At 45.4% G+C, this 246,423-nt stretch overlaps 8 protein-coding genes across 19 annotated transcripts; 2 read left to right on the top strand and 6 right to left on the bottom strand.

The window, feature by feature from the left end:
* The first annotated feature begins 12,888 nt into the window (after positions 1–12,888).
* On the top strand, positions 12,889–83,082 carry CMTM4 (CKLF like MARVEL transmembrane domain containing 4). The gene is made up of 4 exons (XM_074370639.1): positions 12,889–13,276; positions 66,046–66,222; positions 74,188–74,286; positions 75,326–83,082. The coding sequence occupies exons 1-4, from the start codon at positions 13,091–13,093 to the stop codon at positions 75,488–75,490; spliced, it is 627 nt and encodes a 208-aa protein (XP_074226740.1). The 5' UTR covers positions 12,889–13,090; the 3' UTR covers positions 75,491–83,082.
* Positions 83,083–83,659: 577 nt separating this feature from the next.
* On the bottom strand, positions 83,660–91,968 carry CMTM3 (CKLF like MARVEL transmembrane domain containing 3). Of its 2 annotated transcripts, XM_074370640.1 has the most exons (5): positions 91,701–91,959; positions 88,337–88,492; positions 87,239–87,334; positions 86,726–86,846; positions 83,660–84,833 (listed from the first exon to the last, which is right to left on the bottom strand). In XM_074370640.1, exons 1-5 carry the CDS (start codon positions 91,845–91,847, stop codon positions 84,805–84,807), a joined length of 549 nt encoding a protein of 182 aa, XP_074226741.1. In that variant the 5' UTR covers positions 91,848–91,959; the 3' UTR covers positions 83,660–84,804. The 2 variants fall into 2 exon arrangements, with proteins under 2 accessions (XP_074226741.1, XP_074226742.1); XM_074370641.1 differs by lacking the exon at positions 87,239–87,334 and having other exon boundaries at positions 91,701–91,968.
* A 9,314-nt stretch (positions 91,969–101,282) lies between these two features.
* On the bottom strand, positions 101,283–118,838 carry CMTM2 (CKLF like MARVEL transmembrane domain containing 2). The gene is made up of 4 exons (XM_010962555.3): positions 117,852–118,838; positions 117,560–117,718; positions 104,449–104,550; positions 101,283–104,088 (listed from the first exon to the last, which is right to left on the bottom strand). Exons 1-4 carry the CDS (start codon positions 118,095–118,097, stop codon positions 103,870–103,872), a joined length of 726 nt encoding a protein of 241 aa, XP_010960857.1. The 5' UTR covers positions 118,098–118,838; the 3' UTR covers positions 101,283–103,869.
* Positions 118,839–129,740, bottom strand: CMTM1 (CKLF like MARVEL transmembrane domain containing 1). The gene is made up of 5 exons (XM_074370631.1): positions 129,044–129,740; positions 126,867–127,025; positions 125,636–125,788; positions 120,513–120,611; positions 118,839–118,973 (listed from the first exon to the last, which is right to left on the bottom strand). The coding sequence occupies exons 1-5, from the start codon at positions 129,320–129,322 to the stop codon at positions 118,926–118,928; spliced, it is 738 nt and encodes a 245-aa protein (XP_074226732.1). The 5' UTR covers positions 129,323–129,740; the 3' UTR covers positions 118,839–118,925.
* A 26-nt stretch (positions 129,741–129,766) lies between these two features.
* On the bottom strand, positions 129,767–145,111 carry CKLF (chemokine like factor). 2 transcript variants are annotated; one of them, XM_074370642.1, is made up of 4 exons: positions 142,129–145,111; positions 136,939–137,097; positions 132,442–132,537; positions 129,767–129,965 (listed from the first exon to the last, which is right to left on the bottom strand). In XM_074370642.1, the coding sequence occupies exons 1-4, from the start codon at positions 142,204–142,206 to the stop codon at positions 129,849–129,851; spliced, it is 450 nt and encodes a 149-aa protein (XP_074226743.1). In that variant the 5' UTR covers positions 142,207–145,111; the 3' UTR covers positions 129,767–129,848. The 2 variants fall into 2 exon arrangements, with proteins under 2 accessions (XP_074226743.1, XP_045378158.1); XM_045522202.2 differs by lacking the exon at positions 136,939–137,097.
* Positions 140,789–172,297, top strand: TK2 (thymidine kinase 2). 9 transcript variants are annotated; one of them, XM_074370633.1, is made up of 11 exons: positions 140,789–141,200; positions 141,615–141,778; positions 146,326–146,363; positions 152,215–152,289; positions 153,958–154,011; positions 156,284–156,470; positions 158,435–158,508; positions 166,393–166,481; positions 167,051–167,130; positions 169,323–169,403; positions 170,513–172,297. In XM_074370633.1, the coding sequence occupies exons 5-11, from the start codon at positions 153,989–153,991 to the stop codon at positions 170,609–170,611; spliced, it is 633 nt and encodes a 210-aa protein (XP_074226734.1). In that variant the 5' UTR covers positions 140,789–141,200; positions 141,615–141,778; positions 146,326–146,363; positions 152,215–152,289; positions 153,958–153,988; the 3' UTR covers positions 170,612–172,297. The 9 variants fall into 9 exon arrangements, 8 of the variants coding, with proteins under 8 accessions (XP_074226734.1, XP_074226736.1, XP_074226733.1 ...); XR_006727430.2 differs by lacking the exons at positions 140,789–141,200; positions 141,615–141,778 and adding exons at positions 145,283–145,416; positions 169,771–169,837 and having other exon boundaries at positions 156,381–156,470; XM_074370635.1 differs by having other exon boundaries at positions 140,789–141,778; positions 152,215–152,347.
* A 664-nt stretch (positions 172,298–172,961) lies between these two features.
* Positions 172,962–183,486, bottom strand: LOC123618938 (spermatogenesis-associated protein 2-like). 2 transcript variants are annotated; one of them, XM_074370629.1, is made up of 3 exons: positions 182,381–183,486; positions 181,605–181,809; positions 172,962–173,293 (listed from the first exon to the last, which is right to left on the bottom strand). In XM_074370629.1, exons 1-3 carry the CDS (start codon positions 182,720–182,722, stop codon positions 173,271–173,273), a joined length of 570 nt encoding a protein of 189 aa, XP_074226730.1. In that variant the 5' UTR covers positions 182,723–183,486; the 3' UTR covers positions 172,962–173,270. The 2 variants fall into 2 exon arrangements, with proteins under 2 accessions (XP_074226730.1, XP_045378172.1); XM_045522216.2 differs by lacking the exon at positions 172,962–173,293 and having other exon boundaries at positions 174,497–181,809.
* Positions 183,487–183,740: 254 nt separating this feature from the next.
* BEAN1 (brain expressed associated with NEDD4 1) lies at positions 183,741–220,961 on the bottom strand. The gene is made up of 5 exons (XM_074370630.1): positions 220,824–220,961; positions 212,384–212,490; positions 192,488–192,751; positions 190,064–190,214; positions 183,741–189,044 (listed from the first exon to the last, which is right to left on the bottom strand). The coding sequence occupies exons 2-5, from the start codon at positions 212,406–212,408 to the stop codon at positions 188,705–188,707; spliced, it is 780 nt and encodes a 259-aa protein (XP_074226731.1). The 5' UTR covers positions 212,409–212,490; positions 220,824–220,961; the 3' UTR covers positions 183,741–188,704.
* Positions 220,962–246,423: the final 25,462 nt, after the last annotated feature.

Consider the following 246,423-nt stretch of genomic DNA (forward strand, 5'->3'; position numbering starts at 1 on the left):
GCAGCCACAGTTACTTTGCTGAGAAAGGCAGGTTGGGGTGCCTGCCACTCCTTAGGATGATCTCCGCCTCTTAAGGCATGAATGGCTTTGGGGATCACCTGTCGTAAGGGCTCTTGGCAGGCCCTGAGGTGCAGACCTTCACCAGGACAGATGTTCCTGAATGCATGTGGGAGGCCAGCCTGCCTGTTCACCTGCCCAGTGGCTTTCACACACATTGCTAGCCCACTATGGATTCCCAATCCTGCTACCTCTGGATTGGGAACAGCACATTGAGAGAGGCAGCTGGAAGGTTGGGGAGGGCATGGGCTCCAATGGGTTCCAATCCTGGTGCTTCCTCTGGCCTCACAGAAGCCTTATTACTTTTGAATCAGGCAAGTTTAGACAGATGAGGAATTGATCAAGAAGTAGAACAAGAAACCAAAATTGAGGAACATCACCCTTCCCAGGTCTCCTTTCTTTGTAAAGTGGGGATAAAATTTCTTTCCAGTCGTTGTGACTATTGGAGGAGGTACACTTGTGCCTGGCATACAACAGGTCTTCAGTGTGATTGTTGACCCTGAAAATACCTCTCAGAAATGCTAACGTGGTTCCAGCAGCCCCATTTGTACCCCTACAGAATCTGCCCTTTTTGTTTGTGGCATTTCACAGTTAGTAGTTAAAATATCATCTCATTTCTAAAGAAAATAGAGGTATGAGGGATGGATATCCTGTAACCGCTAGCTCGGTGCAGTTCCTGTGGGATCCCACGCCTGAGCCCTGGGTTCTGGAGTCGAGGACAGTGCTTGTCACTTAATACTATATTCCTTACCCTGTAGAAGTCTGCAGATGGCACAGGGATGCAAGGTGCTGTCTGGATGCTCTCTGACTTGCTTGATGAGGCTCAGATGGTGAGTTCTGACTAGGAGGAGACAGAGAAGACGCGCCTTTGGGAGCAGGAGGAAGAAGCCAAGACCCCCACTGTGGGTGGACAGTGCATCCTGCTAGAGCAAAGAGCCAGGCCAAGGTTAAGACAGCCCAGAAGTCTCTCCCTGGGCTCTGACTCTGAGGGAATCTCACAGCTTGAACAGAGAAGAGACAGTGCTGAGATAGCAGGAGTTTGGGAAGCCAGATCACTGTGGACCAGGGTTCTGTGAGGGAGGGTTGAGAGATCATGAAGTCATTTCCCCAACCTTGGGCAGCGTTTCAAACAGGAGGGAGCCTAACCGTTCAAGTGTTTCTAATCTCATTAAGAAATTCCTATGTGGGTAAGGTTAAATTTTTTTCCATTCCTGTTAACATTTGTCTTCTATCTTGATTGTTTTCATCAAGCAGCTCAAGATAATCACAAGGACGTTGAGATATTTTCATATACAGTGTTTTCCTAGAACATTTCATTGAAATTATTTTTTTGTGTAGAATGGAATTAACATTCCTAAATGATCATCTGGCTCTGCCATCTTCCTTATCCTCCCTCCCATTAAACCCACCTCACCTGATCAACTTCTTTAAAGAACCATCTATTTAAAGTTCTAGAAAAGGCAGACAAGATGTGAACTTCAGATTATAAGCATCTTAATTTTTGTTTGGGAAAGAATTCAGTGATTTTAAAATGTCCCTTTTTAAGGCAGTAATTTAAGGCTGTCAGCAGCCTGTGGCATGTTACATCTGTCCTCAATATTTAAAATATTTGGCACTGTTTTACTGTGAATCCATTTTTGACCTACTCAGAATCATCTAACAAATGCTAGCCTGGAATTAAAAACTTCAGAGCAGATAGGAAACTAAACACTGTAATTGTTTCAGCTTGGCATACAGATGATATGTGGGTGTTGAGAAGGTATTTCAGAGGTTCCAGTTAATGTAAGGTGGTTGGCACCCTGAAGAGCCGTCTGAAAGGGTATGTTACAGCAGGTGCCAGGAAGCAGCAAGCAGCATGGCTTGGCTTTGCAGTGAAGCGCCCGCCTGCCCAGCTGGCCTCTGGTCCCCATGCCGGATCTGCCTGCCGCGGGCAGCCTCACTCTTGACATTCCTCTTCCCATCTGTAAAAGCCTAAGTCTAGGTTTCCCAAAGTGTGTTCTGGGCGTATCATATTATGGGTGGCCAAGAAGGATTGGAAGACTCGAGGTTAAACTCAATGAAACAGATTTTTGTTTTAATCTGTTTTATGGGTGACTGAGTAGATGTGACTCTTCAGAAAGGCTCAAGTGTAGGCTTTCCCAGCCGGTTGTGACAGTGGACATCCTCTATGTTCCACAGAATGCCCTTTGAGAACATCCACACGCAGGGCTTCTGAGGCTTGGTCAAGGTTCATGTTTTCATGATTCTTGGAATTTGGACTCTGGTGATCTTTGCATGTGGCCTCTCAGATTTTCTTTCTCCTGCCCCACCTTCTCTTCCCTCTTGCTTCCCCCCACCCACCAGGGAAATCAGTTTCTGGAAATTCTTGGGTTGGCCATAACTAGGACAACCCCCTAGGAGGTTTTGCCGCTGGGAGATTGCTGCAGGAACTCCCCTGGACAGCACGGTCCTCCGCACAAGAGTCCAGCTGACGCTGCCCTGCTTGCCAGCTCCAGTCCTGAAGGCAGGTGTCACCAAACACAGCCTCAGACCAGCCACTGCCCACACTGGAAGCTGTGTTTCTAGCATTGAGCTGAACTGGAACTGCTCTGACATAAAAGGAAAACTGTAGCCCACGGTTCCAGCCCTAGCGCCTGGGCTGTCTCAGCTGGGAATCCTGAGTCAGGTAGACTCGAGTGTGAGTCCTGGCTCCAGAACTTCACAGGCTATAACGGTGTAGAGGTAAATCATTAAACTCTCTGAACCTTAGCATCCTCATCACCTACCTCATCGGCGCTGGATGCATTGAGCTGAGTGCTCAGCGCAGTGCCTGGTGTGCAGACGGTCTGAAACAGAACCAGCCCTAAACTAATTGTGTGAGGGACAGACCTTAGTTTTTGAAAGGGCCTTAGAAGTCACCACTTTCCAGATGGGAAAATAAGGCCAGGGAGGGAAATTACTTGTCAAGGTCACACAGAAGGGAGCAGAGTTGGGACTAAGAATCCAAGTGTCATTGCTGCTGCCCCGCTGCCTTCCTCTCCTCAGTCTACATACTCTTCCCCAGCTGGGGCAGTGCTAAACACCAGGTCTGAAATCCAAAGAAATAAATTGCTAGTTTAGACTGTGAGCAAGAGAGCTATTTTAGGGCAGACAAGCTTGCAGCACACCATAAATTCCATCACCTGGGCAACTGCCTGATTTCTTGGGTAAGGCAGCTTTCCACTGTCTGCATGCATGGGCATCCGAATATGTGGCTGAGGTATGTGGCCTCCAGGGCCCTCCTGCCTGCTGCTCCTCAGCAGTCACTGCCACCTTCCAGGGGACCATGGGCACGCATGGGTGACCCTCAAGATGCTGAAGACAGGGAAGTGAACTAGCTGGGCCTTGCCCCACAGGGCTAGTAGTCTTCTGGGGACAGCAGACAAGCCAGCTGTCTCAACACCACAGTTAGCTTCTCTGCTCAAAATAAAAACCAAAATCTTTGCGGTGCTCCTCCTCTTTCCTACTGATTTGGCCCTCAAGCCTTTAGGTGGGCAGGACATGATAGGCGTCTGTGCCCGGGGCTGGTGTGAGGAGCTGTGGTGACCCACAGCTGGTTTTGGGAATTTGAGCAGGGTGAAGAGAGTGTCTCTGCAGGTGGGGATGAGGGAATGGCCTGGTTTGGAGTGTTAGCCTGAGCAAGGTGAAGAGGGCAGCTTCCTGCACAGTGGTTAGGAGGACACAGTTTCAGAGCCCAAGTTGGGTGTGAAGAGCAAACCCATTTTGGAGGGTGGGGGGCTGGCCTGACTCAGGCTATTAGCCTGGGTGGGGTGAGGAGGGCATCCACATGGGGTGTCAGAACCTGAGCTGGGTGAAGTGAGCCCACACAGGAGGGGAGTGGCCCAAGGTGGGGTCGTATGGTAGAGGGCATCTGCGCAGGGATGGGGGTGGTGGTGGAGACGGGAAAGTGGTTACAAACTGGGGCACTGATGAAGTAAGTTAACACACGAAAGACAATAGTCCGGTTTCTCACTGCCAGAGAAGGGATTTATAAATAACAGAAAGAGAAAAAACTAGAATGTTGGATTGGAGTTGGAGGTATCAGTGTGAACCCACAGATTTCAATACACACACAGAGAAAAAACACAGGTGTAAATGTGTGCATGTGTATGTGTGTTTATATACATACACACATCCCCTAGCTGTTTGCACTGAGAGCTCAGTCCTGGGAGCAGCAACAGCCCATTGAATATATCTCATGCCTAGATCTCAGTTTCTAAGTACCATTCTCCAATAAAATAAATCAGGGCTTCTTGGAGAAATGGCTGATTCCAGGGCTGGGGCAGGGAAGTATAAGTGAGCTTGGAACATTTATGCCAGAAAGTAAGAACAACAGAGACACATCAAAAAAACTAAAAATAAAAACAAAACTAAAAAATAAAAACAAAAGCAAAAAACCCAGGAGCTCATTAGCCAGATCAGGGACAATTTGAGCATTAAAAAAAAAAAAAAAAAAAAAAAAAGATTTCAATGGATTGTAATTCATTGGGGAAAAATACGAAGTAGTGAATCTATATTAATATGCTAATAAGTTGAAAGTTTAATGAGAAACAGCATTCCATGCCTCATCAAAATGTCAATATGTATGATTTCTTTGATGGGTTAGAATTCATTATAATCAATATTGATTTGGGATTGCTCACATTGTTCCAGGTTTATTTATTACAAGGGGAAAAAAAGTAACAGTGGAGAAGCCTGGTAGACACAAGCCTAATCCCAAAAAATGCACATCATTAGTAATAGGACAAATAGAAGCCTCGTGCCTCCTCATAGGCTGTACTGAGAATACATCACTTCTAGGTTATTGCTGCCAAAAATGTATAAACTGAATCTAATCTTGAGGAAACATCAGACAGATCAAACTGAGGATAGTCTGCAAGATCATTGGCTATAGTCTTCCAAAGTGTGAAGGTCGTGAAGGTCAAGGCGAGTCTGAGGAACTCTTCCCTCCGAAGGATACTAAAGAGGCCTGACAGCTGAAGGCAACACATGATTCTCAATGAGATCATTTTGTTACATTTGGCAAAACTTGAATGGGATCAGAATTAGGTGGTAGTAATGTATCAATAATAACTTCCTGCTTCTGATGGTCGTGTTCTGGTAAAGGAGAACATCCCCGTTTGTAGGACATAAGCATAAATACTAAGGTATTTGGGGTGATGGGGTATTAGTTTGGCAACTTAGTCTCAAATAGTTTAGGGGGGAAAAGTTCTTTGTACTGTACTTACAACTTTTTTTTTTGAGATTGTTTCCAAACAAATGCATTTAATTAAAACAGATAACCTTTGAGTCTGCCCATGTATGCAGGCTGAAAATGAAGTGGTGTGACATTCAGACCTTTCACAATAGTTCCTAAAACCTCTCTGCTACCATGACTGTTTCGCAGCCCACATTTCATTCTTCCTCCCCTCATCTCCTGGCTTCCCAGACTTTGCCCTTGCATGTCCTACATCATGCTTTCCTGCCTTCTCTGATCACTTACCTAAGTCCTGTCTGTCAAGGTGCCTATGGATCCAGGGGCCTCCACGCCACCTCCAAGAACCAGGCTGCCTGAACTCCTGGAACATTTCTGGTTGCCCCAGGCTTTCCCTGAATAGATCTGGGGACCCCTAGGCATCCACAGATGTATTCTTGGGGACTCAGACATTTTTTCTTTTAAAGGACTCTGTACATTTTTCTAAAACTCTGCTACCCATTTGATACAGCCAAGACTTTGAATTATTCATCTATACTTTTTATTTTCACCCAGATCTGATCATCTTAGTCTGCTGCTCAGAGAGCGAAGTGCAACTCCTGTGGCCCCCCTGACTGTAGGGTCCTTCAGAATCTGTTCCCAGTGTACCCTGCCCATCTGTCTCTACCTCTACCCTTCACATACCTTTTAACCCCCTTCTGTCTGAAGGAGAACCCATCTCTTTCTGAACCTCTCAGACCTTTCCATCAGGGCCTTTTCTTAGGCTGCCTCCTCTTTCCAGAATGCCTCGCCCTGCCTTGCCTGCTTGTTCACAATAATGACAACAATAATGAGTAAACATTTGCTGAGTGTCTACAATTCTAAACCATTTACAATTTACAGGTGAGGAAACTGAGGACCACAGATGTTAACGACTTGTTGGAGGTCATAGAGCCAGTGAATGCAATCCTATGTTCCACAAACTCTTCCTTGCATGTGTACCCCTCATCTGGCCCTGAGCCAGGCCCAGAGGATACAATAGAGATAAATGAGACCTTTGCCCTCTCGGGGCTCATGGTCTGGAAGGACTGCAGACCGATGGGTAAACAGTGAGTCACACCATAGTGTAATAAATACTTTGGTGTGAAGGGCCATGGAAGCCAGGGCAGGAGCTCCTGACCCAGCCTGGGAACTCAGGAGGGTGTTCCTGGAGGAGCTGACATCTAGCCAAGCACTGCAGGATGTGCAGGGGTTAGCCCTCCACCTAGGGCTGTTTTGAGGATTAAGCGAGTTAATATATGAAAACTAAGTAGATCGGTGTCTGGCACACAGAATGCCTGATTAAAGTGCTGCCTCCTCCTCTTATAAAAGAATGGGTGTCTTTATTGTGGGTGCGGGAGCAGCAGATGAGATTATGAGTTATGTTCTGGTCTCACGGAATTCAGGACCTCCAAAGGTGATGTCTAGTAGGAGAAAGTTCTGGAGTCATAGGAAAGGAGATGAAGCTAGCATCCAGAGGAACCCCAAACTCTCAGGGCTAAGCCCATAAAGATGACGGAAAAGAGCAACCAGAGAGGTGGAAGGGAACTCAGGAGAGCCTGGGGCCATATATGCCAAGCAACGAGACTGTCACAAGAAGACAGCGGTTGGCAGGATCACATGCTGTTGGGTGAACTCCTACTTAGACTTCAAGACCCGGTTTAGCCCCGTGAAGCTTCCCCTGCCCTTTCACCCTGGGTGATTGTACTGGCCATGTAGCCCTGTAGATACTTGTAGCAGCAGATTCTTGTCCCCCACCTTAGGCCCAAGCATCAGACTCTTGGGGGAGGTCCTGAAAATCTACCCTTTGAGCAATTCCTATGCACATTAAAATTTGCAAATACCTGCATTCTAGAGCCAAAAATCCCAGGGTAGGATTCTCACTGGCTCATCTCAGGTCCCATAGCCAGCCTGAGCCAATCTAGGGCGGAAGAAAAAAATGATTGGTCATTGTTGGGTCAGATGCTGACTCTTCCTAGCTGAGCATCACCTGGGAGGTGGGAGGTGGGTATTGGAGTAGAAGAGGAACAGCCCCAGAATAGGGTGGGGTGCTGTCATTAGAAGCAGGGGGTGGTGCTAGGCAGACAGAAGCAAGCATGTCTCTGATGGCTCCACAGTTCTTTTCAGAGAGCCTTGCGGCCCCAGCACATGGCCCAGCACCTGGCACATGGGGGTGAGCCATCAGCAAATGTTTGGTTTACATATGTCACCTCCTGGCTACCTCGGCAGCTCCCTGAGGATCACAGGCTAGTTTAGCCAGCGCAGGCTCCGTGTGGCCATGTGTACTGGAGGTAAGTGTAGGCAGTGCTCAGTTTCCCCTATAGCCACACTTTGTGTCTTCTTCCCCAGAAAATGGTTCCCCTTCCCCTGCCATGTGAAGTGAAGGGGGAGGGCAACCAGGGAGGAGCCAGGCAGCTGCTGAGCAGACAAATCTTACCCTGAACTGACAAGTGCCAGCAGGGTTTGGAGGCAGCGAGAACCACAATCTGGGGTCCCACAGAGGGTGGGATTCCACTGGAGGCCCCGGTAAGGGGCGCAGATGGTTTGGCTCTGGTTGTCCTTGGTCATAGGAACCGAAGGAATGTCAAGCTGGAAAATCCCAGCGAGCACTATTTTTAGAGAAGACTTGGAGAGCATTTTTCCGGCTGAAGGGACAAGTTCTTTCAGAAGCCGCAGTTAACTCTAACCCCTGAACCGCTCCCTCCTGGAATCGGCCCAGGCAGGCCCTCCCTCCAGGCACGTGGGAACGCACGGGAGGAGAGGGGCATCTGCTCCTCTCAAACACAAAAATAGGTTGTTTATTTTTACATCTTTGAGTCTAATCCTTCAGACATCAGGAATTTATACTAGTACCTTTCTTTAAAAGGCCTCTTGAAAGTAGAAAATCATTTCAGACCAAGTTGTTGGCCTTGAAACATTAAATATGATTTTCTTGGGTATTTGGTTCATGCTTAATTTTAATAATTGTTCATGATAAATTTAGTCTTCCCACTATATACTTTATGCTTGAAATGTTCTACTTTACCACTGTCTGTATTTTTCCACTTGAGGGAGAAGTCTCTAGGGCTCCTACTAATTACTGAGCTTATTAAAAGTAGCAGATTAGATCTATTGCTTAATTGAAGTTACAGGAAAAGCTACCCCACCCCCAACACTCACAGGGATGCACCGGGGAGAGGCCTCAGAAGCACCAAAGTGAAACTCGAACCCCTTCTCTCCTCATCATGATCAGGCACTGCCTCCAGGGATGGAACACACAGGGACCACAGTATGGGGAGGTGTTTTGCTCCCAGCCTTTCATGGAATTTAGAATCTGAAGTCCTTGTAGGACCAGTGCTTTTGAGGTTGGTCCTCTCCATGGATTCGGCACGCTTGGGAAGGAGGGCTAGAGTGAGGAGTCCCCCAGACTTGGAGGTGGTTGCCCTTGGCTAAATGAAAGGCTGAGGGACTTGGGAAGAGGCCAGGCCTGATGCAGGTGAACTGGGGTTCACTGGGGAGTAGCCTATCTCTAAGGATGCTCTACCCTGAGCTGCTCTTTCAGAATGAGTTCAGGGACTGAGATAAGAATCAGCATTATGGTTGCTGGCAGTCTATCCACTGGCAGCAGTTAATAAAGTAGCATCTGGTTTCTTCATCAGTCTCTTCTGAGCCTGGTTTCCTTGAGTCAGCCCTGGCTATGTGGACCAGACCCGGGAACCCAGGGACCTGAGGGCTGCCCACTTCTCTGTCATTCACGATCCTCCTTTTGTCTTCATCACCCATAGATATCTGGAAGCTACAGGCACAAATTCATGATGTAATACAATTGAACACTGAGGAAGGCACAGTACCAAGTTTCGTCTACTCTTACTGTGTGGGATTCCCAACAACACCCTTTGGAAGCCTGTGAACTTCTGCTAAAAACCAGAAGTAAAAATTCTGAGTCTGTCCCTGGAACTAAAAATAAATGTAGGCTAGTGTCCAGGAAGAGGGAACAGTTAACAAGTACTGGAGAAGAGCTTCCAGTCTTGCTTCTGCTCAGTCTATCTCCCTCGATGAAGCCAGAGAGAGCATTCTAAAAGGAGGCCTCACTGGGCCACTTTCCTGCTTAACACTCTTCTCTCTAGAATCCACCCTCCCACATGGCCCATGAGCCCTGGCAGGGACTCCCAAGGCCACCTTTCAGCTTCAGGTGCTCCTCCCCTTGAATTCTGCACTTGAGCCTCTTCACTATGCTTTGCTTTCTGGCTTGTCTCTGGGCCTTTGCACGTGCTGTTCCTGCTCCCCAGAACACTATTCCACCAACCCTTACCATCCTTTTACCTTGCTAACTGCTGTTCATATTTCAGACCTCAGCTAAAATTCTGACCCCCAGACTCAATTAAATCCTTCCTGGAAATTGCTGTAGCACCACAAACACTACTTAGTTCACTCTCTGTTTTATTTACTGGTTTCAACACTTGTTCTCCATGTCTGTGCTGTCAGGGACTCTGAAACCAAGTTCTTTTTTTAAAAAAAAATTACTGTAAATTTTGCTTTTATTAAAGTTATACGAGCACACAGTTGAGAGAATCAAATAGTTCTACTAGGCCTGTAACCCCCATTACATTTCCTGTTCCCCAGAATCGACATTTTTAAACTTTTAACCAATTAGTTTTGTATTTACCTTTATATTTTTAATTAGCATGCATATACTGCTACCTCTTGAGTTTTCAGTTTTAAGCATCTACTGATCTCCCATGATGGATGAGTGAGGTCTCTTGCCCACCCTCCCCTCCCCTAATCCTATCACACATGCACACATCCTGTCCCCCATCCTTTCCTCCAAATATGGTCACCGTACTCTTGGTTAGATCAGCACTCACTGTTTACATTGTTATCATTATGCAAATGTCATTCACATGTGATTTACCAGACTTACTGCTGAACCATGTGGTTTACCATATTTACTTCTCCTTTTCTATATATCATTTTATTTCCCTGCCATTAATCTATGAATATTTGCTTAAATTTTCCTGTGTATCTGTCAGTAATTTATCTCAAAACTTCCCTGAAATTATGACTCTTTCTTTTCTGTATCTTCAAATACATTCTTAATTTCATCGTGAAGATGTCTCTCGAAGCCTTCTCCAGTCCAGGCTGGTTGACTCCCAGCCCAGCTGCACAGGAGACCTCTGTGCCCTTCACTCTAGGGGCCTTTATCACCTCTCTCTAGGCTGCATCCACCTTTTCCTAGATCCTCTGCTTCCTTGGTTTAAATCCTTGTTCTGGTGGTGTCTCTTCCAGCAGACTCCTGAGAAGAGACAGAGGGAGTCTGCATGTTTGAAAGAGTCTTTCATAAACCCTCATACCTCAATGATACTCCAGCTGGAACCAGACTTCTAGGTGGGGGTAATTTTTCCTCAGGATGTGGAATGGTTTACTTCATTCTCCTGTAGCTCCCCAAATTGCTGTGGAAAAGTGTGATGTCTTTCTAATTCCTGGCCCTTCATAATGAAACCTGCTCTGTTCTTCTCTGGAACATCAAGGAGCTTCTCTTTGTCCCAGTCATCTGATGTACCTGGTGCTGGTCCCTGTTCATTCATTGTGCTGGGCACTTCTGGGTGGGTCCTTTACATCTAAAACTCATGTACCTTGGTTCTGGAAAATGTTATTGAATTACTGTTTTTTGTTTTCTTCCCTCCATTTTCTCTATTCTAACTTTATGGAATTCTTGTTATTTCTATTATTCTCTTGAAATATTCCTCTAATTTTCTTTCCTTTTCTCTCATTTTCCATCTCTTTGTCTTTTTGTTCTATTTCCTGTGAGATTTTCTTTAAATCTTATATTGAATTTTTTTGCTTTCATATTATTTAATATCAAAGGAGACACCCCCCCATATACAAATATATATAATTTTTAGTATGGTACCCCTGCCCTCAACTGTTCCTAGTGAACCCTAGCTAAAGGACCCTCTGTTTTACCTTCTCCAGAGAAAAAAATTCCAGTCTTGGGGGGATGGATGTGGGAGGGGATCCAGGGATCCAACTGCTTCTTAAAAAGACTTTCATTCAGTCTTTTTTAAAATTTTTTTTTATTAATTCCTGCTTTTACCCTCCACTTCTAGATGCCCTTGGTTGCTGCCCTGAGTCCTTTTTTCTGTGATTTGACCTACACTGCATTTTAGCCTTAGCTTTTTTGGATTTACTAAGTCAGTTACCACTTGCCCATTTGCTTTTCTGTTTCCAACATTTTGTTGCCACTGCCTCCTTTCCCATTCTTTGTCCCTGTAGTTTTATGCCCTTAAAAAATGAATCCTGGTAACTGTCATTTCACTAGGATTTGGGGAGAAAGCAGAGGCCAGAGCCTGCATCCAACCATTCAACTTGTTATCTCTAACTGGCAGTTGGTCTCCAGGTCCTAGCACATACCTTAGCACATAAGTGCCCAATAAGTATTTGTTGGTTGAACAGACTGTTGGAGCCACCGTCTTACCAACATCATTGGTCACCAAAAGGTGACAGCCCTTTAAATTGAAATCTCCTGAGTTAAATAGCATTTACTGCTTCTCACAAATTCACAAGCCCATCTGAAATATATATTAAGCAACATTGTGCAGTGAAAAAATTTGGAAGCCAGCAGGCTCTGCCCACCAATTGTGTGCCCCGTGACTACCAGTCAGAAACCTTGGTGAAACCTTAGTGTGGTCTTCTGTAAAATGGGAACATTAACATTTTCAAATACCTTCCTCAGTGCCTAGAGCATGGGAAGCTCCAGATATCTGTGGTGTGGAAGGGTTCTATACCAAAGCGACAATTCTTAGAAAGTCAGTGTTTTACTTAAAATTAGCCTTCACACTTGAATTGCAAATGGGTTCCTAATTAATGCCCTTCAGCACAAAAATCTGTGTTTAACCTGACTTGATGTTGAGACAGAGATTGCAAAACCTGTTCAATTAGGAGAGGAAACTAATGTTAGTCACTGAGGGTCTCCTGTGGCCTAGCGCCCCATCTTGGTCAGGCGGGTGGGTCTAGAACGTACATGAGGAGTTACAAATAATACCGTGTGTCTGTCTTTCAGACCGGGTACTAAGAGACCCCACTCACTCCGACTCTTCCTCACCGCTGTCCCCCTCAGGTCTGGCTATAGAACTGGTTTGTTGCAAGGCGCCCAGTGTGGGAGCCCGACATGTAGCCCCTTCTCGTTAGTCAGTCCCAGCATGGGGGGCGCACAGCACATATTGGTCTTCCCCGGGCAGTCTCCGGCCTACTTGCAGAGGATCCCACTTCCACCAGAGGAGAAACTGAGGCAGCGCCCTGGGAAAGCAACTCCGTGTCTCCTAGGTCCATCTCAACCCTCCTCTCACCCCCCACTCCTCCAGGCCCCCCGCCCTCCCACCGCCCTGATCGCCAGGCGCGCAGCCGCGGCCCCAGCCCCCGCGCTCAGGCAGGTGAGGGCGGAGCCAGAGGCCCCGGCGCCCCGCCCCGCCCCGCCCTCCTGAGGCCCCGCGGCGCGGGCGGCCACCTCCACTTGCCCGAACCGCGGAGCGCCGCCGAGCGGCCGGCAGGCGGGCGCTCGCTCCGCCCCCTCCCGGCCCTCCGCGCCGGCTCCCGCCTCCTTCTCTATCCGCCCGCTCCCGCCTCCCTCCCTTTCCGCTGCCGAGGCGGCGGGAGCCGAGCCCGAGCGGACCGAGCCGCGGCCGCAGCCGGGCAGCGGGCGCAGAGGGGGCGGCGGCGGAGGGGCGGGCAGTCAGTCAGGCGGCGGCGATGCGGCGGCCCCGCTGAGCCCGCCAGCTCCGGGCGCCGGGGACCGGCCGCGCTCGGCGGCCCGGGCCGGGCGGCAGCATGCGGAGCGGCGAGGAGCTGGACGGCTTCGAGGGCGAGGCCTCGAGCACCTCCATGATCTCGGGCGCCAGTAGCCCGTACCAGCCCACTACCGAGCCGGTGAGCCAGCGCCGGGGGCTGGCCGGCCTGCGCTGTGACCCCGACTACCTGCGCGGCACGCTCGGCTGCCTCAAGGTCGCCCAAGTGGTAGGTACCGGGCGGGGCCCCAGGTGTCGGCGGGCGGCCTAGCTGCGCGCCTTCCCTCCCTGCTCCCGCTTCGGGGGGCGCAGGCCTGGCCGGCCTCCGCCACGCACCCGCTTCCCATGGCCAGACCTCCGCTCCTTGCAGCTTCTCTCCTTTCCGGGGTCCCCGGGTCGCCCTCCCTCCTCCCCTCGGGACCCTGCCTTACCCAGCCCTGCCGCCTCAGGTGTGCGCCTTCTACCTGAACACCTGCCCTTGGGCCTACCTGTCCACTCCCGCATTCGCTGTCTCGAGCCTCTTTCATAATTGGGCTTGGTGGTGCGCGGATCCCGGCGGTCATGGTGTCCCCTGGGTACTTCTGCTCATAGCAACTTGTGGCAGGTTTTCGGGCCCTCACATCCTCTACTCCTCAGAATGGTCCTCGTTTGTCTCGGGTTCCACCGCAGTGTTCTGTGGCTTGGTTTCCAACTCGGCGCCCAGAAGAGTGCCGAGCATATGGTAGTCGCTCAAATAAATATTTGTTGAATGGAAGCATGTAGTCTAGGTGCGTTGGGGGAACCCAGATCTGCCCACAGTCTCCAGTTTATACTGCAGAGGTTTGATTCCTCCTAATTAACCTAGAAGACAGAACCAGCATCCCTGAATCCTCTGCCCCAGCACCGTGGCTGGCATTACCCAATTGGTACCCAGAGTTAAATCACCCTGGGAGGGCAGCCAGTTTTGGAGGTAACAGAAACAGAGAATTGTCTATGATAGGGCTCGTTTCTCAGAATTCTTATTTTTAGCTTACAGGGTGTTCACAAGGCAGGGGCCTGTCCCCTATGCCCCTCTTTTGTGGTTTTCTTACAGGCCTTTCTGGTTAGTTACTTAGCTCTGTTGTGGATATAGCAAGCTCCAGTTCAGAAAAAGCTGTCCCGATATTCCCTGACACAGGTAGGCCTTCCTCTGAGGCGGGGCAACAAAACTATAGACTTTCAGCCAGAGAAGCCTTTTGCACTGAGCTGCAATGTATGTAGTTTGTTTCTTTCTTCCAAGCATTGGTCTTCTTGTGCTTACTTGAGTACATTGATAAATGTTCCTGGGGAATAACGTAATATGTAGATATCCTTTAAATAAAGGTCTCAGTGTTTGTAAATTGCAGAATCATAGACGGTTTTATCTCTCTTGGGTGAAAGGCTTGTTCTGCTGATTGTGGGAAGGTATTTTTGAAGGGCTCTCATAAAAGACAAATGGAGCAGTTTATTCCTCTTTAGAATGTTAAACTGACCTTATCTGGTGAACTGGAATGCTTTCAGAGATCTGTTGGTTCTGAAGTTAGACATTGCTGTTAGCAAAGAGAATGGAGGAGGTTGGGGGGGGGTCGTGTATAACTAACTACCTTTTGAAAGAGGCAGCCAGCCAATGTTTGAGTACAGCACAGAAGTGAATAAAAGGGCAGGGTGGGAACTTGGACCCAGGTGGAATATAGGACCTTGTTGAGTACCTTGCTTTGCTTACTATGGACTTTTGAAAGTAAAGAGAGCTTGCCACTTAAAAGATCTGCTAAAAGAATGAAACCCAGTAGTTTGTATAAAATGTTACCACCTCTTTGTTGGAATTTTGTCACCTAAGGCCAGAAACGGAAGCCAGTGGTATTTATGATTGCCTTTTTGTAAGGTGCTATTTTTTTTAGTAAAACTTTACTTTTCGTCTGAAAGAACTTTGGGGCTCAGCCCCTAAAATCTCACTTTACTCTTGCCCTTTGACTAATCTCCAGAATTTAAACAGTGGGAAGTTGTGTTGTGTGCGGGTGAATGAAGGATGGGGACATGCTTGAAGGGTACGGCATCTTGAAACAGCCTTCCATGCATTTAGCTTCTCAGCCTTGATAAAAATTAGGGGTTTTAGGGAGAAAAAACCCCACAAAACTCCAAGAAGTTGGACTCTCAAACTGGAAGAGAGTCGTTTCAAGGGTATTTCTAAGATGTTACAAAGCTCAGAATCCCATCAAGAAATATGTTAATATAAGTTCTAATTCTGTGGGTTTTGAGAAAATTTTGACTTTTTCTCATTTTAGTATTGAGACTTTTTTTGTGGTCTGTGGCCTGTTGCCACCTGTAGGTCCCTGCTCCAAGTGTGGTCAGCAGCACCTGAGTGCTTGTTAGAAAGGCTGAATCCGAGGCCTCACCCAGACCTTCTGAATCATAATCTGCAGTTTAACAAGATCTGTGAGGCGATTCTCACACACAGTAAAGTTTGAGACTTACTTTTCTGTATCATTTCAGTTTAAAACCTTTCACAGGTGCTAGCAATCAGTTCTCTATCGGAACCATTAATCATCAACCTCAAGGCAGAGGTTTTTCTGAAAAAAATGAGCATCTATCTCCCTCAAAGGATTAAGAGAATGAGGTAATATGTAGAAATTAACACCTAGCTTATTAGGCATTTAGTTAGTGTGTAATAAAACGTTAGCTGTCACTGTTGCTAATTAATAAATACTTCCTGTCTTTAAGGAAACTTGGTGAAAATGCCACCCCAAAATTATAATTACATATTTGAATTAAAGGTAGTTTACTTCTTAGTGATTTAAAAGTTAAATTGATATTTGAAATGGAATGTTATTTGAAAGTAAAACTAATCTAAAATATTATGGAAATTAATTAGTGCATTTTCATAGATTCTGTCTTTTAAAAATGAAACTCATACCTCTCTTAGTTGGGGGTATGTCTCTTGTGGTTATCTCGAACAATATAAATGTACTTTTTGTGGGAAAAGTCAGTTTAAACTATTGATTTAAATACCTTCTTATGAATGTGGATTCTATGAGTGCTTATTGGTTTTTTAGCTCTCACACCATTAGACTTCATCATTTAATGAAATAGTTGATATAGGCCTTTTGTTTATTGTTTTGTTTTGATTTTTTTTCACCACTCTTGGTTGAAAGCAGAGTTTTGCTCTTGGGATGGGGGCGCATACTGTCACATATACCATGATGTAAGGACAGTGTCAGAAGAGGACAGGCCTTGGATCTGACAACATTCTGAATGATAATAAGAATGGCAGGCATCATTTAGTGAGTGCTGACTCTACTGTTGTTGCCTTAAATTTATGGATGAGAAAATTAGAGGCACAGAGGTTGTGACTCATTCAAGGTCACATGACTAGTGGTTGGTGGAGCTGAGATTTGAACCTAGGCAGTGTACTCTTTAGTGCCTCCTAAGCACAACACTTTGAGTTGTTCCACATAGCAGAGCAGACCTTGAGTCCAAGGACACTTATTTAGTCTTTGGGCAGCTTGGTGACCTTCTGGGTGACTCTTACATGCTGAAGTGATACACTTAACAGGGGTTTCGATTTCTTAGTGCCACGGTGCTGTTCCTGGGTGTGCAGTTGCTGTGTGGTGTCCTGCTTCTCAACCAGCAGACTGCCCACTTGCCACAGTGAGGGGGTGGGCCTTCCAGAAGAGCCAAGAGCAGAATCCACATTTCCCTTCGGAAACACACCTCAAGGAGCCCTTTTGCTTCAGATCCCTTTCTTGAGCCTCTCCTGTGCCTGACTGATCTTCTGACACTGCATTGCATTTGTTAAGGACTTTTTTTTTTTTTAAAACAAAGTTGGGTGGTAGGTGATGTTTAAATCAAATTTCTGCTGATCTCCTTGAAATCTCTTAACCCCACTGTGTCTTGGCTTCCTCAGTAGTAGAATGTGAGTGGTAGTGACTGAGCATTTTAGGAATTGTAAGAATTAAGGGGTTAATGCTTGACAGGTGTTTCTTAGGTAACTCAAAGACAAATGTAAGTATTTGCATTTCAGGGTTGGGTGATAACTTATCTTTTATTTGATGGAAACTGTCAGTTTTTCATCCCCAAACAGTAAGCACAGTTCCTGATTGTTACTGCTTCCCTGGGGATATACTAGGGATAGGGTCGGGGCATTCAGATTATGGCAAGTGAAGTAGTGGGTTTCACTGCTTTGGATTCTCACATCTACCCTTAAAGTGGCTTCTTATAAAACAGTCTCATTTTCCCTTGGGAAGACTGTTGTTACCTCTGGGAGTTGTTTTCCTGATCAGAAACTTGAAGTCAAGTAGATTCTAACAGAAAAGCAAAGATAAGATCACTCTTAAGTTTTTATGATGATTAAAAATAGCAAAACTATCATCCAAGACCTTAGAAAAGTGTCTCACACACATCTGTTTTATAAAACCAGACAAAAACAGTTCAAGAAAAGAACACTATAGACCAGTCATCCTCATGAACACAGGCACAAAAATCCTCAACAAAATACTAGGAAATCAAATCCAGCAATGTTATGTAAAAAGAATAATGCACCACAACTAGTTGTAATTTATCCCTGGAACAAAAGGCTGGTTCCGTTTTCCAAAATCAGTAGATGTAATCCACCATATTAACAGCTTAAAGAACAAAAAAACACTTGATTATGTCAATGGGTGCAGAAAGAACTTTTAACAGATTTGAGCATTCATTTATAATAAATGTTGCCAGCAAGCTGGTAAGGGAAGGGAACTTCCTCAACCTGGAAAAGGGCATCTACCAAAAATCTACAGTTAACATACTTAATGGTGAAAGAAAGCTTTCCCCTTAAGACTGGGGGCAAGGCAGTGATGTCTGTTCTCACCACTGATATTTAACATCCTACTGGAAGTGCTTGCCAGTGCAAGAAAAATAAATAGAAGGCATTCAGATTGGAAAGAAAGAACAACTGTCCCTATTTGCAGATGGCATGATTGTCTATGTAGACAATCCCATGGGAATCTGTTTAAAAAAAGCTCCTAGGACTAATAAGTGAGTTAGCAAGGTTGCAGACTAAAGGTCAACACACAAAAATCAATCATATTTTTATATCTTAGCAATAAATCATTGGAAACTGAAATTGGGGGGGAAAAAAGCAACCCATATTTGTTACAATAGCCCTGAAAAGAATGAAATACTTAGATCTAAATCTAACAAAACATGTATGGGATCTTAATGCTGAAAACTACAAAACACTGAAGGAAAGCAAAGACCACCAAGATATGTGGACAGACATATTGTGCTCATGGATTGGAAGACTCAATATGGTTATTACAATATCAGTTCTCCACAAATGGATCTGTACGTTTAACATAACCACAAAATCCTAGCAAGATTTTTTTTTTCAGCAAGAGACAAGCTGATCCCAAAATTTATATGGAAAATCAAGTTAGCCAGGCAAAGGGATGGTGAAGGATTGGTTTTCAGGGCAGAAGGAATGACACAACATGAAGGCATAACATGGGGTCACCTTTGTTTAGGGTTGTGTGTGTGTGTGTTGGGGGTGGGATGGGGACGGGTTCTTAGAGTATGGACTCTATGTCTTATCACCACGAGACTTTTGGCCAGTTGCTTGTTCACATCAGGCCACAAGCAGGGCTCCTCAGTTGTAAATCAGGGCTGATGATAGTACTACCAGCACCCATGAGCCTTCCATACAAAGTCTTCGGCAAAGTGTCTCTCACATAGAAGTCACACAAACCCGTTGGCACTGTCGAATCTCTCTTGAACGGTACAAGTTGGGAAACTGGGTGGCCGAGGGTCAGGGTGGAAGAGAGACTTATTTTTCACTGTATGACTTTCATATTTTTTGAATTGTATATCATATGCAAATAACTTCTATTCAAAAATTCCCGAAACATCAGCTATTACTAGCTCTACCTTAGTACAGATTAGTCTTAAAGCTATTATAACTGATCATAATCTTTAGTTACTTTTGGGGAGAATGATTTAGATAATATAAACCTTTTGAAGAAACTTGAAGCTTAAAATTTTTTTCAATCTATTTTCCTGTTTTAAAAAAAATTCTTGCACACAGTTGATAAATTTATTGATGCTAATGGAAAAGTTTCTCCATTTGAAAGGAATTTACCCTGTAGCATGGTGACTATAGTTCATAATAATGTATTGCATATTTGAAAGTTGCTTAAAGAATAGTTCTTACGAGTGCTTACTTATCACAAGAAAAATATTTTATAACTAGGTATGGTGATGGATGTTAAATAAGACTTATTGTGGTGATTACTGTGGTGATCTTGTGGTAATAAATATAGATCACTCAGTATATAAATATTGAGTCATTATATTGTACACCTGAAACTAATATGTTATGTGCCAGTTGTATTTTGTTTAAAAAAATCATTGTAACATTAAAGGAAATTAGGAACAAAGTCCTAGTCAAATGAAAAGAACTTTGGAATTTTTCCCTTCCAAAGGCTGCGTAAGATCTTCTTATCATAGTTTCCAATTTTTTGCTGTTAGGAAGAATGCTTCAGTAAATGTCCTGCATTCTTCTTTTGAATTGTTATTTTTTGTTAAATTTCATGGAGTGTATTTACTAGATCAAAGGGCAATATCATTACATTTCTGAATGTTTTAAACAACTATGAATTTGGTCCTACACCAGACCTAAAGTTCTCAGTATATTCCAAGTCTCCAGTGTGCCTACCCACAAGTGCTTACCAGTGGGAAATAGTCAGTTCAGTAAGACCTTCTGATTCCTCCTGGATCACAGGCCACATCATTTTTTTTTGACGGCTCTGGAGGACCTTTGTTCTTTCTTTATTTTTAAAAAATTTTTTCTTTCAGTTTTATCGATATGTAACTGACATATAGCACTGTATAAATTTAAGGTGTGCAGCATGATGATTTGACTTACGTACAATATGAAATGACAATAGTTAGTGAACATCCATTATCTCATTTGGATACAAAATAAACAGAAAAAAATATTTTCCTTGTAATGAGAACTCTTAGGATTTACTCTCTTAACAACTTTCATATATAGCAGTGTTAATTATACTTATCATGGTGTACATTGCATCGCTAGTACTTATTTATCTTGTAACTGGAAGTTTGTACCTTTTGACTGCCTTCATCCAGTCCTCCCTCCCCTACATCCGGCCTCTGGCAACCACAAATTGACCTCGTTTTCTATCAGTTTGTTTTTGAAATATAATTACCCTACAATACTACGTTAGTTCCTGTTACACAATACAGTGATTTGAGATGTTTCTATACATTTTGAAGTCCTCACCATGAGGACCTTTGTTCTTAATTAAGAAGTGCCAAGAGCCTTTCCTGGATCATGGCACTTGAGAGGATGCCCAGAGGGGACAGGACAGGAGTGTACTGCCCTGCTGAATGCATGATGCTTCTCCCTCCTGGTAGAATGAGTGGATGCTTACCTGGGTGTTGGAGAGAGGCATATTTCCAGCCTACAGGTAGTGCTGGATTTACCTGAGCAGCATATAATATAATCCATCCGTTAAGGGCTAAGTTCTGGATGGCTGTCGAGGCTGATTATTTTCCATCATGGCCTTGTTGACTCCCTCAGCTGTTGAAATGACCTGGAAATACCAATATTCTGGCCTTCAACCCACAGCTATCACTCACTGCCTCTTTATCCTTATTCCTGGAAGTAGCTCCAAATCCTTTTGTAGGAAGATGTCATTTCTTTGGAAAATGAAGTTGTTTGTTAGGGAATAGAGCAATAGTCAAAGGCCTGTAACTGTGATCACAGACCTTAAATTTTCCTAGACAGTCCCAGTTCCCTGTGCTGTCTCAGACGTATACTTATAAGTACATCCTAAGTTTTGAAAAATTATTGTGTTTTAAAATTACAAAATATTACAAGCATTGAAATTAGAGCGACAAGTACCCATATATTGACAGTGTATCCTGAGGTTTTTGTTTGGAAAATAAGATTATTCCTGGGGAACAGGCTATGTGTGCAAGAGAAGTTAACAGCGGGGTAAGATCAGCTGGGATTTGGAGTCATTAGCAAGACAAGACCAGAGTGTCTAGAAGGAGGAGGCTAGACTGAAAAGGGCAGAGAATAGGAGAGCAAGGCCCCCCGGCCAAGGGGATGGCCTCAGCATCTTGTGGTGGTGAAGAGCCAACTTAAACTTTCAAAGGCTCAGTTCAGAGTAGTCCAGGGCTGTTAGCAGGCCTGCAGCTGGCCGAAGAGGGGACAGATGAGTAGAAGGGTACAGAATTCAGAAAGTGACACCTCCTTTGGGAGACAGTCTTCCCTTTTTAGCATTTGGAAACTACCTGTTTTTAAGCTGTTTAACCTCTTGATGGGGAAGGTTTTTGTGTGGAAGATTATCACTTAAAGGGGGACCCCAGCCCTCATCTCAGAACCTCTCGTGTAGGGCCTTGTCACCTCACATCTGTTGCTGGTTTTCAGAGTGCGGGGGTCCCCTGGGAGCCCTAAGTTTATTAATATAGAAATGGAGGATTGAAAGTCAAACTGAGAGGCGGGGTACCAATTGTATTTCAAAAGCCTAATACAAACTGCATCTAACAGAATAAGGCTAATTTCTTTTTCGACTTGAGTTTTAAGATACTGCTTATTTCTCTTGACCAGAAGCTTTAATTAACATTTTAATTAATATACTCCTGCCTCAGAGTCTTTGCATTTGAGGTTTATTCTTCCACCCCCTGTTCCGCTCTTCCCAAAAGCGCCCCCTTGGCTCTGTTCTTCAGTACTGCTTTTCTTCTGTTCTCAAAAGACCTTCCCCGACCACCCTGTCAAAAGTAGGACATTCCCCCAGCCCCACTCTGTCCCCCTCACTCTGCTTTACTTTTCTTCACAGCATTTACCACCCGACAAGAATATCAGCTTCACGAGAGCAGGGGCTTTGTGTTTTGAGTTCCCTGCTGTATCCCTGGTGTCTGAAACAGTGCCCGACACACAGCAAAGCAGTGAATAAACGTTGAATATACAGGTCTGTTTAATGAAAGAAAGAAAAAAATAATGGTTTATGTATTACTTAACATAGTTCATAAGGTCAAATTATTTGAAAACATGCCATCCATTAGGGAACAATAACATGTTTATATATTTATAAGCAAATAAACCTCTGGGCTCTGTTCTAAGTAGAAAACATTGGGGAGAAAGAGTAGAAATAAAATGCTGTTGTAATTATTTTTTTTCTTTTTCTAACCGTGAGTTTTAAAAGTGTATCTAGTGCTACTAGGAAACAGAAGCTTTTGCTTAGGAGACAGATTTTTGCAAAAGTGGGGGAAACCATAAGAGGCTTTGCCAAGCATTTTGCTTAGGCAAGTGTAAAATGAAAACCAGGGGTTCTGTAGTTATTATTAAAGTTGTCTGCTTTCTGATGAACATGCTGGGAGAGAGGGTCATTCAGGACCTGCCAAGCCAGTGTTTTGAGAACCCTTGGAGTAGACATTTAACATGTGTAAAGAAGTCACGACTAGGATTGAGACTGAGGGTCCTGGTGGTTGTTTTATGAAGCTCCCTGTTGAAAATAAAAGAACAACAGTTCTGTGGGACCTGGGAAGGGAGGCCTTGGTCTTCAGTGAAGAGTGGAGAGGGCTGGAGGAAATAGTGGGATCCAGAATTTTGTCTCTGAACATTTCAAATGATTGGTTTAATTTAGGGATTAAATGGGCTAATAAACACTTAAAATGTTCAGAGTTTAATCAAATGTAGATAGTTTTGGATGGTTTATTTCCTGCCACTACCATTTGATGACTGGTGCAATGAAGCCTTCATTTTTGTGGTTTCCCATTTATTCCAGCACAGCTATGAAAAACAGTTTAAAGCTAAAAGATTTTTGTGCCAGCGGAAAAAAAACAACCCCCAGGAACAATGGCTCTTCCAGCGGTAGTTGCTTCTTGAGCTCGTCTACTTTCTCTCAGCCGTTTTTGGTCCAAACCCTACACATGTATATAATTTCAGATTAAGAGTTGGCTAAGTAACTTTACAGTTAGATCAAGGTCAGTAGCTAGATGTTGGTAAAAATTCTAACATATTCTTCCCCTTTAAAAAAAATCTGTATATGTGTGAACACCTAGGCTGGGCCAAGTACTGTTAGACATACTTAAATGGGACAAAAATCCCTGCCTCCACGGGGCTCACAGTCTACCTGGGGAAGGGTTTGGTATTGGGCAGAGAAAGTAACACAGCTGGTGCTGATCACTGGAGCTAAGTATTCTGATAGAAGCTGGGGACAGTGGGCTTGGGTAGGAAGCCCTCACGTCCTTGTGGGAAATGAACATGTTCACGTGTTAAATGTTGAATGACCAGTACCTGGAATAACGTGTTGTGTGTCCTGTTGAGAAGGAAAATACCAGGTCCTGGGAGTCAAGGCCAAGTTTAGAAAAGAAGTGGTAAGAAGGTGACCAGGTATGGTTCACCAGGCAAAGATAAGGAAGGAAGGGCCGTGGGGAGGGATGAGGGGGACTCAGGTTGGGCCTGATTTGTTAGGCTAATGGATTTGAGTTTTCTGGAAGAGATGAAGAGCAATCAGAGCTGTGGCTTTTCAGCACTGGCAGTGTGGCCAGTGTGAACTTGAGATGTGCATAGGTATAAAACACGCTGGAGTTCAAAGACATAATAGGAAAAAAGCAGGATGTAAACTGTCTCAGTGATTTTTTTATCTTGATTACATGTTGGAATGATGTTTTGGCTCCATTGGGATAAATAAAATACACTATTAAAATTAATTCCACCTGTTACTTTTAAAAATCTGGCTATTAGAAAATTTAAAATTATTAATGGGCTCACATATTTCTATTGGATCTCGCTGGGTTAGGGGAATGGTTTTGAGAAGGATGAGATGATAGCAGGGCCTACGAAGTGACTGAGTAATTGAGGTGCGGAACAAAGAGCCCACTGGCCTTCTGGTAACGAGGGTGGAATAGATATGACAAATGGGAGTTAAGAGGTGGCAATTATGTTTTGTTACATTCCTTGTTTTTATTTCATATTACACTTATTTCTCAATGAAAGAAACATGGAAGCTGACATTCAGTGCACATTTACTGTGTACCACACTGCCGAGTGTTTTCCACGTGTTCTCTCTTTTAATGCTGATAGCAATCCTATGAGGCAGATACTTTACTGATGACGAAACAGAGGCTTATTGAGATCAGTAACTTGCCTAAGGTCCCCAAGACTAGTAAGTGGGGAGCTATGAACCAACCTTCAGAGACCACGCCTGGAAGCCCTATGTGTGTGTGATTCTACAGCCATTAGGCAGATGATGAGAATTGTTGCAGCATCCCTCGTCTTTCCCATCCTATGGGGACTTAGTCCAGTTCTGTTTTCCCTCTTCTGCCAGCACTGCTCCTGGTGGGTCAGCCAGCCTTAAGAGACCTTCTGGCTCCTAGTTCTTGCACAATACATGGATCACGTCTGTCAGAGTTGAGAGGGGTGATGATATTACAAAGGGAGGCCCCTCAGTCCTTCTCTTTTAGCTGTTGGAATTATCAGTACAATTGAAGAATTGCTGAGATCAGAACCAGTGAAATGGGGAAGATGGAGACTGTGTTTGCTGGTGGAGGAGGTTAGAGAGATAAAAATTGAGACTTGATTGTTGTCCTATTTGCTTGAGCCAGCTGACTTCAGAGTATTTTGAGTTGGAAGAATTACTGACCTTTGGAATCTTTTTTCCACTTCTTACAGCAGATAATACAGAATATTGGCACCCGTTTGGACTTCAGCTTGTTTGAGTATCAAAGGATAATTATTAAAAGATAAAATCATGACTCCTATATACAAATATAAAAGATTTTATTAATTAGTGAGGGAACCAGTAAGATAATCTGTTCAAAGGAAATTCACAAAGTAGACACATACACACATACACTATGAAATGAATTTCAAATAGATGAAACTTTAGCTTTGAAGGGGGACTCTGTTGTCTCTCCACCAGACAGTTTATTTGCCTGTCCACAGACAAGAATTACTTGCACTGCTATCAGTTATGTACAACTTAACAGAGTTGCAGAATATATCAAATGCACATGAAAGGCACAAACTGCATACAATCAGATAGTCTGGAAAGTTATGTTCTAACAAAGCCTATTCTTCCATTGAAGATACTCAGTAATCTTTTTGGTCTATTTCAAAATCTTCCATAATTTATCCTGAGAAGGGAGTAAATGGGGAGAGGCCTGGGTGGGCTGGATTTTTATCCAACCCATGCATGTTAAAACCTCCCAATTTCACTGGTCCCTTTCTCTGTTTCCTCTGCTCCTCCAGCCTGACCCCTGCTCTGCTGAGTTGCTGAGGAGCATCCTTTATGGCCTCCTGCACCTCACTCTAGATTTCTGTGTTGTTTTTCATGTTTCTTTCTGGTCAGTTTTCTTCACAAAAGTAGATCTTGTCACCTACCCTTAGGACCATACCTCCACCTGGCCTTTAGGGTTCTGAGTCAGGCCAGAACAGCAAGGAGTACAGGTACGAGGATTACTTGCCGCTGTAGAGTTGGCGTGAGGTTGAACGGAAGGTGCCTAGCACAGATGTTAACAATAACATCGGCTGTTATTGTTAACGCCGATGGGTCCTGCCTCATCTAGCCATGTTCTGGTCCAGCCATTGTCCCATTCAGGTTCTCTCCACATAAATCTGCCAGCCCAGCCTGGCTGGAAGCTCCTGTTCCCCATGGTTATGTGTTGCTGCTGCAGGGCTGCTCCAGCCCTCCCTTTGCACAGCCAGATGCCCCAGGAATGGTTGACCAGGGTGAGGCAGGGTCTTTTATCTTTTCCCTACTCTCTCCCTGCTGGACCTGCCATGCCTGTATCGTGGATTCTTCTTTGTTCTGACTGATGTCCTGTAATGTCCCATGATATGGAGCTCTGGCTTCATTATAAACCAGCTTACATTATAGAGTCCCTCACTCTCTAGATTCTCTAGGTTACTGAACAGATTTAAATATACTTACAGTCTATTGTAATACGTTTATAAGCAAGGCACAGACTCCCCAGTTTTCTCCTGTGTAGTATTCATAGCAGTGAACACGTGACTACTTGGTAAGCACTTAACAAGTTACCCAGTTCAGTTTGGTGAGTTTGGAACAAGTTCCAAATCCAGGAAGAAAAAAACACCTAATTCATGTTGAAGGTGTGTCTTAGCCTGCCGTAACAGAATACCATGGATTGGGTGACTTAAACAACAGAAATTTATTTCTCATAGCTCTGGAGGCTGGTCCAAGACCAAGGTACCTACAAGGTCGGTTTCATTCTGAGGCTTCTCTTCTTGACTTGTTGGTGACTGCCATCTTGCTGTGTGCTCACATGACCTCACATGCATGCAAGGAAAGATTTCTCTCTTCCTCTTCCAGCACTAATTCCACCATGAGGGTCTTATCTTCATGACTTCGACCCTAATTGCCTCCTGAAGGCCCCATCTGCCGACACCATCACGGTGGAAGTTAAGGCCTCAACAAATGAATCTGGATGTGGGGGTGTCCAGTTCAGTCCACAGCAAGTGGAGAGCATGGTATAAATCAATGATGGAGGTTCAAGGTGGCCCAGAACATCTTGAAACTGAAACTCAGAATTTTAGACTAGAAGGAATCTTGAAGCTATCCATGTGTGCCCCTCCTTTGTTTTGTGGGTGAGGAATCTGAATTACCTATGACTGCCTAGTTTGTTGGTGAGCTGAGAACCTGAGCCTGAGGCTGCTATTCCTTCCCCTGTGACTAGCTGCTGTTCTAGGGGTGGTAGTTTAATTCTTTTCTGTGAAGCCAGGTATGGACAGCTTTGTGAATTCTAACATCTTTCTTATCCTTTATGTGACTATGAGGAGAGACAGATGAATGGTTAGTATATGACAAATCAAGTCTTTGCCTGTGATATTCTGTTTAAAGTGCAGGTATTTAACCAGCCCAGGCAAATGGCCCGAGTGAATGTACTGAGGCGGGCAGCTGGACTTGGGAGCCCCCAAAGTTTGGAGTGTAACAAAACTCTGATATTTGTAGTTGTAATTTGCCTTTTAGTTTCTTAATTTCTCTGATAATAAATTGAGATCAGGATAATTTGCCAGCAAATTGATCTATATTCTTTTAGATTATGGTTTTAGAGCTGAAACTGGGGAGGCCAACGCTCACTTGTCACAGGTGAGTACATCCACATGGCTCTTTGCATGGTCCCAAGATGTGTGATGGCGGTGGAGGTGGTGATGAGGGTGTTACTGGCCTTGTGGTACTCAAAGGCGGTTTTAGTGAGGTAGTTGGAGAGATGTTGCACCTGCCTCACCTTCGCTAGACACTTCAGAAAAGTTTCAGCTGTTGGTCTGGGACTTTGGGAGCCTAGGGTCTGCCAAGCTAGTTAGATGAGTGAAGCCTACAGAGAATGATGGATTGCCAGGTTGAAGGAAGCCTGGTTTGTGAAGCCTCTCCTCTGTGTTTAACTCCATGGAGTTCTATAGGAGACCTGCAGGTTTGTTGTTGTTTTTTAACGTACTGTGAAATCTACCATTGTGTCTCAGTCCAGAATAATATAAATGAAAACGAAGTAGAACAGTTTTTAAAAATTCTACCTGTTTATAGAAGCAAACTTCTTAATATTAAACAAAAAGATCATCAAGACCTGCCAAATATAGGATTTAGCAAGACTGGTTCAGCAATGTTACTGTCATCCAGGAACAAAGAAAGTCCCCAAGATACTGCTCTAAACCTCTGTTGTCCAAGGCTCCTTTGTTCAGTTGGGCAGGTTGTGCACTGCACAGTGGGTCTCGCTGAGAGGGTGAGGAAGGCTGAGGTCCATCCTACATGCTCTGCTTGCCAAGGCACATGCCCTGGCCCTTGGCAGCATCCATTAGAAGGAAGGATTGCCTGTTCCTAATTCACCAGCCCAGAACAGGTGCCATTTTTAATTTGCAATCCTCTTGCCAAGCCAATTTCCCATCCGGACTGGAATATGTTTCTAACTGGCACAAAGGGCTATATGAAGCTTAACGTCTTGATTATTTAATTGAGAAACTTATTTTAGAGACTGGCTTAGCTGTGATGTTAAGCTAGATAGGAGAGTATATTTTTAAGTAAGACCAAGTAAAGCAAAAAAATTTTTTTTGCAGTGGAGGTACTGAGGATTGAACCCAGGACCTCGTGCATGCTAAGCACTTGCTCTACCACTGAGCTATGCCCACCCCCCAAAAAAGTGAACTTTAATTTTCCAGATACAGTATTTTAAACAGATTTACTTTAAATTAGCATATGCAGAGCCTTCTAGTCTTTTTGTGGTCCTTTGTGAGGTATGTAGATGATATACTGCATGACTGAATGAATACAGATAAAAGGTAAATTTCTGACTCATTTCAATAAGAGCTCCCATGTTGTTGAAGTTAAAAACTTTCAGTTCTGCTAAGAACCTCAGTTATCATTAGAACCTCTGTCAAACCATTGATGATGAGTGATGGGTAGTAGAGGCTGGTGCAGATACCCTAGTACAGCTTCCACTCTAGGAGTTCTGTGGGAGTGTGTGCCCTGAGGGGCTTCTGCTGCTGACTGGCTGGGCTGCTCCCAAGGCTGAGCCCATCCCTGCGGTGTTGGTCAGCTCTGCCTGCAGGGCCAGGTAAACCCGGCCTTGGAGGGGACCTAGGGAGCGCCAAGCATCTGGGCCTTACAAATCTCAAGGGTTTTACTTAAGTTGGTGCTTCACTCAGTGGGGCGCAGTTTTTCTTTCTAGCTGCTGGGTTAAAGGCAGCGCATGACTCCTGGGCCAGAAAGGGCCCATGTCCTCTCTTCACAGCTTGGGCTGTGTGACCTAATCACATCTGAAAGGGGATTGGGCTCTGCCCAGCTCCTTGCTGGCCCCATCCTAGCCCAAGGCCAGCCAAGTGCCTCATCCTTTGCCAGCTAGGCCCGCTTCAGGTCAGGGATCTGTCCATTGGGCTTATCTGGCTTGGGCTTATGAGCACCGACTGCCTTGGTCTGAGAACTTGGGGGCGAGGACTGGCTGGTGAGGCCAGGGGCTGTGCCCCGCTGGAGGGCAGCATACGACACGGTGTCTGTCTCAGGTAGTCAAGGACTGGCTGCTGTTTACCTGTAAGAATTGCAGCAGCAAATCTGGACCTGAGTGGAGGTGAAAACTACGCAAAGGCAGGCAGTTCTCTTAATAAAATGTGAACCCTCTGCTTGGTTGCTTCCAAGAAGAGAAAACTGAGGAAAAGACTATTTTAAAGTAGACTGCAAGGAAGGGTATGTTAAAAACATTGTCGCCTAACTTGTTTGCAGTGGGAAACAAAATCTGCTGTAAGGAATGCCGTGGTAAGAGGCCCTATGGAACAAACCACACTTCACTGTTAAGTAGCTGCACAAAAGTGCAGGCCAGCAGTGTGTCTCTGTAGTGTGTACACTAAGGCTCTGCAGTGTGTACACTTAGGTATTTTCTGTAAATGACAGCATAACCCCAAAAGCACCTCTTAAAAGTTCAGAGGAATCATAAAAGAATGGTTAGGCAAAGTGGTAGGTGTTGCATTTTCTGATATATATATTATAAATATATTCTGATATATTATTTAAAATGTTCCTAGATCTGTCTGCCCTCCCTGTCACTCAATTGCTGACTGGTGTTGAATTCCAGAGAGCATCTAATTGGCCTGATTACCACTGTCTCTCTTTGGGCTCTCTCACTGGCTTTCCCAGCCAGGCCGAACTAGAGGTGCCTGGCCAACCTGTGGGTCAGGTGCCCACCCTGCTTATGCATTCAGGATCCTGAGCATGACACCCCTGTGCAAGGAACAGCCAGGAGTCACTTCACTTAGGACTGGGAAGGCAGGAGAGGGGAGAGGGATGGACTAGTGAGCTCTCTGATCTGTAGTGAGCACACTGCTCTTTTCCTACGAGACAACTGTTACTTCCTCCATCGCGAGCCTTTGCCTCAACTCTACCCTTTCCTTCACACTTCTTCCAGATTTCCTGGTCTCCCCCTCGGTCTACTCCCCTGTCTTTGTTCCATGTCAGGATCTGTTCTGCCTCTTCACCATCACTCACAGGGCTCCCACCATCCGAACACCTTTGCCACTTGCCTGATTTCTTCTCTCTTCACTGAGAGATGCCAGAGAAGTTAACCACTTCTGGTGAGAAGCCTTCCATATTTCTATTCTTCGTTCTCCAGTCACACATCTGGTAAAGTATCTTTTAGGAATCTGGTACCGTAAGAGGCTTACAAAGCTCCTTTATGTCCTTTATGTTAAGGGGCGCACAGTCTAAGTTATACATAAATTGATCTGTAATATAAATATCATGTTTTTAACTTGAATGCAATTTTCCAAAATGCAAAAAACATATTTTCTGATTATAAATGTATTTGGGTCTGTGGTATTAGGGAAAAAAACCCCAGACTACTATAGAAAAATGAAGAAAAAAATATTCTCATCAGCTAGGGAGAACTTCCATTAACAGCTATATATTGTTTCAGACTTTGTTCCTGTGTGTGCGTATTTGTAAAAATGGGATATTGTACATGCTGTTCTATAACTTACTTTTGGGTATGGCGCACAGTGTTTTTCTTTTTGGAGTTTTAACTACAGATTTACATTATTGCTTTTGAGGACTTTTTATGGAAGTATAGTATACATTCAGAAAAGTGCACAAATCTTAAATATACAACTAATATCTGAACGTTATGCTTCATTATGCTCTAGGCTCTAGCTGGTTGGCCCCATCCAGTAGACTCTCTTGCTTTTGTTTTGGTTGCCATTTTGGAAATTGATCTGTTTCTTCAGATTATTTTTGGTTTGTTTCATGACTGAGTGGCAAAATTGAAGGCTTTTATTCTATATTTTGAATGCTGGAAAAACAGCATTTAAAAACTAATTTAGAATTTGTCACATCATGGTTTTAAATTAAACCAAAAAGAAATTTAGTAAGACAGTACATGCTATTTTCTTTCTGAGAACATAAGAAAACTGACAATTTTGAGCTCTAGAGGTTTGGGCACATGTTGGTGGTCTCCATGTGTTCTGTTTTTCTAATTGAAATACGTAAAATTGACTTTTCTTGGTGTATAGTTCTATGAGTTTTAACACATATACATTCATGTAACCACTGCTGCAATCAGGACACAGAACAGTTTCATCAACCCACAAAACTTACTAATTCTTCTTTTTGGTCACACTTGCCCCTTGACAACCACTCATCTGTTCCCCATCAGTATCGTTATGTCTTTTCCAGAACATCATAAAAGTGGTATCATACCATAAGACCCTTTTGAGACTGTCTTTCAGTGTGATGCATCTGAGATTCATTGTTGTTGTGTTGTATCTGTTGTTCATTCCTTCTTATTGCTGAGTAGTTTCCCATTGTAGGTATGTACTACAGTTTCTTTATAATCATTTACTATTGAAGGACATTTGAGTTGTTTCCAATTTTTGGTGATTATGAATGGAGCTGCTATAAACATTCATGTACAGTTTTTTTTGTGTGAACATAGGTTTTATATCACTGGGGTTAATACCTAGGAGTCAAATTGCTGAATCATATGATAAGTGTATGTTTAACTGTATGAGAAACTACTAAGCAGTTTTCCAGAGTGTCTGTACCATTTTGCATTCTACCATCAATATCTGAGAGTTTCAGTTGCTCTGCATCCTGGCCAGCACTTGGTATTATCTTTTTTTTTTTTTTAAAGCCAGTGTGATAGGTATATAGTGGCATCTCATAGTGGTTTTAATTTGCATTTCCCTAAATGGCTAATGATGTCAAGCATTTTGTATTTATTTGCTATATATATATTCTCTTTGGTGAAATATTTGAGTTTTTTGCTTATTTTGTTTATTGAATAGTTTGTTTTTTTATTGTTGAATTTTAAGAATTCTTTGTATACTATGGATAGAAGAGCTTTGTCAGATACATGGCTTGAAAATATTTTTAACTCATTCTACTTTGTCTTTTTATTCTCTTAACAGTATCTTGCAGAAAAAGTTTTTAGTTTTGATGAAAATCAGTTTATCAATTTTTTTTCTCATGGATTTCACTGTTGGCATATCTAAAAACTAAGATCATAAAGATTTTTCTCATGTTTCCTTTGAAGAATTATAGATTCATGTCTTACATTTATTTAGGTAGATTTAGTTGGTTTTTACACAAGGTAAAAAATTTAGCTTGAGGTTCATATACTTGCCTTTTAACATCTAGTTGATCCAACACTGTTGAAAAGGCTATCCTTCCTTCACTGAATTGCCTTTCTACCTTTGTCAAAAATCAGTTGGCCATATTTGTGTATGTCCGTTTCTCGGCCCTCTGTTCTGTTCCATTGATATATGTGTCCATCCCTTTATTACTATTACACTGTCTTAATTACTATAATTCCTTTTTAAAAAATAATTTTATTTTTTGTTTTAATGCAGTCTTTTATTATTTTAATTAATTATTTATTTTTAGAGGGGGTATTGGGGATTGAACCCAGAACCTTGTGTATGCTAAGCATGTACTTGAGCTATACCCTCCCCCCTTGATTACTGTAATTCTTAAATCAAGTAGTGTGAATCCTTCAGCTTAGTTCTTAAAAATTATTTTGACCATTCTTTTGACTTCCCATATAAATTTTATGGTGACTTGTTTCTATCTACAAAAAATCTTGCTGGGATTTTGGGATTGTGTTAAACCTACCGATGAACTTGCGGGAGAATTGAGATTGCAACTGTATTGAGCCTTTCAATCCATGAACATAGTGTGTCTGTCCACCTATTTAGGTTGTTCTTGATTTCTTTCTTCAATGTTTTGTACTTTTCATTGTGCAGTTTCTGTACTTGTTTTGTTAGATTTATATGTAAGTATTTTATTCTTTTCAGGGCTATTATAACTGAGATTTTTTTAAATTTCAGTTTTTGGTGACTCATTGCTAGGATATAGAAATACAATAGAGTTTTGTGTGTTGACCTTGTATCCTACAACCTTGCTAATTTACACATTAGTCCTAGGAGCGTTTTATAGATTCCCATGGAATTGTCTACATAGCCAATCATGCCATCTGTGAATAGGGACAATTGTTCTTTCTTTCCAGTCTTATACCTTCTGTTTTTCTTGCATTGGCTAGCACTTCCAGTGGAATGTGAAATACCAGTGGTGAGAGTAGAGGTCATTTGTTCCTCATCTTAGAGGGAAACATTCATTTATCATAAAGTATGATGTTAGCTGTAGATTTTGGTAGATGCCCCTTTTTGGGGTTGAGGAGGTTCCCTCCTCTTCATAGTTTGCTAGCAGCATTTATCATAAATGAATGCTGAATTTTGTCAAATTTTTTCCTGTATCCATTGACACAATCAAGTGGATTTTTTTTGTGTGTGTGTGTTATTTAAGCTGTTAATATAGTGGATTATATCTATTAATTTTGGAAAACTGAACCATTTTTTTTTGCTCCTGGGATAAACCACAGTGATTGCAGTGTCCTATTCTTTGCATATTATATTGCTGGATCTGATTTCCTAGTATTTTGTTGAGGATTTTTGTGTCTGTCTTCATAAGGACTATCGGTTTATTTATCTTTTAATTCTTGACTGAGTTTTGGTAGTTTGTGACTTTCAAGAAGTTGGTTGTTATTGTCAAATTTATGTGTGTGGAGTTGCTTGCAGTATTTCTATCTTATCCTTTTAATGTTTGTGGGGATCTGTTGGTATATCTTCTCTTATTCCTAATACCTAATTTTTTTTTCCTGTAACCATCTGGCAACTGAGTAAACCAATTTTTTGTTTCATTGACATTTCTCTATTTTTTCCATTTTATTGATTATTTAAAAATTTTTATACTGTGTTTTGCTTGTTTTATTTGTTTGGGCAGAGATAATTAGGTTTATTTATTTGTTTAACAAGAAGTACTGGGGATTGAACCCAGGACCTCATGCATTCTATCTAAGCAGGCACTCTACCACTGAGATATATCCTCCCCATCTCCATTTTATTGATTTTGTCTATTATTTTCTTTCTCCTACTTTAGGAGTACTTTGTTCTTTTTCTTATTTCTTTTTTCTTTGTTGGTCTTCCATTTTTATTTTTTAATTTAAAAAATGTTTTATACAGTTTTTAAAGGCTATTTTCCATTCACAGTTATTACAAAATATTGGCTATATTCTCACTGTTGTACAATACATCCTTGAGCCCATCTTACACCCAGTAGTTTGTACACTCTCCCACCATTATATGACCTCTCCCCCCTCCCCACTGGTAACTACTAGTTTGTCGTCTATGTATCTGTGAGTCTATTTCTTTTTTGTTATATTCACTAGTTTGTTTTTTGTTTTTTTTAGATTCCACATATAAGTGATATCATACAATATTTGTCTTTCTCTTTCTGACTTATTTCACTCAGCACAGTGCCCTCCAAGTCCATCTATGTTGCTGCAAATGGCAAAATTTCATTCTTTTGAATGGCCAAAATATATCCATTGTATATATACTTTTGAATTGTTTGAATATTTGCCAGTATTCTGTTAGACTTGATCCCCTGAATTTTGACTATATCTCTTTATATAGGATTTTTAAGTGTTTACTCTCTAGGAATTACTTAAAACATAATTAACATAACACTGACATTAACATTAACACTCTAATTATAATTAATATAATCCCTTGCTTTAGTTTTCATATGCATTGAAGACTCCATAAGAGAGTGTTAAAAATTTTTCTCTCAACCATCAAATGTTTTTTAAAAACTTAAGAGAAAAATTGTCTGTTATTTTACCCAGATTTTTACCATTCCTGTGGTTCCTCTTTCCTTCCTGATGTTCCAGATTTCCCTCTGATATTATTTTTATCCTGTCTGAAGATCTGAAATTTTAGCATTTCATTGAGAGCCCCTCTGCTGGCTACAAATTCTCTTAATTTTCTTTTGTCTGAAAATGGCTTTATTTCATATTTATTCTTGAAGAATAGTTTTGCTTGTTATAAAATTCTGGGTTGTCAGTTTTTGTTTCTCAGCACTTTAAAAATGTTATTTCACTTCTTTCTGGCTTCCTTGGTTTCTGATGATAGTTCTACATCATTTGAATCATTATTATGCTATGTATAATGCACCATTTTTCTCTGGCTGCTTTTAGGACTTTTTCTTTTTTAATTTTTTCATCAGTTTGATTATGATGCATCTAGGCATAAATTTGAGTTTTTCCTCTTTAGGGTGTGCTGAGCTTCTTGAATCTTTAAGTTTATGTTTTTTTTACCAAGTATGGAAAGTTGTCTGCCATTATTTCTTCAAATACTTTTTTCTTTATTGAACTATAGTCAGCTTACAATGTTGTGTCAATTTCTGGTATACAGCATAATGTTTCAGTCATACATGAACATACATATGTTCCTTTTCATATTTTTTCATTATAGGTTACTACAAGATATTGGTATTATTCCATAGGTCCCTGAGGCTCTGTTCATTTTTTTTCTCTCTTTGTTGTTTAGGTTTGGTAATTTCTACTGATTTATCTTTAGATTCACTGCTTAGTTTCCTCTGTCAGCTCCATTCTGCTATTAAGCCCATATATTGAGTATTTTATTTTATTTTTTTAAACTGATTTATTTTTTTAAACTTTTTTTATTGAGTTATAGTCATTTTACAATGTTGTGTCAAATTCCAGTGTAGAACACAATTTTTCAGTTATACATAAACATACATATATTCATTGTCACTTTTTTTTTGCTGTGAGCTACCACAAGATCTTGTATATATTTCCCTGTGCTATACAGTATAGTCTTGTTTATCTATTCTACATATGCCTGTCAGTATCTACAAATTTTGAACTCTCAGTCTATCCCTTCCCACCCCCCTCCCCCTTGGCAACCACAAGTTTATATTCTATGTCTGTGAGTCTGTTTCTGTTTTGTATTTATGTTCTTTTTTTTTTTTTAGATTCCACATGTGAGCGATCTCATATGGTATTTTTCTTTCTTTCTGGCTTACTTCACTTAGAATGATATTCTCCAGGAACATCCATGTTGCTACAAATGGCATTATGTTGTCATTTTTATGGCTGAATAGTATTCCATTGTATAAATATACCACAAATGCTTTATCCAGTCATCTGTTGATGGACATTTAGGTTGTTTACATGTCTTGGCTATTGTAAATAGTGCTGCTATGAACATTGGGGTGCAGGTGTCATTTTGTAGTGGGGTTCCTTCTGGATATATGCCCAGGAGCAGGATTCCTGGGTCATATGGTAAGTCTATTCCTAGTCTTTTGAGGAATCTTCATACTGTTTTCCACAGTGGCTGCACCAAACTGCATTCCCACCAGCAGTGTAGGAGGGTTCCCTTTTCTCCACAGCCTCTCCAGCATTTGTCATTTGTGGACTTTTGAATGATGGCCTTTCTGACTGGTGTGAGGTGATACCTCATTGTAGTTTTGAGTTGCATTTCTCTGATAATAAGTGATATTGAGCATTTTTTCATTCTTTAATTTCCTTAATCAGTGTTTTATAGTTTTCCGTATATAAGTCTTTCACCTCCTTGGTTAGATTTATTCCTAGGTATTTTATTACTTTGTGTGCTATTTTAAAGGGGATTGATTCTTTACTTTCTTTTTCTATTGATTCATCGTTAGTGTAAATAAATGCAACTGATTTTTGAACATTAATCTTGTAACCTGCTACCTTGCTGAATTCTTTGATTATTTCTATTAGTTTTTGTGTGGACCTTTTAGGGTTTTTTATATATAGCATCATGTCATCTGCATATAGTGATACTTTTACCTCTTCTTTTCCAATTTGGATCCCTTTTATTTCTCTTTCTTGCCTGATTGCTGTGTCTAGGACTTCCAAGACTATGTTGAATAGGAGTGGTGATAGTAGGCAGCCTTGTCTCGTCCCAGATTTTAGTGGGAAGCTTTTGAGTTTTTCACCGTTGAACACCATGCTGGCTGTAGGTTTGTCATATATAGCTTTTATTATGTTGAGATATGATCCCTCTATACCCACTTTGGTGAGAGTTTTTATCATAAATGGGTGTTCAATTTTATCAAATGCTTTTTCTGCATCTATTGAGATGATTGTGTGGTTTTGGTCCTTTCTCTTGTTGATGTGATGTGTTACATTGATTGATTTGCATATGTTGAACCACCCTTGTGTCCCTGGGATGAACCCCACTTGATCATGATGTATAATCTTTTTTAATGTGCTCTTGGATTCTATTTGCTAATATTTTGGTAAGGATTTTTGCATCTATGTTCATCAGTGATATTGGTCTGTAATTCTCTTTTTTGGTGGTGTCTTTGCCTGGTTTTGGTATCAGGGTGATGGTGGCTTCATAGAATGAGTTTGGGAGTATTCCCTTCTTTTCAGTCTTCTGGAAGAGTTTGAGAAGGACAGGTATGGTTCTTCTTTGTATGTTTGGTAAAATTCCCTGGTGAAGCTGTCCAGTCCTGGACTTTTATTTGTTGGGAGGTTTTTTATTGCTAATTCAATTTCATTTCTAGTGATTGGTGTTCAAGTGGTCAGTTTCTTCTTGATTTAGTCTTGGTGGACTCCATGTTTCCAGAAACTTGTCTGTCTCCTCTAGGTTATCCATTTCAGTTCCATATAGTTTTTCATAATATTCTCATATGATATTCTGTATTTCTGTTATTTGTTGTAATTTCTCCATTTTCCTTTCTTATTTTGCTAATTTGTGCTCTCTCTTTTTTCTTCTTTGTGAGTTTGGCCAGAGGTTTGTCTATTTTATTTACTCTGTCAAAAAACCAGCTTTTGGTTTGATTGATTTTTTCTATTGTTTTTTTTAATCTCTATTTTATTTATTTCCTCCCTGATCTTTGTTATTTCCTTCCTTCTGCTGACTTTAGGGTTTTTTTTTTTACTCTTCTTTTTCTAATTCTTTTAGCTGGTGGGTTAGATTGTTTATTTGAGATTGTTCTTTTTTGAGGAAGGCCTATATCGCTATAAACTTCCCTCTTAGCACTGCCTTTGCTGCATCCCATAAATTTTGTGTGGTTGTGTTTTCATTTTCATTTGTCTCAAGGTATTTTTTGATTTCAACTTTGATTTCATCATTGACCCATTGGTTTTTAAATAGCATATTGTTTAATCTCCATGCTTTACTTTTTTTCTCCTTTGTTTCTCTGTAGTTGATTTCTAGTTTCATGGTGTTGTGGTCAGCAAAGATCCTTGAGATAATTTCTATCTTCTTAAAATTGTTGAGGCTTCTTTTGTGCCCAAGTACATGATCAATCCTAGAAAATGTTCCATGTGCACGTGAAAAGAATGTATATCCTATTTTTTGGGGGGTGTAATGCTCTAAAAATATCTACCAAATCTAATTTTTCTGTTTTATCATTTAATTTCTCTGTTGCCTTATTTATTTTCTGTCTGGAAGATCTGTCTAGTGATGTTAATGTGGTGTTAAAATCTCTGACAATGATTGTATTCCCATCAATTTCCCTCTTTATCTCTGTTAGTAATTGTTTTATGTACATAGGTACTCCTATATTGGGTGCATATATATTAATGAATTTAATATCCTCATCTTGTATTACTCCTTTAATCATTATAAAATGTCCTTTATTTGTCTTTATGGACTTTTCTTTAAAGTCTATTTTGTCTGAAATCAGTACTGCTAAACCTGCTTTTTCGGCTTTTCCATTTGCATGGAATATCCTTTTCTATCCTTTCACTCTCAATCTGTGTGTCCTTCTCCCTAAAATGAGTGTCTTGTATGCAGCGTATTGAAGGTTCTTGCTTTATTATCCAGTCTGCCACTCTATGTCTTTTGATTGGAGCATTTAGTCCATTAACATTTACAGTAATTAATGATAGATGTGTGTTTATTGCCATTTTGAAGTTATTTTTGCATTTGATTTGGTATTTCCTCTTTGTTCCTTTCTTCTTCCTTTTGTGGTTTGGTAATTTTCCTTTGTATTATCTTGGATTTTATTTAGTTTTTGTGACTCCCTTGTAAGTTTTTGGCTTGTGGTTACCCTTTTTTGTAAGTCTATTAACCCATTACTGTAACTGTATTAAACAGGTAGTAATATAAGCTCAAGCCCATCCTACTGAGAACAAAAATATAAAAAAAAAAAATATTTTCTTGCTTCCCTCTCTCACTCTTAATTATTTAGATGTCTTCTTTTATAATTTTGTGTTTATTCTGTTTGTAATTCATGATAGTTAATCACCTTTCCAGTTATGAGTTTCTCATTTTTGAAGCACCCTGCTTCTTTTCTATGTAGAGTAGACCTGTCAATATTTCTTTTAGCATGGGTTTAGTGTTGCTAAGCTCTTCTAGTTTTTGCTTGTCTGTGAAATTCTTTATCTCTCCTTATGATAGCCTTGCCGGATAAAGTATCCTAGGATGCATCTTTTTTTACATTCAGGACTTTGAATATATCTTGCCACTCCCTTCTGTCCTGTAGTGTTTGTGTAGAGAAATCAGCTGAGAGCCTTATGGGGGTTCTCTTGTAACTCACTCTTTGTTTTTCTCTTGCTGCCTTTAGGATCATTTCTTTATCCTTGACTCTGGCTATCTTGATTATGATATGTCTTGGTGTGGGTCTGTTTGGGTTCTTCCTGTTTGGGACCCTCTGAGCCTCCTGTACTTGGATATCTGATTCCTTCTATTTAGATTTGGGAAGTTTTCAGTCATGATTTCTTCAAATACCTTTGGTTAAATCCCCTTTGTTCTTTCTTCCCCTTCTGGGACCCCTGTTATGCGTAGGTTGGCACGCTTTATATTATTTCATAGGTCTCTTATATCGTTTTTATTGTTTTTTATTTATTTTTCTCTCAGCTGTTCTGATTGGGTGCTTTCTGTTGTCCTATCTTCTAGGTCACTTATTTGTTCCTCTGCATTATCTAGCCTGCTTTGTACAGCCTTTAGGTCAGCTCTCATCTCAGCAAATGAGTTTACAATTCTACTGGGCTCTTCTTTATAGCTTCAATTTCATTTTTGACATATTTTATATCTCTAAACACTATCTCTTTTAGTTCCTTCAGTACTTTGATCACTCCTTTTTTGAAATCTTGATCTAGTAGGCCATCAATGCCTATTTCATTGATCATTCTTTCAGGGGATTTCTCCTGCTTTTTTAATTGGGAGTGCTTCCTCTGCTTCTTCATATTGCTCTTATCTCTCTGGCACTGTGGCTGTGGAGTATCAGTTATCTATTGTGGTCCTTAAGGAGTTTATTTATTTATTTATCTAAAGCCTATGCAGGAATAAAACTTAAAAAAAAAAAGAATTTTAAAAGAAGGGAGAAAAAAAAAGTTTTGAAAACAGTGTACAATCAATAATCGAAGAGCAAGTTGAAGCAGAATAGCAGTTGAGTTGAGATGTCTTTTAAAAAACCTTAAAAAAAGGAGAAAAGATCAAAAAACAATATTTGAAACCTGTGTGTAATCTGTAACAGGAGATCAAAACCAACAGAAATAAAAATGAAATGAGGTGAATTTTTAAAAATAATAATAATAAAAAGATTTTAAAAGAAAAATTTTAAAGTGATTAAAGCTATAGGCATATACAGTTGTTTAAAAAGTAAAGATTAAAAAGGTAATAGAAAATAGAACAGATTAAAAAAAAAGATAAAAAAGGGATATGTGCTCGTGGAGACTGTGCACTCTTAATGATTTTATCGAGAAGTCTTTCTGTCTTCGCCCTGTTTCGCGAACTCAGCTTGCTGTTTCCGGAGGCCCTCTGTTGGTGCCCTCGTCTGTGCTGCTCCTAGTGCCTGTGGCAAGCATATTGCGCCCCCTCCCAACACTGGGTCAGGTGCTGCCCTCCTTCACCATGGGTGGGCGGGTCACTCCCTCTCCCCGTTGCTGCAGTCAGATGCTGTGCTCCTTGAGGTAGGCGGGTGTATAGCACACCCTCCCAGCACCGCGGTCAGGTGCTTTGCTCCTGCCAGGAAAGTGGGTGGCCGCCCTCTCCCAGTGCTGGTCACTCCCCCTCCTCTGTGCAGCTGCCCGGTCGGCCTCGTAGAAGGGCTCAGGGAAGACCGCGGAACAGCCCCACCCCTGCTCCGTGCCAAAACTCAGCTCCTTATTTGTCTTTGCTGTGCAAGTTCTCTGAAGTACCAGGGCAGAAAGATCCTATCTGCCTCGAGCTGTAAACAAGTCTCAGTCCTGCCTAGGAGGTTGTGGAGCCCCCATGTGCAGATCCAGGTCTTGGCCCCACCCTAACCTGGGCGCTTTGCAGAGGAGGGTGTGGTGGCTGTGGCTGCGGCTGCACCCTGTCTCTCTTCTCCCGAGAAGTGCCAGTAATGGTGCTGCAGGTCTGAGGAGACAAAGATTACAGCGCCCCTCCCTCAAGGCCACACACACTAGCAGTGTTGCTTTGCTTTTTTTTTTTTTTCTGTAATTTATGGGGGACCCAGGTTGTTCTGATCTGCATTCCCTCCCAGCCACGGCACGCAGCACCCTGCAGTCCTCCAGGGCTGCCTCAGTGCAGCCGCCCCAGTCCTCCTCCCGGCTAAGGCAGCCTGGCCCTGCCCCCAGCTGCTGGGTCATGTCTCGGGCTGGGTGTCGCAGGGACCCTTTGTGTCAGTTTAACTTATTTCTGTCAGTCAAGGGGTGCTCCGTACAGATCCGAGCCTCAGAGGTTCCCCCTCCGTCCCGCTGGCCTCTCTGTTGGAGAGGGGAGACCCAGCGAACGAGCGCCAGACCTCCTTTGCTGCTCCCTCCCTGTGGGACTGGTCCCGCACTGTTTTGTTTTTTCATCTTTCTGTTTTCCTTTTCTCCTCCCAGATTCGTGGCATCTTTGTCTTTTGTAGAGGTTGATGTTCTGTTGGAGTTCAGCAGTTTCTCTGGTTGGCCTAGTGGGTCCATGGATGTGAGTTTTGGTGTATTTGGGGGAGAGGGTGAGCTATGAGCATCCTTCTTCTCTGCTGTCTTGGCCCCCTATATCAAGTTTTTTGTTTTAGATACTGCATTTTATAGTTCTAAAATTTCCAGTGTCTTTGCTGAGACTTTCTGTCTTTCCATTTCTTTCAGGAGTGTTTATCTCTTTTTCTTAGATTATTTTTGTTATAGCTGCTTTATAGTCTGATAATTCCAACAATTGTGTCTTCTCACGATTGGCATCTGTTATCTTTTTCCATGAGAACTAGGATTTTCCTAGTTTCTGTATGCCAAGTAATTTTGGATTATATAGTGGACACTTGATTATTAGTTTGAAACTCTAGTCTTGTTTAAATCTTGTGAAGAGTGCTGATTTTTGTTTTGGACGGCAGTTAACCTGATTGGGTTCAGGTAGCAAGTTGTGGCCAGTCTTCTGTGGGTTTAGGATTCAATGTCAATTCTGTTTCAAAGCCTTTGCAATACTATTTGGATCTTTCCTTTGTGTGTACCACCTAATGGCCACTCTGGGACCTGTGTGGTGATCTGCCCCTTAGTTCAGTTCGCAGTCTTTACTGTGCTGTTAAGAGTTCAGTCTATACCTGTATAGCTTGGAGTGGGCCCTGTGTTTATAAGCAACTTTATGGATTTGCTTTCCCTTTCAGCTCTCTCCTTGGTACTTTCTTGTTCTCCCCTTTTGCTTCTGTGGCTAGAAAACTGGCACTTGAGTTACTGTTGTAACTACTGTCACAAGTGCTTGGGGCCAAACAATGGGAGGGCAGGGGAAGGAAAAAGCAGTGAGGCTTCACCCACTCTCTTGGAATTCTCCTTCCTCTGATCATACAGGAAGAGTCGCCTCCCTCAGAGTTTTGGGCATTTGCAGGCTCCTGCTGCTGCAGCTGCTTCTGCCACTTCAGAATTGCCTGGAGTCCAGAATATGAGCTAATGAAGGGGAAAAAAATTAAAGAACAGAAAAAGCAAGATTTCCTCCAATGTTTATAGTGTTAAGAATCCCCTTGCCCATTTCTCTAGCCAGAACTGGAGGGATTGTCCTGGAGCTCTGTCTGTCCACACCTGTCTTCCTTTTCTGGGTTTGAGGCTTCCTTGAGGGTAAGCTAGGGAATATTGGAGGAAAAATTCCACTGACTGCCGGCTCAGTGGAACTTTGAATTCTGGTCTTCTTCCCCATCTGCCTACTACTATTTATTTTTCAGAGTCTTGAGATAGCTGCTCCATGCATTGTTTCCAGATTTTATAGCAACATTCAGTAGGAGAGACAGGGTACAGTGTACTTACTTTGTTAACTGGAACTGGAATTCTAAAACTGTGATATTTGGAAACTTTGTAATTTGTTTTTATTTTCTACAGCAGATCGGTTGTTGGCTTGCAGGCTGCTGGGACCTTAGTCTGCTTAGGCTAGAGAGAAGTTAGAATGCTGTGGTGTTTTGGGGTTTTGTTTTTTTTTTTCCCTGAAGTAAGGAAATGTTTAAAATATCACTCTGGATATGGCTGGCATGTGAAAGGAATCATGAAAATAGCCATTTTAATAAGGTTTTGACTTAATATCTTTTCAAACTAATGAACAGACTTCAGCGTGTAGTTGTGAAAATGGAGGGTCCTAGATGAGAAAAGATTTGTGATCACTCTGCTCAGCCATTTGTCACCAGAATTTTTTTACTTCATCCTTTACTGACAAACATTTAGCTTCAGCATGATTAATGTCGCCTAAAGTTACCAAGTCTGTTTTCACTTGACTGCTTTTCACCGAGTCTGTGCTCTGCTACTCTGTACTCCTGAAGCTGAATCTTTGAACCTTAAACACATGCCAGTTGGAATCCACCTTATGGTGTCAGTCTGGCCTTCTGTCCTGTTGATGATAGTCTTGAAGCTTATCATCTTTTAAGTGTTAATAATCCCAAGTCTCTTATCCACAAATATGGCAAGCTATGATCCAACCTTGTTATGTTTTCTCCCAAGTAATTTCTAGAAATTTAACTGGCAGGGGCCATCCCAAAGCGCCTTCCCTGAACCCATGTTTTAGGCTGACCTGAAACATTAATTATCACTACCTGTGGATCATGTCCAGTTACCTGTGGATATGGTTTACTGGTTGTTTGTTAGATGCCTATTCATTCCCAGTTGCCTGGTCAGTCATTGAGCAGCTCCTTACTGAGTGCCTGTTTGCGGGGCAGGAGAGAAGAGTAGGGTGGAGGAGCCTGGGTGGGGTGAGTGGAGCAAGGAACCAGACAGACATGATTCCTGAGACAGGCAGCCCCTAGAGTAAACTGGAGTGAACCCAGGACAAGGCAGGCAAGGAGGCACTTCCTCATTTAGCTTATCAGCAGGAGAGGCTTAGGCACCAGAGAGAATGAGACTGTAGGGCAGCCTGTGGTAAGTGCTTGGAGAAGATGGAAGGGAAAAGGTTAGTTGTGGAGGGATCAGCAAAAGCTTCCCGGAGGAGCTTGAATTTTTCTTTTTATCTGCTTGTTTTAAAGAAACCATGCAAGCATATTAATTTATTTTAGGGAAAAAAATCAGAAAATACCTGTAAGTTAAAGGAAGAAAACAAATTTCCTGGAATCTTACTAATCAGAGATGAGTGATATTTACACAACACTTTTGTCTGTGCCTGTATTTATACTAACGTGCATATATGGGTATGTACATACACCCCGCACACTAACTCCAGGTGGCTTTATAACATGACTGATTTATACATGCCTCTTTTTGTCAATAGGCTTAACAGCATTTTCTTTTTTTCTGTTTTATTTTTAATTTGCATATAATAAATTTCACTTTTTAGAGTGTATAGTTCAGTGAGTTTGACAAATATGTCCACCACCACATAGTTGAGAATATTTTCATCACCTGTCAAAATTGTCCCATGCTGCCATTTTGTTGTCAACCCCTCTCTCTGTGCCCATTCAACCCCTGGCAACCAGTGATCTTTTTTCCACCCCAATAGTTTGCCTTTTCCAGAATGTCACATAAATAGAATCGTACAGTATGTAGCCTTTTAGATCTGGCTTTTTTCACTTAGCATCATGTGTTTGAGGTATTCTTCTGTGTTGCTATGTGTATCAATAGTTTGATCCTTTTTATTGCTGAGTAGTATTCCATTTTATGGACATACTACTGTTTGCTTGTCCGTTGAAGGACATTTGCATTGTTTCCAATTTTGGGGTGATTAAATAATGCTGCTATAAATGTTTACATATAGGTATAGGATCATAATTTCCATTTCTCTAGGGCAAATACCTAGGAGTGACCAAGTGTATGCTTAACTTGATAAGAAATTTCCAAACTGTTTTCAGAGTATCTACCATGTTACATTCTCACCAGTAGTGTATGAGAGTTTTACTTGCTTTGCATCCTTGCCATCACTGGGTATTATCTGTTACTTTTAAAAATTATAGCCATTCTAATAAGTGTGATGTGGCATATCATTGTAATTTTAATTTGCATTTCCCTAGTGGTTAATGATGTTAAGGATCTTTTCTTCTGCTTATTTGCCATCTCTGAGTCTTCTTTCATAAAATGTCTGTTCATATCTTCTATACATTTTTAATTGGGTTGTTTTCTTGTAAAGACTTGAGAGTCCTTTGTATATTCTGGACTCCTTCAGCATTCTTTTAAAATTTAGCTTTTTATTATGAAAAAATGTTATTATTACTTACTAGTTGTATTAATTGGGGTTCTCCAGAGAAACAGAACCAGTAGGATATAAAAGGAGATTTATTATGAGGAATTAGTTCACTTGATTATGGAGGCTGAGAAGTCCCTTGATTTGTTGTCTACCAGCTAGAGATTCCAGAAAGCCAGTGGTGTAATTTAGTCTGAGACCAAAGGCCTGAAAACCAGGGGGGCTGATGATGTAAATCCCATCCAAGGGCAGGAAAAGATATGGTGAGATGTCCCAGCTCAACAGTGAGGCAGGAAAAAGTGGCAGATTCTCCTTCCTCTGCCTTTTATTCTGTACAGGCCCTTAGCAGATTGGATGATGCTCACCCACTTTGGGGAAGGCTGCTACCTTACCCAGTTTACCAGTTCAAATGCTAATGTCACCTGGAAATATGCTCAGAGACATACCCAGAGACAGTGTTTAATCTGGGTACTCTGTGACTCACTTAAGTTGACACACAAATGGTACCCACCATTACGCTAGTATACCTTTCACTCAGCCTCAACAGTTATCAACATTTTGCATTTTTGTTTCTTCAATTCCTCCCATTTTTTGGCTGTAGTATCTTAAAAACAAGTCTCAGATATCATAGCATTTCAACTGTAAACTCTTAATATGCCTCTGTAAGAGTTACAGATTTTTTTTCCAAAATGACACATCTACAGTTATCTCTTCTAAGTAATTCCTTAATATCATCTAATATCCAGTATGTGTTCCTTTTTCTCCATTGATCTCAAAAATACCTTTTTGGTTTGTCTGAATTGGATCTAAACAAGATCCACATGTTGCTTCTGTTTCCTATGTATTTTAAGTTTCTCTTAATCTGTAACAACCCCTCTCTCCTTTTATGCTATTTATTTGTTGATGAAATGAGGTAATTTGTTGTGTAGAATTTCTTATGTTTTGAATTTGGCCCAAGGCCTCCTCATAGTGTAATTTTAACATGTTCCTCTAACTCTTCCATTTCCTCTAAGCTAGTTAACTCCAGACGCTTGATTTTGGGGGAGGGAGCCTGCAAGAAAGCTTTATAGGTGATGCAGGAAAAATGGATGTGGGACATGAGGAGGGTCTCGGTTGAATTCCTGGGACGTGCCCCACCAAGTGTGGGTCCTTGGCTTCGGACAGGAAGGAATTCAGGAGTGAGCCACAGTTGAGTAAAGGTAGATTTATTTAGAGAGATGCATGCTGCATGGAGTGTAAGCTGTTTCAAAATGCAAGAGAAAGGCCACGAGGTGTAGGGGTTGGGTGCTCAGGTTAAAGTAATAGTAGATACACACTCCACAGACAGAGTGTGGGCCTTCTCAAAGAGGAGGGAGTGAGAGAGACTGCCATGAGGCATGATGTTCAGTTTTTATGGGCTCAGTAGCATCACACGCCTACAAGTGGGAGGACTATTACAACTACCCTGGGGAAGGGGCTGAGATTCCCAGGAATTGGGCCACCGCCCACTCTTTGACTTTTTGTGGTTAGCCTTGGGACTGCCATGGCACCTGTGAGCATGTTATTTATCATGCTAATATGTTACAGTTAGCATGTAATTAAGCTCAAGATTTACTAGAAATCAAACCTCCCGCCATCTTAATCTTCAAGGCCTCCTGGGAGTTAAATCTTCCACCATTGTAGTGTTAATTGCTGTCATTCCTTGAATGGCTGTGCTCTGCCCCCTTCCCTCCTGTCTCATTGATACTGCTGTGTATGTACTACTGCATCTACATTAGGAGGCAGCAGGGTCTGATTGCCTCAGTTTTTAGAGACAAGAGATTAATTGGTGAGTGTGTTACCAAACCAACACCAAGCAAAGCCAATCTACTGACACCAGGTTGTGATGAAGGGAGGTATAACATTTATTGCAGATTGCCAAACAAGGAGAACAGACAGCTTATGCTCAAAAGACCTAAATGTCCTGATGGCTTTTAGGGAAGGATTTGTTTTTGTAAAGACAACATTAATGTTACCTGAAAAACTGAGTTCACCTCTTGGGTGTCAAACCAAAAGACACAGACAAGCCAAAGATTGTGAGAAGGAAGGGTTTATTACTTGTAGCAAGTAAGGAGAACACTGGGGATCTTTTCCAAAGCAGTGTCTCCCAGAATAACAAAACTGGGGAAGTTTTAAGCTAAGAGTCCATGCATAGTCATGAAGAGACTTGGGGAGTCAACAGAGTCCAAGCCCCTTAGTTGATTGAAGTCACAAGGGTCAGAAAAGGTCAGCATCATCATCCCTTAGGTTCCAGTTGATCTGGTGGTTGAACACTTCAGGCTAATCTTTACCATTAAAACAAAACTGGGAGTTTTTGCAACTGATATGTTATCTTTGCTGTTGTTCCTTCTCTTGCTTGATAACAGGCAATGTTTCTGCATTCTTTTCTTCCCTTTAAGATCATTGATTACTGAGAGCTGTTCAAGGACAAGCACTGCAACCAGGCTTAGATCACAAAATGTCTTAGGCCAACAAACAAACGTCTGGAACCAGATGGCTTCACAGGTGAATTCTACCAAACATTTAGAGAAGAGTTAACACCTATCCTTCTGAAACTATTCCAAAAAATTGCAGAGGAAGGAAAACTTCCAAACTTGTTCTATGAGGCCATCATTACCCTGATACTAAAACTAGACAAAGATACCACAAAAAATGAAAATTACAGGCCAGTATCACTGATGAACATAGATGCAAATATCCTCAACAAAATACTTGCAAATCAACTCCAATAATGCATTAAAAGGATCAAATAAATCAAGTGGGATTTATTTGAAGGATGAAAAAATTTTCAATGTCTAGAAATCAATCATTGTGATACACCATATTAACAAACTGAAGAATAAAAACCTTATGATCATCTCAATAGATGCAGAAAATAAAGGTTTTGATAAAATTCGACATCCATTTATGATAACTCTCCAGCAACTAGGCATAGAGGGAGCATACCTGAACATAGATGACAAACCCACAGGGACTATCATGCACAACAGTGTAAAACTGAAAGCCTTTCTTCTGAGATCAGGAACAAGACAAGGATGCCCTCTCTCACCACTTTTATTTAGCATAGTTTTTGAAGTCCTAGCCAAAGCAATCAGAGAAGAAAAAGAAGAGGAATCCAAACTGGAAAAGAAGTAGTAAAACTGTCACTGTTTACAGGTGAAATGATACTATACATAGAAAATCCTAAAGACACTGCCAGAAAACTACTAGAGCTCATCAATAAATTTGGCAAAGTGGCAGGATACAAAATTAATGCCCAGAAATCTGTGCGCTAACAATGAATATCAGAAAGAGAAATTAAGGAAGAATCCCATTTACCATCGCATCAAAAAGAATAAAATGCCTAGAATAAGCCTACCTAAGGAGTCAAAAGACCTGTACTCCCCAAAACAATAAGACACTGATGAGAGGAATTGAAGATGACACAATCAGATGGAAAGATATACCATGTTCTTGGGTTGCGAGGAATCAGTATTGTTAAAATGACCATACTACCCAAGACATTGTACAGATTCAGTGCAATCCCTCTCAGACTACCAATGGCATTTTTCACAGAACTAGAACAAGAAAATTGTTAAGACCCTAAATAGCCAAAACAATCTTGAGAAAGAAGAATGGAGCTGGAGGAATCCAGCTCCCTGACTTCAGACTATACTACAAAGCTACAGTAATCAAACAGGATGGTACTAGCACAAAAAAAGACAAGTAGATCAGTGGAACAGGATAGAAAGTCCAGAAATAAACCCACATACTTATGTCAATCTATGACAAAACAGGCAAGAATATACGATGGAGGAAAGACAATCTCTTCAGTAAGTGGTGCTGGGAAAACTGGACAGCTACCTGTAAAAGAATGAAATTAGAACATTCTCTAACACCACATACAAAAATAAACTCAAAATGGATTAAAGACCTAAATGTAATATGGATACTATAAAGCACCTAGAGGAAAATATAGGCAGAAAACTCTTTGACATAAATCACAGCAATATTTTTTTTGTACCCATCTCCTAGAGTAATGGAAATAAAAGTCAACAAATTGGACCTAATTAAACTTAAAAGCTTTTGCACAGCAAAGGAAACCATAAACAAAACGCAGAGACAACTTATGAAATGGGAGAAAATATTTGCAAACGATGTGACTGACAAAAGGATTAATTTCCAAAATATACAAACAGCTCACGTAGCTCAATATCAAAAACACAAACAAGCCACCCAAAAAATGGGCAAAAGATCTAAATAGACATTTCTCCAAAGAGGATATCCAGATGGCCAAGATGCCATCATCACTAATAAATTGAGAAATGCAAATCAAAACTACAATGAAGTATCACCTCACACCCGTCAGAATGGCCATCATTAAAAAGTCCACAAACAAATGCTGGAGAGGGTTTGGAGAAAAGGGAACCCTCCTACACTGTTGGTGAGAATGTAATTTGTTGCAGCCACTATGGAGAACAACATGGAGGTTTCTTAAAAAACTAAAAATAGGGTTACCATATGATCCAGCAATCCCAGTCTTGGGCATATATCTGGAGAAAACTTTAATTAGAAAAGTTACACACACCCTAGTGTTTGTAGCAGCACTATTTACAATAGCTAAGACATGGAAGCACCTAAATGCCCATCTAACAAGTGACTGGATAAAGAAGTTGTATATATAAAGACACACACACAATAGAATAGTACTTAGCCGTAAAATGGAATGAAATAATGCCATTTGCAGCAACATGGATGGACCTAGAGATTTTCATACTAAGTGAAGTAGGTCAGCCAGAGAAAGACAAATATCATGTGATATCATTATATGTGGAATCTAAAAAAAATGACACAAATGAACTTATTTACAAAACAGAAAGAGACTCACAGACTTAGGAAACAAACTTACAGATATCAGGGGGAAAGTGGGGAGGGAGGGATAAATTGGGAGTTTGGCATTGGCAGCTACAAACTATTGTGTACAGAATAGATAAATGACAGTGTCCTATTGTATAGCACTGGGAACTATAGTCAGTGGCTTGTAACCTGTAATGAAAAAGAATACACACACACACACACACACACACAGTCAGTGGTCAGTGGCTTGTAACCTGTAATGAAAAAGAATACACACACACACACACGCGCACATGTGTGTGTGTGTGTATACATATATTTGAATCACTGTGCTGTATATCAGAAACTAATACAACATTGTAAATCAACTATACTTTGATAAAACAAAACAAAAAACCAAAACGGCTTAGGCCAAAAATGGCTTCTCTTATGTCAAGAAAGCCATGTCTGATTCAGTTTCTCCGGAGACTGTCCACACTGTCTGCTTACATTGGGGGTGAAGGTTGCAGTGTGTGTGATCAGCTCGTGACTTTCTTCTGATTGGATGGCGGTGAGGTAACAGGATGATGTTTTGGTAATCTAAATCATCAATCTTCTGGTTCCAGCCAGTCTGGGGTCTGTATACTTGTGGTCAATGTGTAGTCACCATCCTCTACCTGGATGTTGGCCTCAGTTTCTACAGACCAACTCAGTGACGTGTGTCAGATGGTTATGTATATCCCTTGAGCAGGACGGAGGACTCTTTTTATCACTGAACTATTGTTCAAACCACCATCATTTTCCTTGGTTCACTGCTTTTCCTTTGTTTCTGCATTCCCTCATTTCTCTAATTAGTAACTGTTGAGCCTGCACTTTGGAACTCGAAGGCATAGGAGATTAAAGCCTTTTTCTACAAACTAGAACGGGGGACACAGAGAGGCTTTTGTACCCCGGAAGGCCCTACAGGGTCGTGCTTGGTTTTAGTCCCCCCTTTTCTTTGATACTTCTCAATCCTGAGGGGCACAGAGGCAAGGCAAGAAAGAGAGTAAAGTTTTAGATGGAGAAGTTAATCATAAACTCTGCAGGGGAACTCAGTTTTAGGGGGACATGGTTTCAGATGCAAGTGTTGTGAGTCTGGTCTATTTAAAGTTTATCATCTTTTTATCTCGTAGCTTAACAACTGTTACTGATCATGGCCTAGATCAGTGGTTCCCACTGGAGGTAGAAGGAGGTTTTGTCAATATCCAACAATTTTTGGTTGCTGCCATTGGAGTTGGGTAAGTATTGGCATCTAGCGGGAAGAGGCCAGGGATGCTGTTGAATGTCTATAGTACACAGGACAATCTCCGCAGCAAATGATCTGGCCCATCATGTCTGTAGTGCCGAGTTCGCAAAACCTCCTGCCAGGGTACAGTGTGGGTATCAGAATTTTGAAACAATCCCCATATGACCCAAGAATCTGAACAACTGAAACAGACCAAGAGCTACAGAAAAATAAGAGAGAGAGATAAGATTGGTTTGGGCTGAAGAAAGAGCCAGAAAAAAACTTTAGTGGAGGATGACTGGAATGGGATTTAGAAGAATGACTTTAATAAGTGAACAGACAGAAAAAGATTATTTTTTGATGAATCCAGCAAAGTTAACATCTTCTAATTTTTAGGTGGAGTTAGAATCTCTGGCCTAGTTCTGTTACAAAATAGTGATTTTCTGAATCTATCATTCCTTCTGCATTTATTAGCTGGAGTTCTGTAAGGAGCTTTCTCTCATCATCCATTTGATTACCTTAAAGTACAGTTTGTACAGGAAAGACAAAGTACGTGCTTGATTCTTTTCCTTATCAGTTTTCCTAATAATAAGCTGATGCTTTAGAAACCTCCAAATGTGAAAAACCTTTTTTTCCCTCTTTGTAATATTCATATAAACTCGTGAATTTTTATGTATTTAATATATTTCAATATTTTGTGGTCATTTAAAAAGACTTTATTTTGAAAGAATTTTATAGTTAGATAGTTTGTAAGAGTAGTACAAAATATATTCTCTCATCTGTATTCTCCAGATGTTAACTTTTAATTTCATTTGTCTTATCCTTTCTCTCTGCTTGTGTGTTTGTGTATGTACACATGTATATATGTATATTTTAATAACATTTTAAGTCTTTTGAGAGTATATTGTAGACTTGATGCTTCTTTTTCCCTAAGTAAAGACAAGGCCACTCTTAAATAACCACAGTACAATGATGGAAGTGAGGAAATTAACACTGATACAGTGCTGTTGCTAAACTGTGGACCTTAGTCATGTTTTCCTGGTTGTCTCAAAACTGTATCTTACAGTATAAGAAAGTCCTGCATCATGTGTTGCATTCACTTGTCACATCTCTTTAATCCTGAGTCTGGAGTAGTTCCGCAGCCTTTGTGTTTCATGACATTGACATTTTGGAAGAATACAGGCTAGTTATTTTGTAGAATGTCCCTCAATTTGGGTTTGTCTGATGTTTTCTTCTGTTTAGATTCTGGTTATTTTGTGGTATCATCAGGAACACCACAGAAATGATGATGCGTTCTTTTCAGTGCACCATATCAGAGACAAATGATACAGATTTGTTCCATTACTAGTGATCATAACTCGGTTAAAGTGATGTCTGCCGGGTTTCTCTACTGTCAAGTTACTGTTTTTCCCTATGAAATTAATAATTATTTTTGTGGGGAGATACTTTTAGACCATGTAAGTATCCTGTAACTTCTCAAACTTTCACTTAGTAATTTAATGTCCATTGGTGATTCTTGCTTGAATCAGATATTGTTAGGAGGTTGCCAAATGGCAGTTTAAGAAGTCCATCATTCCTTCTGTATGTATTAGCTGGGCTTTCAACTGTAGGAAGAGTTTTCCCTTCTTCCCTGTTTGTTTATATCAGTGTGGACTCATGAATTCATATTTTATTCATAGGTTTTAATACTTAACTATCATGGTTCATTTTGATGCTCAAATTGTCCCAGATTTGGCCAGTGGGAGCCCCTTTGAACTGGCTCCAGTGTCCTTTTAGATGTGTTCCCTTCATTCTCTGGCACAAGGTTTCCAAGCTCATCTTAGACTCTTCTTCCTCAGCCCTGGAATTCTCCAAGGAGCCCTGGTTCCTTTCAGTGAAAAATAATAGTATTTAGAAACCAAGACTTGATGTTATGTTATATATATATTGTTGTTGGCCATTGGAAGCTCCTTCAAGTTGACTTCTGTCCTTTTGACACAGCCTTGGTGGTCTTTAATAGTGTCCTTGTTTTCTGGTCTGCTTATCTTGTGGATGTCCTGACCCAGACCTGGAGTCAGTCATTTCTTCTAGAAGTTACTGTTCCTATTTATTAGTGGGAAGTAATATTTAGGACCTCAGTCTGGGCACTAGGGCTACTCATTGTTATTGAGTTATTGTTTCTAGGCCTTTTCAGTGGATACAACCTTTTTTTAAGAGAAAAAATAAATCCATATTAATATTTTCTGTTCAAATTTAAGATTTAAGGGTTTTTTTGTTTTTTTGGGGGGGAGGTATTAGGATTTTTAATTTTTATTTATCTATTTTATTGAAATATGGTATTTTTATTTGTTTATTTTTAAACAGAGGGACTGGGGATTGAACCCAGGACCTTGTGCATGCTAAGCACACAGTCTACCACTCAGCTGTACCCTCCCCCCAGGATTTAAGGGTTTTGACTTAATTACTTTGATTTTTGTACTTTCATCTCCTTTTCTTTTATGCTTAAACTTTTGATTACTAAAAATTACAAGTAGAATTACCATATGATCCAGCAATTCCACTTCTGGGTATATACTCAAAAGAATTGAGAGCAGACTCAAACAGATTATTTGTATAGCCATGTTCGTAGCAGCATTATTCACAATCACCAAAAGGTAAAAGCAATCCAGATGTCCATCAACAGATGAATGGATAAGCAAAATGTGGTAAATACCTACAATGGAATATTATTCAGCCTTCAAAAGGAAATTGACATAGGTTATAACATGGGCACATTCCCCCACCAGAGTCAGCTTGGTGAAGACAAGGTTCTGTGTCTGAGTTCTGCTGGACCTTTCACATGGTAATGACCACAGCTACCATTTACTTAATGCTCACTATGTGCCCGGTGTAGTGCTAAGTGTCCTACATTTACTCCTCACAGCAACTGCAGAGGCCCAGAGAAGGGAAGCAGTGTGCCCAGGGCACAAAGCTAATAAGGGGCAGAACTGAAATCAAAACTCAGGATTGTGAGACTCCAGAGTCCTGACTTTACTATACTAAGTGGCTGTTGCTAATGGCTGGTGATGCCATTAACTGCATCAGGCAGAGAGATTTTTGTGCTTACATTTGTGGGTGTCTGAGGACATTTAGGTGGAGATGCGCACCATGGGGCAGTGTTGCAGCCTGGATCTGGGGCTTAGATGGAAGCTCAGACTCAAGAAGTAGATGTGGAATTGGGAGTCAGGATCTGGGAAACCTGTTGCGTGTGTGTCTCTGGTGAGAAAACAGCTGAGGCAAAGCCCTGGGGAGCACCCGCCAATTGTGGGGAGGCAGGATGGGCAGGGAATGGTGGAAGCCAAGGATGGATGGCGGGGTGATCAGCAGTGGCTGGTGCTGTGAGGGGTTCAGGGACTGGGTTTCACCCCAGCTCTGCTGGAGTCTGTGATCTTGTATGGGTTGCTTAACATCTTTCCCTTATTTTCCTCATTAATAGGATGGGGATTAAAAATGATGTTCCTCGGGGTGATAAAAATGTCCTGGAATTACATGATGGTGATGATTGAATAACTTTGAATATGCTAAAAACCACTGAATTGTACACTTTAATTGGGTGAATTTTATGGTGTGTGAATTATATCTCAATTAAAAATAAGAAAACCACCCATGTTCTTCCCAAGATTGGGTGGAGATTAAATAAAATAAAAGGATCACATGGCATTGCCCAGCACAGCATTTGACCCATAGTAGAAGGACTCAGCAAATGTAGAATTTTTAGGAGGGTCACCCTTTCTAGGAACCACTGTCCTTATTGTCCCTGGTGCTAGGGACACCAATTTACAAAGACTGCTAAACAGTAGTGTCTGGATTTGTGTGCTGAGGTGTAGAGGAAGGTGCTTAAATCTGCAAGTCCCCAAATCTGTACACAAGGCCCTGGAATTTGACCACTTTTGGAGGCTTCTCTCCTGCCTCATTTGAATGGTGCTGGGGGCTGTTAGGGCTCTGGGTCTCAAGACTGAGCTGGGTTTTCTAGGTAGACCCCCTCCTGGCCTCTTAGGATATGTGGTTTGCTATTTTGGCCTAAATTTATCTTCAGCAAAAAGCTGCCCTTGGTCTGCTGGTTTCTCATTCAATGAGAAAAGCTGTTCCCTTCTTCCCATCTATTAAGTTGGTTTGTCAGAGATGTTGGGGTGGGGAGATACCCAAGAATTAAAGCAGGAAGAAGAAGGAAAGGGGGGCGGTTTTGCTTTTGAATCACATTGGGGATGTGACCCTGCTTCCTGGAATTTTCAGCTTCATCCATGAAGCTAGGATATGAGAAAAGAAGGGGAAAAGGAAATCCGAATGCCAGCAGTGTAGTTAAACATCTTCAGATGTGTATGGTCTTAAGGCGCTTGTTTCCTGTGTCCTCTCCATGTGCGTTGTTTTTGCTCCATTACTAATTTAAACAGTCTGAAAATGTTTTTGGGCAGGGTGGCATTTGCAGTAAAATGCTGTGGTCATTCTTTTGGCAAGAAAGATGCTGACCATCCTGTGGTTTTCTGAAATCATGTGCAATTATATCATCAACCACATAATAAGGTTTTCTGGACTCAAAAAAAATGTTTTGCACTTCATTGGATGATGCTGTTTGTGTGCTCTGAGTAGTTGGATGTCCCCAAATAAGCCTATTTTAATGTGTCTGAGACTGTGATAGGCTGTGGCCAGCTGTTGTCAACAAGTAACCTATGGGTTTAATACATGTGCCTTAGAGCTCCCTTACGCTATAAGTATAATAATTTATGTTACAGGTGAGAGTCTTGCCAGAAAAAGAAATTGAAATGCAATCTGTGGAATTTGGCTCTTAACTTATATATGGCTTTAGGATTCCAAAAGAGCAAAATTATTTATACAGTACAACCCAGCTTGAAAAATGTATCAGAACACTGGCCTTGTGACATGGGCCAAGCTCAGACCAATCCAAGCAGACAGCTTTCTGGAGCGGTAACAGCCTGAGCCCTTCTGTCCTCAGTCGTAAACAAAGCCGTCAGGAGTTTAAAGCCACCACAGCCTGGAGTGTGGCTGGCAGAGCTGGCAGAGGCGGCCTCCCTGGTCCTCCCTTTCCTTCTGACAGCCCGAGCCTTTGGCAGCCTCCCCACTTTGTTTTCCTCTCTCACTTTCTTCTCAACAATCAGGAACTTATTTGCTTCTACCCCTTGGCTCCTTTGCTTAACTAATCTTACTGCCTAATTAGTATAGCCTGGGTGGCTGTAGCTCCTGGGGGTGTCCCTGGCCTTCCAGAGCAGGTAGCTTTCTTTTAATTCTCTGTGTCTCTCAGGTCCATAGTGTGGACACTATTTAGCTGGAGAAAGACAGTGGAACCAAAGCTCACATGCAAAAAACATCAATTGCCAGTTAAATGATTTACGCCTGCACGCCTGCAATTAGCTCTTTTGTTTCAGAACCAAAAAAATATTTGCTCATTGCTCTATTGTCTCAGTAGAGAGGAGGGTAATATTTTAAATCTGCCTTTCTCATGGGATGGCCTCCCTTGAGCAGAGCAACTCACAGATTATTTTTCTTAGAAAAACTGAGATGTTACTGTAGTTAGATCCCTTTGAGTAATCAAGTTGTGTGCTCATGGCACTGGCTCCCTGGGTCTCCTACTGGTGTTCTTTGAAGAGAAATTATACACTGATGCTTTTTCTCATGGTTAAGAGTATGGCGAGGGTCTAGACCCTGGATTAGTCAAATGTTAGGCATCTGGTATGTGGAGAATGAGGAGAACAAGGTATGTGGAGGAACTAGCGTTGGGGCCTGGGACAGACCTTCCAGGCCACACAGTGGAGATGCCACCTGCTTCCTGGGTGGGCTTGAGTATCAGGGATAATAAACGGACTGTGCCCAGCACTGAGAGCGTCCTTATTACATTATTGATGCTGCCTAAATGCGAGCCACTGTCAGTCTGAGGTGCTCGGCACTGCACTACTAGCTATTTGGGACCCTTTACAGACCACACCACGTGTCTTCTGGTGGTCTGCTGTGCAACAAACATGGTCATGTACAGAGCAGCTTCAGTTCCCTGGCCTCAGGACTCCGAAAGATGGAGGGGAAAGGCCTCTTGTGCTCCTTCTGCAGTTCTGGCTCTGGGATCCCATCCTAGCATCCACTGTGAGTGATGAGAATGGCTCTGCTTTTCTGAAGTGTAGACATGGCCTTGCCCCTCTACTGCCCTCTCAGGGTTCTCTCTTCTGCACATCGTGGGGTCTTCCAGCAGAAGCTTTTTAACAACTTGCCTGTTGGACCTTTGTGACTAAATACAAGCCATGTCTCATCCTTCAGATATTTTTTCAGTATTGATGGGAAGAGAGACATTTTAATTTTGAACGTGCCAGTGTTGATTAGAGCTTGGTCTAATTTGGATGGTACTTTGGACCCTGCTCTGTGTGTGTGTGTGTGTGTGTGTGCGCGCACGCATGTACACATATGCACACACATCACCCGGTTAACAGGGTCCTTAGTAGTTGCTACTCTGCTGAGTAAATGAGCTTCTGTGTTTTACTCTGTGCACTTAAATTGTGCATGACCTGACAAAATTGAATACTGACCAGACGTGCTTTTTGTGTTTCCCAAACTTGTTTTCCTATAAACACTGCTGTGTAGTGTTAATAGGTGTGCTGAGGAAAAAATTAAATTTCTGTGTTTAGGTAACATGATCCATGTATCAAATAAAGGTAAACAGGTTTTTTACTGTGAAGCGTTTCAGAACTGTTAATAGACTGATGTGTCCCAGATCTGGAGGGATGTAGTTACGATGGAACTGGCATGGGGCTTAGCATGAGAAAACCCAGAGCCTGGTGGCTGTGGGGCCACAGCCAAGCACACTGTGTGAATTCAGGGCTGCTTCTCTGTTACTGGAAGGGTCAGACTGCCAGTAGTAGTTTTCAAACTTAAAAAAAATTTTTTTTTTTAAAGAATGCAACAGAAATATTTTCTCAATGTATAAACCAGACTAATGATTTGCAAACTGTGCTTCCTGGTGCATTGGTTCAGGAGACTATTAACAGGTATTCTGTTCTTTGGTCAGAAAAGTTGAGGAACCACCAAAACAGAGGTACTTGGGTGAGGGACCAGGTTCTGTCTGTACCCTCCACCTCAGTTTAAACACTAGGCACTACCGCACACAGACTTCCCTCTCCTGCTGCTTCTCTAATATCACTGAGTCCAGTGCTCTCTAGGAAGCCTTCTAAAGCCTCTGTTGCTGCCCACACCCTCAGTGACCCTCTGCCTTCCAAACCTCAACACCTCCCTGGGCACTGAGCCCCTGGGACCTGGTTAGTTACCTGTCTTTGTGTGTATGATGGGGTGTGTTGGCTGGCTTGGAAGGGAAACCTAAGCACAGCAAGCCCCCAGGTGCCACCGAACAGTCAGGGTCACTGAAGAGGTTGTCTGGCTACACAGGAGCCACCACAGATTCACACTGTCATAGACATGGAGAGTCATTTTTGCACCTGGTGGTTTTTAAGGCTTCTGGAAATTGTTTTTAAATGCTATGATTTTTGCTTGTAGAGGTCTTTTTGAATGAACTTCATTACATCCTTGGTGATCTTGGAAGATTAGGATTTTGTCTAGTCTTCTAAGATGCCTTCCTAGATATTCAGGACACTCTTCCTTCTGGGTTGGGGAGTGGGGTCCTGGCCATCCCATTGGTGAGAATAGGGCTGGCCTTTTTCTTATGTGCCATCTATGAGGCTGTTCTGTGCCCACTCCCTGCTCTGACAGTGCAGTGGTGGCCCAGAAACAGGCTGGTATGTGATCAAAGAGGCTTTAGAGATGATGACCTCTTCAGAAAAAGAAATGGGACTGACATGGACTTGCAGAATGACTCTCATTTTCTATTAACGTTTTTAATATCATTTAAAAGTATTTGTGAATGGTTTCAAAACAAATAAGGGTTGATTCTTAGAGGTCACTAACATTTAACTCATAATAAAACTCGATATCTCCCCAAAGTGTTTATACATAAAATACTTCATTTTAAAAATAAAAACATACACAGTCATTGTTGAAGTTTTGGAAAATAATAGAAGCCTGAGTTAAAAAAAAGATCTATCCACAGTTCTACCACATAGATGGTCCCTGAAATCCCAAATATTATATGCTTTTCTTTGCTTTAAAAGAGCTTAAATAACATACTCAACATCTTTCCCTTGACAGTCTGTTAAGAATTGGTCTGTAAAACCATTTGGATCTGGTGTCTTTAAGAGTGAATAGGGTGGTAAGGCATTCATCCTGTAAAATTTTGCAGTTTTGTTCTAAATACCCAGGATGTGTTTGCAAATGTAACATGATGCCCAGGTGCCCCTTCTAGTCAGCGTGAGTTGGGTTATGCTGTAGTAACAAACCTAAAATCTCAGTGGCCTAACACAAGGGAAGTTTCCTTCTCCCCCAGGTTACACACTCATCTCAGGTCAATGGGAAACCCATCAGCCTTACTCAGAGGCCACTCCTGCCAGGAACATTGGTGGCTGCTGTGGCGGGGGAGGGAGCCTAGTGAAGTTGCCCACGGTTCCTCAAAGCTGCTGCCAGAAGTCACGGATACCTTGTCCACTCACTTTTCACTGCAGATTCAGCTTTTGAGAAGCTTGAGATTCATACAATTTTAGAGGCCCATTTTAAAGAAAAAGATATAAAATAAAAAATATAAAACTAGGTACAATAGTGAGTATTTAGAAATTATGACTTTTAAAAGTGTTTTCTTTGTTTTTGCTTTGGCCTCCACTAAGATAGTATTTGAATTTTAGTATGATCAGTTAATTCTGAAAAAGTATACAAAATCGATCTGAAATTTAGGGATACATCAGAACAGTTTGAGTGTTAGCTTGCCACTCCATTGTCATGAGCGATGTCATTATACAATCAGTATGCTACATACATCCACTTACTGATGAGTATGTGTTAGGAGGTTGTCACTGGAACGTTCGTTTCTTCAGCCTGTTTCAATGCATTGGAGGCAACTTTGTGTGCCATTTTATTTGGGACTGTCAGACTTTCAGTTCAAGATTTGTTAGATACACTATGATGTGATCTGATACACTGGGATGCATAAATTATAACACCACCCACACATATGTACTTGCTCTTATAGGTTTCTGCTCTATAAACCCCAGAATTCTGATAAATTCTGTTTTATTTGATTCCCACCCAAAAGGGAAGAAATGTATAGTGTGTTTATAGTTGCATACTCTGCATTATTGGATATGTTCCTGATAGGGCACAACTTCCATTTAAGCACTTGATGAAAACAGAATTGTCTGCTTATAGTTTTAGGCATTTGATGATCTGAAGAATTCTCCTAAAGAATTCTAGCTTCTGGCTCCATATGCTTCAAACCCCGTTTCTCCTTCACCGCCCACACACTTTGACACTGTGGGACACATTTATCCTGTGAATTTTAGGGCCTGTTTCTTCATCTTGATGTCAGATCAGAGTGTATCCGGAAGCCGTTCCTACGGTGGGAAGGCTACAATAGCTGGACATGGATGTGACAGCTAAACTCAAATTCAGCGTCTCTCTCACTCAACTTCCAATTAGCCAAATCCCCAAAATGTCCATTGTTATTGCACCACCACCTGGCAAAAGGAATTGTGATAGATGGGCAGTTGGAACAAAAGTTTCATCATTTTGAGAAGAAATCTGCTTTGGGAAACTCTCTAAGCACAAATCTTTAATCCTACAGCGTGCCTGGAGGGAGGAGAACAGGGTGTATTGTGAGCTGTGCTGTTACTCCCACAGCCTTCCAGAAGGGTCCTGATGGTTTACACTCCCACCAGCACTAACGTGGAGTTTTGTGAAGTCTTAAAAAGTTTTATGGTAACTTAATCAGCCAGCCGTTCCCCTCCACCGCTCCCTCCCCTGCTTCCTTTTTTCATGTTGCCAGTCATAATTAGCTGCAGTTATAGAAATCTGACAACCTTTTAATGTCAATTTATCAACTATAAAAATATTTACTCCTGGTCAGTTGGTAGGTGCTGCATGGAAAGGGCTTCCTCCAAGGACGCACTTGTGATGTCCTGATTAGCAACTACAGCAGCTGTTCCATATTTGCATCTTCTTGAACATCTCTGTACAGTTTCACGTGTGATATTGTCTACTGCAAAATTGTTTTAAGTTGAATTACTTGTGACTCTTCAGTTGCTTTGAAGTTGTTGTCTCCCAGTATAACTTTCAGTCCCTATTTTCGTCCTGTTGGCCAATTGGTAAGTTTTACTGTAGCGATGATGGTTAGATTTCACTGTGCTGGAGGAAATTTGACATTTGCTGTGCCAAAGGGCAGGCAAAAAACATATACTGCTTACTAGAACTTGGTGGTCAATTAATCTACCACAAAGGGAGCAAGAATATACAATGGAGAAAAGATGGTCTCTTCAGCAAGTGATGCTGGGAAAATTGGACAGCTGCATGTAGAAGAATGAAAGTAAAACAGTCTGACACCGTATACAGAAATAAACTCAAAATGGATTAAAGACCTAAATGTAAGATGAGAAACCATGAAATCAGGAGAAAGAAAACGTAGATGGAACATTCTTTGACATAAATTGTAGCAATATTTTTTAGGATCTGTCTCCAAAAGCAAAAGAAATAAAAGCAAAAATAAGCAAATGGGACCTAATTAAACTTATTTAAAAGCTTTTTGCACAGCAAAGGAAGCCATCAGCAAAACAAAAAGACAATGTACTGAATGGGAGAAGATATTTGCAAATGATGTGACTGATAAGGGCTTAATATCCAACAATACAAACAGCTCATACACCTTAACATCAAGAAAACCCAAAAAGAAATATGTGTAGTTTATTGTACAGGAATCATACCATAATAAAGGTGTTAAAAAAAACCCAAACAAAAAGAAAACCCAAACAACCCAATTAAGAAATGAGTAGAAGACCTGAATAGATATTTTTCCAAAGAACACAAACAGGTGGCCAACAGGCACATGAAAAAAATGCACAACATCATCGTCAGAGAAATGCAAATTGAAACCACCATGAGCTATCACCTCACACCTGTCAGACTGGCTATCATCAAAAAGACCACAAATAACAAATGTTGGTGAGGATGTGGAGAAAAGGGAACCCTAGTACACTGTTGGTGGAGATGTAAGTTGATGCAGCCACTATGGAAAACAGTATGGAGGTTTCTCAGAAAACTAAAAATAGAACTACCATATGATCCAGCAATTCCCCTTCTGGATATATATCTGACTAAAGCTAAAACACTAATTTGGAAAGATACATGCACCTCAATGTTCATAGTAGCATTATTCATAGTTGCCAAGATATGGAAGCGACCTAAATGTCCATCAGCGGATGACTGGATAAAGAAGATGTGGTGTATATATACAATGGAACATTACTCAGCCATAAAAAGGATGAAATTTTGCCATTTGTAACAACATGCATGGGCTTGGAGGATATTATGCTAACTGAAATAAGTCAGAGACAGATATTGTATATCACTTACATGTGGAATCTAAAAAAATAAACTAGTAAATTCAACAAAAAACAGACTCACAGATGTAGAGAACAAACTAGTGGTTACCAGTAGGGAGAAAGAAGCAGGGAGGAGCAATATAAGGTTAAGGGGTTAAGAGGTGCAAACTATTAGGTATAATATAAGCTACAAGGATGTATTGTACAATGTGGTGAATTTTTCCCAATATATTATAAGTGGGGTATAACCTTTAAAAATTGTGAATCACTGAGGTACAGTTGAAACATAATATTTTACACAAACCGTACCTCAATTTTAAAAAAGTGTACTGCTTATTAGACTATTAGAAACCACCTAAATACCTATCAGTAGGGGTTGATTAAATTATTCTATGTGTATAGTTGTGTGTATGTGTTTATGTATCTGTATCTCTCTACATGGGAATACTTGTGATACTGTGACTTATAATAAGGAGGAAATATATTTGGTCTTCATTCCATTTCTGGCACAGAGCTCCTAAAACCCTTAGAATTTCCTAAGTGATAAGAGGTGTTTGATGTTTTTTCTTTTGATACTCATAACAAACCATTGCAGCCACACCTGAGTGTGGTAATGAGATGACTTTTGGAAAGCACCAAAGATGAGGGCTGGTTGTCAGGGGAACAAACAAACACCTGATTAGAGGGTGGAACTTTCAGCTCCACTTACTGACCTCTGGAAAGGGGAGGAGGCTACAGATTAAGCTCTATAAAAACTCTTGAACCCGAGAGTTGATCTTCTAGGTTGGTGAACCAAAGCGCATCCAGGTGCTGGGAGGAGGGGGTGCTCCAGACTCCAGGGGGACAGAAATTCTTGTGTTTGATACCCTTCTGGACCTTGCCCTGTGTATCTCTTCATCTGGCTCTTAGTTGTATCCTTTAACATCCATCATAATAAACTGTAACAAACTTTGTAATAAATCTAGAACCTTCTCAGAGAGGCCTCCCGTGGACACTCTGCCTGAGATTTCAGACACCCTTGCCCTAGTTACATTTCTTTCTTCTTCACTGCTTTGATTTTTCTCCTTTGTGCTTATCACTGTCAAACATGCTATATTATTTAATTTTTAAAAACTTCTCCGTCACTAGCATATGAGCTAGAGAGCAGGGACTTCTGTTTTGTTCATGGCTGTATTGAATGGTCTGTTACATTTACATGTTCTTGAGACCATTTTTATTTTAATATTTAAGACTGTAGGTGTTACCTTCCCACACAAATATGGTTGAAGTTAGCATACCAGAAACATTTGTAACTCATCAGTACAGTGTGTTATTTCTTGCCCAAGATTACTAGATCCAATTACAGGGGTAAAAAAAAAGTTTAGGAGTTTCCCTTATATGAACTATTTCTTTGTGAATTGATTGCAAGTCAGGCATGTAATTCAGATGGAGAATTAAAGTCTCTGGTTCTATAGAGAATTATAAGGAGAGCCATTAGGAGAAACACAAAGTGTGTGCTTAAAACCCACATTTTTAACGTGTTGACTTTGAGTAGAAGTATAAAAGGACCACATACTGTTAGGAAAGGCGTCTTTTATGGTCACCACATGGAAGTATCGACTGTGGAAAAAGCAGAGCCTCCCTTCTTTTCATGTGGAGACTGACTAGTCTGTCAGGAATTGTTGGGGGTGGGTTTATAGATGCTCCCTGAACACCGATTTGCTGGCTTTGTGCAGCTTAGTGTGCCTGGTGCTTTGGGAGTGGAGAAGCCCCTGTCCTCAAAAAGCTCAGGCAGCAGAGGTTCAGTGGCAAGTACAAAAGGTGGAATGAAACCACGGATGAGCAGGCTTCCCTGGGAGAGGGTGGAGTCTAATGGCATCTGGCAGGAGAGGCACAGTCAGGGAGGGTATGGGGAGGAGGTGAGCTGAGCACTGGACTGAAAAGCACAGGTGGGGCTCCGGTAGGCCGAGAAGGGCCCCGGAACAGGCCGTGCCTCCTGTGCTTCCCACACTTCAGTCATCTGCGGATCCTGTCCGAAAAGTAGATTCTGACTTTGTAGATCAAGGAGGAGGGGCAGAGATTCTACATTTCTAACAAGCTCCCTGATGCTGATGTGGCTGGCCCTGGAGACAAATCTGGGACCTCAGAGCTGCCTGCCTGCCTTTGCTTCCTTGACCTTGGAGGTGGGGGCCGACCTGGAAGCCCTGGCACAGGCTTGACATGTGGGCGGCGGCGAGGTGCTCAGTTACAGAAGTGAGGTACAGGAGCCCAAGACTGGGGTGGTCTTAGGTGTGAGACCACTGGCCTTTCCTTGATCACAGGGCCATTAACTCAGCCCTTGGGCCTTCTCCTGCTTTAAAAGCTCACCTGGTGATTTCCACTGATACCTGTTTGCCTTCATGATCTCTGATCTCTTGGTGCATATTGCCAGACTGTTACTTTGGTACTTTAGAAAGAAATTGATTCTGTTGTTGGTGGATTTAAAATGTCTTTATGAACTACCAGCCCATCTCTTTGTGATCAAGTCCAATGATAAACTTTTAAAAAGCATAGCTCATAAATTAAGTAGATGGGCCTCATTTTTAGGTGGGACTTCTAAATGGGGGAAGGGGGATTAAATGAATCCTTCTAAAGCCATCAGGGGTCTCAGCCTGTGTGATCTCAGCTGAAAACACTGAGTTAGTTGCAGATGGTGTAAAATGGACACCATTAGGCCCCCTCTCCCTTAATGTTCAACATCATTGTGGTGGAGACTATAAATGAAATGTGTGGAAGCAGTGCCCACTTACTAGCGGCGGGGGTAGAACTACATCTCGGGCATGTTCCTTTCTGCTTCCTCACAAGGAGCTGCGTGGCCCCAGACTGGTGTCAGCGGCCAATGGTGGGGCTTGGTTGTTCACATTAGGAATTTGATCCTTCCAGTAAGGCCTCTATACCTGTTCTTACATAAGAATCAACTCTGGTCACGTTCCTGACCGTGGTACTGCCATCCCCTGGGGAAAACTCTGTGGCTGTATGTGGTGGTGGTGGTGGAGTTTTATTTAAACGTGGCAGACACATGTGTCCACGGATGTGTACTCATCATACACGTACATGTGTGTTTGCAATTTTCTTCCTAGATTTTGGCCCTGATTGCGTTTATCTGCATAGAGACCATCATGGAGTGCTCCCCGTGTGAAGGCCTCTACTTTTTTGAGTTTGTGAGCTGCAGTGCGTTTGTGGTGACCGGAGTCTTGCTGATTCTGTTCAGTCTCAACCTTCACATGAGGATCCCTCAGATCAACTGGAACCTGACAGTGAGTAGACGTCACCGCTCTCTGACTGGGAAGAGATCGGATGCTATGGCTCCCAGGGAAAGTTGGAATCGCTCCATGTTGTGTTTGGTTCCAGTGCATTTTGATACTTAAATATTCCATTGTAATGCAACTGTGAAATTTTAAATTTCCTTACTAGGTTGAATAAAACTACTACAAAATAAATTGAATCTTCACTAATGTCAGGAATGTCATAACAATTATTTTGACCTCTTTAAAGTTATTCAGTTTTGGGATTCTCTGAGAAGATTGGTGATGTCGATATTTACAGAATATGGGAAAGAGAAAATGGAATTAATACACTTGCATATTTTTCACACTAGACCCAAAAGCCATTTACAAAAGTATTGACACAGGAAGAATTGAAAATATGAATGAAACTGCCATTAACTTGTGAAACCTAGAAATATTATTAAATTCAGAGCAGCTGGGAAGACCTGGAGGGTCTGGTGATTTGATCAGAGAACCTTGAGGAAACGAGTACTCTTCTTTCCGTTGTCTTGGGTCTTTGACAACCTCACCCTCTGACTGGCATGGGAAGCTCAGGGCTGGACACTCCCAGGCCCCTTTTACTTGTCCTTACGGTGCTAAATGAGAAAGGAAACTAAGTAGCACTTGGTTTTCTTGATATTTCTTTGGGAACAAGCAGGAGCAGTAGTTCAAAGGGAATCAGTCTTGCAGACAAAGGCAAGCACTATCACCGCCTCTTCTGTGCCTGTAGGGGGCAGAGGGTGGGGACAGGGCTGAGACCACCTGCCCTTGCACAAGCTCCTCTCTTGTTGACCGGGGCTGGGTGTGTGCAGCACTAGAAGTGAGCTCGAGTGCAGGAGGCCTGGGCAGGCACCTTGTCTGGCAGAGCCACTCCCCTGTGTTCCCGTGAGGGAGTCAAGAGGAGAGGGTCTTCCTGACAGAATGCTGTCTGTGTTGTTGAGACTCTTCTAGGAGGAAAAATCAAAGGAGACCTGGACTAGAAAAGTTGTCAGCTGCAAATTCAGCTGGTTTTATCCCAGCATTAGAAACTGAGAAGAAAGCTCTAAAACCTCAAGCTACTGGAGGCATTTGTCACAGTTTTTGTGACAGGTTTTAATGTCTCAACTCTTTAAGATGAAGCCTGTGTTCTCCATAAGAAAATGCTTATAGAATTGTGATCTGAATTGATACTGTAGTGAACAGGTAATGCAAGAGAGACTCACAAACCTCCCCCAACCAAAATTCAGGCTCCATGGGGGCAAGGTCACTGCCATGGGGCAAGGTTCATTGGTAACCCAGATCCCTGGTGTTTCTAAGGCCTAAGTAAATAGTTGTTGAGGGAGGGCCTGGGCTGCTGTGAATGAAACCATACCGGAGGACCTATTTGACATAGAAGCAGCTGTTGGGAAGGTTAAGATCCAGGGGCTTTGAGTCATCAGGTGGACCTGTCTGCGTTTATGTCCAAGGTGGCTCTTAAGAGCTGTGTGTGACCCTAGGCAAGTCATTTAGAGCCTCACGTTGGTAAAGTGGAGACAGTAATATTTTTCTTACAGGGTTGTTTTAAGAATAAAATGAGACAATGTGTATAAAGGCACCAAACCTGCCAGTATGAGAAATATTAACTTTACCATGTTGTCTGTCAACCACATCATTCTCCTGTAGACTTCCACCAGATTTGGCTTCACTCCCTTGATTCTGTCTTATCTACTTATTTGACAGCCATAAATCTGTTAAAAGACTTCCTACTTTGCTATATTTTATAGCACAGGGAATTATATCTATTATCTTGTAATGACTTGTAATGGAGTATAATCTGCAAAAATACTGAACCACTGTGCCTTACGTCTGAAACTAATGTTTTAAATCAGCTATACTTCACTGATCACAGATCACCACTACCACCACCACAACAAAAAAGACTTCATAATTCAGATTTCTAACTAATTCATACTGGCCTTTACCTCCAGAAATACTTATTTAGTGAGCTTTCTGAAATTCTGATTTTTCTACTTTAATCATGAAAGCCTTTCTGCTGGCTGACAACCACATTATTTGGGTCACAATGAAGTGCATCTTTTTCACTGGGAAGTTAATATCCCTCCTGTACTCCAGGATGTTATTGGTTGGGGCAGATGGCCGGGTGCTGATGTGGTCACTTGAGAACACTTTCTGTCCTTTGCGGAATTTCCATTCTTTTAGAGCAGATGAAGCTGTCTGCTTATCCAGCAAAAGAGTATGTGAGTTATGTGAACTTGAGGAGATGGTACTTACTGATGGGAGCGCAGGTCATCTCTTCTCTGGGAGGGGAGCAAAAGTGAGTTCTTAGGGCTGGACACAGCTCATCAAGTCTCTCCAGAGGGTTGGTGTCAGGGGTTGCTTTTCTAACAAGGTGGTGGGAGTACGCTTGACTTCAACAGAGCCCGCTGATGAGTGAAATAGGGTGTGGTTGGTATAGTTTTAGAAAAATGGTCATTTTAGGAGCTAGGTTGACTCACATATGCATGAAAAATGTTAAATAAGGAGGACAATGAAAAGTATATATTTTTATACCAGCATAATTTGATGCAATCAGAAAGATTGTGTCAATGTCAGCTTTTTTTAAAAAAAATAAATCTATGGGACTTACTCTGTGATACTTGTCTTTCTTTGTATATTGGGAGCTCACACAGCTGTGTGTTCCACCTGTATTTACCTCCGGCGGTACCACTGGCCTTGTCCCCAACTTCATCCCTCTCTTCCCACCACTGACCACCGGGGGCTCCCACTCAGAGCGCATCAAGCCCTGTAAGCTCAGCCAAACTTTGTGAAGAGGGGAGAGGTCTGTGCATGCCTTCTTTCCATCCCTGCTTCCTGATCTCTCTTTTCTCAGCTTTTATTGTCAAGTACAGCATAATCAGAAAAATTCCTAAAAGTAAATGTATTTAGTGAAGAACAATAAAAGGTTGTGTAAGCCAACAACTGGGTCAAGAGATAGGATAGTGTCAGCATCCCGAAAGCCTCCCACATGTCTTTCTCCAATACAGCAACTGCCTCTTCCCCCTCCCCCACCTACTCTGCTCACTTTATGTCCTTGAAAGTCCTCTGGTCACGATCACTGAGGGCCTCTGTGCTGTTGGATCCTCTGGTTATTTCCCAGCACCCCTGCCCCGCTTTGGCAGTATCTGCCCTGGAATGTGTTCAGTCCTTCCTGCTGTACTGTCTCCTCTTGCCTCTGATGATTCCATAATCTCCTAGTTTTTCTTCTTCCTCTTTGGTGTTTCTTCTTAGTGGCTTTTGTGGCCCCTGCTCCTCCTACATGTGTCTCCCTATCAGAGAACCCAGGCTGGCTTCTGTGGTGAGTTGAGAACAGTCTGGAGTCACCCAGAAAGGCCACTTGCAGAGTCCTGAGGCCTTGGCCATGACTCATTGTGTGGGGTTTTCTGATACCACTTATGACACAAAATATGTGTGTGTGTGTGTTTTTTTTTTTATTGACATCAAATTCATGTAGTTTTTCCGCACTGAGCAGTTCTCCAAGACCAACTGGATATCCAACAATTAACTTCAGTTCTGACACTGACTCAGAGTCAGGGTGGACCCCACAGGTTAAGGTCTCAGTTCCATGAGACTGCCCCCACTCAGGCACCAGCCACAGATGGGGTCCCAGGTGTCTTGCACTTCTGCCTGCAACTGCAAATTTGGGAGCTCAATAATTCTCTAGAACAACTTACAGAACTCAGAAAAGTGCTTTACTTATGATTTCCGGCTTGTTATTAAGGATACAATTCAGGAACAGTCAAATGGGAGAGATGGAGAAGGAGGGTCCAGAGGAGTCTGTCTCCATAAAGTTAGGGGGCAACATCCTTCTGGCACATGGAAGCTCCCTGAACCCTGTCATTCAGGATTTTATGGAGATTTCATTCAGTAGGCATGATGGATTAAAATCATCAACCATTTGGAGGTTGAACTCAATCTCCTGCCCTTCTCCCCTCCCTGGAGGTTGGGACACTGGGACTGAAAGTTCCAACCTTCTAATCACCTGGTTGGTTTTTCTGATAACCAGTCCCCATCCTGAAACTATCTAGAGGTTCCAGAGAGTCACCTCATTAGCATAAACTCAGGGACAGTTGAAAGGGGTTCGTTATGAATGATAAAAGATACTCCTGTCACTCAGGAAATTCCAAGGAATCTGGACAAAAAGATATTTTTCATTACGTCACACTCATCCTTTCTGGGACTCAGTTTCCTCGTCTGTAAAGACAAACGGAATAACATGTTCCACACTACAGGTATTTTGGATCATAATTAGGTTAGGATTCAGTGAGACATGGGAAGTTTCATAAATATGGTTGGCACAGTGGGCCATCTGTAAATGGTAGCTGCGCCTACAGTCAGTACTGTATCACCCCTTTGATACTGGGGCCATTTTAGCGCAAGTGAGTGCACAGTATGGACCGAGTGGTTGTAAACTTCCTCTCTCATCTGCGTGTGGAGCTGAGACTTGAGCCAGCCATGGAACCCAGTGGTTTCAGAGAGATCGCAGTGGCAACCCAGCCCGGAACCTGTTCAAAGATGCCTCAACTGTGGTCAGTTCCGCAAACATGTATTGAACACCTGCTTTGGGCCAGGTTTTGGGAACTGAAAGCCCTGGGTGGGTAGATGCCAGCTGCGCTCCCGTGGCGTGTGTGCTCAGCATGATCCAGTTTTGTGTGAGGGAGGCCTGGGAGAACGTGGGCAAGGAGGTGGTGGATTCCTTGGGGCTGTGGGCCTAGAGCAGATCAGTCAGGGAAGTTCAGAGAAAACACCAGGTTCCATTTGGACCTTGAAGGATGAGTAGAAAGGTGCTAGCAGGTCGCAGAGTCTGAAGGGTGGGGCACGTTGTTGGACGGCCCATCCTCTGGGCCTGGAGCAGGGTCATGGGGTCATAGACTCCGGGCATGTGATGGAACTGGGCACGTGAGAAGGTGGGCTGGGGCTCAGGTGGTTCTCCTGCTCAGTCCTAGCCTATTGCGTTATTACTTCGTGGGACTTCAGAACATTTTTTCAAGAGTAACTAAAAGATGTTTATTTTTTCTTTTTAAGAGATATTTTAATGTGCAGTCTTCTGGTGTTTAAACATTGGCTTATTCAAATTTGTTTTGAAGACTGTACGAGTCAGACCTATCTGTGAGCCAGACGTGGCCAGTAGGCCTCGAGTTAGCGCCCCCAGGCCAGATCCTGCTGATCTGCTACTGGAGTTACTTGGCTCACACCTGTGCTTATTGGCATGTTACTGGAGAGACCCAAAAGCATGTGTGTGTGAGGGTGCCCTTCCTCCTCATCTCCTGGCGTCAGGAGGGGCTGCAGCCTTGGCTATTCTGGGGGCCAGACAGGGAACATAAAGTGGCTGGGTGTGGGACTGCAGGGGTGGGGGCAACTATGACAAACTAAGAAGCGTGTGGCTGGTAAGTACATGTCCCATGAAAAGCATTTAAAAAATTAAGCCAGTATCGACTAAACACCCTCAAAATTCACATCTGAGGGCATGCCTATGTGTGCTCCTGAATGTGAAGGGGAATCTGCAAGATGTGGTTTCATGGCCAAGGAACTCAAGCAGTTGATGCTGACTAACTTTTGCAGTGTTTCAATTTTAAGCCTTTTAAACTGTGCAAGTAATAATTGTTATAGGAAAACTCAGGAAGATAGGAAGATTCAGATAATAAAGGAGAAAAAGAAGTAAAATCATGTGATGACCCAAGAGAAGTGAAAACATATGTTTACATGAAAGCTTGTAAGTTCATAGTAGCATTATTCACAATACCCAAAAAGTGGAAACAACCAAAATGTCCAGAAACTGATTAAAAGATAAAATGTGGTTTACCTATACAACGGAATATTATTCAGTAACTAAAAGGAGTGAGGTACTGATATATGCTACAACATGAAGGAACTTTAGAACTGTTACACTAAGTGGAAGAAGCCAGTCACGAAAGATCACATAATGATTATATTTGTATGAAGTGTCCAGAATAGACAAATCCATAGAGACAGAAAGCAGATTGGTCATTGCCTAGGATTAGAGGGAAAGATGAAGAATTAACTGTTAATGAGTGTGAGGTTTCTTTTCAGAGTGCTAAAAATGTTCTAAAATTACACTGTGGTGATTGAGTTGTATACTTTAATTGGGTGTATTACATGGGATGTGAATTGTGTCTCAGTAAAGCTGTTAAGAAATCATATGTGATACAATCCATCCAGAGATACCACATGTAATATGGGAGTGTAATCTTCTAGACTGTTTTCTCTAGACTGTCTTTCACATCTGCATGTATGTTGTGATATGTGAGTGGAGAAAAAATGGAACCATTAAAGTCATGCTTTTCCATTTAAACTATCTTGAATATCTTCCATGTTAAATATGCGACTGTATCATTATTTTTAATGGCTGCATAGTGTTCCATTATGGAAATACCATTTTATTTAACAAGTCCCCTATTCTTAAGCATTTTGTTTGCTTTCAGTTTTTTGCTTTTTAAATAATCTGGTGAACATCCTTATGCTTAGAGCTTTTTTTGCTAGTTTGCCATTTAAGATGAATTTCTAAATGTGGAATTCATATCGACAAATAACATAAACTCTTCAAAACCTTTTATCCTTATTTGCCTTTTACCACACTTATATTTTTACATAGTCACCATTAATTTACATACTATTTTGTTTGATGTTTGTCCTTAGCACTGTAACATAAAACATTTCCCCTGTTTCTGAATAGTCTTTGATTTGGAAACTACATTTTATATTTTTCTTTATCCCTATAGCACCTTACACCTTAATGGGGGGGTAACTAAACACTTGTTTGAATCTGTGAAGACTTTGCCCTGGCTTCACGCTGGTCACTGCTGGAAACTGTCCTGCTGGCAGATATTTCTGAACAGAGTTTGTAATCAGAAGCATTGGCCAGGAGTGTGGGGGTCCTGTGGCACAGGCTCAGTACTTTCATGATGTGAATGTTGCCTTTTTGCATCTTTAAAGAGGAGATGGACCTTGAAGCCAGGCCAGCCAGGAGGACCCACTGGTGTCAGTGGTACAGTCAGCCTGGCACTTAGGCAGTTTACGATTTTGCCTGGATTTTCTTCCCCTGTAGAGATTATAGAGGCAGTCTGGTATAGCCTGGGCTGTCGGAGCGTAATGCCAGAGTAGTAATATCAGAAGTAACAGTAAGTGTGCAGGGATCCCTAAACGTGGGCCAGGCACCATGCTCGGCTCTTCATGTGCGTAGTTTCACCTAATCCTTAAAATAGCTCCCGTAGGAGAGGGTACTATGTCCACATAAGACACAGGGAAGCAAAGTGGCTTGTCCAAGGTCATGGTTGATTAAGACCCTCATCTGACTGTGACTCTTAATCATTATGCTATTTTCCTCTCGACAAGTAAGACAGGAGTTAAATCTCTGAAGCATTGAATTTGTAACCTGATTTGCTTTGTAAGAAGCTTAGGGGAAATTCCCAAGGCTTTAGCAACATGGAGACTTGAAAGACCCTGCACAAAAAAGAGGATGAGGCCTGGCTAAGTGTGTTCTCTAGGTCTGAAAATAGTGCGCTTGACGTGCCACGAATGAATGAGGGGATTTTGCCAGTTCCAGTCCATTTTTATTCATGCCAAGATGATCTGAATGTGTTTTGAAAAGATGACAATAGAACTCTAAGTGGTAATTAGTGTGCATGTCTTTGTGGGTTAGCAGTTTGGTTTCTGTAATAGGTCATTAAGAAATGGTGGCATGACATGGTTGGTTAAAATGTGGATTTTGCTGTGTTGGTTTATCAAATAGGATCCTTAACTGTTATAATCTTTGCCTTCCTCTCTGTGACCAATACCTGTCCCTGGGCCATCAAGACTAAAGTATGGAGCCATCAGAGAGGCTGGGTATTGTGCTTTTTATTTAGAAAGTTCTTCAGTTACCTTTAGGGCAAAGCATGAAATAATTCTTTTCAAGTGATTTTGTTTTATCTTTTTCTTTAGGATTTGGTCAACACTGGACTCAGCACTTTCTTTTTCTTTATTGCTTCAATTGTACTGGCTGCTTTAAACCACAAAACCGGAGCAGAAATTGCTGCCGTGGTGAGTGAACTCAAAAGGTTAAAGCAGGGCTGATTTGTCCACTTTTTGTGACTTGCTTGACTGTCCTCTGGCATGTGCCCAACGATGTTGTCATTGGGCCAACGGAGGTCCCAGTTCCCAGTGCTGTGATTTTCAAAGTGTGATCCCCGAAACGTCAGCCTGAGCATTATCTGGAAACTTGTTTGAATGCCTTTCTCAGGCTCCCTCAGAGCTGCTGAATCAGAAATGTGTTTTCACAAGTCTTCAGATGCACACTCAGGTTTGAGAACCTCTGCGTTAGTCTCTTTCCAGCAGAGCCCTGGATGTCTGTTAGTGGTGCTGCTTTTAAGGGCCTTCCCTGCCAGTGTGGCTGTTAATGAGGAAGACGCAGTCTTGACACCAGGCAGCAGTCAGTGGAATGCCGTGGTGGGTGGGAACCAGATAATGTAAGACTTTCGCTCTCTGCTCTTCATTTCATGTTGTTCTGTATTTACAAAGAATATATAGCACTTTTGTAATGGAAGGGAGGTGGTTAACAGGTTTATAAAAATACTAAACTAGCTGCTCTCCCAGGTGTCACTCAGGAGACTCATGGATCATTATTAAATTATTAAAACTCCACTGCTGCCACCCAGAGCTGCCCAGGTGAGAGGCAGCTGGATAGCAGACGGTGGCTCCGGGGCTGGGATTTGGAATGTTAGGCCTTATGGCTTGATGTGGGGCTCACACGTGAAAGAAACCCTGAGTTTTCATCTACATGGTATTTTGTCTACATTGTGTTTTCTCCCTGGGGCAGTGTTAAGAAGGTTCTGTAAAAGAAGCCCTTTTGTGATTTTTTTTTTCCCTTATGGATCCAGAATGCTTCGAAAGGGACCTTAGGCTACTTTTATGTGGGTCAGGTGACCACAGACTTGGCCACGGTCTGACAGCTGAACACTGAGCGGGGCTGGGCGTGGGGGTTACAGCTGGAAGAGGCGGCCACAGCTGGGGTCTCTGTAAGCTGTTGTGACCCAGCTGAGGGCTGACGTGCCTGAGGACTAACTGGGCCTGTTTCTTGTAGATATTTGGCTTCTTGGCAACCGCGGTGTACGCGGTGAACACGTTCCTGGCGGTGCAGAAGTGGAGAGTCAGCCTCCGCCAGCAGAGCGCCAATGACTACATCCGCGCCCGCACAGAGTCCAGAGATGTGGACACTCGCCCGGAGATCCAGCGCCTGGACACGTGAGGACGCGCCAAAGTCCTCCTCCCTCTATCCTCATGCCCGTCCTTTCAATCAAGTTTTTTTTCCCTCATCACGTCAGATTTTCATGTGATTAAGTTGAATTTTGTCCTCTTTGGTAAAAGTTCATTTTGGGAAAGGGTTTTCCAAATGGCCCTGCTGGGAGGTGTGGGCAGGAGAGGCCCACATACCCAGCTGTTCAGCCAGAGGTGGGCAGGAGGGGGCCACAGGATCCTCCAGTTTGGTGGCTGTGGGAGCTGCTGGCATCACTGGCTGCTGTGTCCACTTTAGGTCTTCACTGTCCCTGAGCACAGGCTTCACATCTGACTCTGAGCCACCATGTCATATATATATTTGTGACAAGTCAGGACTTTGGATTAAAGGGGGGCTGCTAGGAGGGAAAAAAATCAAGGAATGAAGGTACAGGGTTGGAACAGTGGGTCAGGAGCAATTCCTGGGCAGCCCCCATAGTGGGCCCCAGGCCAGCTTTAGTGTTGCTGCCGAGGTCCCCCTTCCCCCTTGTCTTCCAAGCCTGGGGCTTCGAGACGCCAGCACAAGCCTGGAAAGCCATGTGTGACACTAAGGGTCTTGGCAATGGGTGTGCTGGTTGAGCTTTGCTGGGTCTGGGCTTTATGGGGATGGGAAAAGCTGATGTCCCCTTAGGATGGCTCCATGGCACTGCTGACCTGCGAGGGTGGGTTACTATTTCCTACCCTGCTGGGAATCCCTTGATTCTTCCTCAAATGAATCACCTCCCTGAATCCCAGATTCTCCTCCAGGAATGTGGAGACCACCTTGTTTTCCAGTTCCCTACCTACCCTGAATACGTTGAGGCTGGGCTGCAGATTTTCTGTCATTTTACCTTCTTGGGTAAAAGCCACAGTCCATTCCACCAGCCTGAACTCCTGCCTATTTGCTGGCATCATGGACCACAGGTGGGGACACACCTCTATTTTAGGGGTATGTGCTGATTTTCAAATTCCTGAGAAGAGTTCTGGAGTGGTCCTGAATAGATCTGTCTAGGATTTGAAAATACTTGAATCTGCACCACGATGTACCCTCTCACTGAAGTTTCAGAGGCACAAAGAGTTGTAGCATCTGTGCCTCAGGGTCATACACACGAACGGCCATTTCGGAAACTGTTGGGGAAAATTCTAATTATGTAAGGTTTTCAACTGATTCTTGATATAGTGAGGATTATTGTGGTGATTGAGTTAAATGAGCCCCTGTGATGCTGTAGTTTTTATCCCCCTGTTAGAGACTAATTGTATCTTTTATGGAAAAGTCATTTTAACTTACCAGGTTTTCACTCTTTGAACTGTTTTTAATGTTTACAAAGCTCACTCTAGTGCTAAAACTTTGTGTTTTACCCTCACCAAGGAAAAAAGATTTACTGCTTGTGGGAAGGTTTTGCATTAACGGGGAGAGTCCCCAGGATCTCGTCCTAGTGAACGGTCGCAGCATCAGCAGTGTGCTGTGTAACGAGAGAGCGAGCATCTGTGTCCGGGTGTGGGGTGCAGAGCACAGGTGAGAACATGTCCACCTGTGCACACGCGGCATTGCATCCTCCCTAGCAGAGCAGCGTCTGATTTCTGGGCCTGGGTGAATTGATTGGGTAGCACTGCAAGGCTGGGGACTACACAGGAAATAGTACTGTGCTGTCTCTGAAGGGTTGGGGTTAGGGGTTGTCTCCTGGAACCGAATATCTGATACAGTCTGAGTTCTGCTGCCATTCCTTTCTGGGGCAGTGACCCGGGTCGCCTGTTCAAACCCCTTGTCTCCTTAGGGGCTGGGGGCTGCCAGTGCAGACCCAGCTAGTCTGGTGGCAACTCCCCTCCCCTCTGTTCCCCCAGAGGACAGCCAGGCCTGGTCACTGCAGGTCTGATGGAGCCCTCTCCCCATGTCGGTTGTGAGGCAGTACAAGCCATGCATCACAAACTCTGAACCTATTATATATAGTGATTTTTGAGGAGATCATGACATCTGGATTTTATCTGTTCATTTTATATATTTATTTTGCATTTGTTGAGTGCTTATGCTTAGTCGAAATGGGGCTTATCTCCCTCTGGGAGTTCCATTGAAAAACAGGGTCACAAAGACTCAGCCTTGCATTAAATGGGGCCCACTTTGGAAGGACCACCCTGAACTTTATCAGAAATCTCCTGCTGGGAATCATGTTACTTGGCTTCAATAAAAAGCCGCCTTTGAAGTGAGATGGAAAAAAGGAATACCATTCAGGCAGGATTGATGCCCAGGCTTTCCCAAGTCACTTCAATAAAACCAGTTTCTCATCAGGTGGAAAGGAGCCTATTGGCCTCCTGAGGGTGTGTTGTCAGCTGCAAGGAATGGTTCTGAAGTCCACCGAAGTTGTAAATGCTGACAGATGATTAAAAAGTGGTGACACCTGTGCCACAAGCCACTTAGGAATTAATTTGCATCTTAGTGTTAGAATCTTTAGAATTATTTATGTCCCTGTAACTATTTAATATCCTTTGTGCCATGAGGCTTTCCCATGGTTTTTGTAAATATATTTTTATATTTAATTAGCTCCCACGACAACCGGAAGTGGCCAGTTAAACGCTAACTGGTGTGATGTAGAGTCTGTCCTGTTACGAGTGGCAGTGTAGCGAGACATTAGGAAGGAAATATAGTTGTCTAGTGTGATGGAAAGACACCTGCATTTTTCTTACGTGGTCTCTGTGTACAAACAAGACAATCTAGATTTGGGGGGCTTAAAAGGACTTTTTTTTTTGTATTGAAGGAAGCTTATTTTTGCATTTAATAGTTCCAATACGGACCAATGTCAGTTTGGTTTGGGGCATTTTTAAGGCTGAGGCAATCTTAGTGTTTCTCAGTTTTCTGGTGGGATGATACTGGCTTTCATAGTTTATGTCAGACTTGTCTACGCTTGAATTTGCTCTTGGAGACTGAATGGTTGAAACCCTCAAGCATTTGGTAGAACCTCTGGTGGTTTTAGATGGATGCAAACACTGACATCTTCAGAGAATGTTTATCTTGGCACTGATTTGGTTGATGCGGTATTTTTCTTTCCCTCTGACTCTCCATTATCCTTTCTTCACACTGCCAAAGGCATGGAGTGACATACCTTTTCCCTTTTATACAGCCCCGGGAGCCTAAAGACGCTTGTTGGCTCTGCATAAAGCCAGGGATGGACAAAGGCAGTTACAGATTAAAATCTCATAATAGAAGTTTGATTTAAAGTAAAGAAAATAGATTTTCACTCTGTGCTACAACAGTCATCCAAGAGAGATTACCTTTGTCCACAGAAAGGTAAGACTGCAGTAACCAGCCCAGTCCCAATGTCCGTGTCTTCCTCGGCAACTTGACCCAAAGTGCCAACATGGACAGAGCCCCGCCTGCCCGCAGGGAAGCCAAGGAGGACCTGGCCTGGCTCTGAGGGCTTGGCTTTGGGAGGTGGATGCCATTGGCAGCCCTTTGGGCACAATGACCACCCCTTGGCTAAAGGCTTGTGCCTGTAGGCAGGCATGCAGTATATCAGACCTCCACCCTGTGTCAGATGCTTCTGGAGAGAGCTTTGTGACTCAGTTGAAAACATTCCTACTTTTTTAAAGTTTGCAGTTTCATCTGTCTGTCTTTAAACTTTCTTATGATTCAGCCTTGGGTTAAGCCACAGGCGGTCTCTGAGGAGATGAAGCACTAACTCTTCTGTCTGCACATGAATGTGAATTCTTGCTTGCAGTGATTGACCCTTGTGTAGCCCCTCCCCCCGTATGTCATGTATATGTGTCCCAAGCTCACCCCTTCTTACAGACTCGCATGTGCTATTTGGGTGGAAACCCCTCGCCTCTCTGTGTGTTTAGGTGGACCAAGCTCCTAATCTCTGGCTCTGCGGGATTTTCTGTGAGTTGTTCTTAGAACCTGTCCTAGCAGATGGGCATTGTGGAGACAACATGTGGCCAATTCAGTGATTCTGGAAGGCACTGGTGATTTAGGTTCCCATTGTGCCATCCGTATTCCAAACAAAGCAACCACGAAGTCTGCATGCCGTTGCCTGATTGTCATTTTCTCCGTATCTTCTTTACAGGGAAATAATGATATTAATCAGCTGGCAAAAGGTGAAAACACTTTCTAGGCCGAGGGCTGCTGCCAATTGATTCTCTCAAGCAAAATTAAAAGTTGCTCCTGCTCCAGGGACTGCCATTAGCTTGTGAGGCCTCCAAATACTTTCTTAGTGAAGTTTGTAGAACCCAGGGGCTCTCTCTTTCCCAGGTCTTTATTATTTCATCAGCACCCACTCCCAGGTCCAGCTAAGCAACAGCCGGTGCGGTGGGAGCAGGGGCAGGTCTGGGAGGTGAGAGGAGGCCCAGACTCTGTCTGTGGGCTCATTGAGAGCACTGGACATGGTGACCCACCTGGGCTGTCTTGAAAAAAAAATGTACTTGGTTAACTACCTTCCTATCCTCTTTGGAAAAGTGAGGTCTTGTGTTCTGGAATACGCTTGAGAGCAGGAGGTGAATGTGGGGACCAGTGTGCCTTGGCGCTCCGGGCAGGCTCCTGGCGTGAGTTTGAGAACCCACGGGTCTGGACAGGTGACTCAGATGCTGGTCTGGGTGCCACCCTAGAGAGGACGTAGACCTAACACCACCCACCTGGAGCTTTGTAAACGTTTCTGGCTCTTTATAAAGTCTTGTATTCTCTTCTCAGCAGATAGCACTGAAATTGTAAGAACTGTCTGCTTGAGAAAGTAATTTGAAATATTTGACCCTTTACATTTCTTTTATTTAGAAACTGTCTCTGAAAGAAAATACCCTCAACATCTGTTAGATCTAGAAGAATTTTCTTTTCAAAACTGAATGTTTTGTTTGACTTTTCTTCACACCAGTAAATGGCATGAAGGACCTTTAGGCTTGAAACAAGAGTGGGTCCTGCTATATTTTCCCTTCTTTTGGTCCTGATTATCTTCTTATTCTATTTGGATATAATTTCTCAACCTTGGGAACTTTTTTTTTCCTTTCTAATTTTTAATTATTCTGCAAACATTAAAGAAAAAAATTACCCATAAGCCAGTTGAGTCTGAATCAGTGGCAGCTTGCCTAGAATAAAGTTTAGTTTATGGTTCTTTGAATCATCTGTCTTTTTTACAGGCTTAGTTTGTTGTCTACAGTTTTTACACCAAGACTTAAATTCTGGTGAATTGTGATCTAGACGCCGTAGAGTGGCATGTTTTCTTTGGGATGCGTTCTACACCAAGGCAGAGAGCCTTCATTCAGGGGTTAATAGCCTGGACTGTAGTGAGCTATATCAGAACTGTTGTGGTTCTAATTTTGAATAGGAACTTGTCTCAAATGACCTTAACCAGCTTTGTTGGTAGGATTAGGGAGCGGTCCAGTTTCTTTTTGTACTTGCACTTCAGAGGAGAGAAGGCATGACACAGTTGATTTGACAGTAGTTTGTATGGGATTCAGTGATAGCCTGAGACTGTCAGAGCTGAGTCCTCTTTGGAGGCACTGCTGAAACCCAATAAGAAGCACCCCCTTTTATTAGGAAAGCCACCTGCAGGGACAATCAGGAAATGAGGACAGACAGGGTCGTGGTACCCACACAGGCAGGGCTGGGTCTGGCTGCTTCCCTTTGTGGGCCACTTTGCTTTCCTGCCTTTTCCAGAATCAATTTTTGCAAGTTTCAAGACTGTTCTCCTCTTTGTGAAAGTGAGGAAGGCAGATAGATATTCACGGCTTGGAGGAAGACCTGACTGGTCCCAGGATGCCTGGCTGGCTCCCTCGGAATGGCCCAGGCCCCTGAGGCACCACCTCCTTCCAACTCCGTAACCCATTTAAAAATGAGTTTTCACATCCTGCCTCCTGATGCAACTGACATATGTGGGTAAAACCAGTGCTTTTCATAACTTGATTCTGATGTGATTCCCTCTAAGAGAACGCTAGGGGTCAAAACTGTTTGTATATGTTGAAATTTTTAGGGGTTCAGGAACATATGGTGGAAACACTTAACTATTTATTACAGGTATGAATTTTTTTTCCCCAAAGTAGGTAATTACATCTTTGTATATTTTAAGACAGATAATAATCACTTCACCTTTGGTGCCTTCCATGTGTCAGTCACATAAACACTCTTGTCAATCATGGAATTGAAAAAAAGATGTACATTTAGTTAAACCAGATAACACTATTTTTGTAGCATGATTTTAGATTCTGTCCTTTTAATATTGCTTTCAGCAATGCTGGTTGTGAGGTTTGGTCACTTTCCCTTTAAACTTCGTTATATATTTTAAAAAAGAAAAAGAAAGAAAAAAGCCTATACCCCTGGCTTTTCCTGTCTCTTCTCTGTTGCTTCTCCCCAGCATCTTATTTCTGCTTATTTAAATGGTCTGAGAGTAAGACTATATTTCTGTGAAATAGTTATTAATCAGTATAACTGCATTTGGTATTTTTTTAACCACTTGTTCAGTTTGAACAGCCACTGGTCACCTCAAACAGTAAGAGGAAAGTGGTTCCATTAAAAAAAAAAAACCCAGAACATTCTCGGTGCTCTAACTTCCCCTTCTTTGAGTCTAAAATGGTGAAAAGCCCGTTGGGGCTGGGGAACCAGAGGGTGTTCTCTGGCTGGTGTCTCTCCAGCTGTCCCTCCGGCTTGGCTGCAGGTCTCCCTCTCCCTGCACAAGATGGGCTTCCAGGTTAGGGGGGGCCTCCACTGGTCTCCAGCTCACCTTCCACTCCGATCTCACAATTGGTTTGTGGATGCCCTGGGTAGGCTCAGTGGCCCTTTCTGGTTTTCAGCCTGAACAAAATAGGCCCCTTGCTGTGAGGAGCTTGCCAAAATGAAGACACATAACAGGCCAGCTGTTCCTTTTGCTTTCCCACCCCTGCAGAACTAAGTTACATACGGTCTGGTCAAGAAAAATCTTGAATAAACCAGCTGAGCCCATTGTAAAATGAAGGAATGGATTTACTGAAACATAAAACTGTAGCTTTTTTTTTTTTTTTTTTTGGTTGCTTTGAAGGGTCAGAATATGCCATTTTATAACAAAGGAAGTCATGTCAGATGGCTGTGATAACTCCCATGCCATTACTCGGTACTTGGCCCAGTGGTACTTGCGGGAGGGGGGCAATGTTAATTTAATAACTACTACACTTTGCTTCTTAAAAGTCTGTTTCCTTTAACAGTGTAGACACAGCTGTGGGGTGTTCTGAGGCAATGCCCTTTTGGCAAACTGGTTTATGCTGTTGGTGGGTCAGAGCTCCCACCCTGGCTTCTGAGGCCATCACACATGTCTGGGGTGGGGTACCACCTGGCTCTGACCAGTTCTTTGGTTTATCCATTTGGAGTGGTTTGGGGCCCCAAAGCCTTTGCTTCTGTTGGTTTGTCCCTGACAACAGACAGAACTTCACATTGCCCTCAGTTTCCCCCCATTATTTCTTTTGAAGGACCAATTTTTCACGGTACTTGTCCTGATTGTTTTCATAGTGTTTGAACCTGTATTTTTGTATGTAGAGGGAAATAATTTTCTCAACACTAATCGCTAATAAATATTGTATTAAATTGTCATGAAGGAGTTCTTGTTTAATAAATGGACACATAAAAATGGCATTTTCATTTTCTTTGCTCTGCCTTGCCTCCCTCCCCTTCAAAGGCTGCTGCCTGGTTCCTGAAACAGGCCAATGGGGTGAGTGGTGAACACAGACATGGTCGGGGGATGAGGCCTCCGAGGTGTTGCTGTCGACAGGCAGCTTGGCTGGACAGCAAGGTGGAGCAGAAACACCCCCACGTGCCCGTCAGCTTCTGCATGTTCTGCTTTCATACGTGTCTCCAGAATGCATTGTATGTGGAAGTCGGGGCAGAATGCCTCAATCCTTCCCATCGGCTGGGGCCCAAACGCTGACTTACTGTGGATGTTATGTGTGTGAGACCCTGTGCCTCATGGGGGGGACCTAGGCAAGTCCCCAAACCTTCTGGCAGTCTCCTGGACTGGTAAACAGGATCGTGTGAGGAGTAGAGAGCACGAAAATGCCTAGTGGGGGCCTGGCCTGGGAGCAAATGCGCGTGTCTTGTTGCCAGAACTTGGAGTTGCCAGGATTCACATGGCGCGTGGGACCTGGTCTGGGCCAAAGCACGATACCTGACAGCGTCGCTCTGGGTGTGTAAGGTTTTTTTTTTCCTAAACACACACACTCCAAGCAGGAAGTCAGTTTGGTTTAATCCATCATGGCTTTTTTCAAGGTAGGAGATTCACATGCAAGAGAACAAAGGTTACAAATGCCCAAAAGATAGGTCCAGAACTTGGCTCATTCATGAGGCCTCTAGGGTCACAGGAAATGCCATCTAAGAAGCTGCTTTTGTGTAAAAAGAGAATTATATATAAATTTGCAAAATGACATTGAAGATACATGCACAGCATAAGGTCATTAGGTGAACACAGAAGGCACATTTCACCTCTCGTGAGAGTCAGACACCTGCTCTGGTGTCTACAAGCACAGTGTCCTGAAGGCCCGAGGGCCCCTCGCCTGCTGACAGCCCTCAGGGACCCAGGGAAAGAGCGGGTTTTGCTGGGCCTGCCCAGCTGCCCCTGGGGCTGTCACTGCTACTTTGTTGTTTGAAGCCCTGGATCTTTTGGACATGGTAAGTTAGTCTACAAGCTTTACTTTGAAATAGTCTTAGACCCAGAACAGTCACATCACCTAAAGAAGATTTGGTCTCCAAGGATGTGAGGTGTCAGTTATGGGCATTGGGACCCACCCTCTCCTAGGTCATAGGGCAAAGGTCAGTTGTCTCCCTGCTTCAAGAATGAAGAGGGAACTGGTGCTCCTTGAACAACAGAATCTTGGTGGTATCATTCTCGACAGAGTGGCATGAGCAGGGGCACCAAATGCAGACAGAAACCACTGGGGCCTGGCAGGCTGACCCTGAGCTGGTTTCTGCCTTCTTTGTGCACCACCACCCGTGCCCCCCAGCATGAAACGCTTCCAATGACGTGGTAACAAGGCTCCATCTGCTTTGTCCCTTTGTGCTTGTTTTTGGTGGAGAGGTTAAAGGACTTTAGGTTTGTGGGACAGAAATGAGAAGTGGCAAAATATTCACAATGCTGTCATGAGCAGGGAGATTGAACAGTGCTAAGCCAAGGGGTGCCATCTTGTATACTGGGCTCAGGAATGCCACGTTCGGGCTGTGAGGAGGCCGCTCTGTCAGCAACTCCTGCTGCTGCTTGAGAAGTCACAGGCTCCCTGCCAACACACACGGTCCCCTGGCCATGCTCCGGCCAGCCCGGTCAGAAGGTGCAGGAGCGGAGGCCCGCGTGGCTCAAGCTGCCAGGGCAGGTCAGCCCTTTAGTCAGAGTCAGAATCAGAATTCTCTTCTGAAAGGAAAGCAAAGGGGATGTTTGGCAGGAGTTTTGGGGCCAGTGGTGCCTGGGAGCCGTCTCTGGGGAGGTGCTTTGAGAACTGCCTTGGGCCTGGGTCCTTCACAGGCAGCCATTCTCACCTCCAGGGTGTAGCCCAGTGGAGGTGGGGAGCCCAGATGCCCCTTCTTTTGAGACTCCCGGCCCTCCCGTCTCCCTGGGCCTTTCTCACCTGGGGTATTAGGGTTGACATCTGCCCCCAACCCTACCCCACAATTCAGATCCAGGTGGGACTAGCTATTGTCCAAGAAACTAAAATATACTGCAAAATCAGGAAGCTATTTTTTAGCCCTTTTAAAAAAAGTTTCAGTCTCCTTTGCCCCAGGTGTTTCAGTGTCACCTGCCTGGGGACAGCACGTGCTCAATGGGGCGATGTCAGTTCTCCGAAAGCCACTCCCCCCTTGTCTTCCTGTCCAGCCACGTGTCACTGCTGGTCCTGTTCCAGAGAAGCATTTCACCTGGACGGGAGCACCTGCTCTTTATACTTTTTTGTTTCCCTTCCACCGGCCTCATTTCTTCTGCCTGAACACTCCTAAACATCCATCAAAACCCAGCCTCCTGGCTGGCACGTGGGGTGGGTGTTCCCTCAGCTGCTTCATCCCTACCTCTGTTAGCTCCCATTTTGCTGTTACAGTTGACATCTACCCCAGGCTCCTCCTGCCCTAGTACGTGCCCCATGTGTACATCACTACTCTGTCTCTGGGTCTAACTCCTGTCTGGGCTGAACTCCTTGAGGGTAGGTAGTTGGCCTGGCCATCTGTACATCCCTAGGGCCCAGCACGTGGCAGCCTTAGCAGGTGTTTCGGTCAGCAGATGTTGACACAAGGGCCAGGTGGAATCAGGGGACACCAAGCTGGGGTGAGTTTGGTGCTGAGCCAAACATCGGATTTACTCAGCTGCAGGGAGCTGACATCTGCCTCTCCATTTAAAGTCTACCTGTGGGTATGGAGGGGGTGAGGCAGGTAAATGGACTCTAGGCTACAGAGCCATGGAGCTGGGCCCTCCATTCCCAGGGCAGCTCCGGGGCTTCCTGGCATTTCTGTGTTGGAGCCTCCACTGGAGGCTGTGCCTGCCCTTCTGGGCAGGAGAGCCCAGGGCTGTGGCTGAGGATGGCCTGAGGGGAATCACAAGCTCCAAACCAGCTGTGGTCCCTCCTGACACACACCTGCAGGGCCGCCCCCACCTTGTGCCTCGCCCTGTGCTGGGGACATGCACCCTGAGGACATGACACATTGGTATGGCTATGTTGTCACTAATGGAAAAACCAGCCATCCAACTTGCAGTGTTATTTTTTAATCAGGTTACATGGCCAGCAGCCACTCTGAGCTGAAGGATGGCTTGAGGGGCCAGAATGTCTATGGCACTTTACTTAGTTATAAAAAAACAGAACAAGCCTGAGCTTGCCTGGCTTTGCCTGGGTGCTGTGGATAAGATTGAGAGCTTGGTTCACTGGCCCTTAGGCCAGGGGCAGGTGAGACTGGGGCGAGGGGGCTGCTTTAGGGCAGGTGGCCACTCTGCAGCCCAGTGGATGGCACTCAGGGAGTTGAAGGGTAGTGACTGGCCGCCCTAGGGGCTCGCAAGGGGTTTCATGAGGAGGAGGTCCTGGGGGTGCCCTCAGCTTGCCCTTCCTGGAAAGGCTGAGGCCCCGGGGAACCCTGTGCTCCCTGGAGGGGGCTGGTTTCATGCTCAGTGCCGCATGAAGGGATATGAGAACCAGGCTGTGAAAACACTTCCTGCCTGTGGGGTGAGAGGATAGGCTGTTGCTCCAGCCTCAAACTAGCCAAGTGTCCCCAGGGGAGAGCAGGGCCCCTGCAGCAGTAGTCCCAGGTGATCACAGGGTGGCCACCTACCTTCTGCCTTGTCAGCTGTGGTCTCGTCTGCGGAGTCTCCTTGTTTGAGGAATTTGGCCATGTCATTAAAGATCAGGTAGAAGTCAATTGCAAACACAATGGTGGCAAAGAAGCCAAACACCTGTGGGATACAAGGGACGGGTGGATGGGATGTGTCGTCCGGAGCTGGGTGCCTGGGAATGGGGAGGGCCAGCCCGAGAAGCCGCCGCCCCAGCCTTGCAGCCTGTTTTCCTCTGCTTGGAGAGACAGCTTAGATGGACGTGCACAGATCACTTCCATTAATAACAGGTAGGAAAGTGAGCTGTTAACTTGGTTTGGCAAACAGCCTTTCCAAACTCTGGGCAGAGTAAATCAGAGGACTTTAGAGTAACTGAGACCCATGTGAAAGCCCAAGGGACCCAGCAGAGGCAGAATGTGCCCCAGGCGCTAAGAGGGGCACCCACTGAGGAGTGGGGTGAGCTTGAGGGGGCAGCACTGGGCACCCCCCTCCCAGTGGGTAAGGTGGCTACTCACCCCAGCTGCTTTGGAAGCCCCATCCGAGTATTTGGCGACAGCTGTGATGGAGATGGCGAAGTAGATGAGGGCCGCTGTGACACAGCGTAGGAAGTCCTGGGGAAAAGGGCATGGCCACAGGGACCTGAGCTCCCTGGACTGGGGCACAGCATGGGGAGGGGGCCGCTGGGAGCTAAGGCAGGAAAGGGGCTCAGAAGGGCACTGTGTGGCAAGAACAGGGCTGGGATTTCACCTTCAGAGGGACACACACCCGGCCTTCCGGTCCAGCATCCATAGGGCTCCCACCCTGTCCTGGCCCCACCTGCACTCCCTGGTCCTCCTGAACCTCTGCTCCTGCCTCTGCCCAGGTGCCTCGTGCAGGCTGCCGTCCTCTGCCAACTAGACAGCAGGGTATGAACCAGGCCACAGCTCCCTGTGGCTTCGCTGGGATGCAGACTTCCCCATTTGACGGGCAGGAAGTTGGAAACCTTGTCACCTGCTTCCTCTGGTTCTCCAATGGGGGGATCAGGCCCTGGGCCTTGCTTTGCCACATACCTGTGGCAGATCTACTTATGTATCATGGTTTCTGCCTACCCGTCCCTAAAATGGGGATGGGGGTGCAGCCCATCAGGAATAATACTGGATGTGAAGTCAAGAGACCAGGGTTCAAGTGCAGCCTTTGCTGTCCCTTCTCTCTGACTCGTTTCATTCAGCAAAATCTGGAGCGGGTATCTGGGCGATAAACAAGTTGCCAGATGGCTGAGGTCTGGAAGACCTGCAAGTCCTCAGTTAACCTGCCCTGCCCATGTGGAAATGGCTTGAATTCCTGCGGCTGAGGCTCATTCTGACAGCTCCAGTTGGGAGCACCAGTGCCACCTGATGGCCAGGGCTGAGGATGCCGTCTGGGGTTCACAGCCTTACAGAGGGGCACTGGAGCAACCACATGCTCTGGGTCAGAGCTGCTGCGTGGTGGGGTCTGGATTATCTGAGACCCTGTCTACCCACAAGGCTCCAACCAACTTCAAGTGGACCCTCTAGAGCACTGAAGAAAGAGAGAGGACCAAAATGTATGACTCTGATGGCCAGCCAACCCTCTCCTCCTGGGGCCCCAGCCCTCACCATCATGGGCCAGAACAAGCCCTGCCACTTGTCATTCAGCTGCATGGCATCAGCAAAGAGGAAGTAGAGGGCCAGCAGGAACTCCAGCAGGGGCGCCATGAGGAAGGCAGATGCTGAGGATGCCACATAGCAGATGAAGGTGATGAACGAGAGACCCTGGAAGGTGGGGGAGAGAGAAGTCAGAGCCTGTGTACAGCCCCTCGCCCAGTGCTCCTCCAAGCCAGGCCCTGCAGTCAGGAATAGAGGTGGCTCCAGCCAGCGTAGTTACCTGCCCACCGTCCTGCAGCTGCAGGATTAGAACCCCATCAGCCCACACCCATGCTGCCCCCAGTACTTCTGGGCATGGCTCCGCATCCTGACCTCAGGCTAGCTCCCTGCCAGGATCCAATCAGGAAGCCCCAGAGCCTCCCATGTGTGTCCACCCTACCCCAGGAGGCCACCTCTTGGGGCTGCCCCACCTCCATCCCAGCAGGCTCTAAGGCGGAATCGACCCCACTCAGATGGTGCCCAACAGGGGAAAATCAAACCTAAGCAGTCTCAAAGGCAATCCACTAAGCAGGAGACAGTTTCAGAAAGTTAAACCCAACACCCAAGATTTGTGCTTTTCACTGAATGAAAAATTTACTTGGAAAATAATACACAAATCTTGCACTTTAGTTAATAATATGCATGATGAAGTGTTCAGAGTTGAAACGTATCAATGTCTGCAATTTACTTTAACACATCAAAGAATAAAGTGGATTGATAAGATACATTAAAAGCAAATATAGCAACGTGTTAACAATTGTACAATCTAGATGGTGGGTATATGGGTGTTTATAGTCTAACTCTTGGCTTTTTAAATATATTTGCAAATTTTTATAATAAGAAAAAACCATCCAGGAGAGGGGGTGTTGACACTGACACTTCATGCCCTGCTGCATCATTCGTCCTGCCTTTGTGAAAAGTGGGGTGAGGTGTAATGAGGAACTGATTAAGAATCAAAGTGTTTTCTGCAGCCCTGTCCACACACTATGGGTGGCAACTGATGCTGGAGGATGCTGAGGCCCCCAGTTAGTTCTGCAGACCATGTGATGGGGCTGTTCACTGGGCCAGTGCCCACTGAGGCTTGTGGGACCTCCTCTGATCTTCACTACCACCCATGCACCAGGTGCTGTTCACAGCTCACTTTGCAGATGAGAAGAATGAGGTTCAGAGGGATGAAGTGACTTGCTCAGTGTCATGCAGCTAAAAAGGGGCATCAGAATTTGGACTCAGGTCTGGCTGACCCCAAAACTGGAGTTCTGAAGCAACCCTGCCATGGGTATGCTGGTCTTTATCTGTTCTGGTTTTGGTTACTGTGGCTGGGTTTGAGCACATCCATGGCTGAGTAGCTCTTAGTGGGGTCCTGGGGCCCCGTAGGGATGATGCCCAAATGCCCCACAGGAAGCAGTGCAATGGTTTCAGACATGAGCTGTAGAGATCCCACCGTGTATCCACGGCACCCACATCTGTCCTGATCATGGCTGTGGAGGTAGCTGAGCCCAACCTGAACAGGTGGGAAACTAAGGCACAGAGATGGGCTGAGAGGCTGCCAGAACCTCTGATGAAGGCAAGGCCACCGGACCCTGGTAGGGCTCTATCCTGTACTTCCTCTGTCAAAGGTTGTTCTGTGTCCCTCCTCTTCCTGTCCCCTACCCTAAAGCCTGATTTGGAGGATCCCCCTCTAGATTCTGCTTCCCTGATTTTTGGTGGTGACTTCCTCCCCCTTCCTGCCTATGTCAGCCTCAACATTTGCTTGGTCCTGGGGGCAGCCAGAGGTGACCAGAGAGAGGCAGGAGTAACCTAGGGTGAATCCCCTTGCGTCTTCAGTGCCCACCCCTCACCCTTCTTTCCTCCCCTCTTCATCCTCCTAGACTAGATTCCTGATAACCAACTACACCAAAGGCCTCCTCAGTGCTCTGGCCAGCACCCCCTCCACCCATGAGGTGGGCCTGAGCATGGTATGGCTGGGGTCCCCTCAGTGGAGGGTGAATTCAAGGCTTCTCCGCAGAAGTGGCTCCCATCAATCTCCAGGGTGCGACCCAGTGGCCAACAGGAGGCGACTCCCTGGACTGTGAGCTGTGAGTCCTGGGCCCTGATGTCTCATCTGGGAGTTGGGCAGGTGCTGGGCAGGTGCTGGGCAGGTGCTGGGCTGACCTCACGGGCAGAGGAGGTGGTAGGACCACCTCCTGCCATCTGCCCTGGGTGATACAAAGGAGAGGTCAGGAGCAGAATTCTCTTTCCTCTGATTCCACGTCCGTGCTGTCACTTGGCCCTAAACTGACCCATGTCAAATCCCCTAGAGGCTGGGCCTCAGCTTTCTTGTCTGCAAAGTGGGAAGGACAGGGATTGTCAATTTGCTGGGGATCTAAGCAACAAATGCTCCTCCCTCTTTCCGCCTTTCCTCCGCCTGGTCTCTTCCTCTCCTTCCCTCCATGAAGGCCCAGCACCAACCCACCACCCTACACGCGGACAGGGACAGTGCGGGAGTTCTGAGTGTCCAGAGGACAAAGACCTGACGGGCCACGGTGGGGCTTGCGGGAAGGAGGAAGGAGCTCAGCGGGGGCGGGAAGGCTGGATCCTAGAGAGGGAGGGGAGGAGGGGGATGAAGTCACCCTGCTGGGCTCCTGCCCCCGCCCCTCTGCAGCCCTGGGTAGGGGTGGGCTCCCAACGCGCCCCACTAGAGCCGCCCCGGCCTCACCCAATCCCGGGGGTCCCCCCTCCCAACTGGCAGCACTCCCCTCCGGCTTCCGCCCGGCAGCTCGAGGCCCGGTCGGTCGTCCCTGCGTCCAAGAAAGCGGGCAAGGGCGCCAAGAGCCGACCCTGGCCTGCGACCCGAGGGTCGCGAAGGACCGATTCCTCCCGGGTCCGGCTGGGGCGTTGGTGGGAGGGTTTGAGAGCCGGGCGCCCGCAATGGAGGCTCGCAGATGTAGGGAAGCAGCCCATCCCAGCGGCCCAGAGAGGGCGGAGATGCCCGAGGTCACACAGCGCGGGGCGGAGCTCCCGGGGCTTCCAGCTCCGCGTCGGCCGGCCCCCTCCCCAGCCTTGCCTGAGGCCCCCCAAATTCGGGTTAAAGCACGAAGGCCTGGGTTCGGGCCCCGCCCCGCCGCAAACCAGCGGCTGAGCTTCCGCGAGCCCGTCCCAAATGGGTGAAGTTCGCCTAACTCTGCTCAACTTCGCGGGGCCCCGAGGGGGACCGGCCGGCCGGGGCGCCGGGACCTGGCCGTGCAGACGGCGGCGTCCGCCGCCAGCCCCACGCCAGGCGGCTGCTAGCCGGGGCGGCCGTGGGGGGCTCGATGCCGCAGGGGGCGGGCCGGGAGGGGGCTGGGGGCGCCGCACTCACCGTCTCCGCCAGCAGGAGGCGGCCTTTGAGCGAGCAGAGGAAGGCGCGCGCCGGCAGGAGGGCGAGGAGCCCGGGGAGGGCCGCGCGGGGCTCTGAGTGGCGGGCGGGCTCGGGGTCCGGGGCCGGCTCCGGGTTTGGGGGCCACATGGCGGTGGCGACCCGGGCCGAGGCTCAGCCTCGCTCCTCTCACCCCAGAGCCCGGGAGGGAAGCGGAAGCCCCGACTGTGCGGAAGGAGAGAGGGGCCAGATTAGCTCGGCGCGGGGGCGCATCCCCCCGCCGCTCCGCCCCCGCCGCCCCGCCCCTCCTCCTTTCCTGCCCCGTCCTCCTTCCTCCCCTGTTTTCCCCTCCTGCCCTTTTCTCTTTTTCCTCCCTTCCTCCGTCTGCCTTCCTCCTCCTCTTCTTCCCTTCTCCCCTCGGACCCCGGCTGCCCGGCTTGCGTAGGCCCGCCTGGTAGCAGTGCTGGGCTGGGGCTTCACCAGACCCCTGCACTCTCCCCTCACCCCTGTCCTGGCGGGTAGAGACCTAATTATTGAGGCCACTGAACACCCCGTCGGAGCTCCTATCCATCTCTCCTTGCCCAGAAGGTTGTCTACACTCGCTGTCTCCGGCCTAGCTTCCAGCCCATGAGCGCGTCGGGGATCCAAGAACCTAGGCGTCCAAACAGCGAGACCTCTTTCTTGTCCTGAGGCTTTGACCCAGCCGTCAGCTCCCCGCCCCACTCCCATTCTCTTTCTCCCTTTGCCAACCATCCCATCCTTGGCCAACCCAGCCTCCCAGGCCTCTTTGTTGACTGCCCAGCCCTGGATTCGGCACCGCTGGCCCATTTCATCCCAAGAGGACTCCCAGAAGTACACCTTGGAGCCCCAGCCCCTACACAACACACACGTGTCTCCAGGTCGTCGGGAGTTGAGTGTGACCAAGACCCAGCCCATGACATTCTCACTACGCCTTCGCCTTCGCAGTCTCAGGCCGCTGCTATCCGTCCTTCCACCCCAGAGCCAGAGATCTGGGGATTGGCATCCTTCTCCCTCCCCCTCAGAGTCACCCATCCACTGCACATCTTCGCATCCTAAAGCTTTCCTGAATCTCTGTCCACGTCTCACTACCACAGCCTCCATTAGATCTCAGACCACTCCTGTCTCCTCCCTGGACTGTTGTGAGGGTGTCTTTAGGAGGTCTCTCTGTTTTCTCTCTTGGCAGCCAGAGGGATGCTTGAATCACCAATCACGGTCACCTCTATTCCTCTCACCTGTAAGGGTGAGAGGGTCTTGGTATAGAGACTAAAAACAGCCCCTTGTTACCTTCTCCTCTCCGTCTCTTCCACCCATATACCTTCTTACCTCCTCCATGCTCCCTTCTGCCACAGGGCCACTGTAGGTGCTGACCCCTCTACCTGGAATGCTCTTTCTCCACCTTGTTATCTGATAAACTCCTCTCTATTTTTCTGTGATCATGCTGCAGTGTCACTTCGTCAGGAGACCTCCCTGACCTTTCTACCTAGGTAAGAGGCATTCATTCACTCATTTTTAAAATTCATTCCACAGCAGTGCTAGAAGCCTACAATGCAGGGAAACCCCAGCTCTTTTTTTAGGGGGGGGGGTGGATGAACCCTGAATGTGTGCAGAGAATCCTGAATAAGATGGATCCTGGTAATAGATGCCTGGTTGTTTCAGAGCACAGCCAGGCAGCCTGTGTGGAAGAAAGGACTGAACTAAGGGTCAGGGGAGAAGACAGATCAGAGAAGGCGTGAGGCCAGATTGTAGAGGACCAGACCCTGGTTTTTGGATTTTGCTCCAGATTTCCTGGGAGGAGGCACGGTAACGGTTAGAAGAGAGGATGACCTAGTTCTGATCTGTGTTAATTAAAATATAGCTCAAAACTGTAACTCAATAATACAAAGAAAATAAGCCAATTTAAAGACTGGGCCAAAGATTTGAACAGACGATTCAGCAGATGTATGAGTGTCCAGGAAGCATGTGAAAAGATGCCTAATATCATTCGATATTTAGGAATGTAAAGTCAAGTCACAATGAGGTAATACTGTACACCTGTCAAAATGGCTTTGTGAAAGAGGAGGCTACTATTTAAGTGCTGGTGACGATATGGAGCAACTGGAACTCTCATGCACTGCTGACAGGGGTGGAAATTGTTTCCACCACTTTGGAAGACAGTTTGGCAGTTTCTTAAAAAGTTAAACAGACACTTACCATATGACCCAGCCATTTTACTCCCTAGGTATTTACCCAAGACAAATGAAAGCACATATCTCCATAAAGGCTTGTTGGTGGATGTTTATAGCAGCTCTATTTTTAATAGCTTCCCCTGGAAACCACTTGTGTTCCATCAGCAGGTGAAGGGATAAACTGACTGTGGGACATCTATGCAATGGAATACTTCTCATCAATAAAAGGAATAAATCATCAACCAGCGCAAAAACATAGAAACATTTTGCAGATATGTTGAATGAAAAAAGTCAGACTCAAAGGGGTGCATACTGTGTGGTTCCATTTTTATGAAATTCTAGTACAAGGGAAACAGGTATGGTAACAGAAGTCAGATCAGTGGTTACCTGGGGCAGGAGAAACTTCTTGGGATGCTGGGAATGTTCCTTATTTTCACTGGGGTGGTGGTTACAATAGGGACATACATATGTCAAAATACATTAAACTGGACACTTAAAATGGGCACATGGTATTTCATGTAATTTATATCTCTTTTAGTGAAAGGGTTCTGAGAAAAAAGAAAGTACAGTGATTGATTAGAGTAGCTGAGAGGGCAGGCAGAGCTGGGGGGGGGGTGCCCCTGCATGAGGTGACTGGATACCCATGACCACTGCCCATCCTACGGCCAGCTCGGAGCTCCCCAGGGGTCTGTCATCCCACCCCGCCCCAGCCCAGAACCCACCACTCAAGATGGTACCAAGCATTGTCTGCTGTGGGATGAAGGAAGGTGGCCCTTTTTTTCCCTTGTGTAACGAATATTTTCTCTTCTCCTCCACTTTTTATCTTATTCTTTGTGTTATAATTAATATTATCATGCTTAATTTTGTTGGTTAATTAGTTGGCCACTAGGATCTCATTCAGGTGGGCTCCTGTGTACCTCACACACCCCATCCTTTTAAAATTCCCTTATTTTCTGACACTGTAAGATGCTTCAGGTTCATTTCATATTCTCCCCATCCCAGCCCTAGGATCAGCTGTTCTTCCAAGAAGCTCCGGTGCTTTTTACTGGAGAATGGTATTTAGCAACTAAGATCTCTTGGGGCAGTTTTAATTTGCATTTCTCTAGTTATGAGTGGATCAAGCTTGTTTTTTTCCCCTGTGTAAGAGGCATTTGCATCTCCTTTTCGAGAACTGACTTTTCACATCCTTTGCATATTTTCTTTACTAATGGTTGGTTTTTAAAAACTGATATACAAGAATGTAAATATTCAGGAAATTAATCCTGCAATGTGAGTTATATTTTTTCTTGTCATTTGTCTTTTACTTTGCATTTTTGCCATACAGATTTTCTCTTTTAGAACCTGCTGTTCTTCTCTTTGGATCTGTAAATGTAGGGAATGACAGTAGCAGGGTCCCTGATGCTCTCCATCCTTATATCTGTGGATGTGCCTTTCATGGTCTTGGTGTTTTGCTCTTTTGATAAACCTCTGGATTCATTTTCTTAGTGTTTTATTTGGAATTTTGGCTGTGATTTTCATAAATATAATTGACCTCTAGTTTTTGTTTTACTTCATTTTTTGTGTGTGTTATCCTTTATTTAAGTCTTTCTTGTTTCCTAAGGAAGGCATTTAAAGCTATAAAGTTTTCTGTGAGGACCATTTCAGCACACCCCTCAAATATTGCTCTAGTTTGTTTCCATTTCTAATTAGCTTGTTGTTTCAGTTTTATGTTCCTCCTTAATCCAAGAATAATTTAGAAGAGTATTTTGGACTATACTTTTGTGGTTAGTTTCTAATTTTATGTATTTTATTCAGAGAGTTCTGGATGTTCTGCTTTTTGGAATTTGTTGAGATTTGTGTCCTAATAAATAGTCAATTTCTGTGTATGTTCTATGTGTTTAAAAAGACTGAATATTTTCTTATTTGTTGGATACAAAATTTATCTATGTATGTATTATATATCTTGTTAATTATGTAATTTAAACCTTCTGTATACTGATCTTCACTTGATATATTGACTTATTAAAACAGGTATTAAAGCTGTTCAGTAAGGTTTTGGATTTATTACTCAGTCCTCGCATTTCTCATAGTTTTTGAGCTTTTTGTTTGAAGATATGATGTTAGATGGATAAATGTTATATATTTTGTTCATTAGAGTGTAGTAAAGAGCATAAGTCTTGGGTTTAAACCCTGATTCTACCACTTTCTTAACTTCTCTGTCCTCAGTTTCTCCATCCACAAAATGAGGCTATGATATTACTTAAGTCATATGGTTATTGTAAGGATTAAATGTGTTAATGTATAAAAATATCCTAGAACAGTGTCTGGCATATAGTAATTTTTTATTAGCTATTATCTAATAAAACATTTTTCTTTTTCCTAGTGAATGCTTTTAGCTTTGAATTCTGTTTCATTTAATGTTAAGTTCACCACCCCTACTTTCTTTTTGTTATCATTTATCTGGCATGTCTTGTTTATACTTTTCTCATATAAGTATTTAATGCTATAAATCTCTAAGTACTACCTTAGTTTCATCTCACAAGTTTTAATATATTGTGTTTTCATTTTTGTTCACTTCAACATATTTTCTAATTTCTCTTGAGACTTTACCTCACAGATTATTTGGCAGTGTGTTATTTAACTTCTAAACATTTGGAGATTTTCCAATTATCTTTATGTTACTAATTTCCAGTTTAATTCTATTATAGTCAAAGAACATACTTTATGTGATTTCAGTTCTTTTAAATTTATTGAGGTTTGTTTTATGATTCAGGATATGGTCCATCTTGGTGAATTCTTTGTGTGCACTTGAAAAGGAAGTTATTTCTTGAGTGAAGTGTTCTATAAATGTCAGTTAGATCCAGTTGATTGGTGGTGGTGTTTAGTTCTTCTGTGTCCTTGATGATCTTCTGTGTACCTGTTCCATCAATTTCTGAGAGAGAAGAGCTGACATCTACAACTGCAGTTGTGGATTTGTCCATTTTTCTTTTCAGTTCAGTCAGTTTTTGTTTTATACATTTTGAAGCTCTGTTGTTAGAAATATTCAGTATTATTATATCTTCATTGGGTGAATTGACTCTTTTGTCATTATATATAGTGCCCCTTTTATCTCTCGTGATTTTCTTTGCTTTATACTTTGTCTGATATTAATATTGCCACTCCAGTTTTCTTTTGATTGGCATTTGCATGGAATATCTTTTCCCACTGTTTTACTTTTCATCTATCTGTAGCATTATATTTAAGGTGGGCTCCCTGCAGATGGCATATAGTTGAGGTTTTTTTAATTCATCTGGCAATTTATGTATTTTGACTGGTGTATTTAGACCACTTACACTTAATGTAATTATTTATATATTTGTATTTAGATTTTTTTTTTTGGTTTGTTTGTTCCTTCTGTTTTTTATTCTCATTTCTCATCTTCTGCCTCATTTGGGATTATTTAAATTTGTTTTAGTATTCCATTATAACTTAACCTGTTGAGGTTTCTTTTAAACTCTCTTTGTACAGTTTTTTTTTTTTTTAGTGTTTTCTATAGGGATTACAATATATTTGCTAAACTTTTCACAGTCTAATAGAATAAATATTTTACCACTTCAAATACAATGTAGAAACTTGACCACCATATTCGTTCTTTTATCCTCCCCTAGGGCTTTATGTAATAGCTCATACATATTACATCAACATAGTTTGGAAGTCCCATCAGATAATGTTATGATTTTTACTTTCAAGAATCAAGCACATTTTAAAGAACTCAAAGACAAGAATATTCTGTTTGCCCAGGTATTTACTATTTCTGGTATCATTTCCCTTCTGTCTGAAGAACTTCCTGTGGCAGTTCTTTCAGAGCAGGTCTGCTGGCAATGCTTTCTCTCAGTTTCCCTCCTTTTGAGAATGTCTTTATTTTGCCTTCATTGATGAAAGGTATCTTCACTGGATATAGAATTCTGGGTTGACAGTTCATTTCTTTCAGCACTTGAAAAATGTGCCACTTCCTTCTGGGTTCCATGGCTTCTAATAAGAAATCCTCAATCATTGTTTCCCTGTAAGTAATGCATCGTTTTCCTCTGGCTGCTTTCAAGATTTTTTTTTATCTTAGGTTTCAGAAATTTAATTATGCATCTGAGCATGAATTCTTAAAAAATTTATTCTGTTTGGAATTTACTGAATTTCTTGAATCTGTAAATATTTGTCTTTTGCCAATTTGGGGAAGTTGTCAACCATCATTTTTTCATTTTTTTTGTACCACACTCTTTCTCCTCTCCATCTAGAAATCCATTGCTACAAATGGTAGACCTTTTGGAATTGTCTCTGAAGTCCCTGAAACTCTGTTCATTTTTTTTATTTTTTTTAACCCCTTTTATTGAGATTGGATAATTTCTATTCCTCTTTCTTCAAGTTCACTAACTCTTCTTTCTTCTCCATTCTGCTATTAAGCCTATCCAGTGAGTTTTGTATTATCAGTTATCAGTTCTAACATTCCCACTTGATTTTTAATATCTTCTACTTCTCCTCTAAGACTTTCTATCTTTTCATTTATTCTTAGAGTGTGGCTATATTATTCTCTTTCAAGTCTTTGTCTAATCATCCTAACATTTATCTTATTTTGGGGATTATCATCTTTTCCCTCATGAGATACTGAGATTTGTCTGGCTCTTCATATGCCAAGTATGTAAATGTATCAAATGTCACTGAATTATTTACTTTAGAATGGTTAATTTATATTATGTTAATTTTGCCTCAATAAAAATTTTAAATATCCTTTTTAAAGACGTGACAAAGTACTGATACATACCAAACATGGGCAAAACGTGAAAACATGCTAAGTGAAAGAGGCCAGACACAAAAGGCCACATATTGTATGCCTCCATTTATAGGAAATACCCAAAGTAGTCAAATCCATAGACACAGAAAGGAGGTTACTGGTTGCAGGGGCTGGGGGAAGGAAGGAATGGTACAGAGCTTCCTTTTGGAGTGATGAAAATGTTCTGAAACTAGACATTGGTGACGGTTGCTCAAAACTGTGAATGTACTAAATGTCACTAAGGTAAATTATATGTGTATTTTATCTTAAAAATTTCAGGTTGATATGTCTAAGGCTAAGGTGCAATTCTTTTTTCATTTTTTCCTCTTTTTTATAGCCAAATACATGATTTGACAAAAAGAATTCCTCTTAGAATTAAAATTTTTTTGCTGCATTATGTTTTTTCTTACTTTTATTCTTTTTTAGCAAGTGTTTCTCAGTGGTAATTTTGGTGTCATTACCTGCAAAAAAAAAGTCTTTTATTTGCCTTCCCACTTAATTGCTAGTTCCCTCCAAACTTTCTAATATCCAGGGTGACTTTTGATCTTTGGTTTTGTCTTCTTTTCAGGAACATCTTTGTGCTGTTTCTCTCCCTCTGAAAACTTTCAGATTTTTCTCTTCTTATCCCCAAGATAAGGTGGTGAGGATCCTTTTCCAGTAAACCTGCTCACCACTAGGTGGCCCCTTTCCATCAGAAGGCTAGCTTTTCAATAACCGAATGCTTTCCTATTGTATCTGGTTGTTTTCTTCCCTCTCTGTTCTTGCCTTCTGGGGTCCTTTTGAGATGGTTGTTGAACCTCTTGGATTTAGCCTGTCTTTCTTATTTCTTCTAAAATAGTCTTCTTGCCTTTTTGCTGTACTTCGTGGGAGATTTCTTCGACTTTATTTTCCTGATCACTATTTTTCCATTTTATTGAACCCTTCTGTTAAATTTTAAAATCTGTCATAGTTCCCCCACCCACCAAAGAACTATTGTTAGCTTATTGCCCTTTCTACAGTCTCTCTCATGCTTTAAGGACCCAGCATCCATCTTTATTCTGAGCGTACTAGTTAGGGTTTTTCAGGATCTGTAGGTGATTTGCCCATTCCCAGGCTGTTCCTGGCAGATGCATACCTGGTGTAGTTTTGCTCTGAAGGGGCATCTTCCTGCAGTCTGTGGTGACCACATGCCTGACCTGGGGTCCCCTTCTCAGCATGACAACTGGCTGCCTGCAGTCATGGTCAGCTTCACTTCATGACTTTTCTTCTCATGTGTGGAGAAACTGCCTGCTTCAGAGAGCTGCCCCCAGGGGTTGAGCGGAGTGGCCAAAGTAGTTTAGCAAGGCCCACCCTTTTCCACTGGGTTCTGAGCACAGTCATATTTATATTACGCTTTTAGATAAAATTTACCTGTGATGAGACACACAGTATACAGTTGGATGTTTTGATCAGTGTATACACCTGTATAACCAGTTCCCCCAGTGAAGATGTAAAATTTCCTCATAATCCCCCAAGTTCCTTCCTTCCCCTTTGTAATAATTCCTATCCTCCACCTCCTGAGGCCACCACTGTTTCCATTTCTTTCACTATGTTTTCTGTTTTTTTTTTTTGCCTTGAGGTATAGTTGATTTACAATATTATAATAGTTTCAGGTGTACAAGTGATGGTATTTTTATAGTTTATACCCCATTTAAAGTTATTAGAAAATATTGTCTATATTCCTTGTGCTGTACAATATGTTCTTGTAGCTTAATTATTTTACTCATGGTAGTTCATACCTCTTAATCCTCTACCCCTATCTTGCCCCTTACCACTTCCCACCAATTGTTTTCTATATCTGTGAGTCTGTTTCTGTTTTGTGATATTTATTCATTTTATTTTTTAGACTCCACAGATAAGTGATAACATCTAGTACTTGTCTGTCTGCATCTGACTTATTTCATTAAGCACAATACCCTCCAGGACCAACTATGTTGTTGCAAATGGCACCATTTCATTCTTTTTTATGGCTGAGTAATACTCCATTGTATATATTCCACATCTTCTTTATCCATTTATCTGTTGATGGACACTTAGGTTGCTTCCATTATCTTGGCTATTGTAAATAATGGTGCTGTGAACACTGAGGTGCATGTATCTTTTTAAATTAGCGTTCTTGTTGTCTTCAGATGTGTACCCAGGAGTGGAATTGCTGGATCATATGATAGTTCTATTTATTGATTTTTCATGAATCTCCATACTGTTTTCCATAGTGACTACACCAATTTACGTTTCCACCAACAGTGTATAAGGGTTCCCTTTTCTCCACATCCTTGCCAACATTTGTTATTTGTGTTTTTTTTTTGATGGTCTTGTTAAAATTCTCTGTTCATCTGTTCTTTCCCCTAGTTCAGTTAGCATTTTTATTACAAATACTTTGAACTCTTTATCTGGTATATTATGTTACATTTTTTTCAGTTTTTTTTAATTTATGCTTTCATTTGAAACAAATTTATCTGTCTCTCATTTTGCTTCATTTTCTGTCTCTATGAAATTAGGTGAAACGTTTACCTATCCTGGTCTTGGGGGGGGGTCTGTCCTGTTGTGGGAGTGTCCCTGTGCAGTCTGTGTGTGCCCAGTGGCTTTGGTAGGAGAGCTGGATTTGAAATGAGCACGGGTCATGTCTTCCCCCAGGGTATGCTGTCAGCTGTCTCCCTGGTGGGAGATGGGGCTGGAGAGCCTGGTGTGAGCTAGGTTTCCTCTTTTGCCCAGTGGCTGATACCACCTTATCGGGGGCGAGGGAGGGGCCCAGGATTCTAGAGCAGAAAACCTGAAGTTCATGTTCCCTCTAAGTGTGTAATCTCCCTCCTCCCAGCATTGGCACCTTCTCCCCAGAGGGGAAGAGTATTGAAGAATGAGGGGCCAGAGTGGGCACTTGACATGGGCCAAGGCACACGCAGGAGCAGTGGTGGGAAACTGGCTAGAGCCCTGGGAAGTTCCAGTCTGCTTCCTCGGCCTTGGCCTTGGTCCCAGGAGGAGTAAGCATGCATGTGTGCACTCTTCACAAGTGGAGCCTAGGTTTCTTACAGTCCTCTTGTTAGTCCCAGTAGTTTTTTAACCAGGTAAGGGAACTCGTCCTCCTGGTGTCAGAGCCCAGGGCTGGGTGCCCAGTATGTGGTTTGAACTGCTCACTCTGCAGGGAGGATATCTGAACCTGTGTAATCCCCCTCCTCTTCTGTGTCCCCTCCCAGGGGTGCAGGTCTTGACCTGATTGCTTCTCTTCCCTTTCTACCCGACTCTGTGTGGAACTTTCTTTACAGCCTTGGTTGTATAAGAGTCTTTCTGCCAGTCTCCAGCTTGTTTTCCACGAGAGCTGCTGCACACGTAGATATGTTCATGGAGGAGCTCAGCATTCTCTGCCATCTTCATTTCCTTCCAGGCACTTCAGTCATGTTTTAGTTATGTTTTCAAATACTGAAAATTCAGGTTCTTTTCACATTGACTTTGAACGTCTTATACTTTTTTGCTCAGTCTGGATTTTCTGGTAATGTTATGACACCAAGAGAGCAAGAACCACCTCCGGAGGTTTTAGCTGTTCTGTTCCAGTGCTTTTGCTTCAATTTCATCTTTGTGCAGAGACCCTGAAGAGTGATATGCCTGTCTTTCCCTGTTCTTGAATTGCATAGAAATGGAATCATATGGTATGTCCTTTTGTGTCTGGCATCTTTCACTCAATATGATGTGAGATTCATCATACGAATCTTCTATTCGTCATATGAATCTTTTATTTTTGTCATTATCCATCATTGTGTTGTATCAGTAGCTTATTTTTTATTGCTGAGTAGTATTCCATTTTATGAATGTAGCAGTTTATCACCTTTTAAGTATTTGGCCTTTTCTAGCTTTTTGGCTGTTAAGAACATTCTAGTACATAATTCCTCTTGGTCTGAATACCTAGGAGAGGAATTCTAGACCACAGAGCAGAAGAATGTGCATTTTTGAGTCTTTCCCTATGATGTAACTCCCTCTAGTTGCTCCCACTTTCAGTAGGGTTGCCTCACTCTGACTGGCCTGAAGGGGGCAGTGTGGGTGCTGCAAAGGGAGTAGTGGGCCTTAAGGGTAGAGGTGCTGTGGCTGAGACCAGCAGCAGGGCATGGCCATCCCAAGTTTCACCAGATGCTGCCCCAGCTGCCCACCTTCCCACCTGAATGACAGGCAGCAGCCTCCTTCCAGCAGCACTCCCTTCTCAGCAGCAGTCAAGTGTGTGATCTTCTCCCTTTCTAAGCAGCCCCTGCACCTTCAAGGAATCCCAATGGCACTTAGGACAAAGGCCCAAGTTGTTATCATGGCTCCCAAGGCCCAGCAGACCCTGCCAGCCTGTCTCTCACATTGTCCCTGGCTGGGATGGGGTCTCCCCATTTGACCCACCGGCCCCCATCCCGCCACACACACACAGACCTCATCCCAGCTCCTTATGCATTTGTTTGGAACCTCGCTTTCCTCTCATGAGGATGACCCTTCTCCTGCCGGGATGGCAGGACTGTCCAGTGAGAGTGGGGCCCTGACTGAGACCTGCATGTGAGAACTGTGGCTCTAGGGCCCACCTGAGATTAGCTCAGGGTCAGGGTCTCCCTGGAGACCCTGCAGGTCGAAGGCTGGCTGGCTATCTGTGAGGGAGCTGTCCCATCAGTTCCTCCTGTGCCCAGCCTGACTCCGGCTCTTGGAGACCTCAAGCCCTGACAACATGATCCCGCCCAAGTGCCCTTCAAATGAGGACCAACACTAAACTGCAGGGTAAGAGTAAGGAAGGCCAATGGCCTTATTTCTCTCACGGTGGCTACCTGGATGCTTTTTTAAAAAGTGAAACAAAAACATCGATGAGAACAAAATGCATCCTTTTGTTTTCCAGTCTCTCCTTTTCCTCCAGCCCCTTTGGCTGGTCAGCGTTGACAACTGGTGTCACCCACGCTTCTGGTTCCCCAAACCGTCCATGCCTGTGGGCACCTTCAGAGGCCCAGCTCCAGCCTCACCCTCTGCACCAAAACTTGTGGTTACTTTTGTTGAATGAACAAAATAACGTTTACATCAACTTTAAGCTTTACAATCCATTTAAGGAGAAATTTCTCTTCCAGGCAAAGGTGGTTGTTAAAATGGAAAAGAAGATCATTCTAGAGAGAAGACAAGTTATACAGTGGAAATCTGTTTTGTTGTAAAATACACTGCCGTTTCCGATTGCGGGGACCCGGCCTCACTTCTTGCCTCCCTTGGCTGCTGGGGCTGCTGGGGCTGCTCCTTTATCCTTCCCCTTGTCTCCTTCCCCTGGTTTTCCCCCTTCCTTTGCCTGTTCACCCTCTTTTTCCTTTCCTGGAGGAATCAGCACATTCCTTCTGACCTTCTTGCCTTTGAAGTGTTTTCTTTGAAGACATACATCGATTAAAGCAAAAAGTCCAGCCACACCAATAAGGACCTGGAAAACAAAAGAACCCTCGAAACTGTTGCTTTTCATTCCAAAGCTGTCTTAGTTCCTTCCCGGCTCTGACTCGTCCATGGGTGCTGTTTAACCTCTTCCGCTGTCCCCTCAAGCTCCCAGACCCAGAGCGGCTCTGTGTTTGCTCCTCCCCTCCCCTTCGATGAGGAAGCCATTGGCTGGGCTGGCTCCCTAGACATCGTATCCATTCGAATGGCCTCTCCACTGGAAACACTGACCAACTTTACTTTTAAACTTTGCTTGGATCTTGGGATCCTTTTCCTTAAAACAGAGGAGGCTAACCATTCTCCAAAAGTGGTGATTTCTGAACAAATTAACAGCCCAATGTGAAAGACTCACCACAGCAATAACGTAGTGCAGTGGCATGGTTTGCCGACTTGTCACAGCAAAGTACACGGCCCACCCAAGGAAGCCGCAGGCAAACAGGTCGTTGAGAAGGTCCTGAAAGCGTGGGAGAGATAAGCCAGCATGAAAAGGAGCCGAGGCCCCGCCAACACCGGACCTGGCCTAGCTTCCTCCAAAGGGAGTGGTTTTCAAAATTCTGCCTGATTTTAGAAACATGTACAGGAAGATGAATATTTACTGGGCTAAGCGGACATGCCTCTGACCGCCCCCAGCTGGACTGAGTTGAGAAACAAAGCCCAAGATGCTTAACTGCCTTTAGGGGCCACCCTGGCTACCATCTTATCTGTGAAACCACACATTTAGTGGCTATGTTGTTTCCCCCTCCCAGTGCTCACTTAAGTAACTATCCAACTTACTGACGTCCCTCTTGGGTACCACTTCACAGCCTCTTTATACTCTCAGGGCCAGCACTTCTTTCTGAATCCGGGGTGGGCTGTGTTGCTGGCAGGAGCTCTGTTGGACTCTGGTCCAACATTGGGAGCCTAGCAGCTGCTTCTTTACCCCTAGCCCTCCCTGTTCCCCCACCTTACTTGTTAGACAACACCCCCCCCCGACCCCTGGCTTTGCAAGGCCTCACTACTTCTTTCATCATCAACCCTCCTTCCCATCCCTTGAGACCTCAGTCTTGCCCTTGCTCCAGATCTGTTTCCCTTGGTAAGGTCCAGATGTTCTCAGACTGGGCAAAAGGGCTGTCTCTCACGCTGCCTTCCCTCGAGTACCACCCACCGTTGCTCCCTGGCACAGCCAAACTTAACTCAGAGTTGGCCAAACCATGGCCACAGTAAGCCGGCTTCCTCCCCATCATTCCAGGGGTGATGCTGGCCCAGAGCTTGTACATCCTCTCAATCCTGTGGGCAGCAGCCGACCCTGCAGCGTTGGACAATGCCCACCTTTCCCCTTGGTTTCTCTGATGCCACTTTCTGCAGGTTGTCCTTCTCTGGTCACTTTGTCTCAGGCCTTCTCTTTTCCTTTTTAATGTTTTGAATTTTAATACATTTCAAACATATAGAAAATAATAGGCCGTCCCATCCTCACCCCTACCTCCATCAGCCATGAATCACTGAGATTAAACAGATGTTAACATCTTGCAATATTTGCCTGAGGACTCTCAATAAAAAAGTCAAAAAAAAAAAAAAAACCCAAAAACAAAAAAACACTTTTTTCCATCCCCTTTCCCGCCTCCTACATGTGTTCCAAGTCAATGGGTAGCTTTCCTAAGTGTGTATTAGTATTTTCCTCCATATTGTATATTCACTCACAATATACAATATTTTATGTTTCAAAAATGTAAATAAAAGATGTATCTTATAGCATGTGTTTTTTAAATTTTTAAAACTTAACCAAGTTTTTGAGATTTACCCATTTTCAGAAATAGAGATTGAAATCATTAACTTTAGCTGATGTATTCTACTGCATGAAGAAACGAAACTAGAGGCACTGGAGTGTTTTTACTGTTTAGAAAATTATTATTGCCAACTGTGCCCACAGTTAACACTCTTGTCTGAGCCTACCGTGCGCATCTTTCCTCATCGAAGTATTGCCCAGGTCTCTCTAAAGTGCTTGGGCCAGCGTCCACTCCCACCAGCCACGTACGTATAGGGGCTCTGGTTTCCCATGTACCTGCCAAGGTCCAGGATGACCAGGCTGATTTATTTTTGCCCATCTGGTGAGTCGAAATAGGACCTTGTTGTTTTAACTTTCAGGTTGCTGGTTTTAAAAATGAAGTGTTTTAAAAAACACGTTTTAGGCATTTGGATTTCCTGCCTGTACCTACCTCTTACCCCATTTTTCTACTGGCTTGTATAAAAATTTTTGTTTATGATGTTTTCTGTTATAAAGTTTAGTTTTAATGGTATACACAGTTTCTCCTTCTCTTTCTCATAGTCCCAAGAACATTTATTAAATATTCCCTTCAGCTGTGTTATGCCACCTCTATCATATGTCAAGTTGTCATAAGTATGTATCTATTTCTGAGTTTTCTTTTTTATTCCTGTATTGGTTTGCTCAGGCTGCCATAACAAAATGCCACAGACTGGGTGGCTTAAACAACAGACATTTATTTTCCCATAGTTCTGGAGACCTGAAGTCTATGATCAGAGTGCCATCAAATTCAGTTTCTGGTGAGGACTCTTCCTGGTTTGCAGATGGCTGCCTTCTCACCATTGCCTCACATGGCCTTTCCATGATGGGCAAGGTGGGGGTGGGGAGGAGGTAGAGGGAGAGACAGACCTCTCTTGTCCTTTCTTATAGGGACACTAATCCTATTAAAGCAGGGCCCCACCTTTACGGCCTCATTTAATTTTTTTTTAATTGAAGCATAGTCAGTTTACAATGTTGTGTCAGTTTCTGGCGGACAGCATGATAGTGCATACATATACATAGACATTCATTTTCATATTCCTTTTCACTATAGGTTACTGCAAGATTGAATATGGTTCCCTGTGCTCTACCGTATAAACTTGCTGTTTATTTTATATATAGAAGTTAGCATATGCAAGTCTCAAACTCCCAATTTATCCCTTCCCTCCCCTTTTCCCCCCGGTAACCATAAATTTGTCTTCTATGTCTGTGAGTGTGTTTCTATTTTGTAAATAAGTACTTTTGTCTTTTTAAGATTCCAAATATAAGTGATATCATATGGTATTTTTCTTTCTCTTTCTGGCTCACTTCACTTAGAATGACAATCTCCAGGTCCATCCATGTTGCTGCATATGGGATTTTTTATGGCTGAGTAGTATTCCATTGTATAAATATACCATAACTTCTTTATCCAGTCATCTGTTGATTGGCCTCATTTAATCTTTTTTTTATACATTTTTTATTGATTTATAATCACTTTACAATGTTGTGTCAAATGGCCTCATTTAATCTTAATTACTACTTTGGAGGGCCCATCTGCAAGTACAGCCACACTGGGGGCTGGGATTTCAACACATGAATTTTGGGAGTACACAAACATTCAGTCCATTACAATTCCATTAGTCCTTTTGTCAATCCCTGGGCTAGTACCAAAGCTTTATAGTAATTCTGGTATCTCATTGGGTGAGTCCATCCTTGTAGTTCCTTTTATTCCTCCATAAGAATTTTAGAATCACCTTGCAGAGTTCCACAAACAACCTCTGTTAGGTTGAAATTTTATTTAATGTATAGATTACTTTGGAATGAAATGGCCATCTTTATGATAGTAACTTCACATCTTTAATGTGGTATATTTCTCCACTTAGATTTTTCTTTTATGTCCATTGACAAAATGTCATCCTATGTAAAGTTTTACAATCTTTGAACAGGTTTATTCTCAGACACCTTGCTGTTTTAAATGGTTTCTTTCAAAAGCCACATTTTCTCATTATTTGTGGCTAGTATTCAGGAACACTTGTTTCTGTTTCTCATAACCTTGTGGAACTCAATCTAATAATTTGACTGTATGTTCTCTTGGATTTTCGGTGTAGAGAATCATATTACCAGTGAGTAACACTAGTTCCTCCTTCCCAGTCCACATACTTATTTTCTTGTCACTTTGTACTAAGATGGCCAGCACAATGCTGAACAGAAGTGGGAACAGTAGGCATCTTCAGGGAAATGCCTCTAACGTTTTACCACGAAATGCAATGTTATTTTAGGTTTGGGTAGTTATCTTTCATTAAGTTAAGGAAGTTCCCTTTTCTCCCTGTTTGCAAAGAGTTTTCTGAAAATTAGTATTGACTGTTACTAAATAGTTTTTCTGCAGCTTATGAGATGATTAAATGGTTTTCTCCTTTAAATAAAAGATGGTGAATTATGTTAACAGGATTTTGAGACTAAACCCCTTTACATTCTTGGAAGATGCTCTGCTTGATAATGAGGTACTCTTTGCTTATATATTACTTGATTTAGTTTGCTAATATTTTACTTAGAATTTTTATGTCTATATTCAAATAATATAGGCCTATAGTTTACTTTCTTTATCATGTCTGTTTTTTTCCTAATAAGGTTTAAAAAAATTTTTTTTATTGAAGTATAGTTGATTTACAATGTTATGTTAGTTTCAGGTGTACCACAAAGTGAATCAGTTATGTGTGTGTGTGTGTGTGTGTGTATGTTCTTTTTCAGATTCTTTTCCATTATAGGCTATTACAAGATACTGAATATAGTTCCCTGTGCTATACAGTAGGCCCTTATTGGTTATCTTTTTTATATATATTAATCCCAAACTCCTAATTTATCCTTTCCCATATCTTTCCCCTTTGGTAACCGTAAGTTTGTTTTTCTATGTCTGTGAGTCTACTTCTGTTTTGTAAATAAGTTCATTTGTGTTATTTTTTTAGATTCCACATATAATTGATATATGGTATTTGTCTTTCTCTGTCTGACCTACTTCACTTAGTATGATAATCTCTAGGTCCATCCATGTTGCTGCAAATGGCAGTATTTTATTCTTTTTTAGTGGCTGAGTAATATAACACTGTGTATATGTGTGCATGTATACACACATACACACACACACAACTTCTTTATCCAGTCATCTGTTAATGGACATTTACATTGCTTCTGTCTTGGCTATTGTAAATAGTGCTGCTATGAACATTGGGGTGCATGTACCTTTCGAATTGGAGTTTTCTCCAGATATATGCCTAGGAGTGGGACTGCTGGATCATGCGGTAACTCTATTTTTAGTTTTTTAAGGAAATCTGCATACTGTTCTCCATAGTGGCTGCACCAGTTTACATTCTCCACCAACAGTGAAGGAGGGTTCCCTTTCTTCCACACCCTCTCCAGCATTTATTATTTGCAGACTTTTTGATATAGCCATTCTGACTGGTGTAAGGTGATACCTCACTGTAGTTTTGATTTGCATCTCTCTAATAATTAGTGATATTGAGCATCTTTTCATGTGCTTGTTGGCCAACTCATGTCTGGTTTTAGGATCAAAGCCTTTTCAGATGGTACAACATATTATAAAGCACCCCCCTTTTTTTTGAAGAGCAAAAAGGGGCAGACCAATGGAACTGAATATGAGGCCTAGAAATGAACCCTGCATATGAAATTTTAGCATTTAACAAAAATGCCATTTCAAATCTGGGGAAAAGATGTACTATTCAATAAATGAATAAATTGAATGATAGGGTAGAATAGCTGGAGAGCCATCAGGATATAAAGCTGGAGCCATGGTTCACACCATATACAAAAATGACTCCAAATAAATCAAAAGATTTAAATGTAAAAAATGAAACAAGTGCCAGATGAAAAATGGGTGAATTATTTTATAACCTGTTTTTCTACTTCTTTTTGAGTCAATTTTTGTACCTCATATATTTTTCTAGATTAACTGTTACATTCCAGTTTATTGACATAAAAATTCATATTTTCCTTGTGATCTTTAAAATCTCTTCTTTATTCTAATATTTTTCTTTGTTCTCTTTTTTCTTGAGGCTTATCTCCTTTGTTAGTCTTTAAAAATTAAAAAAAAAATTTTTTTTTGGTGGGAGGTAATTAGGTTTATTTATTTATTTATTTTTAGAGGAAGTACTGAGGATTGAACCTAGGACCTCATGCATGCTAAGCATGCACTCTACCACTGGAGCTATACTCTCCCCTAGTAGTCTTTTTAAAGAATTAGATTTTGGTTTTATTCGTCCTCACTATGGATCTTGTTTCCTATTTCATTAATTTTAGCTCTTACATTTGACATTGACTTCTTAATTCCATCTTTTTGGTTTTGTTTGGTATCTTCTTGAGATACATATTTGAATTGTTAATTTTCATTCTTTTCATCTAATTATACAGGTTTGAACTTGAATTGTTTAGCTGCATCCTACACACAGTATTTGCAAATATGACATATAATTAAATCAACCCCCTATGTTTGGGGGAAAACATTAATTTCCTTACAAATACATAAAGATATAAATTTTTACTGACTGATTTCTAATTATATTGCATTGAAGTTAGAGAATGCAGTCTGTATTATATTAGTTCTTTGTTATTTGTTTCTATGTGCTTTGTGGTTTCATTGAGGTTAGTTTTAATTTATAATTGTTCCAAGTGTTCTTTGAAAAGAATACATAGCCTTTTATTCTTGGGTGTAGGTTTTTATATGTTTTATATGTGTCAGTGGATCAAGCCATCAATTACTGAGGGATGTATGTTAAAATCTTCCACTATGGTTCCTATTTGTCAATTCTTCTTTGTAGTTAAGTCCATTTTTGTCTTTTATATTTTGGGGGCTATACTGGTAGGTGCATACAAGTTCAGAATTGTTACATGTAGTGAGCCTCTTTATATATTTATTTTTTAAAACACAAAATTTGTTTAATCTGGTAGTAAAGTTATGCTGGCTTTCTTTTAGTTAGTTCTTAATTTTTCCATCTCTTATAACCTTTCTCCACATGCCCTGTAATTTAGTACATTGCTGGATTAAAAAAAAAGTATTTTTAGAGTCCTTTGTCTTTTAAATCAAGAATATAGTCCATTTGTATTTGTCATAATTTATGATATATTTGGATTTATGTCTACCATTTTTTTCTATTTAACATAAATCACAGATTCCTTTTATATTTCCCTTCTGTCGAGTCAATTCTTTTATTCTCTTTTCACCCTTTCTCCTCAATAGGTTTGATGTTATATCTCCTGGAATTCTATTTGTTAGCAAAATAGTATTATGTTTTAATATACACATATATATATTTTTTGTTTGTTTGTTTTTTTGAGGAGGGAGGTAAATAGGTTTATTTATTTATTTATGTTTAGAGGAGGTAGTGCAGGTTGAACTCAGGACTTTGTGCATGCTAAGCATGCTCTCTACCACTTGAGCTATACCCTCCCGCTATGTTTTAATACAGTAATGCTAATAGGATTACCAAATGCCCCCTGAATCAAGGACTTTTAATTATCATCGGATACTACCACTGTGGTCTTCCATGTTACTGTGCTGCTACTGTTCTAGTTCCACATTGTTTTAGTGTTCTCTCCCCAGATAAGCTACTAATAGTTTTTTAAAAACCAAGCAACCTCTGTCTTAATGTTAAGTCAATCTACAAAGGTACTAGGTCCTTTGCTTACTGTTCCTTTTTTACATTGCAAACATTTCTTTTGGGTTTAATTTCCCTCTTCCTTAAGTCTTTCAGTAGTTCCTTCAGTGACGGTCAATGAAAGGAAATCTTACTTTCTTTGTCTAGTAGAGTCTTTCACTCTTTTCACTTCAGCCCTTCAAAGAAACTATTCCATTGTTTTCTGGCAACTTTTATTGTTGATGAAAAATATGAATTTAGTCTAACAGTTTGAGCTTTCTTTTTTAAGGTAAATTGTCTTTTCCATTGGTTTGATTTTAAGTTTTCCTTTGTCTCTGATGATCAGCTGTGCCTCTATGATCAGCTGTGCCTCTATGACATGTCTAGGTGTAGTTTTATTTTTATTTAATCTTCTTGGTCCTTCTTTGAGAATTCATGTCTTTAATTAAGTCTAATATTGATTAGACTAGGTTCTTTTTAGGTTACTATTTGCATAGAGTATCTTTTTATACTTTCACTTTCAACCTATTTGTATCTTTGGATGTAAAGTGACTCTCTTGTGATCCTAATATAGTAGGATCATGGACTATTTTTTTTTTAATCCATTCTGATAAACTTTGCCTTTTAGTTAGTTGGAGAGTTTAATCCATGTATAATTTAAAATAATTACTGATAAGGACTTATTTGTCATTTGCTATTTATTTTTTATGTGTCATATCGTTTGGTTCCTCAGTATCTCCATTGCTGCCTTTTTTGCATTTAATTTTTTATAATATACCAATTTATTCCCCCCTCATTTCCTTTCTGTATATTTTTTAATTTTTTTTTTTTGGTTGGGGGAGATAGATTTATTTATTTTTAGAGGAGGTACTGAGGATTGAATCCAGGACCGTACACGCAAAGCATGTACTCTACTGCTTGAGCTATACCCTCCCCCTTCCTTTCTCTATATATTTTAGTTAATTTCTTAGTGTTACCTCGGGGTTACAATTAATCTTAAATTTACAACAATCTAGTTTGAATTGATATCAGCTTAGCTTCAATAGTACACAAAAACTCATTATTATTGTAGCACATTATATCTTCATACACTGTGGCCCATTAACATAGATTTACAACAATTGTTTTATGCATTTCCCCTTCAAATCATATCAGAGAAGAAAAAGGAGTTACAAGCCAAAAATACATTAATACTAGCTTTTATATTTGCCTATGTACTTACCTTTACTAGTGTTACTTCTTTTATGCTTCAAGATACTGTCTAGTGTCCTCTCACTTAAGCCTGGAGGACTCCCTTGAGTACTTCTTGTAGGGCAGGTGTACTAGCAACAAATTCCCTCAACTTTTATTTATATGGGCATATCTTAATTTCTCCTTTATTTTTGAAAGGTACATTTTGGAGGATAATTTCAAATTTGAAGGATACTGTATTCATTTCTTGGGATTGCCACTTGGGTAGCTCAGAAGAACATAAATTTATTGTCTTTCAGTTCTGGAGGCCAGAAGTCTGAAATTAAGATGTTGGCAGGCCCCTGCTGCCTCTAAAGGTGCTGAGTAATGACTGTTTGGGGCTTCTCTTCTAGCTTCTCATAGCTTCAGTCATTCCTTGGCTTGTCTTGCCTTCCTATCTTCTTCCTGTCTCTCTTCAAATTGTCTCTATATATGCCTCTATATATGTCTGTCCCTGTGTCAAATTTCTCCTTTTTATAAAGCCACTAGTCATCTTGCATTAGGGCCCACTCTGATAACCTCATCTTAACTCGACCATCTGCAAAGACCTTATGTCCAAATAAAGTCATATTCATAAGTACTGGGGGTTAGGACATCAACATATAGTAGGGGTAAATAATTAAACTCATAACAGGTAGCAAATTCAAAGGATAGAATTCTTGGTTGACAGTTGTTTTTTTCCTTCAAGGACTTTAACTACACCATTCCACTCCCTTGGGACTCCAGGGCTTCTGATGAGAAACTGGCTGTTAATCTTATAAAGGGTCCCTAGTACAAGATGAGTTGCTTCTCTCTTACAGCTTTCAAGACCTTCTCCTTGTCTTTGAACAGTTTGATTATAATGTGTCTCAGTATAGATCACTTTGAGTTCATCCTACCTGGTGCTTTTTGGATGTGTAGTCTCATATCTTTTACCAAATGTGGGGTTTTTTTGCCCATTATTTCTCTGAATAATCTTTATGCCCCTTTCTCTCCTCTCCTTTTGGAACTCTACCTGTGTTAGTATGCTTGATTGTGTCCCACAGGTCTCTTAGGTTCTGTTCATTTTTTTCTTCATTCTTTTTTCTTTCTGTTCTTCAAACTGAATGGTCTCAATCAACCAATCTTCAGGTTCACTGATTCATTCTTCCGCCTGCTGAAATCTACTGTTAAACAACTCTAGTGAAATTTTCATTTCAGTGGTATTACTTTTCAGCTCCAGAATTTCTATTTGGTTTCTTTTTTAACTTCTATTTACTGACATTGTCTATTTGTTAATGAATTGTTCTCCTGGTTTCTTTTAGTTCTTTGAGCATTTTAAAGACAGATGATTTAAACTCTTCATCTAGTAAGTCTAATATCTGGGCTTCCTCAAGAACAGTCTCTATTAATATTTTTTTTCTGTGAATGGGCCACACTTCTTTCTTTGTATGCCTTATAATTCTTTGAAAACTGGGCATTTTGAATATTGTAACATAGTTACTCTGGAAACCACACTGCTTCTACTCCCCAGGGTTTGTTGTTGCTGCTTGTTGTGAGCTGTTTATATTTAATAATTTTTCCTATACTATGTTTTGAAAGACTGTATTCTTTCTCTTGTGTGGCCACTTTAGTCTGTTTTTCATTAGCTTACTAGTCAGTTGCAATTTGATGGCAGTTTCCTTATATATCTGGAAACAAGTCTTTGCAGACTGGCTCTGTGTTGGGGCATTCCTTCAACACTCTCAGTTTTCATTTGCTGCTTGTGCAGAGCCTAGAGGTCAGTCAAAGGTGAAAGCTTAGGGTTTTTTCTGTGCCTGTGTCCAGCCCTGGTCGTGCGCAGTCCTCCTAGATTCCCTGGTATATGTGGGAGCTTTTCAAAGCTCTTAGTCCCCCATGCATCTCCTTCCCAAGCCTCTTCCTTCCCAAACTTCTTGTCTGTCTACTGCTTGGGAAACCTTGCCCCCGGTGGCTGTATTTAGTACGTATGCTTTTAAATGCTTTTGACAAATGCTATCTAGTAGGCTGCTTGTCTGAGAAAACTCTGAGGCAGGTGCAACAAAGCCAAGTCCCTGGCCAATCCCTCAGGAAGCCACCAGACAGGTCAAACACACAACCATAATTCTCTGGGAACAAGGTTGGTATTGTTCCCTCTCCCACCAGTGAGGAATGTGGTCAGGAATGTGGGTTATCTTCTTGGCCACTGACAAGCTGGGGAGTGAGGGAAGCAGGCAGTTTAAGTTAAAATGCCACAACTTTCTCTTACCAAAACTCAATAGCATTTTTATTCAATAAGTATTCTCTTGGTTTTTTTAATTAGATTCCAGAGTTCTGAAAAAGTTGATTCTGATAGTTTTTGAGAGCTTAACCATTGCTTTAGTGGAAGGACAGAGATTTGGAGTTCCCTACTCTGCCATTTTTAGTGATGCTACTTTCATTAAATCTGGGGGGTTCTCGGTCACTATCACTTTGCATATTTCTTCCCCCTTCTCTTGAATGTCTTCTTCCAGAACACCTATTAGGCTTATGAAGGACTTTCTCATTCCTATTCTATGTTTCAACTTCTCTCTTTTGTATTTTCTCTCTCAGTACTATATGCTGGTAACTTCCCCATATCCTTCAGTTCACTAATTCTCCAGCTTTTGTCTGATATGCTCTTTAACCCATTTATTGACATTTTTATTTCAATGACTATCTGTTTGATTCTAGACATTATATCTTGTACTTTAAAAGAAAAGATCTATTCTATCCTCATAATGTTTTATTCTTTTCTTAGGGCCTTTATCTATGTCTTTATAATTTAAGTATATTTCAAATTATTTGCAGAAGTTCCTCTATGATTGCATTTTCTCAGGGTTCTAATCCTCCCATTTGCTATGTTTGCTGGCTCCTGATTTTTAGTCACAGGATTTTAGAATCAGGTGTTTTGCAGTTCTGAACTGTGATTTCATTTTTGACAACCCCCTCCCCTTCAACATACACACACCCCTGCACCTACCTTGTGAGAATCTCTTTATGCTTTGATTATGATTTTGCATTTGTTTCTGTCAGGAGTCCCATGGATTTCTCCAGAATACTATCAAATTGGGATCAATTTTTATGCCAATTCTCAGGCATTCAGTTTTTTAGGCTACATGAAGGTTTCTAGGCTGAAGGTAGGGAAAACTTATACCAAATCTGTACAAAGTGTAGGCTCAAGGTTCCTATTTCTCATGGTGGTCTTTTTTGTTTTTCTCTACTCAAAACTTGTGCAGAGATGAACATGCTTTCTTGTTCTTCTGTGTAGGAGAAAAGTATGTTCTGTCTTTTCCCTTAGGGTGCAGTCTTTGCAGGGTGCTGGCCTTGTGCAGGGTTCTCAGTTCTAAATCCCCACTTTGCTTGAGACCAAAGCCTCATCTCCTAACTTGAGAGTGCATGAAAATTCACATTCTAAGTTTCTGGGTCATTCCCACCCACACAGAAGCACCTGATTTGATCACTGCTTCTGTCTTCCACTTTTGGCACCAGAGTTTCCCTCCTTTTATTTATTTATTTTTTTTTTTGCCAGTTTGGCCATTCAGTTAAAGCAATAGCTTTTACATTTCCCATAGTAGTTTTAGGTAAGTGCAGCAGGAGGATTTTTCAGGGTTAACTGATTTTTCATCTTGCTGGAACTGAAAGTATCTTCTCAAGCACCTTGGCTGGGAACATGTCCTTTGCCTGTCCCTTTACTTTGTCCTCTGCTTATTCCTTTCCCAAGAGTCTTAAACAGTTCTCCTCTCCTTTCTTCTGATACTGGTAGTCCTCACCCACCCAACTGAGACCTATCAATCCCTGGACCCTAATAACTTTAATAAGGAGGCAGGACAGAATGTAGTCAAGGACTCAGACTCAACTGACTATGCCAGGTTTGAATCCTTTTTCTGCCATGTACTACCTGAGTTACCTGGGGGCAAGTTACTTGGCCATGCTGAACCCATTTCATACACAAAGTGAGATAAACAGTGAGCACAGGGCTCTAGGGGCATGCTGGGAATGTGCAATAAATAAGTACAGGGCCTTGGATTAGTTGAAAGTTAGGTAGGTATGCTTTGTGATTACACAGGTAATGAGAAGGGGTTCAGGTCCATGAGTTCTCAGGCACAGAGTAAAGCACTCTACTTTCACCCCTCAAGAAAAATCCCACACAAGATTTTTAACTGTCTTCATGTTATAGATGAGGAAACAGAGTCTGGGAATGGTTGGGTAACTTTCCCAGCTCAGTCCCATTCCAATGGATTACTGCTTTGGGCTGAACATCCTTCTGGGTTTAACATCCCACACAGGGATAGTCAGTGGAGATCTGAGGCTGCTTTAGAAGTGATTTTTTAAAAAAATTCTCATTTTATTTTACTCATTTTTTTTCTTATTTGTTTGGAGGTGTGGGAGGAGGTAATTAGGTTTGTTTATTTATTTATTTATTTATAATGGCAGTATCTACCACTGAGTTATCCCCTCCCCCACCACTCATTTTTTCCTTTGAACCCTGGGGATGGGGTACCTTCAGGGTGATCTTTCCAGTCAGGTGTGATCTGGCACAGAGGTTGGAAGGGACTGCTGGTTGCTACACCTCTCCTGCGCCCAAGGAAAGCAAAATCTCAGGGAAACAAAGGCTCTTCCTTTAACTACCAGGTAAGAAAGAGGCCCCCCTGCCCTCAAGCTGGGCTTTTGGGAGGAGTTTTCTACCGAATTTTAGCTGCCCCTGCTCTGGCCCACCCAAAGGTGCTGAGCCCATGCCCAGGGCACAAATAAGGGATGTGAGGCCTATCTCTCTGTTCAGTCACTTTCCAGGTGTTAAGACACGTGCGTGAACGCACACCAGCTGCAGGCATTCCCCACCACCCCTCACTTACAGAAATTGGCCACAGGATGAAGGGCATGTATCTCTGGATGGCGAAAGTGTAGACAATGATGAAGAAGCAGAAGATGGACAACTCCATGGTGATGATGAGTGTCAGGAGAGGGTGCACAGTGGTGCCGGTGAACATTATCAGCGAACCTATTAGGCAGCCCTGCTGGGAGACAGGCACCTGAGCCACTGCCAAAGCTCAGCCTCTCTGGAGCCCCTCTGGAGCCCCCTGGAACAAGTTCCTTTTCCCTCTTCCCGTCCTTGGGCCCCTGCCCAGGGACACCAGCCCAACTTACCAAGCTCAGGATCTTGACTTCAGCGTGGCCCATAACCCAGAACTCTCTGTTGCTGTCCTTGAATTCCCACCTGTAGCGGCGACATCCTTTCCTCGTTCCCACCTCATCCTTGGGCTGCACCGACTTCGGCTTCTCCTCTTTCTTTTCCTCGGTCTTGGCCACCGCAGGAGCGGGCTCCGCCGCCGCCGGTGCGGTCCCTGGGGCAGGTGCTGGCCCGGGTTTGCCCTTTTTGCCTTTGTCAGCCATGTTGGCGTGGGAGTCCTCAGCTTTTCACGGCCTGCCCAGTTTCTCCTGCGGTCCCCGGACAGGCCTGGCCTTTGAGCGAGCCTGATGTCCACCGACCTGCTTAGAGGCGGCGCTCAACCAACCGCCAGGACCGCGAACGCCAACGTCTGGCGCCCTCGCCGCGAGCACATCTCGCCGCGCGCCACATCTCGCCCGCGCGGGGCGGGGCGGGTGTCGCGCGAGGACCCGCGGGGACCACCAGGCCCGCCCACCCTCAGCGCGGGAACCCCCGCCCCGCCCCGCCCCGCCCCGGGCTCACCACGGCGGTCCCACCTCCGCGCGGAAATCCCCTAGCGGCCCAGTGAGGCCTAGTGAGGTGGCCCGGCGGCTGTAGCCGCTGCTCCCGTCTTCGGGTCGGGTTGGCTGGAACCAGAGCCTCCTGAGGGCGAGGGCGCGGGTGCATTCACACGCGCCAGGAAAAGTAACTCCACTTTTACACAAGGCAACACGAGCAAGCAGAGGTGTTCCCGATTTAGCAGCCCTGATTTTATGATCACAAGTAGGCCGAAATGGGTGACAGCACGCGAGCTCAGCGGCGGGAGCGGCGGGAGGCAGTAGCCAATGGTGCCTGCGAGGGTGGCTCCAAGGTTCCCGCCTTGGATACCTCCGAGGGTGCCCGGGCAGTGGCCGGTCCGCGTGGCTTCATGGCTGTCTTTGTAGGTGCCTTTGGGGTTCCCTTTTGGGGTACCCTCGTGGGTGCCTTCACGGGTGCTGGGGCGGTTTCCTGAGCCGGGATGGGAGTGACTTCGGTTTCGCTTTCGATTCCCAGGGCTTTTTTAACATTATTCCTCATCCTCTTGGTGACCACCGTCCCATCGACGAGACACACGATTGCCGCTGTGAGACACAGGGACTGTCAGACACAAGACCATATGCGGGAAGGAAAGGTAGGGTTATTTTGCAGCTCCTCAGCAACTGTCTTCCCTATACACAACCTGCACTGGGACTCCTGTCCCTCTCAGACCCTCCACTATTTTCTTAGTGTCTGCAGAGTTGGCTGCTGCGGCCCATTCTGCCATTCCCAGGTAAAGAGATTTTGGAAATGGCCTTTTCTAAGGGTGACGACCTCGCCTGATACCTAAGGCACCAGGACCAGAGAAGGGCACTGGTCCTTGGAAGCTCCAGGTGGGGGAAGGGCCCTGAGAAAGCTCCTCAGTGGAAAGGACTGTTGAGCTATATTTGGAAGTAGTTTCCAAGGGGACCAACTGGGAGGAGAACTCCAGGTACTGGACTGGGATCTCCAAGGAATCTAGTATGGCTGAATCCTCTGGAGCTGGTGAGGGAGGGGGCAGAGTTGAGGCTGAGGAGGTGCAGGATCTGGGACTTCATCAAGAGGAGAGGTGAGATTCCAGACTCAGAAAGCCCACTTGCCATGAGATGAACAGAAAGTGAACCAGGCTGGAGACCAATGGAGGGGAGGGGAGTGCTCCTGCCATCCAGGCAAAAATTGATGGGAGACCAGAGGGTAAGAGCTCCTGGCAGGTGGAAGAAGGCTTGGTAACTGAGTTAGCAGATGGGGGCCAGGGGCCTACAAAACCTGAGATTCCAGGTGCTCCCTGCTCCTGCCTGCCTTGTATGTTTCTCTTTAAGATCCCTTAATCCTTGGCTGCCTTCATGAATTTTTTCTTAGGTACGTCTTGCTCTAGCTAATCTGTGAGCTCAAGCTTGGCACAGTCCAATGGGATTGACAAATATTTACTGATTATGGAATGAATTCAAAGAACTTAGACTTTGTTTTTCTGGATTAATTTTTGTTCTCATTGCTTAATTTCTTGAATTCAAGTCTCACCACCCAACTCCCCACCCCCTATCTTCCAAGCATTTAATCTGCCATTTCTTGCGCTCTTCTTATGATGAGGATTTGTCCCAGCCTTGTGACCCAGGGTAAAGTTTTTAACCTGTTTCCATATCTGAAAAAATGAGTTGTAAAGATTAAGTCAGAGCACGCCTAGCCTGGTGTGGGAACTTCCTTCCTTCCTGAATAGCCTGAGTCACTCTCTCTTGACAATGTACTTTTTTTCTCCTACAGTCATTCTTTTCATGTGATTTAAAATATAATTCTCTGGTCCAGAAAAGTCAAAGTCCTATTTATAGATAAGAACATCTTGTTGCAATACTTAAAAAAATAGTGTGTATGATTTTGAAAAGGGGGTCTACAGACTTGTTTTTGTACCTACATGGAGCATGAGTATTAGAATAAAGATTTTCATGAGCTTAGAGTTTGTGCAACTTCAACTCTTCTGAAGTCAGTGCAAGAAAGAGAAGAGAAAGTGGTGGGGATGTTCTGTAAATGAAATAATGATGGTCTGCCAATTTCCCTTTTCAAAGAGTCTTTAAATACTGATCTTAAATGGAGTCATGAAGGCCTCTACTTACCCCTCCAATGTAGAATAAGTGCCTTCTTTCCTTTTCTTGTATCGCCAAGGCAGCCAATATTAAAAGGAACACAGCAGTAATGAAACTGTTGATTAGATCCTGCAATACAGAATTGAAAATTGTCAACTTTACATGCAAATGTAATTTCATAAAATATTTAAATTGGTCAATTACCCAAGGATGGATGCCTTTTTAAAACTTTCCCTTTGATTAATAGTAAGAAGAACCTTCCACAGCATAATTCTTACATCTCTGGAGATGTGAGTTTCTGTGATTTTAAGGTCCTGGATAGGACTGTCAGCAGAAATGGGTTTAACGTCATTAAAGAGCACTCTTTAAAAAAAAGAGCTGACAACTTTTTCATCAGACTTTTTAAAGGGCATAGGAAAATGAGCGCGAAAAAGACCTAGAAGTCTGGGGGCCTCACCGAAACTGGCCCACCATAAATATGATTTTTTGGCAAGTTTTGTATTTTAAATTAATGTAAATTCTGCGTTCTATTCCATAATACATTTATTTTAATATAAACATAGAAATTTAGATGAACACTTTGCCGATTCAATTCCACTCCCAAATCTGCAAATCGGTAGAACTGATACTCTGAAAGTTGGGTCATATTTATTCTGTAGGGTCACACATCCCAAGAAGGCAGGGACCCATCTGAGGAGCAGGCCTGGTATTCTGGTGTGAAATTGACTTTTGCTCTTTCCTAAAACATGGCCAGAATTCAGTTTGCCCTGACATCTATAGGATATTTGTGTCCTTCCTGGACATCAGTACTGGGTTCTTTAACTGCTGGCCCAGTCATTTCTTTGTGTACTAAATAAAGGGTGAGGAAAAGTGGCTGGGGCACACCCTGCAGATAAGCAGAGGCTGGGCTTTAGTAGCAGAGTGATAATGGAAGAGAAGGTACTCAATGAGTCAGTGGCCCCAGCGTGTGGGAAGGAGCAAAAGCCCAGGTCATGTGACCTCCGTATGGCCCAGATAGCTCATTTGAACATTTTAAGTCTTTAATTCTTGGTGGCTTGATTTGGTAGTGTCAGCACTTGGTAGTGTTAGCCTGTCTGGTTCCCCTGCCCAAACGCGGAGAGGAGCCCTGTAATCTAATCATAATGGCTCCAATGGAGCACTTCAGCGTGCCCAGCATTTCCCAGTCGCTATCTCATTTAAACCTCACAAACACCCTCCAAAGTCAGTATTGTTAGGATCCCCCTTTTAAGAGGATGTAACCGAGGCTTAGAGAAGTTTATGAAATTGCCTAAGATTGAATATCTGCTAAGGAATGGTCAGAACTCAACTCACTATCGCCTCCCATCAGAGACACCCAGATAAGAAGGAGATGAATTATCTACCTAGGCTGAATGTGTATATTTTATTGATCAACTCTTCTGGCCTGCCAATTCCTGCCAATGTGTGACTTGGGGCATATTTTATCACCCACCCTGTGCCAACAGGCTAATTTTCAACATGGGGATATTGACTGGGATTCATTGGGTTCATCTGAGGATGAAATGGCATGTTGAATCTGAAAGTGTCAGATGAGGTGCTTGGCATCTAGTGGGTGTGGGAATGCACAAGGTGTAGATGGACAGATGGTGTCTGCCTTCAAAATGTCCACAGATAGTAAACTTTCTGTGAACTCCAGGTGTTCTTTCTGTTGAGATTGGTGAGCAAGGAGCCCTTTCGTGGAATGGGACCTTGCTTCTTAAAAAGGCACTAATGTCTGTTACTTGGGCATCTGGTGGTTAACACTGGAGGGGGAACACGGAACAGGGTGATGAGGTTTGAAAATCAGTTCCAGTTGGGTTCTGTAGGCTGAGCAAAAGATCTGCCCACAGTGGGGCAGGTACAGCGGTTTGCAGCTTTGCAGGAAGCATAGCATCTGGGGATTGTGTAAACCAAGATATTCAAAGATGTGAACAAGGATTCTTATGACTAAGAAGCAGAATGTAAACTTTTTAAAATGAAAATTAACTAGCTGTAGTCATAGATCATTGAGAATTTGGATGAAAGCACATTAATAATGATCCTAGTCATAAATGCAGTTTCGGCCCCCTCTAGCCAATTGTTGACTCCCCGTCAGAATTCCATCCCCACATTGGACTGTTGGACATTATAGTTAGCTCTCGTTCTTACTTGCAAGAAAGTGCTCTCCTGAACTGTCCCTGGGAGGTAATGTTTGCCTTGTACCTACCATTTCTATTGTAGCTCACATTTCTTGAGCACTTACTATGTGTCACATACTGTGCCAAGGTGTTTATATGTGGTCTCATTTGATTCTCACAACGAACTCTCATTATCCCCAGTTTACAGATGGGCAAGCAACTGGCTATGACCCTCTGCAGTCTGACTGAGAGCCCAAGGGCCTTCTCCTGACTAACCCTCCTCCCTTTTGCCTTAGACACAGACCCTCTCGTTGGCCTCATCTTTGACAGAGAGAGAGAGACAGATGTCCTCCCTGATGGGGTAAAACTGCAGCTGAGCCTTGCCACATGCAAAAGGACCTCTGGTTTCCCTGTAGATGCCATCCTTACTCATCATCTTTTTCTTTCTCCCTTTGACTAAATGCACTATTGACTCAAGTAGCCTCCTCTGACAAAATGAGAGACAGGCTTGTGACTTGACTATTATTTTTCCATAAAGATCTCAGATAAAATTGTGTAGAATTAAAATTGGGAAAAGAAAAAGATGCTTTGATGGTGAATGTTTATTTTTGAAAAGTCACAGAATATTAGGGGGAAGTTAAACATTTACAATTTGGTTTACAAAAATGTGGTGTTTGTAATAAGAATGTATATACAGTAAATACTGTATAGTTTTCAGCTACTGGCAACCTTCATTGGTTCCACTTGTGCCTTGGCGTTCTCTAGGTACGTGGCAGAACCTGATCAGTCATCGCCAGAATTGTTGTTTCTCATTAACTTTATGTGAAGGGGACAGTCTAAAGCTGATACCTTTTACTTATAAAGATATTGCCAGTAGCTTTGGAATCATCCCTTTGATAGAGTTTTAGTTAAATGTATGTTTATTATGTTCTTTTTTCTAAATTGCTTTCTATTGGCAAAAGCATCAGCTTGGCCAGAAGTTAGTTTCTCTGACCTTATTGGATAATATTTTTTTACAAAGTAGAAGTGTTAAAAAATATGGATTCTTCAGAAGACAATAACTAGTTCATAGTTTTCTTGGGTACACTGACAGGTGGCACTAGACAAGGGAAGGTAAAACTGATAATGAAATCTTCGAATGAAAATAGTGACCCGACTGCAGATGAGGAGAGGAAAGCTGTACTCCCACTAGCTCTGATGCAGAGCCATGCTAACAAGTCAGGGGCTGGCTGGGAGTTGGACTCACACCCTTCCTGGGGTTGTCTGGCACAGCCTTCGCAGAAACGAGAAGCTGCAGTTGAGACTGGGGTGGGTCCCCAAGCCCAGGCTCCTTCATCTCGCCAGAGAAGGAGGCCCTGCCAAAATATGGTCCCAGAATCCACATGTCTCAGCCAGTCACCCGTATGTGAGGCTAGTGCTCTTTGGTGTTACCTTGCTGAGGGTCTGAAGCCCTGAATTATCAGCCTTTTCTAGCTTCCTGCTGGGGACTTTCCCCCTTAGCCCTTTGCCAAACAAGAATGGAAATAGGGGAATAAGGAACTCTAGCCTCATGTGAGCCTTTAAGGAAATCGCCACTGCAAATCGGTACTCCTTACCCTAATCCTGTACCTCCTGGGCACCAAACCACCGTTCCCGGAGAGAAGGGCTGAAAGAAAGTGGCAGTCATGCACGCCGGACACCTCTAGTGTTGGGCAGGGCTTTGAGCCTGTGCGCAGCCCTGAAACAGTCACAGTAGGAAATGGGCCAGGTGTTCGGCTTCCCAGTGACTCCTCCTGCAGCTTGATGCCAACACGTCTCCAAGTCCCCTTTCTCTCTGAAGTGTGGAGTAGTCACCTCTTAGGCACCAATACTGTCACTAAACCAGCATGGTTCCTACCCTGACAAGGCATCCCTGTTACTACCCAAAGGTAGCTGTTAACCCTCAGAGCAATCTTACATGTACATGTCCTTCATCTTACGGGATCTGAAAGGGCAGATTAGAGAGGAAAGGACTGGACAGGAGAAGAGAACAGTTTTGGATCCTGTTTTAATCGGCCTTTTGAAAAACCTTCCAAGTCAATCAGATCACTCAGCATCTGACTATGTTGGTTAGTATGTGTCTGCCTGGTATGTGTACTGCTAGTTAGTGGAGCATCAGAATAACCTGGCGACCTTCTTGGAAAGATGGTTTCCCAACTGTGAAGCTCCTGGGACCTCACCAGTCATATCCATGTGCTGTTCTAGACCCTGGCCCACACCCTGGAGGACAGTGGCAAGAAAAAGGCGGGGGCCCTGAATAGCTATCCAAAGAAAAGAGTGCTCTCACCCAAGCACAGATGTAGCAAAAGGGGGCTTGGCTTTCCCAGAGCTGAGTAAGGGCCGTAGCTCTGCGCAAGCTGGCCTGAGCTGCCCCAGACCAGGGGATGGCTCCTCCTCCGGGACCTTCCTGCTCACACTTAGGAGACCCTGGCTCCTGCCTCTCCCTGAGACTCTCCCTGGACACTCCCACGAGCCCCTCCAGCAAAGCACATGCCCTGAGGCTCTCTCTGGCTCTCCAGGCTATGAGTGGACCTTTGCTTGGAGGGCTGCTGTCCCCCATACCCAGCTATTGACCTTGGTGCTGTGGCACCTGGGACACTGACCCCCAAGGGCTTGTACCTCCCACACCACCTTTGGCTCCACATGTTAAGGAAACCATGAGAAAACAGGGGAGAATACACAGAAGATAAAATTTAGAGACTCTGAGGAGGACAGAGATGTAGGGAGGATGGAGGTAGAGAAACCATCACTAGGCAATAGGGCATAAAGTCTGGAGAGAGTCTGGGCTTCAGAGTCAGACAGACCTGGGCTCCAGTCTGAGTTTCTGTGTGCCTCCTTCAGACCATGGGCAACTAAGTCTCTTTAATCCAATTTTCTCATCTGTTCAACAGGGAGTAGGGGATGACCACAACCGCACTGGGTTGTTGTGAGGATTAAATAAGGTGATAGGTACGAAGAAGTATCTGGTACATGGTATGTGCTCAAAAACGGTTACTTTACCTTCCCTTCTTGAAAATTTCCATGGACAGAGATTTTTAGTTTCCCCTCAGAAACCTCTCCATGGTTATAGCTCTGCTTAACTAAGAGGGTCTTCCGCGTGTCCGATAAAAGTGGTTCATGGTGGGCTTGGTCTGCCTCCTGGTGCTCGGCACTCTATGGGACAGAGAGAGCTCAGCAGCCTTTTCAGAAAATCTCTCAGACGCTTGAAGAAAAGGTTTTGAGTTTTACTTCAACAGCAACCAATCCTACCTGACAGTTAGAAAAAAGTACGATAAGGAAGAGGCATGAGCTTAGAGTTAGGATTCCTCATGGTGCTGGGTAAAATGGTAAAAGCCACCCCACTGCCTCACGCTGGGTCTGGTGGACACTTTGTAGTGAATGTGCTTCACTTTGTGCCAAGCCTTTTGTTCTGTTTGCTCTAAACACATTTACAGGAACCCTGTAGACAGTTCTTATCATCACACTTTTCCTTTGCTGAATTTCCTAGGTAGGGAAACTGAGGTGACAGTTCTCATAGCTGTAAGGTGGCAAGGACAGGAACTGGGCCCGTGTCTGTATCTGGACAAAACTATAGATCCTCTCCAGCCTTTGAGGATGCAGAGCGTCAGACGCCACAATGAATAGGATTTGTCTCAGACCTGAGGGATTAGCTCTGGAATTTTTTGCAGTTGGTAAGGAATATGAAATCCCAGAAAAAGCTACTGAAGGCGGCTATGCCATATCTTGTCCTGAATACACCACCATATGGCATCCCTTTGGAAAGATGGACCGTTAACACACATGAAAAGGTTGACTCTTGCACTCTTTCAGGGCACATGTGACAATTTTCTACAACTCTACCATGTTGTAGAAACATGCTTTTCAGAGGGATGTTTGTAATCTATTAGAGAGGGTGCTGTTTAAAAAGTAGAAGCATGTGCTTTTTTACAAACAATGGGTGAGAAGTGTGTTTACGTACTGAATCTACTAATTACAATTTTCTTTAGGACCAGCTGCGAAGTGCCACGTGTTCAGTGCTGTAATGAGATGGAAGCAGGTGTGTGTGTTTTGGTTGTCCTATAGACAGAGGAGTTCAAGGAATCTTTCTGGGTACTAGGCTAGCTTCTTCCCTGGGACTAGGGTGACACTCTGTCACAGCTCAGAGAGATCACTCTGTTGCATTCACTTGGGGAGAGACTTTACTGGGGCTGAGGGTAAAGCTTATATGCAAATTATGAAAAGGAACACTTACAAGTAAGGGCCAGTGTAAAAAAGTCATCAAGTGGTGAAGGGTTAGCATATATATTAGAATGAAACAAACAACGATGCAGGTTTCCAGAACTGTGATTGCTATGAAGTACTCCTGGGCTTCGGCAATGATGAAATAAACTAGTGCCCCAATGAGAAGAGCCTGCAGTAAAAGAAACAAGATTTATTTTAATGCACATGGGCTATTAAAAAACAAAACAAAATCATAAATGCTCAGAATGCAAATCTGATTGTATTGCAATTAGCTTGTATTGTTTCACATACATTTTATTTTTAAAAATTCTTTATATTTTAAAGAAATGAAATAACACATGCAAAAAAAAAAAAAATGCACCCAGTACCTAAGTTTCTTTCTCCTCCCTCAACCCAACCCTAGTCTATCTCCTTAAAAGTAACCACTGTTAACGGTGCATATTTCATACCAGAAAGAATTGTGTATATATAGATCAAGTAGAGTAAATACATGTTGATTTTGATAGAAAGAGTGAGGTGGAGTCCCAGCTTTCTTTCTTTCCAAACAGCTGCTGATTATCCCAACATCATTTTTTGGGAAACACTGCTAGTCTGAAATCCAACCTTTATCACATACTAAATTCTCATGTGTATTCAGGGCTCTTTTGAAACACTTCTTCCACTGAGTTGCTGATTTCTTCCCTAGTACTTTTGAAATTAACAGACAATTCATTTTATGTTGTATTATTGTCTGCCTATTCCCCACTTTTGGGACTCATTTTCATATTGTTTATCTTTCTCATTTTTGTCTTGGTCAAGTTCCCCAAACTAAGCCTGTTGGTATTTTAACTGGGATTTCCTTTAACTCATAATACAGACAGATTGCAAAGTTTAGTCTTACTATTCAAGAGCAAAGTATGGCTTTCCAGTTATTTTAGTGTGTTTTAAAGTATCTCTCAGTAGAGTCTTAAAGTTTCCTTCATATAGGTCTTTCAAATTGTTTCCCTGTTGATTTTGTGGTTTTTAGATACATGATCATATCAGCTATCAGAAATTATGTATTTTGCCTCTTCTTTTCAAGTGTTCTTATTTCTTTTTCCTGTCTAATTGTGATGATTAGTGGTTCCAGAAAAATATTGAATAACAGTGTTGATAGTGGGCATCCTCTTTGTTCCTCATTTAATGGGAATATTTCTGAGGTTTAATTATTTGATGCTGACTTTTGGGTTTATTTTTATAATGTCAATGAAATATCTATGTATTCCTATTTAACTGGTCTCTTTTTTCATCCCTTACTTATTATTATTATTTGCAATCCAAAAAGAATGTTGAATTCTGTCAAATGTGTTCTGTACCCTATTTGATACAATGTCCTAATTTTTTCTTCTTTTGCTTATAATATGGTGGATTAGATTAATAGAATCCTAATATTGAATCATTCTTATGTTTCTTCATGGCGTATTTTTAAGAAGTACTGATGAATATTTTCTGTTAGTATATTAATACTGTTGCTTTGACACAGTGAGATTTCTATTCAATTTTCTTTTTCTGAACTTGGTCAGGTCAAGTGTTACACTGACTTTGTAAAAATAATTCAGAAGTGTTTCTTCTTACGCTATTCTTTGAAAAGGCTTGAATAGTGTCAGAATGCATCCCATGAAGGTTTGAAAGAGTTAACCTGTGAAAAAGTCTGTGCCTGATACATTTTTGGAAGATTTTCCTAGAAAATCTACTCTTTGAGCCAATTATTCACATTTATGTGTTTTGCAAAGTACCCTTGTGAATCCTTTCAGTTTCATCGGGATGTCATTATTTTCCTTCTGATTCCTAACTTTAAATATATGCCCTCTCTTCCCCCATCTTTTCCTGTTATATTGGCCAGTGGATTATCAATTTCATTGGTCAATTCTATGATTTTTGTTTGCTAATTTACACATTCCTGCTATTATCTTCACGGCTTCCTAATTCCATTTGTGAGGGGAAAACAGAAATATAAAAGTAAGACGGGGGGTGAGGAGGGGGTGAAGCGCACCAGATTTAGTATTAAGGGTTGAGTGTGTGAGAGGAGCAAGGGGAGACGGGGAGGAAAGGTGAGGCGGAACAAAGGTGACTGGCAAAGGCAAAGAGGGAAGCTTTCCCGAGGCGGCGCCGGTGGAAACCACTCCCGCCCGGGCACCCGCCCGCCGGTCACCAGCTCTCTCTGCTCACCAGCCTAATGATCTTCAGGGCTCCCGTGGGCGAGAAGAAAAAACGCTTGAAGCTGTCCCTGAATTTGCGCGGGACTTTGGCCCGGCCCTCAGCGCGCTTTTGTACGGCCGCCGCCTCCGCTTCTCCGGGCGACGCCGGCCGGCCGGCCGGCTTGGCTGTGGGTTCGGTGGGCGCCTGGCGTGCTGGCCGCGCCGAGGGTGTGATGCGCACTGAGCGCCCGGGACGCGCCGGGGCTTGCGAGTCCCCCCTTAAAGGTGCGCTCTCGGCTTCAGGATCCATGGCGGACCCCGGGCCTGGTGGTGTCTGGCTGGCGCGGCGGCTCTGAATCTGCCCCGCGGCGGCCGGCCCTCCCCTGGGAACCAGCGTCGCGCCCCAACGGCTGCCGGCCGCCTATCCCTCGCGCGCACTCAGCTCTCGCTGCCCGCGGACAAGCCAAGCCCCTCCAGCCACCTGGGATGCGACGCGGATGCCTAGCATGGGAACTCAAAGTCCCCGCAAGCCCACCACCTCCGTGCTGCCAGCCAGCCAGGAAGCCGGCTCTGGAGACCATTGAGGCGGTCCCGGCACTTTCTCCTCTGCTTCCCAGGCCCATGAGTAGGAAAACCGAATCCGTTCTGATCTGATTCAGGTGCTCCCAGCGCTCCCTTGGAAGTCACAGGACCGGAGAGCGCTAGACACACAGTTACTAAATGACTTCTTCCAGTTCCCATATTGAGATTAAAATGATAACTGCCGATAATACGTGTTAGGATAAAGAGATATGTTTAATACTTAGCACCAAGTAAAATATATAAAGTTACAGAACTTAGAATCTGTCATGAACAGCAGTTTTCTGATAAGGACCGCTTGGATTAAACAGAAGCTTCCGGTAAATAAGGGCCCCATCCGCAATACAGAACACCGAAGCCGCGAGTCCAAACACCTGAAACAAAAACACAGTGTCACTGCTGCGGCTGTGGTCACACAGGTTTTAAGTGGTCTGCCCACTGGCTTCCTCTCCTGCTAGGGCACCAGGATTGCTCCCTACACTGTCACTCAATACTAAAATGGGAAGAGACCTCAGAGATCATTTTATTTTCATTCCCAAGTTTTCCCAATACTTTCCTAGAGAAAAGGAAAGAGCAGAAACAATACTGAAGTGGTGTTAAGTCTGAAATAAATACTTGTCTGGCTCTGTTGACTTGCTCTTGGACATAGTTTTAAAGCTCTACAGATGGTATTCAGTTACCAATCAACTCTTCTATACCCAGTGTTCAACTGTCTGACTTTCCTATTCCTATTTTCTACTGGAGAAAGGGTCAAAGTTAATGCCAGCTCAAGATTTAACCATGGTGATAGAAGCTGTGATAAAAGCTTTGGAGAAATGGAGTAAGATGATCCAAAGTGAACTTTCAAAGGCTGGGCTACATCCACTTAAGGGGTAGGATTCTAAACAGGCCTCAGGAAAATAAAACTGAGGTAAACGGAATAAACTAGCGCACAGCCTTCAGGTACTCTGATGGCTATTTGTGAACCGGTGTCTGGGCCAGAGAAAGGGGATGTCACTCTGCATGCTGTTTCATCAGTTCCATCCAACTGCCAGGAAGTCTGGCTTTCTGGCTCGCAGACACTGCTCCTTCTCCATCCTGAATCTCAAACGTAGCTTTCTTGGTTCTGCCCACACTAAGTAGCTCCTACCCATGCTTCCTGACCCTGGTACTCAGCATGTTGCCGGTCCTCCACCTGGAACCATCCCCCTATACTCCCATTTATTCCCAGAAAACTGTGATTCCACTGCCAGAGAGAAGTAGTTGGCTCCTCTTTTCTGTGTACCACGGTACTCTGTTAACAGCTATTTGCCTTTCTGTCTCCTGTATTAGGCTCTAAGTAACTTGAGGATAGCACTCACATTCTAGTCCAGTGCTGTCCAAAAGAAATATAATGTGAGTCACCACTGCAAAGCCACATAATTTAAAGTGTTCTTATAGGCACATTAAAAATAAAGAAAAAGCAAGTGAAATCAATTTTAATAGTAAATTTATTTAGCCTGATACATCCAAAAGATTATAATTTTAATATGTCATCAATATCAAAAAGTTTTAAATGAAACATTCTATATTCTTTTTTAGGGGTAGCAAGTCTTTGAAATCCAGTATATATTTTACACTTATAGCTCATCTCGGTTCAGAGCGGACACATTTCCAGTGCTCAGCAGCCACCTGTGGCCTGTGGCTCTATACTTTGTCAGCACTTACCAAAGTGCATTTAAAGAATGACTGAATGAATGAGTAAATAAGTGAATCAAAGTAAATCCTACGCCTCATCCCTCTTTCTCCATAGTAGAGGGATAAGATTATCTTTAAAGACAACTGGGAGAAATCGCTGTTACACAGCACTATCTCATATCTAGAGTAATTCACCCCTCATGAAGTTGCTTAGGGCCCAATGAAGCAGATGAAAAGCCATGGATTCTGACATACGTGGTCAGTTCTCCTAAATGGCCCATGTTATGAAAAGACAAAGAAGTAGGAGGGAGATTTCTTAAAGAAGAACTTTATAATTCACTTCTCTAAATTCTGAACCTAGAAAAGCCAAATGATTTTGAACCTCCTATAAGAAATCTCAGGTTGGGGAGGGTATAGCTCAGTGGTAGATGCCTAACATGCACAAGGTACTGGGTTCAATCTCCAGTACCTCCATTTATAATAAACAGATGAATAAATAAGTAAAAACTTTCCCCCCAAACAAAAACAAAATAAAATAAAAGTTAAGAAAAAAAGAACTCTCAGAAGAATATCAGATGGCACAGTATCCAAATCACTTGACTCCTGTGGTTTGCTCTGGCTTGCCTTCCAAATTAAACTGATTTCCTTGTCTTCAAGCAGTGTTCAAAATGATCCTTTAGTTACCAGGCTTTCTACCACCATTCCCTTATGATGAGACATCCTCTATTATATTCCACCTGAAGCAGGATCAGGACAAGAAATAACTAAGCCCAGAATAGTCTGTCTCACCTTAATAAGTGGTTATGTCTCCTTTTCTTGAAAAGGGAGCACTGTGAAACTCATCCATGGCTTGTTGGTTTGTTTGGCTTTTGGTTGACATCAGGTTTCTGAGAGCTAAGTATTGTAACCGAGTCCAGTAGCTTTTCCTAGGCTTGTCTAGCCCTACATATCTATGCGAAATATGGAGGAACTTCTTTATTTGGTTAACTTCAGTTTTAGTGTGAAATCTTATTCCTTCATGTTAATTAGGGCATGTGTTCACACACAAAATTATTAAGCCACTAGGTACTGTGTGCTGGCATAGGAGCCTCCAGGATGAATACAGCCTAGTTTTCTGTTCTCGTATCTATTTTTCAAGTAAAATTTGTATTCGGATCAAACCCGAAGGAAGAAACTTGAAAGACCTCCACTTACCCCTCCAAGGACTATATATGTTGTGGTTTCTGGGATCAGTGCCAACATAGATATAATTATCATGAATACTGCTGCTACCATTGAGTTGATAACATCCTGAAAACACAGAATAGAAAGGTCAGCTTTACATGAAGATCACCAAAAAAAAATGAATCAGCTCTCTAAAGATTTTGAAAGTTCTATTTTGTTAAACAAGTTTATTTAGTTTAAATAAATAGTTTTATTTCGTTTTAGGAAATCAAACTGCCACAGTAAAATGACATATATACAGTATTTCATCTACAATGATGCCTAATGGTTCTCTTAACCAATGATACACCACTCATTTAACTACTTAACAGGCTTCTTTCTTTTTTACTTAAATGCAGTTGGAGGGAGAACTTATCTGGTTAGGAGTGGATGATGTATTATGTGGAAGATTTAAAGTAGAATGGTACACTGGAAGTCAGAATGCCCAATTTTAATAATACAAGAGAAAGCGTGGCATAGTCTTACACTGTAAAACAACTTTATGATATTAACCACAATGCAATTAATAAAATGTAAAGCAGGAGAAAGTGGTAATTTTCAGGAAAAAAAGACTCCCACACATCTGTATGCAACAGCTGATTAATTATATAATTATTTATGATGTTGTAGCTCATTCATTTAAACATTTCTTGAAATGAAGCGTTTTCATTCTGAACTGTGGCTGTTAAGAGGTGCAATTTACATTTTGAATGGATATATATATAGTGTGGGAAAGGCAATAAATTGCCTTTATTTTGAAATGGTTTATGTATGTTTGCAGGTAACTGTACGCAGGAAGCAACTGTTAACACAGAAATAACAAACTTCAAAACCCTGGTAACTTAGGAAAGTAGTTATTACAAAGAAAATAGGAAGAGATTTCAATGGGGATGGAGAAAGATTAGATACACTTAAGCAGGAAAGAAAAAATTTCATTTGCAGGAGCTATTGAGGCCAGCTGTCCCAGGTTAATGCTCTTCTGTGCTGGGTATTTTGCTCTGCTTCAAGGCAACAGACCACACCTCTGCTTCAGACAGGCAGCCTTGCCTCCTGTAAGTAATTTGGGTAAGTGCATATGAATGGTTTTGGATAAAAATGGTGTTCTCGGGAGTGCAGAGAACCGTGGGGCGGCTGGAGGGAGGTGGGAAGGAGGGAACAGAGGCAAAGGATGCACCTGCCCGGAATATCAGTGATCCTTAATGGTCATTTAAAGCATTGTTTTTATATTAAAAACTAAACATCACTAGGCCATGGAGTAGAAAATAACTTTAACTACAAAAATGGAGATTTCACATAAATTTTGAGCCTGTACTTAGATACCACCACAAAGCCCCGGGCTGGCTCACTTGGTGTGTCTTCTGTCACTGGAGCACTGGAGGAGAATGGTCAGAGGAGGCCTGCGCGACAGACTGTCGGTTACGGCGACTTTGGGGCACTGAGACACATCACAAATCTGAGTGCAGGTGACCAAGGCCTTTCCTGATCAGTGAAGACAGTGGCCATCAGAAGCATTTACAAGTTACCTTTTCTCACCTACAGATGAATTGGAATCTTCAGCCATCTCTGTGTCTCCCACTTGTTTTTATAGTAAAAGAGCCTCAGGCAAGTTCTCCACCTGTTCTCTGGCCCATTCCTGTCAGCGCCTCTGCGGGGACCTCACTCTGTTCATTACCCTCCTTTGTCCCTGGCCAGGATTCCTCAGCTCAGTGGTGGCCCCTCTAGTTACAGTGGTCTGCCTGCTCAGTCTAACTGTTCCCACGGCTGTACTATCACTGTCCACGAGAGGCAAACCACCCTGGTAAAGGTCACCCGGAGCCTCTATTAATACAGCCAGCGAATTTTTTTTTTCAGGGGTTTCTCTCTTCACACGTGACAGTATTCAGCGCTCCTTTCCTCCTGAAACACCTCCTCTCCCTCGGGTCCCCTCCTGCCCTCCTCTGGCCACTCCTCCTTTTCACACCAGATGTCGGCATTTCCCAGCTTTCCCTTCCTCTTGCTCTACACTCTCTTTGAGCTGCTTGGGCCAGTCCTGGAGCTCATGTGCCATCTCAAGGTGATGACTCCCAAAGTTGCAGCTCTGACCCCTCTCTCTCCTTCAGATCTGAACATGTCCATCTGAATGTCCCATAAGCAACTAAGACCTAGTACTTCACCAACTGCACTTGGCCCAGCCTTAAACCTATGCTTCCTCCTATACTTCCTGTCTTATTATCCTCTTAAGATAGTTATTTAAATAGCAGGTGCCCTTGACTTTCCTCTTATCCACACCCATCAAATCTCATGAACACCTCCTTTCTCTCCAGCTACCCTTTTGACCTTTGTTCAGGACTTTCTCATGTTTCATGCCAGGATTATGATAACAGATGGTCTCTGAGACCTACTTCTAGTTTTGTTCCTCTTTAAGCCATTATTGACACTGCTACTCAGCGATCTCCTATAATGTAAACTAATCATGTCACTCTCCTAATTAAAAATCTCCCAAAGCTTCCAATGGCATTTGGGTTAAAACCCAGGACACACACAACCTCGCATGCTCTGACCTCTTACTGCCTCTCACACCTCCACTCTGGCCCCCTCTCGTCACAGCCATTCAGAACTACCTGTGGTCCTTGAGGGTCAAACTTTCTCCCCCTAGACCGTCACATATGCTGATCCCTGTATGGGGCAAGCCCTCCCATCCCCATGTCAGTCGGCTAACTACTTTTCATCCTCAACGCAGGCATAATTTTGGTCCCCTTCCCTGGCTGGGCGCCTCTACACCATCGAGGTATGCATCTGTCACAGCACCTGTTACGCTGAATTGCCCGTCTATCTTGCTTCCTGGTTACACTGAAAATCTCTCAGGTGCAAGATTTGTGATTTGTTTTATCAAAGAACCTATTACAGAATCTGGGATTAGCAGATACTCAACATTTGTTGAATAAATGATTTCATGAGACCCAGAGCAGAGAGGAATCTGGGTTTCATGATGGAGGAATAACTTAGTTGACCATGTCACACCATTTGTAAGAGTATATTATCAGCCAGGTTTGATCCTCAGAGATCTGGAGACGACTCTCAGTATGCTGCACATGGCTACGCTCCCTCTCGGTGTGTCCTCTTAAACAGGACTCCAAGTTTATCACTGGGACATGTAGGAAGCTCCAGAGAATTATTACAATTTGGAGAAAAATAAATGCTAAAATGGGTTAGTTTTATTGACCTTGGGAAAGCAGAGTGTGAAGAGTAACTATACAACTTTTTTGAGTATGGGATTAAGAGGATGTGGACACTGTTCCTCATCTCCTTGAAGAAATCCTCGGAATAACTGAGCTTAGTCCTTTCTGCCACCAAATGATGCTGCAATCACTGAGGGCCAACTGAAGGAGGCTTTGTAATCTCTTCTCCTAACCCTCCCTCCCATCAGGCCCAGCTCTGAAGTGTAGACCGAGGAGTTTGGAGAGTGCTACGAAGATCCTATTTCCCAGCTTTCCACTTTGGGGACTTTCTTAGCTCATGATTAGCCCAAAATGCTCATCACTGGCCTTCAAAGGCGGTTCTGGAAGTCACCACTGTAAGGCATGCTTAGGGTTTGAGAGTAGCTCTAAAGTCCTCTTTCCTTAATACAGCTTATCAGCTTGGATATCAGCACTATGGACTCCAAGATGATGAGACAAGTGCAACCATCAGTCCAGCCAAAGGGTGGCAGGGCAGCAGGGGGGTCTTAGAAAGGAGACCTTAGATAGGATTAGATAGGATTCTGAGGGTAAGACTTGAAAGAGGAGAGGTGAAGTCACTCAGTTTTCCCTAGAACCAGCTTATAGTCCAGGCTGAAGGGCCAAGTACCCTTTAGCTACTATCTTCAACTTGCGTATTTGGAGAGTTTCCAGAACCATTTGGGCATTCCACTGGGCAGTTTATTCCTAATGCTATGAGTATGGCAGGCAAAGTCCATATGCTACTAAGTAAGGTTCTGCAAGATGAGTTAAAAATTATTTAGCATTAATGATTACAGACATTTTTAAGTAGGATAATGTTGTGCTTTATTCAGCCTCTCAAATTATTTTGATTTTCCATTTAGTGATTAGGGATGTGTGCACTTAGACACTTGTATATCTGCCTCCATCTCTATTCCCCAATTCTGAGGCTTTATTAACGTGCATTTTAAAAGGAAGTAAAGATAAAGAATGCTCAATAATTTTATCGACCACCATCTTAAATTTAAATTTCTTTTGGAGATCTACACCTAAGTGAATTCTCCTAATACCAGAGCCAGCCACATCTACTGATAGATGGAGCTCAGAGGAGAACTTGTGCTCTGTGGTTGCCCTGGTGCCCTGAGAGTCTCCTCTGGGGACAAGACAGAGCACATTAGCAGTGGCTAGAGCTCCTCCTTCCTAAGCCTGTCAGAGATTCCTTAAAGGCAGAAGGAAACTAAAGAACAAAGTTTATTAAAATGTCTAACTACGGCAGGAAAAAATAATTTTAACGATGAAACTGAACACTTACAAGCAAAGGCCAAAATACACAGTTAACTAATCGATCAAGTCTGACTGTATATAAAACTATGAAAAAGAAAATAATGGTGACTTCAAATCCAGTGATGACGATGTATGGCTCTGGGGCTTGTGCGATGATAAAAAAGGTCATAGATGTCACAGTTAGCACCTATAGGGAAAAAAAACCACCATGATTTATTTAGGGATTATTGAATACAAGTTTAAACTGTAAAAAAGATCATTTCTTTTTTAAAAAAAAATTTGTTTAGGGGGGAGGTAATCAGGTGTATTTCTTTATTTAATGGAGGTGCTGGGGATTGAACCCAGGACCTTGCGCATGCTAAGCGTGCACTCTTACCACTGAGCTATACCCTCCTCCCCAATCATTTCTAAAATAACTAAAAAAATGGGTTTCTGCCATATACACACTCATCTAAAAGAGCTGTGACTACAGTGTACAGATGTCAACCTCTCTTTGTGTTTTAGAGAACTCTGTGTCCCTCTGTTTTATTCCACTTGTATACCTAATACCATCACTTCCCGCATCTGTTCCCTTGATCTTTTCCCACTAAATACCTCATTTTCCCTCCCGTACCTTCAATCTCTCCTCCTCCACCAACTCCTTTCCTCATCTTCCTATAAACATACCTTTTATCTTCTCTTAAAACATACATACACACCTTCCTTTCATTCCACTCCCCACAGAAATTCTCATTTTCTACTTCACCCTATAATGCTTCTCAAAAAGTCTGTATACTGGCTGCTGTAACTCCTTGTCATACACTCATCATGCTTTACCTCTTAACAATCTGGAATCTGCTGTCAAATTTAAACTTAGAATGTTGTCATGAAAAACACTTGGGGAGGAAAGTTTAAAACAACTTGTCAGAGAAAAAAAAAATTCTCTGAAGAACCCTGTGGAGAAGAAAAGGGGAAAAAAAAAAAACCCTGACAATTCTGATGCTTCACTTTTAAACACACTTCCTCTTATCTAAACACAGTGTAATCAGAATTAACAGATATTTTAAGTGAAAAAATCTGTGAAGATAATTAATGTAATCCAGTGTACTCATTTCCAAATGAAGATTTAGAACACAGAAATGTTAAGTGATTTAAAGGAGAAAATAAGCTGGCAGGTTCCTGGGAGTCTGTCAATGTCACAATGTTCTTAGGAGCTACGGCTCTATCCAGAGTCTGTATTCTTGGAGAACGGTTTTGTCAAGAGTCTTCCCTGCTTGGACTTTAAGGATCAGTCTGGCAGCTGGCAGCATCCACATACTCTTTTAAACCTTATATCTCTGTAGGCTACTTATTCATAATTCTTTCAGTTACTTTACTAGTATAAAAATAGCTTACCTTTAGATTTCTAAATTGGTCAGTTTGCTTACATAGCAAACATAGCTAGTTACTAAATAACTCATTCTTTATAATTAGTATATTTACTATTATATTATATATATATATTATATATTACTATAATATATATTACTACATGTCATTTCAAACCACTTCATTGACTCTACAGAACCAAGATCTTGAGCTCATGGGTTATGAAATCAAGGGCCACTTTTTCAGTCCCCAACCTCTGTAACCTTGGAATTCGGCACCATGTTATTGGGCATTGGTGGTTAGTCTATTTTCTTAACAGTTCCCATAATTTCAGTCACACTTACAGCTCTTATATCTTTCCTAACTTCTGGCTTTTGTTTTCTGTTCTCTTTTAAATATCCCACTAACAACTTGAACATTTCTTCACCACTCGATGCTTTTGCCAAGACCAATGATTTCAAAATTACTGAATTTCACGAACATTTTTCAGTCCTTATCCTACTGGACCCCTGTGACTAATTTGCCGTTGGCTATCTTTTTCCTACTTTTCTCTTCCTTTGGCTCCCATGTCACCTTTCCTAGTTCTTATACCTCTGAAACTATTCTCTCTTGGTGGGCTTTCCTTTTACCCATCGCTGGCATTCCTTTAGATTCTGTCCACAACCCACTCAGCAAATCTGGGTCTCTGTCCCACGTCAGCCCTCAACATCTCACACTGCTGTTGCCATTTAGAATATCTGAATAACCTACAGGAACCTTCAATTCACCATGTCCAAAACTGGTCTCACCTTGCCCCTTCCTCCTGTATTCACCATCTTAATTGGTAATAATTATAAAGATACCACCATCCATCGTTTCACCTGCCTAGAAACCTAAGATCGCTGCTCCTACTCACTCCCCACAACTGATCAATCATGAAGTCCTGACGACTTAATGCCTAATCATTTTGGGCATCCACTTCATCCCTACAGCTACTGCCCCTCAGTATCTTTCCCCTGAACTACCATGACAAAGATACTACAGTAAAATTCCTAAAATGAAAACGTGTGCATCTTTCCATCTATTTAAAACCCTTCAATGGTTCCCCATGGTATTTAGAATAGAGCCTACCTTCACTGTGGTATTCAAAGTCTTTCGTGATTCAGTTCCTGTCTATTTCTCTCACAAAGAGTTGTTCACAGTTTATCCACAGGATAATTCCAGTGTTCAAATCTCAGTCCTCATCTTACTTGAACTATCATTAGTATTTGACAGAGTTGATCATTCCCTTGAGAAAGTTTCTTCACTTGGCTTCTAGGACACCATACTCTTGGTTTCTCCTCCCTAACTGCTCTCTCTCATTCTTCTTTTCTAGTTCTGCATCCTCTCCCCAACCTCTTAATGTCCAAGTGTTCCAGGGCTCGATCCATGGTCCTCTTCTCCACTTTGTCTACACTCACCCCTTGATGATCTCATCAGTCTTGTGACTTTAAATACCTCTATTTCTGAAGTGCCCATCTCTCTCCTGAAATCCAGTCTTGTATATTCCAAATGCGTATTCAGTATAGCCACTTGGATGTCTAGTAGATATCTCTAATCTAACAATGAAATCCAAAACTGAACTTCTGATCTTCTGCCTACATTTGCTTCACCCCCAGGCTTTCAGTGAACTCCATTCTCCCAGCTGCTTAGGTCAAAAACTTTGGCATTATCTTGGACTCCCCTCTTTTTCTCACACCACATCTGGCTCACCGGCAAATCTTATTGGGGCTACTTCCAGAATATATCCCAAATGTGATCATTTCTCATAACTTACTCTGCTAACACCCTGGTCTGAGTCACTATCATCTTTTGTCCAGATTACTGCAGTAGCTCTAACTGGTCTCTGTTTTTTCTGTCGTTGCCTCTGCAGCAGTCCCCTTCTGCCCTCACCACCATTCTATTGTCAACATAGCAGCGGATGGGTTCTTTTTTTTAAATGTTAGATCACATACGTTATTCAAAACCTTCTTCATCTCCCAGTGTCCCCATGTCACTCCACTCTGGCTATACCGTTTTCCTTGCTTTTTCTTCAGCCCTTTAGGTACATTCCTGCCATAGGGCCACTGTACTGGATTTTCCCTTGTCTTGAACACTCTTCTGTCAGATGTTCTCATAGCCAACTCCCTCATCTCACTCAGCTCTTTGCCCAGATATCATCTCAACAAGGCCTAACCTGACCACTCTGTTCCTGCCACCTGCAACCCTCCTCTCCAAGCCTTCTTCTCCTTACCTGGCTTTTCCTTTTCTCTTGTTCCACAGCACCTGCCCCCTTCTAGAATATGACACCATTTATTTATTTATTGTGTCTATTGTTTGTCTTCCCTGCCCTTCCACCCTAATATGTAAACTCCATGAGGACAGGGATCTTTGTTTTGTTCCCTGTATCTCCCAACAGCCTGGAACAGTGCCTGGCACATGGTAGGCTTTCAATAAATATCTGTTGAATGAAAAAAATAAGACAACACTCAACTTCCTATGATTTGTTGCATAAATCATGCTTTTTTTTTTTTTTTTTTTTGCCTCCTTGCCTTTGCTCAGGTGGCTGTCCCTCAAGCCCTATCCAAGGTTCCCCTGGGAAGTTTCTGGACACCTCCCTTTATCTTGTCCTCCATTAGATGCCTCGCTGTGTGCCCTACCTTCATCTTATCACATATCGTAGCTTTCTGCTCATGTGCCTGTCTCTCTGACTAAAATGAAGGACTCCAGGAGTCACGGACTTTTGCCTTGAGTGTCTTTGTTGTTTCAGGTTCTAACACAGTGCTGGGAATACATTAAAAACTCAAAATGTTTGTTGAGGGTACTAATGTGTCAAAAATGAAAACCTTCTCACAAAATCCTGTTCCTCCTTCAGTGTTCCAGAGCTTTCAGTACCTGGCATAAACTCCCAGACTCTCAACCCTGATTATTTACTCCCAACCCAAGGTAATCTCTCTATCCTTTGACCTCTGGAGTAGTTTTCTAAACTTCTCATTTGCATTCTGATCTGCACTATGTTATAGTTATTTCTCAGAATCACAGCCTTTGGTGTGGGAAGGACCTTGCATGCCATTTGTTCTACCCACTCGCCTGAAGCTGGAATCGTCATTACAACATGCTCACTAAGTGCTCATCTGGGCCTATTACCTCTGCTCTCTGGAAATGTACTGCCTTCCCAAGTGGCCACTTAATTTTGGGAACATTCCCAATAGAAAATTCTTCCTCATATTAAGCGGAACTGTTTCCTTGTAACTTTTAACTATTTCCACCCCTCCCCTATATGTCACCTCTTTAAAACTTGAAAAGTATTTGAATTCCTTCAACATATTCTCCTATGATAATTTCCACTTCTCTAACTAGCCAGGTGGCCTTCCTCCAAATGATGATTCAGTCTCTCCAAACCTCTGTCCACATTTGGCTGCAATGCTCCTGGCATGTCTGATGCCCCAGAAACCGCAGACCCATCATCCTTGCTCTGGACTGTAGCAGCCTGGCCCTTGCTAACGTCAAATTTCTGTGTTACAGTAAGTAAACACCACTGAAACCCCTCAGTCTTTGTTTTGTTGGCATCTGAGTGGTACAACTGCATCTGCCTCACCTGGTAACCTGGCTACCCGGTGTGTGGGTCCATTCATGTAACTATGCTGATTTTGTTTTAGGAGTGTGTCCATGGGCCCCCTGAAAGGGAGGACAGTGCCTTATTTCTCTTCTACCTCCAGGGCGCAGAGCGAATTGCCTTGCCTCTAGGGAGGCTTTGATAAAAGCAAGGTTGAAAGAGAGGACAGGGCGTTGCTCTCCGTTCTTTGCAGCCCAATCTCCCGGGCCCGTGAGCACTCTGGTACATGGTCTCCCGACCCCGCGGCCCCGCCCTCACCAGCCGCAGTATCTTCACGTGGCCTTTCACGCTGAAGCAGAAAGGGCGCTGCTTCGGTTTCTGCTTCAGAGTCGGCATTGCGCCTGCAGACCCAGCAGTAGCACTTGCCCTTCAGTCCCCCTTCGCAGTGCACCACTCCGCCGGGTCTCGTGCGGATACTGCAACCGCCTCACCGCCGCGCGCTGCTCTTCTAGGTTTCTTCGCCCTCGCGCGCGCATGCACACGTCACCCCGGCCCGCACTCATGCGCATGCGCCTTCCCGAAACCGCAAGCCGGCTGCTCCGGTTCTGCGGGCTGCTGGGGTTTGCCTGGTGCATTTCCACAGATCTAGAGGGCCGCCACGAAGGCCAGCCCGCTGTTAGCAACGCCCTGCCCTGCCCTGGACCCAGGACAGCTGCTCTCCAGCTCTCCACAGGAGTTTTTTTTTGTCAGGAAGCCCTGGAGCGGGGAAGGGAGGGGGTGGTGTGGTGAGGTGGCAGGTGGGGTGAAGAAGAGTGTTCTGCCACCCCAAACTATGGACATCTCCAGTACCACCACTTTAGGGAGGATTTCCCTTGGTCACTCTGTCTAGAGGAGCCACCATCACCCTCTCCTCATAGCATTTATCACTAGCTGATACATAGATACCTTAAGAATGTAAATTGCACAAGAGCAGGGGCTTGCCTGTCTGCTCTCCGTGCAGGGTGCCCAGGGTCTGGCACATAGTACATGTAGAATATGTGTAGTCTGAACGAATGGTTTGGGCCTCATACCCTCCCTATCCCTGCCCTCTGGGTATCACAGTCTGGGTTTGTGAGCCTGTTCTGCATGTTTTTGTTTTTGCCTCCCACTGGTGCTGGTTCTTCCCTAGAACGACCTGGGGCCTGCAAATACTCAATTCAGTTCGTGTTTTTCACAAGTGCTCCTATGATGCTCCATCATCTTTGAGCCTTTCTTTTTAGGGATGTGAAGTATGTGTGGCTCCTTTTATGTGATTTAAATTCTGTCTTGGATAATTTGGCCATCACCCCAGTCCATTCAGACCACTGTGGGTCCTACCCATCTCAGCTTGAGTTCATTTAATTTAGTCAACTCTGATCAGCAGGTACCTCCAACAACCTCATCCCAAGTGACTCCAGAAATGTTGAACCTAATCCTGAACTTTGTTTATAGAGGGTACACTTGCCCTGTGCTAGGGCTGTAGCAGATATTACATGAAGTACAAGATGTGGTTGTGGCTTTCCGGTTACAGATCTAGAGGCTGAGTGAACCGTCTCGAAAATAACCTCCTTTTCCCTGCCCAAGAGATGGCTGCTAGCAGCTCCTATTCTTTTTCTTTTTAATTGAAACCTAGTTGATTTACAGTGCTGTGTTTCTGGTGTACAACATAGTGATTCAGTTACAAATACATATGTACATATATACATTCTTTTTCATTGTAGGTTATTACAAGCTATTGGATATAGTTCCCTGTGCTATACAGTGGGACTTTGTTGTTTATCTATTTTGTATATAGTAGTTTGTATCTGCTTATCCTGAACTCCTATTTTATCCCTCCCCCTCCTTTCCCCTTTGGTAACCACAAGTTTGTTTTCAATGTCTGTGAGTCTGTTTCTGTTTTGTAAAGAAGTTTATTTGTGTCATTTTTTTTAGATTCCACATATAAATGATATCACATATTTGTCTTTCTCTGTCTGACTTAGTTCACTTAATACAATAATCTTTAGGTCCATCGATGTTGCTGCAAATGGCATTTCATTCTTTTTTATGGCTGAGTAGTATTCTATTGTCTGTTTGTCTGTCTATCTATCTATCTCACGACTTCTTTATCCAATCATCTGTCGATGGACACTTATGTTGCTTCCAAGTCTTGGCTATTGCAAAGAGTGCTTCTGTGAACACTGGGGTGCATGTATCTTTTTGAATTAGAGTTTTCTCAAGATATATGCCCAGATTGGAATTGCTGGATCATATGGTAGTTCAATTTTTAGTTTTTTAAGGAATCTCCATACTATTTTCCATAGTGGTAGTAGCTCCTATTCTTTGGAGAAGTGGGAAACCCCGCTGCCCGAGCATCACGGTGGGGATGAACACACTGTCTCTGCTCTTTAACACACAGCTTAGATTCCCCATCTGCCTCACACTTGTGCTGAATTTTTGCTACCGGACCATGGATGAGATTTACAGGCTTCTCCCCATCCCCTAGTTATCTGTCCAGTGGGAATATTAATTGTGCCTTTGTTAAAAGATAAATTAAGGCATATTAAAATTTTTAAGATTTTTGTCTGAAAAAGAATCGATTCAGATCAGGCAGCATCCACTCTAGCAGATACAAAATAGCTCTGAGGAGCTGTACAAAGTGAAAGACTTTCATAGGCAGGAGCGGGAACAAGGAAATTATACTAGGCAAAAATGCCAGTTAGTTATTGCAAGATTACTTTCCTTCAGAGGTGTCAGGGGGTTCTATCAGGCATATTAATTAACTTGTGCTGGTCAGGTCTTGCCTGACTGATTGGTTTAAGATTCCATTTCTGGAATAGACAAAACTATAATTGTCTTGGTTTGGGGAATGAGGCTTAGCATATGCGATTCCATTTTGGGCTTGTTGTCTTGTTTTTTAAAAAACTTCCTGAAAGATCTAGTGTATTTACAGTCCAGACCTTCAAAATGTCAAAGTTCAGAGGAGAGAGTGCTGGCTGTGAAGCAAGACATCTCGAATTCCAGCTCCACCCCTTAATGAATGCTTCTGATCACTTTTAACAAGTTACTTACGTTTCTGAGGATCAGCTCAGCTCAGAGAATGGGATTGACAATATTCACTTGCACGGTTTTTGGGAAGAATAAGTGACACTGTGAGTATGTGCCAGGTGCCTGGATTCAACAGGTGCTCAGTTAAATAATCTCCAATAATTAATCAATCAGTCGCAGGTATTTTTGGCCACCCATTCCCCGAGCCTTGCCAAGTCATGAGTTCATTCTGCCAGCTCCCGTTAGCGGGACGATTTCCAGGCTACAAATGGCAAACCCCTCACCTTCTCCCAGAGGTGAAATGCGACGGAGTCTCTTTAAGAGCGGGCCGGCGGGGCGGGCGCCGGGCTGGAGGCGGAGCGCCGAGGATGCGCCAGCCTCCGGGCCGCCCTCGCGTCGACTCGCGCAGGAAGGAAACCGGGCCCGCCGTATCCGCCCGCCGGGCCATGCTGCTGCGGCCTCTGCGGAGCTGGGCGGGCCAGGCGCTACGTCGTAACGGGCCCGGGAACCCCGTCTCGGGCCCGGGGCCCCGGGGGGCGCAGCGTTGGGCCTGGCCGCTGGGTAACGCGTCTCTCGGTTCCCCTCGCTGGCGTCCCGGATGTGGCCCGCGCCTCGGCGCTCAGCGGCCATCAGCCCCCCTCCCTGCCCTCGGCTAGCGGTACTGGCCTAAACCCGAAACTCCTCCCAGGCGCCGGGATTTCCTCCTAGCGGCTTGAGGGAGGGGCGGGCGGTCCTTAGCTGGTGCCCCAGGCACGAGCCGGCAGGGAGCGGGTGGGGTTCCGACCCATCTCTTGTTCGGAGTTGGGAAACCCTTTAAAGAGCGGAAAGAACCCTCCTCCCCACAGGTCCCCGTCCTACTCTTTGCCCCATCCTTTTGGCCTTGGGGGAGTTCCGGGCTGGGAGCTACAATTCACCAGCCTTTAATGCACAGGTGGTGGAGGCCCTCCCCTTCAGGAATAGGAGCCCTCGTTATAGCCAAATTCTGGCGTTCTTTGGCCTCAGGCTGTTCACCGGCACCTGAGAACTACCTGTAGGATGTGTGGGCCGCGATGTCAGCCCTGGGCCTGCAGGAGAAACCCGAGTTCCTGGGCTGAAACCAATGCCCGCTGCCCACTCTTACCCGTGCGTTAGAGTGGAGGCCACTCTGGTTTAACTAGGGGGACACCCATCAGGGAGGATCATAAATATAAAATACTTGGAAAATGGAAAGCATAGTACACTAAGTGAGCAAAGCGGAGCACAACTGGGGCCTAGATGTGCCACCAGGACCCAGACAGCAGTTGCAGTGTCACACGCAGGTAGACGGCGGTGTGAGTGCCTCCATCCACCTAAGGAGTGGCCCAGGTGTTACTGGAAAACATTTTTAGCTCAGGGAGCAAGCATAAAAACTGTGGTAGTTTAGAAAAGTAGGACAAAGAAGAGTGAGCTATTTAAAACTGAGTTTAAAAATTGATTTCTTTTCTTTTGTAGATAAAGATAGAGAAAGTGAAAAAAAGAAAAAGTCAGTGGTAAGTCCCTTTTATGTGGATTCTTTCCTTTGTAGAATAGTACACACACACACACACACACACACGTTTTGAGGAGGGGAGTGAAGGAATATGTGCACACAGTAAAAAAAAAATTAATACAAGAGCATCTCCAGGAATAAGGAAGTCTGTCTACACCCCTGAACCCCAGACCCCTTCCCCAGAGGCCACCTCTGTTACCAGTTTCTGGTATGTTCTTCCTGAGAATCTACACAGGTAGGAGAATACATGTATTCATAGCCTTTAGGTGTATTGGAACTGTTAGCTTGATGACTGATTACAAAGGGATTTGAAAAGTGCTCATCCTATGTGGGGAAGGTTGGGGTGACCATGGGTTAGTGGCTGTGAGGGAGTCTGCTGACTGCCACTCCCAAGCCACCATTGCTGAGACTGGTAGTTGTGTGGGGGATCACAGAGAATCAATGGGGTCATGACATGGTTTCAGCCAGTACAGTGACTTTAAGGTGCCAACTCTGGGATGGGATTGTGACTGGTGTGAGATGGAAGGTTAAAGGGTCAAGCTGAACATGTCCATGGCATGTTGGAGCCTTTAGCTGGCTGTGGTGAGGAGCAATATTTCAGTCACCATCAGTCCAGAGGCTCAGCTCCTTATGGGAGCTGAAAGTTGGTGGAATGGCTGGGAAGGGAGTGGCTTGGTGGGCGGTGACAGGAGTACCTTGGCTGGGATCTGCAGAGGGTGGAAGCTGTGGGCAGGCCCTCTAGGGTATTCGGGGTGATGGAGAGGGTCTGGGAAGGAGTGAAATCACATGGAGAAAACTGGTGATTAAAATGTTTGTGATTTATGGAAGTTTGTCGAAACTAGAGGTGGAGTGGGGTATGATGACAGGCACCATGGTGGAGGTGGGCTGTGGATGGGAATTGATGCATTATATTATATGAATCATTGAGCTAGCACTCAGGTGGGAGCCGGGCCTGTCCTCGGTGCTTTCTGGGTGTGGCCTGATAGTCCTCAGACACGGTAGGTAGTTTGTACGAAGTGGTATGGAGCCTGTATTCAGGCCCAGGGCTGCTCTTAATCATTTAAATCCTCTGAGTTCCTCTGTGGACCTGGGACCTGGGGATCCAGCAGCCCGTATTGTTAGTAAGCCCGCGGTCTGATGGGGGAGATGGCAGTGAGTCAGACAGTGGTGGATCTAGAACAGCAGTGAGTAAGAGGCAGGGCTTCTAGAGGGTGAGCACTCACAGGAGGCTTGGGGACCCTTGAGGCCTCCTGGGAGAAGGCGGGGAGGGAACTGCAGGTGCAAGTCACAGAAGGAAGAGAGCCCACAAGCCTGAGGCTTGTGGCCAGTCCCAGAGAGGTAGCCGGGGAGGGCCTTGAGGTAGGGCAGGGGACCGGAGACAGATCCCAACACCCAGAACCACTGAAAGACTTTACTGGACATGATCTGGTTTGCCACTCAGAAAGAAGTGGTGGACCATGGGTAAGGGTGAGGGGCCCTGTTGGGCTGGACTGAAGGCAGAGACGCCAGCAAGGAGGCTCCAACAAGGAGGGTTAGAGACCCTAGCTAGGGCCCAAGGAGACAGGCCCAGGTTCTATAGGTGAGTAGGGCCCAGAGTTGCTGAGTGGGGAGATAAGACATCCAGGGTGTTGAGGGTGTCTGGGCGGATGGTACAGCCTTTCCTGAGGACTGGAATGGGAAGGGAAGCCATATGTGGGTGTTGGGAGGTGATAAATTGAGGTGCACGTGGAACAGGACAGTTAGGGAAGATCTGGGCTGAGCTGCAACTGGGAAGTGAGTCACCACCCAAGGAATTAAAAAAATAAATTCCAAAGTTGAGTTTTAAAAAAAGTGCAAGTGACTAATACTTTCAGACAAACAAATGACCTGAACAGACATTTCTTGAGGGAATTTATTAATGGCTAATAAACATGAGAAAGTGCTCAGCCTGCGTAACAGAGAACAAAAGCTTTTGGAGATGGAACTTTGGAGTAAAAGCTATGGAATCAGGCCTGGGAACCCGGGCTTCAGTCCTAGCTCTGCTATTTAGTAGAAGTGGACAAGTCCTTAACTTCTTAGAGCCTCAGTTTCCCTATCTATATAAAGGGGCAAATAATTCTTAGCTCCTGTGATTGTTGTGAGGACCAATGTGATAATGTTTATAAAGTATAGAACCGATGAGGCTAACACTAAATGCCTAGTAAGTAACAGACGTTATTATTATTAATAATACAATAAACAGAGGTTTAGGTTGAGATATACATAGTATTGGCAGAGCATAGTGAAGGGCTTACTCTCATCCTGCTAAAAGGGGTGTGAATTGGGACAGCATTTTAGAGGGTAATTTGGCATCAAGCATCAACAGCCATAAAAACCCATTAACTTTTGATGCTGTGATTACACTCCTGGAAATCTACTGAAGGGGAATAACCAGCCAGTGACAAGTAGGATCCATGTACAGGGATGTTCACTGAAGCACTATTTATAGTATCAAAAAAATGGGCATCACAACACAAATTCACAATAAAAATAATGGACAGAATTTAACATCCAACAGTAGGGATTTCAATAAGTCATAGTTTATCTTACATGATGAAACATTATTTGGTCATTCAGAATCATGTTTTTGAAAAATATTTAATGACCTGGGAAGGTATTCACTATGTAAGAGATGAAAAAATAAAATAAAAATAGATGAAGTGTGATCCAAATGAAATAATAAATGAACTGTTCATATGGGGAAAAAAACAGGAAAGAAGTATTACAAACTGTTAATGATGCGGAAGTTGTCAGTCTGGTTGAGGGAAAGTCAGGGAGTGGTAACAGTGGGTGTGTATGAGAGAAAAAGATAAAGAATTTGGGGGTTGAGGTTGGGAAGCCTTTCCTTAGTTCTTTGAATGTTAAATGAAATAAAACTGGGATCCTTTTTTTAAAAAAAACAGCTTTTTGGAATTATATGTAATTTACAGACCCCCAATTTCACTCATTTTAAGTATACAGTTCAGTGATTTTTTTTAGAGTAAATTTGCAAGAGTTGTGCAACATCACAGTCTAATTTTAGAACATTTCCATCACCCTGAAAAGAAACCTCGTGCCTGTTTGCAGTCGCTCCCCCAGTTCCAGGCAGCTAGCCCTCTACTTCCTGTATACGGGTTCACCCTTTCTGGACATTTCCTGTAAAATGGAATCATAGCACATTTGGTCTTTGTGTCTGGCTTCTTTTGCTTTGCAGAATGCCTTCGTGGTGCATCTCTGCTATAGCATGTGTCAGTTGCCACATAGTGATACCATAGTGCTCCACTGTGTGGCTGTATCCCACTTTGTTTATCCATTTGTCAGTCGCTGGACATTTGGGCAAGTTTTCTTTTTACTGCAGGTGTCTCAGGGTCTTTAGTAGGACAATACGTATTTTGAATCTTCTTGGGGGGCTTTTGGGCCTGAGCCTGTTTGCTTCTGGAAAGCTTAGTTCTGATTAAACATCTAAATGGTGGTTATCTCTGGAATTATGAGTGATTTTTATTATCTTCTTTTAGTTCTCTGTAGTTCCTTCTGTGAGACTGCTTAAAGTCTTATTTTCAGGAAAAGGTGAAGTGTTATTTAAACATAAGGATAGAGGGTACATCCTAGTGTCAGTTAGAATCATGGGAAGTTGGAATCCAGGTCTAATAGCAGAGGAAAGGGGAGGTAAACTTCGGCACTTTCGCCATCTTCACACTCACTGAGCTCCTAGGTGGGTGCTGGGACTGGGTCCTGAGTCTTCAGTGCCCAGCTCATAGTAGGCTCTCAGTGAGCAGTTGAAAGACTCTCAAAGGTGAGAAACGTGCAGAGGAAACGGTATTTGCCCGAGATACGCTGAAATGTAATGATGGTGTCTCAGGGGCAGGATTATGAGCAGCATTTTCTGCTTTGTGATTTTCTCTATATTCTTCAATGGGCATATATTACTGTAATATTTTTAGACATCATTTTTAAAAAAAGGTAAAGACTTTCTTTGCTTGGCTCCTCTTTGTTCGCTCCATGACAGGGGAACTTTGTGCAATTCCCCACACCTTGCCTGCTCTCAAGGGGAAACCAGTCAGTAATCCAAGGCCTTAGATTTACTGACTTTCAGGGTTTTGTGGTGGGACGGTATGAACAAATATTTTTGGAAGAAGTTCTCATCTGAATAACATGTTCCTTGCAGTGAACAGGAAAGAAACCGTCTGTGCAGAATGATGTCTAGGTTGAGCTCTTTTTATATATCTAGGAAGAGGAAACATTATTTCCTTTAAAGAACAACAATAAGAAATCAAATGCACTAGGACCCTAATGGGCTTTCCATTTTGCACACTCCCTTGGGTTTATCTTGTAGTTTCTAGTCCTAAAGGGGTGAGCTGACTAGGAGCGGGACCTGAGGGCCAGGCTTCTGTTGCAGGTGTAATTGTCCAGCTCTTCTGGGTACCTGTTAGGATCAAGGCAGGAGGAGACCTTCACAGCCAGCTGACAGATTGTCCAGTTGCTGGGGAGAGTTTATAGTGACTAGGGTAAAGTGGGACAGCCCACCACGACCCTGTGTTTTATGGGGGTGTGACTAAGGCTCTCCTGGTGTCACGAGAAGGGGTCTGCCAGGCCTGGGTATAAATTCCAGCTCATTTCCCTGCCAGCCCCATCACCTGGAATGAGTCACCTATGTGGCCCACGGTGTTCTGGGTGCCTCCAGCCTGGTCACTGTGCAGCAGGACAGGTCCTCCTCTGGCTGTGTGCATCCCAGGGGATGTGTAATATGTGTTCTCAAGGGCCAGTTTATCTTTTCATGTATGTGGAACTGCCTGTGTCCTCTCATGATCTGCTGGAGCCAAAGCCACTTGGCCTGTGTCACCAACAGTCCTGGCTGAGCAGAGCCTTGTCAGAACTACTGGGCAGCAGGTTCGAGGGCCCCAATTAAGAGTCTGATTCAGAGGGTCTGGGTGCATGCGCCTCTGGTGCTTCTGGAGCAGGGTGTCTGTGGACGACTCATTGAGAAAACCTGCCATGGACTAGTGGTGCAGTTTCCTGCATGTTGAAATCACCTGGAGAACTTTATAAGTTACTGAGGCCCGAGAATCACCCTCAGAGATTGTGCTGGAATTGGCCTGGGTAGTGGCTTCCTTTTGGAGATTTTCAAATCTCCCCAGTGATTCTAGCACATACCCGTCTGCTGCGGATGTTTCCTTTCCCTGCGATGATGTACTTGTAGGAGGCTCCTCGTCTTTGGTAGAGGTAGACCCCTTCCCCCAGTGCAGTTAGTGTGAGCAGAGTGTAGATTCAACCTCTACTCCCTGCTTTATGCCCTTCTAGAGCCTCATTTTTCTCTTCTGTGAAAACGTTAGGAGCCGCTTCTCAGGGTCAGGCAAGGTAAGGTGCAGGATTGGTGTACGTTACCCATCGTAGTCCTGCTGTCCTGTCCTAGTACCTTCTAGTCCATGGCCGAGCACGTCCTTCTGCACAAAGCAGTGAGTCAGGTCCAAGGTAACACACATGTGCTTCCCAACCTCAAAGCCATCAGGCTCTGGTTAAGGAGGAAGGACACTTAGGCCTAACATCTGATAGTCTAAGGGGTTGATCTAGGGAAGAGCAGAGGAGGGTGGCCAAGGGCAAGCTGTGTAGGGTCTAGGTGTTGATGTAAGGAGAGTCTGTCCTGGAGGGCAGCGGGCTGTCCTGAAGCCTGCCACTGACGGGGAGGATCAGTTTGTTACTACCAGTGGGACCTTGGAGGTTTCCTGTAGAGGGATTTTTGTGTGTACACTGAAGTCTTAGACTGAACCAGTTTGGCTGTTTACCTGAGCCCTTCCCTAGAAGTTCTCCGCTGACACCCCTCCAAGTACTGGATCTAACGTGCATTTGTCCTTTGCTAGATCTGTGTCGAGGGCAATATTGCAAGTGGGAAGACGACGTGCCTGGAGTTCTTCTCCAACACAACAGACATCGAGGTACGGCTTCCACCCCGGGTTCGAAGGAACTTGCAAAAGCTTGGTGGATTTATAAAGGGTACGAAGCCTGTCCAGTAGAGATGCTGCTGGGGAAACTGAGTGTGTCCTGTGTGACTCCCCCAGGAGAGGCCCTTGGAAGCTCGTGCCTGGTTTTCCCCCAGATTTTGCTCTGTGCACCCTTTTCCTTGGCTGACTTTGCTTCGCATCCTCTCACTGTAAGAAATCTTAGCTGTGAGTGTGACTGTATGCTGCATCCTGTGAGTCCTCCTAGTAAATCATCACGGCTGGTGCGTGAAGGGGCCACATCCCAGGCCAGGCTGTCTGCTCTGGGGGCTGTGCCCTGGTTTGGTTCTTCTACAGCATGAAGAGCTTTGTTGGCTCTTCTACAGCATGAAGAGCTTTGTTGGCTCTAGGAATACCACTCAGCCTTCAGATCTCGGCTCAGTGCTCTCTGACCTCCCCAGCCAGGTACCCTCTGTGATGTTGGTTCTTGTGGCCCTTCTGTATCCATATTCCATACAGCTTCTCAGGGTTTGAAAATATGTGTTGATTTCTGTGATTATCTGATTAATGTCTGCTTCCCCAGTAAGTTTAAGGTTACATGAAGGCAGAGCTGGGGTGATTTTGCTCTTGCTATATCCTTGGAGCCTAGGGTGGCACCTGGCACAGTGGGGACTCGTTGTTTGTGGAGTGAAAGTGCCACAGATGGGGTGTAGGTCCAGGCTGCCTGTGACCCAGCCTCTGGTCATGCTACTCAGGGGACAGGAACAGAGTGTTGAAGACTCGGAAGAAGGAGAGGGAGATTGAGAGGGGCAGAGAATGATTCACAAAGGAAGAGATATTTGAACTGGATTTTGAAGGATGTATAGGAGTTTTCCATGTAATGAAAGTTGAGGTGAAATGAGGTGAGGTGGGCATACTGGGCAGAAGGAACAGCATGAGCAGAGGTACAGAGGTGTGAAAGATGGGGGGAGGTAACTTCAAGATCCCATGCATTGCTTTCCCTTGGTCTCTTGTGACCTTGTGGGACCTGCTCATACGCACCTGAAGGTCCCCAGAAGGATCTGCATATTCTCAAAATCTTGGGTCCAAGAACACCATTTAAATTCTTTCCACCACACACCTGCACACGCAACAAGGCTCTTGCACAGTTTAAGGAGTGTACTTAAGAAACACGACTCTTCGCTGTCAGGGTGCCTGATGTAGAGACCAGAGGAAGGAACCGGAGCATCGCATGCTGCCAAGGTCACCAGAGAGCCCCCAGCAGGAAGCTGGGCTCAAGCCACAGCCTGAAGTGCCTGAAGTCGCCACCCTCTTGTTTCTGTCACCTCCCTGCCTACTGGCCCGAGGTGGTGGGCAGTAACATGCAGGAGGGATGGGAGAACCTGCCTTGCCCCCAGGGAGCTCCCAAGGCAGCCGGAGTGGTGGCAGTGGCGTGTGCATGTACTTGTCTGCAGGGGTGGACAGAGTGGTTCTGAGGTCATTTCTGGAAGTCTTGCAAGGAGGCCACGTCTAGATGGGAGTTGTGGCCTCGCAGGGAGGGTTGCTCAACTATTTTGGCATCCCCTGGGCACCCAAATCTTGCCTCTCCCTCCATCCTCCCCTCACACTTGCACACCTTCTCAGAGCTAAGGCACAGCAGCTCTCTGATGTTTTCTTTCCTTGCAGGTGTTAGTGGAGCCTGTGCCCAAGTGGAGAAATGTCCGAGGCCATAATCCTCTGGTGAGTATATTGTTTCCCACGTGAACCGCCAGCTTCCCCCTAAGTGTGCAGAACGGAGGTGCTGGTGCCTGAGCCTGCACGCTGCCCAGGCATGTGTCCTCACTCTTAGCTGGGTGGTGGGGGCACGGGAGGGATGAAGACAAAATGCCGCATATCGGTGTTCAGAGGTGAAGGCTCTCTGCTGCCTGTCAAGGCATGTGCAGACCCCAGGGACCTCCTGCCAGCTATCCCAAACTCTTCCCAGTGGTCCGCCCAGGCTGTCCAGGGTGTCTGTCTCCTGCTGCTCATTCTACCCCTACCCTCTCCTAGAAGAAACCCAGGTCTCCTCAGCCCTATACCCCTAGGACCTGTCTCTAAGTAACCAGGTTCCTTGATAACCCTGATTTGGGTTTGCACTTAGCAATGCCCAGGGGCTGCCTCAGGCTCACCCTGAAGCTACCTGTCTGCTTTCCCAAGGTGGGCCCAGCCAGGCCCCTCCCACCTCCTTCCCCATTCTGAAGGCTCTGCTCTGTTGCCTGAAAAGAGATGGGTGGAGCCTGGGTCCTGTAAGAGGAGCTTGAGGAAAGGATGTGGATCTGGGCTCCCTCCTCATGATGGAGAGATGATTAGTTTCATTTTTCAGGTGAGGAAACTGCGGCTGAGATGAGTTGCCCAAGGTCATACAGCTGGTAAATGACAGATCTAGCTTTGAACCTTGGACTTGGGAGATCCTTTGCTCTCCCCTATTTCTAGCAACAGAATGGGCATCTCCTTGAGTGGTTCTTGGTTCTCTGAGTGTCACTAGGGGCAGGGACTGTGTTTAATTTGGCTCACCATTGTTTGCTAGAACATAGCACACTCTGAGCACATAGTAGGTGCTTGTTCATTCATTCAGCCAATATTCATTGCATGCCTGCCATGTGCCAGACACTGTTCTAGATGCTGGGGCGGTGAGCAACTCAAAGCTTCCTGCTCTGCTGGCCCTGATGTCCCGGTGTGGGGAGGTAGGAGACAGTGGAATGTATGCTATGGCAGGTGGTGATAGGAGCCATGGAGACATATGAAGCAGGTAAAAGGGTGTTATTTAAATAAGGCAGAAAGGCTCGGAGTCTTTGAATAAAGAATCCCAGAGACATGAAAAGAGCTTCAACTCTCAGCAGGTGGGGAAGATGGAATGGCAGCCCTGGGTGTAACAAAGAAGCCTCAGAAACATTCCTCTTCTCTAGGAAAATAGGGAGCACCAGGCCTGGATCATTATGTGAGAGAACCGGGGTGGCCTACGTTAGGGGTTAGAGGTGGCATTGCACGTGACACAGTCCCAGTCTCAGAAGCCTGAATATCCTTGGTACAAAGGGCATTTCCAATGACAGTTTTATAATAAAAAAATAAAAGTATTATGTATTTTTACACAAGTTTCCACTCTGCACAGAAGAGCAAGATTGATAGTTTAGTGAAAGGTCTCAATACATTACTTTCCCTGAATTGGTTTTCTGATGCAAGAAGGTGTTTGTTTCTGCACCTGTCAGACAAGAGGAAGTGTTTCTCCTAACCATTGTGAGATTTTCTTTCACCTGCAGTTATGAGTCTGCAGTTTTCAATGCAGAGCACCAATTAGCAGCAAGATAAAAAAAAAAAGCAAAAATGTGGAAAAGGGCAAAGTAGAATTATTAGCAAGTGGAATATGGAGCATGAAGTATTTTGTGTCTACAGGCAACAGAGAGTGAAGGAGTGCGGCTTCTGTTTTAGAGAGGATCGCTGGGGAAGGCATCTCTGATAAGGTGACATTTGAGCAGAGACCATTATTTATGTGAGAGAGTGAGCCGTGAAGACATTTGGGGGAAGAGTGTTCAGACAGAAGGCACAGCAGATGCAAAGGCCCTGAGGTGGGATTGCACCTGGGTGCTTGGGGAACACTAAGGGACTCGTGCGGTTGGAAACTCACTAAGCCAGAGGAAGAATGGTTAGAGACAAGAAGATGGAAGCGGTTCTCTAGGGCCCTGTGGGCCTTGGTAAGGGCTTTGGATTTCATTGTGAGTGCAGTGGAAGCCAGGGGAGGTTCCAAGCAGGGGAGTGATTGAGGACCGGCTCCTGCAGGTGTAACAGGCTCACTGGCTGCCAGACAGAGAGCAGACTGCAGGGACTCAGTGAACGTTACTGAGTGACTGAGTGAATGCTCCCTGGGACTTTATATCAGCTCCTTTTACGGCTGTTCCTAGGCTGTCCTGCAACTGCTCCAGTCTCTGTCTCTGTCCACTCTGTGACTGTGGTGGGTTCATCTCTGGCTCCCGCTCAGCCCTGTAGGTCTCACAAGATGGCTGTCAGTGACTGAAGAGACTGGAGTCCTGCAGATACCGCATTCTGAGGTAAAGCGCTGCATTCTCCCCCCGCAGGGTCTGATGTACCGTGATGCCTGTCGATGGGGCCTCACCCTGCAGACCTACGTGCAGCTCACCATGCTGGACCAGCACACTCGTCCTCAGGTACATTTCAAGTACTTGGTTTCAGCCTTCTTAAACACATTTCTGCGAATGAGGGGCATGTGGTTGCCAGGAAGGGAAGCCTCACGAGGAAGCCCTGCTGGACCTTCAGCGCTGCCCAGCCTTTTCTGTCTCTGAGGCCAAGGTCTGTGCTCCAGCAGCTCTCTGAGGACCAGCCTCCAGTGCGCCCCCCCGCCACCCTCAGCTAGCCAAGAATGTGCTCTGATGCCGTGGGAGCCCGAGTCTTCATGACCCTGACTGCTCCTGGGCTCAACCCCTTTAACCCAGTTCTTCTCAAAGCGTGGTCCCTGGACCAGGAGCAGCAGCAGCACCCAGGATATTGTTAGAAACGCACATTTTCTGGCCCCATCCCGGACCCGCTGAATCAGAAATTCTGGAAATGAGGCCCAGCATCTGTGTTTTTATCAAGCTCTCCAGGTGATTTTAATGCATGCTCTGTTTGTTTGCATCAGACCCGCTGATCTAACCTTCACAAGGCCTGTTCAGATTCTTGGTTCAGATTCTTGAAAGAATCTGATTGGCTCAGCTTGGGTCATGTGTCCAGCTCTGGGCCAGTCAGGTGCTGGGGCAGGTCACGGGGCACCAACACGGCTGCTCAGGCCCCTTCCATCAGCGGGGGTGTGAATAGGGGCAGAGTCTTTTAGAAGAAGGCTGGCTGAGGAGTCCCTGCTTGACGCCTGTAGTTCAGAATGGCAAGACTGGGCTGGAGGCCCTCCTGGAAGGAGATGGGAAATCCCTACAGCCAGTTACTCTAGGACAGCCATGGTTTGATGGCTGAATGGTTTGATGCGGGGCTGGGCACTTGCAACCACAGCTATCATTCTAAAATCTGCATCTTTTAAAAATGGAGAGGTATGAGCAGAATCGTATGAATTTCTGTCTCTCCAAAGATCTCTCTAAAAGACACATCAGAGGGGGATCTGAGGTTGGCACTCACCCTACTTTTCCTGAGTGGGGACTCTGTAGTAAACATAATTGTGTCTAATGTATCTGAATATAATGAGCCATATGTGTGTCCCTCCATTTAAGGGAATCTATTATCATGAAGGAGGCAGAGAGAGAAAGAGAAATGGACAGACTGAGAAAGAGGAGCAGGAGAGAGGGATGAATGGGGCGCTAGCAAGACGGGCAGAAGAGAGTCTCAAGTAAGGAGAGGGTGGAAAACTAGTAAGGAAGGTGGATGGGCAGATAGACACATGGGGAGAGACAGTCAGGAAATTCTGGAGTTATGACTTTGAATCTGCCTCTCATTTGCTCATCCAGGTCCCGCTGAGTGCTGTGGGCCAGGCTGAGTGAGAGCAGTAAGCTTGCCCACCTGGCGTCAAGATGAAGGGCCTTTCCCACTTCCCAGTAGAACACTGTGGACAATGGGAGAGGCCATCTGTGGAGGGTGTGAGCCCCACAGCAGGGAGGGGTGATGTCAGCATCATCCTCCTCCCTCCTGGACACAGTCCTTTCCAATTTGGGAAGAGGTGCAGCAATCCCCAGCCAGCCCTGTGAAAAGGCAGCGAAGTTGGCAGGCGTTCTTGTGGGGTTCCAGAAAGCTGCATCCCAGCCCTACCTCTGCTTAAGCAAACGCACCCTACTTAGGTCCATAATAATCACCTCACTTTGCACTGGCCACCACTTTCCTGGGCAGCACTTGGCAGTTTTTCTAGCACTTCCCCAAACCCACAGCCCAGCGGAGCCTTACCTCTCCTGTGAATAGGGCCTCCGCCTGGGCGTTGCTGCACTGACCACTAAGCTTCAGGGTGTGGGAAGGGTCTGGGGCTGAGAGAGCCTGATGTGGGACATGGCTTTCCTCTGGCGTCCGCCTCCTTTTCCCATGACTTCCCGATTCTTGTATTTAGAGCAAACTGTACGCAGGGGGAGCAAAAGGCATTCTTCAGAGCATCCTAACCCCTCTCTTTGCCTGAGTTAGTGAATCACTTTCTGTTTTCTTTTAGATGTCACCTATACGGATGATGGAGCGGTCGATTCACAGCGCAAGATACATTTTTGTAGAAAACTTGTATAGAAGGTACTGTAGTTTGCACAATCGATAATTTATTAAACCATTAACTTTTTAGAAATGAAATTGGAACTTGTTTATCTAATTGACAGATATTGAGTGCCTATTGTGTTGCTAAGTAACGCTGTGTGACAACCAACCACAAAACCTCAGGGGTAGACAGCTTTCCCAGTTGATTGCTCGGCCGTCGGCAAGGTGGCTCTGCTGACCTCGGCTGGGCTCGATGTCCAGGGGTTGGCTGGTCTAGGATGGCCTGGCCAGGGTGACTGGGGTGGCTCATCTCTCTTTTGCTTGCCAACCCTCCTTCTGGGACCAGCGGACTGGCCGGGGCAGAAGCACTGGTTCTTTTTCTGGTCCCTGCTTCATGTTTGCTAACATCATTGGCCGAAGCAGGTCACAGAAGCCGACCCCCGTCTGAGAGTGGGCAGGGCCCCTGTGGGTTATGTGGCAGAGTGGGAGGATACAGGGAGGGGTGAGGGTTCAGAGTGACTAGAGCAATCATTCAGCACGGTGGGTGGGATATTTGTTGTGATTTCACTCAAAGCTGTCTTCTGCCCTCACGGGAGCACACGCTGTCATACAGACACGGCTGGGGGGACTTTTGGTGGCTTGCAGTGCTGCAGCCTCAGAGGTGTGGGGCCCCCACTCCTGTGCTTAGTTGACTGCTGACATTTCAGGGTCCCGGGCAATGGGCTGCAGGCTGGAGTCGGAAGCTTCAGCTTCCACACCCTTCCTCTCTTGGTAGCTGTGTGCCTGGTCCCTTCTTGCCAGCCCCCTACATCACTGCTCCTCCTGCTCTGAGCTTCATGGTGCTGCCGGCATCCCTGGCCGAGCTGGTCCTGACAGCTGGTCCTGATACCCTCCGCCCATCACCCACGAGCTGACTCCCTGTTCCCTCTCATCTGCAGCTATCGTCCTAGATGTCACCTCTCTTGACCCTCCCCAACCACCCTGTCTCAATGGGTTGAGCCCCTTGTTATTCTTAATTACTTTTTTCTGTTGGTTTTCTTCAGCATATTTAAGACAACTGCTATTTAGGTTGAACCATATGTAATTGTTAATATTTGACCCATTTTGACCTACAAAATGGCAGTTTCATGCAGTTTAACTTAGTATATATTTATTTGTTTGTCCATTGTCTGTCCCCTCAACTGGACCATAAGCTCCTTGAAGACGGGGATCACATCTGGCTTACTTGCCTAGCTGAGACCTAGCACCGAGCTGGCCCTGGATGATGCTTGTTAACTATTGCTGAATGATGAGACCTCTGGCTGGTCTTTCATTTCCAGCCCGACTTGTCCCGCAGCTGTTTCACACCCCTTGTTCTGAGGGGGCCACAGAAAGGGTTCTCCGTGGGTCCTGAGCTGCCAAGGATCGTGCCCTTGAGTCTGTGTGGTCTCACGGGGTCCTCTGCCCCCACCCATTCCAAGCATCCCCAGTACTTTGGGGTCAGGGTTGGCAACCAGGGCAAGTCCTGACTGTAGCTTTGTCCTCTGACCTCAGAACTCTTATGGGCTCTGCCCTCCCAGCAGACAGTGTTCCTGAGGCTAGAGCTCCCTCCTCAGCTGGCTTCCCGGGTTTTCTGTGGGGCTGGGGGGTCCACTGCTAGGTTTATACAACCCTTTGTTCTCTCTGCTCCCTGCTCATTAGTGCCTCTGCCACAGGGAGGACAGGCAGGGGGGAGGACGAGGGTGTCCATTTACTGCTGCGACAAAAGTGTAGTCTGAGGAGCGGACCCTGGCAGTGGGGCGGGATTCCCTGGGACCCTTGCCTGGCTGGGTTGTCCCTGTCTTCTAATTGCAGTCAGCCTGGCCGGTTCTGTCTGGCAGCCTGTGGCTCTTTTTGAAGAGGGTGACCTGGAATGGAATGACAGAGGTCAAGGGGAGAGAATGGGGTGTGGACCGAGGTGTACTTGGGTTCCACCTCGGCTCTGGAGTCTTTGTTCCTAAACCTCTCTGAGCCCTTCTCCTCTCTAATTCCCGTCACCCATCTCGGGAGAGCCTTTAGAATGGCTGCCTGGTTGAGGTTTTGTGACCCTTGCCCACCTTGATCTTCACAAAATGTGCCAGTTTAACCCTCCCTCTTCCTCATAGGCTGCTTAACACCTGGTGAACTCACCTAGGAGCTATTTGTCTTTGCCTGTCGCGGGGCAGGTTTGAGTTTTAGCTGATGTCCCAGGCTTTGCTTGCTCATACCCAGGGCTTTTCATTACAGCACTTCTTATGGGTGGTTCTCTATTTCCTCATCTCTATGGCTGTGGTCCAGTTCACTGGTCCAGATAACAGGGCCCTGCCCTGGGCTGTTTCATGGGTTGGGTAGGAAAAGGCTATAGCTTTTATTTATTTATTTTTTTTGAGCTCTTTTCCTGCCCTGTTACTTCATCTTTATGCCTCCCTCTGGTCCTCCCAGAATGCCTGGCATCTGTGGTTAGGGTTTCTGTGGGACAATGAACCACAGTGGAAATTTTCAGCATCATTGTTTCTGTTCCAGCTAATTCATACAGCCTCCAGAGGGCACAGATCTCCCTGAAGGCCTTATTGGAGCCTCGAGACTGATTGCTGGGATCACTTGATGGAGCCCAAGGGCTGTGGATCAGCCTGTGGGCACGGGTAGTCCAGAGGCTGCTGGGAGCACCGGGGCCCCCTGGAGGGCCAGCCCAGCCACCACTTTGGTTTTCAGGGGGATGAGAGAAGCCAGTGGTCCTTAGACCCTTTCCCTGGAGTCCTCCAGGGGCCTTGGAAAGCTCACCCAGGCGGCTGCTTTCCCACATGCCGTCTTGCCCCATGTAGCCCGAAGCAGCTTGCTAACCAACTGGAAATTTCTTTGAAGTTATCTCTGTTATCTTAGAGATTCACTTAGATTTTGAATTCTGTTCTGTAATATATCCTTCTGATTGTATCTGTAACAAACACCATGCTCAGCATGTGGCTTGGAGTCCTCCTTCCCTTAGCCACACTCCCCAGAGTCCGAGTTTAAGAACCAAGGAGTGGGGCACCTAGAGGCACCTTCTTCCTAGTTGGGCAGGAAACTAACCAGGAGGGCATCATCCTGCACCCTGCTGTGGAGGGCAGCCGTGAATGAGGAAGCGGTGAGACAGCTAGATTTCTCTCTTTAAGGCCAGAGACTTCAGGCCTGGGGGTGCCCCCATGGTGCTGGCTCAGGAGAACCAGGCCTCTGCCTCTTTCTACCCATGCTCTAGGTGGGCTTCTCCCATACACACTGTGCATCTCATTAAGGTGCCAGTGCTGCTTTGCCAAGTCCAGGGTGGGGCCCAAGAGCCTGCATTTCTACCAGACGATCGCCTTGGGTGGCCACCATCCTGGTCAGGGTTACACTTAGAAGGGCAGCCTCAGAAGAAGCTAGTAGCTGGGTGGCCTGCAAAGAGCCCTTTGTCCCAATGCCTGGCCCTTTCCCCTGTGACTTTTGCCCCTGTAGCTTCCTCGGGGCCTCATCTGAGCCTTTGGAGTTGTGAGAGTGAGAGCCCGGTCCTGCGGGCTGTCTCTGGGGTGGCCAACGCAGGTGTAAGTCCTTCACGGAGCAGGATTTCCTCACTACCTGCGGTTTCTTCATTTCTCATTCGTGGCTTCCGGTTTTGGTTGTTGGGGGTTTTGTTGTGTGACTTTTGTTTCCGGGGTCTCTAGGTATATTCCTAGGTCAGGAGTGAGGCAGCTCTAAGCCCAAGGTTTTCTTTCTGGGGGCACAGTGAACAGCGTTTCCAGCCAGAGCTGCAGCTCAAGAAGTGATGAGTGGGAGGAAGAGTAGCGCCTGGGCTGGCTCTCTGCACGGCCGCCTTCCTCAGGAAGCCTGCTTCTCTCCGTGCCGTGGGCCGTCCACCAAGTGGTGTTGAGAATGTAGATGTTTTGGGAGGTTTCTGCTCCCCTCAAATACAGATCATCATCATTTTGAACCTAAACCAAATGAAGCCTAGAAACTGGTTTGGCTGGAGCCTTTGCTTCTACCCAGAATAGGATGTTTTGGTTCCCACTCCAGGGGGCGTTTGGTTGCATGCTGGGAACCACAAGTCGGCTTGCGTGGCGTGTCAGCTCCTGCCTGGGAGCTCGCATGGGGACAGCCCTTTCACAAGGCAGCCTTGGAAGTGGTCCTCTTCTCTTTCTCGGAAGCCCGTGCAGCCTTGGCTTGGAATCTGAAGGGACTGGGACAGAGGGCGTATGGTAGGCGTGGCCCCGCTGTCTGCAGTTGCAGGCTCGAGTGCCCAGAAAAGCTCGTGCACTGGGATTCTGCATCCCCCAAAGCAAAATTTCCAGAAGGGCCTTCTTGCCTTTTGAGCCTCGGACAAGTGAGGAGCTCCCCCAGGGAGAGACCCCCTTCTTCCACCCTCTACTCCCACCCCAGCAAGTTTGGGGTCGGGGAGTGTACATGCGATTACGCCACCAGGGGTTAATTGCCTAAGAGGGAGATTCTGGTTACACAGACTCTTTATAAACATAAAGAACCTAAGGCACCTTGGAGGTGCAGGCGCTGTGCTTGGATGAAAGGCTGAAGGTGCTGACGAAGACTCGGGAGCAGAGCGGCCATGCAGACAACTGTGTGGCCCCAGCCCTGTGGGCTGAGTAATCGAACGCAAAGCTTTTACAGGAATGCCTGGTTGGCGTTTTCAGAACAGAAGTAAGAGAATTGGGTGGGGCCCAGCAGGGGAAGTGACACACTGACTCATCTGAGGCTGGTGATGAGGGGGAACAGTCATGAAGACCCTGTGTTTGGAAAAACAGGCAGGTCCTCCTACCATGCTGACGGGCTCTGGGGCTGGGGTTCCTCCTTGCTCTGGTCTGGAGCCAGGACTCACTGCCTGGGTTATGGGCCTGAGGACCATGGCTTTCTTCCGGCTGAGGCCAGAGAGACACTGGGTGTGCCCAGAACAGCCCCCTCAGACCAGGGAGGGCGAGTAGTGCAAGTGGGGGCATATGGGTTTGGGGGCCGCCAGAACCCGGCTTAAATCCCTGCTCAGACAGAGTTGGGCTGAATTTCTCTGGGCCTTACTTTTCCTCATCCATAAATTGGGGCTGAAATTGAGCTCACAAGATCTTATGAAAAACAAAAGACAGTACTGTGCACAAGGAGGCTGGCATCTAAGTGTGCAATTTCTGTTCTAATCTGGGCTGTGCAGACCGGGGGCTCTCTGGGCCTCGGGGAATGTGCTAGCAAACTGCCAAACAAAATGGTCAGCAGGATTCATGTGAACCTATGTCCTTGAAGGGAGGGTCTGCTTCCTCTGTCTGCTCGCAGCGGTATGGTGGGAGCCTGCCCCCGGTTTGGCTGGGTCAGGGTGAGAGATGGGAGGCCCCTCCTGAGACCACCTGGAGCTGATTTCCAAGGGAGTGGTGGCTCTCGGGCCCTTGAGATCCCACAGGGTGTGTACCCCATCCCTACATCTCTGTGTACCTCCCTGCACACGTGACACTTTTTTTGTCGTGTTGATCAGTTTGGTTTTAGTTATCACTGTTCTACATGTGTCCTGAGTTGTGACTCAGTTCATTGGTTGGAACTCTGGGGATCCTCCCAGCTCTAGAATTTGACAGAATCTCCTTTGGGCCTTGCAGACACATGTGAAGCTGTGAGTGGCAAAGGCTGGCCCCAGCTGTCCAGCGCCAGTGATGTGGGAGTCTGTGTGTGGGGCTGCTTTCCCTCCATGTGCTGCTCACCGGCCACACCCTTGATTTGCCGGTCTGTTCTGTGTTCCCAGGCTGTGTGTTTGGTGGAGGGGGTGGGGAGCTAATCAACAGCTTATTTTTTGCAAATCCTCATTCCCTCAGAGTCAGCTTTGTTCTAGAGAAGGAAGCACGTCTTGAATATCATATAGTCTCAGCTGCAACTAATTGAAACCCAGCTCCCAAGTAGCCTGAACAATGTGGTTGTTGCAGGCTGTCTAAATGGCAGGCTTTGGTTTCATTCGGTGGCCCTGGTGCTGTTTCTCTGTTTTCTGCTCTGTGTCTTATTTGTGTCCTCAATATGATTCCCTCATGGTGACAAAATGGCTGTGGCAGAACCGGGCTTCTCACCTGCTGGCCAGAGGGTTGGTGTCTTGCCAGTGGCTTTCCTCTAAGTGTGAAGAAGCATGGTTTCCATAAACCCCAGCAAACCTCCCTCATGTCTCACTGGTCAGGTTAGGCCCCTCTGGCCAGGGGAGAGGATGTCCAGTTGGTCTACCCTGAAGCTTCGGTTAGGGGTTGGGTTTCCCTGAAACAGTCTTGTGCTATGGACCCTGAATAGCTAATGGGATACTTTTAAGGAGATAAGAAGAAAGACTTGGGGGATGGGCAACCACCTGTCCTCACACCACACCTGTGACCAGTCAGTGCTCACAAAGTTGTTACCTTTAGTCCCTGAATTTTGTTGCCTCTGGCTCCCCTCTACAGTGTCCTGGGACTTCTTCCCCTTCCCCTCCCCCACGAAGCTTCCCCACTTATTTGGGGCGGGGGCGGGGGCGGTCCTCACATGCTAGTGTGTTCTGGTCTTTCTGCTGAGGTCTGATACCTGAGACCCCCCAAGGCACTAGCAACTGCCCCCCTGCTGTCCTCTCAGCCCCCTGTGTTTTCCTGCTGCTGGGCCAGGCACAGCTCTTCTGCACAGAGGGCATCGCGGTGGTCTCGGGGACTAGGGGAGCCCTCCAGGCTGGGCCGCACCCTGTCGTTTGGGCCTCCAGGCAGGGCTGCTCATGCCCTTAGTCTTCCAAGGGCCTCCCTCCTCGCCCATCCTGCTCCCTCTCCCAGGTGGGAGTCAGTTCCCAAAGCCTGGGGCGAGGAGGCAGCTGCAGACCACCCTCTCCCCTGGGGGCTTTTCTCCTGCCTCCCCTTTAGTTAGCAATCAGAAGCCCCCAGCTGCACACAGCTCGGGCACCTCCACTCCCTGTAGCCAGCCTTGCCAAACCCAGTTCTGAGTGGATCCAAGACAGTGTTCAAGACAAGTGGAGGACGTTAAAGGGCACAGTTCCTCTCCTGGGCCTTTGAGGGTCACCCATCCACTGGCCAGTTTCTTTCCTCCAGCTGCTGCCCCTCCCCTGGCTCCTGCCTACTTGTTTCCTCCAGGGCAGAGAGGACCTGCAGGAGCTGGGGACAGACGCCCTATCTCTCTCTCTGGCTCTTCTTTTCTTGTTTTTCAGTTATCATTTTAAGTATGTAGTAATGCCTTCTCATCCAACCCTCAATGAATTGAGAACTATATGTTGTTAAGTTTTGGAAAATACAGAAAGGGATAAAGAAAAAAAAAAAGTCTTCCATAGTCCTACAGCTCAGAGAAAAGCACTGTTAACCTTTTTGTGATTTTCTTTCCAGTCTTTCTTCCAAATGTGTGGATGAATACTCTTGAAGATATGACTGGGTCATGCTATATACAGTTTTATATCATGCTATTTCATTGAATGATGAGCATTTGATTATGAGCATTTTCCATGTCATTAAATATTTTACAGCATCATCTTTCACCTGCTGCATGGTTTTCTATTATATGTACCATGATTTAGTTCTTTGTTATTTTTTAAACGGTGCTACAGTGGGTATCCTTGATTACTTCCACAAAAATAAATTTCTAGAGGTGAAATGGGTTTGCTGCTCCACCTCCAGGCCTGAGTGGTCCCTGTTGTCAGGGGACAGGCTTCATAGCCCCTTCTCAGGGAAGTTCAAGCCCCAAATGGATTCTCCCATCGGGCAATGCCAGGATGAGTGCTGCATTATACTGTAAACCGTCCCTGGGCAGCGGAAGGTCAGAGGTATCTGGGGTCCTTGTCGTCACTCCCCATCCAGTATCACGTGATCACACTACTCCCAGGTGCCCTTGGCAATGCGCTTTCCATGAAAGCCATGCCCAGATGCTTTGTGGGATGGCGCAGCCCAGGAATGTTCTCTTGGGAGAATGAATCCCTTACAACTCTCGTTATAGTGGGAAGATGCCTGAAGTGGACTATGCGGTCCTGTCGGAATGGTTTGACTGGATTGTGAGGAACATCGACGTGTCCATCGATTTGATAGGTGAGACAGTCCTACCCGCCTCCCTCCCCTGGGCCCAGTGAGGATGTGCTTGGCTGGGGCCCCACCCAGCAAGGGTAATGGGCAGGGCCCTCACCATTGGCCGGTCTTTACCTGTATGAATCCAGCCACCCCTTCTGGAGATGTGCTCTGGCTTGTGTTCCTCAAGCTGCTTTCCCCTCAGTCCCTTGTGATCTGATGGATTTTCCTAGTTTGTAAGGGAGGGAGGAGGGACAAAACCCAGACATTTACTAAGACCCTCTGTGTGCCAGGCCCCATGCTAAGCTCTGTCTACATGTGGGACCTCATTCAGCCTCACGATGACGCTGTGGTGCTGGTGACACGGAAAAAGAACAGAAGTCAGGAGTCAGGCCAGTCAGGCCACACAGCCAGAGCCGGTCAGTGGTCCAGCTGCGAGCTGGCCCTGTCTGTGTTTCCTGCTTGGGGCTCCTGGCAGGTGTTTCTCTCCGCGCCTTTCCCAGACACCCACGTACCTGCCTTCTCCTGCCCTTGGCTTTCACTTCCAAGCCTTGAACCAAGTAATTAAAGCCACATTTTTTTTTTAATCTCAGTTTATCTCCGGACCACTCCTGAGACCTGTTACCAGAGGTTAAAGATGAGATGCAGGGAAGAGGAGAAGGTCATTCCACTGGTAAGGACCCCTTTAACCCAGGTAAAGATGCCCTCCCACCTGGCCTGGCCCCACCCACCGTGAGATCTTTGTGCTGCTGTTGCAGAGAGAGAAACAGGAAATGAGCATGTTGAGGGTGAACTCTGACTTCCTCTATGGCTGGAGACTTGGTGCCCTGTCTAGATATGCTTCAGTTCCTGTGGCCCCACACTCAGTGGTTGGCACCATTTGTGCTCAGAGGCGTCCCTTCTCCCCTGCCCGCCCAGGCATCACCAGGGCTTGGCTGGTCCACCTCCTGAGGATTGCTTGCCTTTGTGCCCTGCTCTGGGTCTTTGCTAGGACGTACCCACCTGCTTGTTGCTACATGCGCAGAGCCTGGCTGGGAGATGGTACTCACTGGTGTTTGCCCAAGGCCTCGGGTTCTGGCCTGAGCCATGTCAACTCAAGTCAGGACAGTTGTAACAGGCTCAGACTTCTCTCCCTGACCCGGTCCCTCATTCCCCCATCTCCCTCTGAAGTTCAGCCTCCACACTACAGTTTGGTGATGTTTCCAATACAGAACACCACTCATGATTTCCCAGCCCCAAACCCTTTAGTGCCTCGCTGTTGTCTAGGATGAAGTCTCTACTTGTAGTGTGCCATCCAGGATCCTGCATGGCTGACTTCCTCTCCTGCCACTCCCTGCCTTTCATGCTCTGACCATAAGGAACTAGTTGTGGCCACACACACACACACACACTCACACTCACTCTCTTTCTGTGTCTCAGTCCCTGTTTCTCTCTCCTTCTCACCATAGAATTACAGATATGCCTTTGCATAGTGGTTTCTTTTGCTTGCCAAGTCTGATGTTACCTCCTCCAGGAAGCCTTCCTTGACCTTCTCTCCACTGTACTCCCCCAGCCTCTGTGCTTATTATGGTCACAGTCATTGGGAGAAACATACTGAAATTATTTATGTGTTTGATCCCTGTCCCTCACAAAACTACTGTGAGCGTTTTAAGATTAGATCTTATTCCCTCTGCATCCTCAGCATGTATCCCAGGGCTTGGCATCTAGGAGTTGCTCAGTTAATATTGAACTGAATACCCCATGTGAATGCCACTGGAAATACACAGACAGATGCCGGGCAGGCATTTGCTGGGGTGTCATGGGGGTCTGAGCTCAGAATGGGCTGGACTAGAGGTCCTAGAAGGCCAGTTCAGCCCCTGTCCAGCTTCGTGGGGTTCCCAGAAGGCCTGTCCAGCTCCTGAGGCCTGCCTAACCTGGTTTCCTCCGGGCCCAGCAAGGTAAATTCCAGCCATGAAGGCCCGAGCATCACTGCAGGCAGCTGCTTTGAAGTCTGGGGACAGGAGTGATCAGAGGAAGGGGGAAATGGAGCAGAGTTGGCCCATGCTGGAATGGGGCAGGACAGCTCTGTGTGGTGACCCACATGCTCCTGAGAAATGACAAGTCTGGAGTCCCTCCAAGCCCTTTTCCAAGACATTGTCTTTGCGGTTTTGACAAGGCCTGTAGGACGAGTCTGTTGTTGCTGAGGGAGAACTCGGTGGTGGATGAAGAGGCGGCAGTGCCATTTACCTTTCTGGGCTGGGAGTAAATTGCCACTTGAGGAAGTGTTCGTGGGCGACTGAGAGCACCTCGGCCTGCGTGTGGGAGAGCGCATGCAGTCCAGTCCTGCCGGCTCAGAGGCGTGTCCAGGCCTCTTTTCCCTTGGGTTCCACCTTGTCAGGCTTTCTTAAGTTGGTCTTTATGGTCTAGAGATCCATGGAGCCGTAGGTTGTCTGGGGCGGGCTGGAGCAGTGGGGCTCCTAGGCCAGTGAGGGCTTTAGTCCTCTTGGTGGGAAGGACGGAAGGGAGGGTTCAGAGGCTACTCAGGCCCCCATGAAGGTGTGGTGGCCCTCCTGATGGAGAAGCAGCAGAAAACGAGAGGAGGCAGGCAAGAGGGTGTGTATGAAGCACCAGTGGAGTAGACTGTGCTGGAGGGATGGGCCAGCCGGTCACAGTGATGCTTCTGATGGTCACGATGCCCGGGCCCACTGGTGGGGTGCTAGGCCGTGTTTATCATTGTCTGCCTGAGCCACGTTGGCTGTTGTGAGCTCCTTTGTCCAAGCCACTGCCCCGTGGTCATCGCCATTCACCCTACCTGCCCGAGACCTTTGGCGGGAGAGCTTGCTCCCTTCCCCGCCCCCACAGCCCATGCATTTGTGTTTCTGGCAGGAGTACCTGGATGCTGTTCACCACCTATATGAGGAGTGGCTCATCAAAGGGGGCCATTTCCCTGTGGCAGCCCCTGTTCTGGTAAGTCCCCTGCCAGGGCGGGAGACTTTTCTAGAAGGAGGGGTGCCCGGGGGAATGTCAACTACTCTGCAGTCTGTGGAAGGGAGGGCCGAGTCCCTCAGAGCTTGAGAATTCGGAAGAACGAAGCAGGGAGGGTGGAAGGGACTCTGTCCCACAGTCCCCATTCTGGAGTGAGTCTCACACACCCATGACACAATAGCATCTCATTTATCTAGCATCGTCATTGAAGGAATGTTCCAGGTGGTTGGAGCCCCTAGACCTGGGTTTTGGCTTTAACCACTTGGGGTGGTGGGCTTCTGACACACCTGTCCCTCTCTCTGTGGATGGCAGGCCCAGGGCCTCATTGCACCTTTTCTTGGTGACCCAGGGCATCTGAAGGAACATCAGTTGCTGTTCTGGTCTGTCACACAGTGATGCCCTTAGGAGGTGCTGAGGTGTGTAGGACTGTTTGCCCCAGACTACTAATGCCTTTGAATTCCCGTTTGCTTTTTACCATAACCCCCTCTCTCCTGCTGACACTCACCATCTCTGTGTTGATGTTGTGTCTGCCCACTCAGTGTTTCCCTGCTTCCCCTGTCCCCTCGTTTTCTGATTTGCTGCTGCCGAATTTCTTGAGGCAGGCAAGTGGGTACCTCAGGCTGTTAGGAGCACGTATGCAGTGGGGGAACTGAGGGACGACCGTGCACAAACTTGCACATGGCCTTGGGCGTGTCTGTTTGGGCTGCTCAAACACTGTACTCGCAACTCTTCCAGGCAGTGAGGTTTCTGGAAAGTGAGATGTTACTGTACTGGATTTTAAAAGAAAACTAACTTTCCCCCCTCATTATAGAAAAGTGGATGATATAAAATGATGAGGAAAAAAAATCATTTATGAGCTTGCCACAGGGATGACTGTAGTAGATTCTTAAATGAAAATATAGTTGAGACTGGACTGACCTAGAACCAGGAGCTCTTTGGCTCTAACCTTGCTTTTTCTCTGCCTGTGACCTTGGGCTTCCCTGCCTCTCCCTGCCTCTTCCCGCCCACCTCCGTCTCTCTCTCTTCCTCCGTGAAGGGAGGATGGTGTTGAGGTCAGATGCAGCCCAGTGACCTGTGTGTTTAATTTCCAGGTGATTGAGGCTGACCACGACATGCAGAAAATGGTAGAACTCTTTGAACAAAACCGGCACCGAATATTAACTCCAGAGAATTGGAAGCGTGGTCCATAGGACGGGAAGAGCATGCCAGAAAAGTGCCCGCTGCTGCCAAGTTAGCTATTAGGAGCAATTTGGAGAAATCCGCTCTCAGGAGGGCTTTCTATCTGGCCACATTTGTCTTCCTAATGGTCTTCTCTCCTTCACCAGTGTCTTTATCCTGGGTTTCTGGCCTTCGAGGGTAAATGACATAACAGGACCAATGGGTTTGTCACGCCCTGTGGTGCTCGCAGCCTTGCATCCTCCGGCACCTTCCCTGGCGGTTTCCCACCGCTGGATCCCTCTAAGTAAGGGCAGAGCCACCTGATATTATGCTGGGCACATGGTCTCAGCCTTCAGAGGGTGAGGTAGGGATCTTACATCCCAGGGGAGGAAGTTGAAGCTCAGATAGGCTAAGGGACTCCTCAGGGTCACATAGCCAGTGACGGTGGCATCAGTACCATTCAGACTTTTGGCGACTCTGAAACAACCTCTTGCCCCAGGCTGCCTCATCCTGAGAATCCTGCCTTCTCTGCTGGAGACCTCACAGGTGCGTGGGGAGGGCCCACGGTACATACAGCCGGCACCATCATTTTCTCATGATTTGAGCAGCTTTCAAGGACAGTTAGCGTTTTTAGATTTTTTACAGAATTGTGCTGTGTTTGGCTTGAGCCCAGTGTTCAGTGGTTCCCTAGCGTGAGGCCCACATGGCCCTTAGTACGTCGTCCTTGGGACTTCCGCGTCCTTAGGAGCATCGTGTGTTGGCTGCTGAATGGTGCTTGGTCTCCTTGGCGACGAAGGTCCTGCTTGAGCTGCTGTTGATTCCCTTTGGGGAATGGCTTGTGGCACTGAGCTAGGGCAGGGGGCTGCCAGCCTGGTTTCTGAGGCTCTTTACTCCATAGTGGCCTCATGTGAGGAGCTTTGCCCTTGGAATTCCTGAGAGTTTGTGGCCCGGGGGAGAGACACAAGTGGCCTTAAGTCTTTCCGAAATGTTTTTCCATCCAAGGGGACACGTTGGGCTGTAGAGCATGAAACCATCTTTATTAGTTCAGAGGAGATCTTAGCTCCGCTCAGCTATAACAGTGCATTGAAGGCACAGCTGTCTCCTGAGTCAAGTAGGAAGCAAGAGAAAGGAACATTCTCTTTGGGGACAGTCTGGACGGGGAAGTCAGGGCTGGCAAGCAAAGGCTCTTGCAGCACTGGTGCTCCTGACGTTTGGAGGTGAGTGGAGAGAGCTTCAGGAAGCCCAGCTGCAGACACGGGGAAGAGCCTGCTGTGAACTTTGGGGAAACAGGCCTCGGCCTCTCCGGTGCGGCGGTCGGTGCACATGAAAGCTGGAAGGCCTCATCCCAGCCTCTGTGTGAGTGTGGCATCTGCGATACAGCTCTCTGGTGCTGAATAGGTGACGGGTGCTCCTGGTGGTCCAGACCCAGAGGCGGTGCTGAGAGGGGAGTGCCCTGGCTCCCATCTGGGCCGACTCGGGCCGTGGGGCAGTAGCCCAGTGGAGACGTGTCTCAGCCCAGATGTCAATGATTGACCAAAAGCCTGGGGGAGGCAAAGCCTCTGCTACCAGGTATCCTGACATGCCGGGACCATCTCTGGGACTTTGTAAACAAACAGTCCAGGTTTCCCCACAGCTCAGTTTGAGCATCTGTTTTGGGGCAAATGACTTTTTTTTTTTTAATCTTGTTCTCTGGTAGCCAATAAATCCTTCGCCTAAAACCTGGTGTTAATTTTGGAGTGCTTCCTGTGCCAGGGATCTTAGCTCCTTGCAGCATTCTCATACCAGTAGGGTAATTTTTTATTTTTTAAACACCATGTTTCCTAACATGAATGTCCTAACATCCTAACATGAGCTCTCTGCCCTCCCACCCAGCACCATGGATAGGGTGCTGTAGGCGTCTGCAGGGACCGGGGCTGTTCGTAGAAATCTCCCAGCTCTGAGATGTTACATGGAGTGGCTGGAGCCCAGCCCACCGAGGGCTGACCACCCCCACACCATGTGGCAGGTGGGGCTGGTGGCCGCAGGGGTCACAGAGTAGCTATGAACACTGCCGAGAACCAGGGCAAGCAAAGGGCAGAGGGCATGTGGTAGGCATGGGCCCTGGTTCTTTGAGCAGAGGGAAACGCTCCCCAGGGACTCCCAGGAATGGCCAGGAGGAGCATGGCAGGGCCTGGCATCCCAGAAGAGCCAGATGGGACAAGCCAGGGCAGTAATGCTCCAGATCTGTTGGTGTCTCCCCATTCTTACCCTGAGGTGGGGTTCTGTGGGGCATAAAGTCAGTCCACCCCAGAGCCACCTCAGCTGCTTTGCCTCTTGCTAATTTAAAGTCTTGAACAGCATATACATTTTCTTTGTCAGCATTTTTAGTGAGATAATTCCACATTCACATTCAAGCTTTTTAATTCTACATGTAAAATACATGATGAGAAACATTCAGAAATATTTCATGTGCTTCGTATTTTTTAAAAATGAGATTGAAGTATGCACTATATTTCTCTTTCCCACGAAAGATGTGCAGAGGTGGATGGTCAAGGGCTGGCGTGGCTCCGAGGCCGTCACGGTCCCAGGCTTTTTCTGCCTTTCTGTTCCTGGATCGACTTCCTTCCTCCAGGGGACTTAGTGTCCGAGGTGGCGCCGGACCTCCTGTTCTGGTTGATGTTGGCATCAGGGCATACTGCCTCCATTCATGCTTTAATTCAGATGCAGACGATGACCTTTGCAAGACACAATTAAGATAAGCTGGGAGGTTCTAACTGGACTTGGTTTGAGGCGTCCGAGGTGGGGGAAAGGCAGGAGGGAAGTCATGGATCACAGGCTGGACCACACCATTTGGCTTTAGCTCTGTGGTGCCCTCTGGGCCCTTTCTCCCCATCCCTTCTGTGCTCCCGCCCCATCGCTTTCACTGCCCAGTCCTGCAGTGCCCTGGGCTCAGCCTGCTTCCTGCGCCGGGCTGGTGCACTTCAGTGTGGCTTTCGGGACACGCGCCACATGTGGACCCCAGGCAATGATGTCACCCAGCTAGTTTTTCCCTTTCTGTTTCCCTTCCTGCCCCTTTTCTTTCCACCTGAGCCCCTCACCTAGACGGGAAGTGCCCCTCTGCCTGGGGAGTACCTCAGTCCAAGACCCTTCCTGGGACTTCCACAGACTCCCACCATCACACCTGAGGAAGGAAGGACTGAGGTATTTCTTGCTCTGAGAGCAGGCAGAGGATGTTTCTGAAAGCTGTCCACCCTGGGTGCTATTGAAGCTGCATCGCCCTCGGTTTCCTAGAGCCCAGGGCCGGATGCGGGATCTCACTTCAAATGCTCACGTCTGCAGAGTAGCACTTATCCCCTTGGCCTCTCCACCCTGAAGAGTTATAGTTATTAAAATAATTGACAAGCTCTTAGAAATGTCAGCCCTCCACTGTTGAGAATCTAATAACAATAATACTAGGCCCAGTGCCTCTGGGCTTTGGCAGTGGATTAAGTCACCAAAGGCCCCAGGGTCACTGGCACAGTCTTTCTCTTCCTAATAACCCCAACCCCGCAGCTCCCCTGAGGATGGAATGAACTCTGTGTTCCTCTAGTTTACATTAGCTGGTGAACTTGGCAAAAGCTGTCATTAAACAGAAGCTATGAGAAAGCCAATCTTGTGGAGTCAGAATAGGTAACCACATTTACTGCTGTCTTCCTGAATTTCTGCATTTTTTGACGTTTTCTTCTCTAAGGCTTGGATTTGTGGAACACAGGTGTCCTGGGAGATAGGAATACAGGTTCTGAGAAAAGAGGGTTCTGTAGCCCAGAAGACTGGGAAACACCACCTGGGCACTCTTTCTGACATGCACAGGTACATTAGCCTCATTAAAGTCAAGAAGTTCTGCAATAAAAACTTTTTCATGAATATGTGCAATGTATTAAGCATTGTTCTACAACATCTGTTTTTAAAAAAAATTTTTTTTATTGAAGTACAGTCAGTTACAATGTGTCAGTTTCTGGTGTACAGCACAATGTCCCAGTCATGCATATACATACATATATTTGTTTTCATATTCTTTTTCATTAAAGGTTATTACAAGATATTGAATATAGTTCCCTTTGCTATACAGAAGAAACTTGTCTTTTTAAATCTGTTTTTATATATAGTGTCTAACATTTGCAAATCTCAAACTCCCAAATTTATCCCTTCCCATCCCCTTTCCCAGGTAACCATAAGATTGTTTACTATGTCTGCGAGTCTTTCTGTTTTGTAGAAGAGTTCATAGTGTCTTTTTTTTTAGATTCCACATACGAGTGATATATGATATTTTTCTTTCTCTTTCTGGCTTACTTCACTTAGAATGATAGTCTCCAGTTTCATCCATGTTACTGCAAATGCATTATTTTATTCTTTTTAATGGCTGAGTAGTATTCCATTATATAAATATACCACAACTTCTTTATCCAGTCATCTGTCGATGGACATTTAGGTTGTTCCTGTGTCTTGACTATTGTAAATAGTGCTGCTACGAACATTGGGGTACATGTATCTTTTTGAATTAAGGTTCCCTCCGGATATATGCCCAGCAGTGGGACTTCTGGAACATATGGTAAGTCTCTTTTTAGTCTTTTGAGGAATCTCCATACTGTTTTCCACAATGGCTGCACCTAACTGCATTCCCACCAGCAGTATAGGAAGGTTCCCTTTTCTCCACACCCTCTCCAGCATTTATTGTTTGTGGAATTCTGAATGATGGTCATTCTGACTGGTGTGAGGTGATACCTCGTTGTAGTTTTGATTTGCATTTCTCTGATAATTAGTGATATTGAGCATTTTTCATGTGCTTATTGACCTTTTGTATATCTTCATTGGAGAATTGCTTGTTTAGGTCTTCTGCCATTTTTGGATTGGGTTGTTTGCTTTTATGTTATTGAGTTGTATGGGCTGTTTATATATTCTGGAAATTAAGCCTTTGTCAGTTGCATCATTTGCAAATATTTTCTCCTGTTCCATAGGTTGTCATTTTGTTTTGCTTATGGTTTCCTTTGCTGTCCAAAAGCTTATAAGTTTAATTAGGTCCCATTTGTTAATTTTTGCTTTTGTTTCTATTGCCTGGGTAGACTGCCCTAGGAGAACATTGCTAAGATTTATGTCAGAGAATGTTTTGCCTATGTTTTCTTCTAAGAGGTTTATTGTGTCTTGTCTTATATTTCTTTAAGCCATTTTGGGTTTATTTTTGTGTGTGGTGTGAGGGAGTATTCTCACTTCATTGATTTACATGCTGCTATCTAGTTTTCACAACACCATTTGCTGAAGAGACTGTCTTTCCTCTATTGTATATTCTTGCCTCCTTTGTCGAAGATTAATTGACTGTAGGCCTGTGGGTTTATTTCTAGGCTCTCTATCATGTTCTGTTGATCCGTATGTCTGTTTTTATGCCAATACCATGCTGTTTTGATTACTGTAGTTCTGTAGTATTGCCTGAAGTCTGGGAGGGTTATTACTCCAGCTTCATTCTTTTTCTTCAATATTGCTTTGGCAATTCTGTATCTTTTGTGATTCCATGTGAATTTTAGGATTATTTGTTCTATTTCTGTGAAAAATGTCCTGGGTAATTTGATAGGGATTGCATTAAATCTGTAGATTGCCTTGGGAAGTATGGCCATTTTAACAATATTGATACTTCCAATTCTAGAGCATGGGTTATCTTTCCATTTCTTTAAGTCATCTTTAATTTCCTTAATCAGTGTTTTGTAGTTCTCCATGTATAAGTCTTTCAACTCCTTGGTCAGATTTATTCCTAAGTATTTTATTGTTTTGGATGTAATTTTAAGAGGGATTGTTTCTTTACTTTCTTTTCCTGCTAATTCATCATTAGTATAAAGAAATGCAACTGATTTTTGTATGTTAATCTTGTATCCTGCTACCTTGCCGAATTCTTTTATTAGTTCTAGTAGTTTTTGTGTGGAGCTTTTGGGGTTTTCTATATATAGTATCATGTTATCTGCATATAGTGACAGTTTTACCTCTTCTCTTCCAATTTGGATCCCTTTTATTTCTTTTTCTTGCCTGATTTCTGTGTCTAGGACTTCCAAGACTATGTTGAATAGAAGTGGTGAGAGTGGGCATCCTTGTCTTGTTCCAGATTTTAGTGGGAAGGCTTTCGGTTTTTCACCATTGAGTATTGTACTGGCTGTGGGTTAAAAACACCTTCTGAACTTTATTTTAGCCAAGGACTCTCAAACTTTTTGACTGTAGAACCGCTCATTTGGGGAATCTCTGCTTATAATCTTCAGACGTGCTAGTGTTCCTTTGGGACCACCTCTCTTAGCTTGATGCTTTCTAGAATTGGGCATCCAGGAGTTCCCGAGAAGCCTTGGCATGTCGTGGAAACTCCACCTGTCAAATGGGAGCATTGCTCACTTCTCAGGGCTGTGAGGATAACTGGTCTGGCACGTGGAAGGGGCCCAGACCAGGGCCTGGCGTGCAGTGAGTACCCCATTAATGTTAGTTCAGCTGTCGTGCCCAGGGAAACTGGGCCATGATGTAGGTAGTAGACCCCAGAATGGCAGTGACCCCAGTAACCGGCACTTCCCATCTGGGCACACACATCTGCTAGTTAATCAGGGGACCATCTTACTGACCTGTTTAGTAGGAACAGGTCACAGTCCTTGAGGCTGACCTTCAAGACTGAACCCCTGAAAAGTGCCCCATGGCCTTTCTAGAATGACAGAGGTTGGGGCAAGCAGTTGCCCTTTCTATTCTTCTTAAAAATGTCCCTGTGTCTCATGGGAACTCTGGATCTGCACCTGGCATTCTGTGGCATGTGAGGGAGGGGAGGGACACAGCTTCTTCTCAGTCCTGGAAACAGACACCTCATCTTATACCAACGAGGGCGTGGAGTTCCTTTCACAATAAACTGATGGTTTCCTAGTCAGTTGTCTCATTTCTGGGCAGACCTTCTTCTCTGTGGGCCCAGGTGACCTATTACCACCCCCTTTCCCTGAGGCAGAGAGCAGATTTATCTGTAGTTGGTGAAGGGTAGATCTTGGAAGCTCCAGGCTTATCTTTGAAAATGCCTGGAAAAATGAACAGTGACCAAGTGCTAAGTTTTAAATGGGGGTCCACTTGGCTTTGTAGACGGGACTTGGGCTTTGGGGTCAGAACGTGGGCTGGGATGCCAGTTTTCCCGGTTATTGGCTGTGAGACCTTGGACAGGTCACCTCACTTCTCTAGTCCTGTTTCTTCCTCCCCTAGACACAGATTCTTTTTGCTCCCTCACAGGGAGAAGGGCTGCATGGACTGGGAAGGGGTGAGTTAATGAATGATGAACACAGAGGATCTAGGGCAGTGTCTGGCTATTTCCTGCTTGTTCAAACCCCACTTCTCCCTAAGTTAAATTACAAATTTAATAGAAATATCACAGTCTATTTGCTAGAGTTAGAATCATTATACTAAAATTAATATAGAAAAACAAACATTCAGGAATAACCAGGAAACCACTGAAAAAAGCAAAACTACAATGGAAGACTAGCCTTACCAGACACTAAAACAAACTATAAAACCTCTGTAATTAAGACAGTGTGGTACTGGTGCATGAATAGACAAACAGACCAGTGGGATACAGAGTCCAGGAACAGACTTAATTACATGTACATGTGATAAAGGTGGCATCTCAGATCATTGAGGTAAAGATAGACTTTTTAATAAATGGTTGCTGAGAAGATAAAAATTGATCCACATCTCACATATTATCCAAGAATGAACTCCAAATGGTTAGGAATCTACATGTAAAAAAAAGAAAAGAAACTATGCAAGTATTAGAAGAATGAATGAATTCTTTAAAACCTCAATGTAGGGAAAACTTTCTAACTGATTGAAAATCCAGGGGTTCTAAAAGATTGATACATTTGACTAAATAAAAAAAATTTAAATGTATGTGACAAAAACCACCAGAAAACGAAGTCAAAAGACAATTGACAAACTGGGAGAAAACGTTTACACCATGTAACGCAGTCAAACAGCTAATATCCATGAAGAATTCTTTTAAAATAGAGGAAGGACCAAAACTCCAATAGAAAAATGAGAAAAAGACCCAAACAGACAATTTACAAAAAAGATATGAAAATGCCTTAGACATATATAAATATTCAAATTCACTCTGAGAAATGCAGTTTCTATTTTATCTGAATATTTGTGTCTCCCCCAAATTTATATGTTGAAAACCTAATGTCCAAGGTGATGGTATTAGAAGATGAGGGTCTCTGGGGGTGATTAGGTCATGAGGGTGGACCCTTGTGAGTGGAATTAGTGTTCTTATAAAAGAGACCCCACAGAGCTTCCAAGCTCCTTTCACCACATGAGGACACAGCAGCAAGCCAGCCATCTGCAGTCTGGAAGAGAGCCTTCATCAGAACCTGACCATGCTGGCCTGCTGGTCTTGGACTTCCAGCCGCCAGAACTATGAGATACAAATTTCTGTTGTTTATAAGCCACCCAACCTGTGATTTTTTATAGTAGCCCAAATGGACTAAGCAGAAAATTAAAAGAACACTGACATATTACCAGAATAGCCCCCCCAAAATACACACACACACGTACACACACACACGACATACATTTCTGGTGGGCATGCAGATCTGTACCACCCTTCTGGAGGGAAATTTGATAACAACTATAAATATGCACTTAACATTGTGGTCCAGCAACCCCACTTCTAGGATCTAATATATGTTCTCCTCAACATGTCACCTCCTCAGAGAGGCCTTCTCTGGCCACCCATCTCTCCATCACCTCATCCCTTCTCCTGAGGTTCCTGACCCACGCTGTCTCCAGCCCAGCCTGTACCTGACCTTCTCCTTCCCCAGGATGCCCCTCTTCCCACCAGGCCCCAGACACTGGCAACTCAGCAGCCTGAGTGCTGACTGCTGGTGCTGTGCTGAGTAATTGGGGTGGGTGGGTGGATGGATGGATGGACTGATGGACGGGTGGATGGGTGACTGACCAGTATGCTTCTCTCCCCACAGAGCAGACTGCTTCCTGATCTGTCTCAAAAAGCCTGTGGAGGGGCTGGCTCAGAGGCCAGCTGTCTGACTGAGAGGGAGGCCGGGCCAACACCCCTTAAATCCTTCCCACCTGTGGCCCTCAGTCTTCTGGCTAAAAATGGTGGGGTCATACACTCAGCTCCAAGGAGAGCAAGGCAGGCACAAACATTAAGCACCTGCTGTATGCCCAGAAGGAGCCTTTACCAATGTACCCTTTACTGCTTACCACCACCCTGGGAGGCAGGGGCCATCCTCCCTACTTCACAGATAGGAAGCCGAGGGGCCGCCCTTGGGCAGGTGCCACCTGCCACCCTATAGAGAGGGTCTTGGCTGGAGGAGGAGGAGGACACCGTCTCTTGAGGACCCCACAAGGAATGCCTAAGGGTGTGCGTGTACATGCCTGGACATGCCCACCTGTGTGCAAGTGTGCCTGCATGTGTGCATATGTGGGGGCAGGAGAGGCTGGTGGTGCCCCCTGCCCAACTCCAGGCAGCCCAGATGCTGGAGCCTCCCACCCTGGAGGGAGGCCTGTGAGCTAACCCCAGGCTCGCAACTGTGGCCTTGTTCTCCATCAACCAGAAGTTAGCTTAGAGAAAAGGGAGGTGACAATGGGCCCTAAACGGATTAAAGGTGTATCACACATCTGTGTATTACACATATTACATGTCTCTTCTCTTTTAATCTGCCCTGTGACAGGTGCCTTAAGGATGCTGAGGGAAACTGCTGTTCAGAGATACCAGATGAGTCATACTCAAGATCATACTCTGAGCTGGGATGTGAAGGGGACAGAAAGCCCTCTGAGGTCGGCACTATGCACAACTCACTTCATTATGCCTGACACCACATCCACTTTACAGATGAGGAAATGTGGCTCAGAGAGGTGGAGTGAGTGGCCCAAAGTCACGCAGTCAGCAGGAGGCAGGGCTGGGGCCTGAGACTAGCGGGGATTAGCAGATTGGTCCCTGTGCCTGACAAGCTGTGGGTTTGGCTGCTGTTTCCCCAACTGTCGTCTCAGATCTACCACCTCTCCACGTGGTTACCTTTTTGGCAGAAGAGCAATCTGCTTAGTCAGGGTGACTGCCCCTGTGCCATCCAGGGGTGACATCCTTAGCTGGTGCTTGTGTAGAATCCTCCCATGGGAGCTGGCACCTCCAGCCCCTCTGGGGGGACACAGTGAGCCCTGGGGGCTCTTGTGCAGGAGAGGGGGTATGAGGAGACCTCCAGAGCTGAGCGACCCTACTGCCTGGACAGCCATTCTCACTGGCCAGCTCTGGCCCCACCAGAGGCTCTGGTTGTCTGTTCTCCTCTTCCCCCGGGCCTGGAGAGCCCCCAGGATGGCCTGCTGCAGTTGGGAGTTTGAGGAAGTGGGCCAGTTGCTCACACAGCTCGTCCGTCTCTGAGGAAGCACTTGGAGGAGTAGTGTCTGTGCCGGGGGCGGCCAGCTCCGGCTGCACGTCTAGCTTTGGGTCCCAGGAATTCTCTGACAACTGGGGGCCTGGTGTCAGGCAGAGCTGGCTGGGAATGGTGACTCCTTTGCTCTCTGAAGCTGTATTGGGAATCAGGGGCTCCCCGCCATGGCTACCTGCGGGGGCCACCCCCTCCTCTGAAGATGGGCTGGGCCCCAGGCCTGGGCCCTGGAGTTGGTCTCCCTTCAGGTGGCTCAGGGGATGGTCCCTGGGGAACAAAGGTGTCCGGCGCAGCACAAGGTCGCTGTAGCAGGTCAGGAACTCCTCACTGTCCAAGTGTGTGCTGGCCCGGCTCTGGGGGCCCCAGGAAGCCAGGGGGCCAGTGAGGGGGCTGCGGGGTGCTATGGAGACTTCAGGCAGGCTCAAGGCCGCAAGCAGAGCGCACGGACCATCAGGGCTCTCAGCCAGTGCCCTCCCGGTCCCTGCCCTGACGGAGCAGCCTGGGCTTGGACGGGCCTCCTGGAGGCCATCGTGGGTCTTTGCCTGCCCTCTCTCTGAGGTGCACCTGCAGTGGGGCCCGGCCACTTTCTCTTGGTCCGGCCCTAGGTCCTGCCCACCTGGGGTTTGGAGAATGGCCTCACACGCGACTCTTGTCAGGAAGATCTCAAACACCACCTGTTTGGCGTCCTCCTCGCTGATGGCCTGGACCAGTGAAAACTCGGCCTCGGAGGTGGCCATGTAGCCCAGCCTGCCCAGAATGGTGTGCACTGTGTGTTCAGAAAGCACGGGCCGCACCCAGTAGGCAAAGTTCCCCGTGTATGTCTGAAAGAAACATGGGTGTTCGTTACAGTGGGATACATCTCAGCAGAGTGGCTTCGAGGGGCTAGGCAGGACAAGGGCTGATGCCCAGGGCCACGGGAGGCTCCTGAGAAGCAGGTGGGCCAGGGCATTGGGCCACATGGAAACTTGATCCCATTTTACAGAAGGGCACACACTGAGGCCCAGAATCAGGACCTCTGTCTCAAGTTACACAGCAAGAGAATGACTGAGTTCCCAGAAATCCTGATCTGGAGCCAGAAGAGAATAAGCCTTTCCAGTGGCTTTCCACAGCTGAACTCTTTCTCTTGTTCCTTATGAGCTCCTTGGTGCCATCTCTTTAGATAGGCAGTATAGCCTAGTGGTTAGGAGCTGCATTGCCTGAGTTTGAGTCCTTTTCGCGCTGCTTATTAGCTGGCGACCATAGATAAGTTGCATTAACCTCCTTAGCCCTCAGTTTCTCCAACTGTAAATTGGGACCAAGGCCAGTGGGCATGATGGACACACTTTCCCCCCGGGAGGCAGAGCCTGGCCCCTACCTGAGATCCCCCTTGCTCAGGGGTGTGGTGGTGCCTACCTTCAGGGACCTGATTTCCTTCCTCCAGGGAAACAGAAGTAGGTTGATGGAGATTAGTTCCAGGAACTCCAGTGCCCGCACCAGTTCGTGGCAGATGTGCTGGGTAGAGCTGGGAGCCCCCTGGGGATGAGTGGCCCCCAGATCAGAGTCCATAGCCTCAGGCAGAAAGAGCTGAGGAGGGGCCACTGTACCCAGGAGCCGCTGGGCCCTGTGGGTGAGGGCTCCTTGCCTGCAGACCCTGAGCCAGCCCTCCCCTGCCCCATCCATGTAGTAGCTGATGAGGTCGTCCAGGAGGGTCTCAGGAGCATCCTCGTCTGGACCTGGGGGTCGGGGCCAGCTCATGGTGGCTTTGAGGGCCTGGACATGGATGAGAGTACTGTGGGCCTCTCCCGGCCAGGCCCAGGCTGTCCTGCCCCAACTCGTAATCAGGAAGCTGAGGAGGAAGTTGTGTCAGCAAAAGAGAAAGCTACACACGGAGTGGACTGCCACTGCTTGTCACTCTGGAGGTGGCTGGGGCTGTGCTCAGCTCCCCGTCTCCCTCTCCTCCCCGCAGAGCAGAGTGGAGGTCGCCTGGGTCCTCGCCTTGCCCCGGGAGCAAATGGGAGAGCACGTCAGAGCCGGGCATCCTTCCACCCTCCCTGCAGCAGTCACTGCTGGTATTACCCAGGGCCCTCATCCCACCCTAGATGTCACTGTGAAGGCTCTTATGCCTCATGTTTGAGAATCTTCTCTGGCTGGTGTGCAGAGCAGGCTGCAAGAGCCAGAGAGTTAACACCCAGAGGCAACTCTCAGCCAGTCACGGAAGGTCGGTGGATATGAAGCCTGGCTTCCTGCTCTTGGTGGGGTGCTTCTGAGGTGTAGCCTAGGCTGTCTTTCAGAGGATCCAGTGGGCTTCGCCCCGGTCACCCATAACAATGACCTGCTCATTAATGCATCTTTGTTGACTCTTTTCCCTCCCTTGTCTTAATTCCCAACTCCTTCACTGTGTTTTCTTGGGATCACCTCCCAAGTAAACGATTTACACCCAGATCTTGCGTCAGGGACAGATTTGGGAGGACTGGGATGGACACAATCACTTATGCACTCTCCCATCTAACCTCCCCTGCATCCACTGCTCTCTTCCTTCCCCATCCCCCCTTCCTCTTCCCTTCCTTTCTTCCTGCCTTCCTTCCTTCCTTCCATTCACCCACTGCTTAATTCAGTGATGATTCACTCATTCATTCAGCCATTCGGTGACTCATTCCTTCCATGTGGGTCAGCATTTCTCAAAGTGTGCTCTAGGGAAGAGCATTTGTTTGGGGCTCATTAATCAGTCTTATGTGAGTAAAAATTTTCTGTGGCCAAATGCATTTGGGAACCGCTGGGTTAAGCAAGGTCCTTGGGCTTCTTGACTTCAGGACTTCTCCTGTAGCAGCTCATCAAGGGTGTGAATTTCTAGGAGACGGCAACCCATGCACTATTTCCCAACTTCTTGGACGGGGTTGGGGGGTTCTTTATATGCTATCGTCTAGTGCTTGGGGAAGTGCTGCCCTGGAGCAGACAGCCTGGGGTCTTCAGAGGCAAATGAGACAAAGCAGCTGCCCTTGGGTGGCTCACAGCCTGGAGAGCCCAGCTGAAGGGGCGTTGGTGGTGCAGGAGCTGGCTCTGACCTTGCAGTAACACAGCCCAAGAAGACTTGGGTCTTGGCCATCATTTGCTTTCTGTGAGCCTTTGCTAGCCTCCTGCCCCTCCAATCACCAGGAAGGGCATCTGGCTGGTGCTTCACCTTGGAGCTGCCTCAGGCCTGGGCTCATCATACATGGGGTCTCTTTGCAGCCTTTTCGGAGCTCAGTGGCCAGGGCGGTTTCTATCCCTCTGATTGGGAACTTACTTACCAACTGCAGCGCTACTTGAGAATGGATTTCCTGTGAGTAGTAGAATTAGTCATCTTAGGTCTGATGTTGGGGATGCTACTCTTTCACACCCAGTAGCTCATCTGGTCCTGAATCTCAGCAAGGTTAGGTAACTAGTCCAGGTCACCAGGCACCAGGTGGTACCAACTTTGTGGTTCATGGACCAGGCAGCCACCAGCTACAGGGCAGAAGGATGGGCAGCCCCAGGAACCCCAGGGGTCAGGCTGGTGAGGACACATAGCTGTGGTCTGGCTGAGGCTGTGATCACAGGGCCTGAGGCCCTGCAGACCTGGAGTTCCTTGGAAAGATGCCAAGCAGGCACAGCTGGGCTGCAGTCCTTGGGGGAAAAAAGGGCCCAGCCCCCCAGCCCAGCAACACCGGGCCTGCCCTAGCCAACTGGTCCTGATTGAGAGAGTTCACCTGGGCTGGAGGAGCTGCACTGCGAGGTCAAACAGAGCAGAGCCCGGGACAGAAGATTCACTCTCTCAGAGGAAGAAGTTGCCTGTCCTTCCACCGCTCGTACTTCCAAATGGTCAGTTGTCAAGGGGACACCAATGGTGACACCTGAGTGTGAGAGTGGGTGGCCTAGGAGTGTGATTGTGGGACTCCCTGAGCTCTGAGTGTGAGAGGCACTACTGTGTGTGCACTGAAGCCATCTGAGCAAATGTAGACAAACCGCAGGTGCTGTGAGCTGAGTGATGCTGTGCATGAGTGTGTCTGAGGGTCCGAAACTTGGTGTGAGAGACCCCTGCGCGGGCCAGTGGAGGTGCGGCTGTGGACAGCCACGCTTAGTATCAACCCCCCTTCCTTCCTCTCCTGGGTGATTCCTGCTGCTCACGTGTGGCAGATGCTGTGGGTGCCCCGTCTAGAGGCCCTGGGACGCGCTGTGCCCATGCAAACTGGCCCCGGGCCAGCTTGTGCTGACCTTGGTGGTGGCCTCATCAGCCAGCAGCTGCAACTCTCCTGCCTGAAGACTTTCTTTGGCCAGAGAGCCCGCTCGGCTGCACGAGTGGCAGGGATTAACATTCTCCGAAGAACAACCTCAAACAATGACCCTTGAGGGTCTGAGAGTCATTGTATGAATAATGCATCCCCCACCCCGCCACTTAGGTGTCTAACTGTGAGGCGTGCTCCACACTGTCTCACAGAGTTGCCCAGGAGGTGGAGCTCAGTTGCCCACAGTGGCTACATGCTTGGTAACAGCCTGCCCACCCTGCCTGGGCTTCCTTCCCTTCCTGGGTCACTGCCCACTCCCTAGTGGTGCTCCTGGGGTCACCTCCCTCATCAACCCCTTGCACCCACATCCTGTCCCAGTGTTTGGTCCTGCCCCTCCTCCTTTTCCCACTGTCCTGAGACTCTGGCTTTACCTCCCATCTCCTTGGGGCCCTAGCGAGCCCGGGGCTGAGCCCTGCTGCCCTGGGTGCTCTCCTCAGCCTGACCCCTCAAGACCCTGGCAGAGAAAGATCAGTCTTCTTGTAGGGACCTCGGATGTGGTGCCGTATGTGAACACGCCATAGTGTGTCACAGTGGTTACAGAGCACGTCGTGGATAGATGAGGTGGAAAACACTGAGACTGACAGTCCCCTGGGCCAATGGGATCCCTAATGTTGTTTGTTGTTGGAACTAGGTGTCAGTGTGGGGTTGGTTCAGGTTGGGGCCAGCACGTGGCTGGGCACCATTATCATGAAGGCTGCTACATTTATTTCCAGGAGCAGGGGCCTCAGAGCATGGAGGTGGCACCTGAGCCAGGCACAGTGGTGTCTAGGATGGGGGAGTGACTGTTTTGTATACAGTGAAAAGGGCTTAGGTATCAGGGTGTGCCCAGAGAGAGATTATAGGAGGCAGAAGTGATTCCTGAAAGTGAAATGCTTAAATGGTTTAAACCTCATGGGACTTCTCAAGAGTGGAGGACAAGCCCAGAACCCAAACCAGATCTATCTACAACTATGGGTGTCCTCAGGCAGAGGGTTTAAAAGCAGGAGAAGGAAGTTTGCTCATCCTGCAGGGGCTGACTCATTTGCCGTGAGCAGTGGTGGCAGACAGCCAGCAGGTGGCAGTGTGGGCTTGGAGCGGGGCTGGTAGTTACAGACTGGGTCCTGGGGACAGGGGCTGTACCTTGATCAACAAGCAAAGCCAAGGTCTTACGGAATGCACAGACAGGAAGAGAATTCTGCAGAGAGGGAGAAAACAATTCATTTCAGTCTCATTACGCCCTCCCCCTTCCCCTGCTTCCTGGTAGTCAAAGACGTTAGGGTAAGGAGAGCCAACTGCTGTCAAAGTGAGATGTGCAATCCTTGGTGTTACTGGAGTCAAGTCCTGAAGTTTATGGCCCATCCTGGTGACAGTTACCCTGGCCAAGTCTTGGAAAAATGATGCCATGTTTCAGGGAGGTTAAAAAAATTAACTCGTGTAAGTCACTGACTACCCAAATATCTGTGTCAACAGGAAAATGACAAGGCTTCAATGGCTGCTAATTTTGAGAGAAATAACCTATTTTCAGTTTGCTGCCATTTACTGCTTCTTTTCCTTGCAAGTTTCAGATGGCGCCAACCCCACCTTGCGCTCCTTGATCATGTTACTTCTTGCAACATTTTTTATTGATATATTTATTTTGAACACAGAAAAAATACATCGTTGCTTATTTAGCGCTTAATCCAGGAACAAGAAAAGCTGTTCAGCTCTGTCCTTCAAAGACTGATGAGCACAAGGGGATTTTTATCTTTTTTCCCCTCGGTACTCTTTAGGACTGCAGAAGCTGGATGTGTTTCTTAAAAGAATCTCATCCCTGGAGTGCTTTTTAAAGGCTATACAGTACAACAGACAGACTTTTTTTTTTTTTTTTTTTTTTTTTTTTTTGCCTAGAAAACAGTATACCACAAAGGTGGACAGAACTGCTTGTAAACAAGGTCCCTCCCCTGCATGGAGTCAGGGGCTCCAGGATGCTACAGAACCTCTGGGTGGACTCCTTTCAGTTCTGTACCAGAAGAAATTCTATTTCTACAGAAAATAAAACTCACGATTGCCTTCCTTGCCACCCCTCTTCTTAAGAAAGGAATTACTAAATTGTCTTAGCCCTTTGTTAGAGGAATTGAAATGTTGGGGAAAGACTGGTTGGGGGTTGCTGCTGTTTAAGGAGCGGGTAGGGAGGGAGGCAGGCGGGATTTGAGGACTCTGACGCTGGTGATGCTGTCGGAGACTTTCTTCACAGACGCATGGCTGCCACCCTCTGGCCCACTGGGTCTTCAGGAATCAGCTCTGTTACCTGCAGGGTCTCTGATGGAAATTGCTAGGATTCAGTGGCCAAGAATATGAGCCTCTCTACAACCAGGCCCACATATCCCCTTCTGCGGTACCCCTGGCAGCGAGGCCGAGATGTAGCCACTCTTCCTCTCGTAGTGGCACAGTGGGGCCCACATCCACTTTATCTCATCCCTGCAAACACCATAGAGGGCAGGGCCAGAACATGCTGGCTTACGATTCCCAACTACGAGCCACCACGCAGGAGGACAGCACTGGGGGCTGGCTCCAGCCCATTCAAGCTTAGGCCATAATGGTTGTCTGGGCACGTACTTAGTGAGGGGTCGCTCCTCAGCCTCACAGCCGTACCCAGGCAGCTGTCCATCTTCTTTGAAGACCCTCAGTCCCGGGCAGTGGGTGGACTGACACAGGCACAGGTGTAACCCACCACCAAGAGTGCTGTCCTTCACGGCAGCTCAGGTGATGAGAGAGCTCCGCTAGCACCACCAGACTGAGGGCACTGGGACAGGAAGCGGGCAAGGCGGGCTGTGAGGGCCTCCAGGTTGTGCCTGAGCCCCCAGACCCATGTCCCTCACCCTGTAAATGGCAGGGTGGTGATGTTGTGGCTCTTCTGCCCTAGAATTGAGAGATAGGTACGGCATAGAGCGGAACCTTACTGAGGCCTGTCCCACCAACCAGGAGGACCCGCTGCCCTGGGTGGGGGCAGGGCAGGTGGCTGACCTGGGGTGGTCGAGCAGCTTCTGGAGGCAGAATCAGAATTTGGACACAGCCTGCCAGGGGAGGGCAGGGGAAAACAGGCCTTGGGGGAGGGCAGAGCAAGCCCTGGTCCCTTCTCTGCCTCTGCTCCCAGCATTGTCTACAGAGGCATCGCTGACAGGCTGGGGAGGAGACTGGAGGTTGGAGGCTTCATTTTTAATGAAACCTTCGCAGATGCGGGTGTGTAAACGTGAGGGTCCTGTGTGTGTGCACATGTCTGCACATGTATGGGGCATGTCCAGATGTGAGTGTTCGCATGGGTGTGTCAGTGTGTGCGTGTGTCCAAGTTGTGTGTATATGTGTGCATGTGGGGCTGCCATGTGTGCATATCTGTGTGTGTGTGTGCACGTGTGCCTTCCTGTGTGCCTGAAAGATGTGGCTCAGCCCTGAGGGACCAGCAGGACCTGGCCTGGGTCACTCACATAACCCTCTCTGGGCCGGAGGCTGGGGCCTGGGTTGGGGCCGGGGAGCCCTGGGAGCTCCTTGGCCCTGGTTCTGGTCCCGGCAGCAGCAGCAGGCTCGCTGGGGGGCTGGCCCCACACACGGCCTCGTAAGGGGGCAGTGTGTCCATGGAGACCGTGCGGAGGCCATTCTGGCCCTGCGGCCTCTGCGCCTGCTGGTGTCGCCCGGGGCTGTGGCCGCCGCCCGCGTCCAGGGTGCCGTCCAGCGCGGGGCAGGAGTCGGTCAGTGAGTAGGGGGGCGGGGCATCCGTGGGGACGTACAGCTGAGTGGCCCCCGGCCCCACACACTCATCGTAACTGCAAGAGAAGAGGCTCCCTCAGGGCCCTGTGCAAACGGGCTCTAGCAGTGGGTATAGGAGTCTCCCCTGAGGGCTGGGGCCTATCACAGTGACAGGTTGCCTGGTGTGGACCAGGCCAGGCCTCTGTCACATGGACTCCAACGAAATCCCTCTGCTCCCTGGGGAGGGGCACCCCAGAATCACTGGGACCTGGATTCTGGTCCTGACTCAGCCTCAGTGTTCTGTGTGAACCTGAGTGAGTAAGTCACCCAACTCTGGGTCTCAGATCTCTCAGAACAATAGTAGCCACTGCTGCAGGGCCCCGAGCATGGGTGGTGCTGGTGGGCCAGCCTCAGGCTGCCTGACAATCCCTGATCTCAAGTCTCCCCAAAGTGGTCCTTCCAGTGTTTGGGAGGAGTCCCTCTGAGTTCGTAGCTGCAGGGCACAAAAACACACACCCACTGGGAAAGTTCATCTCTCCCAGGACTCTTGAGGGTGGGGGATAAAGGGTAAGGGGTGATGGGGAGGATGGGGCTGTTTGTGGGGCCCAAGAGGTCTCCTGGTGGGGAAGTGATAGAGACCCGGAATCCTCTTTTCAGGTACTAACTGCTAGGTGATGTGCCGAAAGGTGGCTGGCAGGACAGGACACAAAGGTTCCCCAGAGAAGAATCCCCCAATGGGAGAGGGTCACATAATGGCCACAAGTACAGTTTGGACACAGTGATGCCTGTCCTAGGGGACATGGTTTGGGCTTTGGGGGTTCATACTAAGGGGCTAGCCCTCTACCCTACCTCTTTACCCAGACTGAAGGAGCTGAACTTTTTCTTCCTTTTCGAGTGTTTCAGGGTGACATCTGCTGAGTCACGCACCACCTCACTGGGACCTGTTTGGTCAGGAGGGGGTGAGATGGCTGCGCCCACTGAGCAGATGTTTTCTGTATTCATACCATCTGGGGTGTTGCTGTTTCCCATGGGGGCTGAGGGCTCCTGCCCTGAGCTCCACCCTCACGGTCCCTCCTGCCCCATGTGGTCTCCTTACCCTGGTGGAGAATCCGGGTACAGCTCTCGGAGCACCATGGCATCCACGTCCCCATCAGAGCTGAGGTCCAAGGGTGGAGGCCAGTCATCAGCAGGGCTGCAGGCGTAGCGCATCCTGCGGCTCGAGCGGCTGTATGTGTGCCCTTCAGACACTGCAGGGAACAGATACTCAGCCTGGGCCTCGGGACAATGCCAGGGAGGGTCCTAATGGGTCTAGCTGAGGCCACTGAGATTCTGTTCTCTCCAGCTTCCCATCCTGCCCCTCACCAAGCACAGCTGCTTTCATTCCTCGGCGACAGCCCCAGAAGACAAGTGTCAGTGCTCTGCTGGGCATAGGAGTCACGGGAAGAAGCAGAGTTGGCCCTGCCCTGGGCAGGGGAGGGGGTTCCCAGGTTGGTGGGCAGTGTGCTCTAGGGACAGCCTGGTAGCGGGCAGTGTGTATTGAGCTTTGATAGATATGGTACTGGGATTGTAGGAACAGAGACAGGCCTGACCAAGCCAGGAGGTCAGGGAGGACTTCCCGGAAGAAGGACTCCCAGAACGGAATCTTATCTAGGAATTAGCCAGGGGGAAAGGGGAAGGCCTGGCAGAGGGAACAGAACAGCTTGAGCCATGCGGAAGATGAGAATGAAGAGTATGGCATGGACAGGAAGCCTTGAGCTGTGGAGAAGGGCTGCAGCACAAAAAATGGGGAGGAAGCATCAGGAATGAAGACTGCAGACGTGTCTGTGGTCAGGCCCCCTGGTCCCTCCCCTGGCCACACACTATTCCCTTTGGGTATCCTGGGGAGAAAATGGGCTTCTGGGATGAATTCTGGTGACTCCATATGCTGCATTTTCTTCTGTCTTCCCTCCCACCCCCGCCCCAACATAGTAGCACATCAAAGCCTCTGAAAAGTCCTACAGCACAGTTACATGTGCTTGTGCAGCATTTGGCCCCATGATCTTATTTTCTTAGACTTGGTAACACTGCTTAGGAAACGCTCATGGAGCACAATCTTCTCATTCCACAGCTGAGGTTCAGAGAGGTTCAGTGACTTGCCAGAGGCCACACAGCAAATTATTGGTAGGGCCCAAGGGTGGTTGAATGTCCTGCCTCCTCTCTGTAAGCTCTCCACCTCCCAGTTTCTGACAGGTCGAGTAGAGGCTGGGGGAGCTGCGAAGATGGGCTGAGACAGGAGATCTCCCCAACCTTGCTACCCTCAATAGGCTTGCAGGTGGCTCCTCCCCTCAGAGGGCAGGGCCTAACATCTGTCTCAGGTGGTGCTCATGACCTTTGAGGTCAGCAGTGTGTGGCCCTCCCCGTTCTACAAAGCAGCTGAGGCTCAGGGTCACATGCCTGGTAGACTGTGGGGCTGGAATTCATGCACAGTCTGTACAACCCCAAAGACTGCTCTTTCCGCTCCCCAGATCTCTTTTTCCCACTCTTGACACAACAGTGAGTGGAAAAATCTGGATACAGAACTCTATCTGCAGGTTTAATCCCAGGGTTCTCTATGGACATCGAGAAAGCTCTTGAAAAAATCTTCCAAACACATTAACAGTGACTCTGTCTGGCTGACAGGATCAAAACCCTTATTTGCTTCTTTATATTTTGGCCAGATGAATGCTACTGGGATGGGTCAGCCCAAGAATTAGCCACCATCTCTGTGCAAGGGTAATTCCCATAATTGGGAAACTCTCAAATCAGTTCTGTTCAGACTTTGCAGGCTCTCTGGGGATAGATTCATTCACTCATCATTCATTCCATCCATTCATCCATTCACTTATTCACATACCCACTCATTGCTTCCAACCCTCCAACCTATCCATCCCTCTCCCCTCCTATCTATCCTTCTATCTATCTTTCCATCCATCCATCCATCCACCTATCCCATCTATACATCCACTTATACAACCCACCCAATCTACCCCCATCTATTCATTCATCCTTCTATGTACTCATTTAGCCATCCATCCCCCATCCCACCCACTCAACCATCTCTCTATCCATCCAATGATCCATTCACTCACTCATACCACCCAAATCCCCCACTTAATCTCCCCACTTATCCATCTCCTCATCTGCCTACCGGTCTATCTGCCCATCCCCCTCACCCTTCCCTCTCTCCATCCATCCCTCCATCCAGGCACCAAATGGACCAGAGATCAGTACAGCCTGGACCAACAGTGGCCGGGGCTGAATAGTAGTACCATACCCTCCCTTTGACCTTCTGCCTCACCCTTGGCAGACAACTAGGCTCCTTATGCTGCTAAGAACATTGTGGTAAGCACCTCTGAGTTCTTCCTGATCATTCAAGACCTCTAGCATGCCTTCCCCGTCCACCCTGTCCCAGTCATGTCAGAGCCACCACCTCCCTGATGCCTCCTGGGTTACAGTCACAATGGGAGAGGAGTCCTGGGGCCCGAGGTCGGGGGCAGCTCACCATAGCCCTGCTCGTACTCTCGATGGCGGCGGCGGCGGCGGCGATGGTGGTGGTGGTGGTGGCGGCGATGGTGGTGGCGGTGCCGCTGGAGCCGGGCTTGCCTGTCCCTGCGGATGCTGCCCACGATGATGGTGATGCAGGAGAGGATGATGACCACACCTATGACTGCACTTGCCACCAGCACGGGAGACACGAGCAGATGGCTGTGCTCTGAGCTCTCTGAGAACGTGGGGTAGAAGTAGCTGGTGCGGTTGTATCGAGCTACTGTGGACAGAGAGAGGATGCTGAGCTGGGGCACAGACACTGCTGGTCCCATCTCTGGACAGCCATAGGGTTCGGGGGCAAGCACTCCTGGGCCCTGTTCTGAAAGGGGTCCTCCCAGAGCCGATGTCCCAGTCCCTCTTTTGCATCTGTCGCATATGATCATGCATGGTTTCCAGGTCTCCTGCTTGATGGCTGTCTGTGTCCTCAAGCTCGGCACTGGGCCTGGTCACACCAAAGGTGCCAAAGGCATGTAGTGAGTGAGTGGCTCCAGCCTTGAGACCAGATGAGGAAATGGCAGGGAGGCCCTGAGCTGCCTCAGGAGAAGGAGTCTCTGTCTTGGGTGGTGATCGAGCCGAGTTTGGATGGCCACCTCCCTGGGTAGCAGTAGGAGGACTCTCTCCCCAAGTGAGGGCCTAGACTTATGCAAATCAGAAGCTGGACACTCAGCTGTGATCACCCCACCCCTCCCTTCCCATTCCTTCTCCGCACCATCTCCAAAAGCCTCTCCCACACTTAGACAACAGAGGGACAAGCAGGTGAAGAACAAACTTGAGGCCTTTGCCCGAGCTATGAACATGCCCTTCAGCAGCTCTGGCCATGCTGGTGGCCCTTCAGACGACTGGCCTTCATCAGGAGGGGCTGGCCTGGAGGCACATCTGGGCCAGATTGTCATCCTAGCCTGAGCTCCAAGCCTTTGCTTGCTGAAGTTCACTGTAAGCTGCTCCCTTGCAGGTGCATTCACTGGGGAGAGGGAGCTGCCCTTGGCTTTGCCTGGGCATGTATGCTTCCTGACTCTCTGATGTGAGAATGCCAGGGTAGATAGGTTTCCGGGATTCTTTGAGGGCCAAACACAGACTGCTGTTTTCAGAGAGCTACTACGTGTGGGGCTAAATGCTAAGAGCTCACGTCATCCTTGAAGCTATGCTCATACAGTTCTTCCCATTTTATAGGTGAGGATACTGAGGCTCAAAATATGAAATGACTCATCCACAGTCATATAGCCAGTATATGGCTAAGCCTGGCCTTCTCTGGACTGTGGTTTCTCCACTAAATCATGAGGAACTGGAAAAGAAGCTCTCTAATGTGTACCAGTAACAGCGCAAAAAGGGGGAAGAGGAAGTAGAGTTATATAGGAGAAGCTAGAGCGACTTAATTCTCATTGGAATTAAGGTAGTATAAATACAAAGTAGACTGTGATATGCTTAGATGTATATAGTGGGTCCTAATGCTACTGTGGACAGAGAGAGGGGACACTGAGCTGGGGCACAGACGCTGCCACTAAGGAAATGACAGACAGGAAGAGTGAAAATATCATTAAAGGAATTCAAATCTTATAGCAGAAAATATTCATTTATAGAAAAAAGGAGAAATAGAGGACAGAAAAGACAAGAGACGTATGGAAGACAAAAAGTAAAATGGCAGATGTAAATCCAAATATACCAATAACATTAAATGCAAATTGATTTGACAAGCCAATCAAAAGGCAGAGATTAAAAAACAAGATCCAACTATATACTGTCGATAGGAACCTCACTTGGGAATCAAAGATACAAGTAAGTTGAAAGGATGGGGAAAGATGTACTATACAAATAGCAACCTTGAAGCTGGAGTGGCTATACTAATACTGGAAAAAACAGACTTTAAAACAAACAAAAAAATGTCATTAAAGATGATAGGGACATTTTATAATGAATGATAAAAGGGTCAGCCCATCAGGAAGTTATAACAATTATAAACATATGTGCACCTAAGAATAAATTCGTGGAGCACAGGCTGACAAATGGAAGGGAGAAATAGATAATACAACAATAATAGTTGGAGACTTCTATACCCACTTTCAACAAATTATAGAATTTGTTTCTTCTCTGCTTTTTGACTGGGTGTAACCACTTGAGTTTTGATGAAGTGCCAGTGTTTCCTCTTTATTCTCTTGGCTGTCAGCCACCCTAAGCTAAAGTTCCCGTTTTTCTTCAAAACCCACAGATGAAAGGTGACAAAGTGAGGTTCTCCTCTGTTTCTTTCTCCCAGGCAAGAGGATCAGTTTAAATTGTCTGACTTGACCTCATCTTTGGAAAAATCTAATCTTTGGCCAGGTGAACATATAGCATGCTGGCTACCATTTCCTAAGACTATGCCAATGGCAGACATTACTAATTGACAATCATTTTCTTCCTGTTTGGCCCAGGAGGCGGCCTCAGCATGCTTTTCAACACAGCACGTCACACAGTGATTACACCTGGTCATGAAATGAAGCTTTTGGCCATTACTCATCTAGTGTGACCACAGTCCACCATGCTGTGACTTCTGAGCCAATGACCAGGCTTTGCCTTGGACTAGATCTGAGCTAGTGGTCACTCTGCTACCATATTCTCTCTAATAAAGTACAAGCCAGCTGGCCATCCAACCAATGTCATCCTCTTCCTCTCTACCATGTGGCCTCTCACCTTTGAAGTCAGTGGCAGGACTTGGGAACATCAGAGACATCAGCCTTCCTTGGGGAAGGCAGGAGTGTAGGGGGTCCACACTGCTGTCCTGGCTCTGGACTGCCCCGTTCAGGATGTCCCAGCTGCTGCAATGATTTAATGATTTGGGACACACTGGTCACCCCACAATCCCAGGTAGATGTGCTACCAGAAAGCTGGCCATGGCAAGGCTGCAGGTGCCCAGAATGAAAACCTAGGGTTGGGTATGTGTGTGTGCACCTCCCCTGCTCAGCATGCAGAACCTGCTGCTCAGGTGCCAGTCCTGTAAGGTAACCTTGAAGATGCCCCTCCCTCCACCTGCTTCAGCAACAAATGAGACCCTCATCCTCCTGGCAGCACCAGGCTCATTGCCAGCCAGGTGCTGGCAGACGGAGCCAGTTAGCGCAGGCATTCACCTGCATGGCTGGTTGGGACATCGATCTTCCAGTCACTGTGACCAGTAGAGATAGGCGCTGCTTTAAATTATGAGGGAACCTCTTGCAATTTCCAAATGCAGGGCCCATTTCATCAACAAGATAAATATGACTGCGGACAAATAACACAATGCTAGCCCCCCTACTCACCCCTCTGCCTCCATGTCAAGCTGCACCAGCTGTGGCAAGGAAAGGGGATGAGGCAAGCTTTGCCTCTATCCAAGACTTTCTTCCCAAGCAGATTCTACCAAGGTCCCCATGATCAGGAGGAAATTGTACCTCAAAATACCAGCTCTTCCCAGAGATGTGGCCCTCCCTCCATATACCAGCATGGTTAGTATTTTCATGCACTGTATTATCTCATTTGATTTTAATGATGGCCCTGATGAGATCCTCAATTAACAGGTGGAGAAAATGAGCCTCAGAGAATCAGAGAGGTTGAGTAACACGCCCAATGTCACACAGCCCACAAAGAGGGACCTGAGTAGGCAGCCAAGGTGCCATGCTCTTAGCTAAGATGCTCTGTGGCTACCGGGCACTGTGTGCTGGAGCTCATGTTTTGGGGATCTTGCTAAAGTAAAAATTTCCTCTCCCTAAAACGATGCTTTGCTTCTTCTGGGCCACTTTGTATGCAGTCAAAGTAGGCAATAACCTATGTATTATTCAGGGTGAAGGTATATCAACAGCTGAACATTGCTGAGTTTTGAGGAGGCTGGCAGGAGCTAGACCATGAGGGGTCTAGGAGGTCAAATTAAGAGGCTGTCCTTTATCCCAACAGCAAAGAGGAGACATGGAGGGGTGTGGTCAGTGTTTTAGGAGCGCCCTCTGGCGGCAGAACGGGCGCAGGGTCGGAGGCGGGGACCAGTAAGGAGGCTGCTGCGAGGGTCCACCTGAGCGCGAAGCGTGCGGCGGGGAGGAAGCCGAGGCCCAGGGCTTCCGAACTAGGTGCAGCTAAGCCCTGAGCGGGGCTCAGGTGAAAGCACTTGAAACGCAGATACCGCTGCAGAGAGTTCCTCCTGTGCTCTAAGTTGGCGTCCTCTGAGCAGGCTCCAGAGACAGCCCTGCTGCCATCCCTGCTCTGCAGATGGGGTCCCAAGGCCCTCTTCAGGGCTGGGATGGTGCCTGGGTCCGTGGGCCACTGCCGTACCGGGCGGAAGCCATCTCTCGTGCCTCCAGATTCCTGGCCCAGGGCTGGGACCAGGAGCCACAGGTGAGTCAGATGCCCCCCCCCCCCCATGCCTCCGGCTGAGGTTTGGGGTCTGGCCCTTGCTTCAGATGCTTTTGTCATCCTCATTTACAAATGAGGACACCGAAGCTCCCTGAGCTGAAGTTGGGCTCCTGGTTTTGTGGCAGAGCTGGGATTTGAACCCAGGTGTGTCTGATGAATCATGAAATAGTGGCACATAGCAGGGGACAAGAGCAAGATCCAGTGGAGGTAGAACTGGGTGCTGTTCCTGGTTCTACCACTCACTCACTCTGTGACCTTGGGCGTGTCCCCTGTCCTCTCTGGACCTGCTCGCTATCTATCTAAAGAGACACTTATTCTTGAACTGTTCTCCCTGCAGGGTGGGTGAATGGGTCTGAGAGGGGTGTGGAGGAGGCGGGAGGCAGGTGAGCACAATGCGAGGAGGCAAGGCAGTTCCGGCCTGTGTCCGGGGATGAGGTCGGCACTGGCTGCAGTCTGGGACATGTGGGGAACATGCAGGGCAGGAAGATTGAGGCAGACGGTCATTACTGAGTCCTTGCTGAGTGTAGCGTGTGGGCAGCTCCACAGCCACTCTTTCTGGGTACAGGAAAACACTCTGCAGCCTGAAGCCCTCAGAGCACTAACAAAGGAAGGCACTGAGACACGGGAGGTGCTGGGCCAACATCTTTAGACCTCCAGTCTTGCCCATGGGGGCCCAAGACTGAGATCTGACTGACGGTTCCAGTCACAAAAATTTCTGAAGACATTTGCAATGGGTCCAGTTCCCTGGCAAGCCTGGCCTCAGCAGAGCACTTATTCCTCCAGTGCTGAAGCCACCAGGGTGAGGCCCTGTGAAGTCACTGGAGGGAATCTGGGAAACAGGATTGAGGTACCATCTTCCCTTGCTCACCAATGGCCAGTCCCAGCCTCCCAGCAGGGATGTGGAGAGGGGCTGGGGAGGGGACATGGCAGGGTAGGCCCACTTGCATGGGCACTTCTGGGACTCCTCCTCTTTTTTGGGGGGCGACCTCTCAGCCCACTTGCTGATCTCCATCCTCTGGTCACCAGGAGACTGTGATGGAGAGACGTCAGTGCTGGGGGCAGGTCAGGGACATCCACCCTGAGGGGGCTGGGACTTGAAGGATGAACCAGCAGAACAAGATCAGGGGAGGGAGGAAGGGGCAAGGGCAGGAGCACAGAAGGGTGAGGTCCCAACAGAGCTCAGGAAAGGAGGTGCGCCTGGCGTGAGGCTGTGCTGTGTCACCTGAACACTGGAATTACGGGGATGAGGAAGAGGCTGCTTGGTGTTCAGGATTCTTCTTATAATGGGAATGTATCTCTGCGAAAGGTCAGCTAATGTCATGTCAAGGCCCTGACACCTTTTATACCATTTGTGGCATGAAGCGGGGGTGCAGATTATAGTGGAAAGGAAGTTATCCACCTGTTAATCAATCCTCCATAAATTCACTCAACCACCCAATCATCCACCCTCCCATGTATTTATCTGCCTAGGCATCTACTCAGCATCCCCTTGATCATCTATCCATCCATCCATCCATCCAACCAACCATATATTCAATCATCCATCCATCTATCCATCCATCCATCCACTCACCAGTACTCACTAAGTGCTTGTTCTATGCCTGGACAAATGCTAGGCACTAGGAACATGTATGTGAATCAGACTAAAATGAACCTCAAAAACTGTAGAAAGCAAGAAGTCCTGCACAGGTGCCCCACTGCCAAGAGGGAAAGTCTTGGTGCATCACGGAGCCCCCTGCTCTCACTTCATGCAGAGTAGCTCGGCTTTCCTCTGTTTTACGTATCTGAGTTAACAGGAGTTGCTTCGCTGCCAAGTAGATTTTCAGCCACCACATTAAAATATAACTGGAAAATATAAATGACCACCCACAGGCCTTTCATGATTCTATAAATGTAAGATGAAAGTGATTTATTCCACAATTAAGCTAGTCTGCCACTTAAATAAACTCGCCAGAGTTAACTCACTTGTGCCTCTATGTTTCCAGACTCCATAAGTTTACCATCTTGTCATCATTTCACTAAGGTTTTAACTCTGGTTTGGTGAACAATTTATTTGTTGGCTGGAAAACTCACTGAAACAGTGTCACAAACCACTTTTCCCTATTGCAGAGGGAACGGTGAGCTGGCTGACATTACAGAACCAAGCTATGGCAGAGTTAGACTTCCTACCTGAACCCACACCAAACTCATTTTCTTGTTAGAATCATCACTGACCCCAACCTCATTTTCTCTCCTCTTCTGTCACCACCTCGAGCTGCTTCTGAGGCTTTTTTCCACAGAGAAGACAGATTTTATAACACTGGCAGTCACTGTGCCTGCCTGATGAGCAGGAAATAGTGGAACTGTGTTGAGGAGCACATATAGGTGGGGGCAGGGGGCTGGCCCAGCCCACCCGTCAGCTAGGGATTACCTGCCGCATCCCAGCTCACATTATGAGACTCGAAATCACAGCTTGGAAAAATGACCATTTACTACAACATAGACTTTCCAGGAAGTTCGTGAATAACTGATATATAAAGTATTAAACTCATAAATATTGCAAATTATCATCAGCTATCCCACCATAAGCTGGACCAGCCTAGAGGTGTGTTCTTGGACCACAGTGGCTGAGCCCCCTTCCCAAGTACTGTCTTCCTTGAGTTTTGCTTTGGCCTTTTGCTTCTGTGGGTTCTGATACTGGGCACATTAGGGGTGATGAGAATTTGTCCTCTGCTCCACAGAGGTCCCCTCAACTCTCAGAATTTATAGGGGCATACAGGAAACAGCACGATGGGCAGTGTATTAAAAATAATATATCATAAGTAGAAAGGACTTATTCCAGGAATGCAAGAATGGTTGAAGACCAGGAAATCTATTAACATAACATGTCACTTCAGTAGGTAGGATGAAAAAAACTGATAGAATAGGCAAAAATAGATACTTCTTGGCCATGATAAATTATCATGATCTCAGCTGACTGAGAACATCACACTGAACAGTGGAGCTTTGGAAGTTTCTCAGCACGTGGTTCATGGAATGTGGATTTATATAAACATTGTGGAGTATTTGGGGACAAGCCCTGGACACCTCCGCCCCCAAGATTGCTTTGCAGCCTTGAGCTGAGCCAAACCAGCCCCGGTCCTAAGGGCTTTTATTCCCCAATATTCAGTATCCTGAGAAGGTGAGTGGTCCTAGTGTCCTCTGGGAGAAGGGTCACGCCACTGCCAGTGCTGACATGCATCTTGTCCCAGGATCTGGCTGAGAAAGACACAGACAGTCCTGGATTCAAATCCTGCCCCTGTCCCTTGCAGGCGGTGCCCTCTGAGCACCTGTTACTTCATCTGCAAAGTGAGACAGCAGTCTCTTTGAACTAATCATAGCACACTACCTAGCAGGATGCTTGGCACACAGTAGGTGCTCAGTGTATGGTAATTAAACCTTAAACTCTCAACCCCCCCCCAAAAAAACACCACCCCCTAGACATAGTTCTAAATGTGAAAGGCAAAACAGTAAAGCTTCAAGAGGAAAAGACTGTGGAATATCTTCATGACCTTGGATTTCTTAAGCAGGAGACAAAGGCACTAAGCATGAAAAACTTGTTAAGTTGGACTATATTAAAATAAAACTCTTTGGTGGGAGTTTGGGCTTTGAGGTGGGTAGGGGCATTGGAACTGCACAGGGACTGAGATATGAACAGGGTCAAGGGGAAGGTTTGGAAAAAGTTTGGAAAGACTTTCTAAATCATTTGCAACCTGCCCCAGGACTCCAGAGAATGCTTCTCAGGGAGTCTGTGCAGGTGCCTGGAACCAGCTAATAGATCCTGAGACACAGAAGGGTCCTTCTTCACATCCTTATGAAATCCTCCATTTTTGCACAATTTGCTGTTTGCCTCTAAAAGGTTTGTTCTTTGCAGGATTCCCAAGAGAGTAGCTGCACCATCGGTTACTGCCGGTCAATGTGAAACAGTGTGAACTGAGCATAATACGTCTTGTGATGATACAGGAAAATGAAAATGGACACCTAGGCCTCATGTTCAACAAGGAGGCCTCACACAGCCTTTCTTCAAGTAAGTGATAAGTAACAAGCCCCACAGGATTGATTCCTTTTCCGTTCGCAACACATGAGTCTTAGCAGCAGCTGACAGGAAATGTGCGCTGTCCACCCGGGCTGTCTTTGGATGATGACTCACCTTACTAGTGCCTTTGGTACCTCTGATTCCCTATGTCTCAGTGTTAGTGACACTTTAGTACGTCTAAGCCTGCAAGGCTTTTTTTGCCGTGGAAGTATAGTTCTTGGTTACCATATTCAACTTACAAACAGACCCTCTTGCAGTTTTTAGAATGTGTTTTTTGCAGTTTACTCTAAATCAAAGCCAATGGTGAACAGAGGGACAATGCTGTGTGCGTCTTTCTCCTCTTGTGTGTTTCATCGGCTTCCTGTCCCCATGGCTTCTGTCATAAGACAAAGGTGTATAGCAGGGCCTTTCATTCTTGTGCATGTAAAAATAAATCCCACTGCAGGAGAAATGCTGGCTGGGCTGGGATTGAGCAGAAACTGATTTTAAAATGATAGGTAAACGTTTGTTAAGCCAGACACTGATCTTCAGTCACTGTGGTGCTTACACCATTTAGTTCAGTGTTTTTATTTAGCCCTCAATATAGTATCTATTTTCAAAGAATTTAAGGAACACAAGTTGAGTTATAAATTCCATACTGTCTGGGAATTTGAGAGGCATGTTGTTTTAGATAGCTGGATTTTACGCTTGGTAGATACACCAGCATGCTAGTCTATTGCTCAGGTGATTGATCATCCTTCTCCCTCACAAGGATGACGGGGGGCACCTGCCATGGTGCTATGATTCTTACTGTTTAGGGAGTGCTGGTGACACACTGTGCATGTATAGTAGCCACATGTACTTCAGTAGTCCTCAAACTGTTGGGATCATTGTCAATATTTTAGTGTTGGAAGCACTTTATTATCTTGAAAAAAATAAGAGATTTTTAAAAAGTTTAAATTACTTCATGAAGTCTTTTAAATTTCATTTAACCTGAAACCTAAAATTTCAATAATAGACAAAAACTCTTTAACAAGGCTGCCATCCAACTTCAAAGGTGCCCATCTCAGCTTTTACGTTTGTAAGTTTATTCTTTGAAGTGCAGCAATAGAATCCTCTGTTCCTAAGGAGCACAAGAGGGTATCCTCTAACTGTGTGTTCTGCGTCATTTTATTTTCTGTAAATTTTGAAATTAAATATGCATAAAGTAAATAATTATATATATAAATTAATAAATGCTTTGTATGTAAAAATTAAGAATATCTGTTAATCCAAAGACACAATTATGATAGTCAAAAAACAATCTACAAAGAGGGAGATTTTTGCAATAATATATCCAAAATATATAAAGAACTCCTAGAAATCAATAATAAAAAGATCCAATAGAAAAGTGGGCAAAAGGCTTAAACAATCGCTTCACAAAAGAGGAATATCTAAAGTGCTAAATACATTGTATTTAATCATCAGAGAAATTCAAATGAAAACCACAAAGTGATATCTCCACACAGAATGGCTAAAATAAAAAAATTCAGACAATATCAAGTGTTGGTGAGGATACAGGGCAACCAGAACTCTCATATATTGATGGTAGGAATGTGGATTGGTATAGCCACTCTGGAAAACCGTTTAACCGTAGCTGTTAAAGCCCAACATATGTATACCCTGGGTGGAATCCATTCTTCAACAGAAGTGCATTAACATGTTCACCAAAAGCCATGTACTAGAACAGTGCTATCGAATATGGTAGCCACTAGCCACATGTAGCTACTTTAATTAAAATTAAATTAAATCAAAATTCAGTTTCTCAAAATTGAAGATGACTCAAAGAATGGAAAGATATCCCATGCTCCTGGATTGAAAGAATCAATGTTATAAAAATGACCATATTACTACACATAAAGCAATCTACAGATTTAATGCCATCTGTATCAAAATACCCAGGGTATTTTTCACAGAACTACAACAAATAATCCTAAAATTTATATAGACCCACAAAAGACCTTGAATTGCCAGAGCAATCCTGAGAGAAAAGAACAAAGCTTGAGGTACAACCCTCCCAATCTTCAGACTATACTACAAAGCTACAGTAATCAAAACAGAATGGTATTGGCACAAAAACAGACACATAGATCAATGGAACAGAATAGAGAGCCCAGAAATAAACTCACACACCTATGGTCAATTAATTTACAACTAAGGAGGCAAGACTATACAATGGAGAAAAGATAGTTTCTTCAACAAGTGGTGCTAGAAAACTGGACAGTCATGTGTAAAACAATGAGATTAGAACATTTCCTCACACTGTATTAAAAAAAAAAGAACTTTAAAAAGGTTTAAAGATCTAAATGTAAGACATGAATGAAACCATAAAACTCCTGTAAAAGAACATAGGCAGAACACTCTTGGACATAAATCGTAGTAATATTTTCTTGGATCAGTCTCCTAAAGCAAAAGAAATAAAAGTAAAAATAAACAAATGAGACCTAATTAAACTTAAAAGCTTTTGCACAGCAGCAGAAACCATCAACAAAATGAAAAAAAAAAAACCAACCTACAGAATAGGAGAAAATATTTTCAAATGATGCAACTGACAAAGGCATTAATATCCAAAATATACAAACAGCTCATCAAACTCAGTATTAAAAAAAACAAATCCAATAAAAAATGGGCAGAAGATGTGAATAGACATTTTTCTGAAGAAGACATACAGATGGCTAACAGGCACATGAAGATTCTTAATATTGCTAATTATCAGAGAAATGCAAATCAAAACCACAATGAGGTATCACCTCACACCTGTCAGAATGGCTGTCATCAAAAAAAATGACAAATAACAAATGTTGGAGAGGATGTGGAGAAAAGGGAACCCATGTACACTATTGGTGGGAATGTAAATTAGTACAGGCACTATGGAAAACAGTACAGCGGTTCCTTAAAAAAGTAAAAATAGAACTACCAAATGATATAAGAATTCCGCTCCTGGGAATATATCCAGAAAAAAAAGAAAACACTAATTTGAAAAGAATTCTGCACCCCAGTGTTCATAGCAGCACTATTTATAATAGCCAAGATACGGAAGAAATCCAAGTGTCCATCAACAGGTGACTGGATACAGAAGATGTGGTATATATACTAGAATGTTCACTATTATTTCATAGCCCCAAACTGAAGCTGACTCAAAATGTCCATTAAAGTGGAATAGATAAGTTATCTGTGGTAAATTCACACAATGGATTACTATATAGTGATGAGAATAAATTATCTACAATTGTATGCAATACTATGGTTGACTCTTAGAATACATTGTTGAGCAAAGGAGCCAGACACAAAAGAAAGCATACTGAATGATTCCACACATATAAAGGTCAAAAACAGGCAAAACTAATTTATGGTGACAGAAGTCAAGACAATGGTTGACCTGGTCATGGTGTAGTGAGTGGAAAAGTATATGGCAGGAGTTCTATGGAGGAGTTTCTTGACCTGGGTGTGTTCAGTTTGCAAAGAATCATTGAACTGTAAGCTGATGATTAGTGTACCTTTTGTATATGTGTTATATATAGTGGTAGGTGGACAAACCAGATTTCCCCCAAAAAACGAAGGAGAAGGAGAAGGAGAAGGAGAAGGAGAAGGAGAAGAAGAAGAAGAAGAAGAAAGAAGAAAGAAGAAAGAAGAAAGAAGAAGAAAGAAGAAAGAAGAAGAATCCCTGATTTCTGGTGTTACTTGCCAATTTCCATGGTGTAAATACTCCCATCATGGTGGATTTCAAGCTAGGTACCAATGGTTTAACAACAGGTCATGAAACTCCTGAATATTTAACTATTCACTCTTGTGAGCTGGTATTTCTACTAAATAAACAAAAAACCAACCCCAGAGAATCCCTGAAAAGGAATTCCTCAGTTCAGTTCTCACTCCAGATGTTTAGAGGTCCTCCTGGAGTCTTGGGGCCCAAAGGGGAAGGGCTGAGCAAGTGGGAGGGGAAGAGTTTGCTGGTCTGACTGTCCAATGCCCCCATGTTAGACTGAGGGGGGACCAGGTTGTAATAACCTTTGTCCTTTGAAAGACTAGCTTGGTAAACTAGTCTTGGTATTACCATTTCCTCACTATAATTGGTTTAGGGGTGGACATGTGACTAAATTCTGGACAATAAGACAGGGTAGTGTGCTAGGGGACTTCTGGGAAAAGTCGTGTCACTGCCTGGCTTGACGGCGCCATCGTGCAACGCAGAAAATGTTGGAGCAGGAAGATGGAAAGAACCTGGGTCCTCAGTGACATCCACCCCGAGAACCCTAAAGCTGCTCCATCCCAGGACTTCCCTCCCTATGTGGAAATAACACATGTCGTCATTGTTAAGAAAAAAAAAAGAAGAAGAAGATATCACTTGGGTGACAGTTTTACTTTCAAAAGAGGGCTGTTATTTCTCTGCATCTTCACTGAGAACAGGGCTGCAGGATCCATGCAGAAACAACACTGTATGTAGTCAGGCTGGGAGTATCAAAGTTTCAGCCACAAACATTGTGGGCAACCTGGTCCAGTCCTCAATCTGCATCTCAGTTTGTGCATCTCTGGCATGAGGCAGTTGTGGTGGAGTCCCAGGGTAAGCCCCATAGGGTCAACAGATGATCTCTTACATCCAATCTACATGGTAGGGTGAACCCATTTCCTTGAGTTGTCCCATCATATGCCCATGATGGGGTCTGGTGAAAGGCTGGCATCTGATGAGAGCCTGTCAGATGAAGGGCAGTCAAGTGTGCCCACTGCCTCTCAACACCAACCTGGGGCTGGCTGGGAAGGGAGAAGACGTGATTTCCCCTTGGAACAGTCTTGGGCGGACCCTACAGGGAAGACTGAGTGAGTTCTGCAGCTTTCACTGTAGGATTCAAGAGCCAGAGGAGAAAGATAAAACAAACCCTTACCGAGCATCTATGGGCTCACCCAACTCTCACAGTCACCCTGGAAACTGGGTCTCATGGTCCCATTTCATAACTGAATAACCAGAGGCTTGCGTGACTTAAATACATGTGCTCCAATGGTTTTTGAACCTGGGTCTTTGAGCTCTCATTGCTTTTAGTGCATTAGGCTACATCCACCCTAGTCCCTACTCTTAGGCCCATTCCTAGAGAAGACAAGTATCCAGTGGCTGAAGGGCCTGGGGGATGGGCAGAGGAAAGCTCTGGAATGATTTTCTCAAGCAAAGTCTGGAGGTCACCTACAGACATAGGTCCAGGTGGAGTCAGGTGGGAGGAGGAAGCAGCCCGTAGAAGCTAATGGTGTGGGGACTCATGGAGGACATGATGCTTTAAATGCAGAGAGAAGCAAATAGAGGGAACTCTGGGAGGTGAAATATATAAAGCTCCCAGGGGGTCTAGCATGCCCCGTGCCCTGGGCTTGGAAACGGAAGCACTGCTTTTGAATCCTTTCTCCTCCTCCAGTGGCCCCTGGGTCTCATGTGACTTCTCTTGGGGCCTCTCTCTCCTGTCTGGGAAGCATGCACCACTTCCATGGTGAGGTCACAGAGGACAACTAGCTTTTCCTAATCGCCCTGGGTACGGTTCCAGGCTGAGCTGGGTTTCAGGGTAGCTAATCTAGGGTAACCCTTGGCAGAGAAATGACAATGTCCTCCCATATTCCTGTTTGCAGGTAAAGCCTCCCCAGTGTACTTGGCTTTGGGACATTGTGGGTGACAACTCCAAGGACCACGCTTTCCTTGGCATGATTTCTAGACACAGAAACCATTTTGCCCTCCACCAACCAAAGGCTCGGTCTCTAGAGCTTTCCCTTTCCCACGCTCCCTGACTATGGCAGAATAGGCTGGAGGGAGACAAGAGGGAGGCAAGGAGGCCAATTAGGAGGCTAGGACAGTGGTTCAGGTGATGACAATGGAGTCCTTAGTTCAAGGAGTTAGCAGTGGAGGTGGATGGGGTCAGATTTGAAAGTGAAACTGTTAGGATTTTCAGATTAATTGGCTAGGGGGTTGATGAGAAGAACAGTAAAAACTGACCAAGTTTGGACATTGAGAACATGGAAGGACTGAGATACCACTTACTGAGACGGGGAGGAGGATGAGCAAGTTGGGTGAGGGACTATGAGTCAAGATTCGAAGTTTTGACATGTTCCATTGGAGATGCTCTGTAGACACTGGGTGGACATCTAAGTGGAGATACGGGGTGGACAGTTGGATATATGAGTCTGGAGTTCAGGGAGAGTCTGGAGCTGGAGATGTAAATTTGGGGACTGTCAGTGTATGGAAGATGCTCAGTGCCATAAGGTGGATGAGATCAGCCAGGGAGCCCAGGGGACGGGGAAATGCAAAAGCTGCCACCTGGGAGTGCTCTGCGAAAGTTGGGGGTACTGCTACTGTTTTTATTACTCCATTAAGTGCTCAAGCTGAGGGTGATTCCCACTTGCCAGGGACTCCTATATAAAATGATTGTGCATTTAAAACTGAGCTTAGCTACCAGCTGCTGAGGACTCACTACAGGCAGACTCTGCTAGACAAGAGAACTCTGAGTTGGGGGTGGACTTTCCATTCAAAGTTTTGGGGTGAAGGAGCAGACTTGACCCCTTCCTTGTCCTTTTGTCCAGCTGTAGCTGAACTAAAGTTGAGCCTTTGAAAGGCTCACCTAGGGTGATTCCCTGGCCCCACCATTTTCCAGTGGTGTCACCTAGACTAGTTTCTTCACGTCTTTGAGCGTCAGATTCCTCGAGCATGGAAGGGGCACCCTGACCCCTCCTGTGCAGAGTGGCTTCAAGGAAGCAAGGAGGCCATGTAAAGAAAGAGCATAGGCCTTGTAAGCTCTCTACCTGTGATATCTCATTTGATCCTCACAGCAACCCTCTGAGGTGGACAATCTTATCAACCTCCATTTGACAAATGAGGAAACTGAGGCTCAGAGAGAAATGACTAGCCAAGGTCACTCCTTCTATTCCCTGGCCCACTCCGACATCAGTCCTCAGGAGGGAATGGACAAGGGTTTCATTTCACAGGCCACTGATCACTGGGGAGTGCATGCATGCATTTAGAGGGAGTCTGAGCTCGCATCCAGACTCAGTAGGAAGGAGAACTGCACTTGATTAGCAAAGTCTGCTCTGGGCACAGAAGTGGTAAATGGTGAGGTGTGTCCCATCATTTGCCCTCCTAGCTCTCAAGTCCTTCCTTCTGTTGACAGTGAAGTCTCTGCACAGGTAACAGTTACAATGAGCAGAAAACAGTAGTATTAAGTCCAAACCCCAAATTCATCTCCAAAGTCTTCTCCCCTCCATTTTCCCCACTCTATCACCAGAGACTTGGGTAATATTAAGCTCTATACAGAGAGCATGGACAAAAGGACAAGACTTTCAAGTTTCTTGAGTATCTTCTCAGTGCCTGGCACCAAGCTGTATTGTCCTTATGGCACATCAAATCTGGGCATCAAACCAAAAGTCTCTTTTGACTATTTTCCATTTTATAAATGAGCAGGTAGAGGGTTCTAGATGTTAAGGAGCTTGCTCCAGATCACACAGCTGATAAGTGTCAGTGCCAGGTTGTACCTGAACCCAAGCACTGTCTACCATATCACACTGGCTCTGAGGGAGACCCAGGCCCACCCAGAGGCTTTTCCAGGCTGTGATTCCTTCCAGCCTGTGGGCAGCCTGTAAGCTTAGCAGAGACAAGCCCCACCTGACTTCCCTGTGGATCAGTGGCTTCTATCTTCCACCCTCCTTCCTGCTTGGCTGCAGTCTCTGTCCTGGGGCCCCAGAGCCCCTCTTTCCCCAGGTCTGTCCCCAGAGGCCACCTTTGCCTCACAGGGAGTTCTGTGGAGCTGCCATGTGCTGGGGGCAAAGAAGAGGTTGTGAAGCATCTGTTCTTGGAGTAGATCCGTTCTGGGTCCAGGGGATCCTGGGCCGCCCTGGCCAGCTGGGGCCAGCTGGAGAAGGCTCCCACACCTCCAGCCTCTCTGGGGAGCCAGGCTGGTCCTCCTCCTCCTCATTCAGTGCTTAGGGCTGAAAATGGCTCACAGGCCTGGCACTTGCAGGCAGGAGACCCAATTTCCTTCCCTCCCTCGTGGCCAAAACCCTCAGGGTTAGCCTCCCCTGAACTCTTGAACTCTGACTCCTAGATCTGGCTCTTGCTTGGGAAATTTTGGAGCTTGTTTTTCCCTTTGGGGGGCTTTTTTCCTCTGTGCTCTTCTCAGTGGGCAGAGGGTAGGGGTGTGGAATCCCAAACAGGAACAAGCTGTGGCTCCTATCCTATTTTCCAGGTTTTAATGGGTTTTGGCATCTTTACATGCACTGAGAAAAATAATTTTGTGAGCAAAGAAAGTTAAAGCAATTCCCTGTTAGGTATCTAAATTCACTGAGCAGGAAAGGAGGTGCTAAGAAAAGAGGGCTTGTGTCCGTGGCAGGGCCCTCCTGGGATATCCAGGTTAGTCCGCAGTGCTCCCAGGTCAGGTGGATCCAGACGTCTGTGTCCCTTTCAGAACCTGCGTGAGGGCCTCCGGTCTACGAGCCCAGGAGGCCACCCACAAGGCATCTGCTTCACCTTGATTTGCTCACTTGTCTGTTTGTTCCATGAACATCTACCAAGGCAGCGATTTTCAGGTTGGGTCTGAGAAGGAGCCCGGATTGGGGGAAGTCAGGATGGAGATCTGTTGACCCAATTTGGAAACCCCAGGGTCTTCTTGGGCAGTTGGCGGTGATGGCCATGTTGGAGGTGAACTGAGGGTCACTCACAGATTTCTGGCCTGAGGACTGAGTTGATGGAGGTGCTCTAAATTAAGACGGCAAAATCAAGCAAAGCTGGCGTGGAGGGGAAGACGAGGAGTTCAGTTTGGCACAGGCTGTATTTGAGTAGTAGAGGTGGGGGCCGCCCAGGGGAGATGGGCAGCAGAAGGCAGAGGAAGGACTCGGAAGCCCAGGTAGAAACCGGGGTGGGAGAGAGTGTGTGTGGAAGCTGCTGGCCTAGAGGCTGCGGCCGAAAACAGGGTGAGGAGGAGAAGGCCTGGAGCATTCCTGCGAGAAGGCCAGGGGAGGGCCTGGAGCTCTGGGGGCCCCAGCATCCCAGAGCAGGGGTGGGAAGAATCCAGCTTCCCCCATGGCCAAAGGAGCCCATGAATGGATGGTCAGAGCCCAGATGGCCAGAGGGGCTGGAGGAGAACCCAAGGGCTCTGAGTCAGGAGCCAGACGGAGGCGTCACAAAGAAAGTTGATGTGACCACCAGGGTCAGAGGCGGTGAGAACTGGAAACTCTGAGATGGACCTGGTGACACAGACATCGATGGCGGGGGTGTAGGAGCCAGACTGAAGCAGACTAGGGGTGCTGAAAGAGGGGACTATGAGCACTTCTTAAACAAGTTCAGAGAAAAGGGAAGGAGTCTGACTGGACAACATGAGGAGAAGAATCCGGCAGAAAAGGAGAGAAATGATGGAGGAGGGGAGGGCCTGGGCAACCCTATGGGACCTGGCCTGCCACTGCCTGGGACCCCTTCTCCAAAGGAAATTGGAATAGACCCCAGCCTGTAGATGGAAGCAGAGCTGCTCTGGCTGAAGCTGGGTGGTGGGGGGCCCGGGTTCTGCTCACCTGGGCTCCCCCACCCTCCAGAAAGCCTACCTCAGGGCAGTCTTGAGTTCTTGGGACCCACTGGCCTCAGATGACCCCTTTGCTTTAGCAGTGAGGACAAGCTGGCCAAAGCTGTGGGGAAAATCTGGTGGCAGCATTAGGAGCTTCTCCCCTCTCTGGCCCCACTGCCTCTAGCGCCTGGTCTACAGTGCCTGACTCTGCATTTATTCCCTCAACAAACATTTATGGAGTGCCTACTGCATGCCAGTCGCCAGGCTTGTGGGAGGAGAGGGAATTCAGAAATGTGCAGGAACTGCTTCTGAACAGCCCAGAATACAGACAACCACACCCTGAAGTCCTCAGGAGGCGGATGCCCAGAGCCCAGTCCTGGGGTGATGGCCTCTATTCATGCAGACAAGCAGGACTCCAAAGGGCCTAGCTTGACCCAGAAGGTTCTGGAAAGCCCTTTGCACTCAGCAGCCCCAGCCTTCTCCACTGCCAGCTGCTCCTGGGGGTGAGGACACAGCCACCAGCCCTTCGTGGGACAGTGTCCCTGGGCTCCGACCCGCTCTAATGGCTGCCTTCTCACCTGCCTGGGGCTTGGGCTCTGACACCCCGATTATCCCACAGCAGCAGCCACGGTGACAACAGTAACAATAATTTACTGAGCAGAAACTATCAGAAATCTTACAGCTCCTGACCTATGCCCTCCTCGGTACCCACGGTAACCAGTAGCCAGCCTGGGTCTCCCCACCCCCGAGTACTGCTCCCTGCACAGTGAGCCCCACTGCCACCCTGCTCCCTGGGCATGCCTGCTGATGAGTGCTCCCGGACCGGGACATGCCAGCTCTCCTACCTCACAGCAGCCCCCTGATGTTCAAAGATTTGACAATCAGGATTTTGACTATTTGGAAGAGAGGCCCCCAACTCCAAGATGTGGGATATGTAACCAGTGGTACAAATCTCAGCAGACACTGGTGAGTTGGGGTGAGGCAGTAGCCAGAATGAGTGTGGGCAGGGAGATGACTAGATAAAGGGGGGCTAGGGTGGGGTCCTGATTTCACACAGATGCACACTCCCAACTCACCAAGGAGAAGGGATGGGAGGTTATGCGTGTCTTCCCAAATTGCAGCAAGGCATGGTGGTTTTGTGGGGGACTTGGGACATCATGGGAGGAAGCAGGCGGCCACCAGGGGGAGAGGTGAAGGGGACTCTGGGGTAAGGTGGCAGCATGAGTCAGTGAAGGCAGGGCTGGTGATGACTAGAGGAGTAAGCCATGGGGGCTGCATTCTTGAGTCCCAGGTACACCTGATTGAGTCCGTCATCTGGACTCATGGGCATCAGGAGCCATGAGAAGAATGTTAGGGGCAAAACCATCGAACAGCTTCATTAGATGAAACAAATTAGTAAATGAGGGGTTGCATGGCGGGGATGCTCCAGGAAGGGTTTCCTAGGACAGTGAACGCCAAGGAGTGTGTTCTGTGGAGCACCTCTCCCATGAGACATTCCTTGTGGTCAGCTAAGTTTGAGAAGGTCACTGGGCTTTCTCTTTCCTGTGGGAGCCTCACAACACACAGCACCACATTAAAGGCTCTGAAAAGTCCTGCAGGAGCAAAATCCACTTGACTTGTCTCACCCAGCATTTCCCATACTCGTTTGGCCACAAATTTTTTTAAAAAGTAACCCCATTAATATCCCTTGGAAGAACTCTGATCTACATACACTTTGGGCAGTGCTGATACAGAGAGACTGGCAAGATGACATGTCTCTTGAAGATGCTAGGGGTCTTCTGTGTTGCCCTCCCTCCATCCATCATTTCACAGCAGCCCCTGATCAGACCCCTAGAGCTCTTTGGCCAAACATCCTAGAGATTTTCTCTGCAATCTTAACTCTGTCTTTGCCTGGCCCCGAGCCATGGGAGGATGTGGGGAGGAGACTTACAGGGGCAGGGGCGTTTGAAGGACATGTAATCCTTGGAGCAGAACAGCGGAGCCAGCCTGCCCACGTGCACAGCTCCGACTCCTCGCAGGGAAGGACCCTCCGCTCACCTGCAGAGACACAAACAGGCAGGTGATGGGGGCACCCACGTGGCACCCACTGACCCGGTAGGCTGGGCACTCACATCTGTCCGCTTGGCTGTCAACCTCTGGGGAGAGGATAGTGACTTTGAGAGTATGTGCCCAGTCTGGGTGGGAGCCTGGAGGGCTCTGGGCTGTAGGGTATGGGGGTCCTGGGGCAGGGGTGGGATAAATGTGTGCGGGGGTCTCATTGGTGGGTGGAAGAGGGGAATATCTTTTCTGGATGGACCCTTGAGCATCTTGTAACTGTCAGGGCTGGACGGACCCTTAAAGATCAGCTCAATATCCTCATTTCACACAAGGGGAAACTGAGACCTGGAGGGGGAGAGGGGCTAGTTCAAGGTCTCACAGCTGGCTCTGGAAGGGTGTTCATAGATGCCTAACTCAAACCATATTATTATTATTATTCCAACAATTTTAAGGGGGAGATGCTCCTTTCATTCTCATTTTAGAAACAAGGCAGCTGAGGCTCAGGTTATATAGCTGTCCAAAGTCACAGAGCTTCTAATTACAGGCTGGGACTAGAACCTGGGTGTGTTTGACTGCAAAGCCCACACTGTCAGCCAGCACACTCCCCTAGAAGGCACCTAATATATTAAATTACTGATTCAGAAATAAAGACCCAGAGAATGAAAATGTCTCTTCTCCAATTCCTCCCACACTCCTCTATGAACTTCCAGGTGTGACACCTGGATGTCTGTGCAGCAAAGGAGTGCCAGGTCACTCTAACACCCATTTGCAATGGAGAAAACATTTTCCAAAAGTAACCCATCCTCCCATGCTGCTGAAGATCTGGTTCAGTCTCTCCTGGTGTGTCCCCAGGTGACAGGAGGCTGTGGGCATGGTAGAGTCAGCGGTTCTTATTTCCTAGGGAGTGTGGTCACTTGACCTGCAGACACCAAACTGCACCTTTGGATGGATGCAGAACCCAGCAGATGCTTGCAGGGGAACTGGCAGCTATAAGCAACAGGAAAAGAGCCTGGCCCCTCCAGGTCCCAGGAGGCAGTCAGCTTCCCTGCTCTTGGATGGGAGGGAATGACATCACTGTGGACAGAACTTTTCCGTGAGAGGCAGTTCCAGCAATTCCCGCCCTTGTCTCCTCCAGGGATCCCTTATGTTATATGGTTTTCATCCAAATGGGTCCCATGGTTTGACAGCGCCAATTGGCCAAGCTAAACTAAATTGATTTTTCTATTTAGCAAACAAATCAAATACCTATCTTTGGAGAGCCTGAGCTCAGAAGTCCAACTCCTGAGTGCTAATATCACCTCTGCCACTTCTTGGCAGTGTGACTTTGGGCAAAGCATGTCACCGCCCTGAGTTACAGTGTCTTCTTGGGGAAAGCAGAGTAAAAACCCTTGACCTGCTGTGAGGATGAGGGTTACGTACAGAAAGCCCTGGCACGAGGTGAGTGACTGCAAAATGCCCATTCTGCTGTCCGAGGGGGTGGGAGGGAGGGACCATCACTGCTGCTGACCTGAGGACCTCTCTTCAGGTGGCTTCTTCCAGCTCAGCCTTTCCTGGTGTGAACCCCAGGCTGGCCTGACACCCACTCCCAGTCCCCATGGAAACCAACCTAAGAATTCTGATGCAGGAGGTAAAGGTAGGACTGGTGTGGCAGGCTGCTTGGGGAACTGTGATTTCACACCAGAAAGTTCACAAAGAATCTCAGGGCCCGGGATCTACGCTTTCTAAAAATATGCGTGTGCACGTGTGTTTGTTTCTGCGGGTATGCCCATGTGCACTGTGGCTGCCTGTGAGTCTGGAGGGGACACAAGTGGGCTAACAGGTCATCTCTTGTGCTGCTTTCAGAGAGGTCTTTCTTAAAGGCAAAATGGATCATATCACTCCCTTGATGAAAACCCTTCCATAGCTCCCTGTGCCCTCAGGAAACTGTCCTGGCTTCTGCACCAACCGCCACGGTTACAGGGCTCTGCTCATCTCTCCAGTGAACGGGCAGAGTGTAGGGGCTGAACAAACACATGCTGAATGTACACTTCCTACAGGGCTGTCTGGGTGATGCTGACCACCCCCCTACACTTCAAGCAGTTGTCTCAAAGGTCCTGCTTTTCCTGGAGGCTCCCTGTGCCCCCTCTTTCCTCCCACTGGGCCTTGTGACTCTGAGATGAAGGCTGAGGTTTTGCAGGGTGAAGGGAGGTACGCAATGGGCCTCCCTGGGCAGGGGGCGCCAAGAACCCTTGCATAATGTATGGTTTTCCACGGTCAGTTTGGGTGTTTGGTGGACAATGTGTAAGATCCCAGGTGGCCAGGAGGCTGGTAAGGGACAGGGCAGGTTTGGCCTGGATCTGGTAGACCTTTCCATATACCGAGATGTTCTGGGCACTCAGGCATTCAGGCTCACATTCACCAAACACGTGCCACGTAATGTCCCTGACATCACCGCAACAGGTCCCTTGAAGTGGGTAACATCGTTTTCATTTTGCAGATGAGAAAACTCATAGGCTCTATGACACAACCCAACTCAGGTCACAGAGAAGAGACAGAGGAAGAGCTGTGCAGGGAGGGGCGCTGTCACCCCCACCCCCTCACTGCCCCTCGGTTACTGCCAGGGACACCCCACAGAGGTTTGAAACCCAGGTCACGTCTCCCCGCGCCGGCCTCACTGGGAACCCAGCAACTGAGGCGAGGCGCGTTTCTGCCTGTGACTCATCTCCGACTGGGTTGTCTGGCTGGAAACTGGAGGGCGGGCGGGCGGGCCGGCGGGCTGCGGTACTCCAGGTTCTGAAGTGGCTGAATGGTGGGCGGCAAGTCCACGACACTCCCACTTCGCTTCGTGTCCCTGCTCCTGGAATACGTTGCGACACGAGTGTGGTTATGGGGACCGGCTCCGTACCCGTGGCGGAGGCAGCCAGGTGGCAGCGTGTTGGGGGTGGCCAGCGCATGCGCAGTACAGGCCGGCGGCCGGGAGGGTGAAGCCTCGCCGGGGTCCACGGCGGCCGCGGCAAGGCCGCGCGGTGGCTGGCCCGCCCGACCCGCCACGTCTGCGCAGCGCCTGCTCTGCCGCGGTCACGTGCTGTCAGCCTGCTGGATCTCAAGCCCCCATTTTACAGTTGGGGATCCAGAAACGAGCCTCAGAAATGGGGGTGGGGGCGGGTGTTTATGTAAGACTGGGAACCAGCTGATTTCCCCAATGCCCGAGAACATTCCTTGGCAAGTGCGGTTGAACGTCATTACAGGCATACCTTCAAGATATTGCGGTTTGGTGGTCGGTGAGGCTCCAGACCGCAGCAATAAAGTGAGTCACCCACGAATTCTGGGGTATCCTAGTGCATATAAAAGTTGTTTACATCATACTGTAGGCTAAGTAAGTATGCAGTAGCAGTTTGTCTAAAAAACAATATACACACCTTAATGAAAAAATACTTTATTGCTGAAAACCGTTAACCATCATCGGAGCCTTTCTGAGTGGTAATCTTTTTGCCATAGTAACATCAAAAAAATCACTGATCACAGATCACCACGGCAACTATAACAATGAAAAAGTTTCAAATATTGCAAGAATTGCAGAAATATTACAAAATGTGACGCAGGAGACATGAAGTGAGCAAATGCAGTTGGGAAAATGGCACCGATAGACTTGCTTGAAGCAGGGTTGCGCCAAACCTTCACTGTGTAAAAAACACAGTATCTATAAAGTGCAATAAAAAGAGGTATGCCTGTAAATGTCCGTCACGTGACTGAATGAAGACACGAATGAACTTAGGAGTGGAGGAGAAAGATGTGAGAGAACAGTGGCAGATCTAACCTGGTCCTCACATTAGAAAAGGGATCTAGGTGTGTGGCAGCCTCTGTAGCATGGGGGCCTTCTGTCCCCACACAATATCTGGCTACGTGTGTGCTATACTGGGATGGTCTGGAAGTGGCTGGAGGTTACTGGGTCTCCAGGTTGCCTTAATTTACGTAGAGCAGCCTCCTACTGGATCCCCACTATCACCAAAGCCCAATCTCTAAGACTTGATTTACTGTCTAACTGCATAAACCAGTCCGTTTGCAAACCAGCAAATAGGTCCTGACCAAGGTTGTAGAGAAGCCTGATTCCAGGGCCCAGAAAACACCAAAGAGGGCACAGAAAAGCATTATTACAGCAGTGAAACATGGGACACAACCTCAATGTCCAATAAGAGAGGATAGGCTGAACAAATTTTGACATGCACTTATAATGGAATATTACATAGCCATGAAATCATGCTTTTAAAGAAATGCTTTTAATAACAAAGATTTCCAGTATAATGTTAAGAGGGGAAAGAAAACCTAGATAAGCTGGTTATGGAACTCTGTGTACAACATGATCCTTATTTTGTAAGGAAAAAAGGGGAACATATTCATACATAGAAGAAGATTAGGAAGGAAATAAACTAAAATATTCACAGTCATGTACTGTCTGGGCAGTGCTGGGATTTAGGAGGCTTTTTATGTTCTTTCATATTTTAATGATTTTCCAAATTTTCTACAATGAACATGTATTATTTTTATAATCTGAAAAATCATTAAAATGAGGATTTGAAAAAAACTTTTTGTGCTAATAAAATAAAGAATAATTAAGTGAATAAGTCAGTGATCATTAACTTGCTGGAAGTTTTAAAAGCTAATTTAATTGCCTTTGAACATGTCACTTGTTACTGCAAAGATTTAAAAAAAATTACCTAGTCTCTGAACTTACTGATAAGGTGCTTTATTAACATGTTGGGAAAATAATCTCCACTTTTTAACCTTCATCACATTTTCCCTGGTGCTTGAGCAAGTCCTATTTGTTAAATTTTTGAGGGAAAAGTTTACACCATGAACCTTAATGTTTTATTTTCAGGCAAGCTATACACTTGGTAAAAAAAAATAATAAAAGGCCTGATGTTTGTAAAATACTATATAAGTTGCAAAGCATACTAAGTGCTGGAGCCTGTTCTAGTCTCTGGGGGTATCAGAGTGAGCAAAATGGTTAAAAGTCCCTGCCTTTGGGGAGTTTACATTATATTGACGGGGACAGACGATAAACAAATGAATAAGATATATAAATGTTGGGGGTGATAAGTGCTATGGAGAAAAATGGAGAGAAGAGGGATAGGGAATAAATGGGGGCTGCTCTTTTAAATCAGTTTGATACTGTTTGAATAGAAAAAAAATGAAGGTGTCTCTAAAAATCTCTAGCTTGCATACAATTAACACACAGACATACAGTGATTGAAGGTCTCCATGGAGGAAGCATTTCAACAACTAATTACATATCATCTAAGATACAGTGTGCTAATTATCAATTCTACAAACTCATAAAATTATGATGAGTCATAGTGATGTTTTAAGTTTTCTATACCTAGCCAAATTAGATAGTTCCTAACCTTTCTAAGCCTCAGTGTTCTCATCTATAAAACAGGGACAATTATAGTACCTAAATCAGAGGGCCCTTGTCAGAATCCAAAGAGAAAATGTTTATGCTTGGGAAACAGCATGTGTTCAAGGCCAGTGCATAATGCAGGCGCAGCAAGGCCACTGCGAGGGGGCCATTTGACACTGCCATGTGTTTCCTATATATTATTTCTTCAGTCCTCATAACTGTACCTGGAGGTGTGGAATATTTGTTCCTGTTTTTAAGAGGAAATTGAGGCTCTGCAAGATAAATCTCCTGCCCAAAGTCCCATGCCATAAACCCAGGGAGTCCAGCTCAAGAAGCCGTGCTCTCAGTCACAACTCTACTTTGTGCCCAGGGGCTTCAGAAGCCCTCCTGGCTTCAGTTTCTCCCTTTAGGAGGCCAAGAGCAGACTTGCCACCTTCCCGCCTGTGCTCTGAGCACTTCCAGAGCAAAGGCTTCAGGTAACAGGGCTCTAAGTGCGTCTGATTATTCCCCAAGACTGAAGGAGGTGCCCATACCTCCATCACGTTCCCTATTGGCTGTGTTCCAAATACTGTGAACCAAGAGACAGAAACCTAATTAGTTTCTGATTAACTCCTTTGGGAAGAAGAGGTGAAGATTACGGAAGATGCATGGCTATGACACCCTAGTGGGTGAGTTGGTGGTGAAGTGGGGGGAGGCTACAGAGGAAGAAGAGGAGAAAGCACCGAGAGGCAGCCCATTCTGCCTGTGTCACCAGGTCCCCACCAGGCAACGGGGGGTCAGACCCACTCCTCCCGTTCCCCCCTGTTCTGGGCAGCTGGGGCACAGGTGAGCAGGTCTAACACAGGTATCCACAAACTGGACATTTGTTTTCTTCCCAACAATGCTCCTGGTCACCTGCACCCTCCATGCTACCTCAAGGACTCTAGCATCCTCCTCCAGGCTCTGGGCCTCAATGGCTCGCTTGGCTCTGGGTCTGAAGCCTCAGCTGCACAGACCAGGCAGATCTCTTCCTGGGGACCTTCCTGCTCTGAAGTTCTAACCTCTCAGTCCGCCATGGGCTCAATTTCCTCCTCAGGGGTCATCATTTCGGGGGCCTCATGACTCAGTTGCCTGGACGAACACATCGCAGTCAGCTCAGGATCAGGGTTGGGACCCCTCAGACTTCCCACTGTCTCCTTGCCCTGGTGGCTGCTCCCACTGCTGCTTTCTGCAGCCTGTCTGAACTGTCACCACTGGACTGTCCAAGCCACCTGACTGTCTGACTGCTCCTCAGGGAAAGCAATCCTCCCCAGGCCCCCAAACCCTGGAGTGGAGGGAGATGTGATTCCCTTGCAGAGTGTAAGCGATGCATGGGGAGCCCTCCACTGGGGCAGCAGACATCAGCCAAGGGCAGAAAAAAAAAAAAACAGCTGGTCTGATACAGTCTTTCCCAACCTGGATGGAGATGGAAGGTAGGGTGGGAGGGAGAGGAGAGCCACTGGGAAGCAGAGAGCCCAGGGAGGAGGGATGTCTGAGCAAGGACAGGCCCAGAGGAGAGGGTTTTGCACCCCAGTTAGATCTCAACAGGTTTGGGGGCTTCAAGGGCCTCTTTGGATGGGGGTAGGGGGTCGTGTCCCCACCACCTCAAGGGAATTCACTCTGCCTCAGCATCTACTGGTGCTGAACTTCATAAAATGACACCTGTAGTCAACCTGAATTGAGCACTGGCTGTGCCCCAAGCATGGTGTTAGCACCTCCCCCCACAAGCATCATCTCATTTAATCCTCCCAACCCACCTTCGCCACGTTTCAGACAGGGAAACTGAGGCTCAGAGAAGTTAAGTATCTTGCCTAAGGTCACACAGCTAGGAAGTCAGCCAGCCCACCCTCTGGTTCCAAAGCCTTTAAACATTGTGCTCACAACAGAATCCTGCCTACCTGTCAGCGGAGGAAACTGAGGCACAGGGAGGTGAAGTCACTTGTTCCAGTAGCCCAGTCAGGATGTTTGAGGAGAGTTAGGAGGGACATGCTCAAGGCAAGCGCCCATGGGACTGTGTGAATCAGGACCAAGGACAAAGCTCATGGAGCCCCCGCCTCTCACACCTGTCACTTGTTTCCTCTCTTTCCCAGCCAGAGGCTAGCCAGCCCCCGCTGGCACCGGGCGTGGGATCCTGAGGGCAGCCCTGGGTCCTACGCGCCGCAGCCTCAGGACCGCCCGGCCGGCCGGCCGGATGAGGAGAGAGGAAGGGCCGTGCTAGTCAGCAGGGATGGGGTGGGCACTACCCACTTCCGAGGGCGCTTGGGGAGAGGCGGCTACACCGCTTGGCGCTGCGCAGCCAGCCAGAGCAGCCGCCTCGGACTCAGCCTTGAGTCCCACTTACCGCGCCAGGAAAAGTCTGTCCCAGAGCTGGAGAAGGTGCGGTGGGGACGCCCCCTCTCCCACAGCTGGTGCTGAGACAGGCCAGCGCCGCAGGCACTGAAGCGGGGGCATGGCCCTGGTGACCTGCCCGTCGGAGGGTCAAACTTCCCGGCCCGAAGGTCGGGGGTGGGTTCTAATTTCAAACTCCACAAAGCCTGGAGCCCCTTCCCTCTTGCACCCCGGCCGAAAGTGCGTCCTAGTTTCCCCTTCTTGGGTAGGTTGTTCAGGTGTCCCCGAAACCGAGGGCGCGGGGTCGTGGAGACTGTCTACAAGGGGTAAATGTTCGTCTGGGACTCGAGTCGGGCAAGAATCCGTGAGACCTCTCCTTCCCCGCGGCCCGAGAGCGTGCACAGGGGCAGCCTCCGCCCGCGCGGGTCCCGGAGCCGGGGTCGGCGGGAGAGCGGGGATCCCGTTCGGAGCGCGCTGCGGTTCAGCGCCGGACCGCGCTGAGCGCCCTCGGGTGTGTGCGTGCGCCGGGGCCGCCGCAGAGCGCGGGGGAGGGGGCCAGGACCCCCTCGCCGCCCCTCCCCAGCGCCGCCCCCGGCCCCACGCCCCTTACTCGGCTTGGCTGCCTCGCTCCGCTCCGTGCGCCGCACTGCCGGCTCCAGCTTCGGCTCCAGCTCGGGTTCCCCCTCTGGCTCCGCTCCCGCTCCCGCTCCGGATCCCGCTCGGATGCCGCTAGCGCTCGGGCTCGGGCTCGGGCTCGGGCGTCGCGGGGGGCGCGCCGCTCCGCCTCGGCCTGCTCGGCGCGCAGGGGCGGGGCGGGGCGGGGCGGGGCCCGGCGGAGCCGACCAGATGCCCGCGATACCCGGCCGAGGAGGCGGCGGCGGTGGCGGTGGCGGCGGCCTCCCGGCCCCGGCCCTGCCCTGCCGCAGCCCCGCCCCGCCGCCCGCCGGCCCCGCACCGCCGCCCACGCCACGGCCGCCCGCTCCGGCCGCCCTGCGCCGTGGCTCCAGGGCCTCAGCAGCGCTGGGCCGCCGCCCGGGTCATTCCTGAGCCGGGGGGACGCGGGGGAGGGGGAGGGACCAGCCGCGCCCCTCTGCGCACAGCCAGCCCGACACCCATGCAGCGGCAGGCGGGGCGGCGCGGCCAGGAGGCCGAGAGATGCTGGGAGGCCAGCGCGCCAGCCAGACGTGTGAGGACAGCGTGTGTAGAGAATGACATACAGACAGGCGGGAGCCAGATGGACAGACACACAGACATGTGCAGAGAAGGGTAGACAGACGATATGTGCAGGGAAGGACAGCCAGACATGTTGGTCAGAAACAATCCTGACCAGTAGGGCAGGGGACCCCTGTCACGGCCACTGGGAGGGGCAGACAAGCCTGGGAGGGCCTTCTGCTCCCAGTTGCCAGCCGGTGAGTTCTGGGGTGTGCGAGATGTCAGCTAGGCCCGGCTGAAGCCTTCCCCTCCTGAGCGACCAACTCGTCTATTTCCTTACCCCCTCGCTTAACCCAATGCCCTCTGTATTCCCTATCCCCAAACCTCAGGCACAGAGCTCGGCCCTGGAAGACACATGCCTGCCCCAACGAGTGCCTGGCTCACGGAGGGGCTCCTGGCTTTCAGGAACTGCTCTGTCCCCGCTCTACTTTGGGGCCTCGGACAAGCCCAGTCCATACCCTAGACCTCTCTTTCTTCATTACAATAGAGTTGTTTTTTGCACCCTTGCTAGTGTGGTGCTCTCCAGTTATTTGTGGAATCATTTATTTAATCTCCCCTACTTAACTGGGAGCCCCAGGAGGGAGACCCTTGGGGGCCTGCACTAGTATTCACTGTAAATTTGATGAATGAATTGATGAAATACTTTGTTGATATTTCTCCTAACCTCATTTTGTGGATGGCAGCTAGTAAGTGGTTCTCAAAAATAAACAACGAGCCGCACATGTTGATGATAACCCTTGGGGAAGGTGAGGGGCCATGGGGATAGCATAGGAGAGTAGCGAGGCAGCCATTGGCACTGCGAGGAGAGTGTGGTCAGAGTGAGCTCTGGTGGGGAAGACAAACCTCACTCCATGCCACTGCTGCCAGTCACCGTGCCTCAAGCTTCCCTGGGTGGGTGCAGAGGGACCTGCATGATCTAGAGCCCTGGTGGGTCAGGACGCTTCCTAGCCTCCTTTGGTAACTGCTCATTCTGCCTCCTGCACCATCTACACCATCCCCCTTCCAATCCCAGACCATGGGAGGCGGTGGGACCCAGGCTGAGGGATTCCAGCTCCATCTGGGGCTGTTATAGGGGCATATGTGCTATGTAGGGCATGGAGCCAGAAGAAGGGGAAACATCTCTCAGAGCCCTAAGAAATGGGACACGAGAGGTCCTTTGTCCAACCCCAGACACTTATTTTATGGATGAACAAATAAAAGACTAGCGGAAGGAGGCGACAGGCCAGGGCCAGAGAGTAAGATTGGAGGCGCTATGACTCCCAGGCCAGGGCTGTACCTGCTGCCTAACCTTACTAAAGGTGGCCTTGACCTTCCTGAGAGACACCTGCTGATCCGTGCAGGGTGGGTATTCTGGTGGTTGAGTGGTATTACTTGTAATCTGTCCCCTATGACAAGACTGTTTGTGTATTTTGTGGGGACCTTGTGAAAGGCTCTAGCCCTAAAGAGTTCATACCCTTCCTCCCTCCACTTGAGCACCAGTGGTCTGGCAAATCTGGCTTGTTCTTCACACTGGAACCCAGGACTGCTTTCCACTGGGCATGGTCGTATTGAGTCTAGCTCGGGGGGGGGTTGGCTTATGTCCATTTGCCTATCTATCCATCCACAAATAAATATTAGTGTGGGACACTGGAGAAACATCAAAAGGTGAAAAAAGAACACAAAAAATGGTCACTGTTAATGTTGAGGTTTCCTTTTCTTTGTTTATCTCACAGCTCTCCAAGTGTCCTTCATGGAGTCAGCTTGCTAATTGCCCCTCCTCTTCGATGTCACCCTTTTAATGGCTGCTGAGCATTGCATCACACGGTTGTATTTTATTTAATCAATCCTCTATTGCTAGGTGTTCAGTTCCCAGTTTTTCCCAGTGAACCTCCTCATGGGTAAGTTTGTGCATGTCTGTGCCTGTTCTTGATTTCAATGGGTATATCCGTACATTTTTGAGGCTTTCTTCTGTTTGGGGTCAGACTTGCAGGAGGGGCATTTCCTCGGCAGCAGGGAAGCACAGTGGTGTTTCGGGTCTTCTAGACCAAGAGCAGGGTGGGGAGGCTGGAGGGAGGAGCCTGCGGGAAGTCATGCAGTGTCATCTCAGGACACTGAGGTGTCCCGAAAGAGTCCTCAGGTGCCAGGTGCTAGGGGACTTGCCCTAGAGTGTGCTCTGTGTTACGCCTGTCACTCCTAGGGTATGGCCAACTTACCAATTCTATTACTGTGGGGAATCTTCTGATACTAAGGGTGGAGTAGGGAGGGGAGAGGCTGTCAGGATGGCCTGGGGTCTGGGTGAGACATCTGTCTAAGGAAGGTTACCTCTTGCTAGTATAACCCTTATACAGAATTATGTCAAAAGCATCTCCCCAGCCTTGAATTCTGTTACAAAGCGCCCGGCTCTCCAGATTGCCTTGGTTTTGGGGGTGGGGCGCACACCATGTCCTAAAAAGAGAATGAGATGATGGGGAAGCTTATCCCACCGGCTTTTCAAAGGTTTTTCCTCTTTCCCTCTGATTTTTGCCAACAGCCCCCTGGAACATATTAAGGAAGGTGAAGGAAGAGAAGAGAGCTTGGTTCGTGCTTGGTGGGGGATGGGTTCGCGAGCAGAGCCCTTTCAAGGCCTGGGAGCTGCAGGTGGTGCTGAAGTTGAGGGAGGACGCTGGGGGCAGGGAAGTACCTGTAAAACCTGCAGCAGCGCCTTCTGGAGCTGCTCTCTGGCGAGAGCTTGGACATTTTGTGCTTTCTCCCCTCTTTATGAATGAGGAGACTGAGACCCTCTAAATTTCAGTGATTTTCCAGAGATACACCCCTGGTTAAGCTGCTGAAAGCTGGCTGAAGGATGAAAGGTAAGATTATGAAACACTTTCAAACAGACAGAAAAGATTACCAACTGTCCTTCTAATTGAATGTGAGGTGTTATCTGGCGCATGGTTATCTGTTTATATAGGAGTATGTACCTCTGATGGTCTCTGAGATGTTTTATTGTTTTGTTTATTATTTTATTTATTATTTTGTAAGTTGTGGAAAACTGAATGTATGCTTGGCCGTTGAGATGTAACCATTTGCATTTTTATCAGGTGAGAACAGTTGGTATCTTGTTGGGGGTGTGTGGGCTGAAAGCTGTACTTGTGGCTACACGTTGGATTCTACTTTGAATTGTGTACATCTTATTGGTTTCATCATTAAGCAATGAGTTAAATGAAATCTTTGACATGTGTTCATCTTATGGCTGTATAACCCTCATGATTTTATCCTTTAAAAAAGGTATCGTTTAACAGTAGTAAGCTTGGGATTTCATCCAGTTGGGTCTGTTTTAACATCAGCGCTTAGTCTTTAATTGGAGACATCAGGGTCTCGGGCCCCCAGGAGAGAGAGAAATTAGTGTGGGCTGGGTCAGTCCTAGAGGGCTTTCTGGAAGAGGGGGCTTTGAGGGGGTGGGGAAGGATTTAGAGAGGGATGCCTGAAGATAGAAAGCTTTCTAGGATGGAGGGAAGGGACTGAGGTCAGGAAGCAGTATGGAGGCTAGTGAAGAGGCCGGCCTGGATGAAGGATGGGCTCTGGGGCACCAGGTACCAGACGGAGGGTGGAGGTGAGGTTCCAGATAAAGGAAGCTGCATCTGATGCTGTGCAGCGAGAGCCACCGTAGACTCTTGAGGGAGGAAGGGACTTAATGAAATGGACATGTTAAGAAGGCTGGTCTCTGAGTTCCTAAACCCTTCTGGGAGTTGAATATGCCATCGCCACCCCTTTTTCTGGGTGGAGGGCTGGGGCAGACTGTTGCTCCCTGTCTCCTGTTAGGAGGGAAGCCACCCTTCCAGGACCCTGAGAGAGTCTCCAGGTAATAAAGTGTAAAAGGCAGCCCCTCCTGTCTTATCCACAGAGGCCCAAGTGGGGGCGCCTATTTCTGGACCTGCTCAGACATTTGTATTCAGGGTAGAGCTCATTTCAGGGTGAGCTGGCTGAGGGGTGAGCAGGGTCTGCATGCAGACCGTCTGCTTCTGCTCCCAGCCCCATCATGACATGTCCTCCTAGACATTATTTATTGCATTATTTAATTCTATCCTCTCAATATCCCATAGAGGGGGACAATAGCATCTCCATTTTTTTCATGTGCAGCAAGGTTTATGGAGGTCAAGGTACTTGTTCAAGGTCACATAGCTCATTAGGGGCAGAACCCAGATTTGTGCCCATGCCTGCTTCACTTCAAAACAAGTAAAGCCAAAATAGATATGGTCTCTTTTTTGTGGGGCTTACTGCCTAGAGGTGGCAGAAACTAGCCAAGGAGTCACAGAGATAACTGTCAAGTTACCATGATGAGACATACCACAAGTTTGGGGAACACGTGAATGAGTGCTACGGGAGGTCTGACTTGTCGAGGTGTGGGATGAGGCAGGAGAAGTGGGCAGGGGCCAGGACTGCTTTTGATCTTAGGAGCAGTGGAAGGCATAAGAATGTCTTAAACAATATTGGAGGAGTGGTGGTGGCATAATCAGACCTGTGTATTGAAAAGACAGCTTAGTTGGTACTGGAGTGATGGCTGGGGGCAAGACAGAATGGAGGCAGGGAGGCTGGAGAGGTGGTGATCACACTAGCCCAGGAGAGAAGTGATGGTGGCCCTGGAGATGGAGAGAGATGGACTGGTTGGAGATAACATATTGAAGGTAAAATCAGTAACTTGGTGATGTCTCGGGAATGGGCGTTGAGGGAGTGGGTAGAATCAAGGATGATGCCTAGGTTTCTGGCATGTGAGATGGATGATGTTGCCATTCACTGGAAGGGGATCAAGTTTGGGAAAGAAGACTATGAGTTTAATTTTGTATATGTTGAATTTCAGGAGTCGCTGGCAGGCAGCACAACCCTGTCCGCAAAAATGACCTAAGGACTGAATGCTAGGCTTAGCCATGCAGGCAACAGAATTGATTGATCCATCCATCTGTCCATTTATCCATCTATCCATCCACTCATCTCTCCTCCTATGAATCTATGTATCCTTCCTCCCATGCTCCTATTGTCTGTCCATCTATCCTCCCACTTATCCACTGGTCTCACCTCCTATTTTCCAATCCATTCATCCATCCCTCCCTCCATCCATCCGTCCCTCCCTCCCTCCCCTTGAACATGTCTCGGTGGTATTAAGGGGACATGAAGAAAGAAGTATTGATTTGTGCTTGGTCGGGGGTAGAGGCAGAGGCAGCTCAGAGGTGGTGCTGAAATAGAGGGAGGAAGCTCAGGGGATGAGAGAATATCTGTAAAACCCAAAGCAGCTCCTTCTGAGCTGTTCTCTGCTGAGAGCTTGGAGAATTTTGTGCTTTGTCCCCACTGGGCAGATGAGGAACTGAGGTCCTCTGAATTTAAGTACCTTTCTAGAGATGCACCCCTGTTTAAGCTGTGTCAGGTAAAATGATGAAGCACGTTAAAACAGGCAGAAAAGGGGGTGGCTATAGCTCAGTGGTAGAGTGCATGCTTAGCATGCATGAGGTCCTGGCTTCAGTCTCCAACACCTCCATTAAAAAATAATAAACAAACAAACAAACAAACCTAATTAACTCCCCTTGCAAACCTTTTTTTTTTTAATAGGCAGAAAAGATTACCAGGTGTCCTTCTAATATTAGAGGTGTTACCTGGCACGTGGTTATCTATTTCTATAGGAGTTTGTACCTTTCATGGTCTCTAAGCTGTTTTATTGTTTTGCAAGTTGTAGAAAACTATTGTGATGGAAACTATTCCTGTCCATTGAGATGCAAATTAATTTAATCAGGTAAGATCTGTTGACATCTTGTTGGGGTGGATGGGCTAAATGCTGTACTTGTGGCTGCACTTTGGCTTCTACTTTGAATTGTGTATATCTTAATGGTTCCCTCATTAATGAGTTAAATGAAGTTTTTGACATCCATCCATCTATCCAACGTTCCTCTCATCTCTCCACCTCCATATCCTCCCACACCCCAACTTATTCTTTCTCCTAGTCATTTATCCAACCAACTCCAGTTTATTCACCCATCTACTCATGTTGGGGGAGAATATGTTCTTGCCACGCGCAGGGAAGAATTCAAGAGCAAGGCGTGGTTAACGTGAAAGTAAGTTTATTTAGAGAGATACACACTCCACGGACAGAGTGCGGTCTGTCTCTCTCAGAAGGGAAAACGGCTTAGGAGATACACACTCCATAGGCAGAATGTGGGCCATCTCAGAAAGGTGAGAGGCAGAGAAGCTGAGAGGTGTCGGGTGTTTAGTTTAAAGTAAAAGTAGATACACACCCCATAGACAGAGTGCGGACCATCTCAGAAGGTGAGAGAGCAGCGGAGCGAGCGCGACCACGAGCTGTGGCGTTGTTAGGTTTTATGGGCTCGGTAATCTCACATGCTAATGGGTGGGAGGATTATTCCAACGACTTTGGGGAAGGGGCGAGGATTTCCAGGAAACCGCCCCCCACCCACATTTTGACCTTTGTGGTCAGCCAGGGGAACTCTCGTGGCACCTTTGGGTGTGCCAGGAGGCTCAAGTTCTGCTGAAAGTCGAATATTCTGCCATCTTGGTTCTAACCAGTTTGTCCTGTCCTCAATTGCTGTGTCACTCCTTCAGTGGCTGTGCCCTGCCACTTCACTCATCCGTTTACTCCATCTGCATTTGTCCGTTCATGCATCCCAAACATACTTACTGATGCTACTACAGGCCCAACACTCTATTGTGTGCTGGTGAAAAAAATGATGTGGAAAATTAGGTCTCTGTTCTTAAGGAGCCCACAATCTGTCAGGGGAGGCAGATGTATAAACCAATGGTCACAGGATAATATGTTTTCTGGGCCAGACACGCACAGAGAAAGGACACTTAACCCCATCTGAGGAGGTTAGAAAGTCTGGTTTGAGGTTGTGCTCCTTGAATTGAGCTTAAAGTTTAAGATTTCGCCAGTTGGACAGGATTGGGTGATGTTCCAGGAGAGAGAATAACTTGTGTGCACAATGGTGGTGTAGCTGTTGAAAGACCAGGTGATTCCAGGGACGGGAGTAATTTGGAATGTTGGTAGCATAGTTGAGTGTGATGACTGGTTTGTTATGAGAGAAGATTGGAATGGTGGGTCTGGAGTGTTTTCCACACTAGCAATTGATTCTCGAACTCTCCAGACACCAAATGGATGTCCAACAACTCAATTCAATTCTGCAACTACCCGGAGTTAGCACAGACTGTACCATTTAAAGGCGCAGTACTGCAAGACTGCCCCCCACTTTAGATATCAGTTGCAAAGCTACCCTTTGGGGATAAATAGAGGGTTCCCATGATCCCCTCCTTGGGTTCAACAGTTTGCTAGAATGGCTCACAGAACTCAGGGAAGCACTTTACTTATGTTTACCAGTTTCTTATGAGGGGTACAACTCAGGAACAGCCAGTGGGGAGAGATATATAGGGCCAGGCGTGAGGATGGGGAGCAGTGTGTGAAGCTTCTGTGACCCCTCTGGGGGCACCACCCTCCTGGTACCTCCATGTGTTCACCTACCAGGAAGCTCATCAAGTCTCATTATTCAAGGGTTTAATACAGCTTAATGTCCAGCCCCCAGCTCCCTCCATCCCTTTCCCATAGGTCATTGGGTAGGACTGAAAGTTCCAACCCTGTAATAACTTGGTATTCCTGGTGATCGTAGCCATTCTAAGGCTGTGTGGGGACCCCACCCTAAGTCACCTTATTAGCATAATTCAGGTGGGATCAAAAGGTTTGGTATGATTATCAAAAGACACTCCTATCACTTAGGAAGTTTCAAGAGTCTTAGGAGCTTGATTCAAAAACCAAGTATTATAACAAAAGATGCTCCTATCACCCTTCACACTCAGGAAATTATGTGGGTTTTACTTGCTCTGTGTCAGGAACACAGGACAAAGACCAAATATATTTCTAATTTTACAATTTTACCACAGCAGGTCATAAAGGCCTTGAATGACAGGCTAAGTAAAGTCTTGAATAATAGGCTGAGAGCCTTGGGGGCCATGTAAGGGCTTTAAAGAGGGAGTGACATGGTCAGGGATGTGTTTTAGAAAGATCTCTCTGGCTGCCTTGTAGAAGATGGGGTGGGATCTATACGTGCGGAGGGGATCAAATCGTCCAGTCTCTGTAGAATGGGGTGCTCTTAATCCAGCCCCTGAGTTTGGCCTGAGCCTAAGCCAATTCTCATTCCACTTATCCTGCCAAGGCTGAAGTCGAGGCAGCCAGGCTGAGGGTTGTGGCACGAGGAAGAGATACGAGTTCTCCATTTTTTACGATGGCAGGCAGTAGCCCCTACCAAGGACTTCAGTCTCATGTTGGTCCCTGTCCCACTTTAGGGCTGCCGTGGACTTTCATGAATTGCTCATTGGCTTGTTTGTCAAGGTCTCGAGGAAGGATCTCAGTTCCATGCCCCACTTCTCTGCCTCTACAATTTGCATCCACAAAACCCATTAACTTCCTAGCAGTCACGCCATGAAGTTTCCTCTGGTCCCATGAAATCTCCATCCCACCAGGGTTGCTAGTGACATCTGACAGTGTTTAGTCCAGGTAGGGCTGCTACAGAGAGCCGAACATGGCCCCAGCCCTCAAAAAGTTTGAAAAAGGGGTGAAAGATTGATCAGTTGGTCCCATTGATCTGAACCATGAAACACTAGCTTGTGGAAAGGGAAACATCTCAGGCTGCAGAGTTGGGTGGACTTAGGTTTGTGTCTTTGCTCTACCACTCACTGAATTGTGCCCTTAGGGAATTCACTTGACTTCCTCTGAGCTTCAATTTCTTCATATGGAGAAGGGGAAAAATAATGTTTACCTATCTTAGTTTAGATCTTTTTGGATAGCAACTATTGCAACTAATGGGAACCAACTTGAACCATTTTAAGCAAAAAAGAAGGGTTTACTAGAACCCAAGTCTGGGCTTTGTGAGGTCCTGGAATGGGGAACTAGAGAAGCAGATGGGAAACCACTCTGCCTCTTGTCTCTGCACCTCTCTGCTCAGTCTTCTAATTCTTCTCACCCTACGAATCCTCTTTCTCTATTATTCCATAAAAAAGTCCACACTGCAGCTGAGGAGTGAGTTCACAGCAGCCATAACTGACCTAACTGACCCTCTTTCAGCCTTAAGTCCACATTCCCAAGAGAAAATCTGATTGCCTGAGCTGCATTAGGTGTTCAGGTCTGATCCAAGTGACTGTGACCAATAGGGCAGGGCCATATAGCACAAACATGGCAGCTAGTGGACATTTGTGTAAGTAGAAATTAGTTTAAAAAAATAGAGGTATAGTTGATTTATAATATTACTTTCAGATGTACAACATAGTGATTCAAAATTCATATAGATTATATTCCATTTAAAAATATAAAAATTAACTATATTACCTGTGTTATACAATATATCCTGGCTGCTTTTTAGGAGTGTGTTCTTTTTTAATGTTTTAAGTTGAAGTATAGTTGATTTACAATATTACATAAATTTTAGGTGTACAACATAATGATTCATGATTTTTAAATGTTATAGTCCACTTATAGTTATAAAATATTGGCTGTATTCTCTGTGCTGTACAGTATATCCTTGTAGCTTATTTATGTAAATGTAGTAGTTTGCCCCTCTTTATCCCCTACCCATATCTTGCCTGTCTTTTGTCTACCCACTGGTAACCATGAATTTGTTCTCAATATCTGTGAGTCTGTTTCTGTTTTGTTATATTCTTTCATTTGCTTTATTTTTAAGATTCTGTATGTAAATGATAACATACAGTATTTTTTTTTTTCTGCCTGACTTATTTCACTAAGCATAATACCCTCCAGGTCCATCTATGTTGTTGCAAATGGCAGAATTTCATTCTTTTTTATAGCTGAGTAACAATCCATTACATATGTGTGTATATATATCTCTGTCTCTGTCTATCGTCTGTCTGTCTATCTATATACCTACCTGCCTACCTACCTACCACATCTTCTCTATCCATTCAACTGTTGATGGACACTTAGGTTGCTTCCATGTCTTGACTATTATAAATAAGGCTGCTATGAACATTGGGAGGCATGTATCTTTTCAAATTAGTGTTTCTGTTTTCTTTTCTTTGGTTATATACCTAGGAGTGGAATTGATGGATCATATGGTAGTTTTATTTTTAGTTTTTTAAAGGACCCTCCATACTGTTTTCCTTAGTGGCTACACCAATTTACATTCCCACCAACAGTGTGTGAGGGTTCCCTTTTCTCCACATCCTTGCCAATGTTGTTATTTGTGGTCTTTTTGAGGATAGCCATTACGACATGTGAGGCAATATCTCATTGTGCTTTTGATTTGCATTTCCTGATGGTTAGCAGTGTTGACCATCTTTTCATGTGCCTGTTGACCATCTGTATGTCTTTGGAAAATATCTATTCAGATCTTCTGCCCACTTTTTAATTGAGTTGTTTGTTTTTTTGATATTGAGTTGTATGAACTGTTTATATATTTTGGATATTAACTCCTTTTTGGTCATATCACTTGCAAATATTTTCTTCCATTCAGTAGGTTGTCTTTTTGTTTTGTATATGGTTTCCTTTGCTGTGCAAAAGCTTTTAACTTTAATTAGGTCCCATTTGTTTATTTTTTATTTTGTTTTCTTTGTCTTAGGAGACAGATCCAAAAAAATTGCTATGATTTATGTCAAAGAGTGTTCTACTTATGTTTTCTTCTGGGAGTCTTATAATTTTCAGTCTTATATTTATTCTTATTTATTTTTTAATGAAGGTACTGGGGACTGAATCCGAGACCTTATGCATGCTAAACATGCACTCTACCATTTGAGCAATAACCCCACTGCCATCTTACATTTAGATCTTTAATCCATTTTGAGTTTATTTTTGTATATGGTGTGAGAAAATGTTTTAGTTTCATTCTTTTACATGTTGCTGTCCAGTTTTCCCAGCACCACTTATTGAAGATACTGTCTTTTCCTCATTGTGTATTCTTGCCTCCTTTGTCATAGATTAATTGACTATAAGTGTATGGGTCTTTTTCTGGGCTCTCTATTCTGTTTCATTGAACTTTGTATCTGTTTTTATGTCAGTGCCATACTATTATGATTATTGTAGCTTTGTAGTATAATCTGAAGTCAGGGAGCGTGATACCTCCAGCTCTATTTTCCTTTCTCAAGATTGTTTAGGGGTCTTTTTTGGTTCTATATAAATTTTAGGATGTTTTTGTTCTAGTTCTGTGAAAAATGCCACTGGTATTATGATAGAGATTGCATTGAATCTATAGATTGCCTTGGGTAGTATGGTCATTTTAACAATATTAATTTTCCCAGTCCATGAACACAGTACCTGCAATTTTACCAAATTATTCATGCATCAGCTCTAGTAGTGTTTTGGCAGCACCTTTAGGATTATCTGTGTATAGTGTCAGCGTCATATCATCTACCAACAGTGATAATTTTACTTCTTCCTTTCTAATTTGGATTCCTTTTATTTCTTTTTCTTGTCTGATTGCTGTGGCTAGGACTTCCAATAATACTATTTTGAATAAAAGTGGTGAGAGTTGGCATCCTTGTCTTATTCCTTATCTTAGAGGAAGTGCTTTTAGCTTTTCATCACTAAATGTGATGTTAGCTCTGGGCTTATCATACATGGCCTTTATTATGTTGAAGTATGTTTCCTCTATAGCCACATTGTAGAAAGCTTTTTTTAGTCATAACTGGATGTTGAATTTTGTAAAAAGCTTTTTCTGCATCTATTGAAATGATCATATGATTTTTATTTTTTAATGTTAATGTGGCTTATCACACTGACTGATTTGTGGATTTTGAACTATCTTTGCATCCCTGGGATAAATCCCTATTGATTATGGTGTATGATCCTTTTAATGTATTGTTGGATTCAGTTTGCTAATATTTTGTTAATGATTTTTTCATCTATGTTTATCAGTAATATTGGCCTGTAATTTGTATGTGTGTGTGTGTGTGCACGCGCGTGTGATACCTTTGTTTGTTTTTAGTATCATCGTGATTCTGGCCTCTTAGAATTAATTCAGAAGCATTCCTTCCTCTGCAATTTTTGGGGAATAGTTTGAGAAGGCTAAGTGTTAACTCTTGTAAATGTTTGGTAAAATATACCTGTGAAGCCATCTGGTTCTGGACTTTTGTTTGCTGGGAGGTTTTTTTTTTAAATTGCTGTTTCATTTTCATTACTGGTAATTGGGCTGTTCATATTTTCTGTTTCTTCTTGGTTCAGTCTTGAGAGATTGTATATTTCTAGAAATTTGTCCATTTCTTCTAAGTTGTCTACTTTATTGGCATATAGTTGTTCATAGTAATCTCTCATGATCCTTTGTGTTTCTGTGATGTTGATTGTAACTTCTTTTTCATTTCTAATTTTATTGAGTTTTATTTATTGATTTTATTGGGGTCTATCTCTTTTTTTCTCAATGAGTCTGGCTAAATGTTTACCAATTTTATTTTTCTTTTCAAATAACCAGCTCTTAATTTCATTGACCATTTCTATCATATATTTTTTAAAATCTATTTCATTTATTTCTGCTCTGATCTTTATGATTTCTTTCCATCTATTAACTTTGGAATTTATTCTTCTTATTGAGTTCCTTTAGGTGAAAGATAAGTTGTTTATTTGAGATTTTTATTGTTTCCTGAGGTAGGCTTGTATCAGTATAAACTTTTCTCTTAAAACTGCTCATGCTGTGTACCATAGATTTTGGATCATTGTGTTTTCATTTTCATTTGTCTCCAGGTATTTTTAAATTTCTTCTTTGATTTCTTCAGTGATCTGTTGGTTGTTTAGTAGCTTTTTATTTAACCTCCACATATTTGTGTTTTTTGCAGTTTTTTTTTTCTTGTAGTTGATTTCTAGTCTCATAGTGTTGTGGTCAGAAAAGATTCTTGATATGATTTCAATTTTCTTAAATTTACCAAGACTTTTTTTGGTGGCCTAGCATGTGCTCTATTCTGGAGGATGTTCCATGTGCATTTGAAAAAAAATGTGTATTCTGCTGCTTTTGGATGGAACATCCTATGTATATAAGTCCAGATGGCCTTATGTATCATTTAAGGCCAGTGTTTCCTTATTGATATTCTGTCTGAATAATCTGTCCATTGATATAAGCGGAGTGTTAAACTCCTCTACTATTGTGTTACTGTCAGTTTTTCCCTTTATGACTATTAATATTTGCTCTATGTATATATGTGCTACTATGTTGGGTGCATATGTATTTACAGATGTTATATCTTGAATTGATCCTTTGATTGTTATATAATCCTTGTCGCTTCCTTGTCACTTGTTACAATCTTTGTTTTAAAGTCAATTTTGTATGATATAAGTATTGCTACCCCAATTTTCTTTTGATTTACATTTGCATGGAATACTTTTTTCCATTCCCTCACTTTCTTTCTGTGTGTGTCTTTAGATCTGAAGTGAGTCTCTTGTAGGCAGCATATATATGGGTCTTGTTTTTGTATTCATTCTGCCACTCTGTCTTTTGATTAGAGTATTTAGCCCACTTATATTTAAAGTAATTATTGATAGGTCTGTATTTATTGCTATTTTGTTAATTGTTTTGGGACTGTTTTTGTAGTCCTTTTTTGCTCCTTTTTTCTTCTTTTGTTCTCTTCCCTTGTGATTTGATGACTCTCTTTGGTGTTTATTTAGATTCTTTTCTCTTTTGTGTGTGTGAATCTATTATAGATTTTTGGTTTGTGGATACCATGAGGTTTATATATAGCAATCTATCTGGCTATCATTATTTTAAGTTGCTGATCTTTTAATTTCAAACACATTTTGACAACCCTGAATTTTTACTCCCCTCACCTCACTATTACTGTTTTTGACATGATATTTCCCTCTTTATGTTTTGTGTTTTTCATCCCTTAACTGCTTATTATGAATATAGATGATTTTACTATTTTTGTTTTTTAACTTTCCTTCTAGTTTTGTATGTGGTTGATTTACTATTTTTACTGTGTATTTGCCTTTACTGATGAGCTTTTTCCTTTTATAGTTTTCATGTTTATGGTTGTGGCCTTTCTTTTTTGCTTAGAGTGGTCCCTTTAACATTTCGTGTAAAGATGTTTTGATGGTGTGGAACTCTTTTAGCTTTTACTTGAATGTAAAACTTTTGATCTCACCGTCAACTATGAATGAAAGCCTTGCTGGGTAGAGTGTTCTTGGTTGTTGGTTTTTCCCTTTCATTACTTTAAATATATCATGCCACTCCCTTCTGGCCTGTGGAGTTTCTCTTGAAAAGTCAGCTAATAGCCTTATGGAAAGTCCTTCGTATGTAACTTGTTGCTTCTCCCTTGTTACTTTTAATATTCTCTCTTTATTTTTAATTTTTGCCATTTCGATTACAGTATGTCTTGGTGTGGACTGCTTTGGGTTAATCCTGTTTGGGACTCTGATTCCTGGATCTGAATGTCTATTTCTTTTCCCAGGTTAGGGAAGCTTTCTGTATTATGTCTTCAGATATGTTCTCTGACCCTTTTTCTCTTCTTCTTCTGGGACCCCTATAATGTGAGTGTTAGTACACTTAATGTTGTCCCAGAGATCTCTTAAACTGTCCTTATTTCTTTTTATTTTTTTTTCTTTTTTCTCTTCAACTTCAGTGATTTCCACTACTCTATCTTCCAGCTCACTGATCCATTCTCTGTATCCTTTAATCTGCTGTTGATTCCTTCTGGTGTATTTTTCATTTGGGTTATTGTATTCTTCATCTCTATTTGGTTCTTCTTTATATTTTCTAACTCTTTGTTAAAAACTTCTACCTTCTCACTCTGTTCATCCAGTCTTCTCCTGAGTTCTTTGATCATCTTTATGATCATTACCTGGAAGTCTTCCTCTGTCTGTCTCCACTTCACTTGGTTCTTCTTCTTTATCATGTTCCTTCATTTGTGACTTGTTCCTCTGTTACTTCATGTTGCCTAAGTTGCTATTTTAATTTCTCTGTATCTGGTAATTGGTTACCTTTCCTGACCTCAGAGAAGTGGCCTTTTGTACAAGTTGTCCTATGTGTCCCAGCAGCACGTTCCGCTCTGGTTACCAGAACTACACGTTATAGGTGTGCCCCCTGCATGGGCTGTGTGAGTCCTTCTGTTATGGTGGGCAGACTACTGTGGGTGGTCTCGTACATATGGCTGGCCCCTAGTGCAGTTGGTTACCAGGTCCTGCTTTAAGCAAGAGGTGGTTTTCAGAGAAAGTGGGCAACACCACCAAAGTTGTCTCCTATGTTATCTCAGGTTTGTTGAGAAAATTGAATAGGATAGTGAATGTAAGCATTTGGCACAAGTTTCTGGTATATACTTTGGGCTCTTTAAATGGAATCTGCTGTTATTCATTCTTGCTTTGTTTAATAAGCACTTTCCAGTGTATGGTTTGTACTGTGTCCTACACTAGGTGCTGAAGACAAAGCTGTAAGTTGTTGTTGGGGTTGTCAGGACTGAAAGAAATAACGTATACATAAGTTTTTAGTACCATTCCTGACACACAGTAAAGTTGCCTACAAATGTTGAATGTCTAATTGCAAAAGAGCAAAAAAAAAAATCATATGGCTTTTCTGTGTGTTTTTTGGTCCCCTGGCCACAGGACTGAGACATCTTTGGTTACAAAAATAGATTTCAGTGATCAAAATAATATCAGTTGCCAGACTGCCAGTTATCAGTTTTCAGATGCATTTAAGTCTAATGTAGAAATTCAGAAAAATAACATGGGCATCTTCTGAACTCAAGCCCTTAAATAAATTATGAGGAGTTAACTCAGTTAAAAATACTCACATGCAACCCGCGATTGTCTTTATTTTCCCGACCAAGAATGGATGGACCTGCCTATCTGCTGGAGAGTAAATGGTGGTAGAGCCACGGGACAGAATACAATGAGGGTGAACATTTTATAACTACAGGCAGTGCATGGGCCACTCACAAACACAGGGTTGAACGAAGGAAGCCAGACACTGAATGATTCTCTTTATATACATTTCCAAAACAAGAAAAGCACATCTATGGTATTAGAAGTCTGAGCAGCATTTGTCCTTGGCGATATGTTGGCTGGGAGGGGGCTTTAGACATGCTCGTAATGCTGTTTCTTGATCTGGGTGCTGGGTACACAATGTATTTTTGTTTCTGATAAGTTTCTGAACAGTACACTTACCTGCACTGTAATGTATGTATGCTATACTTTGATAAAAAATTTTTTTAAATAGAAAAAGAGTGCCCCATCTTTAGGCACCTGCCCAACTGAGGCAAGAGAGGCAAGCTCCCCATTTGGTGCTGGAGGACGAATTAGGATTCCGGGCCGGAGGGGCAAAGGAAAGGAGCTAATATTTATTCAGTCTGTGGGAGAACTTTCTTTAGGTTCCATAACAAAAATAGTTTCACTTCTTCTGAACAATAATTTTTTTCTTCTTGTTTATTTTAAAATATCTCTTGAATATTGTGAATCTTGCAACAGAGGGTGCTTGCCTCTATAGTGGCTGGTACTTAAGGTCAATTTTGGGGGTCCATCTCTGTCAAGTGCAGGAGTTGTATCTTTTGGTGTCATCTTGAGGGTTTTTTTTGTTTGTTTCCTATCCTTAATTTTCCTTTGTCCCAATTCACTCACTTATTTAAAAAAATTGAGATGTGTGTATGTTTACTTTGTCCCTAGTTATTTACTTGTTAGAGAATATACAATAGTGTGTGTGTGTCTCTAAGTGGCTTTGATTCTTTTTGGAGGAAGATGGTGTGTGAATAAACAAAACGGTGCAGAAAGCATTTATAGAAAACTTACGTGTTTTGGGTATTTCCATCATTTATTTCAGAGAACAGTTACAGGGGAAGGGCGTGGCTTGGAAGAGCTGGCTTGGCACATAGTAGGTGCCCAGTGCACTGGTGAGGCATTGGCCAGTGCAGGATAGGGTTGGAGTACAGGGGACCGCATAAGGTCTCTGCTTTCTCCAAGTTCCGAAAGCATGGAGAAGTTCACTCTGGACTGGGTTAGGAGCTCTGGGCTCCAAGCCAGAAAACCTGGGTTCGGTTCCCCACTCTATCATTCACCTGCTGTGCATCCTGGGGCAAGTCACTTGTCCTTCCAGAACCTTGGTCCAGCAGAAGGGGTCTCCATCAGGCACCACCTGGGGTCTGGGCCTCCTGTCCAGCATCTTCAGGCTGTGGCCCCTTCCCCTGGTGTGGCTAGTGGGTGTGAAGGGGACCCTGCCTCTCCTTTCTGTCCTGGTCCTCTCCACCAGGGTTCCTGGGGAGTCCTGGTAACTCAGAAACATCCCCATGCCACTTGTTTACATCCACAAGAACAAGGAATCCCAGAACCCAACAAGATGGCTGTGGGGGGCTTCACTGCCCCCCACATCTGCTTCTCTTAAGCAGACTCACCCTCTCAAGACCCTAAGAGGGCCATGCGAGACCGCAGAAACCCAGGTGGGCAGAGAGGGGTGGGCCGTTCTCTTAGGAGACAGTCTCTGCTCTTTGTTTTGAGCTGACCAGGGTAGACTTGAAATGCTGCTGGGAGAACTCGTCCCCGAGATGTATGTTAATCATGTCATCCGAAGGCAGTACAGAACAATTCACACCCCTGGCCCAGAGCAGCTGAGCCTTTGCACTGGGGGAGAGGCAGGGCAGCAGGATGGACAGCAGAGGCTTGTGAATGTGACCCTGTGGGTAGGAAGCTGTTTCTCAGCGTCTCTGTTTGGACTATCGCCTTGTTCATTTTCACCAGCACACAATGTGTTGCAATCATCCCACAGCCTAAAGCAGAACACAGGCTGCCCTCCCTATAACATTTCATCAACTCAGTGTGGAAGAAAAGACGCCCCTCCACCGCAGTGTTGGTGCTTCCTTAAATCAAGCCACAGCCTTGCTTAAGCCCTCCAGTAGTTTCCCTTTGCTACAGGGTCAAGTCCACGCTGGGGAAGACAGTCAAGGTCCTTTTTGATCTGGTCCCTCCCCCACCCCTCTCGGTTCCATTCCCATCACTCTCCTCCCTCAACCCCTGGGTTCTAGCTGTCTCTAATGCCCAAATGGTCACTTTTTCAGCGGCTTCTCTGATCTTGTCTTCCCTCAGGTTGAATTAATATCTGCTTCATCTGGGGCCCCATAACACACTTGGCATTTCAAAATGATAGAAATTGCATGAGATTTTCTATTGTGTTTGTGCACACATGCCTAACCGTTTGTGAGCCTTTGGAGGGCAGGTATGGCATCTTGTTCAATACTGTGTCCCCAGCTCAGGGTCTGGCTCAGGGCTCCATAAAGATTTGTTGCGCTAATAGAGTTGGATTATCAAGACACCAGCGATTGTGCTGGAACAGGGGGCTGCCTCTGGGGCGTTTCAGGTGCACAGATCCTCTTGCCCTTGCGTTGTTGTAGTTCTTTCTCTCTCCCTGCCACTTCTCAGAGTGTCGTTTCTAGCTCCCCGCCTCCTTCCATTTGATACTTAGAAGCTTCACAGAACTGTAGGTTTCTTGAGAGAACAATATCCATGATTGCTAAATAAATAAGCTATGTTCACGGACAATTCAGCAAAACCAGGTTGGGTGAGAATGACTGAATTCTTACCAGAACATTGCTGGCTGCATTACAGTCCTGTAGAAGACAAAACACTGTATTTTAAGAGAATTTTAAACTTACAGAAAATTTGTAAAAGTAGAATTCCTATATATCCTTCACTCAGCTTCCCCTGATGATAACAACTTACATTACCATAGTACAATGATCAAAACTGGGAAATTAACATTGGCACAATACAGTTATTGTATTTTACGTGAATTTCACTAGTTTTTACCTAATGTTCCTTTTCTGTTTCAAGATCTCCTTCAGGATCACACCTTGCCCATAGTTGTGTCTCCTCGGATTCTTCCAGTCTGTAACAGTTCTCATTCTTTCCTTACTTTCATAAAATTGGCATCTCTGATGAGTACTGATCAGTTACAGAGAGACTTTTTATTTGCTTCTGGTTCCTGGTTGGTTTTCAGGTGATTGAAGTTCCTGGAAGTGTGCCTTTAGGCTGAGTTCTGGATAAATGCTGCTTTTTCTTTCTCCCTCTCGTTCTGCTCAACTCTCTTGGGATTCTCTGGGGCAGGAGTCAGAGGAGGAATGCAGTTTGTGGAGGTGATTAGTGTCTCTTGACCTTGGGTGTTCACTGTCACAGTCAGAGTTCCCAATCACATCTGTAGTCAATTAGTCAATTAGCCATGTACACTGACCTTGGGATGGTGCAGATTCCTTCTTGTTCTTCCTCCTCATCTGCGTATCTTTCTCCACTCCTCCCCTCTCCCGCCTGTCCCCTGTTAGTAACAAATGAGAGGAGTCTTCAGGGCTGGCAGACCTGGTGCACACACTTTCCTGGAGTCACGCTCTCTGAGACACCTCTGCCAGGTCTGCTGGGGGAATTGGACAGTGTATTTGGGAAGTGGGACCATGAGCTGAGCCTTACAGCCCCCATGAACTCATCAATGGTGAGATCAAGTGGTCCATGAGGTTAGGGACATGAGCAGATAGGCCTGGGAGGGGAGTCAACTACGGTCACAAAGTGCCAGTTAGCTCAGCCTCCATGACATTCTGTCAGTCACCCTTAAGTGAGGAGCCTGGGCTTTCTGAGAGATGATGTAAGAACTTGCTAGAATACAGTCATTTTAATTAATTCACTCAAATATTTATTCATCCATTTATTTGACCAGAGTATCCCCTGGTTAGTTATTATTATTGTTTTTGTGGTTTCTGGCATTATTATTAAGTTGTAGATGTGAGAACATAGGGCTGAATCTTACTTAAGCCCTGCCCTCAGAGGGCTCATAAAGAGAGAGAGAGACCGACCACAGAAGCCCTCAGCACCATGTGACAAGGGCTCTATTGAAGGGATGTGTTAAGTTTGTGGGAAGAAGGGCCAGGGTGTGAATTATGGCAGGGATGTGCAGTGGATGGGGCAGGTGATGCTGAAGGATTTAGAAGAGTTAAGCCAGCAAATAGGGAAGGGACTGATGTTGCAGATAGGGAACAGCCTCTGCAAAGGCCTGGAGTACAGAAAGCCTGTGGCTATCTGAAGGAATGGAAAACTCCCCACACCTTTTCACCTTCATTCATTCATCCACTCATTTTTTCTGGGCCAGGCTCTGCTGAGCACAGGGCCACCAAAGGGAGGCAGACCTGGCCCTGCCTAGGAGTCTCACAGTCAGGGCAGGGAGACATACAATTTTTATGAGAGCAGAAATATACACAGATGCCTTCGGGAGGATAGAGGGATGGGTAGAGAAGGCTTCTTGGAGGAGGATATCTTTGAGGTTTGACTTGAGGAGTTTGACAAGTGAAGAAGCAGAGATGGTCACTCTTTACAGAGAGAGTAGCATGTGCAAAGGCCCAGAGGTCAGGTGTTCATTCCTTCATTTGTTATATTTATTCACTCAACAAATATATATTGAATGCCAGCCACATGTCTGTACTATGCAGAGAGGTTACAGAGTGAACAATTACGGAGCTTACATGGAGGGTTTTAGTCACCTTAGGCTATATTGTGCTTTGGTGACAGACAACCCCCAAATCTCAGTGGCTTACAACAATGAAGGTTTATTTTTCACTCAAGTTGTGTGTTCATTGCTGGTGGCAGAGAGAAGAGAGATGATGGAACCATGTGTTGGATCTTAAAGTTTCTGTTCCAAGGTGGCAGGTGTCTCTTCCACTTAAGTTTTATTTGACAAAGCGTGTCATGTGGCCAAGTTTGACATCAGTGAGTCAGGGATGTGTAAGCCCACACAGGGAAGAGCAGTGCATATTTTGACCAATGAGACAACCTACCACGTGATTGAGGAAATGTAGCTTAATATGACTGGGATGTTCGGCACAAGGGTAGATATGTAAATAAGTGTTGAGGAGAAGCCTGATCATGCAAGACCTTGGGTACCAGGCTGAAGAGTTTGAGTTCTGTCTCCTGGCAGTGAGGAACCATGGAAGGTTTGAAAAATTCTATTGAGTGTTAAGCAAGGGCATGCAGGATCTTATTTGCACTTTAGTAAAGTCATTTCAGTGGGAGCAGAAGAATGGCTGGTGGGGGTTGAGGCTAGAGATAGGAAGAGCAATTGGGAAATTTTAGAAATACCATAGTAGAGAGATTGAAGAGGGTCCCAACTACAGAGAGGAGGAGAGGGCTTCAAGAGATGTCAGGAATAGAATTAAGGGAATTTGGCACACTGTTCAACACATAATTTAGAAGGAAAGAATGAACAAGTGAGTGTGTCTATGTGGACCTTGTGTACCAATGAAGTAACCAATAAATTGATCATTTATAAAGTAAGACAGACCCTGATGAAATATCTCTCCATTAAAAAATGTTGATAATTAAAAAAAATTTTTTTTAATTTATACACAGTAACATTCACTTTTTTTGGACTATGGTTCTGTGATTTCGACAAATGCATAGATTTGTGTAACCACCACCCCAATTAGAATATTGACCTGTTCTGTCATTCCAGAAGTCTCATGCAGCTTCTCTTTGTTAATCACGCCATCCCTCCTGCCTAACTCCCTGAAGTCCTGATCTGTTTTTCTGCTGCTATAGTTTTGCCTTTTCAGAATGCTGTCTAAATGGAATCCCATATTATGTAGTCTTTTAAGTCTACCTTCTTTCACTTAGCATAGTGCATTTGAGATTCACCCAGGTTGTGGCATGTATCAGTGCTTCCTTTTTATTACTCAATAGTTTTTAATTGTTTGGCTGTATCACATGTATAGTTAAAAAAAAAAAAAAAAGCTCCAGATCACTTTTCACTGTTGTCTACTCTCTTCAAAATGTTGGCTGCTTTATGCAGTGCCTCAGGCAGGGCTTTTCTGTTTCTTGCTGAGTGTCCTATGCCTGTAGGTCTCCCTCTGCTCAGCCAGAAAAAGCGCTCTCTGGTTCCCTGGGCTCAAAGGTAGAGTTTTGCTTTCTTCCTGTAATGTGAAGACTCACTTCCTGCTCAGAGTCCCATATGTAAACAAAACCCCCTGCACAGCTTCCTGTGTAACATCATTAAAGCATCCCACCAGCAACCATTACTCAGGAGCATCAGAGGTTAACTGCTCTTCCTACACCCTATGCTATAAAAGCACATTGCAAAGTCTTATGAGGCCCCTGAGAGTTAGTGGACTCTCAGTTTTCCCAGACATCCCCAGATGGCCTCTGAATGGGCTGTGGGAAATTGGTCTTAGCTGTTTCTCATTTGTATATTTGAGTAATGTAGGGTAAGAGTAATGTAGGATATTTCTATGCATTGCAGTATCCTTTGGGGTCACCTGGCTGGAAAACCAGGTTTTCCCCATCCCATGGACTGCAGTAGTTCTGATCTAGAAGGCTGCTGGAAATTTGGGGTTAAAAACCTCCAAAGGCTAAGAAGTACAGACCTGACAGGACCAAGTTCAAAGAAATACTTTAAAAAATCAATCATACTTCCAACAACAGTTTTGCTGGGTTCAGAAGTATTGGTTTCAAAAGCGATTTAGTTAATTGAAAAAAAGTATCTGTTGCATTAGTAGATAGTAAACTAAAAAACATCTTTTTAAACAAAAACTTTTAATGTTGAAAAATGCTATATGGGGACAAAATTTGCTTATCAAATTTATTATTGTTCAATGAGAAGAAAGTGTTTACAAATTAACATTAAAATAACATTCTTTTCTAATTATTAACATAATGCATCTGATTATAGAAAATTTGAAAAACAGAATTAAAAAGAAAAGAAAAATTATAATTCCCAAACCTGGAGGTAGATATCTACTAGTAAAAAAAAATTGAAATCATACTGTAAATAATGCATTAAGTTCAGCTTTTTTGTTTCACCTTGAATTGAGCTCAAGATCACCAAGTCAAGACAACATGATTTAATGGCTGCCCAGTATTGTTTTATGGATCTGCCATAATTTACCTTACTAATCATTTATTGCTGGGCATTCTGTTGTTTCCTATTTTTCCTTTGTATGTACCTGAAATTGACACTGTGGCAGATATACCCTTTGCATGTCTCTTAGGCTCTGTCCTTAGAAAGGGGTTCGGGTTGTGAAGATCAGAGACTCAACCTATCATTTCGAGGACAATAGGATTTATGGTAAAGATTCTTGACCCTGGCACTCTAGGGTGGCTGCTCTTTCTGGCTCAGAGTCAGTGCTCCAGGATCAGCTTGGCAAAAGCAGGGTGTGGCAGATCAGGAGGGCTGGGTACTGACACTGAGGCAGGGAGGGATAATGGGGTGTATATGCCCGAAGATCCCGCAGCCAGGGCCAGCTGCTCCCCCTAGCTGAGATTCTCAGTGTCATCAGTGCTGCTGAAGGCTACAGATACCTCATCCTCTCTGGAACGTGGGGAACTAGGTATTTGCCTTTCTTTTCCTCATCGGAGACTGGCATGAGGGGAGGTGCAGAGCCGGTTGTGGGGCTGGACCCTGCGGCCACCTCTCTGATAACGGTTCTGTCGAGGTCCAGGCCCCTCGGATCCGGAGGTCTACGTCAGGATATCAGAATACCGCCGCCTTCTAACCCAGGGATGCAGGCTAGTCTTGAGGATGTGTTGGTGCCGCGCGCCCCCTAGTGGTCATTTCCCTCCATGACTAGCACAATGGGCGTCGCTGATGTTTCCAGGTCCAGCCTCCGGGACCCCAGGGCTGGGGAAGTCTCCTGCAGATCCACATTTTCCTGGGAGCCATGAGGTGAGTGCTACTCCCAACTCTGTGTTTAACTTGCTGTGTGACTCTGGCCAAATCACATCCCTTTCTGGGTCTTACTTTAGTCAGCTATGTGATGAGGAAGGTTATGCTGGTCTCATAGGTTTGATCTGAGGGAGGGGAAGGGCTCAAAGCCTCTACAGCTCCTGCCCGCTTTGGCCAGGCAGGGGGCCCGGGGCTGGCTGGAGCAAGTATGTGCAGTGTGGTAAGCAGATTCCAGGGAGCGCTGGGTTTGTGCCCTTTCGTGGTGTCCACTAAAGGCTCTAAATTTAGAGATCAGCCCTCAGCTTTCATGAGGATCAGTCCTCATGAAAACAGAACAAAGTGAACAGAAGTCAGAGAGGATGTGGCCAGGGTGGCAAAGTTCTTAGGGCCAGGCCCCACTGGAGGGTTGGAAGGACAGTGACTGCCTGCTTTGGAGGTGACTTGAGGCCTAGGTGGCTTCATGGGAGAGGAAGTAGTGGACAGATCTCATGGTCTCCACGGGTTGGACAACTGTGAGTTCAGAGGGCAGACGCTTCAGACAGGTAGGAAAACCAAGCCCCAAAACCAGCCTGAGGGAGTCTGTCAGCAGGAATGGCAGAATAAAGGAATTCTCTCTTCCATAAAAGCAATGAGAACACTGGAAAAAAATGATCAAAGTCAACTTTTTCAGAACTCTGAAAATTAATGAGAAGCTTACAACAATTCAAGGAGTATTCATTAAAAAAACAACAGCTAAATATTAGTAATAATAGTGAATTTTATTCTGTTTTAGTTTGCGTTAGTCCCATCCCTCTCTCTCTAGCCCTGTAGCAGCATTGAAACCCAATAGCTTCAAAATTGCAGGGAAAATTAGCAGCCTGGAAGGGGCAGAACAGAACTGGAGCTCCTTAGAAATTCAGTTTCCAGATAACCATCATTATTTGACCTGTCTGCTGGTTCCTTAGATGACCTCCCTTGAAAGGGAGTGTTCATTCAACCGGACTTGAAGAGTGCTCAAGGCAAACAAGGCTTTTTTTCCTGAGGGAATTTGTTGAAAACAATCAGTGGCTATCATTTAACACCACAACTATCTGAGGCAGTGATAACATCTGGAGCAAACAAGAAGCTGACCTAAAATCTTCAAGAAAACGTTAGGGAATGAGCTGTCCACAGAGGGCTTTGAAAAACTTTGGCATATTCTTGGGATTCTAAAAGGGCTGTGCACATTTTCAGGGAAGACGTGGGAAGGTCCTAAGCTCTCACTTCTGGCTGGCATTGAGGCTCTGTGCAATAAGAAAGAGAAGGCTAAAGCAGATTTGTAAACTGCCTGCCTGAACATTGAAGGAGTTCTCCAACATGCACACAGAACCCCTTGGCAAATGCTGAGAGACTTATTCATTCCAGGCATTTACGGGA

This window comes from Camelus bactrianus, chromosome 9 (assembly GCF_048773025.1).
Source record: "Camelus bactrianus isolate YW-2024 breed Bactrian camel chromosome 9, ASM4877302v1, whole genome shotgun sequence".
In the NCBI taxonomy this organism is placed as follows: Eukaryota; Metazoa; Chordata; class Mammalia; order Artiodactyla; family Camelidae; genus Camelus; species Camelus bactrianus.

What these genes read in the sequence shown, in the direction of transcription:
- TK2 (XM_010962427.3), top strand. Translation starts at nt 145,302, where the DNA reads ATGCTGCTGCGGCCTCTGCGGAGCTGGGCGGGCCAGGCGCTACGTCGT. An exon ending in CCAACACAACAGACATCGAG is followed by an intron (nt 152,290 to 153,957) that starts GTACGGCTTCCA and finishes CTTTCCTTGCAG; the next exon opens with GTGTTAGTGGAGCCTGTGCC. An exon ending in CGTGTCCATCGATTTGATAG is followed by an intron (nt 166,482 to 167,050) that starts GTGAGACAGTCC and finishes TTTTAATCTCAG; the next exon opens with TTTATCTCCGGACCACTCCT.
- CMTM3 (XM_074370640.1), bottom strand. Translation starts at nt 91,847, where the DNA reads ATGTGGCCCCCAAACCCGGAGCCGGCCCCGGACCCCGAGCCCGCCCGC. An exon ending in GCCTCCTGCTGGCGGAGACG is followed by an intron (nt 88,493 to 91,700) that starts GTGAGTGCGGCG and finishes CCCACCTTCCAG; the next exon opens with GGTCTCTCGTTCATCACCTT. An exon ending in GGGCTTCCAAAGCAGCTGGG is followed by an intron (nt 86,847 to 87,238) that starts GTGAGTAGCCAC and finishes TGTATCCCACAG; the next exon opens with GTGTTTGGCTTCTTTGCCAC.
- CKLF (XM_074370642.1), bottom strand. Translation starts at nt 142,206, where the DNA reads ATGCCGACTCTGAAGCAGAAACCGAAGCAGCGCCCTTTCTGCTTCAGC. An exon ending in GTGTATTTTGGCCTTTGCTT is followed by an intron (nt 132,538 to 136,938) that starts GTAAGTGTTCAG and finishes CTGTGTTTTCAG; the next exon opens with GATGTTATCAACTCAATGGT. An exon ending in CATATATAGTCCTTGGAGGG is followed by an intron (nt 129,966 to 132,441) that starts GTAAGTGGAGGT and finishes TTTTTGTTTCAG; the next exon opens with GTGTTTGGACTCGCGGCTTC.
- LOC123618938 (XM_045522216.2), bottom strand. Translation starts at nt 182,722, where the DNA reads ATGAGCTGGCCCCGACCCCCAGGTCCAGACGAGGATGCTCCTGAGACC. An exon ending in AGGAAATCAGGTCCCTGAAG is followed by an intron (nt 181,810 to 182,380) that starts GTAGGCACCACC and finishes TGTTTCTTTCAG; the next exon opens with ACATACACGGGGAACTTTGC.
- CMTM4 (XM_074370639.1), top strand. Translation starts at nt 13,091, where the DNA reads ATGCGGAGCGGCGAGGAGCTGGACGGCTTCGAGGGCGAGGCCTCGAGC. An exon ending in GCCTCAAGGTCGCCCAAGTG is followed by an intron (nt 13,277 to 66,045) that starts GTAGGTACCGGG and finishes TTTTCTTCCTAG; the next exon opens with ATTTTGGCCCTGATTGCGTT. An exon ending in GAGCAGAAATTGCTGCCGTG is followed by an intron (nt 74,287 to 75,325) that starts GTGAGTGAACTC and finishes TGTTTCTTGTAG; the next exon opens with ATATTTGGCTTCTTGGCAAC.
- BEAN1 (XM_074370630.1), bottom strand. Translation starts at nt 212,408, where the DNA reads ATGTCCTTCAAACGCCCCTGCCCCT. An exon ending in CTTCAAACGCCCCTGCCCCT is followed by an intron (nt 192,752 to 212,383) that starts GTAAGTCTCCTC and finishes CTCTGTCCACAG; the next exon opens with TAGCTCGATACAACCGCACC. An exon ending in AGAGTACGAGCAGGGCTATG is followed by an intron (nt 190,215 to 192,487) that starts GTGAGCTGCCCC and finishes TGTTCCCTGCAG; the next exon opens with TGTCTGAAGGGCACACATAC.
- CMTM1 (XM_074370631.1), bottom strand. Translation starts at nt 129,322, where the DNA reads ATGGATCCTGAAGCCGAGAGCGCACCTTTAAGGGGGGACTCGCAAGCC. An exon ending in CCCTGAAGATCATTAGGCTG is followed by an intron (nt 127,026 to 129,043) that starts GTGAGCAGAGAG and finishes CTTTTACTGCAG; the next exon opens with GCTCTTCTCATTGGGGCACT. An exon ending in TTTTACACTGGCCCTTACTT is followed by an intron (nt 125,789 to 126,866) that starts GTAAGTGTTCCT and finishes TCTGTCCCATAG; the next exon opens with AGTGCCGAGCACCAGGAGGC.
- CMTM2 (XM_010962555.3), bottom strand. Translation starts at nt 118,097, where the DNA reads ATGGCTGACAAAGGCAAAAAGGGCAAACCCGGGCCAGCACCTGCCCCA. An exon ending in TCATCCTGTGGCCAATTTCT is followed by an intron (nt 104,551 to 117,559) that starts GTAAGTGAGGGG and finishes CCACGCTTTCAG; the next exon opens with GACCTTCTCAACGACCTGTT. An exon ending in TGCACTACGTTATTGCTGTG is followed by an intron (nt 104,089 to 104,448) that starts GTGAGTCTTTCA and finishes TTTGTTTTCCAG; the next exon opens with GTCCTTATTGGTGTGGCTGG.